Source organism: Megalops cyprinoides, chromosome 10 (genome assembly GCF_013368585.1).
Source record: "Megalops cyprinoides isolate fMegCyp1 chromosome 10, fMegCyp1.pri, whole genome shotgun sequence".
Classification (NCBI taxonomy): domain Eukaryota; kingdom Metazoa; phylum Chordata; class Actinopteri; order Elopiformes; family Megalopidae; genus Megalops; species Megalops cyprinoides.
The window spans coordinates 29,657,628-29,945,985 of record NC_050592.1 but is presented as its reverse complement, the minus strand read 5'-3'; the positions used below and the strand labels follow the sequence as shown (position 1 = coordinate 29,945,985).

At 44.7% G+C, this 288,358-nt stretch overlaps 8 protein-coding genes across 11 annotated transcripts in view; 6 read left to right on the top strand and 2 right to left on the bottom strand.

Moving 5' to 3' along the window:
• si:dkey-12j5.1 (probable assembly chaperone of rpl4) overlaps positions 1-100,272 on the bottom strand; it is a 117,667-nt gene extending 17,395 nt beyond the window's left edge. Inside the window, exons 1-10 of the mRNA XM_036537857.1 lie at positions 100,130-100,272; positions 99,548-99,657; positions 99,303-99,449; positions 97,145-97,294; positions 96,370-96,476; positions 95,250-95,373; positions 93,360-93,485; positions 87,150-87,218; positions 14,850-14,903; positions 2,193-2,297 (exon numbers count right to left, since the gene is read on the bottom strand). Coding sequence (XP_036393750.1) covers positions 2,193-2,297; positions 14,850-14,903; positions 87,150-87,218; positions 93,360-93,485; positions 95,250-95,373; positions 96,370-96,476; positions 97,145-97,294; positions 99,303-99,449; positions 99,548-99,657; positions 100,130-100,196 — 1,059 coding nt within the window. The 5' untranslated portion in view covers positions 100,197-100,272. The remainder of the gene's footprint in view (positions 1-2,192; positions 2,298-14,849; positions 14,904-87,149; positions 87,219-93,359; positions 93,486-95,249; positions 95,374-96,369; positions 96,477-97,144; positions 97,295-99,302; positions 99,450-99,547; positions 99,658-100,129) is intronic.
• Positions 100,273-101,218: 946 nt separating this feature from the next.
• On the top strand, positions 101,219-133,093 carry mindy3 (MINDY lysine 48 deubiquitinase 3). Its single transcript, XM_036538091.1, has 16 exons — positions 101,219-101,522; positions 101,968-102,267; positions 102,499-102,578; positions 103,374-103,434; positions 104,162-104,341; positions 105,103-105,154; positions 105,878-105,992; positions 106,929-107,002; positions 107,182-107,261; positions 108,798-108,868; positions 111,104-111,184; positions 122,842-122,914; positions 127,493-127,565; positions 129,098-129,185; positions 130,489-130,560; positions 132,624-133,093. The coding sequence occupies exons 2-16, from the start codon at positions 102,174-102,176 to the stop codon at positions 132,771-132,773; spliced, it is 1,344 nt and encodes a 447-aa protein (XP_036393984.1). The 5' UTR covers positions 101,219-101,522; positions 101,968-102,173; the 3' UTR covers positions 132,774-133,093.
• Positions 133,094-140,502: 7,409 nt separating this feature from the next.
• On the top strand, positions 140,503-206,837 carry itga8 (integrin, alpha 8). Its single transcript, XM_036538092.1, has 30 exons — positions 140,503-140,867; positions 141,267-141,400; positions 144,484-144,584; positions 145,379-145,502; positions 146,998-147,059; positions 148,425-148,470; positions 151,745-151,870; positions 152,319-152,363; positions 154,282-154,325; positions 155,546-155,602; positions 155,891-155,943; positions 157,663-157,868; positions 162,015-162,206; positions 167,958-168,003; positions 168,971-169,078; positions 172,885-172,940; positions 173,462-173,616; positions 175,143-175,280; positions 175,552-175,619; positions 176,113-176,260; positions 178,632-178,724; positions 184,045-184,124; positions 186,906-186,986; positions 187,636-187,741; positions 191,076-191,234; positions 195,399-195,515; positions 197,652-197,765; positions 200,455-200,556; positions 201,534-201,656; positions 204,057-206,837. The coding sequence occupies exons 1-30, from the start codon at positions 140,695-140,697 to the stop codon at positions 204,141-204,143; spliced, it is 3,144 nt and encodes a 1,047-aa protein (XP_036393985.1). The 5' UTR covers positions 140,503-140,694; the 3' UTR covers positions 204,144-206,837.
• Positions 206,838-211,315: 4,478 nt separating this feature from the next.
• Positions 211,316-258,914, top strand: fam171a1 (family with sequence similarity 171 member A1). The gene is made up of 9 exons (XM_036539738.1): positions 211,316-211,617; positions 235,849-236,076; positions 237,440-237,532; positions 240,133-240,291; positions 241,357-241,530; positions 254,113-254,229; positions 254,464-254,532; positions 255,180-255,294; positions 256,231-258,914. Exons 1-9 carry the CDS (start codon positions 211,509-211,511, stop codon positions 257,756-257,758), a joined length of 2,592 nt encoding a protein of 863 aa, XP_036395631.1. The 5' UTR covers positions 211,316-211,508; the 3' UTR covers positions 257,759-258,914.
• A 2,948-nt stretch (positions 258,915-261,862) lies between these two features.
• On the top strand, positions 261,863-270,629 carry nmt2 (N-myristoyltransferase 2). Its single transcript, XM_036539325.1, has 12 exons — positions 261,863-262,001; positions 263,261-263,378; positions 263,656-263,800; positions 265,082-265,200; positions 265,820-265,911; positions 267,264-267,380; positions 267,515-267,685; positions 268,043-268,151; positions 268,777-268,947; positions 269,572-269,739; positions 269,889-270,026; positions 270,518-270,629. Exons 1-12 carry the CDS (start codon positions 261,889-261,891, stop codon positions 270,536-270,538), a joined length of 1,482 nt encoding a protein of 493 aa, XP_036395218.1. The 5' UTR covers positions 261,863-261,888; the 3' UTR covers positions 270,539-270,629.
• A 2,405-nt stretch (positions 270,630-273,034) lies between these two features.
• Positions 273,035-274,487, bottom strand: rpp38 (ribonuclease P/MRP 38 subunit). The gene is made up of 2 exons (XM_036539326.1): positions 274,384-274,487; positions 273,035-274,022 (listed from the first exon to the last, which is right to left on the bottom strand). The coding sequence occupies exon 2, from the start codon at positions 273,983-273,985 to the stop codon at positions 273,137-273,139; it is 849 nt and encodes a 282-aa protein (XP_036395219.1). The 5' UTR covers positions 273,986-274,022; positions 274,384-274,487; the 3' UTR covers positions 273,035-273,136.
• A 635-nt stretch (positions 274,488-275,122) lies between these two features.
• Positions 275,123-277,822, top strand: acbd7 (acyl-CoA binding domain containing 7). The gene is made up of 4 exons (XM_036539334.1): positions 275,123-275,312; positions 276,794-276,911; positions 277,002-277,064; positions 277,507-277,822. Exons 1-4 carry the CDS (start codon positions 275,301-275,303, stop codon positions 277,578-277,580), a joined length of 267 nt encoding a protein of 88 aa, XP_036395227.1. The 5' UTR covers positions 275,123-275,300; the 3' UTR covers positions 277,581-277,822.
• Positions 277,823-281,499: 3,677 nt separating this feature from the next.
• Positions 281,500-287,697, top strand: crot (carnitine O-octanoyltransferase). 4 transcript variants are annotated; one of them, XM_036539329.1, is made up of 17 exons: positions 281,500-281,569; positions 282,238-282,355; positions 282,764-282,888; positions 282,971-283,152; positions 283,366-283,490; positions 283,580-283,688; positions 283,906-283,999; positions 284,138-284,263; positions 284,818-284,919; positions 285,209-285,292; positions 285,396-285,503; positions 285,674-285,804; positions 286,248-286,371; positions 286,545-286,623; positions 286,750-286,843; positions 287,055-287,174; positions 287,538-287,697. In XM_036539329.1, the coding sequence occupies exons 2-17, from the start codon at positions 282,241-282,243 to the stop codon at positions 287,656-287,658; spliced, it is 1,839 nt and encodes a 612-aa protein (XP_036395222.1). In that variant the 5' UTR covers positions 281,500-281,569; positions 282,238-282,240; the 3' UTR covers positions 287,659-287,697. The 4 variants fall into 4 exon arrangements, with proteins under 4 accessions (XP_036395222.1, XP_036395224.1, XP_036395225.1 ...); XM_036539331.1 differs by lacking the exon at positions 281,500-281,569 and adding an exon at positions 281,825-281,901; XM_036539332.1 differs by lacking the exon at positions 281,500-281,569 and adding an exon at positions 282,054-282,074.
• The last annotated feature ends 661 nt before the right edge of the window (positions 287,698-288,358 follow it).

The following is a 288,358-nucleotide window of genomic DNA, read 5'->3' as shown; positions in this document are numbered from 1 at the left end:
TGATTTCTTTTTTTTCCCCCTTCTCCAGCTGATGGTTAAAAATTAATGCTTCTGTGAAAACAAAGAGCTGTCCTTTCACACTGACATTGGGCAGCAGGGAGAAACTATAAACGACATGCATTATTTAGCCCGGGGAGATCGAAGCAGCGCTTAAAGATTTGCTTTAACGGTAACGGTGATGTGTGTAAGAGAAGGCATGGGTGATAATCAACAGAGGCAGGCTTCTGATGCCAGCGCCGTTCAATGCTCCAGTGATTCTGTTCCTGTCAATAACTCCTAAAGAAAAAGCACTGAGCTGATCTTTAATGAACGGGTTGGAAGGAGGGGCCCGGAAAGTCCGATGAGGTAGACTGGCCCGAATCAACAGCCTAAGACGTGCGTCTGTGGGAGGGGCTGAGCTGCCCGCCCCCGTCCCACCTCCAAAAAGGTACTTTCCGTATCAAGAGGAGCAAACTGCACACCAAAAACACGGGGAGTGTGGGAAGTGGAACAGGCCTGAGAGCGAAGTATTGACAGAAACACTTTGAGGCCATCCCTCATTCCATCACCAGAACCACAACCCCCCGCCGTGATCTCTCCCGAATGGCAGGCCCTGGCCGCATGCGGAGCCGGGACACTCTGCTTTCTTTATTTCAGAGGGAGGTAGAAAATGCCTTTGCACGGTGACTGGGCAAATTCTCGGGCAGAACCGAGAGTTCAATTACAGCTCCCCAACACCAAAGGGCCCAGAGGGATATCTATCCGAGACGCTTTGTCTCTGATACTCGGCCGCACATACATCTGTATCATTGCACCGCCGCTGTTGATAAAGAATTCACTGAAGACCAAGGGGATGAGGTACAAAGGATGCCGAGGAGCACGGCGATCCAAGGACAAAGACAATCCCTAGGAATAAAAAAAAAAAATGACAATACAGACTCCCTCTCACACTGGAGATAATAGGGTTTGCACAGGCCGGTCAGGTATTGCATGGGTGAGATATTTCTTCTCAAGCATGCACGGCTCTAAAACACAATCAGAGTGCACCATGGACATTTCTCTTAAAAATATCACCGCTTTGACACTATCTTTAAATTCCCCAGAACGATTCTATACGTATGAGAAAATGAGACCCTGGGGAGATAGTTCCGCTGGACGTTCCACACCACTCACTGAATATATACGTCTAGCTCGCCAAGTCCGACTTTGGTAAGAACCAAAGATTCTTCGTCTCCTTTCACATAATGGATATGAAGCACAGCGCCCGACCTTATCCTGAGCTAGCAAGGTTGTTTGTGTCAATATGCGTCCTGTGGGCCCGTGGTGTGGTTCTCGCCGCACTGGTATTTTCACTGGCTTCTCGGTTTGTTTGTGTGTATGTTCCCACAGTGGCGGTGTCAAGGGTCAGAGAGATCCTTCCTCCCATTCGTGAGGTCAGGGGTTTGCCACTGTTCTGAGATCAGGCCACCAGAGCCCCTTGTGCATCAGACTGTAGGCAAACAGAGGGTGAGGAGGGCCACGGTGCAGCCATCTGCTTGCTGGTCCCCAGGCTTCTCCCAGCGCTTGTTAGAGGACGGCGGGAGTGCATAGTGCCCCCTGGGCGGGCTCTTCTCTCTCACGGCCACGTTACATCAACGCAGTGTAACACAAGCACCATGGGACCACACACGAGAGCAACATGTGTCATCCTTTCTCCACACGGACAGGCTTTTTTTCAGCTCTCAACTCTCAAGGGCAGACGCTTTGAAAAACATGTAAACGCCGATGTGAATCAAAACGCTTGGTTTATATTGTTACTTGGTAATTTTGTAATGTACCAACATGTGCCAATCCCATTAACAGGAAAGAACCTCACAATAACAAGTGTCAGTATTCTGTAGTAATGCTGATTATCGCTAAAACGTATGAAATTATACATTTATCTCAACAGAATTAAGTGATTGCAACAGATGCAATAAAACAAAGCCCTTATTTTTGATGATTAAAATGCTCTGGGACCATTCTTTTGTAAAGAGTGCTATGTCAAATAAAATTTGATTGATTTATATCAAGTGCAGTATATCTCCATGCACAGTAGTGCTACTGTGCATTGATCAATTGCTCTGTAAGCAGCTGTATGAATTCCAAGAACTGAACCGAAACGAAGTGCAAACAATAATTAAACAAGTGAGAACATCAGAGTCAGCAAGCTCGTAACGGTCCGAGAAGAATACCTTTTTGGCTTTGGTTAGGTACGTTCGCGCAGAGTCTTTAAAGGTCTCAGCTTCTTCAGGCTTCTCTGCTTGCAGATAGCAGACCCACCCCAGCAGATACCAAACCTGCAAGACAAGACAAAGAAGAAAGCCTTTAGGTTGTGTGTTGTTCAATTAAGCGATGTGCGCTAGGCAGAGAAGACATTAATAACTGTCAGAAACAATGTCAGCGTGTGGGAGTGAAATTTATACCCGCGCACACAACACTGAAAATCAAACTTCACAGAGGCAGAAAACAGCCGTCCAGGGGGAAATCTCACTTCCACGCATGGAGTTCTTTTTTTTTTTTCCCTCCACTTTCTCTGCAGCATCTCCACCAATCACGGCGTCGACTCGGCCACCAGGGTGCCTTGTCCCTCCCGGAGGAGCCCCGCCCCCCTGGGGGGAGGACAACCTTTAGCGCGTTCTGCGCGGCGGCTGCTTACGCAGCAGAAAGAATAATTGGGAAATATGTATCCTGAGCAAAACAGGAAGTGGAGCCGCTAGCGAGATCCACACGCTAGTCTGGGTGAAGGGGGTGGGAGTGTGAGGGCCGTGGCGTTTTCTCCTCAGAGCCACGGGTGCGACAGGAAGGTCCCGCCACGCCCAGATGCAACGCAGGGGCCGGCACCCGCAAAACAAACTTGGAAGCCTCCGAGTGCAGGACAACAGCTGTCGGAGCTTCTCTTATTTGCACGAGAGAAACAACACATGCAAAAAAAACACAAATACCTTACATGGAGGTGAGGTGAAGAACCCAATCAAGTTATCACACCAGACACTTAGAGCATACTACATATTCACACAGTCATACATAAAATACTGAACAAAATACTCGTTACAGAAAATGAAGTGTAACAGAAGAAGGATATCAAGACACGAATTGTTAATGTCAGCTAACAAACAGCAGACACTATTCAGTTCTATTCCATTTTATTATTGTAGTGCTTTGTGTAGTGCTTTAGAGGGACCCCGTGTACTCTACATGCTCAAATAAACAATTAAGCTATTTTTAAAGTATCTTTTTAAGCAACTCTTAAAAACAAGTAACAAATAAATAATTTCCCCAGAGGCAACTACAGCCATTGTAACCTGAAAAGCCCCTATGCTTAATTTTATGAAATACTGTCCCACAGATGTATCAGATTGAGGAAGATGCTATTTATTCGTCTGTCTGCTGGTACATGAATGAATTTGTGAGTTGAAATGAAAAAGGCTTCCTTTTTCCATACACAGCACAGGAGGAAACCAGGAGCACAATCACAGCTGGAAAAGAGGGAAGGTCCATCACATATGTTTGCAGGGAGCAGGAAATCCGGAACTGTTTGAATGCAAATTAGAAGAAAGCCATGGCTCTAAGATGACTGGTAAGGGGCAAACTGGGTAAAATGACACGCTCAAGGGCATTAAATTACATTTGCTTATCAGATGCTCTTATCCAGAGCTACTCCCACACCTTACAATTTTACATTTTAATACAGCTGGGTATTTACAGTTTGTGTTAAGTACCTTGCCCAGTGGTGCAACAGCAGTTCCTCTCTTGAGAATTCAAGCCAGAAGCTTTTGGGTAACAAGCCCTGCTCTGTATCACAACAACACACTGCTGTCCCTGACATACATAAGGACAGTGCTGGACACTGACAAAATGAAACATTTTGTTAGTTTTGGCCTTTCTGACAAGCAATTGGCACGCTAAAGCTGCATATAATATATTATGTGAAGAACCCACATATACTGACACCTCCAACTCCATTTTCACCACTGAGTGCAAAATATTCAGGTTAGAACGCAAAATCAGTATCTAAATCTGTCTGTGTTCGTTCAAGTTAGTTAGACTGTCACTCATTTTTTATTTTTTATTAAAACATAATTACAATCATTTTAGAAATGCTAATTACACAAATTGTTTTAAAGAAATCGGAATTACGTGATGATGATGATCTTGGAGTGTTAACAAACAAACACCACCAAGACGACAGCTGGATGTTTCTGCCACACAAAATTACATTTCAGGGAAAAAAGGACAGATGGAGAGGACAAAATGGCACTTAAAATCATGCTGGGTTTTTTCCCCCATTTTTGATAAAACATTGCAAACATCAAAGAATTCACTGAGGAATTTACAGAATTTGTGAAGGCTAACTGTTACAGTATTGGAGAACAGGGGAAAAAAATGCCCCGGAGAAAATACAGCAAATAACAAGAGCATTCTAATCTTTATCATCAAAAATTAAAAACCACAGGGTTTTATTTCTTTAGGAATAAAATATTGTATGGTCGGGAACACAGGGCTACATACTTGAAGGCAGTTAAGCCTGGGGGAGGATTTTATCACACTCTTATTCTCTATTACTACACACTAAAATCCTCCTCATTTAAAATGTAATACAAATGAGCCATATGATTAAAGGGACAATAAAATTAAATGATGATAGAGGAATACAGGGAAGACGGCTCATACACCATCTAATGCAAAGCGAGTGCAAACAGCCAAATAAGGCGTCAAAAATGAAACCGTTTGAAGGCTATCGGGAATCAGTAGAGACTGAATAACAGAAGCCTATCACAAGACAGAACTTACTGTAATCAATGCCTGATAAATGCAGGGAAGGCTCACTACTTTTTTATTCCATTACTGCAGAATTAAGAACAAGCTCACACTTTAGGGATTACCGCAGTGAAAAGTACTTGTATGACTAAACTAGCAAGACAGGTAGCCCATAACACTCACTAGACAATGTTCAAGTTTGAACAAACCACACACAGCAAAATAAACTGTTAACTGACACTAGTTTAACTTCAAAGTCACTGGCCTTCAGTTAATGACATCGTCATTCTTGACGTGCCCTCTGCTCAGTGTCTGTCACTGAATCCCTCAAACAACTAGAGAACCAAAGTACATGACGAATAAATAAGGGGTGTCTAGGGTACGTTGCAGATTTGCTTAGGACACAAAAATAGTAGAGTGTACATACCACCCATTTTATAAAGCTAGAGATTTTATTGAAGCAATTCCAGTTAAGTGGCCAAGTTTGAAAACGCACCACTCCACCATAGACTAAAGCTGCAGCCTTTAGTCTACAAGCCCCCACCCCCCGCTGCCCAATTGATGAATAGCGATGACCCCCTCTTCAGACGTCAACTTTCAGGCTGTACTTCAACTCTTCATTTTCACAGCTAAGCAAACTATCTTGGTATTGAATGAAAATTGGTTTTTAAAAAACTTCTAACTTCTAACTACTGATATATTTAACCCCATATTAATATTCTGAGATCTCTCAGCCAACACTATTTACGACATCTTTATTAAAGGGTATTATACCTGTGTGCTCTCTAATCCGAAGGTATTATATCTTAGACTTCACCTTACCACATTATTCATTCCTCACAAATTACAGAGACAGTGATTTACACACATTTACAACACCAGTTCACAAAAAGTGGTCTGCCGGTTGTAAAGGTTTTCCAAGTGGGCTGCCAGATAATAGAGGTTTACTGAAAGAACGATGTTGAGATACAAATCAACGTCTATGCGTGGATGATGTAATCACATAAAATATCCTTATGAAAATAAAACTACATGCGTAGTTATTTTAAATCCTTTTTGTCTGTTATCCTAATTTAGCCCACTGTCTGAAACCTGGTTGCTACACTTGGCTGTGGCTTTTTTTCTGATCGGGGCGTCGGAATGGCATCATCAGCATGTTCCTTTAGAAGGGGGTGGGAATCTATATTTATCGTGCCGGTCATGCCCTCTCAATCACGCCTTCCAAGTAAGTTTGTCACTCATGTTGAGTAAGAGGGGTAGGCACAACAGCAGATGGAAATGTATTGCCTGGAACAACCATTTGTGAAGTACAATTCATGGCAGTGATAAAGCTGGCAGTCAATCAAGTTACACATGAAGTAATAAACAATCAATTCAGCTAAGGCGATAAGCTAAACTAACTAAATTAGACAATATAAGTTTGAGGTGGGTGTACGCAATTTACAGACATGTGCATGTATAAGGATGTGGCTGGTTAACTAGCTACTTATTACAGACGGTTCCTCATTATAACTTCACTAGCTAATTATTACAACCAGCTACATAATTATGATATCATCAGCAGCTACATAAATAACCAGTAAATACAGGCAGCTAAATAAATAACTATGCAAATCTGTTGCCCATATGTGGATGTGCTGTCATTAAACCTTGCAAAGGTTTAACAGCAGAAAATGCAGCAAATGTGCTACTCTGTTACTAATATACATATTTTGTTTCATTTAAATCAAAATGGCTTCAACAACCTAAATATGAACGTATAACAAGAACAAAACACCTTTGACTTGACTGCCCTATTACATGTGAAGAGCATAGTAATGTTAGATAGTTAGGCTACATCTACTTAAGACAGCTACCATGCAGCAGTTAGACACCAGAAATGCTCAACGTTTACAACAAAACATTGCTGGAAACGTGTATCCAAAACAATCAGTCTATTTGGCAAATGTCGACTCCATTGCTAGCTACATGTCAGTAAAACAGTTCGCTGCTAGCTCGCTAACGTTGCACACTTGGCCAGCTGACGGTGGCACAGGCTGATTGTGGAACCCGATATGAGACTTAAGCTCTCCAGTCTGAAGCCTGACACGCTGACATCTCACACCTCATCAAAAGCAGCGGCGCTCCTCTCATTAGAGCGGGAACAGCGAAGGGGGTGGGCTGAGTACAGTGACACCTGAACAACTGCTTACATGAATAAGCAAAGTCATTCGATGACATTACTCATTTAAACAACCTTGAAAGTTTGAAATCTACTGCTTTACAACAATCTTTGTCAATTTATGCAAGGCTAGAAATAATTATAATGAGCCTTCTGTAACTGTAGTGTACATTGTGTTATAACATGACGCATATTACGTGTTATAAGGCCCCATTCATGCCTTATGAATGCTTTGTACAATAATGCTTAGGTATTGTATATTTCAAGAATGATTTTTCAAGTTGCTCTTAAAGTGCAAAGCTGCCAATTTCTAATACATACAGTACATAGTCGTTTTGTAATGTTGGGGTGAAAAAGCACATAATATAAAATCCCCCCAAAAAGAGAACAAAGACAAAACTTTTTTCCCCTCAGTCTTCGGTAGAGCACCTGCTGTGAGGCTGATGTGCTGAAATCGGATGCGCATGTTTCCCGAAATTGAACTGCCTTCACCATAAAGGAAAGGAAAATCTAGACATTGTGTGAACTTGGCCCGGGATTCACAGGGTTCATTTCAGAACAAACAGAATGGCAGGAGCGCCGCGACTCAGACGGCCCGCTCCACCGCCGGTAATAAAACAGCCTGTTTATCTCAATCTTGCGCTGCCCCGGACTCCCTTTGATTGTAGATTAGCAATCACCATCATTTTTCCCTGCGCTTGCCGTGCAAGTGTCATCACTTTGATGTGTCCTGCTGCCGTGGCAAAACCAGCTGTTCAGCGTTTCTGGCTTGCCGGTATAAAGCCCACTTTCAATGTCAAATTATTGCTGATAGAATATTTTTGATCAAAGGGTAGGAAGGTAGGATGCAGCACAAAAAAAAAAGAGAAGATCAATCCCAACCTTGAAGTTGAGCGAGCCTCAGTTTGAAAGGAAATGCAATTTTTTTTTTATCCTCCCCCTATCAAAAGCCCGTGTGGATCTGCAATGCTAAAAACACCTTCTTTTTGGCATAAGGGGTGGAACCTTGGTGCACCCTCTGTTAATCATGCCCTTTTTGTGAGGTGCGTGGAGGGAAAAGTCGATTCATGACAAAAAAAACAGTCAGAGGGCACAATTTGACCTCGGGAGTGAGGGGAGGCGACAGGATGCAAATCACGAAGCCACAGCCACGTCTGATGTGGGGCTGAAAATGTCCCCGTGGAGTCTATGCCCTCCCCACCTGCGCCATCTGACCAATCTCTGGGAACACGAACACACTCTATTTTCGTGCTGTCACAACAGCTGAAGTTGTAGCCTTTAACTTCTTTAGCTGCTGTGTGGCTATGCTGTGCTTTCATAAGGCATGAACACTAGGATGTAACTATGACAGTGTTATCAAAGCCCAAATCCACAGTCTAAGTTACATGCTGTAGATGCACCTTTATCTGGAGGTAATGACTGTGCCCTGTCACTTTAATAAAGAAAACAATTGCTCTTCAATCACTGCATCAGAGCAGCATTAATGTTCAACAATCTGTCATACTGACCTTCTAAATGAACAGAGAATAATAAAAAATACAGCATAATAGAATAACAGAATAACAGACTGGGAGGGATTATACAATAAATGCGTGCATCAGACGGGACAAAGAATCGCCACACTCCATGGGAATAAATCAAGCTAATGCTGTCTGAAAGAACAGAAATAAACCAAAAGTCTTTTTCAACACTGCAATGAGCACAAAGTGAGCAGACTGAAAGAACGCAGTTCATAATTTCCTTTGATCACAGATGGAAAAAAAACTGGAATCTCATCTCTCCCTGCAAATACATACTTCAAATAGCAATGTACTGAATCGGCACAGTATGTGTTTGTATTGGCGTTTTTAAATCAAAAGGTTTTTCAGTGCTGACGCAGATAGTGGCGTGAGCAGGTGTGTTAGAGTCCCAGCTGCTGTTAGGACTAAAGGCCTGAAAATGCACAGCGATGTGGCAATAGCTTTGGCTTTACCTCCAAAGAAGAATTTTTTTTCCCTGGGAGCCATTCCGGTTCACGGAAGCCATTCTGGCTCAGACGGGCTGCTCTGCTCTGCAGCGCAGATGTGAGATGTGCCGATAACAGCCCACGGGCAAGGCCTGGCACAGGGTCAAAGCAAGCTTCATAATGCGGCCAAATTAAGAAAGGGACACCTCCACAGGGTGGAGGCTACGCGCAACATCTGTCGCTGCGCCGTCCTGGCTTGGCCGCTGTGGAGACGGCGGGAAATGAAACACAAAGACCGTGGTCTGATTCCGCTGCTGCAGAGCCCACCACACAGGCAAACTGCAACGCATTACAGCGTGATTTTATATTTACTGCTGAGCCTTGCTGACATGCTTTTAAATGTGTTTCATGTGGCCCAGGAGGGGGGAATGCACCGCTCTAGTTGTGGCTTTTTCACAAGTGACGGTGAAGTACAGTCTAAAGGCCACAGAAAGACACCTTTCTTAGTGCAGTTTGAGCAAAAAGATTCTAAACAAATCTGATGTATTATAAAAATGGCATGTTATTTAATACATATTAAAAATAAACCACAGAGAAAACACAAAGAAACCGAAGCCAAAAGGCACTGACATCCTTCCGAGCATCTTGAGAAAAAACCTTTGGTAAGATAATCTTACGGTATAAAAATAAAGCATAATATTTAATACATGCTAAAAATAAGCCATGCCCCATGCTCTCCTTCATCTGCTTCTCTGCTCGGTCACACTCAGACTGCATCAGAACTGCTGCCCGTCTTGTGGAACACAGCAGGGTTTAATAGTTCAGCACCCAAGCTTTTATCTTGAGATGACCAGGGAAAAGTGCTCAATGAGTTTTGTATTCTGCCATATTTAATATGTCACAAGTTCTTTTTAATGGATGATTTGTTGTATAAAAAGAAGAGAGGTGTTACAAAAGACTACATCAATATGAATCAATCTCAAATGGAATGGAATATATATATATTTGTCTCTAAAAAGGAAACAGGACAGACCTACTGTTTGTAATGTTAAGTTATTCACTCCAGACTCTAGAGAGCCACTGCAGTAATTAGATATTACGACAACTTATGCATTTTTTAAGAGAAAAAAGTTCACATCATTTCCTTCCAACTTAATTCAGCCAAAGTTCTCATTAATAAGCCAGTGTAAGTCACTGTTTTTGGAAGTGAGCAGTGTGAGCAAAGTCTACCATTAACATGTTCAAAATATAGAGGAAGCAAAATTTACACAGGAAAAAAAAAAAAGAAAAAATAGAGAAGTGTGATTAAATACAGTCAGATTGAGTAAGTACAGATTTAATATGATGCAAAACAAAGGAAGAAAAGACCTTATAAAATGTTACAGAGCCTGAAAAGCCTCTTGATAACCAACATCCATGACCCCATTCAGTTTACAACAGGGACAGCTTTCCTGCAGGCCCTGAATGGAAATAAGGGAAAAATCCATGGGGTATTGAGGGCGCTGACTGAAAATCTGCCATCAATAAGTGAAGCGGTAACGACCGCTCGAACATCGTTTTCCCTTCGAACGGCGGCCCCCGTGCGTGCTCGCCGTCACCCCCACAAAAGCTAGGGACGCATTGTTGCTTTGTCGAACAAATGGATTTCCTTGACCGGCTCCTGTCTGAATGAATCCTTCACTGGAGCAGAGCGTTCTCTGAGGACCTTCCTCCCACGGATGTGCAACAGTGCCTCCGGAAGGGGCGTCGGCATCGGAGCACCAGCCGGGCCCCTGAGCTCCCTTTAACGCCAAGCCCGGGGGGAACTGGCCTCACGGTAGGGTGTGCGTGTGGGGCGGATTGATGCGTGTAGGGGGGAGGGGGAGGGTGTTGATTGTGATTTATGGACAAGGCCTATTGGATTTGGCATTAGGGAGACAGCAGCAGAGAGGCTGACAGTGATTGCTTCCTTCAGAGTGCACATAAGGCTGGGGGAAACCCTGAGAAGCACATGATTATCAGTCACCTATCAGGACCTTTCAGCATGCGAGACGGAAAGGCCTCAAGTGTACAGTATGGTGCCACCAGGCAGGGCTGAGCTTCACAGCCAAAGGCAGGTTCCTCCCAACACGAGGGCTACAAGAGGTACTTCTTTTGATTTGCGTGCGACTTCAGTTTATTCCATTCCCTTTTAATTTCCTTTTTGACCAGATGCTGTCCAAGCATGTTTCCCATTGGCTGCCAAGAACCTTTTGTTTACCTCAGAGTAAATGATTTGACTCATAACCTGCATGAGAAAAACATTTATAAATAACACCAGCAATTACAGGGTGAAAAAAATCCGTATTTATCAACACTTTTTAAAGTATTTGATAAATGCAATTAAGTACCAAAACCCAAATGCAAGTTAAGAACCAAACACCTAAAAAACAAGCTAATCTTTATCTTTTATATTTTCATACAAGGGTGATATCTACCTCTTCATCTAAATCAGATTAATGTCATGCCTCTTTTAGGGTAAAAAAAGAAAGAAAAGGAAGACACTTGAAGAAGCAAGTCAAATGGGGCGAGGCAAAGTGAGGCGACGCTGTCAGCCCCGGAGCCAATCATCGTTCATTTAGGTACGGCAGCCGAAGTTTGGCGACGCCGCTGTTCAAAATCTCCAGCGTGAACACTCCGATTACCGGGGCGGGAAATATGCAAACGTCTGCCTAATATGTATGTAATTATGGTAATTTAGGAGATTTAATGGGCGGATATGCATCCCTTCCTTTGAACCTCCTAATGTGGAAAAAGAATGAGGGGAAAAAGTTATCATTTCAAGGCTTTTGTCACACAAATCTTTAATGCTCCAGTTTCGCCGTCCTGCTCCTCACGTCTCTACTCTTAGGCTGGGACCCATGGGGACGGCTTTACTCAAAATGGCCGACATGTGCGGCGGCCCTCACGCCTCGGCGCGGCACCCTCGCACACACAGAGAGGCTGTAATGGGGCTCCGTGGAGGACAACAAAGGCCAAGCGGGACTCAATTCTCGGTTCGCCGCCACGCGCTTTCATCTGAGCGCCGCCGCGCTGTTTCCTCCCCAGGGGTGACTTCATGGCGCAACAAGGCGGCTGATCAAAAATCTGAAAAGGGGGAGGTACTAGGCCAGCTGTAACTTGACAAAATAGTCATTTTGGGGCAATGCTAATCTCTCGAGCTCTCTTAAATCTGGAACTTACTTCAGTGCTTGAATATGTTATGAGAGCAAGCGCAAGTGTAGTTTTTTCCCGCTTCTTGATCTCCTTTTGAGTTTGACTCCTTTGACTCATAGGAAGGAAGAGCACTTTACTGGTTTACCACTCCAAAAGCCATGTAAAAATGTTTCACAAAGCTCCGAACTTGATTTGTTGTTATTTTTAATAAATAAGTCTATCGATATACCAATAACATCTTGCTGAAAAAGAATGCTTAAGGGGTTCGTGACGGCCTTCCCATGAACCAGCTGCATCATCAGGCCAAGAGCCCACAGCAGTGGATGAAATCAGCTTAGCTCCGCCCAGGATAGCGATGGGTAAGTCAGCCAGGGATTCCTTTCTCACTACTCTCAGGCACCCTGTGTTTCATTCGATGCCTGCAAGTTGCTCAGATGACGTCAGCGCCTATCCTTCAATGGGGTGCCTACATCGCTGTGGTTCACAGCACAAAAAGCAGCTCTTGGCTGTGTGTAAATGTATGCACTCGTCCTGCTCCAGTGCTCCTGCACAAATGCAGAGGCTGGCAGTGCGAGGGGCCTCAAGTGCAACTGGCAATTCCACAACAAGGCTGCATTATGCAGAAAAAGAATAAAAATGACATTAAAGACATTAAGATGCACTCAGTTAATAAGTCATAAAATTATTCATTTAAGTCATTTAAAAAACAGCCTTTTACTCTTGCATTTCTTTAGAGAGGGGAAAGTGCATTCAATTAATACTGACAGTCTCATAGCACAAATGGTTTAGAGGTAGCCATCGGCTATACATCATTATAAACAAAAACTCAAACAACGTCTATGTGGCTAATCCAGCAAGAACAAACGCTATAAGGCAAAACAACTCAGAGCTGCAAGGCCAGAGAGTGACAAACAGAGGCTGTTTGGTGGAACTGTGGTGAGCTGTGTTGCTAGCCAACTACTACTACATAAGCGCTCTCTTAGTAACGAGGCCAATAACAAAAGCTGGCAATGAGTAAGCTGGTAAGGAATGAATGTGAAAATAACGGTACAAGTTGCTCCCAAAATGAAATGCACATAGAGAGCTGCTAGCGATAAGCAGGAATGGAAGTTTAATGGGGGGTGGGTGAAGCTGGGGGATTGCGCTACATATAGTAACCCATCTGAAAAAGCTGAATTCCCAGGTGGTCTCCACCACAGCAGCGCCACCGTGGTTTGCCACCTTTCCTCTGCCGTGGTGGTACAAAGCTGGCATTCTGCTTTTCAGTGTTTTCAGTGTAAATTTTGATCGTTTCGCAGAAACAGCGTGGTGAGCACGCTCCTTTGCAGTTAAGATGGAGACATGCATTGGAGGTGGTGAACAGGTTTCACCGCAATACTAATCCACCAGCAGTGTGGAGTGTGTGTGTGTATGTGTACTGTATATGCGAGTGTTTCACAGGGATGGATGTCATCATGTGACATCTGAACATACATAAACTGATGATGGTAAAGTATGCTGAGGCTACTTCAATCAGCAAACCTGTGAACCTGTTTAGGGTTCAGATCAGCTGCAATCAGTCACCAGAGGCCCAATCGGTACAACGAGACGAGGTCTCTAAATATATGTGCGTTATTACCATGGATATGCATAATCAATGATTCACTTTCACAGTGGTAACTATCACCAGACTTTGTTCCGTATTATGGCTGAAATCAAGGAATGAATTCAAAGGGAAATAATCTACTTTACTGGTATAAAACAGACAGCAACTGTGTAAAGCTGCAATGAGCAGCAATCTGGTGTGTCATCATCATCATCACTGATTCCACCTGTTTAGGAGGCAGATGGGAAAATTCCACCCACTCTCACAAAGCAAACTGCTGTATGTTAAAAAAAAAAGCAATTATCAGTTTTACAGGTTTGTCTATATTCAGTGGATTCCATATTTATTCATACCCCAGGCTAAAGAGGAACAAAAAATATGGCATGGTAGATTTTGGGACATTGGGAATTAATATTGGGGGTACTATATATACATCAATCTGGCAACCTTATGTCCCTCAGAAAACACTGCTGTCTCCACATAGCGGTGAAAATATGACTCAAATAGTATAAGGTAAAAACTGTGGTTGGTAAACAGCAGGTATTAACACTGGTTCAGCCAGTGCTTACGGCAGGCTTGTTATGCAGACTACCTGGAAGGAGTCATAATTGGCTTCACATCGCAATTTACTCTGTTTTATAGGCCCACCTGAAGTCTCAGCAGAGATGCTGCACACGTAAACAGCGTGGCCCCCATCATATTTTCCCTGCCTGACACACACTGAAATCGGTAGCTACACTTTCACTCAGACACAATTTCTTCGGGACGTCATAAATTATTTGCGCGTCTCATTCCCCTGCATCGAACATCAAGACGCATCCGCAGACGTGTAGGACATGGACGGCATTAAAGAGCTGGCTGCCAAACGACAAAAGGAGACGATACAAACATGCATTAATCATTCGCAGTCTGTTCACGAGATTGATTAAGGATTGAGTTTGCTTTCTATGCAAACGCGTGCGCACACACACACACACGTGCACACATGCCCACACACACACGGGCGTGCGCACACTCATGCACACAAGTTCCATGAATCAGTGTGGGTATAGCCGCAAAGTACATGCGGAGCCACTGCACAGCTCTATTTCTCTGAGTAAACATTTCGCATGCAGTACGTGTCCCTTCATTAACATGAAAACGGCAGTATTGGGTCATTAAAACCTATAACCTGACAATTGTATCGTAAGTGGCAAATCATCTTTTTATGTAAGTGAGGCACTCACCTGCACAACCTCGTCATCTTCCTCCAGAAGTCCCTCGAGAACCTCGCTGGCAGTCTGTGGGAGACAAAAAGCACATATCCATGGAAACATTAAATTGGCCCGGCATAGCTATTTACAAGGCATAATCAGTATTCATGGAGGCCAGAGCAGTGTTAAGAGCCTTTAGCATTCATTCAGCAAGTGCAGGCACTGTAGTGCTATCAAAAAAACAGAGAATACCAAATTGGGTTGCTGGCTGTTGTATCCTTTTCTTAAAGCACAACTGAAGTATGAGCACACCCATATAAATTCTATCCCTAAGGGGTAAATATCTTTTGCTGTATTTTACTTCTTTTAAAAAAAGAAACAGTAGAACAGAACTCTTACATGGTACAATTAGTACACAATTTATAATATAGAATCTATGTGAGCACAATTAGCTATTTTAATTATATTAATTAAATAACGCTAATAATGCTATGCTTTGCTGGCGAAAGGCATGGATTACTTTCTGTTGCTTTTTTGCAGTTTTTGTTTTTCAACGTAATCAATGAACATTTTCGCACTTCACTTGTGTTGAGGCGTTCCAAATTCTGGGTCTGTGCACAGGACCGCACAGAAACTAAAATAATGAAACATGATGGAGCTGGGGTCCAAAGTAAGCACACCTCTGGTTCTGTCCAAGTACATAATGCACACACACTCAGCTAGAATCATGTGTGAAAAAGCATGTCAAACGTACATATAACTGCTTTGTAATTTCTTTAATGTGCAGTACCTGCATGTTCAAATATATGCTCTAATTACACAGCTCAAGCATAAAACAAAGGTTATCTTCCAGACCTCCACACAACACAATTAGCATAGTAAGAAATCCCAGTCTGATCAGAGCGTGGCAGACCGACCAGAGCTCTGTGAAGGGGTGACAAAAATACTATCGACTGGCTTCCGTCTTGAGTCGCGATCGATGAGTTTGATTTGTGTCTCAGAGGCAGAGTCAAGTGTTCTACAGAGGGAAAATGTCAATACTCAATATGCCACCCTCCTCTTATCAAGGCACCTAAGTCAATCTCAGCTCATCCGCCTGCTTAAAAGTATTAAGCCGGTCGCATCTAAGTCATGGCTGCCTTCTCAATTCTTTGCTCCGGTTATTCTGTTCAGCCCGACCCCAGAGAGGTTTTCATAATCACTGTGCCTTCTGCAAACCACACTTGGCTCCACTGCCGAAGGGCACCTGGGAAGTACTGCATTTTTCTAACGCGGTTATCACTCGTTCACCCGACTGTTACATTTACAAATCAGTATGTGTCCTAAATCATGTCTAATGATCACTGGGACAATCTGTCATTGCTTTAACGTGGAATTTCTTCACAAACCGCTCAGTCATGGCTGGAGAGTATATCACACATCCACATGCTGGCTCCTATCCACACTTTGTGTGCATCAGTGTTCACAGTACTGCATAGCTTTTATCTTTTTCCACTTCTAGCTATGTTATATCACAGCCGAGCGAGGGAGAGCTGCTCTCGTGCTGTGGAGAACTCTCCTTTCTGCTAATCCTGGATGGTTTATGAACCGCAATCACCGAATGCAGGCAGCTCCTTTAAAACCAATTCCGGATGAGGCCGCCCGCAGATTTCAGTGTGACATGGACGCCTCCTTCCCGCCTTCAAATTACAGATGATTAGGCCAAAATCTTACACGCTGCAGCGCAATCTGCATTCGCGACGCTTCTAAAACCGCACTACCGTTTGAGCCCGAGCCAAAACAAAAAGTTAAGGAATACTAATTAGCATGTTAGCGTGGCAGAGCTGTCCTTAAATATGATTCACCGCTTCAAGGCAAAAAAAAAAAAAAACAAAACAGGATCCACTGCCTCCTTTGCTTCACGCGTCCTGTTTTGTTAGCATCTCGTTATGTTTTAATTGGGCTTCGTTTCGCTTCTGGAAGCTTCGCCAAGGCATGGCACCGCGTCTCCTGGTGACTGGAGCACGGACGCAGAGAGGGCTGAGGATGGCTGCGGCCTCTCTGCTCCGCCTGCCACGCCGCGTCGCTCCCTGAGGAATTGCCTCCCACTCCCCTCGGCTCCAAACTAACGCAATTTGTTTCCGGGGGGCCAGGGAGTCAAGAGCGCCGCATCAGGGAACGGGTCCAGGACAGGCGGGAGAACGCGGCGCTCGGTAATTTAGGGGACTGACCATTCAATTTATGAGCATTTGCGGCAATAAAATTCAGCCCGGACTTAATAATAGCACATTTAATGTGACACCCTTGACAATTCCAATCTACGGTTTCTGCAGCCGCCCTTTGGTCTGGAGGGGGGGCATGACAGTATTAATTTTATAGTCTCGCCATTTATCAGACTTAACATGCCAGGCATCTGTACTGAAAACTTCACTTAAATTTACCATTTTGCAATCCAATGGAACACAGATAATTACTTTTAAGATTGATGCTCCGATTTCTTTTTTTTTTTTAAGCTGTTTTTTCGCTTAAAGGACATGGAAGCTTCATTCTATAACATGTTAACTTGTACCTGTAACTGTGAGCTTTTGGCACAGACCTGGCCCAAGGAGATGTCATTCTGTTTGATTTTCTCATGAGTGTCACATAGACTAATATTACTGTTGTGATTCTGAAACAAGACCCATTGAGTAAGAAGGACCAGAACATCTAAGGACAGGGATTTATAAAGGTGCATTTTACAAGGCCCCTCAGTCAAAGAACTGGAAGAATATTTCCTGTAAACTAACATCAAGGGACTAACTACCCCATAAAAAGCAGTTGTCTAGAAATACTAAGAATCAGCTTCAAAAGTTCACGGCCTTTGCTGGATCGTTGATTCAAAACTGCTCAAAGCCATGCCCTGCGACTTTCTGTACAGAATCTCAGTAGCTCCTCAAATGAGTTGCTCAAACCATGAACTTTAGTTCTAACAACCTGATCACCCTTGCCCAGTACTATACTCATGCTATATATTTAATGCTCTGCCCCATAACTCTTCCCTCTACTGCACTAAAGCAAACTTTTTGTTCATGTGCAAAAGAGGTACAAGCATGAAAAAACCGCCAGCTAAATGCTGCAGAGATTTCCAAGGTAACGCACATCGAGGTTGAGACCGTTTCAGCATCTACATCACAAGCCATTCTCTCCTGCATCAAAAGGCTTTCAAGGTGCACGCTTCCCACACAGCCCGGCAGGTACAGCAAATTGCCAGGGCGAATACTTAAGGAGGCCTGTGTGGCAGGGTTTAAGGCGCAGATTATTAACATGCTAATTTGTTACAAAAGTTACAGCTGGGATCATGCCTGATTGTTCCCAGAGAGGCGGCATATGCATTTTATTTTTTTTATTCTTTAATGAGGCCCTTCTCTTCCTCTCTCGAGTGGATGTACGTTGTTGAACGACCTTGCTCGGAGATCGGGGTTGTTAGCGGCTCCCGTTTTTTTTTTTTTTTTTTTTTTTTAAATCACAAAGCAAGCGAGGTCCGGGCACCTAACTCTATTTCATGTGACAGCCTAATGAATTTCAGAGGCTGGTGCAGCCACTGTCGCTCTGCGGCTTACCCCTGCCTCCTCCCCCTTCCCCCACTCTTTTTTGGATCAAACATCACTCTGCTGCACGAGGGCTCATTAGCTTCAGCTGGCAAAAGTCGAAGTTTCTTTTTTTTTTTTTTTGTCAAAATAGAAAAAGAAAAAAAAAATGAACAGGGTCTGCAACCTTGTCTCTTGCGTTCCCTGAAAAAGAAATTGCTGGAGATAAAAAGGATGGCGAGATGACAGAGGATGGAAGATGGGTCCCTGGGAATTTTTAAATACTGCGTCTGAATAATTCCATACCCATGCCTTTGATCTGGATACCATGACATAACATATCATAAAATAAAGTAACACAGCGTAACATAAGACAGCATAGCATAATGTAGCATAATATAAGGTAACACAATGCAAAACACCATTGATGTAACAAGACATGTAATATACAACAGCACTGGCGCAAGTGTGGTGTGGTGAGTGGGGAAAGACGCTTGTAATCTTGAACTTCCAGGCCTTGATTTGTACCCATTAATGAGGTACTTAACCTGAATCGCTTGGTAAATATCTATATTAATGGATAAGGTATAATATGTGCACTATGTACAACACGTCACCCCAGAAAAGGGCATGCTCCAAGCATATAAATGATGCTCTGAGGGCTTAAATGATTGCCTCCCTCTCTATTTATACCCTGGTAACGTTACAGGCATTGTGCAAAAAAAAAAAAAAACCTCAGTTTAGCCACACCCTCATCCAAACCCTGTTTGGCACAATAATTACCGATCCAGGATCATTACATGGCGGTCAAAGGTACATACAATCGACTGGATAAATTGCATATGCTTGCCACTTAAAACAAATGGCAGCATTCAGGCCATTTCATAAGACACCCAGACATCCTGCTTCAATGTCCCTGTTTAAAGGTGATGGGCTTATGGCTGTCTCTGTGGCAGGAGGGAATGAGGGCTCAGAGAAAGCCCTGAATGACTTGGTTCACTCTCAGTCCACCTGCTGTTTTCCAACTTTTCGCAATAAGGGAAGTTGACTCATCTGATTGTGCTTCTCCCACCCCCTGCGTCTCATCGCGGCGCCAGGACTCCGGAGCGAGACAGGGGGAACATTTGGCATCATTTTCTCTCGCGCTGCACGACGGATTCAAGGATTATTACCCTCAAGCGGGCGACAAAAACCAACATTAACCGCTTCTGTCCTTGCGGCAGGCGCTGCGTTTGGTGCCATTAACCATGAGCGCGCTGCGGGAATCCATCCCCCCACCTGTCACACCTTCACATTAAAACACTGAGGGGAAGAAATCAACCACACGGCTAGAAAGAGCCACAAATATAAATAAACCAAACATTGCAATAACTGCCTTGCAGGGATAACTGAAGGCTTGAGGCAAAGGTCGGGATGGACCATATATAATCTATATACCATCACAGCTATATAGTTTTATGTGTGCACGAAGTTTCTGTCCAGAAGTATTTGCAAAGCACAGTAAGCTGCGTTTAACACTAAGTGACAAATTATTTTTGATGAAAATATAAAATGTTAGGCATTAGAAGAGGTTGACTTTTGTGCAAAAATGTTTAATTTACGCAAATCATGATTTATTTGTCTGGACCTAGACCCATGCAGGTACTGTATACTTATCTGGGGAGGTAAACCAAATTCCAACATAAAAATGCATTCTTTTCAGACATGGCTGAAGAGTATATCTTACATCTTACAATGGAATTGAAGAAGTTTGAAACACACAAAGTGTCTGATAAGTATTGCTACAATATTGGCCTTTTAGGTAGTGGAGACAAGGAGCAAACAGCACTTCATTTATACAACGACCAAGTGAATAATCACATGACATCATCAATGAATGATGTAGCTAGGGAGGAAATCTGCCAACTACTTATTATACAGAAATAAAGCAATGAATGCATGAAATGTAAATTGAATTTACAAATAATGGTTCACAAGGTCTGGGAGAAATATGCAATTCTGTATCTTCAAAAAAGCTTACAAAATAGCAATTAATGACTTTTTCTTCCTTGACTAACTGTCCAATTGGCTTTTTTTCCCAGCGATGTGCAAAGCTTTCTTTAACTAATACTGTCCATTTATCAGTTACAATGGTCCACTACAGCACAAAATTGTTTTCCATCTTTGAAGCAATCTTCACATGTATGGGTCCTGGCCAGCTGCAATGATATATTGATTTTTTTTTCTTTCTGTAAGTTGGGAGAGAATCTTGCACTGCTCCCACAAGGTGAAGGTCAAAGCATTAAATTATATCAGTTCAGGTAGGAAACAGCTGGCCTTGGTGAGTGGATTTGAAATTCAACCGGGCACGCTTTGGACAGCCCCGTCGCTGTGGCCAAAACAGTAATTCTGCCCTCCTAATGCTGCCTGAAGGTCCCTGAGCTCCTGAAATGGATTTTGAAACACCTCCTTAAGCCCCTGAGTGGGACCACGAGGGCAGAGAGTTAGTGTGTGAGGGAGAGAGAGTGATGGGGAGAGAGAGAGAGAAGGGGGGGGGGGATGGAGAAAGCAAGCATGGGGAAAAAGAGATGAAAGGACACAGGATAGAGAGGGAGAAATGGGGGGGGGTATAAGAGAGCAGAGAACACAAACTTCAGAAAAGGAGACATGAGGATACACGACAGAGAGGAAGTGAGAGAGGAGAGGGAAAGAGCAGGGAGAAGGAGGAGGCAGAGGCAGTGGTGTATGCAGAGCCTGCAGAAAGGCATCACATGCCACAAAATCAAACTGGCTGCCCCAAGCAGAGCTGGCTGGCTCAGCACCCGCTGGTTCACGCTCATGTGCTGGGTGCAGCGTTCCATCTTCACAGCTGCGTTCCCAAGTATTTTGTTTGGCTGGGAGTCCTTAATGTTCTCAACACCAAACACAAAAATGACAATTTTCTTAACACTGTAGCTAAAATACATCCTTATCAAACAATACAATTCGATCATTTGTAATACTCCCTCAGTCCTGTACAGTTATATAATTAGTGCTCAAGCACATTATCCTACCAAAAGTTAAGGTAAGATAGTGGTAGGTACTGAATCAGTTAATCAGTTAATCTAGATATTAGTGAATATCTAGCTGTATAAACTGATAATGTAAAAAAGCCTGTGCTAATGTACTGTAATGACTCAGCACTGCATAAGGAGATACCACAGCTGCTTTTCTGCCTCGGATGAAGGTGTACAGATCAGTCCCATCTCATGAGTCAATTGGACCGCATCGGTTCCACAAACCCTCCCATTCATCTCTCTTCAGATGTAATATTTAATTCTCTGCCCCAGCACACGTTTCCACTCAATTTAACATCTGCTGTGGCTCTTTTGGAAGGAGATCATGAAGCCTTTGACGAGCCCCATGATCTCAATTCTTATGTATTCATTGTCAATTAGAAGACACAGGTGTCAGACGGCGACTGAAATAGCAGGTTATCAAAGGAACCTATTATTTAACTCATTAGAGCAGAGGGTTTTACCCCCCCCCCCCCAATACCCTGGAGGCCCAGAGAGGAGGCTGTCTCGGCATGATGCAGGCCTTCCTGAGTTAATTAAGAGTAGCTTGTTATAATCTAGAAGTGCGGCCGACACGGGAGAGAGCAGAGAATGCGGACTGGCTGCGGACGGATTGGGTCTGTGTTCCATCTAACTGCAATGCCCTTTGTCCAGTAATGTTGAATGACAAATTAACACAAACTTTATGTTTTTCCCTCAACAGAATGGAAGTAGCATTGCAACTACACATTTTTTTCCTGAGAGATCATTTTTTTTCTTGAGAATAGTTTCCCTAACTAGCCTCATATCTATTTTTTTTTTTAGAATGTTCTTTTTCTTGAGAATAAAGGTTGCCTCCTCCACATCCTATATCAAAACATTTTTAGTTTTATTATTTATTCATACGTTATTTTTCTATTTTGGCACTGTTAGCAAATTTCTGATTTGTTGTAAAGCGTGAAGTAGATCAGGAAAACACTACGCAGTAAGCTCCCCATGTCTGAAGAGCTGAAAACCAAGCTACAGCGTGCAAATCAAAGTGCACCACTCTTTCCAAGCAGAATCGGAGTAGAAATGTGATGGAAAGCAGGTGAATACAGGGAGAGTGGTAATGACTCAAACATCCTGGCTGGCCGTTCCCATTATCTGAAGGGCAGCCTAAAACAGCCCTGTGTGGATGCTAGAAAAACACCTCCTTCAGGTAGGTAAAGACAAGCTTTAGCACAAGGTGAGAAAAAAAGACTACAGCGCTAGGTCAATGACAGTGAGGATGGCTATTGCCGTTACCCCGTTTCCCGCACAAACTGCTTCTCACTGCTGCCGATATGCAGATAACCTTCAAATACCAAATTCCTGTTTTCCGTTTAGAAGACGAGGTCAATTGCTGCAGAACGCCCAAATTGCTTTTTGTCCTTTTTATATCACGCAATTAATCACAAAGCTCATGCGACAGTGCGGCACCCACAATTAAGGCTTTCCAACAGTCGAGCGCCTCATGGTTCACCATTAGTCATTCCAGTGGTGTGACCGTTTTTGACACCGTTTGAAGAAAAACTCAGAACTGCAAAATGGCTCTTGACCTCTCTGCGACCTACAGCGCTTCAATGTCTTCAAGAAAAAAACAACAAAATACAAAACAGAGAGATTTTACCCTCAACCACCTTCAGTTTATGTAGTAAGACTCTAGGTTATGCTTTCTCTGACTTGCTGACTTTTATATCCAGGGTAGTCCACTTAACCATTCTTCCTGAATTGTTCCAAAGACTTCAGTGCTGCAGTTTAAATACCACCTGCACACAAACCACCAGGTCCTTATTGAAACGGAATGCAAGGAGGCCATAAAGACTTTATGAAGCTTTAAACACCGTGATCATAATTTACATCAACTTTACGACTCGTACAAAAAATGGAAAACAATTACTTGAACTGTCAATGTTCAGGAGCACTGCGGGGGTCCTAATGCCTATCAGATTTCAGGCATTAAGCGGTCATCAGAGAGGGTTAGTGCTCAGTGTTCAACACCGTGTTACCCTAACGTCTGTTCAGCCTTTGCTGTGCAGATACCTACACAGAAAGGCATCTGTTTTACCAAATCTTGCTCAAGACGACTCGGAATGTAGGAAAATGAACCAACATAATATCGCCCTCTGTTCTGCCCTGAGGTTTTGCCACTGTCACAATAGAACCACACGAGGTAACCGACTGTTCTATTTGTTCAGATAACATTAATTAATTCCACTGCGGGAGTTGGTTAAATTAACACAAGGACGTAGCAGCTTTAGCTTCCTGTAAATAGCCCTTACAACACAGGCGTTTTGTTCATCTATATGCAAGATATAGTAAAGCCTTTTCAGCAGGGAATTTACTGGTAATTTCCACATAAGGAAAAATATTTTATCATTTGCCATCTAAGGTAACTTTATAGTAATTTATGGATTGACTACTTAATCTTCCTGCTTCCTGGAGGCTAGGAGATGACCCCATGTCTTGAAACATTACAGTTTACACTTGAATTAAAACAGCACTTGGGTATTTCAATTAAAGTCTATAGATTAGCTGGCCCTTTTCATGAACTCTGAGTAAGTAGCAGCGAAAGCCTCTTCCCCAACAGGCTTGCAAAGGGCTGCCATTCAATTTGTGCAGAGAGACAAAGGGTGAGTACGAGTGAAAGAGAGAGAGAGAGAGAGAGAGAGAGAGAGACTTCCTTTACTTGGTGATTAATATTCACTCAAAAGACTCCGAAGAAAAAAAATCCTTTTAATGACATTTCATTAGGGGACCTTCATCACTGATAATCATTGTGTGATTTCTCTTAGAAGTCCTTGGAAAAAAAGAAAACCTTTCTGTGATCTCTATCTCTTAACTTTAATGATTACTAATGCACGCAGTATCATGCTTGTCAGGTGCCAGGGAAGCAGTCAAATTGGACAATACAAAAAATAAATACATAAAAAATAAAATAAAATACAACACTGCTAAAAAAAAATGGCAACATGTTTTAAATGCTATTATAGTTCCAAAAGGACCCTTCCAAGTGTAAAATTTCCAAGTTGTCCCTGAATTTATTTAAATTTCATCATGCACACTAGCTCTACTTTCTTAAACTTGGTTCTTGACGGGACAGATTCACCCAATTAGATTTCTAATAAAGGGAAGACAACACATTAACTCATTGTACTGCACCCCAATGCCTAGATGACTTATTTCTCAAAAAACCTATTTTTCAGATACGCACTTAGTGCAAATGACCCACAGGTGATATGGGGAAATATCTTGGATGCCACGGTGCATTCCGAAAACTCTTAAAACAGTCACCTTCAGACAGACGCCAGAGAGAGGCAGACACTCCCAACCTCCTTCACTTGGGCAAGGCTTTAATAAGAGGCAGGCTATTAACAGCCTTGTTAAATCTTATTACAGCCTCTGATCCTCTGGCTGCTGTTTTTAATGTCGGATAACGCGCAATCCCCACACCGGAGACGCATCCTTCATTACAGGAGCGGTCCTGCCTTTAAGAGGGACGCGAAAGGTGAGCGCCGTGTGTCACGGCGCTGTGGCAATCAGTGCGGGGCGCACAACCTCATTTCCATTCCACACCCGCGGGGCCCGCCGGGGTCAGAGCTCCTTGACTGTGCGGGCGCCGAGGCAACGAGTAAACCTGCCAGTCAAGATCCAGCCGCCATCAGCACGGGGCGTTTGGGGGGGACGGGGGGACGGGGGGGGTAGATGAGTGGGATTTGTGGTTTCAAATGGCGTGGCCCATATCGACGACGGCAGCGAGGAGGACGCCGTAGAATGTAAATTCAAAAGTCAACCACAATCAAATAATAACACCCTATACAGGCGATCTGCTGGGCCCTTGCTTATTACAAGGACACGTTCCTTCAACTTGCATGGGAGTCAACTGACTGAAATGTCAGTAGCCTGTACGGATACTAGTAAACAGTACAAATGTTTTGGTGTTTACTGAAAGGTGCAGCGTTAGGAGATTTCTTACCTTCAAGGGTCTAAATGACTTTTCTCTCATCCCGCCTGTGCAAAAACTGACCCCAAAACCAAAAACCCGACTATAGGACTGGGGTAAATGTGAACAGAATGAAAGAGTGCGAAGTCTCACCTCTGATGAGACTGAGAGGGAGGCGAGAGGTAACTCCGGCCCATTGCGTGCGCGCTGGGCTCTGACTGCTACAAGTTAGAAACTTCGGCGGGAGGTGTCATCAAAACATTAAAAGATAATGGCCATTCTACCCTTTGAAGCATTGCTTTGAAAATGGCCCACGCTGGCAGAGTGGGGTTGACCGCATAGCCCTCGCAACAGCTTAATGGCACGCAATTTAACGCCACCGTACGCTGCGGCGCACTCAGCTCGAAACGGATCATCTGCACTCGGCATGTCGAAAGGTAACTTGTTCTTTCCCCTGCTATTAACATTCTGTCTTTAACACTGCAGCCAATTCAACTCCAGGAACATGACCGCTTTAAAGCTAAACTCGAGGGTAAGCATGTTTTCTCACAGATCTGATCCATAATACACAGGTTGATGAAAATGCAAGTAGCAAATAGGTAGAACTGCTTTCTGTCATCCTTGTTTGAGTGCTGTTTGGACTAAGTGTGCTCGACTCTGCGTGACAGTACATGAAAAAATGTCAGAAGCCATTTTTGTTAAAAAGGCAAACTGTTTCTCTTTTCTCAATGGGTGTGTATGTGCCTTTAATCCATACCTTCAAGCATGGGGTACTTGATTTCCTTTCCAGTTGACTTCAATCAAGATCCGCAGCGGAGGAAAAAAGCACAGAGGGGCCGGAGTCATTTCAATCCAATTTCATTATTTCATATGGTTCAGTTATTCATCATTATACTTCCTTCAACTGCTCAACAACAGGCACAGGGAAATCTCTCTCATTCACTAAGCCTCTTGAAACAGTCAGAAAGCCAAATCATATTGCCAGTGTTTGTGTTTGCAATATAAAATGAAAATTACTTAGCTTCTTCAATCATGGCAAAAATCACATGACACGATCACAAATCAATTCCCCCCCCACTCACTCAATTACCTGAGAGCCAGATACATGTATTAATAATTAAGGGCCAAATTCACATTTCCTGTGTAATTTGCTCTTTGTGGAAATGAGTTTATAATGTTTGATCGCCATAATTGTGTATAACCATGCAATCTTATCTCTAGATTTCAAGTATCATCCTGGGATTCCAGTACCTAATCACTTTAATCTTTATTTATATTCATAGTTTCGGGGCTAATTAAAATTCCGGCAGAATAACAGTTGCGATGCAAAGGAGAGAAGTGAATTTTAAATTCCCCTTACAACGACAGATGTGGGTTTAACAGCTCAAATGGTCTGCACGGCATCTGCTGTAGAGTCAAGCTCAGGCCATTACAGCTGAGGAAGGAGAAGGCCTGACCAAATCCTACCACGTCACCAAGGGGGGGCAGTCTTAATGTCGGCTGAAACTTCGGCTCAGTCATGACCCCCGCTAACATTTACGCTGAGGGGTCAGAGGACGAACCGCACCATTACGGACGTCATACAGAAAACACCCAGAAGACATTGCCTGTACCTTCAAGGTTGACAGTGCACAAATGATGCTTTCTGCCCGGCCGCCAGTAGGAGGCGCCATTTGATATCACTGGGCCAAGTGACTGAAAGACTGCCTCCTACAATTCACTTTTTCTCGAGACTCCATCGTGTTTCTGTTTTGTTGTTACATGATCATTTTTTATAAAGGGCCACGTCATTCCACCCGCAATTCCATTAAATTCATCTTAAAACTTTTTTTTTGTCCTGACAATAGTGTATCTCAGCGTACATTCAATGGGTTACATTCAATGGCTGTATTCTTTGAGACCAGTCGACCAGTACATACTGGCACAAAATACTCTTGAACACAGACAAAAACTAGCAACAGTGCTAAGTCTTCAGTAGTACCTTTTCACTCCTGCCAGCAGGTTAAGGGGACTGACAAGGCCATTCTACACAGCTGAGCATCAAAAAAAAAAACACGGAGGGAGTCCATTCATGTTTGGTTCGCCAGTTGAGTGGTTCTGCTACATCACAAACATCCCTGTATTTCGCTTTTTTCCCCCCCTCATGTTTTGCTGTGCATCCTGTTGATGAAAAATAAAGTGTGTGCGGTCAAGGACTGAGGCAGCCATTCACCACCGCTGAGTGTGGCCATTTTAAGCAAGATAATCTCTCACTGAGAGATAAGACTCTGGACAGACAGCCTCAAAAAGAAAACAAACACCATTTTGAGGAAGAAAAACAACTACTTTTGTCTCCAGTTTGGCTGTTCCAAAAAAAGCTCTACTTTACATGAAATGCTGTGTTTGTAATTAGTGGTATTTTTAACTGCATGAATGTGTGATTAAGATCATCTCTTAACACTGATATTGTAGTGATTACCATTCAGTCCTCTGTAGTTTGGTTGAAAGACATAAATGTACATTTAAGTACCAAAATAACTAGGGCAAATTACTAGGGCAGTGGGCCACCATGGGCTGCCAGAACAGCCTCAGTGTGCCTTGGCATAGTTTCCACAAGTTCCTGGAACTATACTGGAAGGATGCAACACCATTCTTCCCCAACAAATTCAATCATTTGGTGTTTTGCTGATGGTAGCTAAAAACTCTCATAGGCTCCAGAATGTCCCATAAGTGTTAAACTGGGTTGGGATCTGGTCACTGAGCTGGCTATGGCACATGGTTGAATGGTTTGATGAGCATGAAAAACTATGTCAGTTACCACTCATGCTCTGTAAATGGGGGCACTATCAGACACTACTCCTACCAGAGTAGAAATGCTTGACCATAGATGAAGCTAATTACTCTGAATGGCTTTGTAATTATTGGCCCTCTATTGGATTGAGTGAACATAAACCATACCAGGAAAATGCACCCCACACCTTAAGAGTCGCCAGAACCTTTCACTGTGGGGAACAAGCACTTGGGCGTGTAGCTTTTGGCGTGCCTCACACATGCACTCATCCGCTTGTTGAGAACAGGGTGAAGGATGACTCATCTGACCATATGACAATTTTCCACTACTCAGTACGCCAGTGTCTCTGTTCTTCACACCACTTGCATTTTTAGGTGTAATAAATCGTTTATGCATTGCAACCCAACAGTAAAGTGAAGAACTCCACAACTTCTGTGAAGTTCTTCACAAACTGATCTTGATGAAACTGCCTGCTTGATAAATATTTGCTAGACTGATACTCGCTGAGCTGAGTTTCTCATCTATTTTGCCTTGCATCTTGAACCGATGCACGGACATCGCAGTCAAGGAGAGTATGCGTTTGACCACAGTCTTTCCCTCAGACTTCCATGCCAGCATCACCTTAGCCACTGCCCCTCATATCAACACTGTGAGTAGTCTTCATCAGTGAAGCTCATGTGAAATGTGCTCCATCACCCCTCTTTTAAAGTCACAGACATCTCTTCTGTAGCTATGGTAGACAAAATAATACCCAGCATTTTCATCCATGGCCCTAAGATTGACGGGATGCTAATTGTTTAATTAACACAGGACCTACACCTGTGTGGAAGCACCTGCTTTCAATATACTCTGCATTCCTCAATTACTCAAGTGTTTTCTTTATTTTGTCAGTTATCTGTAGGTAATGTGGGTATTTTGAAACATCTGCATGTTTATTTTATCGTGTGAAATTGGGAGCTGGCAATCTAGAGGTAGAATGATGTATTCATTTTCCAGTTGTTCAGCAAAGGTAAAAATCCATGTAATGAAGTACACATTTTTTAATTAATCTAGCCATTAGACACAATTTTCAGAGCTGATCAAAAAAAAAAAAAAAAATCAAAGCATCAGACCTCTGAGGCTATATCATATTAAAAAGTGCTGGATCTCATCCTAGAAACTTCACTAGTTTGTTTTGTGACTGAGGAGCTGGTATTCCTTTAGTCTTCATTATGAGTGATGAAGGGCCATAATTAGACCAACCTAACGCGATGACTAAGTGATAGGCTGGGGTCAGAGGAATCTAAAACTGAGTAATTTGACAGCGCTGGCGTTATGCATTTTCCTGGCATAAAGCCCACACTATGATTTAACGGGTTGGCTCACTTGAAATTTTAACATGTGGGTGTGGTGAGGGCTAGACCCAGTGTGATTCTCTCTCAAATTTTTCCCTTTTTGTCTTCAGCATGGAGTAGGCACAGTTTGACCAAATTCACAAGGAGGTGCTTGTGAGGTAGTTTCATGCATACAGTATTGCATTCATGCATGTATTTTACTTAGCCTGGTTACGATCATTTTCCATAAAAGGTTTTGCATGTGTCATGACATTTGACCACCACTAATATTCCTGTATACATGATAATTAGACTATCCCACATAAGTCTTATAATGCAGGGTTTCTCAGCTCCTGACCCACAGACCAGTGCCTGTTTGTGGGAGGTCGCTGAGATTGCATGTAACTAGCTAGCAAATAGGATGACATTAGCTAACTGTACAGTAATTTTACTGGCTAACATAAACATAAACTGAAGTTAGGTTTGTATAACAAACAGCCTCACACACAGTGGTACACTGAGCTTGGAAACAGCATACAACTTTGCTGAAAAGCAAGCCACACTTAACTATTTATGTTGAAGAAAAAAAAATGTAGAAAAAAACGTAATTAATTTCTGATTAACTGTGAAAGAAATATCCTTATTAAAAGCACAACTGCATGTGCAATAATAGGCATATATTGTAATTATGTAAACAAGCTACCATTCTGCAGATACAGATCAAGTGCATGGGCACATGGTTAAAAGTTCCCTTGATGGAGAGAGCCACAGGGAGAGACTTGTTGAAGGCGTAATGCCCAAAGCGCAAAGCTGGCAAGAAAACAGCACTTTTTCACAGGATCACACCCTTGCTTGCCCCAGACATCCCCTCTCCTCCCACACAGCATAACTGCTGTGATTCTGCCTCCTTTCATCAGAATTTTCTACCAACAGGGCTAGTCCCAAATCCCACACTTTGATGAAAGTCTGCGCAGGACACGCCGAACTTCAACTGCTCCCCCTTCAAACACTATCGCTAAATTGGCTTCAACAGTTGTGCTATTAAAGTGAAAACCCTCTTTCTGCTCTCTGTGGGCCCTCTGCTGAATTTCTAGTTGCTCAACAGTGTTTACAAAAAATGGAGCTGTATACTTGTCTTTTCCCCTTGGTGAAGGACTAAGCCCCCCTTCTCATGTTTAACATTCAGAGAATAACAACATCAGAATTTAAAGTCTCCACTAAACATGGAATTTTGGTTTCAAATACAAGATTCCTGGCTGTCCAGATCAGGGAAACTCAGCGAGAAAAGTGTAATCAGTAAAATCAGGTCTTTTGAGGGCAAATGTTTCCCTCCAATGGACAAGGGCAAGGACCGCATTGTTAAACAATCCATTTCAAAGTTGATAAGCAATCACGCCTCCTGTTTCTTTACGATTTGAGCCGCTCTCTCTTTGGAGCGACAAGAGGCAATTTCGGTTTCTGGGTGGCGAGTCTCAGTATGTTTGGAAAGAAGCGTCATTCCTGCACCCTGGTGGGAAACAAGCATCACCAACCAATACAGCCTCTTCAAGATTCTGCACAAAGAAAATGAGGACAGGGCCTGGGTAACATCTCTCTGAAACATGCTGTCCTCCTTACATCATACATGAATAAACAACATCCACACCTACTCACATGCATTCCCCAAAGATCATTCATTTTCCCCCTTCTTCCTTGCCCGCTCCTTAATCTATTCCTGCATCTCATTCTGAATCTTATTTTTCTGCCAGCTGCATGTCAATCATCTGAGTTCATCTCTGCCTTGGTGCTCAGGGTGTGGTGCTCTCTGCTTAAATGCAGAGATAACCCTTCCCCATTGGCATCAGTTGCTTTGATCCATTCCTGTACACAGTCTCCACTGGTAAACATTCCTGCTTTTAAGTTCCTAACTGGAGCTCAACACAAGTAGTCTACTGCACCTTGTATTTTGCTCAATTAAGACAAACAGAAACATGAGTGGGTACATGTTTGGACATCACAAATGCGTGTTCACCACATTCCATTTTCTTTTCGTCCCACATATGCAAATTAAGGTACTTCCTATACGCTGAAAAATGATACCGCTCCAGTCTCACTGGCCAGCTGCTGTATGTTGTGTTGAGCTGATAGTGGCTCTGGCAGCACAGAAATGATTTGCTTGTTAACTACTGTAACATTCAGACCCCTGAGATTCGAAATAACGCACAGTAACAGAGCATCTGCAGAGAGAAGGCTATCTCCCTGCCAGGGGGCTCCGCTCTCCCTCCACACACTGCCACAGCTTCCTGAGAAAGAATATGAACACACACACACACACACACACACACACACACACACAAATATCTGCCGGTTTGTCTCCTCCACGGCCTTTGAGCTTTGATTGGGCTTGCTCTGCACCCAGAGGACTGATTGGTTAGTTCAAATACTAACTGGTCCTAGATGGCAGGCTGTCAAATACTTCTCTGCCCCACACCTAGCTGAAGGGTTGGAACATTTACTGTAGATTCAAAGTGTTATAGATGACTGGCCAAGAAATCCTTTTAGTTTGTAACTAGATGATCTGGGGATGACATTTGGACAGATCCACATCATTTAAGAGTTGAATGTTGGCCCGAACAGGCAGCCATATCTTTACAGCTCAGTAACTATCCTAGCCTTTGGGCATCTAAGGTTACTATGCTCCTAAAGGCCAGTTAAGTCTCTAGCGATAAATAAGACGTCTGCAAAAAAACTTGTTCGGCATACTGAAATGCCAAATCTGTTTCTTTAAATGAGGTTAGATGGTGCAGAAGTAAATGTCTGAAGGTCTCGGACCTCAGGGTCATTATGGTTAGACCTGTAGGAAACCCCAAAAAGAGTCAGTGTTCTCAGTGTGGTATAGGTATGGGGTATGCCCTACCAACCGGTAACTTGGTGGACGGCACACCTACCACCCCAATCAGAGTTACTCCTTTTGCTCTGTCTTGGTGTCACACTTAGGAATCTGAGCAGAAAATAATGCCCACATTTGAGTACTGTGAGTAGTCATATTGATTGTAGAAGTAGCCATTATTCTCTTACACAACAAGTCTCACTTTCAGAAAAGTTTGAGTTCTGAGTTGAAAGTGTATCTTCAAGCAAAAACACAAGAGTGAAAATGAGGCAAGTTCTCTCTTAGATCCAAATATAACCCATACTGTATCAGTGCCATTGTAAATGCCTAGCTGCCTAATATTATCTTTTCCTCTGAGCCAGAATTTTTGGGGGAGAGCAGGTTCAAGGGCATCTAGGGATGTGCTTGGAAAAAATATCAGACCGGGGACAGTTTTTTTTGGGCTGAACAAAATGAGTATCTATCAATCATCAAACAAATTTAGCATTTGGCCCACTGAATATTTTCCCAGTTACATGTATGAAAACAGACTTTTGCTAGGGAATTTACACTTCATTTCCATGAAAAATCAAAGAGTACTCTTCACATTAACAATTAACATGTCCATTAGCAGAAGTACCTTCAAGGCGTAGCAAATAAACAGCAGATATCATCCACAGTGACAGCAGCAGAATCAGGGATATGGCCAATGCTTAATTTAAAGGACTGATTTGTCTTATTTGAACACCTCACAGTTATACGTTGAACGTCATGCTTAGATGTCATATAAAGAAGATGAAACAGAGGGAACTAACCTGCAAGAGACACATCCAATTCACGATAATCAGTTAATTAACATGAATTAAATATTAACAATATGAATTGCTGAAGCTGAGGAAGTCACACAATCACACAGTATCCACAATGGAATGAAACTAGAATGTACATTATCTGAAAGTAGTGAGGTAAAACTGTGATATTTTGCAAAACAGCAGCTCCAGAGCAGATGCCCTTTAGAAGAAGCCTATTTTGGGTTGTTTCACTTCCTAGGCACAAACAGCCTGTGAAAGCCTGCAGACTGACGCGGCGCCTGGCGAAAGCCGACAGTCTGTTAGTGATGTTCCGCTGTCACGCCGAGGAGCAGGGCGCCGCGGCGAGAGCTAAATCAGGAGCCGGAGAAAATGCTTAGCGCCGCCGCGCAGGACGAGAGACCGTCGCTCTTCATTTCCTGTAATGCAAATGAGAGCGCTCCTGATCTCTGCTACTGTAACTTAAGGTTAATTAACGCTCAGCAGTCAAAGGCGCCTGAATGGCAGCAGGCGGAGAGTTGGGGGAGCGGGGGGCTATTTTTAATCCACTCCTAACACAGGCAACATCCAAACAGCCAGCTTTATCTCGACTCTGCGGAGACTGTTACAGAAGTGAAGGAGGCGCAGTTATGTTTTTCATAAAGTTATCTGTGCACATTCTTTTCTTAATTCCAAGTCATAACCTTCACAAAAGTTTCATTTGGGGAGGCTTACTTTCAGCTCCATTAAATGATTAATTTCCTTGACACAGAGCCATAGAGCCTTGTGCAGTGTTATTTGTAGAGCTAATATTTCATAAATTCTCAATTTAAAGTCAAGAGTAGCAGCGGTATCCCAACACTGAGTTAAATCTGCAGTACCTGTTACAGAACTACGCCAGGATAAAAGCCTAGGCTTCAAAATTGCTTTTGGGGCCCTCAACTGGCTCAGCTAGCAAAGGCACTCGTTTCCAATGAACCGAACCCATCATCTCAGACTCAGGTCTTCAGAACATGTTTTTAGCAAAGGCTAATGTTCAAAATACTTCAGTAAAAAGTGTCAATATGTGTCAAATCAGATGGATTCTTCACAGAATCAATGCACTGGTCTGCCTTATGTAACCATATTGGGAGATTTAAAACACAGTGATAGGACAAAGGGCTGCAAAGTGCAGAGAATGAATGACTATGAAGACTTTATTTGTGTTCTGATCTTAACTGCAGCCTTACTGATGTTCCTTTGCTGATGTTTTCATTATCTCCTAAGGGAATTACTTCACACGACAGCCATACATGCCTCGGTCATTTAAACATCACACACACTGTAACGTGCACGCTTTTTTTCGCGATTGTTGGCACGGTTCTATTTTTTACCCACTCTGAAGATCTGTATCATAGCCGATACTATCTCACCGACAAACAGATAATTCTGAGCTTCAAAAGAGATGTGCTGATATAAACGCCTGTTTACGTGAAGACACACTTTCCTCCGGTATGACCCAAAGTCAAGTCATGCGAAGTGATTGGGCATTCTTAAAAAAAAAATCTTAGCATTCCAGCATAGCGGACACGCCTCCTGAAACAGGCCTGTTCGGGACCCATTTGTTTCTGGAGGCCTGTGACTGCACGGTGGCTTTGCGCCCGAGGTACCGCCCACCCACCCCCCCCCCCCCGGCTGCCGGGGAGTAGGAGGCGGAGCTCGACCGCGACCGTGACCGCGCCGCGGCGGCTCCTCGCCATCTGGTCAGATGTGATTACCGCGCAAACCGTGGGCCCCCCCGCCGCCTCCGCCGCTGGGCGTGCCCGTGCGAGGCTGCCATTTACCGCTTGTATCCGCGGCGGGAGGCGGCGCGGCTGGCGGCGCGTTCAAGGCCTCCCGCGAGCCCGTGGAGAGGCCCAGCAGCTAATTAACATACTTTAACGAGCGCCGGAGCCAAAGCTGCCGGCGCCGGCTCTCGCACACCTGCCCGGGCTGGACGGGAATCTCAACCCCCATTATGCGCTCTTCCTTTGAATATCTTAATTGACACCCTGGCAGCTGAGCTAATCAAACACTTTCAAAAGAGACACCTCAAGCCAAGAGGAGGAGGGGGCGTCCAACGTAAGCTTCCAGCACACGTACGCCCTTCCGGATTCGCTCTGCTCAGATGCTTCTTACAGCTTCATGGCTCATTTTGCAACAGTAATGATGGATATTACATTCTATTACATAGAACATATTACCTGCCTACATAAGTTCAGACATCTTGTGGATGTCCAAAGAGTTGTTTTATCTCAATTATGTACTGTTGCTGTGCCAGTTCGAGGGATGTGGCTGAGAAATCAAGTAGGTACACAAGCATCAGACCCAAGAGTTTTGAATGAGCCTCCTTCAAAAACTGCATACGTACAGAGGCTGAGTCATGTGTGTTTGAGGAGAAGAGGATACAAGTGTGAAATATAAGCACTACATGCCTTCAGGAGACGGCAACAGCTATCCAATTGGGGGGACTGAAAGGGTCCCTCACTATTGCACCGGAAACCAGGGCATTCTAACAGTATGTGTAAAAAATAACTGTTGATTATCAGCTGTTTTGAAAGGTGGCACTGTCAATTAATTTCTGAGAGCTTAACAGTGACATACCTAACAGCTATGGGTTCGCTGACAACACGACTGGAGCTAATCCACAAAGAGTATGGGCCGAGAGCTTGCCGCTGTCAAGGAACCGGCGTTTGATGCTACTTTCCAGTAACCTGGCATCACTCCCAGAAAGCTTTGAACCTGCCAGCACTTACATCTGCTTTATGTGTTCATCCATTTCGCCCCCCACCACACACACAGACACATACACACACGCACACACACACAGACACACATATATACACACACGGTACGGAAGACAGCCAGGGTACCCGACAACAAACATTTAAGAGACGGCCATCGCAGGCTACAACGTCAATGCAGATTTTTAACAGATGTGGAGTTAGGCAGCACATTTAACCACTCTGAGAGGACATGTCAGGAAAACTGCACGCTCACAGCAGTGATGCTACGAGGGGGGGGGCTCTATTAAGCATGTAGGTCACATGGCCAGGAACACAGGGGAACCAAGATTAGCCCCGTAAAAATCATCAGTAGCTGCACAGAAGAAGAATTACCTGTGAATAGCACTACCAAGCTGTTCAAACAGACAAGATACTGTGCAGCTCACACCAACAGCACGATGGCAGATTGCTTGACTGGTCACAGAGGCTAACGCAACATAGTCGCTTTATGTTGGGGAATGCAGGGAGCTTAGCAACACATATCCACACCAAAGTTTTGTCACAGGGCCATCGAGCAGACTGAAGACATTATGAATAGGACACCGTCACAGATGCACTGTGGACACCTGGGGTGCTACTATGAACACGCTGGAACACTACAGTCGCAGCGAAAAGAAAAATGCTTTCCCTACAGAAAGGCAAAATTGGGTTGAGGGTTGTACAAATCGACAACATGAGAGCACCGGCCAAACACAAATGTTCTATACTAGCAGCTCCCCCGCAGATGGCCAACGCCCCTCGAAGGATCCGAGGCGGAAAATCTCTTTCAGGGAGTCGCAGAGGCCTGAGAAGACACAGGGCTACATCTTTAGCCCATGAAATCACCATGAAGCAATTTTCTGCCACACGCGGACATGTTTATGGACGGCATCTTTCTCAGCATCTCTCTCCACAGGCCCATAACGCATATTTACAGCCGAAAAATTGCTAGGAGCAAACACTTTCCCTTCCTCTAATTCTCAGCGGCAAGGCTACCAGAAGCCTTTGCGATCATTAGAAAGCTTTCCCTCTGCCCATTATACCTTCAGCCAGCTCCTTCCAGAGGACGACAGGGTACTGAAATATAAGCTGCATTTGTTCTGTGTGAATCTTACCCTGCCCTCTTTCCCACCCACATGCATCACCTGCCTCTGGGCCTTCCAGCAATGCCGAATGTGGTATTCGGTCAGCTGCAAGGCAATCAGATGACTTTCTGTTTACACTGCCCCACAGAGATACCAGTAAGGAAAAGCCAAGCAGTCGTACAGAGCTGATGATAGTTATTACCTGTTCAGCCTATACAATTATATCGGCTGAGCAATTTGCAAAATAAACATCCATTAAAAATGTATTCAGTAATTCATAAGCCAGGAAGTAAGAAACCACGGTTAAAATGAATTAGAGGAGGATTTCTAACTCATATTCATCATTCAATATTAGCTCAATGGAAAAAAATGCCCTTCATGCTCATTGGTTGACACTTCCTCCTTGAGCAGTGATAAAAACAATCCACATGCCACACCCACGCTTACACAGATGGGTTATGGCCATTGTCTCGAGAGATACAATGTACTTTCACTAACATGTAACAATAAATGGAAATAAGGCAGCGACCAAAATAGGGGTGGTGATTTTTTTATACAGTTGACGCAAGAAAGTTCTCATTTTGATATTTGCCTTCACACTGAAGCAAACTCATGCACTTCCTTGGTAATAACATTTCCCAAGTGGCTCAGTCAGTAAAGGTGTTTATTTCAAGCGCAGGCCGAGCCCTACGATTCAGGTTCACATCCGGCCGTATCATTTGCTAACAATGACCAGGATCACACCGACTGGCTTCATTCTGAGGGGGGCAGGAATGGGTAGGTCAGCTAGGGCTTCGTTGTTGCTCTGCTCTCAATACCCAGGGACTCGCCCCTATGAATTACTGAGATAGGCACATTGTCCTGATGCTATCTTCCAAAACTGTTTCAGCAGGGTGAGACTCGCAGCGTGAAAAGTGGGTGCGCATCTGTTTCGCAGGATTTCATGCGCCTCCTCCTGAGCTCCTGCATGCGGTCAGTGTCCTTATGACGGCAATGTGCTTAAATGCGTAATTGATGGTGACTAACAGCTGGGTAAAATGGGGGAAAATTCGAGAAAAAAACAAAGAATATCCATATTTTCCTCGCACACAGCATTCAGGGTTGCACACATAATAACCACCACTCCAGCAAACAGCCCCAAGCTGGGTCACTGATAAGCGTGACCATTCGCACTCAAGAAGGTCTCATTTCTGTGTGTTTTCCTTTATTGAAAATCCATCTTTTCTTATTACTGTTCCAGCGAGGGAGCCTACCATTACACGGCGGCCTAATTTTTTGGCTTTGCTTTTTGTAAGTGCTGTATCCCAATCCATTATCCGCTGCTGGTAATTTAAAGCATAAGACATGGGCTGGCTAGTCTTACTGGTCACATGTGCACCTGGAGCGAACCTCATGCATCATCAAGGTAGCATATTGAAACATGGCATCATCTAGCCATTACACTACATAAAAATGAAAAACAGAACATCTGCTGCTATATATGGTATGATAGGGTAGGTTACATGGATACCAAATCACGAGTGATATCAGTGCTTTGAGACTTTATTGTAATAAAGTCGTAGTCCCATTCTTTTGTTCTTTTAATGAACACCCACAGTAATTCAAAACACCCCCCCCCCTTCAGAGCCCCCTGGTGACTGCACTAATGTGTGTGTGTATATATATATATATATATATATATATATATATATATATATATATATATATATATATATGTATATATATATATATATTTTTTTTTTTTAATTTCTGTCAAGAAAAGCGCAGGTGCCGGGCATTAATTCAAGGGCAGCTAAAACCTGGGGCAGGGTTCAGCGGAGCCTGTGTCATCGTTGATCAAGATGCTGCAGCGGTTACACAGCTCCAGTATCTTTGGGGGGGGGGGGCGCTCTGAGAAAGCGCCAGAGAGGAGCGTCGCCGCGTAACGCCGCGCTCTTTGTTTTCCGTGACAACTCCATATAATTTCATTACGCAACTTCGCTGCGCTCCTGGTTGACAAGCCAGACAGCCCGTATTTTTTCCCCCCCTCAGATTAATTGCAGGCATTTCAAACCCCCGAACGTAATTAAACGTGTTTGCAGGGATCACGACCCGCGCGGAACAATTAGCCTGACTCGCTGGATGCTTAATGTGAAATGTGTCAAAAGCTGCGAAAAACATGTCTAACAGCCGGGCTGACAAATCCCGGCCTTTTCCGAAATTTGCCGCGTAATCCGCTGCCACTGCTGCCGGTCGCCGTCGCCTGCGCGCTCGGCAACCGACTTCACTCTGTCGTCGGAGTTGAATTTTTTAATTTATTTTATTTATTCATTATTTTTTTCCCTGTGATGTTGAATTTAATTAGGAAGATGCTGAGAACGATGAGAGAGAGCACCACTTCTATCTGCGAGCAGGCTCTCTGAGCAATTAATTATTTCCACGGGTACAATACTAATGCAGTCCCTTCCTCTTAGCGGAGCATGCAGCTTGACCGTGAATAAAGAGGACATCACCTGTAAAGTAGCTCATTTCTGCTTTCAGTCTGCTGGCAGACCTGCCTGCACAACGGCTAAATGTTTCTTTCTTTAATGCCTTCATTAGGGTAAATTACTCTGCATGTTATGCCACATGTAATTTTTTTAAGCATACTTAGATAAGTTAAAAGGTATCTGACCCATTAACTACAAAAGAACGAAAAAACAAAAGTTGTAATAGACCCACGGGAACTCGGACCCCATGGTGATGTCAGATTCATTTCCACTCAAAGCAGCAGTCTGGGTCCTATCTGCAAGTTTGTTTGGGATTATCCAACAGGTGAAACAATCCATATTTTTCACCTGGCTGGGGTTGAGATTCTCTACATTCATACAACCATCAAGACAGCTGTTTATTATACAGGCAGAGTTGGATCTGATTGGTAAATGACAAAATAATAATAAAACCAACTCATGACACCCCACTCCCTGCACATTCCATTCATCCAGTAATGGCAGCTTGATTCTATAGGCCTCACTAGCATAAAGTCTCTCATTGACAAAGGCCCTAGGGAACCCAAAGCAGAACTGCCACAAAAGATCCAGCCCCCTTTGATGACATGACATCCCCTTTGGTGTGGACCATCGCTGAGTTCGAATGCTGTTGCATACCTCCTGTTCAAAAACCACGCTCCTGAACACGGCAGAGTCAACATGCGTCAAATCCCCATGCCGGAACGGTGAGACTAAACAGTCTGCCGTTTGATGACGCCGCCGCATCGGTTATGGGAACGGGCGTGCGGCCGACGTTTAGCACTCTGAGCGCCCGCCTTCTCTCCCCGACACCCGAGGGCCTCCTGCGAGCCGCGCCAGCCCCCGCCTGCACCTGTCCTTCCCGGCGCGAAAACGGCTGGTCTCCGCGCGCCGCCGCAAACCTCCCCCCGCAGGAAGGGAGATCAAAAGGAAGCTGCTCTCACGGGGGCTGAGGCCCGTCTGATTCTGGGACGCTTTGTTGCTCTCCCCCCCCGCTGACTGTAGGAGATAGAGCTGGAGATACATGGCTTAAACGGTGCTTAAAAAACTGTTAGACAGGCTGTAGTTCTAACAGGATTTGAGTTCGGAGAATAAGATGAGACGGCCCTGTGGGGCCATTGTTATTTACTGTACCGGCTGGGTGAGTGATGTTCTAATCGAGGGTCCGGAGGACAGGGGATTACACAAACAGAGAGGATATACGCGCGCTCTCCGACTCCACAGACACGTCCTGCAAGCCTTGCCCTTCCCCTCCTTGACACCACTTCGCGCTGGTGTAATTCACAGCGCAGCCGACCAAGGACAAAAGGAGTGTCACCGTGGCTATTCTGGGCCTTGGAAACGTCCGCGTCTCACAGTCGGATTCGGTTTTTGCCAATCCCCCCCCCCCCCCCCCCACCACCACCGCCACCCCCCACCACCCCCGCCCTTTCGGAGAGCGAAATCACCGGTTCATCCCTGTTGTCCACGGCCTCATTGTTCTCCCTTCCTGGCCCAGCGCGGATGTCGTCTCTTCGGTGAGGGACTGCTGTGCAATGGACCACAATGCACTGCCCCGGGATGCCAATTACTCCATGCCAGTGTGCCTTTGTTGCCCACTTATTGTTAGCTTCCCACCTCATCTTTCTTAGGAGATCAAAGCACAAAAATATGTATTTCCTATAATGAGGGATAAGCATATTTTTCCCTTTTCTGTTTCGCCTGCTACAGCTGAACCATTTGGGGAAAATCACTGAGAGCTTGTTGCTTCTCCCTTAGAGAAATTAAAATGGTGGGGATGTTGCAGAGCATACAGTATAGGAAAACAAGCAGAGATTCTGGCTGCATTTCAGTTCAGTCCCATGACTGAGCTACACAGAACTGTGACTGCAGTACAGAACTGATCCACTAAATAAGAACTGAGGCAGAGCCCCCTGACCCCTTGGCTCCCTGACCTAGTCAAAGAATAAAAAAAAAAACATATTCAAACGGGGCAAGAGTCTTAGGGAAATGATGCAACTTAATTATTAAAAATTAGACAGGACCAACAGCATGCATGAGCTCCCTGCATTAATTCAAATCACAGGTTCAAAAGACTGTTCAGACCTTATTATTTCCATTCATCAAAGTGGAGGCTTTAAAACAAAAAAAAACTCTGAGCTGAAACAAAACCAGTGAAGCTGTGAAATCCCCTCAGGCAGGACCCGATCATACACAAAGCAGCAAGCCTCAGGTAAACTGTGGCAGAGTCCACGTGTAGAAAAGCCTAAGTCTAGAACGGCTAAGCCGAAACCCTCACAGATGACTTCAATAATGAACTCTGCAAAGGGAATCAAACAATGATGTTCCAGGAGGCTGGAAAATAGGCCATTGGCTGATATTTTCTGGGGTTATACTCTGAGTTTGAAAAAAAAAAAAGAAAAAAAAAAAACCCTTGGAACACACTTCAGTACCTCTCACAGCTTTGTGCTGTATTTTCATCAAGAAGCTTTGCAAAACTACTGGCCCACGTACGAAGGCAATCACAGTAAACCTTGTGGTTAGATGAAGCAGTAGGAAAAAAACATGAACTGTTTATCACCGTCCATGGGCCACTTCAAATGTTAATCTGAGTCTGTATATAAAGGAGGACATAATGGATATTGAGTGTGCCAAATTGAGGAAAATTGCATCCAGAGGGCTGGAATTGAGACAATGAGGACATATTTTGAGAGCATTGTGTACCTGGATCAGTGCATGATCTCTAAAAGATCCATACTTGGTTGTTTTTATTGAATTTATTCTCCTGTGGGTGTCTCCAGCATTTTGCAACCATTTTTTAATCAGAATGTCACGCAATAAGACAAAGTGACAATATGAGGGAGAGGTGGAGCAACTGATTATTCGCTTTTCAAAGTTAAGAAACCAATGGATCTGAAATTCTTCTAAGCTCATTTTCAGCTCATTCTCTTACCTATTAAAACAAATAGCTTGTCAATACAGACACAACACTGTTAAGCTGAGCAAAAAGAAAACTACAGCCAGTTACCAGTTAAGCATCTAAACATGCAAAATAAAAAGTTAATAGGCAATAAAATGCAGCAACGTTTGCATCGCATCCTGAGAGCTCTGTAATGGCTCATCAGGAGGTCCATAGAAGGAGACTGTTCTTTCTCTGCTCCACTGAATTAAGGTACATCAGCACTGCAGTTGTGGCGGTTACTATGGCAGTGGAGGTTGAAAAAGAGAGAGAGAGAGAATGAGAGAAGGGAAAGAAGAGAAGGAGGGAGCCACAAACGCACCTCCAAAAATCCCTTCCACTGAGAAGAGCGGAGAATACCCCACCCTCAAGTGCTGCGGTGCACCTGTGAGTGATTGCCCAGAGGTGCTTCGTCAGAGAGAGCGATTGCCCTGACACACGGAGTGCGCTGTTAGATTCAGACACTGCTCTCCTTCGTTACAACGGAGCCAGGTCTGCGGTCCACGCACTACAGAGGCTCCACATTACGGCCGGGACAGCGGGCACACTCTTGGACCTCAGTTGAAACTCCCCCCCCCCCCCACATGCTCAGGCTGTACATGTAAATGAAGGGCCCAGCTTGTTTGAGCTGCTTTTCTCTCCTACATCTTCCCATAATATGGGCGCTGCAATGAAAGGAGGCATAGCGTCTCAAGTGCTTTTACCCAGCCTGTTTTCATCTGCCTGAGAGTGACAAATTTACATCATCAGGCCCCAAAACTGCATCGTTTGCATGAAATCAATTAATTTCATCAATTCATCAAGTATTTTGCTGCATGTACTTCAATGCTTCAAGATCCTTATAGCCTCACTTTCAAGCCACTTGTTAAACAATTATCCCACAAATTACGTGCACAGACTTGAAGACTCACAGTCATGTTAATGTATCGTTTGGTAACACAAACGGCAATTAAAATGTTCACCAGTAACATGTAAACACAATGATTTTTGTTTGCAGGAAAATGCTGACTTTTGAAAATGAGTGCAGTAACATGTCACGTTGTAATAGTGTATTAAAAGTACTGTAAACAAAACCAAAGCGTTCGCAGTAGAAGCATGTGAACAAAATAAATGGGGCAGATGAATGTCACATGTACAGTTTTATGAAAGAAATGTTCTAAATTAGTTTCACTAAATTATCCTTGCATTACAGTTCGTTTTTTTCTTCATAGTTACAGTCTGTGAAGGTCGGATTTACATTCCTCACCGAACCTGAGAAAAGGACAGCGTCTGCATACAAGCTGAAAATTTGTTAAGGGGTGAATGTCTTGTCAGCCTTAAGAAATTTGCGAGCCAGTTGACAGAAACACGTTTTCTTCGATTCATCAGGGCTGTGATGTGTCATTAGCTTTTCTGCAACCTGGCTGAATGTTGGCGGTTCATTTTTCTGTCTACGCATTGAATTGCTGCAAGTGTTCGATAATCACTTGTCAAATCTTCAGCTCTTTATTGCGGGTTTCTCGGATTCTGACACCACTCTGGCAACAAGCCCCAAAGGATGTCATTGTGCGCCGTGAACGTGAAGCACTGTCTGACACAGGTATGTTTTCAAAATTGACTTCAAATGCGATGAATATTTCACAATGCCACAAAGGGGTAATTAACAGAGTTTAGGTACAGCCAACCAGAATAACGCTCAAATCAGTTATTAATTGTCCTTGTAAAAAATAAATAAATAAAAAAATAAGCAAAACAAAATCCACATCTGTAGATTTGTCAGTCACTACAGATACGCTGTCAGACATTTCGATCGGTTCTTTGATCCTCTGCAAGTCAGCAGTCCGCAGCAGATGCATCTTGCAGAGTTGATTGAGTAAAGGAACTGCCCCGTTGTTTATTTCACTCTTTAAAAAGTGACAGTTTTCACTGATTTACTTTTCTGAGGAGAACATTTGCACAGAGGAACGTACCTGTCCAATGATTAACGTTTATCGTAACACCAAACAATTCCAGATTAGCCCATTCTATTGCTCAATGGATCTGAGCCTCTTTAGAGTTATTCTTTAAAAAGAATAATTCTTCCACACATTTAAGTAAACTAAGTGCAAGCTCCTGGTGCTGTTTTTTTGCCACTGTCTTTAAAACAAGACAGAACGAGTAAAGATGCTCTGCCCTAACAAAAGGCCTGAAAGGACTAAAATGTAGTTATGTTTGAAAACATATCTCAGGCCCTGTCAACACGGGGTTCACAAAACTGATATATATGCGCAGGGCAACCCTGTGCGATGGGCTGGCCATGCCTTTCTGCAAAAGACAGAGGTGCTGGCCGCAGGGTTAATGCTAATTCTAGATGTCTGTTGTTTGCACTCATACCAACAAGATAACCTTACGGTACGACCACAGGTATTCTACATAATTACCAGGTAGGCAGCTCCACATACTCAACATTACATGCTTTGTCTGTGCCGTTATTTAAGATGTAAGGTTTGCTGGATCATTAGGAACATTTTCATAAAGTGAGGGGGGTGTTGGACTCAAACAGAACATCCACTGCAAGCATAACAATACAAGGAAAATGGGGACCTCCGAGAATTATGGAATTATGGAAAACAGAGGGAATGCAGTCTGGTCATAAGAGCATCTCTGGCATGACACAATGTTCATGTGCACCTTCACTGACATGATTCAACATCAACGTATATATTTCAGAATACTTCAATTATTGCTCCGGTGTTCAGCAAAGCAAAAAAGGCATTAGGTAATATCTGCTGCCAGCGGTAGAAGTTTGTAATACTGTGCTATATTCAGTGGAAAACTCGATGAATGTTATTTGCAGAGGAGATAAAAAGATGCTACGAGGGGACAAGGATATGCCGAAAACTACAGCATTAAAGGAACACTTTTTGAAGTGTGAGTGGGTGGCAGCTGCACTTGCTGTATTAAACTGTATGAAAAATGAACTTGAGAAAAAAGCCGCTGCATGCAACCTTAGGATCCTGCTTCTTTTCCAGCAGAATGCAGGACATCTGCAGAAACAAGGACTAAAAAAATACAGAATACTCTCCTACATTTGGGGATTCTGTTTGTCAGATGTTCCAAATGTCCTTGTGAACCTGACAAGGAAAAGCTATCAAGTGTTTTAATACTTGTTTCAGCGCCCATTCATTTTTCATCAGGGCTCGGCACACAGGAGGAAGGGTGCATTACTGATGCTTGTCTGGCTAAAGCACACTTTAGGTAGCCCCCATCTCGTGACACTCTTGGCAGCAGATGATGGAGCCCCGACCACATGCAAATGTTGCACAAACATATTTTGGGCCAAAAACAACAAAAAAAAAAAAAGCTGAACGACGCGCTGTGAATCTGCAGGAAGGTTTCCCACGATGCATTGCTGCACTTTAGAAGTGAAGACAAACAGCTGACGGCTGCAGTTTCTTTCCCCCTGCTGTCCGTGCGCTCCTGGAGCCGGCGGCCATTCCAGCGCGCTCCTCAGCTGCGGGCCACTATCCCTACCTTCTTTTGTCACTGCCACCGCAAACAAGCGTGACAAATTGTGCAGAATTTACACTATTGATCACAATTAACCCCAGGGCCGTGTCCTGAGCATTAGCATTACACTGGCTGCTCCTGCAGTCAGGCCCAGCCACCCCGTCCTCCCTCTCCTTAAGCACTGCGGTAATTAGTGGACCGCCATTTGTGCGCCCGGACATTTAACTGGGGCGATGAACTCGAGGAGCTCTCTATTTTCAGGTGAAAACAACTGTAGCAAGCTCTGTTCAACTGCTAGTCTCTTTAAGGCTCCTTTCTTCTTTTCATTTGGCTCTAATTAAATAGGCTAATAAGATGCTTTGACATGTTAGGAAGGGTTTGTCTGTTCTTTTTTTTTTTCCTCTGCACACTGCCCTGTGTGAAGAAGGAGGTTAAAATAAGAATAATGGTATGAGGCTGTTTATTTTAATGAGCATTAAAGCAGACAGGCGGCTAGTTGGAGCGGTAATGAGACACAGGCATGGCGTCGGGCGCTAAAAATATCAGGGACAGAGGGGGGACGTACCTCCGCTTAACCGCAGATAATGCCGGGGAGGACAAAGCGCTGTGGAGCTCTCGGGCCAAGCCACCATCCCTCCCTCGAACAGAGACCCAGGGCTCCGGCGTCTATGAAGCCTAAAAGGGGCTTGCATCTGAGTGTCTGACGACATTACATGACAGATCACAGGATTACAGGGCGGAGCTCAGCACACAGGGCGCAGGGTCTTCTGCCCACCTTATGGAACCTGTCCCCTGCAGGGAAGAACCAGATGACTCACACAGCGACATCGCAGAGGCAGACAGGCCACCGAGCTCAGGGCGGATCCCACTGCCAGCATGGAGTGCACTGATGCTCCGTTGATGGCACGTCATTACCGCACAAGGAGCCATCATAATCAATTACAGCATTAAAACACGATGCTAAAACAGTGATACACAGTGCCACCACGACAAAGTATCACAGCCTAAATCGGAAACAGTGGATATTCACCAATGCATCTTACGAACAGGGACAGGAGGTGTAATTTGTTACAATAATGTCCCGATCCGGTATCGGGGCCGATCAAGGCATTTTTAACTGATCGGTATCAGCTTTATTGTGCACGAACCTAAGCCCGGTCCTTTGTTTTGCGTCAGCTGTCGTAAATGGAGAGCAGTTTGTGGCAGGGCGCGGCTAAAATGTCTGCAGTGTGGAAATATTTTAAATTGGAAAACAAAGGCAGTCCAACAGCCACTTTACTTATAACGTCTGCAATGCGAGCATTTCGCAAAAAAATAAATAAATAAATAAAAACATTAAGGAACAGCTTGGATGCAAGCAATTTTTTTCTTAACGCATTGCAGAGCTATTTAATTGTCAAGCATATACATAGGATTGATTTTAATAACTTTAATGTACTTGAAGTGTGCGCTGTGCAACTATTATTGAGGAAAATACAAGTACTGGATCGGGACTCGGTATCGACAGATACTCAATATTAAATCATACTGAGATCGGGGGGAAAAAAACTTGATCTGGACATCCCTAACTTGTTGTGCTAAAACATGCCCTGCGGTGTGTGCCCTGTGAATTCTTAACTGAATGGAGCTCAGGTTTTTCACGTCTGCAAGAAAGTATAGCTAAAATCTTGAATGTGGCTTGGAATTCCAATGAATGAATACATTCCGAAGCGTGGGATGGTAGTTCAGCAGACCTGTATCAATGAGTGGAGGAGGAGGTCCGGGCTCTAGGCCGACGGTACATGGTTTACAATGCTCGATGGGCATGCTGCTGTATGACACATATAATGTCTTGACAAATTTCAACTTCGACTGACAGAAAATGCCTCATCTTTCACCGTGTCCTACGCCCACGGTTCCAGGTAGCTGGCCGTGGAAGGTTGCCTGAATGAAACGTCTAGGACCCGACGGCAACAAAAACAACTCTTAGCTGTTGCTTGAATGCTGCTGCAGATACAGCTCATATTTATAGCAGCTGACAAAGATGATTATGTGGTCCGCTCCTTTCCGCTCTGTGTGAGCCTGAACCACGTTCCACAGTAAATATAGCTCCGTTGTGCTCTTGCAAATAGCTCTCAACATCTGTCCTTGTAAGCAGGTTTTGCGGCAGTTGACAAAGATGATTAATCAATTTGCTCTTTTACAGTCCGCGGAGGCTTTCCGATGTCCCATGGACTCGGTCTTCGGCACCTCAGCGTGAGCTTCCTGAATGAATCTTTCACGCCGTCTGCCCGTAATGCATAAATACATTTCCTCCTACTGCAAGAAACAGTTAACCTGCCGTCAATCTCCCTTCCCTCTCTGCTCTGAGATTTCACCAAACACAAATATTAAAAAAAAAAAAAAAACATTTCTACGTTTGTTTTTGTGAGAGCTTGCGGGAGAACAGACCGAGTGTCACAAGCCCCTGCAGCGAACGGCCGGCGGACGTGCGCTGTCCTGTGGGGGTGAGCGTGTCGTGAAGGAGGGAAACCGGCACAGAGCCTTCACTGGAGAGTGACAGTCACCTCTGCGTGTGAATGACAGAGGGACCCTTCGGTCGTTTTTGTTTCTTCCCCGTTAGGTTTGGGCTGTGGTGCTGCTGAGCAGCCTCGTCGCCCGGCCCGGTGGCGCACGGCCCAGTGGCGCTCGGCCCGGTGGCGCTCGGCTCGGCTCCTCTCATTACGGTTTATCAGCACGACGGCTTCGCGGCTCTGCAAAACATAACCTACGCTGTCCTCCGTCTGAATAATTAACTTAAAGGTCAAAATCCTTCTCGGAGCCTCCGGGCGGCTCGAGCGGAGGCTCATAACTTCCCACAGACTGTTCCGGAGGATTCCTGTGTGCTGTCAGCCTCAGCTGGAGAGGACACCGGGGGGGGGGGGGGTGGGGGGGGTCACACGCTCATGCATTCCAATTTAAATGCAACTTATGCAAAGCAGACCTATTCCTCTCCAACCTGCACATTAATTGCAAATGGATTGTTTTGCGCCTACTCCGTGAAATGTAGTTTCTTATCACCATCACATAAAATATCACATTCGGAATGCGCACTTTTGACGGGTGCAATGAGTCACTATTATTTTTATTTTAATGGCCAAATCAATGAAAGGACAGGTATCGGCAAACTGAATTGTGACAGGATGGAAAACGAAGGCGGGATTCGCGTTTGGACTGGAATGAATTTGAGCGCAGCTACTTTTTGTAAGCACCCGATTGTTCGGGAGCATCATACTGAAAACTGAAATTCATCTTTTATTTTTTTACTTGGAAGGAAAACGCATTCGCGCCCGTTTGTGTTTGAACGCATTCGATACCCGATTCCAGGCAGCGCGCTGGAGGACAGGCTGGTGAGAGACTCCCAGCTTCGCGCCGTCTCCGCAGCCTGACTCCGCCGTTCCGGGCTGGCATCGCCACCCCTCTGTGATTTTCTGAAATCCCGACGTTCCCCGGCGCTGACGTTCTCGGAACGCGCTGAAGGGAGATGGCTGCGATAAGCCCAAATCCCCGCCGAGCGGGGGGTCGGGAGAAGGGTGCCGTATTGTACTGCTGTGAAGCGCGTCACCGCGTGGCTTGAAGCGCACTCCTGAGGGAGAGGCACCGCTCAGAGGCTGTCTGACTGACGCTAGCACCTTTTCAACAAATCCGCAAAGACCGAAAATGAATAATGATCAATCATATCACTGCGTTTTAAACTCGCACCTAATGAGGCATTCTGCCCGGGCCAAAGCCGCCTCTCGCAGTGCTGGCTCTGTGAAATTTGGATTCGTAATCCTCTAATTGTGTTTCAGAAAGGCTTTTTTTTGTTGCACAAAATAAAGAAAGCAACATCCTAACGATTCACTAGATCACAGCCTGAAAGCAACAGCTTTCTCTTTTTTGATGTTTGGCCAAAACCACAGCAGTAGCAGCTGAGGTTAAATCCACATTGTTTGGGGGAAGAGCTCTTATCTCCGCGATGACTAAATTTGTGTATTCAATATTACTCTGACATAAAAGGTCATCAACAGACTCCCAGGGGGGTCCATTCCTTCTTTCATGGATCCTTGAAAAGGGGTTTCCATGGAAACGGCCCCGAGTAAAACTGAGAGTAGCTGTCAATTTAATTTCAGACGAGTACCTGGGATTTTTCCAATTATTCGTATTTTCTTCTCTCTTTGAGGCAAATCCAGGATCCAGGATACATGCCGTGTGGTAACGTTCAATTAGATTTACCTCCATCAGGTGGCTTTTTTACTCCAGCAGCAGACCAGCAACAGCTGCTTTCAAAAAGTATACTTTTTCTCATCACATAGAATGCAAAAAAAATCGCTATTTTGTGTTTTGAGTGTGTGTGCATGCATGTGAGTCTGTGTATGTGTGTTTGCATGTTCATGGTTTTATGCACTCTGTGTGTGTGTGTGTGTGTGTGTGTGTGTGTGTGTGTGTGTGTGTGTGTGGCGCCGGTCAGTAAGGCATCTGCTGCCCCTGGCTGACCAGCCTGTGTATCAGGTCAGCACTGACAGGGGGATTTAGCTGGTGGACAGCATCATTCATTTCTGGCGTCGCTTCCTAAATAGAGGGATTAATGTGGGATCCGCCAGCCGGCGTCAAACACCACAGACCTTTTGGCTGCCAATCCTGCAATCCCGAGTTCAGTGCCACAGCCAACAAGCCACCCTCAAATGGGCACAAGCGGGACTAAATGCTGGAGTCAAAAAGATACCCTATCCAAACGACCTCCAGCACTCCTCTGTACTGCTTCAACTGTAACCCTAAGATTTCTGACACAGTCACAGCAGAGGACTCTAGACCCGGGGGCTCTGAGCTCATGCACAGGGTGGGATTCTCTTATTGGTCCCTTGAGTGAGGTAATTCATCACACTCGCTCCAGTGAAGCCCAGTAGCATAAACAGGTTAAGAGCAAAGATGGACCTAGTTCTGAAAGCACCAGCACACAAAAACAGACAGTGGTGGCTTACTCATATTGCTCTCCCTACACAACACACAGATTACAACACAGGTATGGATAATAAAGTAAATTCAAAAGACCCCTATCAATTGCCAATCAAAATTTTACAGTATTCTCTCATTTTCATCTGTTGAAAAATACGACCATAGAAATTTTTTTTTTTTGCCCTTGTTCTTCTTTTTCCCTCCGAAGGAAAAACGTTTTAAAAAAAAATTCCTTTTTCTAATGGAGGGGGTACAAAAAATATGAACTGAGAACATCATGGACTTTTCATGCGTGCCTGTTTTTTTCTTTTACTTCCACAAAAAGAATGTAATGGTGTAATTGTACGAGGGCTTATATTATCTACCTACTGCATCAGCTATATACTGCACATGTCCATTAACTTAAAAAAATAAAAAACAGAGAACTGAATGGGAAGAGGTGGAGCTGATCTTTCGGGTATTAAGACCACACTCTCCAGTGAAGGAAGGTCACAGCTATAAACAGACAGTGCTTCATGCAGTTATGGATCTGAGTGCGTCTGCCTTACACAAAAACTCCTACACAAAAACACCGTCCCTATCAATTTTTAAAAAATTATTTTACAGTGATAAAATAATTCTGCTGAAATGCAGGCCTGAATGCTTTCATGCAGAGTCTCAAAGGAAGAGTGCATGGCTCTCACTCCACTCATCAAGTAACGTGAAATGGGTTCTGATTAGCCCGAAATTTCTACGTCTCTGAGCTGTACACTCAAATTTTAAAAAACATACTCAAGTTTAAATCGTACATCTTTAATTCCACTAATATTTTTGTGACATGAGAAACCCTCAGTCCTGGTAATCAAGGCACGGAGTCCATTGCTTCAGCTCCATCAGACTGGAGATTAGCCAGCGTACAGAGATCAATAGGAACACAGACAAGGATCCAATCTGTACATTTTCCATTATCAGTCCAGCTGAGAAACAGTCGTCGCAGCTTAAACGATACTGAAAAGGAAGAAAAAGCACTACAATTTAACAAAAGCTTCACAGTGGGCTTTCTCCCGGCGTCTGGATTGCGCAAGGTGAGGATGTTCATGACGTTAACTTCATCTCAGACAACGCGTGCACACACGCACACACTCGCACACACACATGCACACACGTGCGCGATCACTGGCACGTTTTTGCAACTGAGAACAAGGATAACAGGTGGAGGGGACGGCTTTGCGAGGAACCGAATTGTAAACTTGCCAGAATGAACATGACAGCTTTGAAGTTTCTTGACTTTAGGGGAAAAAGATTACTGTTCACAAAGTTTACAGGACACAATTGGACAGTTGATGTTGCAGACCAGAGCTCTCTCAATTACAAAACTACTATTACAAGAGTGCATGGGAGATTTGATATTGAACTTTTATAATACTGAGCTTGGCCTTGCCAAAGCAGGGGCTGTGTGCTCATGGCTTAGATCATATCTTTGAAACAAAACTCAGTTTGTGCAGATCAAACAGGATCCCCCAGATCTTAACAGACATTTGGCGTCCCGCAAGGACCTCATCGCGCGCCTGTGTTTCTTCTCCCAGTATACACGAAACCACACACTTGGTGAGGCAATTTGTAAACATGGTGTCACTTTCAATTTTTAAGCAGATGATACACAGATTCATCTTTCAGTGATGCTGGGTGAAGCTCTCCCAGTACACAGACTTACAACATGCCTCATCCACGGAAGAACCTGGACGACTATATTCTGTTACTAACCTTTTAATAAGAAGTCCTTGGCAGCTTTGTGCCATGATGCCAGTCGTCCTAAATATCCTAAAAACCAATTACTTTTCTTAAATACTGAGAGCGGAGATGAGAGACTTTCACTCATTATTAGATCCTCATCTCTCTACTGAATCTCCTGCGAAAATATACCCGCAGGAGCCACCTATTGTCCCAGAAACACTGCAAAACAATTCTCCTCTTTCAAGAAGTGCCTCTCAAGACCTACTGCCTGGCAGCCCGAATTTGTATTTTGTCCGCTATCCACTTTGTCCAGAATGCTGCTGCATAGATTGTAAGTAAACCAAAACAACCCGAGCCCACAACACCTGTCCTAGCTACTCTTCATTAGCTTTGCCAAGAAGTAGGAGGGCACACAGCATCCAATTAGATATCAAGCAGGCTCTAAAATTCAGCTCCTTACCTACAAAACAACAACAAGGGCTAGATCGCTGCCTCCGACGGCTGATTGATGATGCATGCTCTCACAGCGGAAGTGCACACTGACCAACAGTAACAATACGTCGGAACTAACCCTTTCGGAGGTTGGTACATGCGGCAACATGCTTCCCGGTGAAAGCACAATCAGCAAGAAGGGTCCGCAGCTGGCAGAGGGCTGTGCCACACGAGCCTACGCATTCACAACTGCATGCAAATTCGAAGCGTAAACCAGCCCTTATGCGTGGGCTTTACGTTTACGTACAGTCATTCAGCAGATGCTCTTATTTAGGGCGACTTACAAAAATGCGTACAAATAGGTTAGGCTAAGAGGAGAGCCAATAGCAAATCATTAGTGTCACAACCAATAGCGGGAGCTATTATGTAACACGGTATTTTGAGGATATAGTGCTGTTACAAGCACATGTATTGCTCTTATTGTATTTGACACCACAGACTGTAAATATTTCAACAGATTACAAAGTCTCATGGTTAACAGCAACACCCCCCCCCCCCCACAGCATCCTCTTCAACACATACAGCCGTCAGGACTCACAACAAACTCCAGCCCTGCTCTGCATAGAGGCCCTGCTCCAACACTGGGCCCTGTGGCTGCTATGCTCCGCTTCAGCTGCTAATGGCTGATAATGCTGCAGACTGTGTGCATCTGTTCAATCTGAGTCTCTTCTCAAGTCACCGTAATTATATTTGCCCGCATAAACAGATAAAGCAGGTTTACTCTCAAAAGTTTTATCTTTGGCTGCCACCTGGGGAGCGAGTCGAAATTTTCCCTGTTTTTTTTTTTTTTCCTCATCAGCTTTGAGGTTTTCTTTTGCATTTTTATCTCCTCAAGAGCAAATCAATTATATTATTTATTTAAGATTTTTAAAATCAATATTAAACAGGTCGCACTGCATATGTAAAGCGTTACCTTGCTGACGATACCTACTAGTATGGAACGCGATATTTGAAACACAGACAATTATTTTGTTAAGAGCACAGCATCAAATAAAATGACTGATGGGTTGACGTTTGACATTCGGGAAACACAGATAACATAAGGTTGTACAAACTGCTGAAACCAAACACTCGGTCTAAAAAAACAGAGAAATTTGCAACGCTGACAAGATTCCAAGTGTTTATCAAAGTGTTTATCAGCGAAGCCAAAATGAAGAATCAAGTCGGGAGCGTGCAGGCGACGAAGAAATCAGAGCTCCATCAGCCCCTCCGCCACCTCCGCCTTTAAGGGCTGCGGGCGGACTCCCCCTTCACGAGACACGGAGCTAAACCCAGACCCCATCTGTCAGCCGAGCAGACGGCAGAACGGTGCGGAACCTGAGAACCCCCCGCTGCTCTGGCAACATCTCATTCCGCATTCCGCACTCCTGTTCTGCAGGCAGGCATTTTTCACCAATTAGCTTTAAAAAGCTATTTACAACGCACAGAAGATTCAACCTGACAAATTTTGTGTTAACAGCTTCAGTCATTTCTTCAAAAAAAAAAAAGAATAAAAAAAAAATCAAGATTACATGGATGTTTGTGTCACTACCGCTTGCGAATCAAATGGAAAAAAAAGAGGCATCTCAATTGGCTTCAATACCAGAGACAGCACATCTGTACATCTGCCCCAGATCCTTATTCAAAGCTTTGCTTACAATTCAAGCCTAAAGTATGCATATTAATACCATGGCGCGTCTAACCAAGAGCAAATGGAAACTTGGAGAAAGGCTTTCAAGGAGGAGAGTTTTCAGCTGTTATTCCAGTGCATGTAATCATCAGTTTGATTTCAGTAAACACGGAGGCAAAGCTTTCGGTGCAAGGAGAAGGGAAAGGTGGAGGCAGAGGGAGACAGGAGCCATGATCGGAGGTGCAGAGATGAACCGGTACAGCACGGCAGCAGACACACCTCTGCAGAGAGACATGGCCAGGCCTACTGGTGAGTTTTTTTCGCACGATACTGAACCATGTTTGAACAGCGGGATTTAATGATCCTCCATATTTCGACAGAAATCCCAGCTTGTATTGCCTCTAAATCCCGTTATTAACGCAGGCCTCACGCTTAGGTCAATAACTTTTTTCGCCCGACAAAACTGAGTTAGGTCTGAATGGCTGACATAGATTGATATTAACAATATATGACACGAATGCAGTGTGTGTGTGTGTGTGTGTGTGTGTGCGTGTGTGTTTGTGTTATATGCACCACTTCAGATGTTTTTGCCTCTATACGTGTATTCAAAGAAAATAATTTCAAAATAAATTTACCATTAGTCAGTACCCCTTTTACCAAGAAAAGCATAGGACAGATTTCATATGGCCATTGTATTTTGCTCCTTGCATTTGAAATGTATGAGGGAAATGTATGTATGAGGGCATCATGCAGGAAACTGCACTTGTGGGGAGTACAAAGCCTACAGCATTCAAGAGCATCCTCTTTCACATGGGATTCTGATTCCCTGGAGAAATGAATTCCCCCTCCCGTAATGGTTCCAGAGGCCCCTGTTCAGCTTACAGCAGGAAAAAGCGCTTTCCATCAAAAATATCAAACTGATATTTCATCAGTTTCAGTGGACCTCCTAATCCCTATTTCAAAGGTGAATGCCCCAGTTTCAGCCATAAACACAGCAGGACCCATAGTTTTGCCAAATTAAAAATTGATCCACTAAGCTCCGGACCTCGCTCTTTCAGTCTCCCCTCTCTCGCTTTCGTTTATAGCGTTCTCACTTTATCAAACACGCATATTGACTGAGGTAGTGAAGTGATCTAAAACCAATAATGCTCTATAATGACCTACAGCAGAGTCACCAGTGAATATTACACTATGGCTGTCGCTAATATAATTTCTGTCGATCGCAAGATCTCCCCGTAAGAAATGGGCTAAGCAACAAAAATAGTGCCCTTAGCCAGGACTCCAGAAACAGGCAGTTATAATCGAATCAAATATAACTCTCACTGGGGAATTTCAATTTGCAGACGGTCACTCCACCCAATCTTCGTCTTGCCAAGGACGCTCAAGCAGATGGCAGTGTGGTATTTCGGTCATCCTAGCTGGAACGCAAACTTTGCGGACAGTTGTTCTCTTTCTTTCCCCCCCACGGCAACCGGTGTCTGTTGCCTGCCTTCAGCGTGCGCGCGGGAACGCGCAGGGCTAACGGGGGCGGGGGGAGAGGCGGGGCCGCCGTCTACCTAGGGACAGGTGACGGCGCGGCGGGGGTCCGCTCCGGGAGCGCGTTTCGGAACGGCGCTCAGCCGTCCCTCGTTTGTCACTGACACGGAGCACATTGGGGAAGCAGCTGTCGCCGCGACGCCGCCAGCAGGCCCTCGTCTGCGCCTGTGTGCCCGGGATTAAGCAGCGGCTTCGCCGAAAGGTGAAAAACACCGGCGAGAAGCAGCGTCGGCACACAACGCTGCCAACTTTTTAAATCTTTTTTTTCCAGCTCAGAGTGGCTAAAACTTTCTGTCCCTGCTGCTCCAAAGCAACGTAATCGTACACATACAATACGTACTTTGACTGTCATGCCGTTTTGCTGTCTGTCAAGCTACCGATAAAGAGAAACGACACAATCTGCAAATCTTCAAGCACAGAAATAGACCCATTTTAGATTATGCCGACCTTTAAAGCTAAGGCTAAGCATCCCAGCATGGTGCAAAGCCAAAAATGCTTGTAATGACATGATCCTCCCCATTCATTGGGAAATAGTCAGGCCATCCCTGGGAAAGCAAAAATCCATTCACACGGTTCTGTACCTATGATAAAGACATGAGGTATTTGTTCTAGAAACAAGACTATCACATTTTCAGTATTAAAACAATGCTATAATACAGTAAAAAAAGTGATCAACATATTTGTATGTGTATATTTGTGTAGTAATGCTACATACCTGTGCAATGTGTAAAGTAACAGAGGACAGCATGGGTTGGCATGGGGCTCTGTGGCCCTGGAGCAGAGGAATGGTCTCCTGTAAGGGCGGGAAGTTGCTGGCCCGGTTCTGCGTGAGTGACACAGCCCTGACCGCCATTCTCTTCCCTCCGAATCACAGAAAGTACGACTCCTACAAGCGCTGTGCAGGCTCTTCTGACCATCTGATAGATTTTCAGACTAATGACTGCCGGTAGGCTAAAATATTGCATTTCCCCCGACCATTCATCACAATTTGAGGAGCTTTGCTAGGAGAAGTACCCGCTAAGGCGTTCAGCTTCCCGTATCTATTCACCATGACGCCCAGGCCGAGCGCTATGCAGAGTTTATCTGCAGATCCCACTGCCGCAACAACAACACCGCTTAGCTTCTCAGATAAAGACAAAGCACAACATGTCCATGTGAAAGATGAGCATTTGCAAGAGCCAAGAGGTTCTTTTATAAAAATGACTGGCACAAGATAAAATAAATAATAAAATGAACAAATAAGTCAACACGTTTAATGTGTTTACTGTAGTGTATATATAAAAACTACATAAAAGCATGTGTTTAGCACTGGTTAGAAGTGACTCAGCAACAAAATAAAAAGCAAATTTTCAATTTGCAAGCCACGTAGTTCAGATTCTGCTGATACTTAAAAAAAAAAAAAAAAAGAAAAATCTGAAATTTTGCCCCATATTGGCACCAACAAGTTCCAGGCCGGTCATTAAACTGGGAGATGTATGTAGCAAACATATAACAAACACAAAGAAATTATACTTATTTCATTCTAACAAACAAAAACCTGCATATTAAAGTTATAGTTAAAGTTATATTAAAGTTTTTGTACCTATGTTTTTTGAACAACAGGTGTCATAACAGATGCAAACAACAGTTTTTTTCAAATAGAGTAGAGTATATTACAGCTGTGCAATTTATTACAGTTTTCCAATGTAACAGCTCTTTTTAAATTCCACACAATATTGCTGAACTTAATCCTACCCATTTTTATACGCAAAGACTTCCCGTGAAGTCCCGTGTGGTTGGGGTGTGCTTCCATTTGTGCAGAGTGAAAGTAAGTCCCTCTTTTTCTCTGCACTGCCACCCTTCCTGTGTAACAGGTGTATCTGCGTTGTGAATTTAGCTAGATGTTGCATGGTTCAGCGAGCGAGCGAGCGAACCTGGGTTCTCACTGCTCACTGCCAACCCCTTACGGCCAGTGTCGCCAGTTGATCTAAAGGCAAACTGCCGCAAGCCTGTCAGCTACAACGCTAGTTAACCAAGTCTCAGGGAGTAATGTAACCGCTTCCCTAAGGCTTTACGCAGGGCTCACACGAGCTACTCACTTCAGCTCTGCCACACTTGCACTAAACTGAACCCACTCTGGTGCTGGGTCTTTATTGTATTCTCATGCTACTGAATGCAGTTATAGATTTCAGATGTATCCTTTTGCCAGAAGACTGATCTCATCGAGAGCTTTCATTTGATATATAATACTCTTGTTGGCCCAAAATGTCACTTTCACCCCACTCACAGACAGACATATATAAGTGCTCAGCCTGAGAGATTCTCCTGTAAAAAGCTATCATCGAAGCATTAATTGATTTCACTAACGGTATAGAAAGCGTTTTCCATTTCCACTCGAACCCAGTGCAGATGAACGGGGGTAGGCAGCGCATGCAACCCTCGGGAGATCTGAACGACACTAGAGCCCCACTCATTAAGCATCACTTCACTGGCTGCCCCGTGTTTAAGGAATGGAGTGGTCTGCAGAATAATGCATTGATTTTCTCAACAAGCCAAAATGAAGGGGACGTTTAAAGAAAGAGGAGCCGCTTGACGCCGACACCACGGGAGAGTGCCACTCCTGTATTTATCCAAACAAACAGGCATGGTGGCACATTCCAGCGCCAGGTGCCGCTGGTTTAATGCCTATCGCTGAATTTGCATGAGCAGAATCAACCTCAAATGTTTTCTGACAAATGGGGTTTTCCCTCTGATTTTGAACAGAGCTTCAGACCCCTGAAGTCTGACATAAATTGTACTTAGTTTTATTATTGTACTTAGTTTCTGCACTGGCAATAAATATGCGTTGATGGAAAGAAAGGCACAAAGCATTGACCAGACCGTTGTGTTGCAGGCCGCATAGTTTAAAGCATGTCAATGCTAATGAAAATCGTTACCTCGCGCCACTGGTCAGATCACCGCACCAGGATTCGCGGACGGGGGTAAGCACAGAGCGGAAGACGGGTCACGCGGCGGAGGAGGCGCGTGACCCGGGAGGCCACGACCCGCGCCGCCGATGATCAGGACGTGAACGGGCGCGGCGTGCTGCTGCTAGGACATGCAGACCAGCGACCAGAACCCCGAGCTCAGGCCGAGAACTGAGCAAGGTGGGACGCCGTGACCACGGTAAAGAGCGCCGGATCGCACCTCAACTCAGCGGCTCGGTGAGAGCAGGCGCCTTGTGGAGGCGCAAAATAAAATCTTAAACCGCATTCAGAGAAGCTGGCCGAATTCCAGAATACAATGTTATAAATACGAAACCCGACCGACTAACAACTGCAGAGGTGCATCAGCTGAGGAATCAAGCCGCTTAACTCAACCCCCTGCCATTCACAGACACACAATGAACAGCACGGGAAAAATGCTGGGTCAGGTTTAGACCTGATGTTACGAAACCGTAAAAACAGAATCTATTGAAATGATAGCAAAATCAACAGGGCAGAGACGCGTTCACCACCGTGTTTAAGGGCATCGCTGAGTTGAAAAGTCAGGAGGATGTGGCTGACAGGGGCGATAAAGATGCTTTACAGGGAATAAGCAGAGCGGGAAGCATTCATCATCACAGCGGTAAACCTTTTCAACTTCCTCCCGCCTACCTGCATCAGCCGACCGCCCCGTCAGAGAGGCGTAGCCGCGAGCGCGGTGCGATGCGTTCCCTTTGCAGACTGCCAAAGAGGTGCAGGTATCTAAACCCTCGGGGTAGAGCATTTCTGCCCATCTGCGCTCAGCTGCCTTTCACCGCACGCTTTGACGGGGTACCTCAGGACCCCCCCCCCCGCGACCCCTCAGCCCCGAGGTACCCATTCAGAGCGATGACATTATCTCGCCGGCCCTCATTTCCCACAATGGGGGGGAGATTCGCCCGATCCACGGCTCGCAGTCCCCGTGATTAAAAATAAACACGCCGGAGAGCGGGAGAGAGAGGCGGTGGGGACACAAAGCGAGCCATCTGGCCCCAGAGCCGCTTCCTCCAGAGCAGACAAAGAGTCCGGAAACACGGGCGAGGCGCAACGAACGGGGCCGCTCCGAGGGGGAGGGGAGGGCGGCGCTGAATAATCTTCACTGCGGCACGTGCGACGTTAAAGCCGTGTTTGAACCCTCGGCAGCCTGATGAAGCACTTGCTCCCACACAGAAAGGACTTAAGTGCATTGCTTCATGCATTGCTGAATGAAGTAAGCTCAGAAACCATCATGACAGTTTCTGTGTAAACATACTGGTGGCTTTGCTTTGTAATCTCAAAGCTTCTGCTGAGGCCCTTTCAGTGCAAATGATACACCGCCACATTCTCTACCTGACCCTTTCCACAGTCTGCAGAGCTATTTTTTCTTAACTTTGTTATTTTTAAGACAATCCCTATTCCCTTTTCCCTATTCTTGAGGCCAGAGCTGGACCATGCTGCACCCCTGCTATGACTCAAATTCCCAGAAGACTGCGGGACCTGAGTCTGGGTGGGTGGCTGTTCGCCGCTAACAGAGCACTACCTCCACAGCACTGAGCCTGCCCTGGGACTTCTCTTTCTTTTTGGCCCCTTTCAGAGGAGAGAGCACCAGCTTAAGGGAAACGCCAGGTTCTTTCCTTCTTTGACTGAGCCACTTGCCGAGGAAAAAACAGAGCAAAGGAGCCATCACTTTTTTCATGTTCTTTGGAGCTTCTCTGTGGTTGAAGCCAGCAACAGGAAGTTTCTGTGAACCAGAAAGTTATGATTGCTTTTCCCTTTCTCTACGTTCTACTTCAATGGTCATACCAACTCTTAGAAGGCACCACAGAGAGACCTATGTGAAAGCAAAACTCAAAACAAGTGCACTTTGTGATTTTGCATGTGCCCAGAACACGTGACTTAACATTTTTCCTGGGGCTCATTCTCAAACAATTATTGACATTTTATTCTCAGAGAACTCGCCGTTAATATCAAGCACCAATTAGACAGACAGTGGCGTTTAAGCGATCGCTGTTGAGTAAACTGCGGCTGTGTTTCCAGAGCTGCCCAAGGTGCCCTTTGAGGGGGTTTAATTTAATAACGGTGGCGAGACGAGAGGAGCTTCCGTCTGCGTTTCTCCCAGCAGCCGCCACGGCTGATGGGCGGCCGGGGCGGCCAGATGCATGGGGTGTGACAGGTGGCTGCCCCCCCCCCCCCCCCGTCTCCCGTCCCCACGGATGCGCAGACGCTAATGGTGCCGCGGGATGCAGACGGCGGAGCTGCGGTGCACGGCGAGCGAGAGTGATGATCCGTGACAGGCGCTGGGGTCAGCTCCACCGAGGACGCTGATCCTAACGGCTCCTGAGCGAACGCTGTCGGCGTGGAGGGGTGGGGGGGGGGAAAATAATAATAATTTAAATCAGAGGGAGGGTTCAGGGTTCAATGCAATTCATGATTCCGCTCTGAGGAGCGCTCGCAGCTGCGGTGGCTTCTGCCTTGCCGGGATACTAATTTCAGTCTCTGTGGCAATTTACATTACCCTGAGTCGCGTTCCCTGGGGTAATCCACCCACCAGCCTTCAAACGCTCCTGATGTGTTCCGTGATGACACACCGTGTTTCCCGTATTAAAGCCGTCGTCAGGATTCGCTGGGCGGCTTGATCATGATCATAATCAAAACGGCTATGAAAACCACTGGAAAAAATCACACTGACAGACCAAACATTCAGCTGGCCTCCAGATGCACGCTGCCAAAAGGAAAAAAGAAGTTCGGCAATAAGATCCTGAAAGGATAAACCATCAAAGTACGAAAGTCTAATTTGAAAGTATCTGTTTTTGAATGGCTTTTTGCTTTTCTTAATGGTTTTAAAGCCAGGTGAACTGCAGAGCAGGGAATTCAATAAAAAAATAACTTGGAGAATGGCACGTTTAATTGAGTCTGGGAAGCCTGCTAAGTCAATTGAGATGGCTCTCCTGTGGTGCGACGTATGGACGCCGATCGGCTCGGAGGCTGTCACCCTGGCAGTACGCGTGGCAGGCGGCTGGGGGGGGGGGGGGTCACCTCCTGTCACCGCGCCATCAGGGCTGGCGTCCACAAGGAGGGGGGCGGGGGGGGCGGCTGGGCAGGGGCTGTGGGCACGTGACCCTGCAGCCCTAAAGGCAAGGTGACACAGGGAGGATGGGGGGGGGGGGTGACAGACCACGGTGATCACCAGGTGCCGACCGGGAGCCGACGCACTCAACAGCAGGTGGCGAGGGACCACAGTCGCACTTGGGTGCGTCGCATACGATTAACCTCAGAGCACAGACCTGCGGGCCTGCGCGGCTCCTTCCCAACAGACTGAAAAATGAGGTGTGTGAAAGACACATGCACAGACACACAAAGCCAAAGCTTAACTGTGGGAGTGAGATATGTTGAAACTCTGACTTTTTTTTTGATTTGGTTGGGATCTACATCCCTGAAAACTCAGGGGTGGGTCAGACACAAAACCTGCCAAATCTTGACCCTAGGAGGTGGGGAAGTCTGGTGTCAGTGCAGCTACAATACATGGCAAAAACAGTTATCCGCATTGTTAATTTGACTGGGATCTATGTTACACCAAGTGTTTAAACTGCAATTTGAAGCCATCTTAATTTTATGGGTTGGCAACTCCATTTGCAAAATTACTGCCAAGAATTGGGGTCAATTCCTTTTAAGGACACCCTCCTTGTAAACTCAATTTAAACAGATTTTGCTTTGGTTAATTCCAGCTGCAAGTCTTGAATGTAACCATTCCGCCCTGGAAATAAATTCCAAAAAGCCTGCTATTATAACAAAACATATTTTGTGATTCAGCATGGAGTCTGATATCAAATACAATATCTCTATGTACTCTGCCTGATGTATAACATGAAATCATCATCAGTTGTTATTGGAAATAAGAGAAAGAATTAAAAAAAAAAAAGACAAGAGACAAGTAGTAATCTATGCAGCCTGGCCATCTATCATTAGAGCTCAGCAAGTCAAGGCCAAGGGAATGTTACCATGGCAACTTTATTAAATACCCCCCAAAAAAAGCAAAACATCCAATCTCAGGGATTTACGCTTCAAAGACCGGACTGCACCTCTGAATCTGAGGTTATTTCATTTTATTAAAGACTTCATTATCTAGTTCTACAGAACAATAAGCCCCTGATACAAAGGAGACATTCTGATGGGGCAATCATACTGCCGAAGACTACACAATTAAAATACGCACTTATTAATCAGCAGAGAAAGAATGCAAGTCATTCACAAAGTAAATTAGTCAAAACAATGTAATGGACACTTGTGTGAATTCAGACTGCCCACTATACAACCTATTGTGACTTGGCTATTTATGATGCCAGCTGCAACTATGTCACGATGAAAAAAGTTTACTGCGTCATCTTTACCAGCAAGCAAAAAAAAAAAAAAAAACAAAGCCTGTAGTTAATGTTCATTCTAATGGCATAAGCATTGCGGTGCCTCACCTATAAATTACATGCCCTGGCAAAGAGACTGCAAGTTAAAACACACTGAGCAAGTTCAAAATGGTATTAAAAAAAGGCCCGTTTTATGCTGTGGTAGTAACTCCCCACGATGGGACCGTAAACTGCAAAGACTCATGGGCAATGCCTATCTGGCCTAAGGTTACTGATTAATTATTTCAATTACTTTCACTGCAGATTCATCAGTGACATTCTTGTTTTTTGTGGGGTTTTTTTTGGGTTTTTCTAACCTTGTTAAAAATAAAGCAATAAATGTCCCTGAAGCAAGGAATTAAACCCTCAGCATTTTAAAGTGATAGCACAAATAAAAACAAACGCCTTCCGTTCAAACTGAGGAATGCTTTTATCACCGATAAAGAAAAAAACAATACAACCTTTTGAGTTTGTTCCATAGTCAATGAAAGTTAAAGAAGAAAAACACAATTTTGCATAGCAAAGAAAAGAGCTTTTGTATTTCAAGACAGGCATCTGCTCCCATCAAAGTTCTCAAAGTAAATTGGCCGTTACATCGATTTGAATGCAATTACTAGCACAAAGCATGAACAAACAATAGCATCAAATGATGTAACAATTACCGCATGTGCCTTTTCAAAACTCTGTTACAACAGTCGGCCTCACAATTACAACAAGGACGAATTGATGGAAAATTTCAAGTATCCATCTATTTCTGTTGATTACAGCAAAGTCGGCTGTAGGTAGAGGGAACAGATGTCCTGATAAAATTGAGATGTTTGGGCTGATATTTAGTTTAAGAAATGAAAATCCTGTGAAAATTCAAAGCACGGTTTCGTTAAATGGGAAAACTATTCAACCTACTATGACACTCTGTCAGCCCTGGATTGTCTTTTCTGGAATTTTTTTTTTTTTTTGGGGGTGGGGGGTGGGGGGTGGGGGTAGTTTATTCATTTATTTATGAAGCCATGCTGTGTATCAAAAACTGCAGAGACACACATCCTGAGTGTGGGTTTAGTTTCGTCAACATTGCCAGCCAAACGAACTAGCTAGCTACCCTACTTAACAGAGACCAGGTCAATGCAGTCATGCGACCACTGCCATCGAAAAACAAAAATAAAAAGGCAGTGCAGGTACAAAATGGAACAGGAAAGAGGCTGCATTTGAGTACGTGATTACAGGACAGCAGGATGAAGTCTTCTGGCAAAGAGCTCAACGTTTCTCAGTGTGGTGAGGTTAATGTTCGAGCCCTCAGGCAGGAAAGACCCCAAACATAGCTGTGATAGAAGCAACACCTTTGTCTCTAGTTTTTTTTTGTTTTTACTAAACCAAGCAAGTCCTTCAATCATTAAGTAACCACTGTCACTCTAGCAAATGCCTACCACAATCTAGCACATCTGTTTTAATACCGTTCAACTGAAAATCAGCCCCATTGAACTCTGAGTGAGAGAGTTCGTGTTTGGTGTGTACATAGGTTGATGGATTTTTAAATGGCAGTCCTTGTAGTTGGTCTTTTCTTAATGAAAAAAAAATCAAAGCTTTTGTGGAGTTGTAATTTATGATGGATAATGGAATGTGTGTAATCTTGATTTAAAACCAAAGCAGAACTCACCAGGTTGAACACCATAAATCACAAAACCCCATCAGGTTTCTTTCTGACCTTGACCTTTGATCCTTGACCCTTGTGACATGAAAATGAACAGGATTTCAAGGAACAGGGGGAATAAAGTCTGGGTCCAGTTTCATTAAAAATCAATTCAGACTGAGTCAGAGCCTACACTCAACAACCTACTAGAGGCCTCTTTCACCATGACCTTTGACCTTTGACCAGAAAATCAGTGTAGTTCTGGTAAACAATGGGGGCAACATCTGTGGAAGAGCTTGATCAAAATCAATATATAACTGTCTGCATTACAGATCAGAAAAAAACCGACTGGACTGGAACAATTGGAAGGATGACTCCATTTTAGCGGCTTAACTGAAGGGCCATTTCAATGCACATCTTATGATTCCAAGTAATCATTTCTATTACTCTGCATCTGAACAGCAGTATTTCCCGAGTGTATTCTTTAGGCCCTGTGATAATGACACTGAGAGAAAAAAGTGGAAAGCTAATTCTAGATAAAAGAAAAGTCTGGAGCTGAAGTTTTTTTATTATCTTGTCTGTATAGCCAGATATTTCACCACCAAAACCACCAAACCAAGCTTTTTCAACAAAAAAAAAAACATTTTTTTCCCTTCATGCACCCCTCTTTGGTCATCTGTAAAGACCAATGAAATCACGCAGGTCAAATTAGGTGTGGAGAACACATTTCTCACTCACACTCCAACCACTGCTATTTTGACACTTCCAATCACCCAGTGCATTACAATGAGCTAAGCACCTATTGGAGAATGAGTGTGGCTGCACCTGCAGGCACGTGATGAGTCACAGGTTACCTGAGAGAGGACAGACAGGCATCCAAACTCCATCCCCAGTGGAGCAAAGCCATTTGTGGGCTGTGGGCTCCTGGTCATTGACAGCCGATTACACGACTGGGATTGAACCTGGACCATAGGGCTCAGTTTGCGCTCAAAGCCAGTGCCTTAACCACTGAGCTACTCAGGAGCCCAAAGCTATCGCAGAAATTGATGTGCCTTGTGCAAGTTTGTCAAGGCATATCAAATCAAAAGGCAAGACCCTACAGCAAACTAAAAGAGTCAACCCTGATAAAGGTTTTCCTTTTCTTTAACATATTCTGTTATAGTCTCAAAGTCACACAGCACCACCGCTGTGTGTCTAGTCAACCAGCCAGTCAAAAACGTCTTATGTAATCAGAGGCAGAGTGTAGATGTAACTTGGCTACACACGCCTTTAGCGGTGTCTGATGCATTATGAAGACTGTACATGTGATAACAGTAATGATGGAACACATGTTCTTTGTCTTATCAAATACCATCGAGAGATTACAGCTGGCCTAGATCTGACTGTAAACAAGCCACTGGGAGGATGTGCAGGGAGCGAGAGAGAATACGAGAGTGGCACCGCTCTTTCTGAATTAACCACCCTGTTCTAAGCCTTATCTGCAGACGTCTTCAAATATGTAGTATATGATGCAATCAAACATTCTGGCCTTGAAATCATTCAATTTTATCTAAAGACTACTGCTAAATTGTGGTCATATGGACATATGTTATGCAGTATACATGGTGTTAATGTTTTTATGCACAATTGTTTTTTTTTAATTATTAAGGGATTATTTAACCTAGCAGGTGCTATCAAATTGGAAACATGTTTTTCCAAGTATATTTGTTTTTACTCGTGATGATGCAGTTACCCCATCTAAGTAAATACATTTGTAGTATATGAAAGATATCTGTAGCAAGTAAAAGACATTTCCAAAATACCCTGCATAGTAGCAAAACTGTCCCAAGTGAAAGCTAAAAAAAAAAAAAAAAAAAGCGCTTTTAAATTGTATAACAGCAGGAACGAGATGCTAATGCAGGAGACTGAGGAGAGAACTGTGATTGGCGCTAGGCAGGGAGAAGCTGTGGGTGGATGGAACAAGACGATCAGCGGGAGAGCAAACCCATGGGACTGCAGGGGGAGGACCTGGAGACAGGAGCACACATAAAACCTGGACTCCATTACGAATTATAAAGCAGAGACCGGAGAGGTGAGCCATTCTCAAAAATATTTAACAGCGGGAGAGGAGAGATCAGTGGCTGCATTACTAAGATTTTTGGTCGAGGGAGATTGAAGGGAACCTAGGGACATGCTATAAGAAGATAAACCCCGAGGGAAAGTGACAGGTTGGAATGTACCACGGTCAGAAATCTACAAATTGAAAAGTTCAGTGCAAATGTGCAATGTAGCCTTCATCCTTAGCTAAGGTGCTGTACGCAGCAAGAAATACACCTATTTCAAAAAAAAGAGGGAACAAACCAATCTTCAGGTTAGTTTTTTGTTGAAATATTCTTCACTACTGTACTCTACAAAGGCATGGCCCTGAGCTTTAATTTAAAATGCCTCCTTTATGTTCTTTTAAATTCATTTTAAAGCCCAGGAAAGGGGAAAAAAGCACAATAGTGTTTGACAATTCTTTGCCAAGGTCTCCAAAGAAAGGTAAAGATAAGATTAAATTACAAAGATAATTTGAAGTTTGATTTGCATGCACAGTTACATCTTTCTTTTAAATGAACTTACATCTGCCTTTTGAAAAATCATTATATACACGTGTCACATTGCAATTCATCGATTCACACGAGCAATGCTAGTCTAAAGGCTGCCCTGGTGTAAGTTCTACATGGTGGAAGCTGCTCCCACTCCTGCCTCCTGCACCAAGGAAGTGTGACATCTAATCCGTGCATTAGCTGCCTGGTTTAGTATTTTCCTAGAGGCACAGGAAAATGTGCAGATAAATAGAAATAAATGGTAAATACATTGTGGGAAATTCTTCAGGTGAATTTGTTGACAGCAAATACGTTACAATAGCTCACCTTGTAGGAGTGTATAAAATGCACTGAATTAGGTAGAAGAGACTGTTCAAGCAAGACAGATCAACACAAAAAACTCAAAGAATAAATCCACTACCGAAATAAGCATGCGTGAAGTCTTACCCAAGACGAACAGAAATTACAAATACCCAACTACACAAATGTGAACATATACAATTTAGAATTTAAAAGACAACTTAAAAACAACTCTCTTTAGTCTTTTGACAGAAAAATTACAGTACTCAAAAGTCTGCTAAATGTTAAGATGCATTGCTGAATTCTCATTTAGTGCAAGTAAAAAATGTCCAGGAAATTGCAAATATGTTATCAAAATGAATTGTATCTGCATTTATAGTCATTTACTAGGTAGTATTATGACAGCAATTTATAATGTGATAAAGATTTTTTGGCAGTTTGTACCCTGACGCTACTGGCAGTTAAAGGAAAACTCGTTAAAATTGATAATTTTCATTGTGACTGCAGAAAGTTATTTTCATTGCTGTACACATAAGCTCACTACTACTCAGAATTTCACAGAAAACAGCCCTTGGTAAATGGACACGCAAGTGAAGGAAGCATGGTACAACTACAACTGGAAAAATTTCAATGGGCTGAGTTTTATACTATCCAGACTGGGGAATGGTAGCCTTCAGAGTTTTCCTGGAGGAACTGTGCACAGTACTTTCACATTAGAGGGCCAATATATGATCGATGCCTGCAGTACTGAGCTTAAATTGGTTCATGAGGGTTCATAATTCTTCATTACCAGAAAGAGTTGTAATGGGAACCAAATGATGTCAGTATTATAGTATTATAGTCTCAGTATTATAGAATAGGCTCTAAACGCTTTGTGATTATAGCCAGAGGAAGAACGGTGAATACGTGTGGGCAGAGGTCCTTGAACAGATCCGTGGGGTACACCGCAAAAGGGGAAGAAAAACCATCTTTGAGAAATACGGAATAAAAGGTCAAACACGGGCAGAATAATGAGCAAGGACAGGCTGAGCAAGCTCTGCACAGAGGTCTAGAAGATCACTGTGATAAATGGCGTGATCTGCTGTGTCATAGCCAACTGTGAGGTCAGACATAATTAGGACAGCCAAGAAAGACAATATCTGAACAAAAGATGAGAGAGGCAGTTATTGAAAGGTTGGAAAATGCACACTTTGTTCAAAAGCAAGGCCAAATCTAACACATATTCACATTCTATCCATTTCCTTTATTCTTACCTACCTACTGTTCTTGACAGCAAGTTCAGTACCACAATTTGAGTGCAAAAATGAAGCTACAGCAGAGAAAATAAAGTCGTCAGTGGAAATATTCAGGGTTGCCTGCACTTATTATAAGGAATATTCCTTCCCCAAGGTGACAGAACACTTGGCTAACTAACAACCTCTGCCGATAAGTCAAATTTGCCACAGCTGCAGAGCACCGCACAGAACTGTGTCTGATATACAATTCACTTTAAAGAATCACATCAAATAAATCAGAGCGCTAAATAATTGGGCAAGTTGCATAGTTAAAAATGAATGAAAAGAGTCTATTTATGATTTATATCTTCATAAGAAAACAGGAGCTAATTGGCTTCCTATTTTTCCCGTCCCGGCCATGTTTTATTTTGTTTTTGTTTTGTGGACCTATTTGTTTCTCATTTTTGTTTGTTTGTTTTTTGGCTCATTTTTCATTTTAGCTTTTGAGGCCGATATGGATTAGGACCTGATCTGAGTCATTTTTTACCTTACTTGGTAAACTTGCATACTTAAAGGTGTATGTCTAGAGAGCAAAAAGAATGTGGAATACTTAGAACAGATTGTTATGGGACTTGCATGTTCAGAGCTCACGACTGTGTACATGGAGTACATTTACACTGAATCCAGACTCCACCACCTATTAGCACCACTGCTAAATTTTTAGCATCATTTTGGTTATTGAACACTCCCAAGCAAATGCTGTCACAACAAAACTGTAAGTGACACAAAAACCATAGCTGTAAGGCCGAATGAAGGACAAATTACCTTGTGCTTGACAGAATCAGGCCTCCAGTGGGTGGAGGTTTTTGGTTGTTAACTTCATTTACTGCCTTAAATATAATCTTTGTCAAGAATGACTTGCCATTTTTGATAAATACTATGTATCTGCCATGTTCCCTGAATGATTTCACATTTTGCATTGCTTCCTAAAAATATATTTCACAGTTGGATACCAAAGATAAACAGCTTCAACTCAATGTTTTCAAAGTAACTTTCCTTTTAGAAAGTAACTTCAATTTCTATTCACTTTGAACTAAGTGCTTTGTCACCACATTTTATAGTCATTTGTTACTGTAAATCAGTGTTTAGGCTAACCTTTAAAATCAAATATGTTACCAGCGGTGATTCAGACAGTTTTACGTTGTAAACGCTTGCAGTTGCAGGTTTGATGCCAAATAGGATGTACTCAATCTTCACCCCCACTTCCCACCGGCGCTGCTGAATTCAGCCAAGTCTCCGACACAGCTGAATCAACTCTGAGCCCTGAGCTTTAAAAAAAATCGCCTCCTCTCTTTACTCAAGTCGATGACTACGCAACCATATGCTGACTGAACTCAGTTTGATTGATCTCCTCATCAGACAGATATTCCCCTCAACTAAATCAGACTTACCTCCAAGGAAATATCAACTTCTTTCACCATTAATTGCAACGGTAGCAGGAAACAAAACAACAAAAAACAGAAAGGGTACACCGATACCATGATGAACAATGCACTGAGACACATTCAGGTGGATTAATACGGGTGCTTACTTACTCACCTGTAATACCTTTCTTGTTGCGGCAGACCGAGGGCATTTATTTTATACTAATGAAAGGACAAATTTCTGTAAACTTAATAAAAAACAGCTCACAAAAGCCATTAGGCTGGGAATAAATAATGCTGGAGATGCAAAATTGATAGGGAAATAACGCTGGCCTTATTATTTCAGGACGACTGAAAAACAGCTCTTCTGGGGAAACCGCTCGGCACATTTGTTTTTGTTTTGCGTTGGGCTCTTTATCGTTGTTGTTGCTGGCGCCTCCTGAATAATTTGCGAGCGATACTGTTAAACACCATCACTTTAACATAGCTTACTGTGCGGAGACGAGAACAAAGCAAGACAAACGACTTACAAGTCTGGATGTCACAGCTAACCGCTGTTATTTCAGAGATTTTTTTTTTTTCTCACGTTGCTCGGATGCAAAGCCCGCGGATAAATTTGCAGTATCGTTCCCCTTAGAAAGGGACAACAGCTATCCGTGTGACAATGAGAGGGGGGGAAAAATACATAACAGCAAATTCTATTTTCTCCCGTTCACAGCAAAGGAGAGTAAATGACTATCGGAACTGCAGTCTATCTAGGAATTTGAATTCTGTAACCGAGGGGACAATGTACGCAACTGTTTTTATTGTTGCTGCTGTTGCCGCTGTGCTTCCTTAAGACGCTGCGCTTCTTTCCCATTGTGAAGAACAGTTTCATCTTTCCCCTTAACTGCTCTGGGTCTCAGGGCCTGCACTCCTTGTCCCTCTGATGAAGGTATCGATCCGGGAGATCTACAGAGGAGCACACTATGTGCCATTTGATCTTGTGTCCTCTAAACACGTTCGGCCCTTTTTGTCAGCCCAGATAACAGATAAAGGATAACTTCCCCAGCAAAAAAGGAAATTGCATTGCGCCCGTACAGTCCTTTCTGGGTGCATTACTGTTCTTTATCCCTTTAAGAAACTCTGGATCCCAAAACCAGTTATAGGGGGCAGGAGGGTGGAGGGTGGAGGGTCGCAAGGGGAGGGCGTCTCTTCCTCAAGATCGAGGACCCCACTCACGGGTGACAAGTGTGGTGTCGGGGTCCCTGTCCTCAATAGGCGCGCGCACAAGAGGCTGCGGAGCCACCCCCGGCCCTTATCAGGCCTCACACACCACGATAATACAGAGGCCATGGTATCAGAGTAATAGCCTGCTCTCCTCCAATACCCTCTCAGAACCGCGTCCTTCCTCAGTGTCAGAAAACAATCACGCCAGCTCCGGCAACCTGGAGGCTTCGGCTGCCCTTCCTCCACTTTTTTTTCTTCCCCTTTCTCCCTGGTTATCATCGTCTTTCTCCACTCGCCTTTCATTCTGGTAATTCTGCATAGCTTTCACAGAGCTTGACCTCTGAGCGCTGTTTCGACATCCTTTAGGCGCAAAGATAAATAGATAGCTCCCGCGTGAAAGAAAATTGCCATCAAGCTTGTGGCTTTATTATTGATGTTCTGTCAACAAGGGAAATATGTAAATACACCGGTCTCTCTCTCTCTCTCTCTCTCTCTCTCTCTCTCTCTCTCTCTCTCTCTCTCTCTCTCTCTCTCTCTCTCTCTCTCTCTCTCTCGCCGGAACAGAAAACTCGCAGCTCTCCCCTTGGTATTCATCTGGCCTACATAACACCTTTGTTAGAGCGCCGGCGTTCCGCACGGCGGACGGGGGTCCCGCTCGCCGCCGCAGAATATTAAGCCGATGCCGCGGAAAAACAAGCCGGATTCCGAGGGCCGATCCGACGTGTGAATGATGAGAGTGCAAATGCAGGTACGGCGGACAGCTGCCGGAAACACATGCCGCAACAAAACACCCCGGTATTTACATATTAGCCGGCTGATTTGCGGCGCCCTAAATGACAGAGCGCTCCCAGCCGTAAACGTGATGTACGACAGCGCGTCGCGTTTTTGTCAGTGTATCGGAATGAATTAATAAACATTTACTGTTTGAAACAAAGCCGTGCGCGTTATAAACGGGTGGCTGTATTAGGTTTTTTTTTTTTTAATGGGATTTTTGGGCGGGGAAATGAATCAAAGGAGGGAGGACAGGTGTTTCAACTTCGTGGATGTGAAAACCTGACTGCTGTACAGCATTTTCCACAGTTAGCGATGTGTTTGGAGGTAATAATTATTTAAAATATCAAAGATGAGGATATATTCAAAGAGATAAAACCTTCCACTGAAGGCCAAAGCAGCACTTTGGCTGCTGTCATGTAACATTAAAGAACAAATCAATCATTATTATACCTTATAAAAAAGAGAGAGAACGAATCCATGTGGAAGGAAAGACCAGCAAGATTCTACACTCGAATGACTGCTGGTACATTAATGCTGTCACTGGTTTCAACTTCTAACGGCTTTAAACTACTAACATCCGAGAGCAAAGGGTCAGGCTACTATGCAGATCACTACATAACTCATTTATGAAGACAACCTCACGCTACAGGCCTCACTACTACTCCAATCCATTACTGGAATCAGAAACTGAAAGGCGTCATTTGCTTGTGGCACTGAAGAACATAATGTATGACAGTTTGTTACTCCGGCAAGCCAGAACAAATGGGACAGACACAGCCACTCATCATCTTCTCTTTACTTAGCCTGACTTCCAGCGTGTCATAAGAGGTGCAAGAGAGAAGAAAGCCTGGCACAGTGAGACAGACAGAAACCCACTTCAGACAGTGAAAATGACTGGCATTTGCTGGAAACGGTGGCCGTTTCTCTTTAAGCGCTGCACTGAAAGAAGCAACGCACATATAAGTAACAGCTGTTTTCTCTACTTTGTAGCACAGACTTCCAAGTCCTAAACTTTCCATATGGTTGACTGACATGGGCGACCAGACAAATAGTGGGGGGGGGGGACAGCGGGCCTACAAGAGCCTGTCAGATATGAGATAACAAGGTCTGCGGAATATTGACAAAACGCAGACGTTCTGTTGGTCGGAATCGGAAGAAAACTTTTGTGTTGGGAGCGGCTTTCAGAGGAGATAAGAGCACGGAGATCAATAAATCACTGAAGAGATTATTAGTTCCTGCAGAAGAATGCAAGCTCTAGTCATTACCGATAAAGCACACAGAACCCGTTAATTAAATCTAACGGCTTTGGTGGCAAGACCAAACAGGACTTTAATCAGATACACAGACCAACCTCATCTTCTCCAGTGTTGGAGGTACCCTGAACACAGAGGCCGAGGTGTTGCTGTCCGCTTCGTTAATTTTAGTAATCGTCTAATCAACAATTCATTCCTAGATCCGGTGTGTCTGATAATGGCATATAAAATGAGCTGTGGACGGGGGAAAAATGTGTATTGGCAGCTTTTTTAAAAAAATGAATATAAAACAAAACAAAATGATTTCCCTCTTGTCTGGGAGAGTCTGCAGAAACACTGGAAAAGTTATTGAGCATATTCAAAGGTACTGTGAAGAAAGCATTCACACAAATTTGCAATTCTAAGGCGCACAAGAATCCATTTTATTTCTGGTAATATATTCCATTTTCAGCCCCCTCTAACCTTCAGAAAGAACTAGTTCCCAATATTTCAGGATTTATGTGTTTTAAAAATACTAGCCACTGCCGTGTCCTGAAACCTATTAATCATGAACTGAACTATTAGCGTGATGAACAAGTCCTACCTAGAGACATTATATCCAAGCTGCGACTTTCCAACCGCTCCCGAACCCCATTATTTTTCCATTGAGGGCTAATCGTACATCTTCTCATACGGGGGCAGAGAGATTGCAAAATTCACCAAAACGTGCTCCGCACCGTCATTTGTGAATGCCGACAACAAACAATTTATCTGATTAACGATCTGGTAATGAGCCTTTTTTTTCTCAGGCTGGAAAAGTTCACATTTGAATTTATAACTAATCAGTGTCCTGTAATTATGTTTGGTGTAACATTTTTCATTTGAGTGTTTACATATCGGCAAGCCTCTGAAGTGCCCAGTTTACTCTTCCCTTCTTTCTAACATTAGTCTTGTGTGGCTAATATAAACCATGCATCATTTAAAAATACCTCAGTGACTTCTTTTCCATCAGCAGATGGGAAAAAATCAAATGTTTTTTTTTTTTTTTTTTCCCCCAGATGATCCCTTTGAGCAAAAACATGCATGCAGTGTCGCCAAACAGGGCTTCAAAACAGCAAAATATTCAGTCGTTTAGAGCAGAGAGTCACATTAACACTGCTCTCAGATCAGCGCACGCGGCAGCATGATTAGAATTGAGATTATGGCTGGCAGAGCTGAGGACGGGCTCTTCGCACGCCCGACTTTGCGCCGGAGACCGAACGTGCCGAGCGCGTGAAGTAAATCCAGGGGAGCGTCGGACGCAGAACGCTTCCGGCAAGCAAAACCTGATTACGCTCCTCTTCAATACTTTACAGATTTAGCGGCAAAGCGTTTGAAGTGATGTTTGCTTCAGCCAGAGGGTGTTTGGAGAAGTTTGATGGTAATTGACTTTGTCCTTACAACAACAAAAAGGGAAAAAAAAAAAAATGAAAAGAACGAGAGGAGGAAACAAAAGAACGATTTTATTCCCCACCATTAACATCAAGCCTAACACCTGCTATATATACCAATTACCTTATACCTGCGGTAAATGCCTCCTCAGGTTCACATATTAACCGTCAATTACACTCACTGATACATTTAGTGGGGGAGTACGAAGCACAGATGAGAAAACGCTTCACAAAACGATTTCCTGCCATTAATCCCGTGACCCATCAAACAGAGAAACAACTATGAGGCCAAGAAAATATGGGGAGAAAAATCATTGGTAACAATGTTGAAAGAGCCTGTGATGGAATTGTTTTAGAAATGTGGAAAGGTATACAGCCCTAACTGTGGTGTAGAGATGTTTGATGGGTTTTGCAAAATGTACGACATTCATCAATAGAATGTGAAATAACAGGGAAAAAACGCAGCGGAGACAATATGGTTTTGACAGCTGCAGAGAGCAAAGAGACCAGGATAAAAAACATCTTTACTCTTCTCCATGCCTATGTTCGATTCTACATGCTTCTGATCAGAAAAACAAGCAGAGGTGACACGCCACCACAAAACGTAATGAAGCATCCCACCTTTAATAGATATTCTTTTTCCTGGATCCTGCACAGAAAAATGAAGCAGGTTTAACATTTTTAACATTTAGCACATCTAGAGCGTGCACTGTTTGCACACTTTTTTGCAAGCTCATTCAGCTCTATTTGTGTCCAGACGGGGCTCCAACCAATCGATTCTGCACGGAAGGTGCCACGGGTAGGGCAGCCACGTTTCTGCCATCCTAAATGACCTTTAGTAACACTGTATATTGATTTCCACCAATTTAAAGCCCCGTTTTGGCAAGTGGGAAGTTTAAAAAGAAGAAAAATTCACTTGTCTGCAGTCTGTAATCCTTCACCTGATCTCAGACATGGCTGCTCACGTTTCAATGCCCCCCCACCCCCCCCCCCGCACCCAAAGCCTTTTATTCCTCTCTTCTTTCTATTTCTTTTTTTTTTTTTTTGGTCCGACACACCTAATTCCATACAGCGAGTGCCATCTGGGAGGCCATTAAGAAGCCTTGTAAATGTGCAGTGAGCGGCGCTGGCAGCAGAGCGCCATTAAAAGGGAAAATGATAATCGGCCCCATCTCCATCACCGCAGAATTCTGGAAGGGCAAAAAAGTTACCGTCGGGTGACGGTGCGCCGAAAAACTTCGGCCCGCCGATCTGTGTCACGCTGCGAGGTGTATTCCAATGGGACGTGTGTGTGTGTGTGTGTGTGTGTGTGTGTGTGTGTGTGTATGCGTGCGTGCGTGCGTGCGTGCGTGTCTGTGTGTGTGTGTGCGTGCGTGTCTGTGTGTGTGTGTGTGTGTGTGTGTGTGTGTGTGCGTGCGTGCGTGTCTGTGCGTATGGGTGGGGGGAAGGGGGTGTTGTTATGGGATGCAGGTCTCTCTGGAGACCTGGTGGATATCTGCGCGGCATGCCTAATTGCAACACACCCCCTGTCTTTCCGCTCGCGGAGAGCCGCGCTGAAGGACGCAGGTAATCTGAAAGGTTCTCCCCGCCGGTGCCCGTTTTGTCCTACAAAACCCGCCGCGCCAGGCTGAAACTGACGGGGAGCCCAACGGCACCGCGCTCGAAACGCCATCCTGAGGCCCGCTCGCATCTGGCTCCCTGTCAACGTCTCGCGGGCTGACGTCCGCAAATACAGGCGGAGGGAGAAATCGATGCGGTAAGAGAGGATCTGAGGCGCGCCACCGCTGCGGAGCACCCCCCCGCCCGCGCTGCGCGGACCGGCCGAGCGAGCGCACCAAACCGCGCTGCCGTCGATAAGAGCTACAAGCAACCGTCCGTCAGGCTTTAAAGCAATGAAAGCCACTCCGCTGTCTGCAGAACCTCTGTAACCCCGACGCTTCCTGACGGAGGGCCTTTCGGCAGACATCTACCTGCACCGAGACAGCCTGCGGAGAGCCCAGAAAATTTACAGCCTCAGAAAATGGAATTTACCCCACTTCCTGGGGGAAGCAGAACCTTGTTAGTTTATATGGACATCACAATTGATCCATTTCCACTGCTCTGTACAGGGATATGAAGGTTCTCTTTATGCGTCTGACTGACGCAAAACCCTCCACTTTCGGTAAGCAGAGCTGGTAACCAGCTGAGTTGCTTGAGGGCAACAACCCTGCTTTGGAAAACCCCACTGATTATGTACTTGTTTCACTTTATCTTTCAGCCAATAACTTGTAGCGGACCACCGGCGGTCTAATTATTCAGGATCAATGCATAAATGTTTAAGTCTTTCAAAACAGTTTTGAGGGACATTTATGAATAATACACAGTTGCAGTGTTCATCTGCCTGTGAAACGCTCCGAGTTCCTGAGCTTAGAGAAGCAGCACCGGGCTCTCGCGCCATCACCATAGGTTCCCATAGAACTCTCCTTGATGATTAATGCAGTGGACCCCGATTTGACTCATCACAGCTTGAGTTCAACACAGCTTTTATGAAGCTTTATGATGCTTTATTATATTATGATTCCAAAACAGCTAGGGAATATTTGAAAGTTTCGCATTTGTTGCCAAAAACTTCTGGATTCCTGAACCCGTTTTGTAAATACACTCTGGCTTGAAAATAATCAGACCCAAGCTGTGTCGGCCCTTTAGAAAAAAAAAAATAATAATAATTTTGGCATGTACAGATCAATTAATCAATTAATCTCCATTTACCATTTACATTTGCAGGATTTCACTGACCTGGCATCGTACTCTCAATGGCCTGTTCCTGCACTATATCAAAACACTTCAAAGAAATTAATAATACAATTTTAATTTTCTGTAGACCACATTATCATTATTCAAATTCTCGCTAAGTTGCTAGAAGAACGTTCCGGTTAAATCACAGACCCATGCAATGACCCATTCCTCATGTGCAGGATACGCTAATAAAGAATAGCTGAATTTTATACATGTATCCAACAACAAAAAACTAATTAACCATTCATTGCAGTGCGGCTGTGTTTTAATTACAGTGATCCAAGGACCCCCTGCGATGTGCCTATCCGCCTAATTTGCCTAATGCTTTAAAATACAACCTATTCGCGAAATAACATTTCATTTGTGTCCCACAAACCAGCAGACAGCTGGAATTTGTTATACCCTTGCCTCTATCTTTAATTAAAATATCTTGGATTTATTCCACATATCATAATTGAATTCAGCGTACGGCCTCCAGCCTATGAAAGGACTGTCCGTCAAAATTTTTCGTCTCTTATTCAGCGCTTTTGAAGAGACAGCTGAATGAAATCATGCAAATCGTACACAATGATCTGCTCCAAATTACATTTCAGATGACTTTCGCGCAGTTTTTTTTCCAAGAGCCAAACATATCATCTTTAAACCGCTTCACCTTATGCCAGCCTTGAATAATGATGCAGCCCCAATTCAAAATCATTTTGCTGGATGGAAAAAAAAGGTTCTGATTCAATGTCATGGTGAAGTTAAAAAGGGAAAGGTGGAGGAGGTATTTTAACGCGGCATGTGATGTTTTCTCCGAATTTCCCCCCTCCGCCCCTCTCCATTACCTCTCCATTATACGCCTATTTGCGCGCCTCTGTCCAGTACTGCATACTGGTGGAAGACGGCTAGTCCTTGTTTGGCTGACACGCACGTTAATCTCAACCCCACAGAATAAGATTAGGAGGTGAAATGCTAATTAATAGGCGGATGAACGCCCGCTTAACGAGAAGCTAATTCGGAGATAAACCCTAAACCCCTCTACAGTGAACGATTACAGGCAGCGGGTTTCGGAGCGCCAGCAGTATTGACTGGAATTTGAACACGCGCTCAACTTTTCCCCCAAGCTTTTTCTACCACAGAGATTTCACCGCAAACTACTCTGAAGCTACAAGTCAACAGAGAAGCAAACAGGGGGGCCAGCAACTCCTCACCTATGAAGGGCAGCACTGGTGAGGGCTGTCAGCCGACAAGTAAAACAACAGCTCCAAAACAGGTGCAACAGCTGTGTCAGACCTGTACCACTGAGCACTGCAAAGGCCACCATTTTGAAATCCTCACAATTTAAACAATATTTCAGCTTCTATTGACATTTTATCAAGAAAATCAAGAACCAATTTCACATAAAAAGACCTTTACAATCGATCTGTTATTCCATTTGTAGCTTCCATTTTTAACAATGAGATGACATGAAAAGATATACAAGGGCCTTATGTATGTGGGTGTGGGTGTATGCGCGCGCATGTGTGAAATATAGACTTCCGTCATTTCCAAACACCTCAGTCCAAGTTTGCTAGTATGGACAAGCTGTCTTTTTTTAATGTTATATTCATCCCATATTCGGGCCAGCACAGCACATGTACATCGGTGAACCTGTGTGATGCCTACATTACAGGACCCCGGCTCCCTGTCTATGCACTGAGAGGGCGCTATGCGAACACTGGGGCCCGTTTGGTGCTGACCTGTCTGGGCCCAGAGGGTGGGGCTGATGCTGATGGCTGTTGAGAGGAAGGCCATGTTACACATCAGTCTAATTACAGACCTGCCACCACAGAGCAGTGTTTCTGACAAGCCAATGAGAGAGGAGGGGAAAAAAAAATACATTTCATGTTAGATGTCATTGATGACTTTATTCTGAAGATCATCAATTCTGTAATTTTATGCACTCTTGCTTTCAGAGAAGGAGAAGGCTGTACCTTCTCCCTGTCAAAACTATCAAAGTCTCAATATGAACTAAATACTCAAATTCAGTACAACGTGATGCGCATGTAAAACACTCAGGCAGTTTTTAATTATTATTTTGCCATCCCAGAAAAAACTGGAGAGTGAAGTCTTCCTTTCAGTGTTTTTCTTCTTAAGGTAAGGAATCAGAAACGATCTTACATGCAAGGAAAGCAAAAATGTTTTCTCTTCTGCTTATAGGCCAAAAGTAAGAATAAAGCTCAAAGGATTTAGAAAATGTTTTAAACTCGTATCTCTCACAGAACGCTTTTGAAAATATTTAAATTCAACATGAAGGTGTGAAAATCAAACTCAAATCAACCAAGACAAACAACAATTACACCTTAAAGGAGAAACCAATTTTCGGGTTCCAGGGGGGAAAAAAAATATCTTAAAAATTTCCTCTGTAATATAAATCGCAAAAATCCTTTCATGCGATATTCAAAGCCCTTCAGAGTGAGGAGATGGGATTAAAGGCAGCCATTTTAACGCTCCTCTGATGTCGTCCATCTCGCAGGTTCAACTGCAATTCCGACAGAAAAAAAAAAAAAACATAACAATCTCTATAGAAATCTTACAAAGCAGCATGTGCTTCTCTGTTACGGGATTACATGCTAACAAGCCTCTATGATCACTAGCCTGTCCTCTGTTCTCAGAATCAACTAAAGCCTCATTGATGAATTCGTAAAACTCCATAAATTACTGATGTCAAGGACAGCGTAACAACGCCCCAGATGGGAATTCTGAAAACATAAGGATATCACCTCTTAGCCATAACATAGATTATTTCTGAGGAACTGAGGAAAATTCCCCAATAAAAATCGATGAAAAGGCAACTTTACACGGTGTAACTCCAATGAAATAATCTATGTTATGGCTAAGAGGTGATATCCTTATGTTTTCAGAATAGGCCAAGAATAGACACAGAGAAGTCGTCTGTGTGCTAAGATGACAAAGATGTTAGTTCAAAACTCATTTAAGGCTCATGAGTGGCTCAGAACTACCCTGCGACCTGGGTTCGAAACCGGCCTTGTCATTTGCTGAAAATGGCCGGGAACGCACAGAGGCAAATAAAATTTGCCTTTGCTCTGCCGGGAACAGGGGTGGGAGGGCCGGCCAGAGCTTCCTCATCTTGCTGCTCTCAGACACACTGTGATTTGTCAGGCACCTGCGAGGTGCTCCAACGATGCCACCAGAGCAGCACCTATCCTCCAATGAGTTCCCACTGTGGTGAGCTGTGTGACTTGTAGTGTGAACAGAGCCAATGACTATGTGCGAGTGCATCTGAGGCCTGCATCTGTTTCACCACAACACCTACAAGCCAAGTGTAACAGTGATGATTTCAAACTAGGGTTGAAAAAAAAAAATAGTTTTTTTACAAACAAAAACTATTCGGTTAAAACAGCATGTTAAGGTCATGGGAATCTGCAGACCTTTGTCTCTGGGTCATGCAGACAAACATAGGACATGCCACTGGTCTGTTTCCAGACAGGGCGACCCTGCACTTGCCACTGCTAGATGACAGTGACTGTGATCACTGCTGTGACCTAATGACTGTGATGTATGCTAGTGCGCCCACTTCCCTTAGTTTCTAGGCTGACTAGTCAGGTTCGCACAAGTTAAATTGTGGTAGGGTTTGAATGGCGTTATGCTCACACTCACTGGTCTGGGAGTGTTGTTAGCCTGGTCTGATACTGTCGCTCATTCAAGCTGAAAGGATACACTTATGTTCTATTGTGCTGGAAGTCGCTCTGGATAAGAGCGTCTGCTAAATGAATGTAATGTAATCTAATGAAAGACGAATTACAATTTCATTGTAAAAATGTGCTATAATAAAAAAATAAATCAACTGATGCAAAATATGGAAGGAATAAGACTGTCAACTGTCAAAAAGGCAAGAAAGAAAAGATCAATATTTTCACTGGATCTCTCCTTTCATTCACAAAGACACTGAAAATGATGCACAGCACCCTGAGGAGGGCAAAAAAAGGCAAGGGATGCCTGGCCAGCTTGCCATACAGATGTAGCAAGTCACAGAAAAACATCTCTGCGTAGCCCGTACTTCACCTTCGCTCTTCACCATTTCGCTAAAAACATTACTAGGTCATTTTCAGGCTCTGCAAAACATCAGCAATTAGCCTCGGAAAGGGGAGGCCATGCACAATTCTAAGCTTCACCCATAAAAGCTAATGGCAGGAGATTAGAAGTGCAATTATTTCCAATGAAGACAGCGAGCAGTTTGGAGGGAAGGAGGTCACATCCACCGCAAACACAGAGCGCTGCTCGTAGAGCGGGCTCATGTTCGAGCGCTGATGCGCCAGGGCCCGTGCGTCATGAGCGAAAGAGCCATTTACTGCAGGAAACCCGATAGGCATGCTACTCAACAAGGAACACAGACAGTGAAGTATGGCAGAGGATGATATCACCACAAGTATGTATATAAGCATCTGAATTTATCAGTTGAGCACTAGAAGGTTTCCAGACATCATGAGTTCGCGGAGAAGGCAAGGGTCAGGGAGAGGAGGCCTCCACCAGCGAGCGGCCAGCCTCCTCATCTGAACGACAACAACAACAAGTGTGGGTGCCAAACGGGGTCCCAAACCCTGTTTCAGAAGAGTGAACCGCCGCCTACTGTTTACCTGCTGATAGGGTAAGGAGGGTGATAAATCTGAAGTGAAGCTGACAAAAACTGACACAGCAAAAGGTGGGGGAAAAAAAAAAACGCCAACCTTCAATAAAAAGAGAGAGAGAGTGAGTGAGAAGCCGAGTAAACAGAGCCCAATCAACTGCGCAGCTCTGAAAAGACTCGGCGGTGCGCGCCGGGAGATTACGTTTGACAGAACTCTCATTGATTGTTCCGAGATGTTTCTGCAACTAAGTTTCTGAGACGGGGGGGTGGGTGAGGAATGAAAACCGAGGATCAAAGCGGGAATCGCTCGGTGTGCTTAAGATGCTGGTAGTATAGGAGCGTCGGGCAGCCGTTTCCGCGGAATTTCAATCAGCCGTTTAGGGGGTAGCAGCGGCGCTCCTGGCCTGAGGAATAACGGTTCCTGCGGCTGCAATGGGAACAGAGGCAGATGTCACTCAAACCATTAGCAAAACAAATCCGCTCTGAGGGAGAGGCCCCCGTTCTGAGGCGAGCTGCCGCCGCCGCCTGCGCCCGTTCCGACCACGGGACAGAGGACTGCCGTGAATTCTAATCGCCGCGCCACACACCGCCCCGAGCAGCAGCCGAAGCATTCATTTAGAGCTTCGGGGGGCGGCAGGATATCCTTTTTACAAGGTGTCGATAACCCACAGGGATTCTTCCCTCCCTCTTCTGTGCTGCGAACACTGCGAAGTGATATGCTGTAGCAACTGGCTGCTTGCTTTCAGGTTGGGAATCCAGCCTCTCGTTTCTGTGATGGTGAGGGTGGGCGGCCAATGACCAATGAGGTCATTCTTCTCTTAGCTTCTGAATATCATTTAAAACAACAAAAAACACTTCCTGAATATTCATTAAAGAATGCAGGCTCAACTGCAAATTCGGAACAACAGTCTGCTTTAATTAGCAAACCAGCAGCGTTTCCAGAAGCCATTATCCTTAAACAGCATATTAATTCTCCTGATGTTCCGTCTTCCTGGCAGATTAATTGCCCTGTTTATCAGAATGAACAAATACAACAATTTAGCCAAAAGCAGTTAGCGTAACAGCAGGTTTACAAGTTCAAGGGGGTAATTTTTAGATCTGCAGTTGTTAACGTAATTAAATCAGACCCCTGCGTCATTAAAAAAGGAACGTCTTCTCGCCGAAGTGTCGGCTGACGCCGGCAGGCATGCCCGCTCAGGGAAGGTCCTCGCTCACCGCGGAGCGAGAAGGAGAGGGAGAGGGAGAGACAGATAGAGGGAGAGAGAGAGACATCAATCTGGCGCTGTCAGTCCCCCTCTCACTCCAGCCCTCAGCAGAGGCCAGCCCGTCCAGAGTTAACTTCCTGACATGCGCCGCGTCCTTCCCGCGACCGCACCTGTAAGGTCGCTCTAATGAGGGGCGTGTGTTGGTTTTATCTGCGCTTTGAATAAAGGCGCAGGGAGTGATCGCAGCGGTGCATCTTTCTTCCCGGAGCTGCGCGAGCCGCGCTCGGTTTGCTGAAGGCCAGATGACCTGGCAGACATTAAAACGCGCTTGAAGGGAATGAGAATGAGCCTCGCCGAAGTCTCGACGCGGCGCAACAGCAGCGGCCGAGCAGAAACACCCCCTTATTGACCCGGTTACCCCAACCTGGAGATCCTTGCCTGGGACACAGAGTCCTGACCGTACACATGACATTGTAAACCTACACAAACTGCACACACAGTGGTCTGGCAATGGCCCTGGGGACTGACATTCCTCCCCTCATAACATCAACTGCACCACCACTCCACCACATGTCACAAGGTTACAAAAGACCACCGGCAAAGATGAGCCTTTCGCATTTGGTTACCTGTCAGGAGACAAGGTGAAGGTAGGTATTCTTAAAAGAAAATTTGTGAATATATACTTCTTTTGCACTGTGTGTGATGTCCTTAAAGTCCTCATGCGAGCATGCAAAGAAGTACTATGTATTGTGTGTGATATTCTGAAGGCTAGCACCGTTTCACCAAGGCAAATTCCTTGTGTATTTAATGTACTTGGCAAATAAAAGTGGTAGTTTGTTAAGGTTCTAAGTATGCTGCAAACACAAGGGCATTTGGAGCTGTATTAGTGCTCAAGGACTTGAGGATAAAAACAAACATATATTCCAATACTCATACAAAACAGAAAGATGTAAGATAGATTATGATGGAAAAATACTACTACTTTAACAATAACAAAGCCAGATAACTATATACATTTCATTGAACATCTCTGTATTTATCAGCACCCCATTATTTTACAAATGTGCTTACCTCATATTTCATGATCTAACATATCTATAAAATATATTTGATTATCTTTTATCAATTTTAGCCATATTGGCCATGTATAGTGATGTTTTTCCTAAAGTGGTGCCTGCCCAGGTGAACAGCAGCACAGTAATTTCTCTTAATTTTCACTTTATTATTTTTATAGTTTAATTGTCTAGTTTAACTGTGTTTAACTGACAACCAGCCTGTACTGGTTTAACTAAAGCAGAGAGAAGGTCTGGTTGTATGTACTAGGCATTTAACAGTCACCCTTGTGCCAGCCATTGACAATGTGTGCTCAGTGTGTTCGGGTGAACTTACACCTCTGCTTAAAAATATATGCGTGTCAACAGCCCCTTTAAGCTGCCGCTCGCTAAATAAAAGCATAAAATGCAGCCTGGCCAAACCGAAGGGCACCCAAAGACCTTTCACTCGGGTCAGCCGGGCTGATATAAATATTTAACGGCTGTGGTGAAATGACATTTTTGTGAGTTGCGCGGCGTCCATCTCTCTCGCCTCAACATGAATGACAGCGGTAGGAGCGCCGCGCGGAGCGCTGTCTCGGCTGTCAGCTCGCCGTCTCTGCCCGCGCTCGACGTTCAAAGGCGCGCGCTGCACAGAGCAGAGCCAACAGACAGGCCGCTATCCGCCGCGCGCCTCGCAGGACTGCCCGCAGGGAAAGGGCGCAGAAGAGCGTTCGGCGAAATCACACACTCCTGCATTATTAAACAAACAACCTTGACTCGTTTTTTAAAGGAAACAAAAAGGTCTTAGGAATCAAAAAAAAAAAACAAAACAATTTTTCATTTGCTTAGCAGACATGCGTACACAAGGAAGACTATAATTCTTTCCAACTGTAACCTTTTCATTAATGCAGACGGAGTTTACTGTGGTAACTCCAGCAACTCCGGTAAGTCCAGCCATAATCAGCTAATCATCTAAGCTGTAACAGAGAAACAACTCTGGAGTTTCCTGGCTTACACTCATTTATTATAAGCAGTTTTTTAAAATAAAATGTGACTATAAACAAATATAAATATACATATGTAAATTATATACATACACGTATACATTTATATTTCATACATACGTGTGTGTGTATGTGCGCGTTAGAGAGTGAATGTAAGAGACTAGTGGGCACACTCAGTCTTGGTGCTTTGCCCTCAACTTACAATACCAACCATTTTCAATTCAATTCAGTGACCGCCAAGCTTGTGATAACTTGTGATATTTCTTAAAAAAAAAAAAAAAAACGTAACACTGGCCTGGATTCAGAGTGCAACATTCAAGAGCAGAGCGGCACGGAGGTTAGACAGAACAGACCCATTAGTCATCCGCTCGCGTACAAATGGATAAACAAACATGTCACGGAAAAAGAGGCTCAGGTGCGCCTCTCGGTCCTAGACTGAGCACTCTATTCAATTCACGAAAACTTGTCACGAGGAGGGAGGCGCTCAAAGCACAGGACAAGGGGAAAGCAGGGTCGCGGTGTTATTTTCTCAAAAAAAAAAAAAACACTTTTTTTTTTCAACTGACTGTGGTCACTGGCTGAATTCCGCTCAGAAGCCAGAGCGGCAGCGCCTGGTTTAGGCCATGAGCCGTCATTGGAGTGTACGAAGCTACTGCGAAATGAATTGTTCTGTTGTGTAACTTTATTAAATCCAGAGCAACGGCTGGCTGAAGGGACACGAGAGAGCGCCTTGCGTGACCGCACATCTGTCAGGACACCAGGACTCTATCCACGTAATGTCCCTGCCACGCTATTTCCTCCAACTTTTTTTTTTGTTATTTTTTTGGCTTCAACTGAACGATCGCTGCTCATGCATATTCAGCAGTGCGTGTGAAAGGCGTCGAGGGACGAATTTGAAAGCATTACGCATCACGAATCCCCCGGCTTCCTGGACAAAACAAAAGCAAAATTTTACTTCCAGCTGACGATCTGCTTCTGAGCAATGAACCCAACCGTGATGACATGGTCATGCGTTAACCAATCACGGCTCAGACAGCAGTGACAGAGTGAGACATTACATTTCGCACTTACTCGTACCTGGAACTACAGTTTTCGGAATGCAAGCTAGCTGGCGCTCCTTTCAAAACGTTGACAACCACTACCAACTGCCACCAAGCCCACTGAGGAGGAGGTAATACACATAATCATCTAAATGGCTGTGACACACCTACTGCAAAGAGCTGCACGCCCTCATAAATGCGAGCGACTGGAGAAAAAAAAATACACTTACCTCATATTCCTCAGCTTCGACGAGCAGCTTGGCTGTGGTTATCCTGGATTCATATGGTGGCATCTCATTCTGCCGGAATAATATGATTATTATAAGCAACGTGAAGTGTAAAACTGTTTTTTTAATGGAAAAAACACTGTTCAGTGGTAATGGCTACAGGTGAGACGTAACTATCATTAAAGGTCAAGCGTTTCAGCAGGTTTTTTGTTTTTTTTTTAGATTTATTACTGTTGTGATACTTACTCCAGTTCAGTCACTTGTCATGGAATTGATGTGATATATATTCTGCAACACACCTAGCTTTGCATTGGTTGGACTGATGGTGGCGCTGTAGAACACCATTGTTTGTGTAATGTTGACAACCTCCTCAAATTTACAGCTCAGGCCACTTGAAGCAGTTGTGAATCTGGGTACACACAGCTCTGAACTGGTGCTAAATAACTCTGTCCACCGGGGGAATGATATAGAAAATAGCATTTGCGCAGCTGGAAAAAAAAAAAAGACTGCAGGTGCATGAGCGAAAAAAGGGATAACCAGACGAAGCACTGTGGCACACAGCTTCGTACATGAATCATTGTGTTCTTTAATTAGACAGCAGCTAAAGTTACAGTCAACGCAGACCTTCAGAGCAGCACCAGTTGGGGCAGTGCAGAAAACTGTACAGTTTGGCAGCCATATTGGGATTTAACTCCTAATAAAGAGGCTGCTTACTCATTTGTCATGTTTCTGATCATCTGTGAATGAAATGTGGCTACATGAACAACTACGATTGCCATGAGCTAAGGAAACTACAAATTCTGTGGCGATCGGATTAAATAAAATGAACTACGTTTACCTAATCCATTGTGGATGATAGGTTTTCCTCTCATAACACTTGTAAATTGGCCACATGAGATTATCAGTCAAATGCAATTTGCAGGGTGTATAAAAAGTAACATGATGATATTGGCCAAATGGTTTATGCATTGAACTTATGGTAAACAACATGGGATCTAAATGGGATCTATATTTTCCATATTAAACATATCCAATCTGCATGTTAATAATGGGTGTACTAAACATGTGGTTATTCAATGAGAACCATTTCAATAATATACACTTCAATTAGCACTTGTGCCTGGCCCTAATTTGATCATTTATTGTTGCTAAACATAGTTTAAAGATTTTTTTTTAACTTAGACAGACATTATCTTGGGAAAGTTAAAAGCACAACAGTTTGGTCATGTTCATATCAACTGCATTTCGGTATGAATTCTATGAATCTATTGATTTGAGTGTCTTTTGGAACTGGCACTGGAACTGTCACTGAATATGGATGTGTGCTGGCAGACAGAGAACCCAGCTGGGCTGATGGATAAAGGAACTCAACCTGACCATTAATGCATGAGCTCACAGGCTGTCGGACAAGTGTCTTATAATCTTGCGCCCCCTCAACCAGCAAGAACGGTGGGCCTTGCAGTGTGAAAACTACTGTGCATTATGAATGAACACATCGCAACAGCGAGTCATACTGCACCCACAGAAGCAAGAGTGCTCCTTTCAATCAGCGGACTACTTCACATCCTTTTTTTTAATGGTCTCTTTTACCCAAGCGCATCTTTAGCCAATTAGCTAAATTTTCTATCGACTGTGAACTCCATCACAGTCGATGTGAACCAATTAAGGATTTAAAAAGCTATTACACAATTGAACATTATAGAATCTGAGATTTAATAACTCTGATTGCTTGAGATGTAAAACATGTGAAATATTAACATGCATAAAATCCTCCCCCACCCGTCTGGAACTCATTTGAAGACCGATGCCGGTTTCCGACTCGCTATTACAGTAACACAGCTTGGAGAGCTGAAGAGAAAAAAAAACGCAGACGTTAAGATATAAATCCGTTATGAAAAAATTCTGGATTATTACATATAAAGCATCACAGAGTAATTATGGGCTATAATTGCCTCACAGTGTGTAAAATACGGCACCGCCAGATTGGAAAGCGTCAGTCAACAGCAGAGAGGATGATGACACCCGGAGACGGGAAGAGGAGAAGCGCGCCGACAAGGATCTCGGCGAGTCGTTATTCCGCTGACGACGATTGCACTTATCAAAACTGTCACACACCCTCCCCCCACACGCAACCATTTCCATCCTGTCTCCCTCTCCGCTCGGAGCGAAGACTTTCACAGGCTGGCATCGCGGGATGACTTTGAGAGCTCGCACCGTAGAAACAGGAGCGGGAATGGGGGGGGGGGGGGGGGGGGGGGCGGAAGCACGAGAACTGCGGTAAAACTCTCTTCTCCGCGCTGCCGGACTCAGTACCTTGTCTCTCCTGGCAGAACAAGCTCTTATTTATCGACCGTCTCCGAGACGTGGGGCTGAGCTACCGCTGTATTCCCAATTAGACTGTCTTTCCTCCTAACGCACAGGTACAGAGAGGAATCTGTCTCTGTCAGGCACCGAGCTGAAGACCGGATCCTCTAAGGCATGTCAATACCGGGCACAGCTTCCTACAGCACCAGCACCGCAGAAAGGAAAGCATGCTGAAAGAAAGAGTGAGCAGGACCGCTCATATGTGGAATGGCAAAAAGATGTAGATACATTCAAAACATGACAGCCGAACTATGTATGCATACACTGCACTGGGACCGAAGGGATAAAAACTGACAGTATAATGACGCAACGTTTTCTGGTCATTTCATTGAGAAACATTATTGATTGAACTCTTCAAACACAGACAAAAATGTTTTAGAATGTAGAGTATTCATGTAGTCTTTCGGCACACAGAAAATTTAAGCAGTATTAGCTTGGGGTTTTTGATCATTCTATGAAGCCAGTTAAGGACTGTGTAAAGATTAAGGGCAGTGTGAATAAAAGTAGCAAGCTGAAATACTCAGACATTATCATTTGAAAGAACATGGGCAAATGTTCCTAACTGAAAACGATAGATTCAGTTTCACAATCACAATCACAGAGAACGCAGTTTTTCAGAAAAAGAAATTGAGACTTTAATAGGTTTTGAAGGGCTTGGTGCAGTGTCTATAACTAAACCATGCCTTTACCCAAATAACACGATTCCTACGGATGCTCTGGCTGTGAAACCAAGCACGGGTTGCTCTGGAGATGTGCGAAGGCAACATTACTCTTGTTACATATGAGTCAGTGGATGTCATATTGCATCAGCACCAGTGAAAGACGAGCCATCAGACCATCCAGCCAGGCGAGCTGATGCTGTCATTTCATACAGTGTTTCCATCACTCTCAGGGAAGAGGAACTACAGCGAAAATATTCTAAAGTCAAACATTTTGCTATGCATCGCAATGCTGACGTTGCCAAATAATGCGCAAAATGCACAACCTGAGGGATTCAGCTTGGTAGCTGCATTGGAGACACACGGTGGGCAGGTGTTAAATAAATTTGAATGTTTTTTTTCCGCTTCTCTAGACATTAGTGCCCAAAACATTTGAAAGTGTAAAGAAGTCACACAGCCCTGGAGGAAAGGTGAATCAAGCAACAAACAGAGGCCTTCAAACTTTTTTCATTAGGCAGACCGATGACCTTGCGGTTGAAAAAGGAAAATTTGCTCCACAACAAAAAGAGGTTTTCAAGAGAGCTCTTATCTTTCCATTCACAAAAGGTCACTCAGAAGGGGGAATTCGTTCATCGAAAGAGGGGTGGAGCAGCACCCACTGATGACCTTCGCTGCCTCTTGAGGACAGGCTGGGAGCCCATACAAGCTTTTTCAGCTGCTACCCTGCTTTGTTCAAGACCAGAAAACTTTATGTTTCTGCGATCAGAAAACTTTGGTTCTGAGGCGCCATTAGAACGCAGGAGCCGCCGCCCGGGCGACTCACAGAGACTTCTGGGACACTTCAAGACGGTACCCAGCTGTTTGTGTCTCTGGCACCTTGCAAAACATCCCCCAGTGGGATCTGACATAAATTCTCCTATGTCAGGCCACAAAACGACTGGGGAAAATTATATAGCAGTCTTCAGGATTAGCGCAAATGAACTGAGTCAAATGAGAATGCAAACATACCGCATGATGCAAGCACACAAGGGATTTTTCCCTCATTTCGCGTATGAATAATTTCAAGGCCGTTTTAAAATTCCGTTTTGTTTTTTTTCCCCTTTTTCTTCTGAGCTGTTGCGCCCTTTCCAACTCGTGAGAAACTGACGGAGCGTCGCCCGCTGACCGCTCTTCTCTCAGACCCGCGTCAGACGGGACCTGCCGGCGTTTCGTGTGCCGGCCGCTCGACGACGTCGCCGCTTCCCGACTGTGGCGGCACGCTACGCCTCCGCCTTCGGCCTCGTCCGTCTTCATAGCCGCCGCTCTTCCTGCGGACGTGCCCGCGTTCGACCGCTGACCTTCGACGCGAGCCGCTGGCACTGCTAAGCCCAGGTGACAGTGACAAACAGCACGCCGCAAGCCTGCTCTGAGCGCAGGTAAAGGCAATTTGTGTGCTAATTGTTATGTCTTCGACCTCTACGCGCCAAAGGGCGGACAAAATTCTGTGGAATATAAATAAATGGTAACCTTTTGTACGAGGCCGATAATTCCTTTTAAAGTTCTCAAACATGAAAAAGCTTCTACTTTTGTCAATAGATAGACACAGTTCAGGTAATAAAAGATACAGTTCATTAAAATTAAAATTTATTTTATTTGGTACTTTCTTGCACATCAAGAAAGAATCTCTGCTTCTGTACTGAAAAGCTTTGAGTCAAAATCTACAATATATAACAACAAATAAAAAACAAGCATATAATAAAACCTATTTGATATGATTCTGTGGGTATGCCTGAAGTAATTTCTTCAGCACTGCAGCTCGAGCATGGGCTCAGAGCCATAACGGTGATGTCACTGTAGCATTAGCTTTCTCTGCGCACAGCTGCAACTCAACTGCAACTCTTTTAGTCTGACACCTGAGTGGCTCCTCTCCCCGTGAAGGCCTCTGATTGCTAAAATATGCAAAGGATGTGATATCGCACATTTCAAACAGATTAAAGGCGCCGCGGATGTGATATCGCACATTTCAGACGGCGCAGAGAGCGCTAATGACGCGGTGATGTCACCAGGGCCGCAGGCTGGCGCTGCGAGCCGCAACACATGCTGCGTTTAAGCCAGCGGACAAGAAATGAGATCATGCACATCCACGCACATGAGCACATACATGTGTACCCAACCGCGGTGCCCCATTACCCTTTAAGATGAATGAAGATGTTTGAGAATGAAGGCACTTATTCTGACACTTTTTGAGAGCTGTTTTCCCCCTCTATACAGCCCTGTTTTCGGAAAATCCAGCTGGATATGTCATGCTCGTCCCACCGTGACAGGCACTGGAATCACCCAGGAGTGCTGTGGCGTAGCGAATGCAATCCTCCGGTACACTCACTCCATCCGGTTTTTCACACTGCAAGTCACCCAGCATGCTACAGTGAGCTCAGCGCTGACTGGAAGATAGGCGTGGCTTCACTGGCGTCAATCAAGTAACCCAGTGGTGTCAGTGTCCAAGGGCAGCGAGACAAACACTCCCGTACCCCTATCCCTGACGGAATGAAGCCAGTTCACCGGGCCGCTGTGAGCTCCCGGTCATCGTCAGCTGATAACACGGCGAGGCTCCAAACCCGGACGTAAAGCTCAGCACGCACTCAAAGCCTTAAACACTGAGCTACTCGGTAGCCTACTCTCTCACCTCAGCCAGGCACTTTCTTCCTTCACTCTGAGCTCCTGGAAAAAGGTGTCAGGCGTGATTGTTGCAGTTCACTGATCCTCCAGCAGCCTGCACCACTAAACTGTAACTATTTTTATGATCCCTCAAACTGTACGCGTGAATGGTTACATCCGCCTGTCACCTGACAGCACCTGCTCCCAGCCAAGGTCTGCTGAGTTGAAATCATATGTTCAGACGGCTGACAAAGCCTTGCATTGTGCCTTTGGGCCACTCTATGTTATAAGAATGACTTCTCCTCTCTTATCTGCTGTTCTACGGGCTACATCAATGTCATGCCTGCTAAGTAAATGACAATAATCACTGACGTGGAAACTGTGGTCAGGACAAAGCGCCTTCTTTGTCCCTGCATTCAGTGCGTGTACACGCATGCGCGCGCACACACACACACACACACACACACACACACACACACAGCACAGCACAGCACAGCAGGTGTGCTGGTAGAGGGCAGAGTGTTGTGTAGCACGCTGAGTTTAAGGCGAGGCTCACCTGCAGGCTCTCCTCCTCCTCCTCCTCCTCCTCCTCCTCCTCCCTGCCTCCCAGCGAGTGCTCGGCCCGCTTGCGCTGGCTCGGCAGCCACAGGGCCACGCTGCGCATCAGGTACTCCTTCCCATCCTGCAACACAGAGCACAGCGGGTTCAGTTCCCCCCTTCCCTGCATCCCTCAACGCTCACGCCCTCACGCCTGGCGTGGCCCACCCAGCACCCGCCCAGCACCCGCCCGGCGCCTGCCAAATGCCCACCCAGGGCCCGCTCCTCTGCGGCGAAACACATCCATCGCTCTGTGACCTCATTATTTGTGATTATTCACCCATTGCAGTATCACTGCTTTGCTCTTTCTGTTATTTTGCCTTGCAGAGCCTGGATGCTCATCTATTCCACGTGATAAAGCAAGCTAGCACTCCGTAACTACAGTAGCTTCCTTCAGCCGAGCTGTTGACAGTCGCTAGCAGCGGTGTCTGAGCAGCGCATACAGATGCGGATTGTAATTGCAAATATATCACACAAACTGACGTAATTCAGCCATTAAGTAATAAACCTTTCACCTATCGCTACATATATACATATGCATAAGATCATAAGTGATGTTGATCAACCACTTTGTGAATTAGGCCTGTATGTTTGTATGCGCTGTGTAATGCAGTTCAAGCGCAAGGTGTTTCGAGAGTCGATTTTATCTGTTATGCGTTTGTGTGTCTTCTATGAAACAAACATTTGGAATGCCTGAAGAACAGGGGAAAAAAACTTCAGACATGACACAACGTGGCCAAACATCCCGCCCACAGCACTGGTTATAGTGGCCTATTGTGCATTAGCAGAATTCTTAGTTTTCAAAAATGAGTGTGGCCTTTCCTCAAGGCAATGTGGGAGAGTGATAGAAGGAACAAATGAGTGTGAGAGAACCGCTAGCCAACAGTGGCGGTGTTCTCCTTACAGAATTCTGGCCTTACACCACTTTGCCACCTTGTGGCCATTAGAGGTACTGCAGCTGAGCATAGTGACAGCTCCTCTAATTGTCTTTCCTGTTATCTGGAGTAAGCACCCCCATTTAGGTATTTATCAACGGTAGTGAGCAAACTCCCAGAGTCAGGGCCTTCCGAAGCCTCCTGGAGGAACGGATTCGTTACATCACGTAATCTTTATCTGGCACACAACTAATTATGTAGCGGGATGATTAATGCCTCATAATTTCTTCCCGACTAATTGTGCAGGTCTTCAGATTTGTGTCTAAAGAATTCAGAACTCACTCAGGTCATTATTACTGCATTAAAATGTCTAGGGTCCCACAGAGATGATTAACTAAATGCAAATGGTTTTTGGTACGGGTCAGCGCTGCCCTCTCCTACGTCACACGCGTATGTGGAGCGGATCCCTTCAGATATCTGTTCAACAGGGCTGGGTCTGAAGGAAGGTGCGGCCAAAGGCAGACAGTGTTTGGGGAGTGTGGGAAGGGGGCTCCATTACCACCCCCACCCCCCCGGGTGGAGGCTCAGGCTCCTCCCACTCAAAGAGGGTTGCTCCTTAGGGGAACCCAAGCACCCATGTGGCGGACCCTGTCGCCCATCCGGCCGCTGTTGAGAGGAGCTGCAGTCACACCGAGCTCGGAGCCCGCGGGCAGCAGGCCTATCGGAGAGCACGACTGGCATGCGCGTTACTAACGCAGTCCCGCCGTTCCTGAGGCGGCAGGAACGCACGCCACTGACGTAAGGGAATAAGAACACTTCTGCAGCTGCGCCCGTCTCTCAGCGGTCCTGCGCCGGGCCGCACCAGCGGGGGAGATCCATCGCTAGCGGGTCGCGCCTGTGGAAGCGGCCCCGCGGCGCGGGCACGCAGCGATTCGCACCCGGGTTCCACGGCGGAGGCGGCCGGGCGTTCTCACCTGAGGGCTGTCGGTGCTGAAGAGGTAGCTGGCCATCAGCTGCAGGGCCTCTGGGTTGTCGGGGTCGTACTGTAGAGCTCTCTCGATGGCCTCCTTGCATTTGTCAGCTGCTCCCTCCTCCATGCTAATGTGGGGGGGTCGGTATCAAACATCAGACACCAACAGCAAGACACTTTCAGCTTCGTCTATTTTAAACTCACATGGTGGAATGTCTATCATATTTCAAACATAAATAGTCCAAAGACAATGGTTTGTTCATGATGGTGGTTGAAAGAAATAAACCTAAAATGCAGATTTTTAATGCCGTTTTATATCATCAATATCTCAGAGATATAGTGTGTTGTCACCATCAACAACGCTAGATCTGGGAGAGTACGTGACTACTGATATGTCAGTTCATCTATTTGTCTGTGAAGCAGGTAGCTGTAAAAGTTCTGGAAGGATCTCTGTGAATCTTAGTGAAAATTACCTTTCAGAAAAGGAGGAAATAACTGGATTTTAGTCCGTGACAACAACTGCTAAGTGTGGCTGAGGCAGGCACCCTGCCGAGTGCCACTCCAGTTTTAATTGTAGTCATTTTTAGTCGCTTTTCCCAAGATGCAACACAGCACTTCACAGGAATGTTGCACTTCACCTATTCAAGCTGCTTCGTTTTAGCACTCCACATCGCACAACAGCAGTGAGCCCGACAAAAACCCAGCAGACCAGCGGGTCCTGGCCAACATGCTGAGCCAAGCTTTGTTCTGGCCTCTGCTGTTACGATTTATTTTTTTTTAAATAAAATAAAGAAATAAAATAAAACACAATTTCAGAGCGCAGCTGCTATCATTTTTGGGTGACTAAACCTGCGAATTTATAAACAACAAAAATACCGAAAAACCTACAATTATGAAAATCCCCAAATCTTTTTGGCCCCAAAACCTTCGACTTGAATAACAAGCAGACGCAACCTGCCAAAGTTCTAAGATGCTCCACAGCCCTTTTCATCACTCTCCTTCCTCGCTTCCTGTGAGAGTTTTGTTGCCGCAGCCAGAGTGCATCTGCTCTCTTCTTTTTTTTGGTTCCAGGTTGAGGAGAATAAATATTTATGTGGCAAGCAGAGGACGGCGAGGGCGGTTACCAGAGGTCAGTGAAGAATATCTCCGCCACCGAGCAGAAGGCCACAGACACGTCCTTCGCTGTCACCGCCGGGTCGCTGTCCGGGAGAGCAGCTGCAGCCCCAGCGGCCTGGAGATGAGCAACACGGTCGTTACGCAAATGTCGTGTCCCCCCCCCCCCCCGATGACAGCCGGCCTGCCCTCGGACTCCCAACTCTCAGCAGAATTCAATTACGAATTGAATTCTTTGGAGCAGCCTTCGGCCGAGTCCGCAGGCCGCAGCTGCCATGTTTAAGATCGGCTCTCGGCACGGCCGACGGTGAATCACCCGCTCATTCAGAACCATCGCTACACTGCTGAATTATCTGTCTGTAGTACCCGGTATTTGTTTCGGGTTTTAGAGTTTATATGGGCAATTTGAGCATCCACAGTACCTGCACATTACAAAATCTTAAATACCTTTTATTTAGGCTACACTGCCCCCTTGGGGCGATCTAAAAAACTGCATCATCAACCTCATCAATGAAAAAGCAAATGTGAAGGGAACCCCTTGATATATACAGCTTTAGAAACCACATGCACTGGGTTATTTGCTCCTGGATTGCGGTACAACAAACAAATCTGTGTGTGAGGATTTATTTTCGATGATGATATTTTACTGATGAAGCAGAACACTTTTTCCAACAGTAGCTGCCATTTAATTTGCAGGACAAGCTCTCAAGCAAATACAAGGCGGCAAAAAATAGCTATGTTCTAGGCTGGCGCATCACGGGCGCGCCCACGGCTCAGCAGACTCACCGATTGCGTGCTTTCCTCCAGCGTGTTGAGCATGACCTCAATGCCCTTGGTGAAGTACTGCACTGCCTCCATGCCGGTGTGGATCTGACCCAGGTACATGTACTTGCTGTGGCCCTCCTCCGGGCTCAGCTCCACTGCTTTCAGGAATGCTTAAAAGCAGCGTCAAGGAGATGCCACACATTTCACAGCACTCGTAACAGCACTAACCCGGCATGCTCACTCTTGGCATTCCACACCTAAAACTTAAAACACTCGTGACGTATGACGCGGGCGGCAGTGTGGCGTAGAGGTAAGGAGCAGGGCTTTGTTTGTTTGCTGGTTCAGTCCCCCCCTGGGAAACTGCTGCTGTACCCTTGGGCAAGGTACTTAACCCACAATCACCTCAGTGTATATATACAGCTGTATAAATGGATAAAACTGTACCCTATGTAAGTTGCTCTCGATAAGAATGTTTGCTAAAATGACAATAACGTAATGCAAGAAGGTGAAACTATAACAGGACTAGACATGTGATCCAAGACAGCACTTTCTGGAGTAATATTTGGATCATATCTGCAATAAACTCAAGTTTGTTCCAGATATGGCTGCATTTAAAAAGAGCCCCTTGGCGCGTTGTGGGCTGTGGAAATGTAGGCTATATTTCTGTATTCTGACAGCACAAAACAAGATTTGGTGTCCAATCGCTGCAGGGAGTTTTCAAGTCAAAGCTTTTCTCAGCCAGCCAATCAAGAAGAGCCTGCGGCAGAATTTCAATGGCAGCACACCGGTCATCCTGATCACAGATCAATTTGCAATGCTGCCGTTACACGTAAAATAAGCATGTCACAGTAGCGCCACAATCACGTTACTTGATGTAGCCCGTATTCACGCCATCACATCATACATCTGTCATGGTGCTTGAACAGTTCTGCCTGCTGTTGTTAAGTGGTCAACCTAAAGAAGTGAGACCCTATATTTCTCAAAGCAGTACATCCAAGATAAGCAATTATTGATACCATATTCAATAAATGGTCCCCTGGTTTCACTGAAGGCTGTTAAGGGGGGAGACAGTCTCACAAATGTGTAATTTTGGAAAGAAGCACTTCTTTAGGTGCATAAAGTGCAGCTCTGACTTATCAGAGCATACACCAGAGAGTCTGAAAATGTTCTGGGTCTCTCCAACCTCTTTCTACCCCTTGCAAACTACATACAGCCTGTAGAGGTGAGGTCACGGGTGGTTTGCAGAATTTCTGTCTGGGCCCAAATGTCTGCTGGCATCTTGTTCAGTTTTGAAACAAATCCAAAAACGACTACCTTTGAACTCAGCTGTTTCCACTTCAAATGAAAATCAACAAACGTTTGCCCTTGTGAGAACCTTTTCTGGTAAAAAAAAAAAAAAAAAAATCTAACTTTAATGTTTTCTCATCAGGAATGTCTGTTCACACTAAACGGATGTGGTCAACTGGCAAACGTTGGCATACAGCACATTGGTCAGGGAATAGAACTGCAACTGTTAGGCAGTTACTGTGGCAACAAGACACATATGCATACAGTCAATTATAATTCATTATTACTTCACTCAGCAATAATATTAGCAATAAATAAATAAGTACTGATAATGAACAGCCCTGGGTCTGGATCACAAGATGAAAATTGGGAAACCGCTGGAATAAGCACCTCCTCTGTTATATATACACACATGCATACACACGCACAGACACACGCTATGCTATCAGTGGTCATGAAACGCTCCATGTGATTGCAGGAAAATGGATCTGACTGTGGTTTAAAGAGAATCATCAGAGCACTGCAGTAGCCAGCACAGAGCCATCAACCAGAGCCCAACAGAACTTTGGGACAAACTGGAATTCAGAATTAGGGCAAGGACAAGACCCCTTCACTAACAGAGGTTACAAATTCAAAAGGAGGAGTGGAGGACTAGTGTGCCTTCTATGACACACAGAGGCAGTCATTACTACCTGTACCATATGATGTCTGGAAGGATGGTGTATGTACATGGAGAAGGCGTACATAAATCTCTGATATTTCAATACCAACAACTGCATGTAAACACAATTAAAATCTTTGGGATTATTAACCCAGCGTCATGTAAACTTCTAATTATTTATATGTCTGTCACTGTAACTGAAGTGAATTCAGCTGTAAAAAAAAAGGATATTTCTTTGGCCTTATCCACATTTCCAAGCTCTGCACAAATGTTTCCCAGCATGTCTAGGATCTTAAGATTTGTGGGTTCGATGTCCAAAGCACGTTGACAGAACAGCTGGGCCATTTCAAAGTTGAAGTTATCCATGCACTCTTCAGTCTAGAAAAAAAACGTATAATTTTATGACAGTACTTTTGCGCTTTTTAAAACATTACTCAGATGAAAGTTTTTTGTTTTGGTTTGTTTTTTTTTTTTACCTTTTCCAGTAACTGTTCTGCGGTGTACTTTTCAGCAGTTTTCTTCTTGGCTTTCTCTTGCATCTTCAGTTTCATCCTCTCTTGAGCGGACAAGTTTCTCAGCCCGGAGTCTTAGGGAAAAATCAAACAGGTGTGTTCGTCTTTGATGTACATTAGGTCACGGGTAAGAATCTGGCACTGTTAAAAATCTGGAATGCTAAATTGATCACAGTTGCATCAGCTGACGATAATATAACGCTATATGTAGCTATGCTACCCCTGAGTTAGCTACTATGTTATACTCATGCTGCACTATATATACTAACTTGCTAGCTAGGCAGAGAACCAGCTACCTACCTCACACATGCCAAAATGCACAATTCGTGAGTCGGTAAGTAACCTACTATCACAACGCTACAAACGTATACTGCTGTGTGGTTGGCGAGGTTAAACTCATACGTGTTAACATCACAGCATAATAATGTGCCAAGGTGCGTGTTGCTGGTTAGCTAACCGGCTGAGCCGCTAGGTAGCTAGCTAGTCGAGTTCCGTCACATGGCAAACATAAACACATGCCGACAGCTACTGTTAATTGTGACAAACCTCCGTTTGAGTGTCGCTCTTTCCTTCTAGGCTTGTTTTTCTTTTTACTCTTAGCCTGTCCTCCCATTGTAGCTACTTTATAGATGTCAGTAGTCTTCAAGATGACTTAAGACCTCCTGTGAGTGTCCACTCGCATACGCGTGTTCTTCTGTTCCTTGTACGGGATGCAGTAGAGGACAAACATCACAAAGCTGTCATCGCGTTTTTCCTGTGGTGATTGATATTAATCTCACTGTTTTCTAAGCAGAGGTACGTGCACTTCAGGCTCAACAAATAATTAAACGTTAGAATTAGTATACGACATTAATGAATTAATAAAGAACTAGCAAACAACCCTACTCTAAAACAGACGTTTGTTTCACAAGGGCAGCAACAAATATTGCAGGAGACAGCACCACAGTTAGATTACTGTAACACAACACACACGGAAAGTGAGACAAAGCGGCGTGATTTCGATGGCATACACATCAAAGGTTAACAGCTTGCAAGTACAGCCCTGATAAAATTTTATATAAATGATATAGATCACATCATAATAATAATAATAATGATAAAAAGAAGAAAAAAAGAAAAGGGAGTACAGAAATAGGTACAAAATGCGATGGCATAAATAATTATGTTAAATGCCAGTCTGAAAAAAATCAGTGATTCAAAGGGGTAAGTGATGGGCAGTGATAAAGTGAAAACAGTTTCAATTACATTTAAATTCATGATGAAAAAATGACATAACACTGAGCCTGTATGCTTAATGCATTCCGACAAAAAAAAAAACTAAAGTCAAGTCCTGTGTTGCCTTACTACTGGCTGTAATAATTTTCTAGAAAGCAATATTTTAGGAAACGTTTTATCATTGGTATCGTAACCGCGAGTGACGTACCGGGTCAGGAAGGCGGGAAGAGCGGTTGTGATAGCAACGTGCGTGATTGATGTCTTAAATAGACCAATGGTAAACTGCAGCGCACCCTTTGGGGACTCCTGAATGTGTGACGTATGGGGAAAATTCTGGATTTGGACCAATCCTCTATCTACATTTACGTTTAGCCCACATTTGTAAGAGTTGTAGTAAATAGAATGAGTGGGGAAGTGAATAGTAATTTGAATCAGTAATACCTAATAAGTACACATTGGACTACAGCGCATCCCCATTGCATTGGAAACCAAATACGACTGCTAGTAGCCTAGAAACGAAACTGAATGTATATTGCCGATATCTTGGTTTATTGGAATACCAACGGAAACGTGAGGCGATAAAGATCGGTTGTAGCTAAGGAGCAAAGAGGATCTCCTTTGGACTAGCTAGCTGCTTAGCAAACAAGCTGTCGACCGTACCCATTTGATGTTTCTCTTTTTTGTTTCGTTGTAAGCATTTTCGGACCCTCGGACGTCGTATGAGGTAACAGTACCTAAATTGGTTCATCTTTAATCTTTGGCTAGGTTAGCTGCAATCTAGATATATGACGTTAGCTAAGTAGCTAGCTGGACATTGGCTGTAGGCGGCCTGCTCCAGAGTCCAATCAACTGTTAGCTAGCTAAGATACCTCAGTGGACAAGCTAATTCATTAGCTAGCTAGCCGTTTGTTCTGTCATATCAGTAAGCTCGCTGGCTCACTCAAAAATCGCAAAGTCATAGATGCTGACCTCCTGTAACTTAGCTAACTATCAAGCTAGCAGTTGGCTAGCTATCTAGGTAGAGGAGGCTGGATGTGGATACAAGTCTAGCTAGCTACATATACGGTGAAATCAGAAATTAGTATTAAGACATCAGGTAGCTAGCAAAACTAAATCTTAAATATTAGTGTCTGCCGCGTCCAGCAAATGACTGTTTTTCGGTGTTTTAGGTGATCTACTTTTGCCGCCAGCCACCACTGTGGCAAATGCCACCGAGCTTGCCGGGACGTGGAAGGAGGCTGATCGCCAATCTTGAACTAAGGTGCTAGCTAAGTACGTCTGGATTGGACCCTCACGGGGTTCTCGGTGTGCATGCACCGCTTATTAAATCCACTTTAGCTGCTCCGTAACAAGGGCCGGATAAACGGGAGCTGAAATGTCCGAGCTCAACAAAGAAGTGGTCGAACTGGTGTGGGGAAGACAGACTAGCAGCGGCATGACGGACTCTCTCTTCAGGAGATGGACGCAAGGTACCGAGTCTCGTAGTGAACACCCCCCCCCCCCCCCTTTCCGTGCGCGGTTCCGAGTCAAGTTATGTAACTGTGAGATAAATGCGTAACTATGTTTTACGAACCATTGAAAGTAAACCCGCATTTTTGGTGGAGAACCGATCTCCTACAGCAACTGTGACAAAATTGTATCAAACGGCAGCATTTTCTTCGTTTTATAGCACAACCGCTGATAACTCATTCTTGTTGAAGGGTTTGTCTTCAGTGAGACGGAGCGCACTGCGCTGGAGCAGTTTGAAGGGGGCCCTTGCGCTGTGATCGCACCTGTTCAGGTTGGTTTTATGTTTTGTAAGTGACCACCATGAGCGGAGCAGTTGAACAGTTATACAACTGGCAATGTGATACCTTAAAGACCCTACAAACACACTTGTTAAGCTTCTATAAAGTTGTTTTTGTTATTCTTAATACTCCGTGGCGTTCATACGTTCAGTACAGATCTCATTCTTGAACGAATGCTTTATTACAGTTATGTGACGGGGAGTCCAGTAAGTGTTTTGACAGCTTAAGAGGATAACGTTGGTTCTCATATGTTGCATTATACTGGCCAAATTTTAGCTTTTGCGTCACGATTGCTGTATATTATCAGTATATTGAGATACTGTGCACTATGAATTAACTATAAAATAGTGCAACTTAAAGGAATGGATTTACAGTAGCCTGTACTGTTTAAAATATTCTGTCCAGAGGAACAGAAACTTAGAAGACTTTATAGAATAGACACCAATTTTATAAGCTTGGCGAAAAACGGTTTGTGTCTCATTTTGAGCACTATATGGTATAAAGCAGTTGTCACAGTGTGGACAATATCTGACCTGAGTTACTTATCCTCAGCTGCTCCCTGGAAAAAAACAGCTGTATGAATGGGTTGTGCAATGTGTAGCCTTTGCTTACAGTTGTAAGCTTAGAAAGTCACCCTGGATAAGTGTCTCCTAAGCAGGTCAATAATGTGTGCATAAAAGTTAATCCTTTATACTCTTTTAAGCATTAAGAAGGTTCCAGCATAAAAGGAGATTAAGAATACTAACCAAAACAAGGCACTAAGTATACCAAGTGTTTCTCTTTTCTAGGCCTTCCTTCTGAAGAATGTCTTGTTTAATTGTGAGAGGTCCAACTGGCGAGATATTTCTGGTGGGTGTACTGACCACAGAGGTCGTGTATTTCTGCTGCAACACATTTGTTTTTTACCCAGTTTCTGTTTGCAATATTAAGGCCTCTACTCCATTCTCCTGTTTTCAATTGAGTTTCTGGAAATTTTTCATGGGCAGGGTCATTCCTGTGTAACGAGGGCCACTTTTGCGTGACTCTCGCAGTGACATTTTTGATAGATGGTTCATGCATTTTGAATGTGGATAGTTGAAAAGGAAATTTTAATTCATGTAGTAAACAGTTCTTGAAATTTAATTAGTCTTTTTTGTCATTTTGTGCTTATCTAACAAACATAAAAGGTCAAAATGTGTTTAGTGCTTTAAACAGCCCTTCAGTATGATGATTTTGACTGCATCCTGTGTAGAGTTAAATGACAATATCTTAAAGGATGCCTAGGTATGCATAAAAAAGCAAAAAAAAAAACATTTTCAATTAACTGGCTTTGAACATAATGATATACATTTGATATGTAGCCTCTGTTCAAATCTCCACCATAAATTGTGTCAATTTTAAAGAAAATTCAAGAGGTCCTTTCAAAAGCCAGTCCTTTTTCACACAGTGACCCTGCAGTTGCCCTGACACTTCACGCATTGGTCTGAATGGAATTATCCACAGGCTTCCTCTGTATGATGTTATTGCAGTGTAATAAGTTGAGTGAAGCTGACATCGACAAATGAGGTGCTCTTGTGTCCTTCGCCTCTCTCCACAGATGACGAGCAGAAAGCTGTACTGTGTTACACTCTTGCGGAAATTTTGGAAACCGCCTGCTTCAACAAATCCAAGTCGTACTGCTTAGTCACTTGGCCAAAGGGAAAAGTTTTGGAAGAGAACTCTGACATCCCCGACGGCCACCCAGAGTCGAGTCAGTCAACAGAGGACCAACAGCCCTGTAAGATAAAGCTTTGGTCCTTGCCAGAATCCAGCAGAAAGGGTTTATTTGTCAGGAGTCTTCTTTGTGCTCCCACAGAAAATCTCCAGCCTGCTTGCAGTGCAGTTAAACTTGCAGTAAAGTAGTTATTCACTAATGAAAAGCACTGACTGCCTTTAATCTGAGGTAATGAGCTGTTTAAACTAACAGAGTGCTGGTGTGTGCAGTTAAATTGAGTCACATAATACATGAGTACTGGAGAGCCTCTCCATTTGCGGGTGATATGCTCTAGTTGTGACATTAATAAAGACTCACCCACATAGGTTTGTTTCCTACACAAAACAACCATGTTTTCAGCTTACATGTAGCAAAACAAGTGATTAGTATATACATTCATGTACTAAGGCTACAAACTCATACAGTACGTCCAGCAAATGTAACAGTTTATATGTTGGTATGGTGCTATGTGACCCAGAAACAGAAAGGGATGCCAGGATGAAGGAGTGCTGCCTGGTGTGAATATTTAAACCCGCAAATGGCAAATACACCGATGGGCAAGGGTTTCATATACTCATGCTGTAATCATCCTTTCACTCAAGTGAAATTGTGGTTCTTCTGAATGCGTTTAACTCATCAGCAATATTCAGTGCTTATAAAAGCATGTGGTGTGTGAGATTATTTAGTCTCCAGCGTTATGTATGTGCCATAGGTCTTCTATCTGATGTCACAGTGTGTGTGTTGATAATGGGCATGTTCGCTGAGGCATGTTTCTTTGTGCTTAGCTGCTCTTGCTGCAGAGGAGATTGGCTTTGAAAGATTTCACACCATAATTCAGTAAGTTGACACCCTTCTCTCTCCTAATATCACATTTTGCCTGGATATTGATTTCTTTTGACAGGGACTGTAATTCATTTTCGGGTTCATGCGCTGCACCTCAGTTTATTAATAGCATGGCTATGATGTGTGTTGTACAGTACGTAATAGCTTGTGTTATAGTAACTTGGGAGTGCTGTAACATTTGGAGCACTGCACAGTGGACGTAAGGGTCATGGGTTTTAATCCCTAGTGGGCCTCTGCACCAGCAGTGTGAAGACCATTTATCTTCCTGGATAATAATAGACTGTGATATTCTCACACAGCATCTAAATCATCACACAGCATCATATGCTGTGATGAACAATCATTTTTACCTGCGGTGTGATATTTTGTTAGGACTTTGTACAATGTGTTTTTTTTAATAATTCAGGTCCCAGTGAAATTTTAGCTGCTGCATCTAGACTCTAACTCACCCAGTTACTTACAGTTGACTTCTGGTAATTCCATATGGCCAGGTCTATAGTAACATTGTTCATTTAACTGGAGTATGCACTTAACAAAAGTAGGTAAAGTCAGGGAGATATAAACAGGACCACTTGCATACTATGCAATAATGTAGAGTATGCAACTACCCACCACATTTTTTTTGAATAAAGGGTTAACCTTAAGGAGTTGTTATAGGCCAAAAGAGCATTCCATTCTTTAATGGAAGGGTATAGACGCATGCTTTTTATTTTCCAGCAAGAGGACACTGGAGACGGCTGGGGAGCTAAAGGAGGCAGTGCTGGCCCTGTATGACACATGGAGGAACCAGTTCGGAGTCCTGCTTTTCCTTTACTCTGTCATACTGACAAAGGTAGGCAGAGAGCATCGTCTGGCCAATGTCTTTAGCCCTTCAGAAGGATCAGGGGAGGTCCTGCAGTACATCACGCAAACAGGGCCCTGTGTGTTCTCTGGCATTAGACGGGTCACGGCTAGCCCAGGACCCTGAACAGACCTGCGAATGCAGTACCTGTGCGGGTCTGCTTCGTAACTTAGAGTGTGTGTGTGTGTGTGTGTGTGTGTGTGAGAGAGAGAGAGAGAGGGGGGGGGGGGGTATGAGTGTCTTATCTGTCATTTTTAGCTCTTATCTACACTGGGCAGTTTTATCTTTTTTATTTTGCTCTTTTTCGCTTAGTGCAAGTCATTGTTTTTAGCAATTTTTGTTGACACGGTTGTTCTGCAACAAAAAATACATTTTGAGTGTTTCAAAACAAATGGCAAACTAAACATGAACATATGAGCTTGTGTCAGAAGAAAATCACCTGTGGCAATCCCACTAATACCCTACTCCTCAGAGGTAGGGTTCCTGTGTAGAATATATATAATGGCTCTGTGCTTCCTTGCGATCTCAAGGAGATTTCCTTGTCCTTGTAAGCTCTCCAATATGTTAATTTCCACTGGAGCAGAAGTGTGTGCCATCCAGTTTCCTGTGTAAATCAGGAGATTGATTTCCACAAAGGCAGACTGTATGTGGAGGGGATACAGCCTTACCTCCAGGAAGCGCCAGGGCAGTGTGTAATCTGCCTTCATTAGGTTGTGCTGCTGGAGTCAGCCTCCTCCAAGTCAAGTGACATTTCCCACCCAGGCTTTCTAAACTAAAGTTGCGCTTTAGCGAAAGTTTCTAAACAAACATGGAAATATTCACCTGTGAATCTGCTATGGTTTTGAATCGTCCTTGGAAACCCAACTGTTGATGATCCTCACAGTTCAAACACTGATAAGAGCTTTCCTCCCATTTCCTGTTCCACAGGGTATAGAAAATATAAAGAATGAGATTGAAGACACTTCTGAGCCCTTGATCGACCCGGTCTACGGCCATGGAAGGTAGGCCAGTTCGGGGTTTATTTTCGTTGAATGTTGATTTGAAATTTAAAAAAGACGGAAAGCGGTGTGGCATTGGATTTGCCCTTGCAGTTTTCACGCACACACCCTCTCCCTCATATGACCACATTGGCAAAGGCGAGTGGAGCGTGTCTCTGAAAGCTTTTATCCTCTCATTGCAGCCAGAGCCTGATCAACCTACTAATGACAGGCCACGCGGTGTCCAATGTATGGGACGGGGACAGGGAATGCTCTGGAATGAGTAAGTTTTTTAAAATGTCAATGGAGAAAACAAAAATGAGCGCTGTCTACATCTCTGCTGTTACTAATTGTCTTGTTTTATTTGCTATTATGAAACTGAAAAGATTTTTTTTCCCCAGAATTATGCAAAACTTGTGTTGACCTGTTTTCTGCAAATATGGAGCACATATTCATTACACTGAGACCCTCACCGACGGTTCTGTTATTTACTTGGCCACATGGTGGCAGTGTGAAACTGTTATTGCATAAAATTTCAACACTGAGTCAAGGAATCATGGTTGGAAACTTAGTAGTTTTGTTCTAATAAATTGAAGAAAAGTCATGATTTTTCACAAACGGAATAAAAATAACAAAATAATCAAACAAAATTACTTTCTATTTCAAACACTTTATGCACACTGACTTGTCTTGGTCATATTCATACACCGAGGGTCTTTGCAAGCTTGAAAGAATGGAGTCATATGACCCCGATCTGTTCCTGTATTGTTTTATTTGGCTATTTCTTGAGAGCCAAATAACTGGGGACACAGTCTCTGAATTTACTTATTTGCATGCACACACACCAGACATAAAGAAAAAAGTGGTCTCCACGTTATGAAGCCGGTAATCTATCAGTAATTTGGACAGGAGCTCAGAAATACTCAGAGATTTATTTTAGGTTACCAGACTCGGTGAGTGCATACATGATCGCACGAGCCTATGCTTCCTTCACTCCTGTCCAAATTTCCAGGCAGCCTTCGAGATTCACAGATTTGCAGACAGTTACGATAAGTTGTGTTTTACGGACCGCTAGCGATTTTATGGACACTTGGCAAACTAACCCAGTTCATCATTCCTCGCAGTCAAGCCAATCCGGGAGAAAAGACACTTTTGATTAGTTAATGATTGCTTGTAAGTGGTTCTGATTCCATTGTTGATGCTTTTTGTAGAGTTAGTGATTTCTTTTTTGGCTGTACCCATGGCTGTTGGCTCTGGTCTCTTTCAGCAGCCTTTCAATGGCTGTTGGAATAATTTACTTCATTGACCTGATTCAGCATTCAGCATTAAGCATTTCCAAAAGGGGTGTTTCGTCCTGTCTGCTGATTCAAACCTCCAGCAAGCGAGTGACGTCCACGGATGAATGGGCCGGAATGCTATGTTTGTCTAAGATAATGGCCTGCGCTCTCTTTTAAAGAGCTTAGTTCAGCCAGTCATCGCTTGTCAATCACCTTACTGCTACTGGTTGATTCTGCCTAAGTGAATGAAGGCTGCTAGTGGGAAAAAAAAAACATCTTTTTCATGTGCATCATATATCCCACTACACACAGTGCAGGTTCTGTTTCGTACACTCAACTTTAGATAAAGTTCATATGCACGTCTGATGTCGTGACATTGTGCACTAACCTGGAATATGCATGTAACAGGAGTAACTGAAGTCAGTGGGACCGGGTGCATGATTTGCGGTAAAATGGAGTGTGCGGTTATGCCATATGCAGTCACAGAGAGTTGACTGTTATTTTGAGGTTGTTTTAAAGAGCAGTTTCCCGTTGTCTTTCAGAGTTGCACGGTATCCATGACCAGGCAACTGTGGGCTTTCTAACCCTGATGGAGTCTCTGCGCTACTGCAAGGTAGGAATTCTTGCATACTCGTCAGGGCCCTCATCTGCAGATGAATGGTTGTGTGTTGCTCGTAAGGGTTATCGTAAGGCTTATTTTGTATGCTGAAACAATTGTGGCTACATGATTGTGTTTTGGTGCCTTTTGTTTTAACTTGATGCTCAGGTTCTGCCTTACTGGCAGTTATCTTCCTATTGATACACACATTGATACACTTGATACACATTGCAAGTCACTCATGATTAGAACTTCTGCTGAATGTATTACGTGAAAATAAACACGTTCATAAAAATATCACAGCCGTGAAGGGGGAAGCCAGATTAATATAATAGCATTTATAAGCACTTTTAGCTGTCTGTGCGGTGTTGTTTGGAGTCTCGGAGTGCTGAGTCATTTCAAATTTGTGCAACCTTTCTGCACAAGTTCCAACACTGTGTGAATTAGTGAATTTATTTTGTTGGTCCAACGAAGAATCAGAACACGGTTCTTGTGTCGAGTATGAAAGTCTAACAGCAGTACAGAGTACTAACAGCTTGTGAACAGCAAAGAAATTAGCGCAGGAGTCCCCTCGCCAAAGCCGTGAATCACCGTTAATCGCATGACGGCGCCTCTGCGCCATTAAACAATTAGGAGCCGCAGAAGTTTTACCGCGCGGACACCCCCGCCAGAATCCCGCTGCTTTCCAGGGCTCGCGGACGAGGCCGCTGTTCGCGAACCCCGCCGTGCTGCGCTGTGAACACCGCGGTGTGAAAAATAGCTGGCTGGAATGTAGCGTGGCGCTCAAACCGCCGGCACTGAGACCAAACGAGCCATGGCAGGGCCGGCCAGCGCTCTCGCAGCGTTTGAAGAAACATATAAGGGAAGTGGAGGGCCGGTCCAGCGGGGACCACTTCCATCCTGAGAAGGAACCCTCTGAAGTTTAACGGTCTGCACTGTTTGACTTCCTTGGATGGGCCTCGGTGTTGTTCTTGCCGCCCCCTGGAACGACGTGATTCAAAGAAACGGGACATAGTTGCGCATAACAATGTTCCTAGGCCCCCTCGCATGGAAGGGAACTGTATAGAGGGGGAAATAATGCAGGTCCGATCTAGACGTATAGTAGTTGTAATAGAATCTTTTTTTTTCTTTATTTCTTTCTGCAGGATCGCTTTGACATGTTTATTTTCGTCAGGAGGTTTCGGCGAAGGCAGCCTAGCTGTGGAACCTAGGGGGGTGTGTTTAGATAGCACGGTTCACTGGGGGGTAGGGCTGTTTCGTGTGTGTGTGTGTGTGTGTGTGTCGGAGACTGACGGAGAGAGAATGAAAGGAAATGGAGATGGCCGTGGTATGCCGTGGCAGGCATTTGAGCACCCACTATTAGACAGCAACGTCTCAATCTTCCCACTAAAGCTCAGGCCCGCCTGTCATTTCTGCCCCTTGAATTGTCCCAATGTCACTGTCCAACCCACTGACGCTAAGGCTGTTCAGCTACACCTGAATCAAGCCCCCCACTTTGCTTAACCTTAATGAGGTGAACCTTTGTGTGCAGGCACTCTCAGATACTGACAACTGGGCCATTGTGAATAATAGAATTTGACCACATGGAGTATGAGAGGCCAGGGAGCTGTTTATTTGGCAGAACGTGGTGTCTGTCTGAAGAGGGTGTCACGGGGCTTAAGTTTTATCTGAGTGCTTAAGTCCGTTCTTGAGTCTGTTCTTTAAACCTTTGTGTTTTGGCTGTTTGTGAGATGCTGTATCCAGAATGAGGAATCCAGTAGATAATGGCAGCCAATACTACTTAATCATATGGTGGGGAAAGAGAGGATGCTGTATATTTTGCAAGTATAAATAAATCTTTTTAATAAATCTAAAACAACTGTCTCGATTAATTGATTTTTGATGTCATGATGTCTTGTGAGTGAGATTTGTCTTATCAAACCCACATGAGGTCATTTTGGTCAATAAGAGTAATTTCAGATAATCCTTAAAGATGAAAGTGGACAAGGCTTCCCCCGCCCACATACGCTTTAATAAAAGCCAATATATTGCTTTTTAAGACAAAAAAATCAGCAGTTTCTCCTTTTATGCGTAATCTATGCAACTTTATGACTCCCCTCTGGGTTTGTTTTTGAATAGCTTCCAGGGTTTAATTAGCAACTGATACATAAGTCTTGTTCTGCCTTTTCTTCCTGTGCTTTTCATTTGAGGCCATATTTCATTTCTGCTCCGCTGGTATGAAGCCCCGCTACGCTCTCTGTGTCTTTCCAGGTCGGAGCATTTCTCAAGTCTCCAAAGTTCCCTATTTGGATACTTGGCAGCGAGACGCATCTCTCTGTGTTTTTTGCCAAGGTAAGTTCGCCTTCTGCAACTCCTGTCTTTGTAATGCAAACCAGTCAGTCAGACTCTAGGTCAGATTCTCTCTCTCTTTTTTTTTTTTTTTTTTTTTGCAGCGCACTCTCAAGAATGTTTTGTTTTTTTTTTTTTCTTTTACAGATTTAATACTGACTTTTTAAAGCTGCCTTGCTTCAGAAAGAGGCAGAAGGGGTAGGAACAGGCACCATGGACTTATAAGGCAGCCTGGCGCGGCGGAGCCGTGGCGGGGAGCGGTTGTTCGTTTTGGCACGGCGTGGTGCGTGGCGCGTATTCCGCGTTCCGTGTAAAAAAGGGCACGTTACGTAATGGCAGCGTCTGAGAAAGGCTCTGTTGTTGCCCCACCAGTAAAAGGCGTGTGAAAACCCGAAACATCCATTGTGCCCTTTCTCTTCGTCACTCAGCGGGCAGATACTGTGGCAGGCGCGAGCGTTGTTTCGAATTCTCGAGCTCTCCATTTTTTTTTCTCCTCCTCTTGCATACAATTTGAAATTATTTCCCTTTGCCCCCCGGGGATCTGAGAGATGATAGTTTTTCAAAAAATTACCACCTGGAGGAAAACAACACCGACAGCGCACATTAATCATTCGGAAACATTAAAACGGATTAGTTTGGTAATGACTCGCTTTTCTTATCTGAGAAATGGTTCCTGTGTGCCGGGCGCAGTGGGAAAGCTGCACGCAGCAGAGCAGCTGACACTAGAACAAAACAGCAGCCACCTCCCCGAGTATCCCGTGACTGAGGGCAAAGCGGGCGACATATTGGCTGTGGCAGAAAGTGACGTGAGCCAGCGGTCGCCGAAAGCCCGAGTTTACACTGCTCTGCGGAGTGTAAGGCTCTCGGGCCGCTGCTTCGGGCCCCGTAATTAAATCGTCAGACGTATTTCAAACACGGGGACGCTTTCCACGCGAAAGCCCGGACGCCCTGCGGCCAAGCTGCAGAATGAATCACGGGAGACCTGTCGCAGATTATAGTTCCGCAGTCTCCCTCCTCGCCTTATATGTTCCGATCCCATGATATGGAGCAGCTGAATGTCGGCATGCCAATCCCTTCCCTGGAAAAAAAGCAACACACCTCAAAGCGACCTGGCCGTGAACTGCTCCCTTGCTCTGAGATGAATGCACAGGTCCGACGTTATTTGTCGCACGGGCCCGGCCTTTCAAGCTCCACCTGAGAGCAGGCAAGAAAAAAAAAATACATACGATTTGACACGATCTGCTTTTTTTCCTTTGCGGCAAAAGCATTGATGTGTGACCGGCAGCAGATGCTGAGTTACCTGGGAGCGAAATTCAATCCCCGTGCCTTGCCGCTCGGCCTTGCCTTTCAGAGACACATTGACTGAAGTGTTGGTTTTTATGTGAGTTACTGAGCGTTTTACATTAGTTTAAGCTAAAATTGGGTGAGAAATTAGCCCTAAAACAGAAAAGATGTGTACAAAGCACAAAAAATACATACGGTCACATGCTTGTGAGCCAAAGCACACAGCTGACCACAATGCAGGAGGATTTCATCCTATTCAGATGCTGTTGGAACCTCATTGTGGCGATAATAGATTACAACCCTGCTGCGCTGTTTATCAAGGAGCTTGTGACTTAAGTCCGGAGACATTTGATCTTAAAATAGCACAATGTTTTTTGTAATTGCATTTTAAGTGGGTACTTCATTATACAGCACCAATCCTTTGTATGTTGAAGAATGTAGACTGCCTTTATACTCGTATTTCTGTCTCTGCTTGGTTAATTAAATGCGTGTCCTCTGAGCCAACCTCTAGTTTTTCCACACAGACATCGGTTCATAACTGTGCCCATGTTGCAGGTTGTCCTTGCCCTTTGAAAAGTGTGTCACCAGACTGCCCCCTTTTCAGAATAATGAGAAATCGTCGGGGTCTTAACAGTGACCCCAATTCCAGACATATCAGAAATGCCTCTCTCAATGAAGCAGACCCCTCAGCCTAATAACCTCAACACATTCTCCGTAGCTCTAAAATATGATACTGATTAAGGTTAATATTTGTGGTTTTTTGATGCAAGCGCTGAAAATTTCATTGTACATGCCCTCAGGTGAGCAACAAAATTATTTCCTTTTGGGAAACTGATCCGCTAGTCTCCCATCTGGTTCAGCTTTCCTGCTGGAGATTGCCTTAGCTGTTAAACCAGCCCCACAAAGTAAATGACGTTGTCTTCACCAACCCAAAATTCAGAGTGCAGTCAATGGCAATCGTTCATTGTTAAAAATCAATGACATTTTAATATTGTCATTAATATTTGTATTTTTTTGTTCTTTTTTGTACTGTAAAGTTAAAACTGCATGAAATATGAGCACATTATGCAAGCTTTATTTTGGGATTTTTAACCAACGGGGCTCGACATGCTTACGCAACATGTTTCAGTCCGCTATAATCACCATTTTCCCGCCCGCGGTGTCGTATATCGTGCCCCCAGGCAATGTAAATACTCTGCACCTGGTGAAAGCCAAGACAGGCTTGTTTTAACACCAGAACTGAAGTGGTTAATGCTTCATTTTCCCCTTAAGTGTGACAATTTCTGTAAACTGTTCGAAATGACCACATAGTTGTGTGCTGAAACACTGACCATAACTCAACATATTTTCAGGTCAGTCCTTCAAATTGGAGAACAGTGTATTCATGAACTCATCCATCTCTATTATCTGTTTAGTTCCTCGTGAGAATGGTCCAGCTAGATACTCGGTGGCCTTGCATTTTATGACTGCATGGTTTGCTCAAGACTTTTTTTGTATGAAATCAGTTTTGTTTGTTCCATCAGTATTGAGGCCTGGAACTTTGGCCTTTTTTCAAACCAGCAGTGGGTTTTTGTTTCAAATCAGTGTGTTCATGTACCGTATCTGTAATTGAAACAACCCCATACACACATTTTGTTTGTGTGGGTGTTTACGTGTAAGACAAACAGTAATTTCAGTAGTCATAGATGGCAACTATCAAGCTTTCAAGGTTAATAATTAGCTATCTTGCCAGTTACTTGGAAAATACAAAACACAAATACAGTGGTAAATAGTGAGTAAAATTGTGACCTAACCACATGTAGTTGCCTGCTTATGTGAGATACAAAAACCAATCCTGTTCTGTTTGGTTGCAGTTTTTGTTCTCTTAGTACTTGCTGTTCTCACTTAGTAACTATGGATGTGTTGTTAAAGAGCAGTGCAAATTTTTCCCATGGATGTGTTTTCATTTCTGTTTTCTGATTGATTGGTGCCTGTTGATATTTGCACTGGTTCGTCCTCATACTTGGACATATACCTGGCTATAGAAACCCACACTCTGCACATTTCAAATGTTTTCTCAACAAGTCGTGTATTTGTCCTCACTGAAAAGGTGATGGGGGATCTCAGCGGACTCGCTCCCCTTTGTGCTTCATTCACGGTCCATTCCTGCGCCTTTGCTTTCAGACACGTTGATAGGATTAGCCCTCTGGTGTATCTGATTTGATTACACAAAGCACAACAAGAAAGCATCCTCCCAAAAGTGTATGGGGACTGTCATAGGTACCCACCCCGGAGGGAGGAGGTAATGGATAGTCACTTTACATCCCCTTAACAAAACAGTAACCATAGACCCGGACAATGGTCGGTAATCAAATATCATGTCGGTGCAACCAGCGGCTCGTTGTTTGCACAAAAACTTAAGAGGTGGTGTGACAGCTGCGGGACAAAAGGGAACAAGATGGATGCGTCGGAGGACGTGATGAGACCCCAGGCCCTGAGTCGGGTTTCTTCCTGGTTGGCTCGCCAGGCCCGGCCCGGCCCCAGTCCCGAACGGAGCCCTTTTTGAAGTGCTGGGAAATGATGAGCTTCACATCCCTGCCTTCTGCGCCACTCAGGGCCGCGGGGCCTTTATTTTCCATGGTCTCGCCCAGGGACCCTCGTCCCGTCTCAGGATGGGCTAGCTTGGTTTTCAGGTAGGAACATTAGGTGGGAGGGGGGAGCCGGAGCGGTTTAGGAAGCCCGTCACCCCTGATGGGGAAAACGGCTGTCCCGCCAAGGGAGCGCTCTTGTTTGCAGTAGCGTTCACGGTCAGGTAATTTACAAGGAGGGAATCTCGGACCCTGTGCCTCCTCTGCCTCGGAAGCCTCGTCCTATCGTGGAGGTCTCGCCTCTCTTCTCAGTGACACCCTGAGTCTCGCATGCACTCTGTGTGGCACAAACCTCTCTCCTCTTAAAGAGCACAAAGCGGTAAAAATTTGGAATTAATAATAGTTGGATAGATGTAATCTGCAGCAGGCTTCCATTTCAAGTCACGTAGAAGAATGGGGGGGGGGGGGGTTGAAGCTGGCACAATGCATTTGGAAAGCTCCATAGAAAAAGCATATGTCAGTCAGCGAAGTGCAGATAAACCATGGCAAATGGGCTGCACTGGGGTGGAACCGGTGTGTAAAGTAATATCCATTAATAGATTTTTGTCAGACCTGACCTTTGCGATTCTAACAGGCTGGGAAGGAGGGGTAGGAGGGCTTGATATTTTCATTCTCCTGGATCCGGTCCGGCGTCTCTGGGGCACGGCTTAACACAGCGCATCTTCTGTCTGTTCTGAAAAAGACCCCTCCTGTGGGCAGGAGAGATGCATTAACTCGGGAGCTGCCTATCAGAGAGACTCTCCAAAACGCACCGAGCCCTCACACATCGTTAATCATCCAGGGCGGCCCTGCTTCCCGGCCATGCAACGCCCCAGGAGCTGGCTGCGCCCTGCCTTTGTCACGGCAGTAACGCCGCTGCACGGCTCTGCAGGCCCCGTATCACATGGTCACGTAGCACACATCTCTCTTAAAAGGTAACAATGCCTCTTTGGTTCTCTGTCTGTGCATTGTCGCGCACCACTATGAAGCTACTTTGTTAACAAAGGGCAGACATGAGAGCGCAAAGTAAAAGGACGCCGACACCGAAGTGGCCGTGTCCAGCAAATGAACCGCAGGTCCCTCTCGGGTTACCCGCTGGTACTTAAGATGGGGTTTAACGTTTCGGCACAAAAGAGGATCAGGCAGATCAGCTCTTGTACTCGCAGTGATAAACCGCCGCTGACTCGGTCATGTGGAAGCAGGGCTCCTGTGTCCCAGGACAATAAGGATACCGGGTTTCAGGAAACGGGAATCATCTGGTTTTGTGATGCGAGGTATAAATCCCTCAGATTGCTATCTCCAAATTGTTCGGATTTGCTCAAGCTCGGAGAGCCTGGTGCTCGGCTGGACCCGCCAGAGGTTAAGTCCCGCGGCGTTCCGCCGAGAGCCGATCCCGGGGCTGTGCCGTGCTTAAATCCTACCCTCGTTTATTCCAAGCTAGAACCACATCCATATTACATGAGGCAATGGTTTCAAAAAGCAGTCTTGTTGGAACCATGTAGGTGAATGTATTTTCTTTTTTTTTTTTTTATTCCAAGCCATTAATGCTTTTGAGTCTGAAAGAACTGTTTAAGTGTAGTGCTTTCACCTTTCCTAGGTGTGTCCTCTAAGGACGGCTTCCGTGCAGTGCTGCGTGTCTCTTTTGACTTTTGTGCATGAGTTTCCATTGGTTGTTTCGAGGTGACCCCAGCCTTTCATGCTGGTGTTGCAGGGAAAAAAGGCGGTCTCGCTTTCAAAATAGATAAGGGCAAAATCAGATTTTGGTAAACGCGTGCAAGCATTTACCCAAACAAAAGCATGAGATTGCATCTGCTGCAGCTCAAACCAAACACCTTTAGTGGAGGTATTATTAAAGATGATACTGTTAATGTCACCCATGACGTTGTGAATGTGACCAAATGTATGCCATTGTGTGTTGTGGACATTAGTGTTAAGTTGGAAGAGCTTTTTTGAGAACAGGAGAGAGGCCAGGTAGAAAAGGAAGGGTTATTCTCAGATTCACAAGCACATAACCTTTTAAGGGTAAGCACCGCAAGCCTCTATTACAGGCTGCTGAGTAACCCCTTGGGCCAGTTTTCCCCCTTCTGCACAATTTTGTTACTTGCCAAAATTTTTAATCCTACATTTTGATGTTGTTCCAGTGCGGCTATGTAAACTCCATGAAACTGGAACATTCGTGCCTTTTTTTTTTCCAAGAAACAGTCTTACTAAATTTTGCTTGATTTTTAGAATGCTTAGGTACTCAGATTAGCTCTGCTGCAAATGGTTCCAACTTTTGCACGCACTTAGCGAAGTTATCATCACAAAGGCATTCGATACATCGGTAAGTTTCCCTTTTTTTGGTCTGTGAGTTGGACGGTGTATTTCTAGCTTAGGTATTTGCCTTCTCATACAAGACCTTTAAATAACTTCTATCCTGACTGACAAAGGCTCTGAAAACAAGGATTTTGGGAGCCATGCGATTGGTTCTGCTCCTGTAGTTGCTGGAAGGCGTGCAGCCAGTGGTCTGGCTCACAGAACACAGTGTGCTGCATTTGTCAAATGCTTTACTCGAGTGGTCATCGAAAATGGTCTGTGCTGGTACTTTCTAGATTGAAGGATAGCTTTTAAATCTCCTTGTACGGAGACTGGCAGTTCTCTCAAAGCTTGTTTTGGGGGATGCAGCTCAAGCCAGATTCTGCATTTTAAAAACAAGCTGAAGAAGAATCCATTCTTCTGACCAGTGGAGGAAGACTGTATTAAGGGCGTAAAGAACCATTTTCTGAAGATATTAATGGCACATTACAGTTTGCTATGTAATATCTAACTGGAGCCTGTGATTAACTTTTCTGGTAAAAGATCGATAAGCATACGAAAGTGCATCGCAGGAAAGTATTTACTTTCATGTACCATGAGCACAGCAAATAAACAGACCCTAACTTGTCAGTTTTGTAAATGCCCTCTATGTCCAACCATGCGCTTGTACTTGGGTTGTCTTTTCTCATGGAAGAACGCCATGTGCCCCGTGATGTCAGAAGTGGTGATGCAGGCAAATTCATCATCATGTTTGAGATTTCTATTTTCGTAACTGTCCCCCCTTTGCATAGATGTTACGTTTCACTCACGGATCCTAATGGAAGATCACATTAGCATGCGATCTACCCCAGATAAGCTGGCTGTCCAGATCTTACGCTGACAAACGAAATTCCTGATAAAAAGCTCTCCCCCTTTCCTCCTGATTCCACAGTGATAAACGAATTAAATTCCCGATGAAAGTGGGTCGCCTGGTCCTGTTTGTCTCGCTTTATTTGTTTGTCCTTTAAAGACTAGTAAAGGGCAAGTAAATGCAACAACGTGTGCGTTTACACGAAGAAGGAGAAGAAGTAATGCGTGGGCCTCCTTTTATTTAGGAAGTGCGGCCTTCTTCTCCAGGAAAAGCAAACAGCCGGGACAAGGGCAATAAACAGAGATGCACCGCCTGACCCCCGCGCGGAGAATGTTGTTTCATTTCAATAACAAACTCTCTCATGCTTTCAAACATGGCATGTTTTGCAAACAGAGCGAAAATTATCGCGCCAAGTCTTTAATAAAACTCCAGATAAAGGGAAAAACATGTTTGTCATGCGCTTCCCGGTGATTAGGTGCGCCGTGACTTGCAGTCTGTCGCGCTCCGGGCAAGCGCAGACGAATTTTATTTGACCTCGATTCGCCTGCACTTCAGTTCTCCCTCCTCGCCAGGCCTGCTTGCCAGATTAGTGGGTTCTCCTCTTTGGAGATTACAGGTTGGCAGCGTTGTCTTTGTCGCCTGTGGCCGGGAAATTCTTGTTTTGTCTCCCTTCTCTGCAGGGCTGTTGTGTGGGGATTCTTTAGTTGAATGAAGTTGTCAGTTGTTAAGAGAATGAAACAGAGTGATTGAGAGCTGTAGGTTCCGATTGGTGCGGAATGATGTTGCCAAGTTACAGTGCAGGGCCATCCTCTATATCCCCCTAGGTGGTACCTTTTCCCTCGCGTGCTCTGATGCATTACCTGGCTGTCAGGGATGGGCCACATCCCAAGCCATTACTTGACGTTCCCTCTCTTTGTTTCATCCTGCGTGTCCCATTGGAAGAGAGTTATAGGAAGATGAAAGAAGGAAGCTTCATGACCCTTCCCACGGTCCCTGTTCCTCCCTCAAATCAAGCTCTCAGCTGTGTCCCGGAACCACTCCCCTCTCCGTCACCCTCTGGACCTGTGTGCACTCACACCTGGAAACTCTGTGGCGATGGTGTCTCAGTTTCGTTGACTGGCACACTTCACTGAGGTGAAATGTTGCTTAGGAGGTTTGTTTTTAGTGGTGGCAGCTGAGGTAATGAAGACAAAAAGTGGAATTTGCTCGGAGATTGTAGTTCTGTATTCTGTAGTTGGATTTGCTAGGGGGGCATTTACTTGAGTGGTTGACTCAGAGGTGAGACTGGGAAAATATCCTTTGGTGTACCATTATTATTTCCATGTTACAAGTTTTAATAGAACATAAAAGTGTACACCGTCATGACATCACTTGGGTTCATTCTAACGTACACCATAGTACATTTTCTTGGCACATTCATAACATGACTTTGTGTGGTGAAATATTGCTAGTAGCATGCTGATCTGTTTGATATGATAAATCTGTATAGCTGAACAACAACCACAAAAGCTTTCAGTTGACAAATGTTGGATACCATGGCTGATATGTAAAACATGCATAGTTGATAGCTGTAACTGACAAAATGTTAGATACTAGCCAGAGATGTTGTTTTTAAATAACAGTGTTTGGCCATAAGTGCTATTTGCCGTTTGTGTAAACAGCTCTGCGGTTGAGGCGCGACCTAATGATAAACATCCACTCGTAGATGCTTGGGAGCGAGTCCCAAATGAAATGCTCTTTGCTCCCGTCCGCTCTCACTCCATTGACCAGTCGAGTACAGGCATGGGGACGACACTGACACGGCACACCACATACATACTCATGTCTTGGATGGAGAGAATAAGGGTCGACAAACTGCAAAGTTGGACTCTGCCCTTGTATTGTGAGGGGAGAGGGTCCAACCTCACTACCTGGTGCTTTGGCCGTTAGCCCTGAAGCCCAGGAGACACGTGTCCTTCTCAATCCGCTTAGATGGCGGATGGCTAAGGCACATGCAGGCCTATATGCATTAGGTACGTGCAGGTAATTAGCGAAAATGTGTTTCTGCACTGCGCAGGAAGTCTCGGCCCGAAAGCCGGTAATTTCACATCGTAAACTTCAAGGAATGTTTCCATGCGTCGTCTATAAACAGTTAGCAGAGATTGTTTGTCTTCGGTCCCGTTACCTGCTCTGTTTGAGTTAAGGCTCGGCCCTTATTGGACCTCTCTGTGTGCGCTGATGCTAAAGCTAACCAAAGCCTGTAATTCCCAAATGAAATTTGTCATGCCGACTGTTTATGCAAAAAATTTTGAACATCCGCACAGACGCGTGCATGCCTAGCCTTGCCGACATTTTTTTCCCTTCCCGCGAAAAGAGTAAAACGGTAAGTGTTTCCCCTCTAAAGGCACACATATTTACGAACTGTTTGAGTAATGTAGAATTTAAAACTAACAAATCGTCAGAGCCATAAAGAAGAGGATTCTACTCTGCAGCTGGATTCAGGAAGAAGTATATTATTTTTTGCTTTAAACTATAAATACTAGGAGCATTTGTTCTTGAGGTCCTGAAGAACATTCTGCCGCTCGCTGACCCACCAGCAGCTGTGCGCTCTCGCCCTCTCCTTCCCTGAAGCCGCAGAGGATCGCAATATCTCTTTGTATTATGAAATTCTAGGAAGAGAGGCTGGCATTTTAATAAATCCATGCTGCGAGGATACACTTCTGGTTTATTTTCAATAAGGCAATTTTGTTTGTGTAAGAAGCGGCTCTGGTAAACATTCTTCGAGAGGCCAGTTATTTTTGAAGCGCTCGGTTCAAGTTCAGCAGAGTGGGGCTGCGAGTGACTGAAGTAGCCCATGGGGGGCCCTGTTTGCAGGGCGCAGAGAAAACAGGCTTTTTTAATTGGACACAGTTCGGCTCACACAAAGGTGAGAACATCAATCAGTTGCACTGGGTTATTTCAACAACAGTGATACTGACTTCAGTCCACCCACCACCCACCCCTTGCCCCACACACACCCACCTCCTGTGATAACATGTAATTGTCATTTCTTGTACCTTTGGGAAAATTAACCATTTAGTTGCTTTTTGTGGAACAAGGTTATTACCAGTTCTCTATTATGCATATTTATTCTGTCAGTTTGCCAATGAAGGCCCCCCTTTTATTCCGTCCATTTCAAGCAAGGTACATTTTCATTAGCCCTGTTTGATCATTTTTTTAGCTGGGCCTCCGGTGCTTGCAGTGACATTTGGTATCATAGTGATTAACTCTGGTTAAAGTAAAATTTGTTCAGGGGTTAAAAGAACACTTCTCAGAAAGACTGTTCTCCGAAAGGTTATCTGTGGCTCACCTTACAGTTACCGTTGAACACGTGTATCTGTTTGGAATCTGAAACTGATTCAAAGTTTTCTGCAATAAGGGAGCATTTGAGAGTTAACTTGGGTCCGCCTCTCAGCAATGCATGTCAAATGCATACCAAGTCAGTCACCCTTAAAAGACAGATTTATACATGTTTGCATGTCCATCCAGGCACTTTCCCTGTGTTTGATTTTCTAACAGATCAGCCCTAGGGTGCCTTTCCACGACCCTGTTTTCTTTATGAGGAAACATGTGTCCTAGTTGCATTCCCTCCGCATGCATTCTCAGGAAACCAGCAGGCCCACCGCAGTGACGGCTCCCTGCCCAGCGTCTTGCCATTGTGGGGGGTTTCTTCGGCCTTTCGTGACTCTTCAAACAGCCTGTTCTGTTAGCCATCTTGGCAAGCTCCTCCGCGCTGTCCGAATTCACACAATCGGGCCGAGATGGAATCTGTCAGGCCGCATTTTTTTTCCCCCATGTTCCCCCATCAGCAGCCGAAACCCGGAAACACAGTGACTTATTGTCATTCAAAAACAGTCCGGAGTATATGCTGGGTTTTACTTGTTTACCACAAATCAGGCTGTGTTTTGATTTGAGTGAACATCAGGTGACGCTTGATTTAAATGGTAAGCTCAGAGGGGGAACTGCTTCATGGCTGCCTGCCTTTTGATCAGTTAATAACTGCGAACGGGCCTTGTTAGCATGCATTCACGATGTGGACACATGCTTCGCGGTGCGGCCGCTGAGAAGGGCTGCAGCTTGCAAGCGCACAGGTTTCCGTCTCTGTCTGTTTTCTCTTATCCTGATTGTCTTGGTGAATGATGTAAATGTGTGTTAGTCACGCTGCGTGCGGAGCAGTCGCCTGAGTTACCGTAAAATCTGTTAGTCACACTTCTGTATTAGTCGTACTCGTGCATTCCGAATAGGGGGAGTGATTGCAATCAAGGCAAGCTAACAAAAATGATGCATTGGGCACCCTAACCCTCCTCCAATTACTGTGCACCAGCAAACATGCAAAAATTACCACATACAAACAAGATCTCGTACAATGGTGTAGACTACAAATGAACCAAGAATGGAATTAAAATTGGAAATTTTGCATGTCTGTAAAACGCTTGAAATGCAAAGTGTGCAGAGCTCACTTCACTTTATAACACTGCATGGTGAATTGCACTAGGAACCAAGCGCATTCAATTCATACTTTGTCACCAGAAACTGCGTTTCAGTGCAGCCAGGTCCAGGAAATTGCTAGAGCTTGCAGTAAATGTTTTCTCCCCTCTTTGTTGTAGGAGATGTCCCTGGTTGCCCCAGAGTCGCCATCAGAACAAGCCCGAAGGGTATTCCAGACCTTCGACCCAGAAGGTAAGATGGCCTGTTGCTCCTTTAACCTGTAAATCCAAATGATAGTTATTTCAAATTGTGGCGTGGGACGTTCAGTGTTACCGTCACATGCCCAGCGTCGGTCAAGACAACTTAGCAGACAGACCTGTTGATCCAGACCTTTTTCTGCACAGTTGAGCAGCCGAGGGTTTGATCACACCAGGAGTGTTGTGAATCGTTGAACCCGATGAAGCTGCATACGGGCTGTCCCACATGGAATGCAGGCGGTTAAATCAGTGTGTGCTCCTTCCTGCTCTGATGTAGCCCTAGCCACGCATGCCTTGCCCAGTACATAGGTTCAACTCATCGCATTTACATCTTGAGCGTCCCGTGAGAGCCGCTGTTCGGGGGGGGGGGGGGGGGGGGGATGTGCGGTAGATCTGTCCCAGCAGCTGAGTCAACCGTCCCCGCAGAAGTGACCCGGAGAGGGGCGGGGGGGATTACAGGTCTTATTGTCCCGGGGCACGGCGGGTGAACCAGCCCCCTTTTTCATTTAAAGTCCCTCGCGCTTTAATCAAAGGATCTGCTGCTGTTTACAGAGGGGTGAGGAGAAGTTGCGCCCGGCGCTAATGCACCTAACCCGAGGCTGACCACGCAGGAAACCACAACTCCAGCGCTTTATTTGTGTTGCACTTATTAAAGGGAGAGAGGAGGCCGAAGCCGCTTTTCCGCCTCTTAATGCCCCTGCCGAGTGCCTTTTCAAAGCGGCGTCTGAAGTAATTTGTAGAGAGGAGCAGCGCTCTTCACCGTCCTTACCTCTCAGCAGGAGTCAGGATTATTTTCATAAGGACGTATCTGGAAGAGTTTCATCGAGACGCAATGCTCTGTGTTTATTTCTGATGTGGGCCCGCAGTGAGCTTTGATGGATAACTACTGTAGGAACAACCCCCCTCACACGTACACAGTTAACTCTTTGGTCATTGTAAAAAAAGGTTAACATACTGATCTGGGCCGTTTAGCTCTACTCTCCTCTCTACTCTCTACTCCCTTAAGAAATCAACGAGCATAACTTTTGAACACGCGGATCCAAAAAAACGGCAGTTAATTTTATGCAGTGTCCCGGTAGACTTTTTGCCACACGGTCACAGTGTTGCGCTTTCAGAGCTGGAGCTAACAAAGGGCCGGATACGGCAGGCCCTTTTAACACCGGCAGAGTGCGGACATTTAGGGCTCAGCTTCAAGCGCTGGGCTCAGAGCCTCGAAGACACAGCTGTTTCTTAATTGCTTCCCTCTGGTTTCTCTTCGCACCGGAAGGTAAGTGGGAGACATGGCTGCATGACTCACAAAACGCACGTGATCGTCACGCAGGGGAGCGGCGAATGCAGAACCAGGCAGGTTTCATATTCAGGCCCACATAATTGCCATGTGAGCCATAATTATGGCAATCGCCCGCCGCATCCCACTGTGCCACACTTCCCCGGACAACAAGCATGTTTGACGCGTGTGCCTTCTTGAATGCGCCCCTCTGGTTTGTGTTCTGTTCTTTTGTTCCCCCCCCCCCCAAGACAGGATGTTCCAAAAGGAATCGAAGCGTAATCTTTTCTTAATGCAGTAAACAACATTCTTGTGCCTCGTGTGTTTATGAGAACAATATGCCGCTTTGCATGCCTGCCCGTGCTCCGGGGACTGTTTTGCATTAACGTCTATCTGACGACAGGACAGTAAAGGGAACCGTGTGAACAACCCTCCTCTTAAAATAGCGTCAGTCATAGAATTAATGCTCAGACCTGTGGGCCGTTTCCTCATTCAAAAGTCGGTCACCTACATTACAGGGACTCTTTAACATTTCAGGGTTGGGTCTTGTGGAGTGCAATAGAAAACGTATCTCAAACCTAGAGAACCCGTGTCGCATTGATAGGTTAAAATGTGTGCGTGTTAACGCAGAGGCAGACACTGCATGGCTTTGTTTCTCGTACTTTGAAAACCTGAAAGCTGGAAGCGTGCGTAGTTAATTGTCCTTATTACAATCTAAGCAATTAAGAACATCGCATCACTCGTTACAAAAGCAACTGACAAAAACTGTGGCTCATTCTCTCTGCAGCAAAAGATGTGTTTTTAGCAAGTCACCCACCCTCTCCTGTCTTGTTCTTGCATTTTCAGTGACGTACATATTTGTATAAAGGATTGAAAACTCGGGAGTCTGTAACACATTTCTTGATCCCATGAGGCCACAGCTGCCCCAGCACCCATACAGTGCTGGCTTTTGCCAAAATTCTGCCGTCATTTGTGATAGTGTCGCCCCGCGGGGCGCAGAGGTAGCACCGCGTGCCGTGTTTGTGGAAACTTTTGCAGACGCCGTGAACGGCGGCGGTGCTTAGCGAGGCGGCGGAGCGGAGGTCGCGGCGGGGCTGAGCGTCAGATGCAGTCCTCCCGAGCTGGCGGCGGCGGCGCGGCGTGCGGCGCACTGCGGTCCGCCGCTGGACGCGCAGAACAAACCGCGCAATTCCTGGACTGTCAGGAGTCGCGCTGTGGTTAGTTAGCTGCGGGGTTAAACCGAGTCCAGCTGGCCTCCGATCAGTAATAGTCTCTGGCACGCCTTATGTGTTTTAAGAATGCGCGCAGAGAGAGAGAGAGAGCGCTAAGCTGAGTGATTTTCCTCCTGCAGCGGCTCTCCGCACCAGCTGAAAATGATCTTGTCTGCCTTGACACCAAATATGTAAACAGACCAGACCGCCGTTGCGCATTGAAAGAGCAATTTAGGGCCGTGCCAAGAAAGCGAGACTCGCCGTTGAAACGAGGGCAGCGGACCTCCTTTACCAGCCACCCCCCCTGCCTTCACCACCGCTCTCTCAAGGATCCCGAACGCTGCTCCCTTTAGCCAGTTTCCGTTTCTGTCGGTGGTTGTTTTTCTTGGAGGGACAGAGGAGGACAGTCGTTGGGAACATCCCTGTGTTTGTTGGTTTACTCCGCTGGCCTCAGCGCTGAATGAGGATCTACATTAATCTCTCTGTTAACCCTCTCCCTCCTGGATCTCATCAGAAATCCCATCGTAGGCTTCCTGAATAACGCAGGGGCGTAATCACTCATGTAATGGATGTTTCTGGGGTAGGGATCGCATACAGAGAAATGCAGCCATGCTTACAGGAAACTAATCAGGCTAGTCGTGCTCTACTCCTGCTATTTTACTAGTAACCAAGAGATTTCTTCCTCTGGTACTGTAAGATACAGTATTAGAAACAGGTCATGTTAAAAAAGAAAGGAAGAAAGGAACTGTCAGGAAAGCTGACATCTTTTCCATATAAAAAATATCTAGGCAGTGTGCTAATACTATAGAGCCAAATACATGATGGATTAATACATTCAATTATGACCTTTTAGATGTGAGATAGACAGAGTGCATCGTCTCTGCTTTACAGGACAGCAGTGAGGTAACACTTGGCATCCTAGTCCGGAGCACATGGAACTCTTCCCTTTTGTTTGAAAAGCGGAGCTCCAGAAGGGACGTCAGCTTGAGTCTCGTAACCGAGCGCGCTCATTCTGAACAATATGCGGTTACCATGGTAGTCCCAGGTTCCGTGACGACTCGTTTTGGCCCTGCCAGCTCAGTCCCTCTCGGTCATCTCTGTTCAGACCTAAAGGGAAAAAACTAAGCGACACTGTGATTTTTCACAATTTTTTCAGCGCATTTGTTTGCACGGGGAGGCTCCAAGGAAGGTCAGGCCCTGCAAATGCAGATCTATGCGAGAGGTAATGGAAGGGGCTGAGAGAGGAGGAATCATATCTCACGGTCTGGGACCCTTTGCGGGTTAATTTGCAAACATCCTGCGATACGCTTGACCTGCTCGCCGGACCCAGGACAGGGATCCGCCAAATTGAAATTAGGGTCGAGTTACATACAGGAGTAATTTGAAGTCCTGCAGCCTCTGATTGCTGTATAATGCTTGACCTGACCCTTTTATGCGAGGCGGCATGGGACATTACACAGTTCTGATCACGTGACATGTATCTCTTTTCACACTCCTGCAACATATAGGAGGGATGTGGGGGTGGGGGGGTCAGGGGTTATGAACATGTAACTCAGCATAACCTACTGCTTGCTGCTCAGACTGACTAAAAAGCTAGTATAAAAGTACATCGATCACTTTGCAATTACAAAGCATTTTTCACGCGGTACGTTTGAATTTGAACAATTTTAACATTTAACACACATTTTAACCTGGTCTGCAGGTAGAAAGGCCCAAGGGGTGTTTGTGGAATTCCAGTCTGAGCTTCCTCCAGATAAGAAGCAGAAACTAAGTGACCTTGATTCATGACTCGGCTCTTGGGAATTCAAGCTCATGTTCATAAAACATTGCCTATTTAATTAGGTCATCATTTTCTCCACAGCCAGTTGAAGACCTGCCATCCTCTTTGATATAATTCTTTAAGAGAAAGGCTATCTGACCACCATGGTAATCCGGATGAAAGTCTGAATGTCCTTCAGCTGGTCCAAGCTGTTAGTCAGGTGGTCTCCAGTGAGTGACTCTGTTTGTTTAGGATCGGACTCCTGGCTCCGACGCCTCAGGTCTCCTGCATTTCTAAAGCAGTTCTCCATCTGTCTTTGTTCCTCTTCCCCTGCAGATAATGGCTTCATACCCGATACGCTGCTGGAGGACGTGATGAAGGCCCTGGATCTTGTCTCGGAGCCGGAATAGTAAGTAGTTCTGGCAGGGGTGTGCCCACAGTGTCAGCCCAGCACATACTGTTCATCTCTCCCCAGCCATCTGGGGTTGCAGTACCTCCCCTCATCCAACACCACCCCACAGTCTCTATGGTTGGGATGGTTAGGAAGCCCAAGGGGTAATAGTCCCTAGATGGCCCCCGTCCCTGAGTTTAAATGAGCACAGGCACAGTGCTCTGTGTGCTTGAGCAAGCACAGAGGGCAGTCAGGCCATACGTGTGTTTACAGTTAGAGCTGTCGCTAACGGCTTGAGCTAAGATAGACTGCCAGTCACCCACACGATGAAAGCAAGTAATCCTTAGTGTTTCGAGGGGTGACTAGGCAAGATGTGCCAGGTTTTGCTGGTCACATGACATTCCTGAGGGGCACACCATTAAAGCAATTGAATTGATGAAGATATTTACTTGACTACATCAGGAGCGCCAAGGTTGAGGTGGATTAGCCAGCACATTGTAGCGCTGCCAAAAAGAGGCTGCAGGCATGGAAGAATAGCCCGCTGTGCAGGACGCAGGCCTCTTCTTTGGGTTAGGAAGAGGCGTGGAACCACCTGCACATGGTGGTACGTGACCGTTGAGGATGTCCAGCCCCGCAGGTCTGTGAAGTGGCCCAGGGCCGAGGGTCCTGCTGAGCTCCTCCTCTCAGGTTTCACTCACGTTCCACAGAAACGGTTGAGTTCACAGATGCGGGAGCAGTTCAATAGCGCCATCAAACAGGGACTGCTTTTTCATCGCGCCCTTGTAAACCGGGCTGCTTCTGTGAGAGTATCTTAATTTGTTCACCAGACACCCTGCCTGCCCGCAGACGTGCCTTGTGAAAGCAAGGCAGGGATTTGAGTAAAAGCTGAAATGTCTCTAACACCTGTGTCCAACCCTGTTTAGAATAAAATACTTTTCCTGAGTGCTGTTTGAAGCCCATCCCTTCCCCTAAAGCTCCTGGTTAAGATGTTAAGATCTCTTAAAGCCTTAACTCTCATTGTTCTTGTATGTAACTGAAATGGCCACTTTGAAGTGTTTCAAACAGTAAGTTGTTTTCTTGCTAACAAAACAATAGTGGTTCAGTATATAATACCTTGGCAGGCACAGCTACTTGTGCCCCAGGATAAGAATGTGGTTTTCAAATATGTGCTCTTTATTACTTCAGGTTGAGAGTTATCATTGTGAATTACATCTTACTACTGGTGTTATCTCTTTCTGGCTGTATCTGGTATTAAGCAAATAGCTCAGCTTAGATTTTGCAACAGATTTGTCTTTAAAAGGAAATTTCTCTCTCCATTTTATCAGTGGCACTGCTTTAAAAACAATAATGCTCAAACTTCCAGGAATTTCCGTAGACAGTTATATTTAGTATCCGAACACGCCATCCTCAGTGTTCTCCGGATATGTAATAAATTATATTATGGACTTTGTTTACTTTGACAACAATCTGCTTCAACGTGCATAATTACTAACTGTGAAAGGAGAACTTGTCGACTTTTCTTACAGATGTGGTTTGTGTCTGTGTTTCAGTGTAAACCTTATGAAGAACAAATTGGACCCGGAAGGACTGGGCATTGTGTTACTGGGGCCCTTTCTACTGGAATTTTTCCCTGATCAGGTAATGGAAGTTGTTTGTTTTGGAAGCGTGCCATTTCCATATCAGCCCGAGTGCTGCGGCCTCGTGGTGCTGCAGCTCTGCAGGGTCGCTGCAGCTGCGTCGGTTTTGCAGCAGAGCGCAGGAGCGCTCCTTTGCTTTCTCACCTTTCCGTGATGGCCCGGGGCGGCGCGTAGTCCAAGTGAAGTTTTATGGATTCGGGGGAGGGTAACGTGATATCCTGAGGACATTTGACAGGCTCTAGAAAATCCAGATGTGAGGTTTTTTTTTTATTTTATTTTTTTGGCGGTTCGTCTCTCCGCCGCTTGTTGCTTTGTATACCCTGCACAGTCGGTCAGATCGCCAGGCGAGCGCAGCCGCCTAAGCTCACCTGGATTACTGTGCAAACATGTCGAGCTCACATGCTGGCCGCCGGCCAAGCCGCTGGCATCGCCGGGAAGACGGCACGCGGCCCGCGGCCCTCCCCGCGCCCGCGCGCCCAGCCCACCTCTCCCCCGGATCCTCTTTCACCTCCATTACACGCTGTGCCGGGTATGAAACATCTGCGCGGCGGCGGAGGACAGAGTTCAGCCGATGATAGCCTAATGGAAAAACAGCCTCAATAATGAATCAGGTCTGTCACGTCCCCTCAGAGGCGTTTCTGGGTAACGTCATGCTCAGCGCTCATCGGCGCTCCTGATCCTAAAGAATCACCACGGTTCAAAGGTAAACAGACAAAATGCAACAATTGGCACAGAAGGATGGGAGTGAAGAATAGGGAAAAAAAAATAAAGAAAGTGAAGACATGGGTTTGAGTGGAGGGGGTTTACCATAACCTGAGACAGTTGTTTTAAACTCCAAGGAGATCGTTGTCATGACTTCTCGGTGTGTTACCGAAAATGTGCTAAAGCGATTTGGGCCTTGGGGGCCACGTCTCAGTAGAATGTCTTCCATTTACTGTGAAATTAAACAATCTAAATCCAATTCGCGTCTACCTACGCTCCTGTTTCACATATTGGCAATGACAAGGGCCCTTACTGTGTTTTCATATCTCAAACACAAAAGTGAGAGCTGAGGCTGGAATTTGGCTAGACTGAGGTATTTTTGGACGTTTCTCGCTATTTGCCAGTCCTCAGGGCCTCTGGGATTGCCTCAGGTAAGTGGGCTGTCAGCTCTGTCTTCATACCCTCCAGCAGCTACTGCACTGACATACTATCTGTTTGTCTTCCACTGTGAGAAAGGTTTGATGTTTTTTTTTTAAGAAAATAGTTCTGCATTACACAGGGAAATGGCAGAAATGTTGACATATGTGTCTCTTCATTTGCAGGATACTGGCATCCCAGACTCATTTCCTGTTTATCACTACAATGGTCTGAAGCAGTCAAACCACAACGAGAAGGTAATGCAACAGCGGGTCTGTAACTCGTGTGCATGATTATGGCAGGCAAACGGTCATGTCAGACAATTCATGCACTATTAAAGATTGCCTGTACTAAAAAAATATAAGCTGGAGAAGGAGAAGGCCAACAGGCATGCACATTGAAACATGCGTTTTGAAAATGACCGTGGCTTTTGAAGGCCAGTTGGATGATCTTGAGCTAGAATCATCTGCAGATCTTTTCCAACTCAAGTCAATTTTTCCATTTTCCTTGAGTGTCCTCATAAATGTGCAGATGACACTGAAGTATTTGAAGCGTGATGGGAGTTTCAGAACATCTGAGATCTCAATCTGTTGACAGCGGTTATCGCCACTGGGTTGACCCATGAAACGGGCCCTTCTCTACATATGAAAGGGGCCGGCTCTTGCTGGTCATCCCCCAAAGTGTGTGTTCCAGGGGTAGGCTCCCTGTACGCCCGACCCCTGACCCCCTCAGAGGAAGTCCAGGAACGGAGACAGACACAGCTAATCAGCAGACACAGGCAGAGACGCCTGTTAGCCTGCAGAAATCATTAGCTTTCTAGAAAAATGGGTGCTCTTTGTTTGGAGAATCTCTGAAAATGTTTAAATCCGATCAGAAACATTTTCTTTTGGGTTAATGTGTCAGGCTTGTGGGAATTTTTGGAGAGCAGCTGGCACAGCCAACAACCCTTGTATTGTTGTAGGTCTCATTTTAGGCCCAAGTTTACAACTGACTGCACTATCTGTTAACCAGGCTGTTTATCTCTCCCTCCTCTGTCAGGGTCGTCTTTGACCGCTCAGCCAAATATGTAATGTATAGCATATAGATTTATTGTCTGAGAACCGCTAACCTAAATATGAAGATTTCGGCAGCCGGCGACAAGAGGCTGTAAAATCTTGAACGTAAACTGCCTGCTCTCAAGTGAAAATATTTAGTTTATTTAGCATAAACATGCACAGACATTGTTGACAGGTTTTTTTTTTTTCCTCAGTTATAACAAAAGCCAGCACATGCTAATAAAGATAATCTGCTGGGCTCACGGAACCGTCTGTTTCTTTGGAAGCGTGTGAGGCAATAATGGATTGGGCTCGTGTGGGAAGTTTGCTCGGCTCCGGCTCCATTTACTGTCAGCTATCCATGTCGCCTTTGTGTTCTACAGCATGGCGACTGGGTCCCACAGTTTTTCCAGCACTCTCTAAATCCTTAACACCCTCCAAACCGAGTTCATATCGGCATAGTCAAGAAGGTGACTGCTTGAATCAGAGGGTTTAACTGCATGGATGACAGAAAAACCCAGTCAACACAATAGTCCAATGCCAGGGTTTATTATACATGCAGCTCCACAAAATTGTGTTTTTTTTTGTGCCTGGAACAGTGAGCCTTAGCCATGGCCATACACCTTTGTTTAACAGGTCTCTGATTCAGCAGGTGTGGCTAGATAACCAATAGCTAGTTGACCACCATTAAGCAATTACACACAGACAATTACAGGTGAAGGCTCTCCTTCACAGTGAACACTCTTGGAAAAAGTTGATAAAGTTAATGAGGCACCGTCTTGATGGAAAACAACTTTTAACTGCAAGAAATCCAGATGAGCCAGGTTTTAATGAGATGCTAAAAATTCTCCATGGCTTCCTTTATTTAACGTGGAGTTCGGTTTACTTCACGCTTCAGCTTGTTCCATATTACCCTCAGTCCTCTGCTTTTAAAACCACTCCAGGCTCCACGTCTGCACTGAATTTTGAAGCCAGGCTATATATAGCGCAGTAGTATATACATATAGAAGAGGCAATCTGAATCCTTGCACATGGAAGTAATCGCAAAGCAATCACTTGATGATGTCATCGTATGAGGCCACGCACTTGATTGGACCCGTATTGCATTTGCTCTTGACATTAAGTTTGTCGTCTCTCATTTGCGCTGGAGTCAATAAACATGCAGGCCCTGTCATCGAATTAGTATTTTGGTTCGATTCAAGAATGGCGCTTCACGTTCTCTCATTCCACACAGGTTTGTGACTTGTTTGTGACTTGTCCCCCCCCCCCCCCCACCCCCCAACCAGGTGATGTACGTGGAAGGAACGGCTTTAGTCCTGGGGTTCGAGGACCCGATGGTACGCACGGACGACACGCCCATCAAGCGCTGCCTCCAGACCAAATGGCCATACATCGAGCTGCTGTGGACCACAGACCGATCCCCCTCCTTGAATTAACTCCCGACCTCTGACCAAGTCACGCGTTAAAGTATAGGGATGTTGTGACGCTACCAGGGAACAGTTAAGAATTTGTATTCTTACCACAGTATGATTCAGACAGAATTCCTTCTTCCCTCTCTCTCTGTTTTCCAGCGTGCTTAAGAGGTCCTGCAGCAGTGCCTCAACTGTACAGAGAAATGTTTATATTCAGCACTCTGTTCTTTCATCATCAATGTCGTCCACCGTTTCCTTTAAATTTCGCTTGTAAATGTACAGGGTTTTTTTTTTTTTTGTTTTGTTTTGTTTCGTTTTTGTTGTTTGTTTCGTTTTGTTTTCAGAAGGGCTCGGTGTATTTTAAAACCCTTAAATACCGAATAGGTAATTCTGTTTTGTTGTCGTTCCATACTCACCAAATGTATTCTCTTTTGCCGGTGTTGATATGTTTTTTTTTTGTTGACTTTCTAAATGATTTGTTTACTGAACAAAGTATAAGAAAAAGCAATCCTACTGACGTGATACAGAATTGATCATTTATCGAGCTGTGCAACGCCATTTGTCGATTTAAAATGGTAATCCAGTTGTGTGTGTATGCATCTATTTAAGGGATTGTATGACCAAAGCATCGTGCAGGTTTACACCAGTAAGTTTCAAGTAAACTTCTGATCAACAAGAGGTCCAGCCATATAATTGTCATCCCTCTGCCACCGACAGATAGTGTTTTGGTTTGATTTGAAGGATATTTAATTAAAGTGAAATGTGTCACATTGTGTATATTTATAAAGGGGCTTGCCAGGATTCCAATTGTATTAATAGCTGTTAATAAATGTTGATTTTTCACAAAACTCCAAACAGACCAATGGGAAAAACGTCCCATTGGTTATCACTGAAATCTACTGCAAAGCTTGATGCAAGTTTTGAGAATGTACTGTGAGGTGTGCACTGAACTAAGGTTTAGCAGACAGGCACCCTCACTGACAGTCTCTCTTTATATAGGTAGTGGCACCACCATATGTAGTAGATGTGTAGTTAAACAGCTAGTAAAAATCTGTTCCTGACGACTTACCTGATCCTTTTTTCCTGAGTTTCAAATGGCCAAAAAGTCTTTTGTGTGTAGTACAGGGTGGAGGGGGATTTCACAGCATTTCGCAAACACATTTTGAAATACTGGAAAAGTGAGTTTTCGGTCTCAGCTAGCGATATCCAGTACCGCTGATGCCACTGTGTGACCATCGGTCTGCACAGAGAGGTAATACAAGTTGAAAAGGGCAGGACGAACATCAGATGAACCTCAGCTATCAGGGGTCTGGATAGCCCCACAATCTGTCTTTCAGTAAGGAGATGACCACAGGCTCAGAGGATATTACTGGTTATGCTATTACATATGTGATTCAAATGAGAAAGAGAATGTTTTGCTCCTGCAGCATGGAAGTGATTGATGGGCATCGGTCGTGTCTGCAGCAAGTGAACATGCATAGCTTGTAGCTAAAGTTTTTCCATAAAAAAATTGATCACTTCAGCAATTTAGCAAGTTCTTTTCAATGTTAGACTTTCTTCTTTCTTAATTTTTACAGTTATGCAAGGCATTAAAGCCTGGATGTTTGACTTTGTTCTGAAAAATACACACTGTTACATACTAAAAAAATGGCAAAAGTGGAATCCTGGCTAGCCTTTTGATAAGGTATAGATTAATGCAGGGAACATAAGACCTAATTTAAACTAGGTCTGATTTGGAGTAATTAATAATCAGTATTGTCACCAGTAAATGTCAATCTATCACTGATTTTCAAATGACTGTTCACATCTATTTATTGCATTGTTTTCTGCATGGGGTATCAAAAGGTATTGCCACGTAACACTACAAGTCATAGATTATTTATTATGATCCCAATGGTGTACCCAAAATAAACACTTTTTTCTTGACGTCTTGTGTGATAGCATTTATGGCATACACTTTAACTTGTCACTTATTATAGTGACAGTTATAGTAAACCCTCACTTAACTGCAGGCGCTGTTGATGGAATGAATATAGTAAATAGTAAATAGCACATTAAAAACCAGCTGCAAACTATGCCAGCAGTGTGACTGGTTTGCTTTCCTGTTAGGACACTGCTGATCTACTTTTGGGCAAAAGTACTTAACCCACAATTGCCTCACTAGATATCCAGCTGTATAAATGGATAAACTTGTAACCTATGTATGTATCTCTCGATAAGAGCGTCTGCTAAATGACATATAATGTGATGATGTAACTAATGCTGCATATTTCACATTGATATATTAATGTGTTATTTCATTCCATGTTCGATGGGTCTCAATATAAATATGAAGAAATGATATTTTCAGTTAACATATGTTAACATAACAGGTATATAACAAGTAATGGGTTAAGTGCAATAAGTAAAAATACAGTGGCCCTCAAATCTACACATACCAGCAGTGCTCTTGTACAAATCAATGCAAAAAACTAAAATGTCAATACCAGCTTCATCCACCAGCTGTTCATTTTAAAAGAAAACCTTTTCTGAAGCCCCCAAGTGAAAATGCATGGCAACATGCCTTAACCAAACTGTATCCTGGAACCTCATTTTGTGGTCAGGTAGATCAAATTGGGCTTTACCAACACACTCGTCTGAGGTATGTTTGGAGCCATTAAGGTGAAGCATGAGCTTGGACAAGACCTGGCATTCTAGCAGGGTAACGCCCCACCGCACATATCCAAGTCTACAAAGAAATGTTGAGGTACACACAAAATCAGTGTTTTTCATCGCAATCCCTTGACCCCGTTTTGGTAGAAACTGTGACTGGAAGTCAAGAAAGCATTTCACAAGCAAATACATTACTTTACATTGCTGTTTACCTATCCAGAGAGACTTATTCAAATACCGAGAAATCCAAAAAACTGAAGAAATTCACCAGTAGGTGTGGTCACAAATCTCTCCTCAGGAATACCTCAGTATTAATGAGGGGTGTTAATTAAGGCAGGACATCCATAGCTAATACAACAACACAGCTAACAAGAACAATTAGACACTGATGTACCAAGGACAGGAAGAGTATGTCATCATTAGACAGGATATATGTGGTATTCCATCACCAAGGGGGACACAGGTTGTGGGACATTGAGCCTTTCAATCTCTAAAAGTATAGAGCTGTACTGAAAGCATACTTGGCAAGTTAACAAAGTCATGGGGAAAAATTTATTTGCTGTTACCATTCATATTGTTTTTAGTATGGGAGAAAAGTTCATGATACAGAATTATTAATCAAACTGTAGAGTTAATCTGTTCCTGGCAAGACATCAAACATCTTGCCCTTATTCTTCCTTTTCAATACATTTTGGACTTTTAAATCCTTTTTCGGAGATTTTAGTTCAATACTTAACAGTGTCTGAAATGTTGATGTATTTCATCTTTTTCTTGGAAAGAATGTTTCTGAAAAAGGTATCACATGTTCAAGAATCTTTTTGTTAGGTGTATATTCTTCCATAGGAAAAAGTGAACTTCATCACCAATGTCCCTTTTCTCTGCCATTGCTATAAACACACATGTTTCAGTGCTAATAGCTGCTCCCCAAAATAGCACATTTTATGAGAAACTCAATGCTTTTCAGTCATGTGCAAGATGACAGCCTAAATTAGACATGAAAGCTCAGGCAGGTTAGTGACATGTAAACAAAGTAGGGTTTGTCACAGCAACATTAATTTCTGTAACACGGTCTCATACAAATAAATTACACAGAGAAATGTAAAAGTAGAAAAATACATTCATTTTTAGGGTTGATGTGACTATTAGTGAACCATATAGCCAAAACAGTTTGTTGTGTGGTGTAGAAGTATCCATTCATTGACATCTGTCTCCAGTAGTCAAAAGTTTTAGGGACTTAACAGTCCATCAAAAATCTAAAAACCACTGGAGTGTTATGTGTCTTGTGACATCATGTGGAGAGTGAGAAGATGATAATAGTTAAAACTAAATTATAAAAGACTACTTCAAGGAAATGTTTGATCATTTTCTGTGCTTGATGTGATCACTCTTGCCAAACCATAATACGTATATAAATCCCAGATGCAATATTATAAAATTACTTCCTAAAAATCCAGAATTGTATATGGTGTTTATTTCTGTAGGTATAGGTAGGTGTGTTAGTTTGTTTGTGCACGTTCTATAGCAAGCAATCACTTTCATGTAAATATTGTATGTAATGTGTAAATATTGCCACATGTGTAAATATTGCCATTTCCCTTCATAACAATATCACATACTGATGTTAGCATGTGACATGGCCCTTGAATAATACATGAGTCATCAAATGGACCCTTGATTTGTAATTGACTGCAAAATGTCTCTGTATCAGACTTCAAGGCTGCTCAGGTGACTTCATGAACCATTTCAGCTCTTTAAAAGTGACTACAGAGAACCATTCAGCCCTTAACAGGTTACTGGCTTGAACCATGTACACGCCTTTCTTCAAAATGCCAATAATGCTAATATGTGCTAATTTCTTAAAGTTATATCTTTGATGTGGGCAGGCCTTCTCATTTTCATTCTCTACTGGCAGTTCCCAGAATGCACTTTGAAGGTACTCATCTGCCTGTTAGCACATGGTTACCTATCTCCACAAAAGCATAGAAATTAAAATTCCATACAAGACAAACCACCTTGGAGTGAGGAATGAATCTCAACAAAGGTTTTTTTTGGCTGGGGCAGGGAGGGTTGGTTCTTATTTTGCAGCAGTCTGTACTCAGAAAGAGCACTGATCCCTGTGATCATCATATGACTACTATGACAAGCAAGTCAATGTGGCTTTGTATTGCCTACAGGGCTCCAGCCATCTCCAGCACTGTGCCCAGAGGACCACTACAACCGGATTTATTACAGATCATGTGTTAACCTGTGCAAAGCACAAGAGATGAACATAATTCTGCCCTTGGTGAGCAATTTCACATGAAGGCCCTACTGGGGAAAAAGTCCTCAGCGAGTGGATGACGGGTGGCAGGCGATATGTGCAGGAAGTGTCACCTGATCAATGCAGGATAGGGGATTTGGGTACATTTTGTTTTTATTGGACCAAACTGAACGGGAGGGCCAAAAATAGCAACAGATGGTCAAGCCTTCAGCCTGGTAGAATTCTCCCAACTTTCCCGAGCTACGATCTCTGTGACATCCATCCAGTCGCACCCTCCGTATTCTATTCCATTTATCACACCAGGAGAAATACTCCTGAAAACTGAGCTCCTCTAACAATGTTACCAACCCCAGCTAAAGACTGAGAAATAGGATTTTATTTGACTTTCTACTTCAGTGATGAATTGCTTTGTTTCCTGCCATCTACAATAGGTAAAAACATTTCAAACATTTTAACGTGGGATCATATTTCTGCACCAAGTCTACTCTCATTTTTTCTTTTCAACTAAAGTATGAGCAGAAGTTTGTTTTGGGGGCAGAGGAGAACTGACACAAAATCCCACTTGTATTGTTATTCACGTCACCATTTAATAGGTGAAATTACTATAAAGTGGATCTCACGCATACTGGACTTGTGTGGCATAGAGGATAGCAGTCTTGACGGCTCTAAGGCTTATCTTTATTCATATGAGCTGGACAGCTGTGCATTGTGGACTTGTAAGCAGGTCACAAAGATAAGGAAACAGGAAGAGACAAGGAAGCGCTGCACACATTTTAAACCTGAATCAAATTATCCTTGATCTCTAATGCATTCCACATGGCCTTTGAGTCCAATTGGGCAGGTTTTGATTCAACATGCACAATGAGAAGGAAGAGGCAACACTGTATATTACTTCAACTTCTTTTTTTTTTTACTGATGAACTGATATAATTTTAAACTGAAATAGTGCTTTTGTCATGACTGTAGCACAGTTTGTGCTCAAATGTAGGTATCAGCTCATCTATATATACGAGGGAATTTGGAATAAAATGTGCAGTCTTTCTTTTAATCCTCCAGTTAGCCAGCAGCTGCACAATTTTGGGTCTGTGCCCTCCAGCTCTATGTTCCACATTCATAAGGACAACACATGGAATCCATAAACTCACTCAGGTACAAGTCATTTTGTATTTTCATCGGACCACTAATTGTTTAAGGCTTTTTTTATTTGTTTCTAAACACCTGCTACATTTTATGCATGTGTAATGGCTGCACTCATCTGGTTTCCTCAGTCTTGGCAGGCAAAATCATAACAAGACTGAATTAGAAGAAAATTGACTGAAATGTGCGCAGACACGGGCATTGTGGAACATTGTTTTGATTATCATTGTCCTATTACACGCCTTGCATTTTTATCAGCAAAACGAAGAGAATATTTATATATCCTTCCCCACGTTTCTGGCAGTCCTTAAAAATCCTGAAGTCAGGCATTTAAAATAAGCACAATTAAATATGGACACGACAAAAGTAATTGGTGAACTTGTTTATTCGCATTTTATTCTTCAAATCAAATTTGAAAATCAGTTTTAACAGCAACACGTTTTGATGTTTTATTTTACTTTGACAAAAGGAACGTGCCTTTTATTTCAGCTGACGTGAATGACAGCCCATTCCGCTCAATAATGGTCATTCGATGCGAGCTGTTTTGAAAATATTCGAGAGTGATGAAAAACAGCATCGCAGACTCGCTCCGTTACGAGGAACACTAGGTCTCTAGTCACCCACCCAGGGTACTGACATCAGACCTGCTTTAAACAAGCAAGGAGGTCGGCAAACACGTACGAATGCAAGTTCTCATGCTGGATGTGAGCTTTCAGCCAAAGACAGCACACAGGAACAAGTTCAGTGAAACCGGCCTCCGTGTTTACCATCTGGTGCAGTCAAGGTTGCGCCCCATGGAGCAAAAGTTAATTTCCGTGGAACGCAGATGCGAGCTCGTGTGCAACTCGCGTCTGTTTTTCTGCTACATGCATGCGCGCGTCACTGATCTTTGCCGACCAAATACCCTTGAACTACACCTGTTTATCGTCCCATGCGGTCAAGAGTTAGTCAACACGAATTCGTGACTAAGTCCGCCCATGCACAGCATTTTTTTCAGCATTTTACAACCACGGCATGAGGTGGTTTCTAACTTAGACAGGTGGAATTCTACCACACATGTATATGTACCGTGTTGTCCTTATTTCTGCGCTTTTGAGTTTGTATTTGAAAAAGGTATGCTTCTTTGAATGTTCTCTGAGGGAAAAGTTAAGTGGATAGGACACGCGCATGTTTTGAGGGTGAAGTGAAATTAGAGACAGAGCTCGGTTGTTGTGGAACAAGCCAGCCTGATACGATTAAACTTCAAAACAATGATGATGTCTGCAGTCTTGGCGCTGGATGTGAAAATCTTCGTATTTACCATTTTAGAAAGGGATGAGGACTGGGCAAGCTTCAGCGATCTTAAATACCCGTGGAAATCCCTTGCCCCTTTTACAAGCGTCAGTTTTAGACATCTTATGCACATAATTACAGGTAATTATATTCAGCTCCTAAGTACCCTTTTTCAATTACGCCTAGCGGAAACGAAACATTCCAAAGTCACGAAATACATGTAAACATTATAGATATGAAGGAATGATATCCGAATTAAAAAGGGAAATACAGACCATTGAATGACTATTACCGTTTTCCTCAGACCGCCGCAAAGAGCCCCTTTTCCTTAAAAGGACTTGACCGGAAGACGCGTCTTGCGTTGTGATGTGGTTTGGAGTTAGCTGATGTAGGGGACTATTATATGCAGTGGAGTCGCTCACATTGCAGGAGGTGCTGAGTGGATGCTAGGGAACGGAGCGAATGAATGGAGTGTTCTTGCCTTTGGGAACTGCACTTTTGACAGCCACTAGTGCGAACCCTGCAGATAAAGTTGGAGCGGAATAATTCCTTTTGAATCACCTTGACAGAGGAGTCTTTTTCGTTTTTGCTGGGAATATTGCAGGTGACTTTTGGGCTGTAAGCATGTCTGACTGCACTCGGATGATTTTTCGTTTGGCTTTGTACCTTTGTCCCCTATTATTCGGAGTAGCTGCATTCAATTTGGATTTAGAAAAACCAACGATGTACAGCGGTCCTGAGGGTAGTTATTTCGGCTACTCAGTAGACTTCTATCGACCAGCACCGGACAAAAACATGTAAGTGTGATATTTGTACGCAGTGGTATTATATATTCGCGTTAGCAAACTGAAATTAACCCCTCGGATCGATCTCCAATCTTGCATTGTATGACAGCCTACCTACTTAAACCAAGGTTGCGTGTACTACATCTTCAGCACCACACTCTGGACCAAGTTTCGGACGCACTTATTTTGTAACTATACCTGTTTTTACGGTGCTATGATAAATATGCATATTAATAAATAATAATGATATGCGGCATGTAATAGCACACAGTGTGTCATTAGCTTGCAGTTTTATATAGTAGATGAGCTTAGTGCGGTGATTTTTCAATATATGTGATAGAGGTTAATTTCATCATTATCGGTTATCATTCATAGTTTATGATAATACCATCGATTGCTCTGTTATTTCAGCATGAGTGTCTTGGTTGGGGCGCCCAAAGCGAACACATCTCAGCCGGGCATAGTAGAAGGAGGAGCCGTATATTACTGCTCCTGGCCGTCTACAGACCCGACCTCCTGCCGCCAGATTCCCTTTGATATTGCCAGTAAGTACAGTTGTTTGTACAGGTCTTTTTGACGCACGTGTACAGGCTTATGGACCTTACTTTTAAGGTCCAAACTTTTCCCGTTCGTTCCTCCCACGTGCCTAGTCATCTCAGAACATTGTTTTAACCTGTAATCCTATACATTTGTTTGATTTTTTTTTTTTTTTTTTTTTACATTTTTCAGTTTTCCTTCTGAAGTACAGTGTCAGTACAAACAAGTTTCATTATTTCGTGTGTTTATTTCTTGTTGTTTTGCTGACTGATTGCGCTTGCTAATAACCACAATCAACACATGTTTTTGATATAATAATAATAATAATAATAATAATAATAATAATAATAATGCAGGCTAAATCGAAGCGGAGAGCTTCGTCCTTCTTTGTCTATCGCGACTTGTGCTAATGAATCTATCCCACATCCATCAAATAGTTAAGTCTCATCCATGTGGTTTATTTTAGGTTTCAGGAGCAAAGTAATTTCCATATGTTGCCCAAGAAGTCCAGTAACTTTACCCTGATGGATAATCTGGCTCAGTTCAACTGTCTTTGCGAATAATAAATCACGCGCCTTTGTCAGATGATTTTTACTTAGTTTTCACTTTTTAGGAATAGAAACTTTTGAAAAGATAATAGGTAGTATTTCTTTTAACATTTATAATGTCGATATAGTTATGTTTTCTGGACACATAGTGTAGGCTATTACATCAGGGCATTTCACAAATGCAGTGCAATGTAAAATGAGTAACGTTTTAGGAATTGTAGAACAGAGTTATATTGTGCAGAGCTGTTGAGATGGTTGTGGGTAGAGGGTAGCTGTCCTTGCACGGAAAACTGGTATCTGTGGGCAGTTTGTGCCTGAAACATACAATTAAACTTGGACGAACGCAAGTTAATGTTGCGTCGTCTGTTCTATGCTTTGTGGCATCGTCTGGATGTTTTAAACCAGTCGTCACTCTGTACTCAAATATTTTGAATCAAACGTAAGTTAATAAAACCTCTTGAACAACACTTCCTTTCTTATCAAGCAAACACTGTATTCCCTTAACGGCTGCATGTGCGTTGCCCAAGAACGTCACGTCTGAATCGACTGAGTTGGCTGTGGAATTTTGCTAACCGCATATCTAACAAAATCGCAAAGATGCTTGATTGTCCATTCCTCAGAGGTGGAAAACCTCTCGTTTTCTTTATACTCTTTCCAGAGAACGCACCTTTCATTATCCATTTATTCTTTATAGTTAATTAGGTCTGAATCCGCTACAGCTGGACATGTTTATTACGGTTTAATAAGTCACACAGAAACCCCGTGTACGTTCGAATTGGTAATAGTATTTATCATTCGATGCCCGTGACAGCAGCGGTTAGTAGGCTTCGGAGCTCGGCGACTGTGCTGGCAGTCGGGGGCGGATGTAACATGAAAGAGGTCTAGAACTGAACGGCTTGCAACTATTACGGAAGTTCGTTTTGATGGGGCGATGGCGAGTCGCGTTGTGGGGGATGCAGCGGGGGGCCAGAGGCAGAGGGCTGTGAACACATGCGAATCCAGTTTACGTCAGGGACTTTAGGGTGAAAGCAGGGTATGTCTGCTCTTTATTATAACCTGAAATTCATCACAGTCGGACCATGCCCACCCCCTCCCGCTTCTCCCCAGATGGTCGCTCTTTCCCGGCCCTTTAACGCGCCGACCCTGCCGCGTGTTGGCCCATCTGCAGAAGCAGGCATCTTAATCACTCGCAAACTCCCCTGCACTGTCCACTCCGTACTGTCCAGAGGATAGCTCAGTGGGGAATGCATGTTAAAATGTGTTGTCTCCACTTGACCTTTGACCCCCCCCCTTTTATGCCTTCAGTCTGTGGCATTCTGAGAGGCCCCACCAGTTTAAGGAGGATGAAAGATGGAACAACAGCAGGAAGGTCACATCGACTCGATGTACATAAGGTGACGCGTGCAAAATATCACAGGCATCTGGAAATAATCGATCTTGACACGGAGGAGGTTTCTGCAGCTTCTCTGTAGCGCGTTCCTTTGTTTATGGAGGTGACAATCCTGATCCATGACTCATTGGCCAGAAAGAAAACAAACAGCTATAACGCACCATTTCTAAGACTGTTATCATTATTGCAGTTGTGATTAAGCACTGGTGCTGATGCTTTGTTTCAAGTAGCAGCGAGATTTAGTTATTTTTGGCATTAAAAATGGTTCAGCCCTTTGTCGTATTCCTTAAGTGTAAGAGGCGCATTCATTAAGGTGTCCCTTCTTTAAGCTGTCGTACCAACGGCAGCTACTAAAATGCTTGCTTATAACTGACAGGTATGCTCATGCAGTTCGCATTAAGGCCTTAATGCTTATTAACTCACATCGTGAGAAATGGCATCCAGGTGTCAGTGAGGGCATGCTTTTGTGCCCAAGGTCACAACTTGCAAGGCGATCATGTTGCACCTGTCAAAAACATGATGTAAACAACCCCAGGTCTGGCCCAGTATTCGTAGTTTTTATGATGTGGGGCTGTTTAGAGAGCTTTCCCACCCCGGCCGTGCGTTTAGCCGAGGGGCACGGGCGCGCAGGAAGCCAATGACTTCATACGGAGAGACCCCAGGTTGATGGTTTTTTATGAGGTGCGGATCGTGTTGGGCCCTAAGCAGGGACAGCTGTGTCTCACTAAGCCGGAATGGGCTGCCCTGAGCAAGGCTTCACCCGGGAGCAAGCACCGCTCTCTCCGCACAGCTGCATTTTATGGAGAATTCTCTATTGTGTTTATGTCATATTCATTTCTTTTATGGGATGACAAGTAACTAAAATTTGTTTGATTTTTTTTTTTTTTTTTTATGCCTTTACATGAAGTGCAGCTTTGTCAATAACAGCTTATGTAACTGCATTTGTCACCGTGCACTTGCAACCATCCATTTGAAGCCTTGAATTTGTAACTGCAATTTGACCATACACTTGCCAATGTCTTTTCTCACTGTAATAAAGAGCCATAAACCTCTACGCTGTTTTATTTTCCTGCTGGGCCTCTTGCTGCCAAGGGTGTTGCTCACAAGTGAAGCTTATCTCCTGCTCGGTTTGTTTCTTTCTCCCTTCCTGCAGATAACAGGATGATCAAAGTGAACGGGACCCGCGAACCCTTGGAATTCAAATCCAACCAGTGGTTCGGAGCCACGGTCAGGACGCATAAAGGCAAAGTCGTGGTAGGTACAGAGCAGCATGTAGGTAGGGGAATTTTACGGAGCTCGCCTCCTCAAACCACGAGCAGCTATTTTCCTTGGCAAGAGCTATTGGCACTGCATTATGCGTGAGAGTGCCACTGCTCTTTTCTGCACACAGGGAGGGATCCAGCAGGTTACTGTGAGATCGGGCCAGGGAAAGGGCCAGATTGGGTGCATGGGGTTATGTAATCTTACTGACAGAGGGGTCTGCATGGGTGGCACAGAGGTTAATGAAGAGGAGAAGAATGTTACTGTATTTTGTGTTGTTCAGTATGTCTGACATTTTCCATGTGTCCGCTTGGTCGGTCTTCACTGACCTTAAAGGGTAAGATTTCCCTTCAGTACAAAGGGTTATTGCAATATCATGACCTCATGTAATGAGATACATCCTTTATAGTGCATTCTGTTATGTGTGCCAATGTATTATTTAAGGTATGTATGTAAGGTATATGCATCCATGAAGCTATGTATAGATGCATATATATATATATATATATATATATATATATATATATACATGTATCTTCAGCAAAAATGATGGTGATAATGACAAGTACTGTTTAAAAGTAGAACTGATTGAAAGGATGTTCGTTTAGGGTCTAGGCTGGTGTTAATTAATAGGATTTGACTGTATGTTTAGGAGCATGCAGTGTCAAACTGAACATCCAAAATTTAGTTGCAAACCATCTAGATACATCCCACATTGCCACAGCATTGCAGAGATGTTGTGAAAACATTACTGTCCTGTAACTGACCCTGGATCTGTGTCCTACCAGGCGTGCGCCCCGCTGTACCACTGGCGGACAGTGAAAATGAGCAGCGAGAAGGACCCGGTCGGCACCTGTTACGTGGCCGTCCAGAACTTCAGCGCCTACGCCGAATACTCACCCTGCCGCACCAGTGAGCACGCTCCCATTCACACCTTCACAAGGCATACATTGCACCTACGTAACCATGACATCACTGCCTTGTGAACTATTTACTAAGTATTTGCAGTGCTTTCAGATAATATTTGCCAAGTGAGCATTGTTGTAAAGTATGACAATATTGTGCTGGAAAATTCCTTTACATTTTTTGACATAATTCCTCACACAGCCCCATGAATGTTTTATAAAGTAGTAATGTTGTGTCCGTGTACATGGTATGTATTTTTTATGAATTCACTTATGAGGGTCCACACACTGTAAAATATGATTCTACCCATTGAGCTTTAAAAAAACATTGTTCATCTAATCATGAAATCAAGCAATAACAAACAAGTCACACCCGCACAGTTGCAGTAATTTCATAAAAAATGCACACCACTGCCAAAAGAATGTGACATAACATACACAATGATAAAAGGGCCATCAGCTTTTATTTGCTTCAGAGGAATTTCCTGCAATTTTCATATTATTTAAATATTTTTTAAAGACACAGGTCAAATTAGGGGCTCATTCCACTTTCAACAACATTTAAAAAATGTGTTATAAAAATGTAAGTTCACATGTTCCTACTAAATGTGTGAGTTGTACAGCAGATATTAGGTCACATGACTTTCAACTGGGCATCAAATCTTTTTTTTGGCCAATCAGGCATATGAAATATCTAAGCATGCTGGTATAAATGTCTACACCAGCAGGACAGAGAAGCTCTTCTTGAAAACATCGTCTGCTATGTAAAATTATTGTCAAAACAATTATTCAAAATGTATACGTATGCTTGTGATTGGAATTCTAATCACACCATTAAACGGTGGCCAGAGAGAAATATGTTGTAACAATGTAAGGGAGACATATTACTTTTAAACGTTTCAAATGCTAAGTCAAACACAGTTAAGAGCCAGATGCTTTAAGTGCATGTCAGCCAGCACCCGTGCCAGTGAATAACAGTAAATGTTAAGACTGTGCGTAACTCGATCTCATTCTGCCCCTGTGGGTGGCACTCATGAATGATTCAATGTTCTTGCCCTGCACAGTCCTGCTCTTTGTAAAGCAGCTACTTTAGGAATTAATAACTTAAGCCTTATTTATAGCTATGGCCGGGTCTCAGGCTTAAGAATGGAGCAGGGTTCTGGGCCCAAAAACAGCCTTGGCGTTTGGAACTTGTACTGTCATGGTGAAACTTCCAGGTGCTTGTGCAAGCTCCGGGAGTTATTCATTACAGAAGTGTTTGCTTGTGGTTGACCGCGGGGGGAAACGTTAGAAAAGTTACAGATCTAGACATGTCGTTAAATCAAACTCTTGACACCCTACCTAATCTGAAATCACAACAGTAGTGTGAGCACTCCCTTTCTCAGAGAGCTGTTGCTAATAGTGCTGCCCACCATGGCCCGGCTGGTGGACCTGTGGTTATGATTTGAGTGGTATGCGTGCTGCAGTCGGTCTCTTAAACGACTGCCTTTGTTTCCTGACAGACGATCCGGACCCAGAGGGACAAGGGTTCTGCCAGGCCGGATTCAGTGTGGATTTTACAAAGGTAAATTCTTGTCATCTCTGAATCTTGTGACATCACCGAATTCCATTCAGTCAGGTGACAAAGGAGACACACAAACTGCATTGCATCCCATCCTACCCAGCTGTAAATTAATTCATCTGACAAGCATTAGTGACAGTTTTGTGAACTGCCAGCCTGATGCGAGCGAAGTGCAAATACAAACTCCTATTAAAACACCCATTTGCGTCAATGCCGCCAAGTTACCCCAGGCCGAAGCTTCTGTCCGCTCGTTAAAAAGCTCACAGCATCCTGTTGGAACGTTGTGACCTAAGACGGACAACACACAGGTCGAGCACAATGGCCTGGCTGTCGGGGGACCCAACAAAAAGGGGGCAGAAAGCAGGACAAGGGCAAGGTTTCGGAGGATGCGCCGTGTCTCAGTTTCTCTGACCTGCCCGCACCCTCACACCACACAGGACTCCCAGAACAGGAAGTAGCGCTCTCCGCCTCTGGAAGACAGCAGGATAGGGCTGTTTCCCGCCCGTCTTCTCCGCTGTCACGTACGGTAGATAAACATAAGCCCCCTGTCAGCCGGCACGCCATCGCTCCCGGCTACATTAACCCAGAACACATGCACAAATACGGGTCTTTGTAGATCAGTGATCCTTTCAGGGATGTCGTTGGCTGCACGGTAATTCGTTATCTCAGAATTGATGTGAACGTTGACTAATATTCATGAAGTCTTTCAGAAAATGCTCCCACACACATATGACCTGGTCTTCATTGACATATTGCCAGCATACACATCAGCTCACATGAAAGCCTTGATACTAAGCACATACAGGAGACCCTTGCCATTCACAGCAGATACATTCTGGTGATCCCCATGAAATGTAGAAATCTGCATATACCGTACTGTACTGATCATATAGACATGCGCACAAAGGTGATTTGTTCTAACACCATTCTTGATGTAAAAACAATGTAATAAACAATGATTGTAATAATGTAATAAACAATGATTACCATCTATGTATATGTAATAATCCTATAAAGCCATACAGTATGTCAAATAAACCCATGCAATATGTCAAATAAATGTAAGAGGGCGTGGGTTGGCATGGAGCTGCACAGTCCGGGAATGGAGTGCAAGAACTGCCTGGCAAGAACGCTCAAAATCACAAATCACAAATCAGAGGAAGGCGAGGGTCTCTTGTGCAAGCAAGTGCTTGGCATGGGCTCAGTAGCATGACTGACAAAGATGTCCTGCAACGTATCACAAGCTCAGTCTCCACATGACTGAGGCCATTTTGAAATTTGGACAGCCTATCAGCGCAAGTGTTGTGCAGTGCCTTCTCAAGTGAAATTTTGGCATTGTGCAAGTAATCTCTCTCTTTTTTCCAACAGGAGGGAACATTAGTGGTGGGAGGACCAGGCAGCTTCTACTGGCAAGGTAAACTGCTCTCCAAGTCTTGCCAATGATAAAGGGCCCTGTGGCTAGCAATCGCCTCACTGGGAAATAAGGAAGTTTTGTCTCTTCCAAAGACAAAAGGAATGTATTTTTCCCAGGCCCCTGTTCTCCACCCTCTTTTGTAAAACTGTGCATGGAAAGATCTTCAGTGGAGGGACTTATCACTCTCCCCTAAGTGCATCAGTCTGACTCATTGAGACTAAGAAATGAGGGATCGGCTCCAAACTGCGGTATTTATTGCAAAACGTATTGACTGTGCTGTTAAAATAATCACTTACTTTCAGCCATATCAGTACCTGCTGTTGCTGCATTTTTATAATTTATAGACTGAAAAGGGATTGGAAGTGATCTGAGGGACTGTCAAAGATAAGATTATGAAAACAAAGTTTAAGTTGCATGATTATTCACATTGCCGTTGTATAGATTGTCCAATTACAATTAAAAGTTCAAAGGGCAAACATCCAAAAATGTCTGTTTTAAACTGCTGTAGCTATCATAGTTCGGAGTTTAGAGTTTTGTAATTCCTCTTTGGAATATACCATTTGGTCACTCGCCAATTATGAACGGAAGGAGCAGAACTCTGCCGAGGTTTTGAAGAGCAGGTTTCCTAGGCCAGATTTGTTCCTAATGGATTTCCAATTATTTCTTCTTGCTTTTGACATGAGGCCATTATTAATGGCCCCTGTCCCATTGTGGTTGTAATTCTCATGAAGGTCCTCTGGTTAACTGATGCATAAAGAGCAGCAAGAGCACTCATCAGCATTGGGGAGAAGCTGCACTCACTCTGGTAATGGGCAATCTCAGAGAGATCTCATTCTGAACCAGCCCCCCCAACCCCCCCTCCCCCTTTTTTTTCTCTCTGAAAATTCACCCTCCACTTGCAACAGGAAGTTTGGGTGGGCTGGTCCTCATAGCCCTAATGACCTTATTAAAATGAAATGGAGCACAATCAAATGTTCCCCGTGTGGTAGGATGTGTATGTTTTTCTAAACAATGGGTCTGGAAAGAAAGGCCTCGTTTTGGGGCTTAATTGCACATGCATGTTGTGGATGGAGGCAGCTCCACACAGAGCTGGAGGACAAGTGACGTTTTTTCAGATGGGGGAGCTTTGGACCATTGCTGCTGATGAACTTTCAGAATGACAGTGACAAAAATCACATGAAAGTCCAGGAGGTTTTGAACACTTGTACCACCTTTAAGATGGAGGGAGATTGTTAATGGCCCTTCTCAGACATGTGGGGCGAGTCCACTTACCCTCATTTAATGGACAATTACAGATGTGGGCGGGGTCAGACACGCTGCCTCATCGCATGTTTTCCTTTCCCATGGTCACCTCCTTTCATAATCCCTGCGCAGGCATCTCGGCAGGAAATTACATTTTGTGAAAATGGGTAGATTGGACGGCTCCTCTTCGAGAAGAGGTGGGTAATTGTATCTGCCATATGCAACGACGTCCCAGGCGAGCGAGCTTGGACCGCAAAAGCCCTAATTGGATTTCAGACAATTGAATAATGGCATGCTCACATGGTTTACCATAGATCACCATGCTTAATGTTTGGGAAGATCCCCAGTCCTTCAAAAAAAGAGTTCATATTTATTAAACCTTTGAGATCATCATCATTTTAGGTAGGGTTTGTTTCTTAAGAATTTCAGGATTGTTTTTTTTAACTGGCCAAGATGAACGTCTTGGCAGGAGAAAGATGGCTTAAGATGGATTCTCCAAAGCAAACATTACCCATGATACCTGATTGTGCACGTCCTGTATGACACATTCATCTCTGACGCCAGAGCCCAAACCCAGAGCGCACAAACAACCCTTGGGCCAAACTGTCCGTCTTAGCCCTGTCCTATGGCTCACCATCTGAGTGACGGCTAGCCGAGGAAGTCTCGCACTACAGCGAGAGGCGAAGGATTTCCTCAGCCCAGCTTGTCGTGCACTGGCAGGATGTGTGTGTGTGTGTTTCAATCAGCGACTCTGGCGTTTGCAGCTGGACAGACGGTCGCATTAAGGAAGATTGATTTGAGGGCCCGCGCTAGAATAGAAATGCAGATGTAAATATAGCTGTGGATTGTTTAACCTTTTGTTCAAACAGAGAAAAAGCTGCACGGCTGCCTTGCTCAAACACAGTATAAATAAGAAAGCCTGAATTCTGCCGCCTTTGCTCTTTCCAAAGGGGAACTCGGTAATATATGTGCATACGTATATGTGTAGGTGCAGAGGCGGAAGATAAATAAGGCCTTTGGAAAAACAAAGTGGAGAGTCTTGGCACTGCATCAGGGGCTGAGGGAGTTTGCTCTCCGGTTTTTAAAATCATCTGTGTTCTTTTCCTGCTGTTCCTTCTAATGACATGTTTTATGAGTCCTCTGAGATGAGCAACTTGTGTAGCGTTCCATCTAGAGGGAGGTTAGTCTTTTGAACCTCTTTAGTGCAATCACGCGTTGAAGGAGGCCAACAAGCTTGCCGTTAAGATTGCAAATATCTGTGTTTAAAGGTGTTTCGTGTTTGCATACACATACTGTAGAGAGCTGAATCACAGCACTGGTGGAAGGTGTAGAATTCCATGTCGTTCTTTGTGTTACTGCATAATCAGACCTTGAACTTAGATGTTGTTTATAATTTTCACATCTGTGCGAGCCACGCCGCCGTCTGAGGTGATTGCTCTCAAAGTGACAGGATCCGTTTGGTTCCCGGCTGTGCGCTGATGAGGAGATCAAGCTGCTTGAGTTGTCTGATGATCTGCGGCATCAGACCCGTGGGCCCCGTGGTTTTCTTAAACATCTGAAATGAACACAGCAATGTACACTTGGCCTTGTGACTGTACTGTAGTTGATGACCTCACAGGAAAACTGCCACAGCTGTGGTGGCAGTTTAGCACAGTAGTAAGGAGCGGTGCTTGTAATTAAAAGGTTGCTGGTTCGATCCCCTGCTGGGGCACTGCTACTGTATGCTTGGGCAAGGTACTTAACCCAGAATTAGCACCGTAAATATCCAGCTATATGAATAGATAAAATTGTAATCTGTGTAAATTGCCATGGATGAGAGCCTCTGCTAAATGGCAATAATGTAACCTCACCCCATGTCGGCCCAGACCCCGCACTGTGCTTTCATTAGACTAGAGATGACTCTTCTCTCAGGACTTCCCCATAGAGCTTCACCACTCTGCATCAACCCCTTTTATTTCCAGACTTTTTAGTCTTTTGGGGACCAGGTTGACAAGTTCTAATCTTCACAAAACTCCCCCGTGTCTAACCACAGGTCAGGTGATAACAGCAGGCATCGCCGAAATCCTCAACGGCTACTCCCTGAAGGCCATCCTGAGGAAGGTGACCGGGGAGAAGCAAACAGGGGCCGCCCCCGACAGCTACGACGACAGCTACCTCGGTAAGTAGCCCCGCCGGGAGCGGCCCAGCTTTCTGAGGCACGCCTTCCCCTAGAGCAGTTATGTATCAGCCCAGCCGTGAAGCCCGCATGCTTTACGACCCGAAACCCTGAACAGATGTTTTTATCGGGCTCTGGCGATGCCTTGGTTTCAGGGTTGGCAAATACCTTGTAGGAGCCCCTCTGCTGAGGGGTCGGTGAGGGTGTCCCTTAACCCCGGCCCGTTTTCTCATGCCGGCGCAGGTCCAGTTAGGCTCCAGGCCAAAAAGCACGGTACTGTGCTGACTTGGCACAGGGTGGAAACTGGGGTGGGACTCAGTCGGCCATGGTTGACTGCCTGAATACCCCCCCCCTCCCAGGTGATGAGATTGCCATGTGTCCTCAGAGTGAGCCTTCCTCTCCTGTCCCCTGTGGGACACCTGGTCACCCCCCCTCCCTCCTGTTTCTGCAGGTTACTCGGTGGCAGTGGGAGAGTTCACGGGAGACTCTGAGCAAGGTAGGTTACTGTATGAAAATGCAGCCTGCTGCATCCTCACACTGCATGCCAAGGTGTTGAAACTGAAACCCCTGCATTCATTTTTTTTTTTTTATAAATAAATGCAGGTGTTTTTGTTTCATTCTTTTTTATGATAGCTGAACTTGAATGATTTTTGTGAAAAAATAAAAGGAAAACCTGAGTTTTATTGTATTGTATTAGTACAATATTATACAATACTGTTAATAGTATTGTATTAATACATTTCAAGTCTGAAATATATTCTTAGGCTTCAGTGTATAACAGTATATTTCGTTTTTGTGTGGGTTGCCTTTGAATCCAAAGTTATTGACAAATGGGACCAGAGGGTCAGACGAAAACTAAAATAAAATTGTGGGCTTCACTCCACAAGAGTGAAATCCAGTGATAGAGTGTCTGTCTCTGAATTATATGGGGATTAAAGGATGTTTTCAAGGAAGGAAAAATCCCACTTGAATGCAAGTGATGATTGATTATTGTGGAAATAATATGCATGAAGTCCATACAAAGGCGCACATGGAAGCACATAATGGAATTAGTCCAGAGGATGCCACATAATGTGTGCCTCCCTTCAGTAATAGGGTTTTCATTGACTTCATTGCACTTTGAAGACAGCTGAACTTCAGCTGTTTTGGGTCTTCCACAAATTGGACATTATAATGGGAATCCCATGAATGAATTACAGTTCTGTGACAAACAACATCTGCCAGAAGATCAAGTAAGGAAATATGTCCCTCATCGGCCCAGCAATTTTGCTGCTAAACTGCAGTGATTTATTGAATGTGTTCCAGTTCCAGCCTGCTTGCTTGCCGTGGACCTGCGGCATCATCACATGTGGGCCCTCTTCTCCTCCCATTCTTTGAAAGCTCCTTGCAGTTACACTCGTGATTTTGTCAATCCCACAAACCCCGTGTCTCGAATGTCTATGTTTGAAGCCAAGGATCTGCTTGGGGGCCATCGTGGCAGGGGGGTGTCAGTGTTGGGGGGGAGGTGGTCCGTCACATTTGTCAAGCTGGGGGGGAACAGCAAGGGGGGGGGGGGGGCAGGCTGGGCTTTAAAACGTCCATGCAGAGTCCCAACCCATCAATCAGCCTCAACTCAGCACTCAAATGAGCAACTGTTGTTATCGTGGAGGGTTTGTCAGGGAAGAGCTGTCTGTCAACTGCCAATCTCCATCTGTCTCCTATTCCCCCCACACCTCTTGAGTCCCTGTCAGTAAGAGCATGTTACAAAGAGCAGGCATCATCACAAACAGAATCTCATTTAAAGGGTCTCTGCTTATAGCACAAACTGTCTGCAGTTACACTTAAAGTTACTCTGGAATGTGCATGTGTTCCTGATATGAGTTTGAACCTTTCTCCTGAAAAAAATCCAAGTATTTGAAATGACCCCCGGCGAAAATGCATTGGGAATTACTAACTGGATAACAAATCTGATCTGTAAATGCTTGGTACGTCCAACCAAACACATTCCTTGGTTTCTTTTTCTTATAGCGTCTCCATTAGTTTTCCTTGAGCTGTTAACTTGGGGGTATTGAAACAAGTGGAGAACACTACAGATAAAGGCTCAATGCTCCATCTTGACCAGATGATTTGTGAAATACTGTAAAGGTGCAAGCTCATAGACTGTGTTTGGGGTGTCATGTGACACTCCCACAGAGGTGTAAACACATGCTGACTCGTCAGTCGGTGTGCGAATATTTGAGTGGCTCCTGGCTCCCCTGGGACAGGGGAACATGAGACTGTGTGTCTCCATTAGCCTTGCTGGCCAGGATTTCAACCAAATAAGCCAGCATTTTTTTTTTTTTTATGAAAATCCGTTACAGTCCAGTGTGTAAACGTGTTCAGGGGAAATGTAAACATTTGAACTGTGCACGTCTCATTCTTTTCTCCTCTAACAGAGCTCATTGCCGGTGTTCCAAGAGGGGCGCAGAACTTCGGATATGTGAGTATACGTCCGTTAGATAGATTGCTACATTTGAGATTTACTCACATTTTTTCCAATTGGAATAGCATCAAGATAAGCATCACTCCTTGTTCGCAGCCCTGCAATCGTTGTCCAAACAGCCCACCACTCCACGAATATTCATAATTCAGGGAGACGCTGCTAGCTATTATCTTAGCGTCTTGGGGCTAGATTGAGATCTTTCTGTGGCAAGGGAAATGGATGTATGTGAGAGTGGTGGGGAAAGGGAGGTAGTTATCTTATCGGAGTGATTCCCATGGGGTAATGTGGAAAGTTCTCCTTAATTACATGCTTTCCGGCAGCATGTGGGGAGCGTTGACCCTGGGTCTTGGTGCCCCTGCCGGGCAAAGGCCGTCACACAGCCACCAGCCTGCACAGGACTGATCTCAGACCTGGGGGCAGGGAGCCAGGGCCTGGAGTAGCTGTCAGCCTGGGTTAGTCCAGGGCTGGGGGAGGCCTCTGACATGATGTGTGTGTGTGTGTGTCTTTCTATGTGAGTATTTGTGTGTGTGTGAGTGTGTGTTTGTCTGTTTGTCTTTCTTTGTGTATCTTTGTCTGTGTGTGCACGTGTATGTGTTTGTGTATGTATGTGTGTGCATGTACATATGCCTGTGTGCATCTTTGTGTGTGTGTCTCTCTGCCGATAGCTGGCTATGTGTGTGTGCATCTGTGCATTTGTGCCTGTTGTGTGTTGTTCTGTGGGGGAGGGGGGTTGTCAATTCTTCAATTCTCCATTCAGAAGGGATTGTAGCCTCTGGGTCACTCCATATGGTTGTTATTTTAGGCCTTATGAAGGAATTTCCAGCCTCCCTGACTCCCTGATGGCTGCGACTCAGAGTCTCATTTTGGGGGGGCTGGGGGCAGTGGTTTCAGGCTGACAAATCACATCTTTGTGGCTGCTTTTTGCGCTTCTGTGTCTGCAGATGAGTGTCTTACTGATTTTATAATCATGTGAGACCATGTCACTGTAGCACAGTAATAGCTAGTGTGCTGGCAGTAATTACTGTCTTTAGCCACAAAGTAGTCTCTGATTTCTGATAATACTAGCATTTTTTAGAATCAATACAAAAGGTGACAACTTTGTCCTTCTCATCACAAATCATTGCAGATGGAGTAAAAAGGTCATAAACAGTCACTTACAAGTCATTATTATCAGCTGAAACATATATATCCACTCAATCTATTTTTTCTCCCTGTAGGTTGCCGTGATAAATTCAACTAATTTAACATTTATTCAGAATTTCACTGGGGAACAGGTAGAGTATTTTTTTTTCAATTGAAGAATGTAATATTAATTTGTTTTATATTAGAAATTCTATCCCTATTTTCTATTCAAAAAAAGCACTCTACACTAGTTTAGCGCCTACCTCAGTATATTACTGACCTCGTAATACTTCTTGATAGCTACTTGTTAGCATTGTGATGCGCTTATTTTGAAGTTGCTCTGAGTGTCTGCTAAATGATGTAATGTAATGTAGAAAGCATGATGTGCTAGCAGTAATTGCAGAGCTTACAGTTAATGGCTGTGTCTATATGTGTTGTAGATGGCCTCGTATTTCGGCTACACAGTAGCTGTGTCGGATCTGAATGGCGACGGGTGAGTTATCTGTTGATATCAAGCTGCCCTGATCATTCTGACATTACGTTGTTGTGTTTAGCTATTTAGCAAAACAAAAAAGAATCCCTGTTCTCACTGCTGCAAGGTCGTCCGTTTGAGCTGTGTCTCTGAAATCCACGGACATTCCCAGAGCTGACAGCCTTCCGCCACGGTGCCTTGTCACCCACTTGGCAGCAGCTACGGGAACAAGAGAGAGAGTGAAGGAGAGAGAGGAAGGGGAGGGAAGAAAGAGAGGGCTGAGGTCCCCATGTCAAAAGCGCAAGCGCTCCCCCCACACTGTGCAGCAGAGCCTGTGAGAGGGAGCTGCTGTCTCCAGGAGCCTCCACTCCGGCCCTGTGCTCACCCGATCTCAAGGCGGACGACAGGGACAGAAAAAGACTTGGCTGGGATTTGGGCATAATGCCTCTCATGCATGTCCTCAGCGCAATTATGCTGATGCCCCCCTTCTGAATGAATGGATCCTTCAGCGGGAGCCAGGCAGTGAGGATTCTTTGGGAAGAGAGGCCCAGGCGCTCTGAGGCACAGATGGATCTGGTGTGCCCATTACGAAAAGCGAGCCCCCATCTCAGCCAGACTGGCCCCATATAATGCCCTCATATTTGGCAGAATCCCGAAGACCCTTATCTCCCAACAATTTAGGCCATTCATATTTATGCGAAAGGGAGACCGAAGAGTATCATGTTTTATTGGAGTGGATGATATCCAGTTGAATGCTCACATTTTAGCCATTTTTTTTCTTTCATTTCTCTCTTGAACTCGCTGTCCCTTTTATGTTTATTTCATTGAAGCTGCATCTGATGAAAATCTGTTGTTCGGATGGGTTATTTGTTTTTGCCTCATGCCCTACTGTTTGGAAGTGTCATGATTCCATCAATGGTAAACAGAACATATTATGAACAACAGTATGCAGTTGCGGATGACTTGCATGACAAACTGACTGTTGTCATTGCGTTTTTCCATGTGCCTGTTTGCACGGAAAGCCAGCACCATGTCGTTCCTCCGGCTCTTGGAGGACAGACTGTTTGCATTTCTTAATTGCATTAGAAGTTCATTTTATTGTGGTTTTGTGGTACTCTGGCATGATTTGGGAAAGTAACTCACATTTGTTTTTGTTGAAAAAAATGGAAACTACACTAAGAACATTTTGAAGCAATAATTGAGATTGTGTCTTTCATGGCAACATGCTAAAGTATATTGCATCTTAGTTAAAGAATATTATAGCTAGTGCAAAGATTACTGTGCACTTAAAATACAAAGACTTAGAATGTAGCTGTTTTCCAAAACATTCTTGTAGCTGTTTATTCCTTGGCGTTCCTTTAAATTGGCAAAAAATGTTTGCCTCTTTTGAAGGGCTTCAGTTTTTTTTTTTTTGTTTTTTTTTTTTTTGGATGAAGCCATGGTTATATCTGCAAAATAACATGCATAAACGATTTGGCATTTTAACCATGCTAAATCAATGGAAACACTGAGCCATACAAATATGAAAATGAAATGGAAAAACTGACATGGTTTATTTTTCTGTTCGGTATTTCAGATTATGATGTTACACTGAGGAGGTTGCTGTTTTTGTGCTGATATAGCTGTGACAGTTTTAGGGCAGTGGGCATGTTCTCAGAGTCAGAAACTTGTGGGTAATTCACCATGGAAAAGTTTGTTATGATATTTGGGGACCCCATATGCTTGTTTCCTGTTTCTCAGCCGAGACGATGTGCTGGTGGGCGCACCCCTCTTCATGGACCGCGAGTTCGAGAGCAAGCCCAGAGAGGTGGGCCGCGTCTATGCGTACCTGCAGGAGGATGTCCTGACGTTCAGCGACCCCGTCATCCTCACCGGGGCGGACGTGTTCGGACGGTTCGGCAGCGCGGTCGCCTCTCTGGGAGACCTGAACCAGGACGGTTTCCACGGTAAGCCTGCGGTGGGGGGTTCCCAAGCTTGCATCTGTTTTGGCGGTCTCTTCTCTGTTAAGTGACCGATGAACCCTCCACCAGGAGTGCTGCCTTGGGGCCTGACCCATCCGCTGATCTGTAAGTGTGCGGACAGGTCTTGCCCCTCCCTCCACACCCCGCAGACAAATACACAACAAAATCTGTGACACGCTTTTTCCAAGCCCAGCGGCAAAACATCTCTGAAAGGCAACATTTTTATTCCGATCATTGTTCGCCTTTTTTGGGGGGGCAAAAGAGGAAATCCTATTTAACGGTCAAGCGGTCAAACTCAAAGGCACTTTCTTCAGTCAGGATATATAATATTAGACTGTGTCCTCGTGAACTTACCCTGTACTTCCTTCAAAGTAATGAATTACTCAAGGGGTGGTCCTAGTCTCGCTTCATGCAAAATTGTGCTTACAATGCAGATGCACTTCAAGATAGGGCCTTTGATCTATACTTCATTTGTTTGTGTTTTCATGCATGTGATTTATTTTTGAGTTTATTTTATTCATTGATTGATTTCTCCATTGTCCAGTTTTCTGAAAAATGCTGCTTGATTGTTTGAGCTGTACTTTGGTAAATTTTTAAAGCATGCATAAATTAGGGAACCATTACTGGTAACAGATGTACTGGAGTAAGTGATCAATCAATATCAATCAACAAGGCACTGCGGCACTGATTGACTGGATGTGCCAAACGCATTCCCGTGTGACAGCTTTGCGTATCTGTCATGGGAATGAACTTTACACTGTTTAGAATTTAAGCAGAAAAGAGGCTTTATTCTAAGCCATAAAAAAGATGACCTGACTCACTCATTAAGAAATGACACCCATAATTAAACCAGCATGCACACAAAAGTGATTAAGGACAGAAACGTTCCTCGCGCCGTATCTTGTTTCCTTTCGGAAGCGCCATGGAAACGCTTTTGTGTGCTTTTCATCACCTCTTCCTGGAGATGGTTGGGGAAGCAGGTGTGGAAGTGGCCCAGCCCAAACTAATCACTCACAGATTAACCTTCTTTCGATGGGGGCGATGGGAATCCGCACCAGAAGTGACCCTTTCTCTTGCCTCGGAACCGAATTTAAACAAGTGTCAGTCACAGCCACACTGGAAGAAAACGGTGATTAGTCTGGTTTCTGAAGCCAGATGCTGCTCTGCGCTGAGGGATTCCAGTGTCAAAAAGGATGAATGAAAGATGAAAGCAAATTAAACCGTTTCTGTGAATTTGTGTAATAAAGTCCAGTGTCCTGGCAGCCATCCTGATTAGCGGCCAGTTCCAATGTTCCAGCCCTTCCTCTGCCCCTCTTTAGCTCCTCCCATAAACAAAGTCAAACATTAAAGAATCAGAGATAAACCCTGCTGTATTGCCGAAAGTTAAAATGGCGTTTGCACTCCTGAGGAAACTGATAAACAGAAATCCAATCTCGCTCACCGTTTCAAGCGTTAATCACCATGTCCTTTTATTAGACAACAGCTAATGTTTCAGCCACAAAGACTTCCATCAGACCATCAGATGTATAACAGTAAATGAAATAAAGATGTTGGAAATATGTTTGAAATATGAGAGGCAGGTTGAAGGTGGGGGCTGTTTTAAGGACATACCTGATGACATCATTGATGTTGTTCTTCATTAATATTAGCCTCGGGGGATTAGTGGATGGTGGTCAGCAAACTGACTTGTCCTCCATTATAGGATGGGGTCGTGTGTGTTTAAGCACCATTCGCTTGCCTTGAATTGCGGTCACATTAGTAGCAAGCTCCTTCTGCTTTGCCAAGTTATGATGACGCCTACAAACATTAAGCCACTTTAAAGCATTAACATCAATCTAAAATTCTTTTAAAAAACATGATTGGATGCATTCATATTAATCTGTGTTATGTGATCAATGTGCAGTGTGGAAATTCATAGTCTTTATTTGGACAGCATCCTTAATAAATGACTTTGAGACATTTCTGCTGCTGCTATCAGCTTTTTCTGCTGCATTTTACTCTGGCAAGAGAACAGTTTACATAGTCCATCATTATAAGAAAGCCTTCACATTTTCATTCAATGCACTTGTACAATAAATAAAAAATGTCCAGGCAAGATTTACATTCAGCTGGTAAACATTTGCTTTGCTCATTCCCTGCATGCATTTGTTGAAGTCCAGCTGTTTTTCTTGCTTCTCTGTATGAAGTAGCTTGATGTGGCTATGCTGTGTATGTTGAAACGGCAGTTAAAAACGAACATTCGGCAACTCAGATGGAAACATGTTTTCCCTGGTGCTGGTTTCTCTTCAGGTGCCGGGCCTCTGCGGTTTTATTGGCCGAGCCCATGTGAACCATGCAAGAGGACGCCTTTGAAGTCCGTTTAGTGATCCACTTCACGCTCCATCAACGGGCTGATAATGTGTTCAGGCGGTCCTTGGCGGGCCATTGATTACTCTCGATAAGGGACCGTTTGCCAAACGCCCTCTGTCTGCTTCACATCACAGCATGATTTTGGTCTGACAACCATCCCGTCTCCCGTCATTCAAGTTCTGAACAAGTTCTGACTGTAAATCAAACGAGGGAATTATTAAATACCTTGTTCTCCAAGGCTGTGTTTAGATGGAAAATGTTTGGATGGCTGCTGTTTTCTAAGACCGCAGAATATTCCCCTCTGGGTTCAATGCAGAACCAAGTGTGATTTATGATGTTTCATCTGAATTATGCTGGAACATATAAGATTTCAATGAAAGACAATTTGGCAGTTACTGCAAGTGGAGTAGCAAAATAACATTTGAACCCTTTGAAGAAGGTTTCTGTGAGATATTAGGGTCAGTGAATTGTCAAGCAATTGAGATCTGTTTGTCACTGCTTGTGCTCTTGGCTGTTCCAAAGAAGTCTAAAATTTACACAGCAGAATAATCTATTTGAACTTTAAATATCAGGACACAGTCAGCTAGTGATTGGAGAGTAAAGCTTAAAGGCAATAGTGGGTGGAGCTACCATGTGCTGTCAATCACTGACTTGTGGTTGGTTCAAAATCAGAGAGTCACTGATAACACATAATAGCCATGTTACAGTACATGAAGCCTCTCCCATAACTGCATTTACCCACAGCTGTGGTAGCTGAGGCTTGCATTTACAGGCATATTTTATTCCTGGAGCAACTTAAGAAGCACACCTAACAGGCGAGAATGAGACCCTTTCCATGCTAACCTGGTGCTGGTGTGGTGCCTGGCCTCGTTCCACCATGCCATGCAGCCTCTCATTTTGAAGGAAATGAGCTCACCAAACACCCAACATCAAACGTGCGAGCATTTTATTTCCCCTTTCCTCGCCAAGCTAATTTTGGTGTTGGGCCAGCCCAAGGAAAATAGTAATAATAGAGTAAATATCACTTCTGGAGGCTGGGGGAAGAGGAAGTGGTTGCTTTTATGTAGCGGTGATTATTGTAATGGTAATCACAGACCTTTTTTTGTGGATGGGACACAGCCAGCACATTTCAAAGCATTTTCACATTGTTCATAGGGAGCACATTTGAATTAATCCCAAATGGCAGATTGCTTTGAAAGAATTTGCATTCATATGAGCTCACGCTAGCAGAGGTTGCCTAGTGAGGATGGTTTGGGAGTCTTGTGCAATGGTCTGAGTAGAGGTTAGAAGCAGTGCTGGAGAGATGACCTGACAGTGGAGGTCCCACAGCGCAGGTAGCGGAAGAGCAGGCCGACCCAGCTCTTCACTTTATTTGGGACTGAGGATTCTCCAACGATCCCGATTTTCCTGTAAAACTCTCCGTTGTCTAATTTCCACCTAGGGAATAGATATGGTGTCATTTCCTTCAGTTTTTTCCCTTGAGTTTAGGGTTGAATTTGCTCTTTGCGCAGATAAAAGCCAGTTTTATCTAAATGACCGCTAGCATACCTTGATTTATTCACTCCAATCCATCCAAAAAAAAAAAAAAAACGAAACCTCCGCTCGGTGCAATAAGGCAGCTCCTCGGTCCCGTTCCAGGAAATGGTATCTGGAACACATGTTTAATTCCTGCTTTGCTTTGCTGATGCGAGGTTAATTGCCTGGCAGCGCTCTGCAGTAGGTGGTCTCTTGGCTGCCGCCGGGTCTGATGGATTCCCCTTCTCTTTCCTTTCCACCCCGCAGACATTGCAGTGGGGGCTCCCTTCGCAGGTGACGAGAGGAGGGGCCGGGTGTTCATCTACAACGGGCAGAGCCACGGGCTCAAAATGCAGCCCTCCCAGGTGCTGGAGGGACCATGGGCCTCGCAGGCCGTGCCAGCAGGGTTTGGCTTCACCCTCAGGGGGGACTCCGACTTGGACAAGAACGAATATCCAGGTGAGTGGAAAATTCCGTCCCCTCCCCTCTGCCTCTGCAAAAGGGATTACGTGCATTTCGGGGCGGATGCAGGCCGAGGGACGAGCACGCGGGAGGGGGTGCCGGTAGCGCTGAAGTGAATTACTGTCCCTGTAAGGGCCATGAAAGAGCCCATCGCCCTGACAGATCTCCTCTGAAAGACAGAATGGCTTTTCAACTGCAGCCTCTTTAATAGAAGGAGCTAGTCCACATTGCATGGCTTTAATTTCCAGCATCTTCTAAAGAGCTCCAGACATTTCTTTTGGTAAAGCCTCCATTGCATTGGAAAAAGGAGTCATGTGTTAAAACCTTACTTTCAAAATCTAAGCGATTCGTTCTCCAAGATGACAGGTTATATTTTGTGTGTAATGTTCTCTAAAAAGCCTTCATAAACCCCCGGTCTGAAGTAATTTTTTATTTCACCCCTCACCAGTTTTATGGAGTCTGGATTTGTAGTTTGCAGGGTTTTCTGTGGGGGGGGGTGCCTGTTAGGAATGTCCCGCATGCAGAATTAGGCTGTGCGCTGTCCCACTCCTGCCGTCCAACGCGGGATGCACTCCGTCGCCTCATTTATTTATGGAGCAGGCCTCTGCCGGCCATCCCGGCGCAGCAACCCCTGGGAATCCAGATCACTTTTCCATGCACGGATTCATTGGGAAATCTTTCAGAGGAAGCGCTCTCATGGGAGTTCAGGAGAGCTGTGCACATCGTTGCTAAATCTTAACATGCCCTTTACAGAGGTGCACAGAAAACATCGAACAAAAAGCAAATGCAAATACATTCGGGAGGAATGAAAGAGTTTCTTTTGGTGTAATGAAACAAGATGAAGAAAGGTTACCGAGGTGACTGGATAACATTCTATGGTGGATATTGAACGATTCATCTCCAGCTAATTCAGAATGTTGTGTGTGAAAAATCAGAGTTGACATTTGATAAAAATCTATACGGAGTAACTATTATAAATACATGATTTAAAAAAGGAAAGAGACAATATTTCAAAAGGGCTGTAATGAAATTGTTTCCTACATGTTAACTGAGAATGTATGAATCATAAACTTTAAAGAGAAAACAGAGGGATGCCTTGGCAAACTTCATAACCCATATTTGGATTTGATAATTCAATTCCATTTTGGAAATGCAGAACACAAGATAATCATCTTAAGATGAGTAGTTGTTTAACCTTTGACCACTCAAAGACAGAATAGAAAATGTAATAACTGAATTACAGTGTGGATGTGCAGGGTCCACACACTTTCACACACTTTACAGAGCATTATTTTACCTTATGTGTATATTATGTGTGCTAATCCAGAATCACTTACATAGCAGTATTCAGTGTTACTTTTATGACATTCATACAGCTGGATATATACTGAGGTAGTTCAGGTTAAGAGCTTTGCACAGGGGAACAACAGCAGTTCCCTACCTGGGAATCAAACCGACAATATTTGGTCGGTTTTGTGTGCTTTATCATGTTTTTTTGTCAACTCTTAGCTGAACTTCTAAAAGCACAGCTTAACTGGAGCAGAATTTTGTATCGTGTTATATTTGCATGCTGTTGTGGGAGGCCGTTTTGTGAAAGATGTTACGAAAGTGTTTTCCTCTCATGCGTCCCTGGAGTGTTTTGTAAACTTCAGCGTAAGTGTGACAGAAATAAAAACAGTCACTGGAGCTTTTAAAGCACTTTGAATCTTTAATTCGAATCGGCAGGAGATTGAAAGTGGTTGTGTGTAGAACTGCTTAATTTATAGCAGGCCCTCCACTTGAAAGGTAATTAACAGAAAATGGGTCTTGAAATCAGCTATTTTTTACAAGATTATTTTTCCTACATTTTGGAGGGCCTTGAAAGAAAGAAAAAAATACAAACACTTTGCATTAGATTGGTCCAGACCGAATCTGTGTTCATTCTTTATCCCTTAATAATAACAGAATTCTTCAGATCATTGATTCCGCAAACAGGAAGTGGAGCGCTTACGGCCTGCATGGTGTTCACACGTGCCCGACAGCCCGCCGGGCTCGATCCAGGCCCACATCATTACCACCATCCAGATCAGAAGTCGCCACTTCTTCAGTATCCCCCCACTTTACGCGTGTCTCAATGCCTCATCAGAGGCAGTCGCAACACGAGGACAGGGTTATGGAGAACCAGTCAGATGTTGTTAATGGGGAATCAGGGGGTAGGTGGGATTGCTCTGAAAGTTAAATTGACGCTCACGGGTGGCACCACGCTGCAGGTCGAGATGGAGGGAGAGAAAAAGCACTGCTTTTAATTTAGTTTCTCTTTATCAGTCCAGTAAAGTAATGCATTTCAAAGTCTGAAGTGTCTTTGATCGTTATTACAAGCTAGCTGCCTTACCGTCGGTCTCAGTATAAAAGTTTGCTATTGATGTGGTGCAATATACATGTCTTTGTGATTCAGTTGTTTCATACTGTAGCCTTGGCACAGTTTCATGACTTTTTTCCAAAGACCAGATGGACATGGTATTGCAGTTCAATGTGCAACTTTTATAGACTTGATTAAATGTGTCTACTATTTTTGGTACTGGGGATATATATCATGGAGACACATCCTCCTTTGCTTAGTAGAGCGGGGTACCCCTACACACAGGGGAATATGTTTTGGCTATCTCTGTCCTTGGCTATATCCACAAGACAGCTGGAAAACCTGTTCCTAGCTTGGTAATGGCCCCCTCTCTCCCAGGACTAGCTCTCACATATGCCATTCGCCTCAGGGCGTGCTGTGAGTCTCTGGGGCCTAACCTCTGACACCACTCTTCTTTCATCCCAGCCTCATTATTCCCTCCATCTCTGCGTGCACTGGCCAATCACATTCCCTCTCTCAAGCCTAAAGAAGCAAAGCTGATCCATCCTCAGGCAGGATGGGGGGAGGTTTGTGTATGCAGTATAAGTAAATGTAGATACTCTCACAAAAATAGTCCTGTATGCTTATCACCGACATTAGATTTTGCCAGCGTAGGATACATGCACCACCCTCCAGCTCTTGGTTTAGTACTTATCTCCCCCTCAACTAAACTAAAGGGAAAAGTGTCCTTCACCCTCCTTCTCCCACTGAACAGCATAGTATTTCCCAGAACAGTGGCCAGTCTAACTAGCTTGACAGACTGGATAACAAAATATTGATAACTTAGTCATCTTGGTCTATTTTCTTAGCGCCCATGCCAAAACCTTGCAAGTGTAGAGGTTAGGTGAAGGTGAGGGGTATTTAGTCAGATTCCCTAAGGGCTATGATTATGTTGTGGGTAAAGGTCAGAGGCTGTGGTTAAGGGTTATGGCAGCTTTAATTGTAATCAGGTAAGGGATGAATCTTGCCGGCTCAGTCCAGCAGTAATTCCAAATTCCATTCACGAATTAAGTGGATGAGTCCACCGCAGTCATGAGCTCATGAGAACAGCGCAGGCGTTGCAGTTTTGGGAAGGAGTTTAAGCTCCCTTCACTTTTTGGAACCTGAAACATTGGTGCAATTTGTTATGCCAGCTCCGTTGTTCTCGTGTGAGCCGTGGATTATGGGTAGCGGCTGTTTTCTCATGGGCAGGGCTAATTCGATTGACCATTGGAAAAATGTGCTATTATATCATTTACCCCAAAGGTGCACTTACCTCAAATCAACCTACGTGTCAGTCACCGTTTTCCAGCAGCGAAACAAATCAGGATAAGGATCGCAGAGATATCTGTTGGGAGGAATCGGCTTTAATTTCTTTGCAAAGGGGAAGCTGGATTGATCAATACAGGAGGAACGAGAGCAAAATTCTTTGTTTTAGGTCCCAGGTCAGGTTGCGTCCCCTGCGGGCCTCAAGCATGAACGTGGTAAAAGGATTTGCTTGCAGAATACACCTAAACTGAATTACTTTAACAGGCCTGTTTATTGAAAAGGAAGATGTTGAGCCCTCAATTCTTCTTCCTCTTCCAACTGCTTGCGCCCTCCCCCCCCCCATCCCCCCATCCCCAGTGCTGAAAACCGCCAAAAATGCAAAGGTCTTACTTAGCTGTAGGAACCTTGTTATAGCATGGACCCAGAGGGACTTCACCAAAATGCTCAATGTTTTTGTCTAACTATAACACATTTTCATGCCAGGTTGAAGTGATTCACACAGATGTAGTAACCAGATGTCAGCCTCTTCAATTAAATTAATCTGTAATCCCACGTTAGGAGGGATGTGAAAAATTGGACCTTGCAGCCATTTTTTACATGGTATGGACAAGTGTGCTTTGTGTCAAGATGAGAACAACTAGAAGAACTGAGTTATGACAGGCAGACGGCCAAGAATTCCAGCTTCCTTAATGTACTGCTTTTGTCTGGTGGCTCTCCCCCTCTTTATATGACCAAAACCACTCTGCATTCTCTGTGGGCTGATTTTGGTTCCCAACCTGGGTTGCTGATTGTTACGTTACAGCGTTCACTTTCTGCATTCAGATTTCAACATGTATTTGGCATTGATTATTTCCCAGTGTATCTCACCCATAAACCTATAAATCCCTTAAAGGCCACCCATGATTCTACTCCGAAAAGAGTTCATCCCAGGGAAAGTGCTTGGTTGGATGTTCCAAGCATTCATAAAGAAGACTTATGAGGGTTATCCATGCAGCTCATTCATGACACTAGACACATCCAAACAGTCACTTTCCCTGGATTTTATTTTCTAATGATTGTGCAGTTGTTTTAGGGAACTTTTTCAACTGCTGCTGACATTGAAATGTGAACCAGCCATACATTTCAGAGAAGAATTATAGATGCATTTTAACAAGACTAACATTCCCAAACTAAACACACCCTTGTTTTAATGGGAGGTACTTAAATGTATCAGATATTATGATTAATATAATGAATTCAAACTGAATGACAGATATATCTAAAGAAAATCCTAAGACACAGTGTAAATGTTAGTTCAGTTTTACAAATGTGCATTTTAAAGAGCAAATTTATAAGATGAACACATTTGCCCTGTGCCTTATTGGGATGGTCTTAATCATTAAAACAGATGTCATTCACAGTTAAACTCTACAGCCAACATCAACAAACCTACCAGCTGAGATACTTAGTTTTATTCAGTTAGTAATAGAGATAGCAGCTTTGTATTTAAATCTGGGTAGAATATTTCCAGAATTGGCTGAATAATGTTTGAAATATTTTCTTTCCTTTTCCTATCAGGGTTAAGTAGCATGGTTTCATTAAGCCTTCACTACGCAATATGGTCATATTGTTTTAATTAAGGGTGGTATTTTTGCATTTACAACACTTATTAAACTTAATTCAATTTAAAACGCAGCATTAGGAAAGCTCGTTAAACTGGCGAATCCAAACTATCAAGTATCACGTATTAGTATGAACATCAATCATATTGTTTCAGTATTTGGCAGAACATCACGAGGCAGAAGACTGCGCTAACGTGGAAATCCTTACATGTTTTTTTTCTCTTGTTTTGTGAAGCCAAAGGAGGCTCAGAAAGGTCCAGAATATGAAGTGCCCAGGGTTGGCGACTTAAGGGAATAGGGCCGTTTGGGTAAAAGGTCATACGGAGCTTCAGCCGACAAATAAACAGAGTGTTATTTATAACACCGGCCCTGGTGCCATTTGCGTTTATGCAAAATCACAAAAATGTGAGAGGTCTGCATTTGATGAAGATTGGTGGAGAGTCTGAAATGACTCCCAGCTGTGGCACACTTTGAAGCTGACGCAGTGTCCTCCTCTCTCTCTCTCTCTCTCTCTCTCTGCAGATTTGATCATTGGTGCCTTCGGTGTGGGGAAAGCAGTGGTCTACAGGTAGGCTGGGTCCACCTGGCTGCCCGGTTTCGACCCGCATGCACGATGTCCCCTTGCTCCTGCATACCGGCCCCTCACCAGCGAACAGAGACAGGCACAACTGGAGCATGCTTTCAATAACACACATACTCCTCTCATTAGGCCAAATGCCATACTGTTTAAACAATTTTCAGTCTGTGCTTGATCTCCCCGGCTTTGTGTTCCTGGGAAGGATTGGAAATGCAGAAATCTCAAAGCACGAAAGACATAATTTTCTTGTTTGCTTATCATTAATATCTCAGAGTGCGCCATGTGGGGGAAATTTCCCTGCGTGTATATGTGTTTAATTTATAGATCGAAGTGGCGGAAATGACTCAGCATAAAGAGAGGCGGGTTCATAGAGATTAGCCCTAATCTTTGTCTAAACGTGTGTTTTAGTCCCAGGTCTTTACTGTTTCACAGTCTAATGTGAAATACCCCCATGAACTCACTGAGAGATGAATGATATGGATTCTCTGTGCTAGGCACTATATCCTGTCTTAAAGAATTACTTAGTGTGTGATCAGTTAAAATCGTGAGGAATCGGAGTGTCATTCATTAAGTGTGACTGTTGCACATATTGCACAAATGCAAAACAAGCAGGCATTGTTAAATTATTGCAACAGTGTACTTACACTAGAGGTTTGATAGGTTTAAGTTTACTAAGATGAGTCAAGGCATCATCACTTAAAAAACCCAGGAAGTGTTTGGATGCATGTACAAGCCTGTATAAATTAGACTGTATCTTTGGTTTGTTCGGTGTCTATCGAAGCAAACACTTTCCCCTGGGTTTGTTAATATGTCTACTGCTAATGAAATGTGATTTTAAAACAGTGGAGTGAATTAGTGATCTTTTTGCAGAGAAGTACCCTGAGGATGTGATGCTCTTCCCCTGATCCATGGAGGGTGTAAACCTGAGATAAATCTGGCATCGTTGTCTGTTCCGCAGGGCGCGGCCAGTGGTGATGGTGGAGGCCCAGCTGCTCCTTAATCCCTGGATCCTGAACCCAGAGGACAAGAGCTGCCCCCTCCCAGAGCAGGACACCATGGTAACCTGGTGAGTGAGTGATGGGGGAGGAGGTGAGGAGGCCAACGGGGCCGACACGGGGGGGCATCCCCCTTTCACCTTTGCATCGTGACCCTGGTCTGTCAGCCCTCTGGCATGAGAGACGGTTCACACACTCTCCAGGTTTCGTCCGGGTCGGCCCAGGGAAGGGGCCCCAGGAGAGGCCAGCACACGTCCAGCCCCGTGAGGCTGTGGGAATAGGCAGGCTGGGCAGGCTGACGGAGCTTATCAGGCCTACCCCGATTAAAGGATGAGTGTTCACATATCTCTCCTCCTTATTCGGGGGGCTGGAGCGTGGGCTAGAGAAAACTATGGCTAGATCACACGTGCGGGTTCTGCACTTCAGCAGCACACATCTGGCCAATAAATCATGCTCTAATGGAAGGCATTTTGTTAATATTGCAGCTCTTTTTTGAGGGAAATCTCTTAAGGTCAGTGTTGGTAATTCAGCATGTACGCATCTCTCCCTCCACGCGAGCATAGCAGGGGGTAGCTGGCATCAGGGCCAGCCTGCATGTGCCCCCAGGGGCTGTCTCTACAGCTTTCAAACATCTGGGCGCCTGCACTGAGGCTGGAATTTGTGTGTGTGTGTGTGTGTGTGTTTGTGTGTGTGTATGTGTGTGCGTGTGCGTGTGTGTGTGTGTGTGTGTGTGCGTCTCTGCATGCCTGTAATGTATTTGCTGCAGAGAACTGAACAATTCTCCACATTCAGAAGTTTAGCCTGGCTGAGGATTTCCATGCAGGCTTTAAAATAGCAGTGCTGAAGGGGGGCTGAGCTCCATTAAACGCTCCACTTATTTACTGTGCGCTCTTGTGCAGAGGCTGGCTTTCTCTGTGTAATCTAGGCAGTCAGTACGTCCACAGAATGTGGTGTAGTTTGCCCAGTCCCACGGTCCCTTGACGTTGATACTGCTGCCTCCATTAAAGACTCGATCAGCGTTCCCCCCACCCCCGAGGGGTGTCATTTATGGCTTCGAGCCTGTAAACATCCCAGGATTGTTTGGTCAGGACAAGTGTGGTTGTCTGGGTTGGCTGCTGTAGGTTAGTGATTGTGTGTTCAGTGAACCTCATGGGCTTGGCACAGGGGAGAGAACGGGTTTCGGGCAGAATGACAAAAAGCACTAGTCTGTGGAATTCAAGAAAAACAAAAGTGCATCTTATTAAAATAAATTTGAAGAGTGTGGTCGGGGGTATTGAATCAGATAGGCGACCACTGTAAACACTTTAAGAGAGAAGGAGCTTAGCAGTAACTTAAACCTGAAGTTACTTCAGACTAGCAGAAAGGTAGTGGCGCCTCTGTCTTGTGCATGATGTGTAAAGACGTGATTGAATCACGCTGCATGCCTGTGTCCAGACAGTCAGGATCATACGTTTAGACCATGAATGGATGTGTTGTTTTGGAGAAGTCTCCTCAATGGGGAATTACCGGTGCCGCTTTAGCCCCTGCTGTGCCTGTCCTCACAGGCGAAACAGGGTACGGCGCGGTCAGTCCTCCGGGAGGTGGAAGTAAACGCCACTAATAGTCCCACAAGCGCGTCCCAGAAGTATGTTTTAATTGTACATGGCAAACGGGCCATCTACAAGGAGGAGTTTGACCGAGGTCAGCTCTCAGGTCAGGCCCTGGGGCTAGGAGCGAGGATAATTACATAAGACGTGGGGAACTGCTGTGGACAGAGAGACGGGGGCATTATTTCACCACGTGACAGCCAGTTTTCTCCACCACTCACTCACATGCACCACAAACGACACATTACTCTTCATTAAATATTCACGATGCCATCTCTAAAGGTCACGCAGAGTGCACAGTGCTTTGTAATACGATGGCATTCCATCACAGGTGCAGTTCTTTGAGGAAAAGCCATACGCACCACATGCACAACCCCCCCCCCGTGGAAGGCTGTACCACCATAAACCTTTGTAAGCTGGAGAAACCACACGTCAATTGGTGGTCGAAGTCGTCGACCAATTCAGATTTCACGCTGACGGATAATTTGCACGGCAAAGTCAGAATGCGTGGCGTTCAGTCCTAATACGATGCAATCAGTGGAGATTAGTGCGATTAGGTATGCCTCGGGACGGGACCGGTTTGCGTGAATGTGAGGGATGTGCTTTTCCGCCTTCAGTTAAATTCCGGGGCATTAATTGTCCGAGTCCTCAGCGTAGGAGTCCCCTTCCTGTGGCATGTTGATATTGGGGGCGATAAGAAAGCAGCAGCAGTCTCAGGGCCTGTTTCTGCACACTCCCCAGCAGCCAGTCCACTTCCGCTGGAGGAAACACTTCTCCCCTTTGTCTCCTGTGGCCCTTTTTCTGGCAGGAACACTTTTCGACAGAGCCGAGGTCTAATTGCAGCTTAAATTGCCCTGGAATCCATTAACAGGCAATTATCAAACTGTTTGTAAATTATTTCATTAAATATTTAGGCCAAAAGCCTCTCTCGCCAATTCTACATCATTTAGCCTCAACAATTGCATATTATATGTTTTGTTGCGATCGTTGTGTTTTCAATTAATGCTTCATTGTTGTGTATTTAGTGGTTAAAGAGGTAATCTGGTATGGGGTTTGCATGTCCTTTTGGGGTTTCCCTCCAGCATGTTTGCTGACTGGTGAAATGTCAAAGGGCTGCTCTCAGAAAAAGGATCTGCAGTTTGCCTTCAAAACAACCATTCAACATGGGCATATATTTGAGGCTTGAACGTTTGAACAGGGGTAAGGCTGTTCTGGCCCGGAAATAAACCTTAAGTTGTTAGCAATTGCTGTTATGCTAGTTGTTAAGTGGTTGAATGGGCCAAACATGTGCCAAAGTCAGTGGGCCTAACAAGACTGATTTGTAAATGCTTAGAATGAGATAGTGACACCCTGTGTACCTTTAAGTTGTTGTCTGGATTGAAGGTCTCAGGAGAAGACGGAGGCTTCACTTTACTGCAGTAACCATTACTCGAGACACAAGGTTTGTCATGGTGAACTGATTGACGGGCTGTGAGCTGACTCCTCGCCCTCTGTTCCCTGGGGAGCCCCACCCCTTCCTTTGCCTTGTCACTCACTCAGCGGCCACTGCTAACCGGACCCACCTGTTCCCCTGGCCCTGGGACCCTCTGTCACGGCCCGGCCCGTGTACTGCCCGCAACACGCCGCACGTGTCCTCCCCAACCCGCCATAAATCAGCCCGGCGCTCCCACGCCCAGAAGAACGGGCCCCGTCACTGCGCAGTCAGAGGGCGGGGTCAGATTCCCCTGGATGGTCATGCCTTTCAGAGATGGTGCCGATAGTGACGGTTCCTCTTACAGGGGGGCAGATAACTCTCATTCCAGGGGTAACCCAAGGTTTGCCTTTATGAACGAGTGCCCATCAATCAACTTTTATCTGAAGTGCCCCTTAACAACGGAGCCATCATAGAGCTATCCCCAGAAAGCAATGTGCTTAACAGCAGATATAACATGAAAGTAGGCGCAATGTTGTCATGACAAGAGAGGAAATTGCCTAAAGTGATGGTACCATCCTGTTCATAGTCAATATGTGGCAAAGTATTAGGAAACTTTGTTCTTAATATGTGAATGTGCCATTGCAGTTTCTCTCATCATCAGTATTAACAGGGTTTTGCATACTTCATGCCATTTTTATCACACCAGTTTGCAGATTGTCTATTTCCATGGAGCACATGGCACACTTGGATCTGTGAAGAAGAGTTAATAAAGTGTTAATACACTATTCACAGTGCAGACGAGCTATTCTTCCTGTGTCAGTAACATGTGAATCTGTTTTACAGCACTCCTCTCTCCCTTTCCCCTGTTGTCTTGCAGTCTGACGGCGGCGGTCTGCATTAAGGCGTCGGGTGTCGGGATTCCAGATTCCGTAGGTAAGCAGCTGCTCCTCGTTTATCCCACTCTTGTGCTTTTTCTCCTAAAATGGAAATGGCCCGTCTGAATCTTAGGGTGCCTGGGGTGACTGCAGGCGGAGAATGGTAGTGCCAAAGATAGATCCATCAACGGTGAATAAAAATGTCTTTCCCTGGTTCTTTTCTGACCCAGCCAGGGCGTGGAAGATGGTGTTGAATTTGAGGAAACAGATTTGAGGAAAGGTTTGATGTGAAACCCGAAGCCTGAAAGTCCAGGCCAAAGACAGGAAAGATACAGTGCTTTAAATCTCTGAACACTAAAAAAAAAGCTTCTGTTCTCAATATAACATTTATCAATGCAGCCATTGTGCGGATACATTGTTTCCAGAAGCCGTTACATCTTGGAAGGTCCAGCAGCAGTTAACCTAAAGCGTGTGGGTTTTCATGGCCTCGGTTCCCCCAGTCCAGACTGAATTGGACCCTGCGGATATCAAAGTATGGAAGGCACGTCTGTAACCATAGTGATTAATGTCTCCCCCCAGCCCTGAACATAGAGCTGCAACTGGATTGGCTGAAACAGAAAGGAGCCATTAAGAGGGTTCTGTTCCTCGACACCCACCAGCACCAGCACCGAGGGACCCTCCTCATCAACAAGAGGAAGAGTCATACGTGCCAGAACTTCCCTGTGTACCTCAGAGTGAGTCCAGTGGATTAAGCTCACATGTAAAAAAAAAATACAAGGTCACACTTCATTACAAGGGCTTGTTCTTACTGTTAAGAAAACATTTCATATAAATCTATACTACTCATCAATCATAACTATGTATTAATAATTGTTTTCGAAAAAGTTGGGTTCCCAAGTGACTCAGACAGTAGAAGCACTTGGTTCAAATACAGGGTGAGCCCTACTACAGGTTTGAGACTGGCCAGGTTATTTTCCAGCAAGAGGTGGGAGCCCACGTTGGTAAATATCAGCTTTGGAAACTTACATTAATTCCTAAACAGAACGTTTGAACATACCCTACTAATGGTTTTAAAAGAAAGATTTCTAAATAATTTTTCACACTCCAAATTTTCAGTTTAACAGCTGGTAGTAAATAGGTAATAAAAGTTTATTACACATCTACTACCAGCTTACTGTCAGTTTGTGACCAACTGTTATCCAGTTGTGTAAGTAATGTGTCATAAAATGATATTTGTTATATAAAGTACAAAGTATAAAGAATATGTACAAAAATATATTGCAGAACTAAATATTTTAACTTGTCAGTTATTGGTGCGGTTGTAAAGGTAATTTATGCAGATTTAATATTGAATTATTTGATATAATTAGTCCAGATAGAGTTAGGGTTCTGTATTACCTGAGTAAGAGTTTTTGAAGCACTTTTTACATTTTGCAGCATGTGCTGTGTATTTTGATGTTAAAATGTTTCCGATTTCAAATTCTCACACATATAAGTACATATTATTTTACTCTGCTCTGAGGTACTCTGCTTCTTTGGGAAAATGAGCAATAAAACTGTGGTTTCATGAGCCATTAGTCTGCAATCTGCAGCTCTTCTGCACTTCCTCTGAGTATAAGATAACAGTGAAAGAAAAGGCTGAAAAAGTGCTTTAACTCAAACTTGCTCAAATACCACTGGAGAATCTAGTTGCAGGCACTCTCATCTGAACAGTCTAAACAAACTTTCATTAGATGAAATGTCTCTCCACAAGTTGGTACTCGTTGAGTTTTTCAAGGAAGACTTTAATTGCTTATTAATTAGATCAATTCTCAGCGGAACAGTAATATCTCTCATTAGTGCATCAAGAGAAATGATCTTGCTGTGACTGCTTATTTCATGTAATGGTGTTTTCCCAACCTTCATTTCCCTGGGTAATGTGAAGGAAAAACCGTAAATACATGAATGGCTGTTAATGGCGTGGCATTCCAGCCGTGTTTAAAACGTAGTATTAAACTCAAACCTGTTTCTCTTCTCCAAGGCCGTGAGCCAGCGAGGGGGAGAGTCACGGTACAACTAGGCAATGAATATCCTAAGCAGGAGGCTTTTAGGGATTGTGTGTCCAGGAATTTCATATTAAATCCATGTCTTGATCGTCCATGCGTTAAATCCTGAAAGAAAACCCACACAGATACATTAAGAGGCTAAACGTCTGAAATAGACTATTTTAAGTGCAGGCATTTCTCATTATAACCTCCCCCCTGTCTTGGTGCCTCTGCAGGAGGAGACTGAGTTTCGGGATAAACTGACCCCCATCAGCATAGCTCTGAATTATAGCCTGGAGGAGACCTCCCCGCTTCCCGGGCTGACACTGAGGCCCATCCTGGACCACTACGGCAAGACCTTCATTCAGGAGCAGGTAAAATAGTGGTGTGAGGCCTTCAGCATGTCATACATCATGTGCCCACAGAAGGGCAAGATGTGGGACTGGGAATGTCAGACCTCCTGCATTGGAATGGTCTGAACTAGTTGCATAGATAACCTTCCCCTTCACTTGAAATATGACCTGAATAATGTAGGCAGTTTACTGGCACTTTAACAGCTTGGAGATGTTTTTATCTCATGATCTATTCATGGGTACATGTACAGGGAGATCTAACACAGGCTTCTGCCTGTTATCTCCTCCCCAGGCTTTCATTCTCCTGGACTGCGGAGAGGACAACATGTGCATCCCTGATCTCAGGCTCTCCGCCACCATGTAAGTCCTCACGCGCTGTTCTCAGAAAAGATTCATCAAGGCAGCATTTGTTGGGAAAGAACAATGAAAACTATGTGTTCCTGGTACACGAGAGCACGCTTCAGATGATGCCGACATTTGCTGAAAACATGTTAAACGCCATGTCTTATAAATCTGACACCGTTTTGTTTATATACAATGTCGCCCCCAAATCAACATGTGTAAGTAGTTGAAGACTGCAGAACAAAGGGGACTTCTGTCCCTCTTCCTCAGAAGAAAAAAGGCTGCATTTCCTATTGTTTTTATTGGTCCTGGATGTGAAGCGCCCCATTGCACAATGTCTGGTGAAACACCGGGGTTTGAGACATGTGATTGTCAGCAGAGCCTGACAAATAATTTACTGATCATACTTAATAAAACAGAGGTCTGGGTGTTCATTATTTGGAGTGATGAAACTGGTTTTGACTTTCTGCCAGGGATTTCAAAAGCCTTCATCCCATTGCATGATGTACAGGGACAGAGAGCAGCTGGTCATTGGAGATGACAACCCGCTCATGCTGACCATCAACGCGGTGAACCAGGGCGAGGGGGCGTACGAGGCGGAGCTGCACGTGCTCATCCCTCCAGAGGCGGACTACATCGGGGTGGAGCGCAGGCGAGAGGTAATGACCTCTCCAAAAAAACAAATGCACAACTCTGTCATCCCCGCAGCTCGCCATATTCCAACCCAGTGATCATTTTGGTAGGCAACATGCACTACACAGCAACACATTTGGATCATACCCATAACACACAATGCATGCACACACGCACTTGTGCCAGCCATCCCCATAACCCACACTCTAGCATATGCACATGTATGCTCAATGGCCTGGTGGATGACCTCAAGCCCTACACATACTGGCCTGGGGATCACTCCCATACACACCCCAATCCAGTGATCATCCCCACAACCTGGTGATAGTCCTCACAGTCCAGCCATACTGGCCTCATGATCACCCCTGCAACCCAGAAATATAGCCTTGTGATCAACTCTGTAACCCACTACCCAGCCCAGCAATCATCCCCAGTACCACTAAACCCCACCCCAGCCTGAAGTAGGATGTACAGTAAGTCCATTTTAAATTACTCCAATATCCGCCTCCTGTCAGGTATTTAGAACACCAGCCAGCTCAAGGCATACAACAATGCAGGAACGAAAAATTAATGTGTGGCTATTAGCGATCTCTGTGTCTTCCAAAGCAAACACAGAGGAGTGTGCTAATGTGCTCTTGATTGCAGCGTGTCTCCTGAGTTACTCTATTTTAGTTTCCCCGCTTTGAATTAAACTGTTTATTTTGCCGCGACCGAACTGTAAAGAGTCAGGCTTCCCGTCAATGTGCCAGAGGTCCGAGTGGAAACGTTTCCTCCAGCTCTCCGTCTCTGTCTGAGCAGGTTGGATACGCAGTGAATGTTAAATGCCTTTTTTTTTTCCTTCAGTCAGGACAGTCTTCGCTTGGTCTCCAGTGGTGTCACTCCACAGGCCGTCTGCATATTCTCAAATGCTGCTAAATTAGATCACAGCCCTGGGCCAGGCTGTCTAACTAAGCAGGGCATGGTTTCAAACCAAACATCCCTTAGACGAGCCAAGGCCCCAGATCAGACAGCCCCATCGTGTTAGCGCTGTGCTCCTGTCACAGAGGTCTCTGTACATGCTGAAACGCTAAAACACAAAGGGAAAACACAGAACTGCAACACCAAGCTGTGGTTTTTCTTTTTCAAGGAGTTTCTGTATGAGTAAGACTATTGTACATTACACCAGACAGGCAAACAACAAATACAGAAGAAAATGTTATGTTATAGGATTATGTATTCCTTGCATTGCACAGTCCTGCATGTAATGATTTGTGGCCTGAGGCTCCCTGTCGAGAATTGTGAACTCGTAATTGTGTGAGACTGTTACGCATTCGGTAACAACCTCAGAAGCTGAGGCTCTCTGTCAAGAGCTGTGGACTTGACTAGACGAGGCTCAACATTTTCCTTTTGTCCTGAACTTGTTTTTGATCGTTTCAGAAGATTAACAAGCATGACCCTCAGTAGCTAATTCCCTTTGGACATGGTGGCTTCTTTGGTGGTATCACAACCGTGACCTTTGTGTTCTACATATGGAATTTATTTAATTATTCCATTTATATAAATATGTAATTCAAAAATTTCAATTCCAAAAAACTGTAATAAATTGTACTTACTTGCTATACTTACTTGTACTATACTGAGTATAATTGTAACCTTGTTTGAAAATTGTGCTGGTAACATTATGCTATTCTCATTAAACAGTTTTATTTGCCAGAAAGTTACAGCTAATTACATTCACAATTAAGTAATGTTACCCAATATATTTGCGATAATTACAATGGTATAATATAAAGCATATAACAGTAATGATATGACTTTAGCGGTTATGTAGTCAAAAGTCAATCAATAGGTAAAAAAAATCTATTTTCTGCGCTCATTATTCACACAGAACTTTAAAAACAGGTTCAGGACAACCAGTAGGTCAAAGGTAGATTCTGTCTGTCATGAGCATCCACTGCTATCAGCTGACTGTAGTGGGGACACGGACTATAATATTTGGACAATGATAATCATTTTGTTTTTTTCAACAAAGAAATACGAAATATACAGGCATGTTAGATTACATGCCTTGAAGCATCAATCATTCAGTTTGTTATTAATGAGGTTTTTTCTTCTTGGTATTGGTACTGCATTTAAAATCTTGCAGACCTCTTTTTCTTGCATAATTATTACTTGGCAGTGAGCACACGCCTTGCAGAGAGCATGTCCTAATTTGATTTACACGGGTTGCATTAGTGGCCACTGGAGACAGAGTTAGTGGCCATAATGGACGCTGGAATTGGCATTGTTTGGTCAGGAGGAAGTAGCTCATAATGAGTGGGGCAGGTCAGCACAGGGCCCCAGTGATGTATGGTGTTGTTACTGACAGGGTCCGATTCTTCACAGAGCGTTCCTCACCCCGCCCCCTCTCTCTCCCAGACTCTGCAAAGGCTGAATTGCGAGTACCAGATGGAGAACGACACCAGGATGGTGGTGTGTGACCTTGGAAACCCTATGGTGGCCGCGACCAACGTAAGTAGCGCAGCCCCCCTGACTAACTCAAAGGTAATTCTGTGGCAGTGACAGGACTAAACAGGAGGGAGGTGTCACACGCAAATGAGTAAATGAGTGCCCCCCCCCACACTTCCTCTCCAAACAGGAAACGGCTCGTAACGGGATACAGTAGGAGCAATCGAGGCTGTCAGTGACGGATTGCTCGGCGTTCGCAGATCAGTGCCCCCAGGGACCCCTCTGTTGTATGTCAGGGGGTCAGCAAGAGAACTCAGGGTAGCGTGTCCCGGGTAACAGTGCACAGTCTCGTCTCGTCTGTGAGGCCGCGAGACCTCACTCGGCACACACAGGAAACGCGGGCTTTGTTTAGTAAGCCAGGGCCCTTCCGACACAAAACTGAACCCCTCGGCCTGTAGGAGCGATGCACAGGCCCAGCTGTCTCTCCCCTCACTGCAAGCGATAAGTTTCACATGCAGCTTTTGAGAGGCGAGATTAGCATTCGCTTGCTCTGGGGAAAGTCAGACAACGTTCTGATAAATAAGTTACACGATCCAGCATTTCAGGGGGGGCCAGGGGCCCGGCACTCTTTCTGCGCAGCCATGGTGAAAGGCGGACGAGGCCCACATTGCACTGCAAACACTTCGCCATCATTCCAGATGTTTCTCAACCTCATCAGCGGATGGCCTATAATGTACTTCACCTCCTGGAATTGAGGAATTTTTATAATGTGCGCTATGAATCCAAAGCATCAGGACTGATTGTGTGTGCCCTGTTGACAGGGTTATTTAGAGTCCTGCAGTACCTCAGGGGTCTAGCGTGCCTGCGTGCCGCGCTGAACCTGCTCCCTCTGGTACCGGAGCTCTCGCCTTTTAAACACTCCGCACCCACAGGCTCTTGCGCAATCAGCCGGCATCTAATCAGAGCTCGAGAAAAACAAAAACACCTCAAATCAGAAAGACAGATCGAGTAGGTGCCACGGCAAGACCACCACAAATACACAGAGAGGCAGAGTTACAAAAGCCAAATGAGCCAAGATCACAGAATTCCCTTCCCTGGTCAACTACGATAAGCCAACCCCCCCGCCCCACACCACCCTGATAAAACAGTGCAATTAGGGAGCGTTCTGACGCCGTTTGTTTTCGTCCCGTAGCTGCTCTGAAGTGCTGCTAAAACAGAGGGGTTCAGGTCTCTGATCTGACTGCAGCAACAGCTCTGTCTTTATGGGGTGCAGCTGCTCCGGGACATTTCACCGTGCTGCATTAATTAGGGCTGTAACGAGCACTCGGCAAGACCAAAACGGGTGATCCCGCGCGAATCAATCAGCCCTCCCACTGTTCTTTGTCAGAGCCACAGGTCCGCGTTACTTTTGGAGTGCTGCCCAGGAATGGAGTCCAGACATCTTACCCCCGTTCTATTAATAATCCAAATCTGGTCTCACTCCCTTATGGTGAATGTTCAAACAAATCGTGTGTATCGCGACAGTGTCTCAATTATTCAAAAAACTCTGACTTTTGATGATGGACAAATTTGGTACGGTCAGCAGCTGCGCTCCTGCAGTGAGTTACTGCTAAAGACCAAGGGTCCCCTTTTTTGTTCCAGGGGATTCAAACGCATGAAGCACTACGCGTCTGCTCTGTCGTTGATGACGGCTGTGTAGTGTTAAGGCGCCGTGACCCGCTAGAGTGACGTCTCTGATGTTCCAGGAACTTGGTGCAGCTGGGCCCCCTCGTGACCCCCGAACAGCTCCTGTCTCTGCAGCTCTCCCGCACTGATCTGTCCAAGAATCAACTGTTTCGCCATCAAAAATAGCTCTGGCAGGCTGTCTGTTTCCCCTTGAGTATCCTCCATCTTTTTTTCTTTTTACAGCAGCGGTTGTTAAGTCCGAATAATTGAATTGTAATAAGTTTGTAATTGAACACATGAGTGCATACAGCGCTTTGGTCAGTGGTGCCAGGATCTGGATTTGGGGAAGAGTGGGGTGTATTGACAGCTGGAGACTCCCCTCTCTCAACCCCCTGCAGTTTTTTATGAGCCCCTTTATAGTGATTTGATCAAGTATTACTGCCCCATGATGATTTTGCAAAATGATTTGTTTGGCAACTCAGACATACGCGTAAAGCTTTCTATATTTTCCACCTCCAAAGACAACCCCCCTCCAGCAATAAGTGTAACGTTTCCCTGTGTAGGCCGAACTCAAGGAAAACACTGGAGTATTAAGAGGAGTTTGGCTGGAGGATTGGTAGCTGGGGGCTGTACAGTACTTACAGTTAAAGTGTAGCAGGTTTTAGGGAAGTAGCAAAATGCCACACAGAGGGTCGCATGAAAGGCATTTCTGCAGAGTGGCTTGTTCGGGGGGGCAGTTTGTCTCAAAAGGAGACCTAACAAGATAGATGTGAGCCAGAGGTGTATTCTCAGGCTAAGCAGAACATACTGGATTATGCTGTGGGGTAATTAAGTGGAATGTTACTGTTACAGTTACAAAGAGATTGTAAAGGGATTCGGCGGTGTAATGAACATGGGGACGAAAATCAACAAGCTAACGTCTTCCAGATTGGCCGTGTGGTCTGGGCAGGCCCTCGTCTCGCCGTGGAAGGGGTTAACTCCAGATGTGGCAAATTAACGTGGGGCTTAGACAGAGGACGACATGGCCACAACACAGCCTCCCCTCCCCCTCTCTGGCGTCAGACATTCTACATGAAATCAGCGTGTTGCGCCGGATTTGGTGGTGGCATCCACGGAAACTTGGAAAGGAAAAAAAAAACACAAGCAACCCTTTGATCGCTCCATTGTGTCAGCACGGCACTGTTGTTCTGGCGAAAGACATACGCACAGTTCAGGGAAAAAAAAACTCTTTTACTCATCATGGAGCACTCTGCCAAGTGAGTTTGGCATTCTGGTCAGAGAAGATTTTCTAGAGACTACTTCGACCTTAAAGAGCACCAAGAGCAGAGGGGGGATAACAGGTAGAAAATAGATTCAAGATATCTTTTGTGGCTGGTATTAGAAATATGTCTAATGTCCAGGCAGGTTCTTGTGAAATTGAATTTCAGAGCATGAGGCAGAAATGAGTACCAGCTGGGGGTACAGCTGCCTGCATATAGCTTTTAGGCCACATGGTCAGGGTCTGTTATTAAATACAGTGCATAGTTTACGATCCTCTAGCTATGCAGATTTAATTCACGTTCTGCCCATCTGTGGGGGGTTGGAGTTTTATTGTGGTGGAAAAGGCACCCCCCCATGTGTTTCTGTGAATGTAAAGAAAAGCCCACGTGTGAGAATGAGTATTTAAAAATAGCCACTTCTGCTACATAAACTCTGTCTCTCATACTGAATGGCCAGGCAGCCAGCTGCAGCAGCAGTATTACAGATGTGTCTAATTCCACCCAGAAGACACTGGAGCCATTACTTAGGTATGGCAGGGATGGAGCGGGAGAAATATCCTTTTGTCTTGAGTTGCATAGTACAGAGAGAGCATCAGGACATCCAGGGAGTGGATCAGAGAATGGTTCAGAGTGGCTTAGCAAATGGTCTAGAGCACTGATTCTCAATCCTGGTCCTGGGCCCCCCCTGCTCTGCATGTTTTCCATCTTTCCCTGCTCTACCTACCTGACTGAACTCATCAGTGGCACTTTTGATTAGCTGACCACACCTGATTTAATCAAGCAGCAAGGATAGATAGAAAATATGCAGGACAGGGGGGCTCCAGGAGTAGAATTGAGAAACACTGGTCTAGAGAGTAGATCATGAAGCAGTTTATGGAGTGGATCAGCAAGTGGTCTAGAGAGTAGATCATGAAGCAGTTTATGGAGTGGATCAGCAAGTGGTCTAGAGAGTAGATCATGAAGCAGTTTATGGAGTGGATCAGCAAGTGGTCTAGACTGGATGAGGGAGTGGGTCAGTAAACAGTGCAGAGAGAATGAATCAGGAAGTGGTTTAGAGAGTGGTTCAGGAAGGGGTCTTAAGTGTGGATGAGGGTCTCACCCAGTGCAGAATAGGCCCACAGCTAGTTTCAGTTCATCTGTTAGGCCAGATCAGTTCATAGTTAGCCAGTCACACTCTTCCCATCTCTCTTCTCTTTCTCTCTCTCCTACCTGCCCTCTCCCTCTCTCTTTCCCTCTCCCTCTTTCTTTCTCCATCTCTCTCTCTTTCTCTCTCTGTGTCTCACCCAGCAGCTGCAAAGGGTTGCTGCTGTCATACAGAGTCTTCCAAATGCAGACTTTGGCAACAGTGTGACCAGATGTGTTAATGTATTTCATCATTCCAAAGAACTTCATCAAGGTGTCCTCCAAGACATTACATTGCACTTCCTAGTTGGACATCCGGAGGGAAGAAGCTGAAGGGAAATTTGGTGTTGTAATCTCGGTCTGGAGTTCATTGGGAGGGGCTCGGGCGGAAACTAGCCATTGTTTCACATTAGTGACATTTCTTGATCTTCTTGCCAAGATACCTCTTGCGAGTGGACAAGAGGCCTGGATGCACATGCGTTTAAGTCATTTCACGTATGTGTGCGATTTCTTTCTCTTTCAAATGCTCTCAGTTTGAGTGTGGACCGTTTGTGATGTATAAACTCACAAATTTAAAACCACAAAAGAGCCCCTTATGATGTTCTTCCTCTTAAAATGTTTTACGGCACTTGTTACCCATACCAATTTGTAATAAAGTGACTTTGTAGTTGTTGCAACTTTCTGCCCTAGGGGCTTTTAATTTGCAGGCTCCAGTGCAGCATCTGACCTGTTGTTCATTAGATGCCTCTGAGTCTCATTATCGGACGCGTAATAATGAACTTCTCCACATGGTCTGAGTTAGAGAGGCACCCAGAAAACCCTGTTTCTGGTCTGCGGTGTTCTGAAATTACACCGGCCCGCAAGACAAAAGCCCCTCTAGGGTTCTCTGATGGTCTTAACGAGCGGTCACATCAAGACGGGGCCCCGGTCCTTGAGTTTCAGGAGCGTGTTCTGCCGAACATACAGTAAGTCAAATCAAATTCCAAAGTCCCTTCAGAACAACAGTCTTTTCACACTCGTGGTGGTGGGGGGGGTGAGATTGTCCAGACATGATGGTTCAGTGGTGTTAATACAGGGAGGAGCCCAGCCGCAGTGTTCAGCCAGACCTGGGGGGTTGGTTGGGGGGTGTAGTGTTGTTCTCCTGTTCTGAGCACTTGCAGATGTCACTGGCTAAGTCTTTGATGTGTTCTCCCCCCTCTCTCCCTCACTCTTTCCCTCCCTCTTTTCCTCTTCCTCTCCCCCTCTCTGTCCCTCACTCTCTCTCTCCCTCTCTCTCCTTCTTTCTCTCCCTCTCTCTATGGTTCTGTCTCCCTCTCATTCTCTCCTCATCTCTCTAGCTGTCCGTGGGCCTCCGTTTCTCAGTCCAGCGCCTGGAGGAGGTGGGCCCCCACATTGGCTTCGACCTGCAGATCCAGAGGTGAGAAGGAGCCCCTTTTCAGGCGCAGAGCCCCCCGTCCCAGACAGGCCCCAAATGTCCTCGTCAGCACCCGGCCAAGGCCATGTCAGAGGCCCTCCCCCCTCCTCCTGCTGGAAAACTCTCCCAGTCCTAAACACTTTTCTCATCCATCTCCTAGAATGGAGAATATGGCGTATTTTTAGAAGTATAGATTTTCAGGCGGGCCAGTAAAATGTTGGTTGTTAATAATGATGAGGACCTCGGGCTGGTGCCCTGGTAAATTCATCAGCGTTGGTGGTTTCAACAGTCCGGTGCTGCTTCAATAACAGCTCCAGCCAGTCTGCAGCGAGTGCCGTTTTGATGAATATTTTTCTTCTGTTTCAGGTTGGCCCAGGCGGTAGAGCTGGAGACAGTAATATAAAACAGGAAACTGAAACGCGATAAGATGCGTTGGGCTTGGGAGATGGGCCTGTTGCTTATGACTGCGGCTTTGTTCCGCTGCGTTACCCGCGCACTTAAAGAAAGAAAACATATGCAGAAGCAGAAATCAACAGGAAAAGCATCCTGTTTGACTGCGTTGAGACGTAACCAGTGTTGCTGTTTATAGATTGTAGATGAAGGTTAGTGATTTGGGAAAAAGAGCCTGAAAATAGCCAAGGTGAAGCATATATTTCCTTGTGACATGTCTGTGATAAAGCAGGACGCCTGTTACTGTGATTCACTGAGACACAGATAAAGGCTCATTTTTGTCTCCGTGTGTAGGAACGGAAGAATTAACGTAATTATTTCGTGAGAGAGTTTGCACAGCAGTGACTGGATTCGAAACATGTGTGCAGCGCCTTCTCTGCATATTCCCGGCAACTTCTCTTCGTTGGTATTGTAGATTGTATTTACATTTTTACGTAATCGGGTCTCGTCGTGGAGTGTATGCACATAGACTCACAGGAAGAGGAAGTCTCTGGGAAGAGATGTTTTGTTAAAGCCCTGAGGGTATTGGGAGGTTGGGAGACGGGGAGAGGAACTGCATGTGAGAGGAAGGGCCAGTGTCCTGCGGGGTTTAATCATCAGGCACAAACCCCCCCCTAAGATTACGGGGTCACACAAGACAGCGAGAAAGCTGTTGTTTTAGCGAAGACGTTGATCCTTTGTAGCATTAGCTGTGCGTTCGTAATCCGCGTGCAGCTAATGTGATTAACGGGCTAGCGGAAACATTCCCACCGGCTTATCGTCCCGGGCAACAGGGGACACTGACGCTTGCTCACGAGAGAGTGCGCGGTCCCCTGTCACGTGGTCGTTCCGACGGAGTGGATTGAACGGCGGACCCGCGGAGCGAAAGTGAACGTGAGTGGCGCTTTCTGTCCGACGCACGCCCTTAGCTCATTCTTGTGGTACCAAGGGGAATGTCTAACTGTAAATTTTTCCAGGTGGCTAATGTTAGCCACATGTCCCGGCGATATTGATTTTTCACTTACAAACGAAAGGGGAGGCCTGGATAGAATCCAGGTGTCGGGGGCCGGGATATTATTAAGCGCGGAGGGCGATGTTGTGTCTTTCAAGTCCCACGGGGCGAAGCGGCGCTGCGTGTGCGAGCCGTCTGAATCGAGGGGAACGGTGTCAGGCAGGAATATGAATTATACGAGCAGCTTGTACACGGTACAAGGCTTCAGACGTCACTCTGGTTTCCTACAATTTATGTCTGACTTCTTGTTGTAGTGAAATTTTCTTCAAGGGAACAATCCAGTGCGGCGTATTTGATTTCACTTAGACGTTCCCTTTCAAGCTCCCCGATCTTCAGAGTTCATTCCACTCTTATTTTTTTTGAAGGTTATGCTGCTCAAAGGAAAACCTAGTATCCTCTATTTGTTTTTTTTTGTCTTTTGTCTACAGCCTGCATTGTTTTTGTCTTACATTTTAACATTTTTGGCCAAACTGCGGTTAAAACATTATCTATGCACGAGACTGCAAGTAACTGAAACGTCCCGAGGACTCTTTGGTTACTAGTAAAATGAGAGGTCAAGATTTTACCACCCTTTTCCAAAGGTTGTTTGTTGGCCAGCCAGTAAATGTCCATAACACATGTTTTGCCTTGTGTGTTGCTCAATATGTTGCAGCACACTAAGAAAGCCAGATCGGCGACACACACTTAAAGTGCAGCCCCCAGCTAGTCTGAGAGGAGCTTTGATGTTTGATGCTCACTGTCTGTTCCACAGTGGTCCATGTTTACAGGCAGGGACTTTTATTTTTCATGCAATAATGGAAATGAAAAGGACGCCTAGTCCTTTTGGAATTTTGTGGCTGTTTGAATTTGGTGGTCGTCGAAAACACTTGACTCACAGAGGCCTTTCATGGAGGGAAACATCAAAAACATCGGTCGCTGGAATGTACCCTGAATTCGCTGCTTTTCATAATGGCAGTCTGATGTCATAAAGGTATATGTCGGAGCTGTTCTGTTTGAGAGAAGTGGTTCCAAACTGGCCAACCAAGCGTTGCCTCAGATACCGCTAGCTGATAATGCATTTCACTGTGTTTACTTCTAAACATGCAGGGTGACAACTACACCATTATCTAGGATTATCTAGGATTCAAAAATCTTTACTTACACAATATATTTTTACAGTTTATTAATATACACTGAGCTTATAAGCTCAGCCATTACTTCATGAAAACCAAACAATGCGTTGATCTTGCAACCCCTAACCCCCCCCCCCCCCCCGCCTGAAAACTAGCAAGACAAACTAATTATTCACATGTACAGTGATATCTTTGCTATGTGTAACCAAATACTTGTGTCTGTTTTCACAGCTCCAACAAAGACAACTCCAAGAGCAACCCGGTCAGCCTAATACTCAACATCTCTGCGAAGACGCAGGTTGATATACGCGGGTGAGTACGAGGTCCTCACTTTCCCCCATCAATCTGCCAGGCTGTCCGTCAGCGGCTGATTCACAACGCGAGAGCCCCTGGACTCCCCGCTCGGGGTCGCAGGTGGCGGATGGATACCGCAGCCGTAAATCTGCCACGGCGGATCCATTACGGGGATGAATCAGACTCACTCGTCGGTTAATTGCGATCGTAGAGGGGACGTCTCTCAAAGTTCCAGGGCGATTCCTGACGCAGCGCAGAGATTAATATGCCGTGGCGGCGCTACGGATGTTAGCCCCCCTTGCCTGCAGAAACGCTCGTTGGCACGGGGAGAGAGGTGAAGGGCTCACCGGAACAGTGTGCTGCTGATCGCGCTGCCAGGGAGGATCGCACGCTGCTATGAATAGCACGCAGCTAATTGTCAACACATGGGGCCGGCATGACCCAGCTAACATCCACTCCGGCGGAGGCTGCCGAGTCCTAGCAGCGAGATGGCAGGGAAACAAACACGCGCTCACTTCAAAGCTCCGGACCCCAGATGCTCTGCTTGTGTCCGTGGCCCGGGGTCGGCGGGTGCGCAGGCAGATATGTAGAAGCGTACCGGGGGCGGGGGGCGGAGTTGTGCTTGGCGCTGGAGCAGGCCGATGTTCTTACGCACTCTTTCCTCCAGGGTGTCGCACCCAGCTCAGATCATCCTGCCCTTCCCCCGCTGGGAGCCCAAAGAGAAGCCTGTGAAGGAGGAGGACGTGGGGCCGCAGGTCCAGCACATCTACGAGGTACCCAGACTGCACAGCTGCACGCAAACTGCACACCCCACTATTCCTGTAAATGTACAAAAAGTACCTAAACTTCATGAATTACACCCCATTATTACTGTAAATCCATGAGGCACCCAAGCTCCACGGGTTACATTCCACTATTCTTGCAAATCCACAAGGTACATAAACTTCACAAATTACTCTCCAGTATTGCCTTAAATCTATGAGGTATCTACACTCCATATTGCCCTCAGACCACACTACTATTAATCTACTACATACCTGTATTGTCCTCACAGGGCGACACTACTTTCCTATAATTCTTTTTGTTTACACACTGCCCTAGACAGGACTAAATCTGTGAGGTGCCTACTTCACTATTCCTGTAAATCTACGAGGTGCTCACCATGCCTTACACTTACAGGACTGAAGTATCGTTCCTGTAAATTCACACTGCTGTCACAGGACTGTTCCACTATTCCCATAAATCTACAAGGTACTTATTGTAGGTGTGTCAAAAGTAACATAACTGAGGTTGCCAAATGGTGCTAAGCTAGGACACAGTTCACAGGTGAATGTTGCTAGAAAAAAATAGTTTTTGATCTGTTCAATATAAAGTGCAGAAGTCCCACCTGTGGGATCTCTGAGTGTGATGTGATATCTGTAGTGTCGCTTATAGATGCGGAGTTTAGGACTTCTTGAAGATTAGGACTTGAAGATTAGGTCTCTCATACCCACCACTAAATTGCACTAACCAGCTGGTAACAGAACACAATGTAACAATTTTTGGTTGTCAGAAATTTATTGTTGCAGATGTACATAGGTTCAGGAGTAGTGTAAACTTTAAGCGTAGACATTTCTCATCTATTACATTGTAACAAATGTTGTAATAAGAAACGATGGACAATAAGCACATTTAAATTGTATAGACTAATTTAGTCGGACCTCACAAATAAAATGTAAGATGAGAGTGTGTTGGCATTCTATGTCTTTAGGGGCATGGGTTGATCATCTGCAGTTATTTTCACCAGTGACAAAGCCATTGATTGTGTTGTTGAGTTGTACATGCAAAATGGGGTAGTGAGTATTCTTCTTTTTTTTAACAAAAAAAAAAGCACAGCAGAAGTATCTTGCAGGGAGGAGCATGGAATGTACAAGAACAAGGCGATGACCTTGCCTGTAGCCTCTGCAGGAAATCTGTCCCTCCCTCTGTCATCATTTTTCATGCAGTACTTAACTACAGCCCTGCCCAGCTGCCTGTGATAGCGTGTAAAAAAAATGCTGTGTTCTGAACAGCCCCCGGCCCCGCTGTCCTCACGCAGGCCGTGTAAAAGACTGTCGCCAAAAGAGGCGCCTACTTTCATAGGTGCGCGCTAATCCCAGACATCGGGTTACACTTCAAAGGACGGAGGGGTTTAGGGCCCGTGGACCCATGACGTTACGGTTCCTCGTTTTTTTTTTTTTTTTCCTTTTTTTACACACACGTAATGAAGCGCTACAGTACATCTACAGTACTGCACCATAATGAACTCCAGAGCAGCAGCGGGAAAGCGTGGCTGGCCGAGCCGCGAGCGGTGCTCTGGCTCTCGTTAGGACAGGGGAACCACGTGCACCCCAGCTCCGCACGGCGGGTACCCCCGTCGCAGAACACAGCGGCTGGCTTTCTGCCTCCGACTCGCGCTCCGGTTAGCGGGCCTGTCAGAGAAACGGAGAAACGTAACCAAGACGAGGGCACCGTGCACCTAATTGATTGACGACCGTTGCCGAGGCCGGTAAATAAAAGAATTCACATGTGGGAGTAATTCGCAGGTCCAGGAAAAGGAGAGTAGAGGCTTAAGGGCAGCAATGGAAAAAAAAGAAAAAAATAGAATAAAGCAGGAGTGCCGTTTTTTTTTTGTTCAGTAAAATCAGAAGCCTAGTAAACGCATCAGATGCTGGGCTGATCAAAGACAGCGGCCCAGCTGTAATTACGCTCAGTAAAAGGTACGGGCGCATAAAGGAGGTTTTAAATTAGATCCCGGGGAAAACATCAAGAGCCGGAGAGCCTACCTGCAGAGCACTGAGAGAGACCAGGGTTCTCTCCTGTCAGAGGAGTTACACCAGCGCTCTTCTCCCAGGACACGGTAATGGCTCTAATCGTGCCAACGCTCCCCATTAGAGTCACCCTCCCGGCTTTCAAGTGATGTCTCGTCTGGCTTCGCTTACACTGGAACCGCCGCCCCCGCCTCAGGGGAGCTCCCCGCACCTCTGAGCACTCTCCACTGTGGCTTCACCTCCGCTTTAAAGGACAGCCGTCTCAAGCTGAAACCATCCTCCATTACCGCGCACATAAATAAAAGTGCTCGCCGAGTTTTAATGCCGTTCGAGATTTATTCTTAATATCTTTTGTACGCTTGCTGGACGGTGTTCTTGGAGAGCGCAGCTACGATAAATTCAGTGTATCCCACAGCTAATAATTGTTTTAATTTGCTGTAATTTTTTGCAGATTGTCCGGCAGCTGTTTCACGTTAGGGGCAGCAGGCATATTTTTTATTCAGAAAATTCCTAACAACAAGGTCAGGGTCTTGTTCCTTTTAGATGAACAGGCGAAGGCAGATGCTTATAGCTGATATATGTTATGGTATATATTTGCTGTGATGAAAAATAATACTACACTGAAAGTTTAATAACCGGTACAGTGCACAGCTACTTGTCTCACATGAGTCATTATAGAGATCTTTAGACATGGGGCATAGGAGGTTAGGGACTGTATACAGATCAGTGGAGGTTTGAATTCTTGACACTGCAGTTTCCCTCTTGAGCAGGGTGGTGAACTGGCCTTAATTGCATCAGTGAATACCAACTTGTATAAATGCAGAACGTGTAAAATATGAGTCGTGTGAATTTCCCTGGACATAGCCATCTGCTCAATAAATCATTAGTGTAATATATAATGGTACATGAATGGGGGTTATATAGAGTAGTTGTTAGGGCAGTGGACCTATTATGACTGGAATGGATTCAAATCCTGAGTTTCACAATTTCACTGCATTTTGGCCTAGGTTGTATGTGATTAAGTCACTTAACGTGGATAGGGGTTACTGCTGAGTAAATAAAGCATTGTGAATGATGGACAGAGAACAGGTTTCTCTATGATGGTCACATCTCTCTCTCTTTCTCTCTCTCTCCTGCTTTTTCTCTCTTTCTCTTTCTCTTTCATTCTCTTGCTCTCTCCCCCTCTGTCTCTCTCTTTCTTTTCCCCTTTCTTTCTTGCTCTCTCTCTCTCTCTCGCCCTCACTCCTCTCTTCCCACCCCTCTTTCTTTCTCTTTCCCTTTCTTTCTTACTCTCTCTCTCTCTCTCTCTCTCTCTCAGCTCCATAATAAAGGCCCCAGTGCAGTCAGCAACACTGTGCTGGAGGTGGGCTGGCCCAGCCGCTACAGAGACGAGTACCTCCTGTACGCACTGGAGATCAAGACGGATGGGCCAGTGACGTGCCGGACCAACTCCTCACTCAACCCCCTGGAGCTGGAGGTAGGGAGGGGGGCCCTTTCTCAACCATCACTGTCGATGAGGTGAACGCGGTGGGGAGGAGGGGGTCAAGAAACGAGAGCACCTAACTGGATCACACGGGGGTATCGCGCACCCCGGGCTCCTCTGGCACAATCACCACTGTGGGCTCCAGCCACACTCCGCCTCCGACTGGTCCCAGAACAGCTGTTCAAAATAAATTCCAGCTCTCAGCCAAGAGACGTGCTGCCGGCTCTTTGAGCTCCTGCCCCGAATTCAAATCTGCATACACTTAACGGAAGATAGATTGGAAATGACAGTTTGAAAGGCAGTCCTTTTTGTTTATGTCGACATTTAGTTTTAACACTTAAAGTCCTGTGTGGGATGTAGAGATGGAAGCGGAATAAACTTTCGATATTGGCTTGTTGAGTCCGGGACTCTTTAGCGTGGGAAAGTGTGGTGACTGTCTCTGATATGGTAAGAAATCCTGTAATTGGGTGTAATTGTGTTTGTAAAATAACCTCAAGGGCCCCGCTTCATTGATCACACAATCACAGCCTGCGGTAAACCCACCCTCAGTTGTCCCTCTCTCTCCTTCCTTCCCGTCTCTTTCTCCTGGTTTCCTGAAAAGGAGGGGTCATATTCGGTTTCGGCATTTGCAGTCTAATTGTTATCAAATAAAATTTTAGAGGTCTGGGGGGCTTTGGGGTGGCAGACTCGAGCGTGAGACTGAACCAGGACGTCCCGTGTTAGGAAAAGCCCATAAACCCTCTCTCTCACTCTCTCTCTCTCTCTCACACACACACACACGTGCACACACACACACACACACACATACACACACATCAAATGACGATGACCACAGTTTATTGCCACCACTGCTGTAAGTTTGCCAGGACTTTTCAAATAAGTCCAGCAAATCATGTCAACAACATGACACAAATGTCATTAAAGGGTGACAAGCAGGGTTCATTACAGAGATTGTATTTCTCATTTTAGCTCCCGTGAACACTTAGCTAATAAAGTCTCAGAGCCAAACGTTTTGTTTCGGGAGGCCAAATTTGTGTGGTCTGGAGGCAAAATGTTCCTGGAATTTATCGCTTGGGCGTACTTTCTTTCTCAGGTGACACTTGTTGTACACTAATGAGCAGCTGTGAGTGGAAGAGAATATTTCTCACACTTATGAACAATATGGTTGTGAATGTGTCACTTTGGTATATTGGTCTGTTTCTGTTTCGGGGAATTCTGGTAGAATGTGTTGGTAGACACTGCTGTTCTGCCCTTGGTCAAGGTACTTAACCTGAATCTGTAGTTATTTAAACAGATAACATTTAAAAATTGTACACAGTGTAAATCTCACTGGTTAAGGACATCTGTTAAGCAAATGTAATGTAATCTCTGTGATAGGGAATTCTGGGTAAATCCACCTCAGAAAGTCTGAGTGGTGTAGACTTTCCCCTGTACGACAGCATTTCGGGGTTTACCTGTTCTCATGCCCCTGTCTGACAGGGTGTACATGTGGTCCCTGAACTGTGACCACCCAGATTTGGGGGGGGGGCACGAGAGTACTCTCTTTGTTACCTCAGAAAGAAAAAAGTTGTCAGAGATGAAAGAGCTGTACCTCAGAATTGCACAAAGAGAGAGGGGAGGGCTACGAAAATGGAGCACTCTCCCATTGCGGCTTAATCACGTAAAACGAAACGTCCCACCCCACACCAACACAGACAGCCCTCATTCCTGGTATCGCAGGGACAGATGCTGCTCTTGGTTTATGTTTGAAAACAGCGGTTGTTATTGCAGTTCCCTGCCGAGGGATCGCATAACAGAGACATGAGGATTTAGACCAGTACGGTTCAAAGTTCCAGGCCGCCTCAGGATTCATCTAGTCTGCGTATCAGTGGAATGCTGAAATGTCACTTAATAAATACATGAAATATGCAGGGGAGGATTATCCAGGAGCAGCCGCTTTGATCTTGGGGCAAGCAGATACGTTTTACAGCCGGTGCCTTGCAGGTTATACCAGCCAGTAAAGCAGGACAGCTTCTCACTCATGTGTTATCGGCCGCCGATGGATTGCAGTGACCCTCTTCTCAGACATTCCTGCTGTCCACTCCGAGTCCCTGTAGCTGCTGTGATCCAGCCATGGTGTTCCTCACAGCCAATCAGAAGTCAGTTTAGTTTTTGAGCCTGGGAACATAACTCACTACTAAGGCACAGCAGAGAGTAATGAAGCCTCTTGCTGAATGAGGCCAGTCAGTGGCCTGGAACTAATTCACTTGCGACCATAATGCTAGTCAGGTTTTCTTTTGCTGTAGCACCAGCTTGTCACAACGGGGGGTGAGGGGGCAGAGACATGAAAGACAAAATGATCAGAGCCGTTGTTAGCTCACACCCTGTCGTGCTTCTCCAAGAACACAAAACTATAAAGCAGAAGCAAGTTGTGTCGCAGGTTCCAGGTGGTTTTCTGTGATATATTTTTTTCCTCACCCTAACCTGTGCCAGCTAATCCCGCGAGTGTTACTGGTGCTGACCTAAAAAGCTGTGCAAGCATGTTTCTGTGAAAGGTTAAAACAGAAGACATAAACTCAGAAAAGAGAGAGGCGCATGTCGTCATCGCTGACTATAGAGGTGGATGGAAGAGATATGGAGCGTAACGTTGTCTGGGGGAAACCTGATCCTTGAATTGCGGATTTAATTGAAGTCCTGGCAGCCTTCTCAGTCGTGACAGGAGCCAGCGTTCAGTAGGACATCATGTGCTGCTGCTCTGCTTGTGGGAATCGCAATGGAAAAGCAATCACACTGTGGCAGCTCAGCCAGGTTCAGCTCCAGCTGCTGCTGGCTGGGTCCCGGCTCTACAGAGGAAAAGGGTCACTAGGAAAGTAGTCTGGCATTGCACCATGTTGCTGTGATTTAACGCATGGGATAGGGCACTTTGCGCTTCATTACTCGGACTGTGAACTGGACCAAAGTGGGTTTGCAGATAAGTGTGAGGGGCACTGAACAAGACTGCAGGGACAGCCGTAATCCTGACCTGATCAAGTCCTGTCAAAAATGTTTGAAACGTCTTCCTCCAAAGTACCAGACCTCTATGTGTGTATGGGCATACATGTGCATCCATGGTTGTGTGTAGGTGTACGTATGTGCATTCTCGTGTGTATGTGTGTGCATATTTGTGTGTCTGCATGAGTGTGTGTGTGTGTGAGTGTGTATTAGTGAGTATGTGTGTATGTGTTTGTAGGTGTGTAAGTGTGTATGTATTTGCATGTTTGCATTTATGTGTGTATATGCATGTGTGTGTGAGTGAGTGAATATGATTGTAGGTGTGTGAGTGTGTATGTATTTGCATGTTTGTATTTATGTGTGTACATGCATGTGTGTATGTGAGTGAGTGAATGTGATTGTGGGTGTGTGAGTGTGTATGTATTTTAATGTGTGTGAATGCGAGTTTGTGAGTGAGTGAATGAATGTGTTTGCAGGTGTGTGAATATGTGTACTGTATGTGTGAGTGAGTGAATGAATGTGTTTGCAGATGTGTGAATATGTATATATTTTATGTGTGTGTGTAAATAGGTGAATGAATGTGCCTGTAGGTGTGTGAGTGTATGTGTTTCGATGTGTGTGCAAGTATGTATGTTGCAAGTGTGTGTTTGCGAGTTTGTGAGTGAGTGAATGAATGTATTTGTGTGTGTGTGTGTGTGTTAGTGAATATGTGTGTATGTGTTTGTAGGTGTGTGAGTGTATATATATTTGTGTGTGGGTGTGTATGTGTGTCTGAGTGGGAGAATAAATGTGTTTGTAGGTTTGTGAGTGTGTATGTATTTGTGTGTGTGTGTGTGTGTTAGTGAATATGTGTGTATGTGTTTGTAGGTGTGTGAGTGTATATATATTTGTGTGTGTGTGTGTGTATGTGTGTCTGAGTGGGAGAATAAATGTGTTTGTAGGTGTGTGAGTGTGTATGTATTTGCGTGTGTGAGTGTGTATATATTTGTGTGTGTGAGTGTGTATGTATTTGTGTGTGTGAGTGTGTATGTGTTTGTGTGTGTGAGTGTGTATGTATTTGTGTGTGTGAGTGTGTATGTATTTGTGTGTGTGAGTGTGTATGTATTTGTGTGTGTGAGTGTGTATGTGTTTGCGTGTGTGTGTGTTTCCTCACTGCCCTCAGCGTTCCCTCTCCTGTCCCCCTTGCAGACGACCACGCTGCAGGACACCCCCGAGCTCCTGGGATTCCTGCGGAACACCAGCTCCCCCCACGTCCGGCGCAGGCGTGCGGCCGCCACGGCCGAGGCTTACAAAGGCAAGACGCTGGTACGACCCCCCGGCCTGATTAACAACGTCTGCGTCCTTTCCTGTCCAGCCGGTGTCATTGTATGCTAATGTGCACGAGCTATGAACCCCAGTCACTGCGGACCAATGGCTGTCATCTCATTAAACATCAGGACTGCTCAGCTGTGGTCCTCCAAAGCTAAATATCCAGCAAATCATCCAGATCTGATTAAACCACCAACACTCAGAGAGAGGGAAGCCGAACGGGCTAAATAATGACAGCGATTTGTTAAATCTCTCAGCTAAGTGCCTTTCTGGAACAAAAGCCGGTTGACTCCGCCTCCTTTCAGGACCAGGGCCTATAGGCCTTGATCTATGCTCAGGGCTCCGGTGCTTTCACTGCTCTGAAGTGCTTTGTATACAGTGCAGTTTATGGGAAGAAATTCAGTCGCCCCTCTCACCGCGAACTGTCCCTGACATAAAGCGACCTCAAAGATCCCTTTCTGAGCCGAAAAACATAAACTAAAGAACAAAAGCATGCATCGTAGTGTCTGTGTGTGTGTGTGTGTGTGTGGTACAGCTCTCTTCAGCCCCCAAGTATGTGTGTGATTAAACCGTCTGCCTGCTGCTAAAGGGAAAAACTGCATCAGGCGGTCCACATCCTCTCTTTACAAATCACATGCAGACCTCTTCTGACGGGGAGAGGCGACCGCACTCATCTCATCATTGAAAGGCCTTGTTTCATTGCCTCTTTCAAAGGCTCCGACCAGTCCCACGTTGCGTGCCGAGACATTGTTGTGAGCACCGACTGTCTGGCTGGGGGACGCAGGCATCTAAGTGGGGAGCGTACCTTACGGTGACCTCCCCGATCCCCGCCCTGGGCAATGAAGTCACCCCTTGTCGGCGAGCCCCCGGCAGGGTCGCTGCTAATTGCATAGAGTGGAGAAGGCTTTGTTTCCCCACGTCCTTCCCTTTGAGAAATTAACCAGGAAGTCATATCGAATTATTCACTGCCAAGTGCTCAGCTGGCAATGATAAGGAACACCCTCTATCCGTCACACCTCTGTGTCAGATAACCTGGGGTCAGGGGCCGTTAGGAAGGTCTCTCTCTCACACTCATACAAATACACACACACAAAGGCTCGCACGCATACACATACACATGTGACAAGTGTGTATGTGGGCGTGTGGGGAAATTTGTACAGTCCTTAATACAAATTTCATGTGCAAATACAAGACTTAAAACGCATCATAACAGAGAGATTAAAACAAATAAATTAAAAATAATGTGAAAATATATATGAATATATGAAATCTTTTTCATAGGTTATTACCTAAATTCCACATTGTAGTTCACATTCTAATTGTGATGGGAATAAGCAATATCTATTGGTGTTAATGTTGTGTTGCTAGAGTTGTCTGAAGACTCTGCAAGATGGATCCATAACATGTTTAACTGACATGAAAGATTTAAGTTTCTGCAAAATGGTAGTTGTCATAGTTCAAATCGGCTATGCTCCCAGAGGTAATTCTGGGTACCCATTTAATTAAATCATTCAAAGTCAAATCATTAACCAGTGTCATGGTCTGCCTTTATGTTTACTGTGACAATACGTAACAAAATTACAACTCATCATGGATATACCACATAGTAAAATGTTGATTCAGACTGGAAATAAAAATAATGATTTTAACTGCAACCAGGTTTTAAGTTACTATCAAGAGAGATGTCCGCATACAGCGTTTGGATTTCGGAAACACCATCATATATCAACCATATTCATTTGCTTTCCTTGCGGCTGTGTATTTTGGTGGGTTGCTCTGTTTGCTTTTTCGAAGGAGAGTGGTTAAACATTTCTGCAGAGATGATGAGCCTCGGTGTGTTTTCACTGCAGTGGTTTTTGCGCATGTTTCTTTTTCCCCAAGCTGAAAATTTCTGACGCATGCCAGTGCTGAAAATACAAAGGTGCGGTCCAATGCCCAACACATGGCAGAATCATCAAATGTGATTTTAAAGTTGAATTTTCCCTCAGCCACTGTGAGGACAAATTCACATGTAGATACTCCTAGGGCAGTTAAAGAGAGCCCAGGCCATGGGCTTGTTGTGTCCGTAACCGCAGAGACGGTGACGTGGGTGAAGCGGTGTGCTGACTTCCTGTCCCTCCCTCTCTGCCACAGAACTGCACCAACATCGACTGCCTGATGATATCGTGTCACGTGGGCCGGCTGGACCGTGGCCAGAGCGCCGTAGTGAAGATCCGATCAAGGCTGTGGGCCCAGACCTTCCTGCAGGTGAGAACCCACCCTCCCACAATGCACTGCTTCCACATGAGATTGCTTCCATTTGCCATAAGGAGTGGTGTTCCTTCCTTGCTGTGGCTGTAACAACAGTATTCATTTGACTTCATGTGACTTTTGTGAAAAGTGCACAGAAGGGGTCTGTGGTTGGTGTGGACCCCAAGCTGTTGTAAGATAAGAAGAAAGGGAGAGTTTTCTTGGATGAAGAGTACACAGCTGTCACGCACAGTGCAATGGAGGTGGTGAATTCTGTCCGCTTCCCAACCATCTGGTAAAGGAATCACTGTCTTCCGGGATGCAAATTGAAATGTAGAACGGGTGAACAAAGAGAGAGGTGTCTGGCTGGACGAGGTGCCGTTAGCGCCTTCTGAAATGCGACTGTCTGGTTTCCATCTCTCCACCACGTTAGCGCCATCTGTGAGGAACAGTTCCTCATCACAGCAGCCAGCACCAAACGCTGGCCGCTGCGGACCTCAGCAACACAGCATATATCACTGCGGACAGCCCGAGTGAAAGACAGTATCCAGAGTAGCAGGCCTGGCTGGAAGGGGGAAACCCAGCGGCTAAGTGATGGCTCTGAGTGACGGTGTACTTTTTCATCCATCAGTTGCTTTCCTGAGACAGGCATGATGATTGGGTGAAGTGAACCTGGTAATGAAGATGCGCAAATTGGGGTGAGGGGGGTTAAGGGCAGAAGGGGTCAAGCATGTAAGAGCACAGGACAAAGCTGGTCTTGCCCTGCATCAGCATGGGGGATGAACCCCCAAAAAGCCCAAGGGGTCACTCTTGTCGTGGAGGCCATTGCCCCTCGTAGGGTTCCTCCAGCGGGGGTCGTCTCGTAACATACCAAGTCAGCCGACTCATTCGGAAAACATCAATGAGAAACGGGGAGCCAGGCTGTCCGTCCTTCATGCCTTCCTCTGTGAGGCGTCTTTCTGATTGACAGGTCCTGCCCCTCACAGCGATGGAGCTCTCTCACACACTGCGCACCTGTAGAGATTCCCCCTCTGTTCCCTGAAAAAAGCTGGAATGTGCTGGCGTGATAGCCAGGCCTTTCCAGATAACTCAAGGCCTGTTGTTTTTCATATTTTTGCATCGCTGCAGATGTTTTGGTCTGTGCACAGCTGGGAGTTTTTGTAAAACAACAACTGCATCGGTCGCAACAAAGCAAGGCCCAATTTGTCATTTACACTACATAGTTCTTGGCTTGGAAAAGCTGCCAGCTTTTTCAAAAGACCTCCAGGGTGAGCTGTCTACATTGTCATGGATGTTTAAGACACTAAATTGTGCAACATTTTTCTTACATTTGCATGAAAATTAATCAGATTTATTACAATGCTCATGTCACTATTTCATATTAATTTATTACCTTTCGAAGCCTTTAAGCTGTATCCACTTTAGTTTGAATGGAATGCTTACAGGCAAACACGCACACTCAGACAAATACACATGTACATATTCACACACGCTCTCACACTAACACACATGTGTGCCCAAAGCGTCCCTTCGAGCCTGGACCTGTTTCTTGTCTGTTTTTTGTCTGAATTTTTATGACGGTACTGATGAAGACCAGCTCTCTGCAGTGGAGGGGGGCTGATTACAAGGCCTAACTCGGCCACTGTGAAAAGGTCCTTATCAGTGGCAGTATATCCTGATCGCTGACTGTCACTTCCTGGTAAAATCCTGCTTTTCCCTTTCCCACAGACTCTCTTCCCTGGGTTCAAGTCAGTGGCAGAAATGGCTCAGAGCATCTGCCTTTTTTTTTTGTTCATATAGTCTGTATTACCCCATATAGTGCACATAATTGGACTGATTATGCCCATTACAGGAAAAGTGGAGGTGTTTTAGTCATAGGCAAGATTCAAAGCTTTATTTCCTTAGTTCTATCAGCTGCAGAAACTAATGATATCCGTAAGTCTCTGTTGACAGGACCATCTGCTACATGACCGACTACTACTTGTACTCATATTTTAAGGAAGTCCTTCTTGTTCTCACTTTTCTCTTTCCAGCACAAATAGAGCAGACGTCATTGGCTAAATAAAAGTGTTATCTTTATTTAAAAGTTGATGTTAATACAGTGTTTGATTATTGTGTGCTCGGCTTGTGCTACACATGACTCAGCTGTTACAGAATTCTTTGCTCCAAATACGTTCCAGACTTTTTACATTTCAAGCTTCAAACATTCTTTTCCTGTGAGAAGATACCTCTCTGGCGAATATCTGGTGATTTATGTCTCGGTTAGATACAACATAGTATTTTCTGCAGTCTTTCGATATGTAGTAGTATTTATGGTTGTGAGAATGTTGGTGTGTGTTTTTTTACCCACAAGACACCACTTCCCCAGCCCAGCTTGGGTGAATCTCTTCATTAGCCTGAGCAGAGGAAAGGTCTGTGGGTCATGACAGAAGTAAACACAAAGGCCAAACACAGACACACTCATCTTGATATAATTAATGCCCTTTTGCAGAGGATCAAATAGCCTGTAAGCACACTGCTGAGACATTTGTAACATTCAAAGTTCACATTAAGGTGAAGTGTTTTAGTCTTTATTTTTCTATGCCCCTGACCACCTCTCAGGCCTGCCGCACGGACATACTGAAGTCATTATACGCTATTAATGCATTCATCTTTCACACATTTCCATGTGTCTTTCAGTAACGTTAGCGTAATTATTCTCTTTCAGAGACGGAATGATCCCTATTTGCTCAATTCCACTGTATCCTTCAAAGTGATGGACGTGCCTTATCGAATCAAGCCAGATAAATTTCCACAGGAATCCAAGTCAGTAAGTACAGAGAATTGGACAGAGTATGTGCGTGAGTCTATCTGTCTGTGTGTTCACATATATCTGTGTATATTCGTATGTGTGTGTGTGTATGTATGTGTGTATGTACATGTGCATGTATGTATGCATGTTTGCCTGTGTGTGTGAATGTTTGCGTGTGTCTGTGTGTGTGTGCATGTTTGTGTGTGTGAATGTTTGCGTGTGTCTGTGTGTGTGTGCATGTTTGTGTGTGTGTGTGTTTGCGTGTGTCTGTGTGTGTGTGCATGTTTGTGTGTGTGTGTGTTTGCGTGTGTCTGTGTGTGTGTGTGCATGTTTGTGTGTGTGTGTGTTTGCGTGTGTCTGTGTGTGTGTGTGCATGTTTGTGTGAACAGAGGGGGGTGGCTTGAATAAACATCCAAAGCTGGCTCAAATACACTCCCTGGGGCATTTTGAGCGGAAATTACTAAGGAACACCTCCTTATTATGTGACCAATGGGAAGCGTGAGCAATAGGAAATGGCTTTAATACTTTAATACACCTTGTCGCTGGCTCCTCTTTCCTGGCCTGGAGGCACTGCCATGGGACAGGGCTGTCCGTGACCTGTGGTACTACTGGGGTCAAACGCTGTAAGAACATATAAGAAAAGTCCCTGTACCACTGAGAAGATGTTCTCTTGTATGAGTTATTAGGGATGCCTTCCACCCCTGGAACCTTGGATTACAGAAAACTGACAGATTAATGGATAGTCACAAATCTCACAGTAATGGATCAACCCTGAGAGGTGCTTGTATGAGACTCCATGCACTGTACCTGTGGGTATCCATGCTGAGGGGGGCACCAGGTTTGAGACAGTTTGTGCACAAGGCAGTATGAGGACTCATTGTGCACTGTGTGAGCTAATTGTGTGCATGTTACCACTGTGGTCTTTCCATAGCCAGACCAGGGCCCTGATCCATGAGTGAGGTGTGATTAATGCACGGCCTGTCTTATGTTTTCAGATAGGCACGTTTGTGGTGTGGGCCACCCCTGATGTCTCCTTCGCCATCCCCCTGTGGGTTATAATCCTGGCCATTCTTCTGGGGCTGCTGGTTCTGGCCATTCTGACTCTTGTCATGTGGAAGGTATGTGACCCCCCTCCTAGTCTGTCCAACTTCCTGTTTAGCCACAGCCTAAAGGACAACAAGGGTTATGCTTGGTGGAAAAAAATCAGTATTTCACCTTAAAATTATCATTTACCTTGTTTACTTTGTGTATCTTTTAAGAGCTTGAAATAAGTTTGAGTCCTCAGAGAACACCACTAAGAATTTTAAAATCAACACCAATCAATGGTCAGTTCATCTTTTGATCTTTTCGGTCAGTTTAGAGGTCTTTAAAATGTTGATGTCTGAATTTGATTGTCTGACCAAAGACCCGTCCGGGTTTTATTTTCTTATAAAACCTTCCCACATGCCTTTCAGTTTATTTAACTTGATGATCACAGCTCATGGAACAAACATGTGACCCACACAGCAACAACCAAATACCATTGTAGGCTATTTTTGGGTGCCTATAGTACTGGGATTATTTCAAGTTATAGGATGAAATCTTTGCTTCAAATTAATATGAACAAAAAATCCCAGCATGCAGCATTTTTTTTAAATGGCTTCCTCAAGGCAAACTTCCCAGATGTATTGACATTAATTTAGATTGCAGTGAGTGTCCCTTGTGCTCCAGTGTAAGAGAAATAATGAAAAAAGATCTGGTAAATGGAATTAAGGAAGAAAAAGAGTCAGAGCAGCATTAATGAGTCATGCTGATATTATCTTTGTTTTGTCTGCGCTCATGCCCCAGAACAGACATGTGTATATCTTTCCTTCCTAATTGGCTCAGAGCTGTCTCAATTACCATTATTACATAGATGTAGTATTAAATACAGAAGAGTAAGATCCCTTTGAATGATTGCCTTGATGTTGGGTTAAGTTGCGCAAGAAAAAAAAGTGAAATAGTGAATCATCTGTGCCAGCTGTTTGATGTACTCAGATTAGCCAGATTTATTGAATTTGTTTGGTTTTTGCATGTTTGTTTAACAGGCAGACCTATGTCTGCACATTCAACAACCATGAACTTTGTGCTGCTTTCTAAACCATGTTTGAAGTCTCTGGCACAGTGGAAACATTTCCCTAAATTTGGCCCACATATCTGTAATCATTGCACCCCCCTCTGGTGAAGAGCAGTACTGCTGTGTCTTCCCCATAAAAATCGGGGGATGGTTAGCATGTGGAAGCAAATTCCTCTAAACTTGAACAAGCAAAGTAAACCAGAACGTGGAGAAAAACAGACAAACACGCTTGGCTCCAAACCCATCCCTCGACACTGAGAATTTTAGAGGACTGCCATTAAAAACATTTAGGAAGTTTTTCCTGTTACAGGTTTAGTGCTCAGAAAACAAATATTAATACCCACAAGGCTGGACACTTTACAGCTCTAATAAAAGCACATCTGTTTTTTTCTGAGCATTTTAGGTTACAGAGCAACACAGATATTCATCTGAATTTTCCTGTTAGCTGTTGGCTCTTTATCCTTACTTGACATGTTTTGTAAGACTTTAAGAAAATGACTTAAGAGGAACACGTGTAAGCACCTGTGTGTGCATATGAGAGAGTCCCAGTCTTCTTTTTTTATATGGCATGAAGATGTATTTGTGTGGTTTAAACCAGGGGTTTACGCACTTGTTGAATGAGGAATGTGTTCGGTATTGACATAAGTTTCATGGGTCCTGTTGTATTTACAATGATATGCATCACATTACATTGACATTGACATTTAACCATTTGGCAGAGGCTCTTATCCAGAGAAACCTTAACAGCAAAGTTACAAAATGGCACATAACAAAGTCACAGTAGATACAGAATACAACACCATCAGTCATTGCTGTGAAAACCATTGCAATGCTGATCCAACAACATGAGAAATAGTAATATACTGGCATAATATAAAGTTTGGGCTCTCTTCACAATTCCTCCCCTCATCCCTGACCACACACACACACACACACGCACGCACGCACACACACAGTTGAGAAAAGCCTGAGGCCAAATTCTCAGCCCCAGCTTCCTCACACATCCTGTGCTCCAGGCATTGACTAAGGATGAGCAGGAAAAACCATTTAGAGGAGAAGCTGTTGGCAGAGAGAACTGCAAGGGATTACAGGCACAACATATTTTTACATGTGTCAAAATATGCAGTGTATACAGAATTATGTGTACATTGGTGGTGCTTTTATTTATGCACTTTCTTTGACACAATATATATTATATTTTCCTTAAATGATGGAGTTTATGTTGTAACACAGTGCACAGTGGGAAGTAGTCACATCTGACTTGTTCTTATTGTTTTCAACATGAAGCATCTTTGATGCCTTCTTGAACACACTGTGATGGGGTGTACACACACAATGCAGGGAATAGAAATTACTGATAGTTCTGTGATATAAAATACCTGAATACTCCTTAGTTTCATCAGCGATCTGTCTCTTCCCACAGTGTGGGTTCTTTGACCGGGCGCGGCCCCCGAAAGACGACGTGTCGGACCGCGAGCAGCTGACATCGGAGAAGTCCACCGAGGCGTGAGAAGACCAGTGCTGCCAAAAAGACTGGGTTCGGGAATTTTTCGAGGAGCGTTCCTTCCAACCCACCCAGTGACTTTCCCAGACAGACCTGAAAACTGTGGAGAGGACCACAAGAACACTCACTGCCCAAGTCCTATTATAATGGGAAGCATGAAACACACTTTAAACAGCGAATGCTGCAGGACCAAAGGTGGTTGGCGAGGCTGTGACTTGCCCGGCACCGCTCCAACCATAATACGACCACAAGGGACCTCCGTAGATCCCGTGGAATATGTTCTTGAAGTGCGAGCCAGCTGACAGGCGGATCTTTCCTTGTTTATGTTTTACTGTTCTTCCAAGTGGTTTGCCCGAAGTCTATTCTGTAATTGTTTTGTGCCACAGTGGCAAGTTGCAACTGAATTCCTAACTTTAAGTCCAGTCTTAGAAAACCTGCTTTTCACATCTTACATATTTCTGCATTGGGAGCTGTGATGAGCAGACCACCTCTCCAGGAGTTGAGCTTTTCCAGCTACTTTGACCTCTGTGCCTTTTCCAACCATTTCAGCCTCTCTGCAGGAGTCAGTGCCTTTGATCCACAGGGAAACATTTATTCCTTTCTAACATGCATCCACTGATTCTCAGGTGTAGCTATGGATGTTGGACCCCTCACTTTGGACAGACCTTCCAGGGTGTCACATGTTTATCATTGAAAGCCCAGTCCAAAGTAAGAGCTTTTATAGAGAGTCTTCCTTTGTAAGCAACAGAATCCAATGAGATACAGTAGAACAAATAAGGATATTATTTATTTACGGAAAATCGCAGTGTATTTTTTTTCTTCCAAGCAGGAGGAAAATGCAACGGCAAGAAGCCAAGAGGGATATGATACACTACAGAATGGGATTTCATTCAATTACAAAACCAGAGGACAATGTTAATGTGATAATTGACCTCATATCATGGCCAGGAATTGTTGGGTTTATGACAGTAATTCTACGCAAGTCTACATGACGCTATGCAAAGTCTACAGCCTTCTGCTCACAGCCCCTAATATGGCAAAGGAAGGTGACAGAGCTTGCCACCTGGAGACAAGTACAGCACAGTATCTGGGGGCTCTTTGAGAATGATTCCAATCCATGACATCAGAGAGGTTAGAATGGCAAAGACTGTGCTATGATGTAAAGCGATTACCTCACTTTTTTCTATTCAATAGAGGCTTCACCATTGAGAGCAATGCTACTTTGCTGTTTACAGGCAACAGCATAAATTTGCTTAGTTCATGTTTTTTTTTTTTTTTACAAATTTATAAAACACTCCTTATAGTTCAGAAACATTACAGTATACAGTAATGAGAAAAAGAATAAAATAGGGTAGAATTGTTTCTAAAATCAAGATTGAGATCTTTCACCACAGTTGAAAAAAATTCACCACAAAAACTCAGATCTTTCACCACAGTTCTGTGAAATAGTCTCTTTGAGCTTGCTGCAAATGTTCACCACACCAACAGGCACGGTTTCTGTCCTGCAGTTCTGTATTATGGTTTGTCCAAAGCTTTAAATAAGAAATGCACGCAAATGTTACCTACACACTGGTACCTCCATAGTTTTTGGTAATTTTCAGCCACCACCTTTTTAACGATGTTGTGCAAGTATAGGGAAAAAGTAGCACTTGCTTAATTTAATTATTCAGGCCAAAGTGAGGTCATGGTTTTTATTTTAGCCACCACCTTGCTTGTCTGTTATGTGGTTGCAGCTGTTTCTTTTTTATTTTATTTTACTATTTTTGTGCGGGTTTATTCTTTTGTTGTTGAATTTCCCTCCAACATTCCACAGCACAGTTGCATTCCTTAATATTTTGAAGTTATTCCAAAGCTGTCGTCTCTGTAAATCCAAATACTAGGGATATATACAAGCAGCAATTACTTAAAAGGGAGAATATATTCAATCTTATGTGCAATATTGTGGTGTTTTGTAAAATGCTGAAGCGTGTTTACACTGGTATTATTTTACTGAGTTTTGTTCAGGTTTTGTATATAGTGTTCAGCGAGTTGATGTGTTTGTGAGGCTTGGACTGAACTTTGTTTTCCCAGCCAGTGAAAAAGGGAACTTAAATCTTTCATCTTTTTAACCAGAAATAACTCAATAAGCACATGTGTCCGGTTCTACACTGCGGTGGAGGATCAGGTCGTAAACGCGAACGGTCATTATTCCCGTGCAATCTCGTGTGAAAGTCGCTCAAGCAGATTGAGAGATTACATGATTCCCCCTCATACTAATACCCCGCAGTCGACGCTGTTCTAATTTTTAATGAGGAAAGCTCATTAATGCCTTCCATCGTGCTGCCACATGCAAGGTCGGTCACAAATGGCATTGCAGACTGTGAGAATGACAGCAAACGAGGATCTGAGGAAGCTGCCATTCATTGTTGCGGGGTAAGGCTTTTTTAGCAAATCAACAATCAAGGCTTGCAGTGAGGTCAGATGTATTAGACAACTTTTTTGAATAATATCAGTTGTGGAGTGAGATTATCTGACGTGAAATTCTGTGCCCGACGTTGCAACACGGACGCCAGTCGTCGATTTATGTTAGTTATTTCACGCGTCACTGTCTGCAGCGAGTAACTGATGACCAATGCCAGAATGTGTGATGTGAAGTTTGAAAGAGTTGTAATGACCGTTGTCACTTTTAAAAAAAAAAAAAAAAACATCTGTGTATATAGCAGAAAAGCAGACTGTTGTTACATATTGTTTTGTACTGACGAATTAAGAAAAATTTAAAATAAAGCTCTTATCAATTTAGTTTGTTTCATTTTTTATCGTGGCTGAAATTGGTATTTTGGTGATGGTTTATTTGTCATCAATGAATCACACACTTACGTTGTGTATGTTTATGACAATTTAAATATCTTATAATGAGAGATCTGTTTTCATTCTTTTCAATTAACGCACCACAAGATTTGCCACTTCAAGTCTGTAATAGCCTACGTGTTTATTCCTGGCCCCAGGAATGTAAAGTTTGCTGTTATCTGTTCGCAAAGAAATATTAAGGAACACGAGAGTTCACAGGGACTGCACTGACAGATAGTCAGTTCCTAAAGAAGCACTGACAGTGCTTCTTTAGGAAATGGAGAAAATACAGTGTGGTTAGTCAGCACGACCTTTGAACCATTGGCGTTTGGCATTACAGTTAAAGTCTTTATCAAAGAGCTGTCTCTCTAAATCCATCTTTAACAGGCTTCTATGTGATACTAAGATGAGTGGAAGTTGACCTCTGTTGATCTATCCCTGTTGTGCTCCAGGACAAAGGCAGGTTACTTTAGAAGCCCGTCCGTAAGCAATCACTGCATTTCACCAAACAGTGACTGCGCTATGGGTTAGATGACAGGGGTTGTAGCCTATTTGCACCGTGGTTACTGGCTGGTTCCCCTATTTTTTTCTGGCTTTCTGGGCGAAGGATATTTAAATACACTATATTGCTTTGTGTGACATGAAATATGTGCTGTTTTACATGAAGGTTCAGGGATAGTTAATTGTCGATTATTATACTTAAAGGAGAAGGCAAGGATTTGTCGTGCTTTATATTAGAAAATCGGGGCGCAAGTAATTTACCATACACTGTAGCGTGGTCGGTGCTTTCCTTGATTAATTACAGCCTGCGGTTGTAAACCATAAAAAGACTACACTCCCACAGCTGTGCACTGCTGATCCCATGTATAGACCTGCACCGCAGTACCATTTGTAGTGTCCAAACGCAATCGTGCGTGCCTCAGTGTGGGTAGCGGCGCAATTTTATGTGTGCTGCGGTACTGAGAGAATCTATTACTGGAGATAAAGTGCCTCTGTCGAACACAGTTTAGAGGGAAAGTCACGTTTCCTGGCCTTATTTTGGGTGCGTTATTTTTATTTACTTCTTTCTTTATTGATAGTGGCGTCCTAGGTGGTCATCTTGAGGACATCTTGAGAACATACATCAACCCAAGGCCAGACCGTTAATCTCAAGGTTCTGATCTTCCCGGACTTGATTCGATTTAATTTTGTGGCGTCTCAGATACAAACACTGATTTCTATGTGTTTTGCGCATAAATCGATCCGTCATATTCAATGTATTCATAAACGCTATCATTTATGAAAGCTGCTTGGCTTGCATCATCTTGCTCGTTCACCAAGGTTCTGCTGAAATGAAAATAAATTAACAGTGTATCCACTAACATGATTGTTTCCCGTTTTAATTCCCACCTTTACACCTTTATACTCTTGATGTAATTAACTTGAGTTTAATTATTTGCACAACTCTGATTTCAAACACGAGACGAAAAACTCTCGCATTCGATTCGGAAACAGTCCATTCCTGAGCTTTCTTCTCTGGAAAGTGTAATCACACCCTGTTACTTGCCACATGGGGTCAGTGTTTCACTGATTTGAATATTAGTTGTTGTTTTTTTCTTTTTTCAAACATCTTAATGCAGAACTGCAGTTTAATCTGATTCTCTGATTAATTCCCGTTCTTTCAGGGAATATACGAGGAACACAGCACATGCGCAGGTACATTACTTTGCACATCGAGAGATAACAGTACAGGTCGTGTCACATGTATGACATGTATGTCATCCCATGTTAGGCAGAGTATATATACTCCATCAGAGTAAGAGGTCAGACCTCCCAGGGTGGTCAGTGGTTTGTGGTGGACTGAGCACATCACGGACAATTCTAGCAGAAGACTCACTCGGGGGTCACAAACTCTCAAAGGGGATAAATTGCAGGCGGGGGAAGCAGGACGTGGGGGACAGTCTCGGCTGGAAATCAACCTCCCGAAATTTTTCACAAGATAGTCACTGCTAAAAGAAGTCTCAAAAAGCATTGGGCCTGGTCATACTCACTTCGGTCTGAATGGTTCGCTGCCCCCACTAAATCTCACGGTCTGTGGAGATGATCCCTAACACATCACGCAAATGTGACCATCAGCCGTAATGCGGAATGACATGGGCCGAGAGGCGTTTCTAAGCGAGGCATTGTCTCAGGCTCGGGCCGCCCAGCCTGCTTATTAATGTCAAAAGTGAAACGCACGCGCCAAGCACAGCTTAATCTCCCCGGCTTTCGGTTCTCCCTTCCGTCTCGCCGTACAGTACCCTCTAAATCTCTTTATGAAATGAAAGCTGCTAATACGATCACACTGCCTTATTGCCGCTGCCTTAGGAAGACCGAGGCTAATGAAACCCACCTGGAAAAGACGCTAGCAAAGAGTTCTGTTTGACGCAGCGACTAAGTTCTTTACGCTACTAAGGAGAGAGAGTGAGCTATTAACAGTGAATGATAGTAACCTGAGACAAATTTGGAGGTGGTTACAGGCCCATTGCATAAAGGAACATTTGCATCACAGACATGCTTGTCACGACTCATTTAAGACTGTATAATCAAAGCTATACCTCTGTCAAGACAAACGCCGTTGCCGTTGCAGATGTAATTCACGTTTAAAACCTGCTGGCAAGTAGGATAAATGTGGGACTGGCTGCAATGCTCTCGCTTTAACACATATAGGACTTGTTACTGGAGCGCGCTCTCATCATTTATTTATCTTTTTTTAAATAAAAGGAAACAATGTGTTCGGGATGAAAGGACCTGCTCTACAAAGGAACGGGGAGTATTAGGATCTCCCCAAACCGAGACTGAGTGGCTTTTCAAGCGACTCCAACTTTCACCGCAGACGGTGATAGCATCTCTCCGAACAAGGGAGAGAAATCCGAGAGCGGCGAAGCAGGCCAATCTCAGGAAGAAAGGATTTATTATAGTCTGTACTTTCAATATCTAATCGGCTGCCTTAGATTAAACAGAACATTGCTCGTGTAGCCTATTCAACACTTTGGGGGCCTACTTTCCTCGAATTTTTATTTTCAGGGTTTTGAGTAAGATCACACTTTCAGCAGTATATAGGCTATACTGTATACATAACATGACATATGCCAGGCACTGGACGATGTAGAACATACGGATCAGTTGAGTCTTCTGGCGGGGTTCGTTATTATGCAATATCCAAATATGGACAGGTTCATAAGGAAAAGCGGTAATACACCTCGGAGAAAAATATGAAGCACATGACTGCACGCGCAAGTAGTTGAGTATATTTCTTAGAAAGGATTTTGGCACGGTTTCTTGATTTTATCATCACTTGATATGACTGGCAAGGAGAAGGATGTTTCTACGCTGAAATCGCATCGTAATATATTTGCCTTTTGTCAGAGTGTGCAAGTTAACTTGTGGTAGGGCTTGAACAGTGTTTTGACCACACTCACTGGTCTGGAACTGTTGTGAGCCTGGTCTGACGCTGTTGCTTGTTAAAATTGAATGGATACACTTATATTCTATTGCGATGGAAGTCGCTCTGGATAAGAGCGTCTGGTAAATGCATGCAAAGTAATGTAATGGAATGCAAAATGTGCAAGCGGTATTTTTGGAGAATGAACACGATATGTAAACGAGGGTACATGTACTTTTCTGTATGGATTAATTCCCAGGAGAATGGTCCCCTTGTGGAAAAACACAGTCCTGGCAGAATTCCTGTGGTGGGCGTCGTTAAACACTTCGCCGCACAGCGAACACCTTGCACTTGTTCGCATATACCAGACGGAGTCACAGCTGAGACTCAGTGTGGTGGAGTGCATGGAGAGAACACAAGAACAACCAACACATTCCAGCTCCTTTGATTCATGACATTTGTAAGTATTGGGGTTAACTCTTCAAAAAATGTTGCATTCGTAAATGTAAACATTACATTAATCTGATAATATAAGTAAATCATTTTGTAGATGAAATGGTCGTTTCTCAAACTAGTTTCCCCATTGATTTTTATTGTTTTATTGTCGCATTTGGCTATATGTTCTCGTTGGTCGAGTTAGTCATTACTATAAATCAGGTAGCTAAGGTTAGCTGCCCAGCAGAGATTCTAAATGACTGTGAAATGTGACTAACTAGCTTTGGTCTTCGTGACCTCGGCTACTTGAATAATGTTAGCTAACGTTACTTTGCGTCGCGTTGGCCTCAGATGAGGACAAACACCGGTGATCCTGCAGATGGCGTGCTCACCTCACTCATTTAACCGGCCGTAGCGCTGGTGGTAGGTCTCTGGTAGTGGAATAGTTAATATTGGTGGAGCTGCTTCTCCGAACTCCAGTTCTTTTTTGGAAAAAAAAAAAAACTAAGCGGCAAGAGGGACGAGGGATGCAGATCGGGGACCGAGCTAGAAATCCAATACAGAACCCGGGATAATAAACAGCACGCAGGCATTGTTGTTGGAAACAATATGGAAGTCGACGCAGGGTACACGCGCATAAGATACGTTTATGTGAGGTGAAGCTTTAACAAAGCATTTGAATATTTATTGTTGTTTAACGATAAGTAATGTGGCGGGTGGAAATGAGCAGGTCTGCAGCTATTCTGCTGTGTCTTTTGGGCTGCAATGTCTGGAAAGCGGTGACCAAGACCTTACAAGAGGGCAACGAAGATAAAGGTACGTGAAGTGATTTACTTTAAAAAGTGGCTACAGATATCAACAACACCCAAGTAGCCAGCAAGCTAGGTACCCCAATCGAGTACGCTATGGAGAAACATCGCCAGCCAGCTACCTAGTTAGCCAGCTAGCGTTAGCAACATTGTGTGGAAGGGGAGGGAAAAGTAATTAAGTACCTTATACAAAGTGTTTTAACTTTAAAGGATTAGCTATAATTGTTTTCCAATAAAGTTATAATGTCAGCGTCTGTCTGGCTAGTTTCTTAGATTGTGCTCGTGCTGTAAATCTGGAGCCATCGCATTGTGATTTATGCTTTCCAGTTAGCAGATAGCTGATGTTAGCTATTAATATCGTAATATCGTAAGACCTCTACCTATCTGGTTAGCTAGTTTTAGTCAACTAAGTACAACCAATGGGATAAACGTGGACAGTGGGATAAATATCTGGATTGAAATAGCTAAAATGGTCAGACTAGTTAGTTGGATATAGACAGTAAGGTGAAGAACACATTTTTGCCATGTATCTGGTTAATTTCTTAGTTATATATAAGATAGTAATGTAAACTTTATTGAAATTTATCTGGCTGGGTCAGTGCAAAATGTTGCATTTTTGTTGCACGAATGCTGGGGCAAGGTGAGGACCTGTATGTCTACTACCATTTGTAATGGCATAGTCTAGACTCGTGGGTAGGTAGCAAGCTAGATCATCCATACGATTGTGGTGATGCACTAGAAAACAACTGATGAACAGTAGCTAACAACTTTGATAGCACGCATGTGACACATTCATGAGGGGTAACGAGCCAGCTAACGTAGATGTTCAGTGAAATAAATTATGGGCAACACATTGGGAAAACAGTGTTAAAAAAATCCCTCAAATAATGTTACTCAACATGGGCGGGACAGCGCGAGTCAAAACTGTCATCAAAAAAGCCTTTACCTCTGGTTGTGCAAAGAAGTAGTGGTCACGTAGCTACGTTAGCTACATACTGTTCGCGAACTAAACATTGCTGCAGCGGTAGAGGTCACGGACATCTCAGATTCCTCTCAGATCGAATAGGCAAAACGCATTTTATATACTTTTTAGGTGGGACATCAGGAACCATATCAGTTTGCATCCAGCATACTGTGCTAGCTAGCGAGGTAACACAATGACCGCCGGAAAAGTATGCCAGTAGATCTGCTATTGTAGTCAGTGTTGTACTAGCTAGCTAATGCTAGCTACTCTCCCTCGCTGCAGCGCAGTCCGAATCGATCAGTGGCGCTTTGGCACACAAAGCGAGAATTGACATTTGAAAACAAGGTGAGGATGAGGATGAGGAGGGCTCATTGTGTTTCATGGAGAGTTCGATTTGCTCACGTGCATCAACTCAGTATGAAGGAAGTGTAAAGGCACAGAAACGGGTTTGGAGAGATAAGTTATCGTTACAATAAAATGTCACTGGTTGTTGTTTAGGTGGCACTGTTCTGAGACGCATTAAGTTGTTTTCATGCAACAAAGACTGCAAAAAGACTGCTGTGTCATTCTAAGAGCCCGGATCGTGTGGCATGTGCGGTATTTACCACGGTTTACTGGTTGTTACCAGTGTATTGAAAATGTATAATTGGAATCTTTGACAACAACAGTTGCATTGCTGCAAATCACTATGAACAGAAGGACTGGACTGATCTGAGGCCTGTTTTGTTGCCTCCCCAGTGAGAATGCATTGTGTAGCCAGCCCTGTCTCCTTGTGAAGCACTCAACCACGTATGCAGTTGGCAGGGACAGCAATCACCCAGACCATATTATAAACGTGTGCCAGTTGGAATAGATAGATGCTGGCCTCCCCCTGCGGATGTGGAGAGCCCACAATCTCCAGCGTCAGGGCCAGCACGGCTGTAATTTGAGCTCACAGCCCCCCCTCAATCCCATCCCAAGCGTTTGATTTCAGAGAGCATCCCAGATGATGAGATAAAGGCAATAAGGCAGATGGCTGTCCCACTCTGAGAGATCAGGGCCCCTCCCCGGTGGAGAGGAGGGAGAGTGAGGAGGGAGAGAGAGAGAGAGAGAGAGGGAAGGTGGCTCCCTCATTGTTCAGGCGCAACTGCGCGCTTCCTGTTGGACGGGGGCGAGGAGGGGAGCGCCCTGTTGGTTTCACAGTGCAGGGACTCGCCCCAGTGCCCCATTATATGGGACTCCTCTTCAGGGCTCGGAGGGCACGCCGGGTGATGTGGGACCATCCTGGGCGAAAGGTGAGTCACCAGGCCGTGGCATGAACGCCATCATCATGACAGGGCTGTTATCAGGTCTGCTTATAACAGTGGTGAACAGGAAAATGAGACTGAAGCCTGTTTTTATGGAGTGCTGTAAGACCTGTTGTTTTTTTCCATCTTTTTTTTAAAGGCTGTACTAGCTACTTGTATGCAGGAAGAGATGATCTACTGGGCTTTCCTAATTTTTGTCTGTGCAGGATTTCAGTTGTTGACTAAAATGAATAAAAATTAATATTGGTGATATTTAATGAAAGAAAATATAATGCCGATGGAACAAGAATTCTCCTGTTAGGCTTAATGATTCATGGCCATTCTGTGAAAAGAATGGCAAATAGAAGTTTCCTTCCTATCAGAGTAAAGCTTTTGCACTTGGCAACTTTCTTACTTGTTCAACTTCAATCTGTGCACGCGTGCCTCTAAGCAGTGGTGTTTCCCTGGAGACCGGGCATGCCCCTGTAGAATGTGCTGTAGAATTCATGAGTGGGTGGGAGGAGTTTGTCAGAACTGTGTATGCGGGCAACCTGCTGCCTTTCATGCAAGTCCATCTGCAGAACCAGTGCTGCTTCAGTTGTCTGTTTATTGCTGAATTGAAGATTCATTCCGTTTTATATATATACTTTAATTATGTGGTTTCTGTGTTTTACACACGGGTCATTGCGTTAAGTGACAGTGTGTCATGTTTCTACCCTCCAAACACAAAGAATACATTTTTTGGCAGTGTTAAATGCAGTCCGGATACGGTCTTGCGTTTTGGAACGGGGTCCGGAAACGGTCACGCTCCCATACCTCTCAGCTGCCATCTATTCATAGCGCAGTCCACCGGTGGTCAAGGGGACCGCTGTAGCCTGCAGGGACGAGCGCAGCCCGCTCACACCGCTCGTCCCCGAGGTCGCTGTGCGCTCTGGGCGGAGCGGTTTTCAGAGCAGCCGGGATTAACGGACTCCCCAGCGCGCCCCGCGCTTGCGTACACGCCCGCCCGGGGCAACGGCTCCGGAGAGGGAACAGCGCGCTGAGAGGGAACGCATGCGAGCGGACTCCAGGTGCGCAGCAGCGCTGCTCCGACCGACAGCGCTGTCCGCCCGCTGCTGATTGACAGCCCTGTGAGCGTGCCGGCCCGAGCACGCCAGAGTCCTCATGGACGTGTGAAGACCCTCGGCTCGCTCGCAGCTGGCTCCGCCGCCGCGCTCCGAAAGGCTGCACGCACCGAGCGCTGTCATTACTGTGCGATTATGTAATTAACGTCTTTCTGGAAACTTCTTTTTTCCCCACCAACTTTTACACACAAAAACCTCAAGGCTTTTCCTTTTGGGCTTTTTTTTTTTTTTTTTTTTTACAGAATATTCAGACTTAATATGGTTTAGGGATTTTTGGAGTTTCTTTTGTATCATGCTTGTGTTCTCTCACCTTTGAATACCGTTGTCCAGTTCATAGGTCAGATTCTTTGTTGACCAATCAAAATGTGCTATGTTGGATAGGCACGTGAAGCATAATTATGCAGTTCAGGTTGAAAATATGGGATTATCCCATGGCTAAACATCACAGATCCATATGTGTTCGTTGGTTGATGCTGGGTACTTCAGCAGTGAATTTCTCCAGAGCTTTGTAATGCAGTTCATGCTCTATTTTAAAATGTCTCTGCGATAGAACTGAAAAATATTCCAGACAGGTATGTGTGGTACTTACTGCAGCTTGTGGTTTGTGAAGTCGGACAGATATTTACTAACTTACTAGCACTGCTTTAGTGTTGCAGACCATCCTCTTGCTTATCACTTCCATGTAAAACTTTCCTGATTAGATGATTGATTGCCAGTTATATTGACAGGCATGTAAGGATGTGCTTGTTGACTCTCGTTTGAAAGACCACACTATTTGTGAGAGAGTTTAAGTGGAATTTAACTGTTATTGTTAACGTCATACAGTAACCACTAAATCCTTAACGTTTGGAATGGGTACTACTTGTGTGGTTTGTCATTGGATATCAGCAAATTCTTGGTGGAAAACATGATTTGTTATTAGATGATTAAAAGTGTAGCTGCGTTGCATGCCAATTGGTCCTATAAAAAGTGTAGGATGGCATCCAAAAAAGAAACATTTAAAAATTTATATAAAAAATACATTCCAACATGTTTCAAGGCAAAACTTTTTAGTCTGTAACCATAATAATTCTCATGACTAGGGCTGCTTGATTATGGCAAAAATCATAATCAGAATTATTTTGGTCAATATTGAGATCATGATTATTTAACACGATTACTCATTGACTTTGGAAACATGCATTTATTGAACTTGTAAAAACTTGAAAAAACCTTGTCTTTTTAACAGTGGATTTTCTTGAACTTTAACCCTTTTGCACATAACTTATTTTTATGTTATGTAGCATGTGTGTTATGTTACATGGTTCGTTCTGTTTTCATTAGTGTTATTAAGCTTCTCATATTTTTCAGTTAGCATTTGCTATATTTTTTAACATTAAATCGCTGTTTCCTCAAAGCTAAATTTAGCTAGAATTTTTACAATCTAGTGTTCTAATCGCACCAGTTTTAGCATACGCGCTAAATGGCAGATCATGGTGTGACCATACACGCAAAAGGGTTAAATATAATTCAACTGAAAAACAAGTAAAAAAATAAATGTAAAAAAAATTGAGAAATAAATAAAACAAATAATCAAGATAAATTGAGATATATAAATTATTTTGTTTTCATAATCGTTGGAAGCTAAAAGCGTAATTGAAAATAAAATTAGATTAATCGCCCAGCCCTACTCATGACTATACAATATATGTTTTATCTGTATACATACGTTTAACACAATATTAACATTAAATCGTACATATGTTCCCTCTACACTGATTGCCAGTCAGACATTTTTACATTTCACTCTGCTGCATTTTAAACAGGATGACTTCCATTGTTGAGCTCTGCACCATTTACCTGAGCTGATCGCTTTCAGAAGAGGTAGCCGGTGCACTCTTGTGTCCCATCATGCCTTGCATTTGCTAGTTGGATCTGACAGGCTTGTGTCTCGGCCCTGCCTCTTAACGCTGCCCCGCAGCTCCGCACTGGGGAAGCGGACTGCATTAATGTAGAGGAAGCCTTTGTGCGGCTGTCACTCTGCGCCCCGGTCGCTGTCCTGTGTTCTCTTTGTCCCTGGTCAGGTAGTGAAAGGGGCAGCTGGGGGTGACCACGCACCTGCTGCTGGGTCTTTGTCTGGGCGCTATCAGAGGCGCGGGGGACCACAGAGAGGGATCCTCTGACGGAGGGCTCTTAGGTGTCAGCGAACACAGGAGCCGCCGGCTCTGAATAGGCGAACAGCTCTCTGGAGTCAGGCAGCCCTCATCACCTGCGCTGAAAGGGAAGCCAGTTCTCTGCCTGCAGGGAGGCCGCGCGGGCAGGTTCATTCTGATCGCTCTCGATCAGCATGGAGGGATTCTGGAATTGGTTCTTCTTTCTTTGTGTCACTTAGGAGTTTGTCATAGCGTTCATTCATCCTTTTTTGCGATTCTGTAGAAATGCATACAAATTGTGGGGCCCAACCAAAAATTATGTCTCATCATGCTCTGCTCCTGCATTTTTTGAATCATATTATCAGTTCATATCCTATTATAAAATGAATTAAAAAGTTTAAAATATAACCAGATTCGAGGCTGTGGAACAGAGTTCCAGAGTGGAACAATCAACTTAAGCAGCTGAGCTCTCCAGCCCAGACTCAGGTTTGAGTCTGAGTTGTGGCAGTGTAGGGCATGCTAACGTATCTGAGGACTGCATCCTGCCTCAGCACTCCTGTGCCAGTGTAGAGGGTATTTTGCAGAGGTTCTCAGTTTAGTACGGTTGATGATGGCAAAGCGGGCAAAAAAGAGGGAAACGCATGAGAAAGTACACTTTGTAGCGCTTCTAGGGTTGCAGAAAGACTTTGAACCAACTTGTTGGGTCGCCAGTGAAAGAAATTGTGCCACACTGCTTCACGCTTTGATGTTCCCCAAAAATCATAAGAGAATCATGGAAAAATGGAATGGTAAGAAAGTAAATCCGTTTTGGTGATTCAGGAGGCATGTCGTTCAAAATCTCCGAAAAGCTGTCCTTTTCTGGCAAGAAGGACCCTTCCAAACTCAGCCACATCTGTTTCATCCATCTGTGTTTTTTTTTTTTTGTTTTTTTTTTTTTAAAGAAACTCTTCATAGGATGTGTGCACAGACTCAAGGGCCATGAGAACAAGACCTCTCTGTTTCATGGTCCAAGTGCAGAGCATCAAAGTCCCTGGGTTGTAATCTTAAATCTGCCTGACTGTAGCTTACCCTCATTTACACTGGGTGCAGACGCCTCCTTAGTGGCTTTGGCCCAGGTTAGCAGGGGCAGAAGAACCTGAAGAACCTGAAACCCGTGTAAAGGGTCTACTTAATACTCTGCTAAGCAGGGAGACGGACGGACTCTTCCCCGCCCCCGCCAAATTCTTTTGTTACCATTAGCGGTGTCTTATTGTTTCCAGCATACGATAGACTAGTCTTTAATTGCTCCGCTGAATTCAGGCGTTTCTGCAAAAATGTACCGCTCCCTTGCTTTTTAAACATGTAAGTTATTTTTCTTCCCCCAGAGCTGCCCTCAGACATCCTCAGTCCTCTTGTGTTATCTGTTATGAGGGGGCGATAAACACGTTTCTGATGCAAGGGTGAGGTGAACACAGGTTTGGGCTAGAGCTGTCCAGAAGTTTTAACTTCAGTGAGTCAGTTAACATCAGTCAATTCAGTTTCACAGCGTTTGATACCTGTTGATACCACACCAAAAAACTTGAATTTGAAGTCTGAATAAGAGAATTTTTAGTTAAATAATGGTTAGGTTTGGGGTTGGGAAATCTGATCCCAGATCAGCATTTACAAGTGAGTTCTGTGTGTTTCCCTGTGCAGGCAAAAAGGGAATCTTTTTTGTTAGTAACTGGCTGACTGTGTTTTACGTGAACGCACGGCACAGTTTTATTCATACAATTGCAGATAGCTCCGATACTTTTACTGTTTCTGTTCTGCTGAAAACATGGACATTCTGCTGTCTTCTGTAAACCATTTTATGAAGGTAGTAGTAAAAAGTCATGTTCGTCTGTGCATTAATATATTCTTCTAGTGTTCAGGATTGGTTTAAGTCAATCCAGTCTCACGTAGAAAGGCACTGAGTCTGATGTAGACCAATAAAAATGCCCACTGTTTCATAATGTTATGAGTAGCTCTTCCTGTTCTAAAACTACAGTGTAGCAGCGCAGCTTTGAAATTTGATTGGTTCTCAGCTGCATCAAAGGGTTGAAGTTTTATGTGAGTTCCTGGTTTGTAATTTCCACATTACTCACTACTCCACACCAGTTACCACTAGTTATCAGAACCTGTTTTAGGAAGCGGTGGTCTCCATGCCTTTGTCTCAGACTTTGGTCGGCGCTTGAGGTCCTGAACGCACTAATGATGGGGGTTGCTGTGGTGACCTCACACCGAAACTGGACGCCAGATAAACTCCCATGTCAGCGTTCTGGAGGGTACCTTCAGTCCTGCCAAAAACCGTTAAACATGGATGATGTCACTGTGCGGCTGCGTAGGAACGTGCAGCAACAGAGGCCAGGATCTTCAAAGGCTAATTGTAAGCACATGGCCCCCGTGACACCTGTGCATACAAGCCACGTCGCAATTTGCAGGTTATCGCGTTTCAGATAATCGCCTTTAAACTGAAGTGTTTTGGGTAAACTTTGTGGCTCATGAGTTTTGTCTGCGGGTCCCAACCGAAGCTCAAAGAAGGGGGAATCTGTCAGCATTCCTTTAACTGCAGAGTTTGTTCCAAATTATGCTCGGTTAATTAAAGGAAGTGCTGAAATAAGTGCATCACCGTGACCTGTGTCAGGCAAAGGTTTTAATTAAAGAGCTCTTTGGAGTTTGAGGTTGCCGTTTTCTGTCCAGTCATCACTGTCGACCCTGCGTTGGCAGACGCCCACCATGTTAGGGCGGCAACGATTGTTCTCAGCGTTCGAGCTCTTTGATGGAATGATTAAACAGAATTCTGCTGTTTGAACTATTGATGGAAAGTAAGTGGCCAATGGACAGAGCCACCTCAGGCAGAATATACAGTGGGTATATATATATATATATATATATATATATATATATATATGTACACACATATATACCAAAGCGTTGATTATAGTTAGCTATGTTAGCATTGTCCTAGCACGAGAGACTAATAGCAGTATAGTGGTAGCACAGACATTTTTTCCCATTCAATTTGATTACAGTTTAATTAAGTCACAATGGTCAGTCACAGAATATCAGACCTTTATGTCTGATTTGAATTTCAGTGATTTTTTTCAATTATTTTTATTTATTTATTTTGCACTCAGTAATTGGTGTTGTAATTAATAAAGGCATCTCTCATACAGTGCACTTATTGTCTTTATGTGCCATACTGGAGCAATGCTGTGACAATTTAGGCTTTGTTAATATGGTCATCATATCACACTTTGGTCTGTGGTCAGAACAAACTGCCATGAAATAAGTAATTATGTTCAATATTAACTTGGAAATAGGTTTCTGTCATGAAAATAACTTGGAAAGTGGAATTAATTGTCTAAATGAAGGAGGTCTGTGTGAGAATTCTGTCTTTAACTCTGACAGGCTTTGAGGTGCTGGACCTGTGGTTGGTAACTCACTTTGTCCTTGAACTGAATGCTGATGCTTTTGAGTCCACTGCCTTCAACCCAAAATTTGGAAGGGATTCTTCACTGGTTGAAGTTGGTTTCCTAAAACCCAAATCTGTCCCAGACTGTGGAGGTTGAATATTTTTGTCAGTAACAAACTCTTTGTCCTGTTTCCATCTTTAGGGTAAAGATGTTTTGTCTGTTTCTTCAAGTACCAGTAGTCAAATGGCAGCTGCTATGTACCGTCCCATGTCCATTACAATGGAAAGTTGTTCTTACATGGAGTTCCTCCTTGTGATTCACACCAGCTGATGCAATATTTTAAACCTAATCCCATCAGTGCTAAGGTCTGCATCGTGATTTGTATTGGGATGGTGATATTCCTCTGCTACCAGTCTTTGGCCAGGATCATAAGCATGCAGGAAAATAATTTCTACCTTTTATATGTTTTCCTTTGAAATCTGACATGTGGGGACAACGTGTTTTCTTTCTGTTCTGTTCTGTGTGTTCTCAGATTAAGTTTTTGTTGTCCTGGGTTTAATTGCACACAGAAAGGGTGTGGTGTCTCCTACTTTGTCTCTGCTGGAGTGGAGTTTGGCAGGCTTTGCTCTTGCGAAACAGCATGACCCTACAGCATTCTCAGCATGGCAGTTCAGTAGGGAAACGTACACTGGTACCATGTGCGTATTAAATTGCTGTATTAAATTGTTCAGATATTTGCAGTTGGACAGTTAACCGATAACAGCATGCAGGTGAAGGGCATCTGACTCAGGGGTCAGGTGAAGTAAAAGCCCCTCTGTGGAAGAGGTGTTTTTACACGGCTGCAAATCTGTTGAGGGGGTCTTCAGGTCTGCCCCGCAAGCTGCAGCATAAGACTGAAAATGTGTGCGTCAATTTTCATATGAACCTAGGCACTTTACATCTTAAAAAGGTAAGGATTTGAATCACAACCTAAAAGCACTTAGGAGTTGCCATCCAGATTGTCCAAAGAAGTGACATTGTGAGGACTTCCACTGACAAGGTAGATGGGTAACAGCAAACGTGTCTTATGTGGGAGTGCTTGAAACATGGTTACATGTGAATCTCATATGCTGACATCTCGGTCTATCCAAATGCTTGCTGAAAAGGTGATATGCAGTCATTATTCGTTATGCTGTTTTGATTATGTGGATTTCTCTGCATTTTACAATTGTTAATTTTTTGGTATTTCCTATTGTTCTTCCCCTTTTTTGGAGTGTACATCAGACTCATCTTACATCCTCTGAACTCATATAAGAATATGGGGATTCAACAAGTGAAATTTTTGATACACTTGCATGCTGATGACTTTTTCACAATTCCCTACAAATCCCACAGTGCACCATGAGAGCTAATGCCGAATGGAGGTTAGGCATGTATCCTTAATGTAATGTACATGTTTCAGAGGCCCCTGAGGAGGTAATGAGCGATGAAGGAACCCGAGTGGATGAAAGCCACCCTATCCCAGCAGAACAAGGCTACTTGTGTTCCATTGCTAGGGCCTCCTGGTCATTGTTGCTGAATGATAAAGCTCAGGCTGAGCTATGGGACTCAGCCTACATTTGGGAAGAGATAACAGTCTGCAGTTTAATTTTTGATCCATAATAACCCTTATTGTGTAGAAAAATAGTGTGGAAAACACTGAAACCTCAGACAATTATCATGGTATGGAAAAATGCCTGAATGTCCATTATAAATGATATATAACCTACCTGATTACTGATAAAAATTTGTATGGAGCAGGCTGGCCAGATGGAGATCTATTTTTCATTATCAAATCCTTCAGTTTCCTTGACCAATTGAACAGTGGAAGCTTGCAGTGTACAAGATGGATGGCATGCCCTCCAACTGGCGTGATTCCATTCCAGTCTTTAATGCAGTATCGCTGAGCCATATTAATCATTCGGTTCCATGCAGATGCAACATACTCCAGTTTAAGCTGATGCGCAGTGGTTACAAACATTATCTGCAATATTGCTCTTGAAGTCACTGATTGATAATGACATTGAATGATAGTGAAAAAAGGAAAAAAGACAATCGCTGAATAGTAATATCTGCAGACTGATAAACAGACATGTCACTACATAAATCCGCCGTACTGCTCTCTCCCAGCTCGGTGGCCTGTAGTTACCTATGGAGAAGTCATCGCCTTGATGGGCTCCAAACACAATGATTATGACCAGATGCTCTTCCTCACCATCCTCATCACTTGATTTGTCACTATGGCAACACAGTTGCATCTCACGTCTTGGTTACATGCAATCCTGTTTCCCATGGAAATGATTCCGCTGCCTCAGACAGCATGGAACGTACTGAAGGGTATGTCTGCTGAAATACTCCTTTTGTCAAGCACGATGAAGTCAAAGAAGGACGAGTATCTCAGAAGGAGACAAGCAATCATCTCTCTGCCTGAGCAACAAAGTGCTCTCTCTTTCTAAATGCTAAACGGCGTGCAGTGCTTTTCTTTCTTGTTTTTGTTTTTTTTTTTTTGTGTGTGTCTGTGCTGGTGCATATGGAATACTAAGCGATGACTCCTTGTCACTGTAATGAAAAAAGGCCTATAAAAGCCTTGATGTAATTTATAATTCAGCAGTGCACAGTCTCCTAACCTTGAGCAGTTCCTGGTTGGGTAGCAGGCTAGGCTGCGCCGGCTCTGCGTTATGATGTCACCGGGGTCTGGGCATGTGGTTCCTCTTACTGAGCCTGATTGCACCGGCCATCTTGCGCATCATTACTCATGTCCAGATGTGGGCCGTCAGAGCAGCCATGAGGAGGAGCGGTCAGACTCGGAGGGTTAAGGAATTGTGGAATATTTTCGAACACTTAGAGCTAAGAGAGGAGTAAGCTGAGCAGTACGCAGAGAGAAGAGCACATTAGTAGCTCTGTTTTGCACACAGTATTAAGAGTGATGCTGTGAAGGGTGTCATTACAAGAGGTCTCTATCAACAACCTCTGACCTCTGACCTCTGATCTATGGCTGTGTTTGAGGAGCAGTGGTCAGATGTGGGAGTCAGGGGCAGCATTGTGGCTTTGAATCCTGGGAGGGATACTGCCTCTGTCCCCTTCTGCAAAGTACAGTACAATACATTAGGCGTGTAGAAAGGGCACTCAAAAATGTGCAGGAAGGTGTGTCCATTGAACACCATCTGTAGCCCTGAATAATGCCATCTGATAAAATACTTAAGCCCTGTATTAGTAATACTAATAAAACCATGACGGTGCCCGTAGTCATCGAGACAATAATGATAATAATACACTGTCAGTCAAAGAGAATTATGCACCACAAATAGAAATACGCACGTGTAATGAGCAAAGCTTTTTGACCTGAACTGCAGGACTGTTACGAAACCTCTCCCGAGATTAGCGTGGACAGAATATGTCGAAGGGTAACAGCTGCTTGTCACAGTGGTGGCACAGTGAGAGGAGAAGGGAACTGAGGTTATGAAGTGGCCATCGCTATCACCGATCTTAAATCCCTCTGACAACTGCTGGGACCAGAGTGCCACCGCAGTACTAAACATGAAGAGGACGCTGGGAATCTGCCACATCTGTAAAGTGTTGTGAACACCACATTGACAGTGCTTTCACTAGAACACCCCCCCAGACCTTGTTCAGCAGCATCTGGAGGAGGTTTGAGGGCATTGTCAGGCTAGAGATTCTGACTGGTGATCTGTTGGTAGTGTGGTATCATTTATGCTATCGTCATATTTTCCATAATCAAACACTTTCAGGCAAGTGGTTCTCTGACTTGTAGATTATTAGAGTGTCACTCGGCGGCATTCGGGGAAGTACTCCAGCTCATTCTGTTTAGAAAGAGGCTGGTAGAGCTGGTTGCTATTGCTGTGCACAGTCTTCCCCATCGTCACATGACCTTGCTCTTTCACTTTGCTGACCGGCTGGAGCTTGGCTGTTTGTGCCCATTTGGGTTAATCAGATTTTCGGAGCGCCGCTGGCCCCGTTTAGGGCAATGCTCAGCACAGCATCCATGCTGGAACACTTTTCCGCGCGCACGCTTCAGACTGTAGCGGGTCTCCTGTGGGAAGAGGCTGCTCAGAGAGAACTTTCCTGAGCCCGGTCCAGCAGCGGTGCGGGGCAGAGACGAGCAAGGCCTCCCAGCGCACGCGCGGCGTCACGTCTGAAAATCAAAACCATACAGCCAAGTGGAAAGAATTCATTAGAAGACGGGTGGGTGAAATTCTTAATCAGAGGCGAGTCGATAGGACTGCTGTCTTCCAACACATAAAATTATTTCATAGCATGGTTATGTATATCGGTAGAATTGTGCATGATTTCCCTGCTCTGTTTCATCATAGGAGGCTATAGGTGTTTGCCTGTGGCATCTGCACAGACCTACAGAAAAAGCTAGCCTAAATGGCACTGATACTGTACAAAAGGTGTCTTAAAGGCTTGTTTTTTTCTGAACAGGACAAAGTGCATAACCCTCCAGCGTTCAGGCTGAATCAAAGTTGAGGAGAAGAAAAATAATTTTTACGGAGGAGGGAACGTATCTAAATACTTACCCGAATGCGTTGAGTCCTTAAGTCATTTTAATCCGTGAAGGTTTTTTATTCCATCTGAAGTGCTAAAACTTTTTCCTCATATGAAACAAATTAAGAGAAGCTTAATTAAATTGTGTGCAAGAGATGGTTATCTCACGTCTGGAAACTAGTGGGATTTAATGAGGTCGGATTGGCTTCATCTCTGAGAATAAAACCTCAGACCACATAAATAAAAGAGCACCAAAAATCATCCTTTTCGAGCCTAAATGGCTTCAGGATTTATTGATTCGGTCAATTACGAGGAAGGAAGGGCTCAGAGCAAAAGTGACGGGGGTTTGCGTCCTGGGCCAGAAGCAGCAGGTAAAGCTGTCCTCCATGTGTGGAGCCTCTGGTGGGTCTCCCGCAGCTGGAACCCGCCGCCGCTCCGTCCCTGATGGGAGCGCGTGATTGATGGCCCCGTTTTTTTTTTCGGGAAACTGCGACTCTTGCCCGTTTTCCACCGGGCTGTTAAGCGGCGGCTCGTAATGCCTCCCGCCGGGCCATGTCCAACGCACACTTGTTTCCCAAACTCCTTAGGAAATCCTTCCCCATCCTGCAGATGTGAGACTACAGCGTGCTTACTATCCACGATTTTTACAGTTGTTTTTTCCAGTCAAAACAGTTTTGTGATTTTGCAGTTTATGCTGTGTCACAGTGATCAAAATCACTGTAAAATAGCATTTACAAATTACTCAATACAACTCACGGCAGGGTAAATATATTAAGATATATAAATGTATGAATATAAATATATGAAGAGTATTCTACAGTATGCAGATACAGTAAAGCCCGTGTCATAGAAAGCACAGGAAAAAAACAGTTACCAGTTGTTTTGTTACCAGTTTGTTTTCCCCTGAGGTGAACCCTGAAGTAAGATGAAAGTTTTAATCATTGCTAGAAAGTTGTCTAACTTTTCCTCATACCAAATTCTCATTGGTTTGTGAGCTTAAAGCAAGTGACACATGGAATGTGTTTACTAGTATAGGAATGAAGAGAACTGGAGACCTTAATGACTGTTCACATCAGAGTCACTGTTAATAATATGGGTAAACAGGATCTCTTGATGTGGGGAGAGTTTGGATTACAGTACTCTTTATGTGGCCTAACAGGGTTTCCTGTATAACATATAACACATAAAAGGTGCTCATACTTGCCAAAAAGTTTGTTCACCAAAAAGAGACTTGAACATTTATACTTCCTTTTCCCAGTCAGATGTGTCAGCAGCTTCAAAATCTTTTCGGTGGGTAACACAAGAAGGTGAGGTCAGGTATTACAGAACTGAGGTCAAGTATTATAGAAAGTTCACTCTGCAAAGACATTGAATTGGCTCAGCATGATAATAATGGAAGTACATGCTGGATTTCAAAGTGTCCCAGAGGACACCATGTTTCCCCAAGAACTTTGAGCCGGAAGGCTGTTTTTTCATATGATACGCATTTCACTTTGATAGCAAGTACAGAATGTGCTCCACTTGACAGAGTGGCGTCTCCAGCCTTCAAAGTGGGACTCTGAAGCTCCTTCAGGCAGTTTTGCCAACTCTTCAGAGCAGGATGTCACCAGACTGCCTTCCAAAAGTCTCTTCTTGTTGAAAAAAGCCTCTCTGGTTAGAGCTATACGTTATCCAGAAGGATGTTGAGCTCATTTTTCTGCCTGTTTCCTGTATTTCTAGGCCTTTAGCTGTAATAAATGCAGGAAATCATTGCCGTAAAGTCCTCCGTTTTCAGCGGGATTATCCTGGTGGAACATCCTTTCTCCCCTGATAAGAATAAATGTCCCGCTGGAAGAAGGGAAGTTCGTCTCCTGAAAACATATGCACGCTGGAGGATGTATGGTACATTGTCAGGAAAAGCAGGCCTAACATTAGTGATGTGTCACAAGTGAAACTTGCATTGCACTGTTGGAGAACTGCATTTACAGTGTTCATTCTCAATTGTAACGATTGTGTCAATCGACCTTTACATAAGCTAACAACAAGGGAAGAGGGTCAGATTGATCAACACCAGTAGGTGATACTACTGATGTACTCTGATAGTAGTTATGTGGCTAACTTTGGATTCACTCCTTTCTCTATCAAAGCAAGAAAAAGCTTGACAGCAATTTTATAAGTTTTATAAAATTATATATATGTAATTTTATTTCTTTCTTTCTTCATGATTTGATAAACATACATTTTTGTTTTACAATTTATTGAAATGACACTTGGCTGCTGTAAATGACTATGTTTCTGGTTGACAGAATACGTAGGTTGCAACAGCGTCGGCAGGGGACTTGTCTGGCAAGACAGGGGATCTGTGAGGTCCATTGGGTTTTGTTGGGAATTGTTAAAAGGCACACTGGAGTCACTTGAAGAGCCAGAGCCTCTGAAAGCTGATGAAAGCCCGGACTCTTTCGCTTCACGTCACACATTGTCAAAGATTGTGTTTAGCGGTGTGGGACGAGACTGATGTCATTTTTGGACCATGCTCATAGAATCAGGGGTTCTTTTTTCAGTGGTCACCGTGACTAAGTAGGTCACATCACTGACACGTCTACAAAAACCCTTCCCACAATTCCCTCTGGTCTGTCCCTATCCCCTCTCTTTTTTTCCTTTTTTTTAGAAAAAAAAAAAAAACAACACAGGAGAATAGAGGTGATATAAATTTGAACCTGAAAATGATGTGGGTAGGATGTGTGGTGAGTTTGCTGTGGCGGGACTGCGCTGTTTTGAATCTCTGCATGCAGGGGTGGCTGTGTTCGCGCAGCGATATGCAGCACGGCTCCATGCGTTTACAGTTGGCCTGGGAGACTCCACAGCATCTGGTGTCAATTACTCCAACTGTACGGACACAACGCCGGATTCTGTACCGCGTTTAATTCCTAGGAAAAACTGACATCATTTTACTATCTGTGCAGTGATACAACCCTGGCCCGCAAGTTGTGTCCAAACCAGAGAGGCCTGTTGATTGGCAGTGCACAGACTCTGTGTTTACCTCACACCTCTCTCGCTACGATGGCAACGCCGTGGCCTTTAGCGTAGCGAGCTCCCATAACCATAGACCTTTGAGTTTCAAAAATAAACACCCTGAAACAGCTGTTTACAGAGATTCTGGATTAACGGACGGGTCAAATATTTGCTGTAATATTTGACCGATAAAGTGAAAAGGTGCCTTTTTGTATGACATGCAACATATTTAGCATGTTAAATTTGTAAAGGCTCCGACTGTGACACAGAACTGGGACAGGAGCAGTAACCGTCTTAAGACAGAAGGCTGTCGCTTTGTTTCTCAGCTTATACTGCATAGTGTCCTCCCCCCTCTTTTGAGAGCTGGTCGATAAATGCTCTGCTTTCATGCTTTCATTGAATTTGAACATTTATATTTATATTCATAGTTCTGTATCACCTATAAATACGAAGTGCATTTTGCCCAGATGTCAAAATGGAAATATTTTTAACTTCGTTTGGAAACGGTTCTGTTGTTTCATGGATGCTTTTCTTTCGTCTGGCACACATAGGCCGTTTTATCATAGTGTGTCTTAAACAGCACTGTGCATTGTTCTGATTGTTTTGTTTTGCATAGCAGGAAATTCTGTCTCTCTGTCATGGCGCTGTGTCTTGAATGCTTGTCGTTGAGCTTAATTTGCATGGCTTTTATACTTTCCTTGAGTTGGAAGGCAAATGAGCACAATTTTAGAGCTACCATTATTGAGATGCTTCTGCTTATTAGCAGCTGCAGTTGTGGACCCTCAGAAGGTCCAACACCTGGCTGTTTTTGGAACACAGGGATAACCGCTTATTTTTATTTTGCTTGTTTGTCTGTCTAAAATATTTTCCTTGGTTCTGAATTACTAATGAACAGCAGATAACTTTGTTTCTCTTGATGCAAATACACAAAAACACTTTGCTAAACACAGAATTGGTAAGTCGTGTAGTTTCTCCATATGATGATGTCAGCAATAATTATACAGTAATAAACAAGTATTATTAATAAACAATAATAATAACAATAAACAGTCTCACTTGGTAGCTTTCGCAAGCACACAAACTACAGACAATCTGCGGTGTTTCGCAAGCGTAATCATTTATTCTAATTACGCGAGTGGTGTCAATTATTCTGTGAATTATTTGTTTTATTGTTAATCAAGTAGGATAAAGGGGAACAGGTTGAAAGTAATGATAGATTTAAAGGTAGTGTTCGGGCTTCCCCTTGGCTGTTGTGTGGGGATATCTAGAGTTGTATGATATTGGCTATGGGAACACCAAGGTCAGGATGTCTCCAGCAGTATCGCCCTGGTCCACAGAGGTGGGAGTGTTTAGAGCGGTATCACCCTGTCATGTGATTAGAGACATGGGAGCGCCTACATCGATGCCTGGATGTGAGAGCGAGGGGAGTGGCTGTTGCTGCCGTAGCCTGAGAGGTGCGGTTACGGCCACATTCCAGCGCACTGACTCAGCCCTGGAGAACCATTTAGAGCTGGTTGACCAGATGGCTCCTTTAAAGCGACTGGCCCGCCATCGCTTTTAGCGTGTGTGTGTGTGTGTTTGAAGTGGCTTTCATGTCGGGCTCCTCTAAGAGCCATGGAAAAAAAAAAAAACCCGCGCTTGGAGCCGTTGACCCCCGTCTTTGAAAACACGGTTGCCGACCCTGGGCTCTCTCCAGCGGGTACTCTCACTGGTCGCACTTTATTGAGGCATGTGCTGTGTGTGCAAACATTTTATGGATCGATTTGGCAGAAGCAGCACTCTCTCTGACTCTTGTCCACCGTGTGCAACAGCGGTGCTGTGTTACACCAAAACCCACTGGTGTTATTCCTGTTTTGCCTGTACTCAATGGGCAGACCGGGTTGGTTTGATCTCATAAACTCAGTAGACTTTACCACCTGCAGTGTTAATGGGATTAGGTTTACCTCATAATCCGACTTCAGAGTCTGGTGTAATCGTACTCTTGTTAGAAATGTACACGCAATTGTGTTCCCACGTATTGTGTCCAGGCACAATTTTAATCCTTTGTTTCCATTGATTAATCAGATCCAATTAAACATGTTATTTCCTGTAGGGCTTGGTCCCTGTTATTATCTCTAGAGGTTTGAAATGTCCAGTGTTGACTTATAAATCATCAGACAATGAGGTTGTCAACAGCCCTGTAGCAGGCGGTGTTAACTGTTTCCTGGCCATGTTTTTGTGGTCTAACCACAACAGGAGATCAAGAGTTCTCTGCTAATGAGGTCCTAAAATCCTAAAATCATGACCAAAACTGTAAACCACATTCAAGGTCATTGTGACCTTCCTTTAAAAGCAGATGCATATCTTAACACTTAACCAGGCATTCCTTTTCATGAGCATATTTCAGTTTTGTGTTTATTATGCACACCTTGACTATATTTTATCCCACCCAGAATTTACAAAGTGAGTAGCACCTGATTTTAAAATGAACAGCCACTGTCAGAAGTATAACAACGGTGACAACAGCTTTCGATGTGTATGTTCAGATTCTAATACAAGTCTCGGCTAATCCCCTCGTGGATGTCGGCGCGGTTCTTGCGACGGCCGCCGAACCACTCTGACGTCTGACCGATCTCCCTTTTCTCGTTTCCCCGTCACCTTGAAATATGAGGTGGGCGCATGGACCGCAGTGACAGATGGCCTCTGGCAGCTTTAGTGTCTTCCTCCTGCGGAACGGCGCTCAAGCGCGCGGGGGCCGCGAACCGCCCCTGTTTGATTATTTGCTTCTCCAGGCGATATACAGCCACATCATTAGATGGGAGTTTGCTCAAGGTGAAACGTACTCAGAGTGCTGTTTGGAATAGCTGCCTCTTGCTTATGCTTCAGAGCCGAGCTAGAAGAATGATGCATGAAATGATGCCCTGAAATCAGGCTGTGAATAACATCCTGCAGCTGTCCCCTGTGATAGTGTCTGGTTTACTGGGTCAGAAGTAAGAGGGCACGGATAAGCAAAGTCGGTTAACCAGTCGTGTCATCTGTACGTCTGTGTAACGTCATGCAAATCCTTCCGCAGCAGCGTGGTGACACTCTGCACGGCTGCTCCTCTCCCCCTGCCCACCCCCCTTTCACTTTCCCACTGTGAGGCTCACAGCAGACGCCAGTCAATAATCCCGCTGTCGTGGCAACAGGACCGGAGTCTGCCGCCGGGCCTAATTGGGCCCAGCGCAGAGCGCTCAGCCAGGCAAGCTGGCTCCGGTGCCTCCTCCCTCCATATGACAACGTTGACCTGTTTTGTCTCAGTTGCTGAGGCCTGCTCATACATAACACATTGCCAGTGGCGTCCACACCTGCAGTGTAACAACATAATTTGTCACTCCCGGTTCACCTGCTGGGAGGGGGGGCGGGGCATCTGTAAGAGAGCCTGCCTCTCGGATCACACCGACCCTCGTCATTCGACTCGTCTTGTCTGGGAGTAAACCTCAGACTGTGTCAGTGCTCAAGGCCTCGGCTCTGCTCTGAGTCACGCCGTGACTGGGCCGGGAGGGGACACCGTGGCACGGACGGGTCGGTCATCAGAGACGGTCCCCATCAGCAGGGTGACGGCGCTGACAAATCTCAGGTTAGCTGGGGAACGCGACGCGACACGCCGCCACCCCCGCGCTCGTTCTGACCCCCTCGCTGTCTTCAGAGAGCGCGCGTCTCAATCTCAATCGAACGAGGGCCTTCCAGAGACGGCCCCGTTCGGCTCGTCTGAGCCCGGCGTCGGCGGTGATTTGATTTATCTGACTAGGTTAAGCGGGTGCATTGTGTTACCCGCGACCGCATTGGGCTGAATCGGGGGCGTGTTCTCTTTTTTTTCTGTGAGGGAAGCAGGAAAACGAGTCTTAGGATCCCCTGAGGGGTGCAGTAGATGGAGTACAGCTGGCACGCTGATAGAACACAGGCAACAAAGGAAGCGGTGCAGAGGCAGTAGAACGCGTCCCTGTGACTCCCGTGTAGCGGCGTTTCTGGTATTTATGCAGCTTGAGAGCGGACTGCAGCAGCTCTCGTGGGGTCCGGAAATTCTCCGTAGGTAGCTGAGCTCAAGCGTTATCCCCCCCCCGCTTCAGTGTAAGATTTATTACAGCAAATTGCTGCCTCGGGGTGGTTATGCTAATCAGGTGGACATGGCTTGTTTAAGTCTGAGGAAGTCTATTGAAAAATCGCCTTCAAACGTTTATTGTGGGTCGCCCCAGGTCATGTGATGTTTTATCAAAGTGTGGTCTTGTCACAAAATACCCAGCTGTGCTGGATTTTGTCATTGTGTTGATGAAGTAGATCTCCCATAACTGTCCAGAGGAGTTGCTGTATTTTCTCTTTCGGGTCAACATGAGATGGGACACCGTCGACATTTGCTGGCTGGAATAAACTCCAGTCAGATCCAGTCGCTGTCTCTTGATCACTAACGGATGGCAAGATCTGAAAATCTGCATTGTTTACACTCAAATATATAAACCCTTTTTTCCATTTTTCTTTAATTGGTTAGAGTTTTTGAGCTGAATAGGTAATTGTGACTTTTATATTGAGTCAGTATAACTATAACATTATAAGCTTAAAATATGCTTGATCAGGATAGACCTGATGACAGCTGCTACCTCAGAATAGCATTGCAAAGGAAAGCCTCTGTGCGGTTGGCACACCCAGGCAGTTTCCACCTGGATGGGATTTAGCATTACGCGTGGCCTGGTTTGAAGCTGCTGTCCCTGGCAGCGATGTGGTGTTGTGTTGAGGTGAGGAGGGGTGTGGCGGGGGGGAGGAGGTGCGTCTGGGAGCAGAATCGGTCTCTCTTATCTCCTCCTCTCCAGACGCGCGTTTGTTGTCCTCTGACCTCCCCGTCGTGCCTGTGATGCGAGCGGTGCAGGATGCGGGGGGTGTCGGCGGCAGGAAAGGACAGAATCCGCTGTGAGCGCCAGCAGCCTGAGAATCAACAAGCCCTAATCTCCCAGCCGTGTCCTGAATACCCCCGGGGGGGAGGAGGAGGTTCCCGTGTCCGGTCTCTGCAGGGCTTTCAGCTAGGGGTCAGATGACCACTGCGCATCCTTCATCCTCAGAGCAGTCAGTTCTGATTCTGACATGTTGTGATTAGCATTGACGGCCTGCGGTGTGGCAGAATTTTAGGTTACTCTATACAGCTTCTTCATTATGTGCATTTGGTGAACCAGCTACTACCAGGCCAAACGGACATATGGCATCTTTTGGAAGAGCTGGCTTCTGTTCTTTCTTTATCCACATGTACAGAGTAAATGAAAGGTATTAAAAAAACACAGCTTCACATCACAGAGCTGCCAGATGTTAAACAGTGCTGTTTTTTGGCGCGCCATTTCAAAATGGATTTTATCCGGTGTGCAATGGGCTAGGCGGAAATTCCGGAACCTCTGGGGAAGGCCTCCCGACTGGCCGCTGTTGAGCCCACCGCGGTGGGGAAGGCCAGGTTTCCCTGCTCAGCTTCCCGTCCCGTGGAGTTCGCCTCTGCAGATGATCTCATTTAGCAGTGAAGCGGAGCCTGACAGAGGCCTGCATAAGCCGACAGTAAATAAGCAACTGGTCGTGCAAGATGAAATCATTACCCCACCCCCACCTGTGCTGAGGCATAAGCCAGCAGGAAGTCCCCTTTCTGCCTCTCTGCTCCTCTCTGCTGTGTCTCAGTGACCTTTAGGCTTAAATTTCTGTGTCCAATATGACCTGCTTCGGTAACCACAGCGGTATAATTCAGATTCCCCCTCCCCCCAATTCACTTACAGCTACTCTTGTCTTTTTGAAAAAAATCAAGCAATGCTACACTCTGTTTGTGATACAGCTGTATTTTGTTGCACTTTATTGAAGGCTGTATCTAAATTACACGCATCATTAGATGCGCTTCTGAACAGAGCGGCACATTCAGAAGCTGGAAAAGTAGTCGCAGTTCCCTACAGTCTGGCTGTCGCTAGCTCCTTTTGCATAGATCCGCAAATGGTGAAAAATTAATGCTGCTCGGTTGTGTCATTGGCTCAAGGTCATGTCTGATGGTGCCCTTGGTGCAGACACGCCCTCATCTCCCTCTGCCTGCTCATAGGTTTTGGATTCTCATAGGTTGTCTTCAGTAAACATTGAATCAAATGGGACGCTGCATGTCAAAACAAATTAGAATCATACTCAGAGTGTGTGACATTATTTGACATGTACCCACAGTTTCTACCTTAGCTTTCAGAAGCCATTGTAGGTTACAGGCCTGGACTTTTTGCATTTTTTCAGAAACAGGAGTTTCATGAAGTTGCCTATGGCAGCCTGCCCAGTATTTTAGCTATTAATATATTCTTCTGCACTCAGAAAAATGTTTGGCATCGTTATGCATGTATAGAGTACAATTTTCTGAACAATCTCTGCTCATGTTGACTGAAATATTCACCCGTAGCAAGTTTTGGTGGACCTGCCTGCAAATGTGTGTCAGCATGTCTGAGTGCAGTTTACTGCCAGCGCAGTAACATGAAATGTTGATTTCAGTTCAGTTTAAGCCGCTGACAGACATATTCTGGCTGGCAGAGTTAATCGATTCAAGGAAGTGTGTTTTTACAGCGGTTTCCTAAATTGGCCTGGCTTTCAAGCTAGGAAAAACAGTCCATTGTTTGGATGGGAGGTTCTTATTGGCAGTCAGTGAACAAATAGGAAATTCTGAGTTGGCTGATATCTCAGAATGCCCCCATGATAGTTCTTGCCTGGGAAGCATGCAACCTGTGGACTTCCATAAAAATGTTTTAGTTGCACTGTTGGAATGCAGTGCACTTGCTGTTTTTATCAGTAAAAAATGTTATTGAGCTTTTGTTGAATTTGACAAAGCCATAATTGCTTAAATAGAGAAAGGAGTTATTATTCCTTAAGAAAATGAGGTCTCATTAAAAATTGAAGGCCTAAGGCCAACTAATTATAGCCTATTAGGTTGATGTGCCACAGTGAAGTGGTTGGCTAGAGACATTTCAATATATGGCCAGTTGACAGAGAGGGAGGAAAAAACTATAAAACAAAAAATTGAAAGACTCATGGACAAATGCACAAAGTAAAAGCCTTCCAAAATACTTTTTTCACATATGTAATTCATAATTTTAAGAGTGATGTCATACGTCAGTACCTTGATTGTGTCCTTGAATGTGATGCCACCAGGTATGATATGTCAGAACCGAAATGTATGTAATATCAGCAGAACTGTAATGATTTTATTTTGTAGACTTTTTGCTCCCTTTTAATGTGCCAATGAGTACTTTTATTGAAGATTATCTTTATGATTCAGGTAAAATGGAAAACGTAGTTCGTGTTATTTCCAGAAAACTCTTAATAAATTTCACAAACTCTTACAAAGTCAGGTAGATATAATAACTTTTCACACTTATGTCCTTTAGAAAGTAGGTCAACGGATTAACTGATATCACAGTGTGCTTGAATTTTCCACATTCAACAGTTTAGGAGGGCCAAGTTAATCTGATTAATTCAGGTGAAAAAGTAGAGTATGTTTATATATTTATTTATTTTTTATTCACATTTTTTAGGGTCTGTGGGTATGAGGCAAAAGGGGATATGTACTTAAACACATGTTTCAAAAGTCCTGTGTTGAAAAATTAATATAGCAAAGAGGTGGAGAAGGTTCAGTTTAAATACTTTTATATATTACTTTATATAGTACTGATATATTTATAAGATCAGGCTTTTGGAGCTGGAATGTTTACGATTTGCAGAAAACAGGAGGCTGCTCTGTGTTAGAGCCGCTGCCCGGGTGACGGCGGGGCGGAGACTTGTTGACAGACCAGTGAGACGCTCTTTGTCTTCCCTCCCTCAGAGGTCACTCTGAAAGTCCACCTGAGCGATGCCAGCACCCACCAGCCCATATCCGGAGCCACCATCAAAATCTTCTCCAACCAGACTTCCATCGCCACGGAAACCTCAGGAACAGACGGCAACGCGTTCATCAAATTTCACTACAGGGTCGGCACCCTGTTGATCGTCACGGCAACCAAGCAGGGCTACGTGCCAAACTCCGCCCCGTGGAGACCAACCAGATTACCTGGTATGTTTAAGTGATGCTGTGCTTCCCTCTCTTTTAAGGATTAGCTAGTGACCATGCTGGGCCTTGGCACTTACTGAAATAAATTATTAATGGAGGACCCCTCGGGGGCTGCTGAATGGAGCCTGAAAGGGGGATTGGGGGTAGGGGGGCGTGAAGTGCAAGCAATACGACGGGCCTGAGAGATTAGCATGTTAAATAGAGCTGGAGAGAAGGAAGTACAAAACGACAAAATCTGGCTGCTGGAACAAAGTCATTTCCACTCTCATTTTGTGGGCAAAATAAGGAAGTGAGAAAGGAATTAGTGGCTTAATACATTGTGGGAAACTAGCCTAAATAACCTAAAGGGCAACTTTGGCCTGAAACTTTTGAGTAAGTTACCTTGCAGTTAATCTTTACCCTGTCTAACTAAATGAAGTGCGATGCAAATTTTAAGTTTTCCAGGAAAAGTCAGTCAATTTTTTTTAATGGGTGAGTTACAAGGTTGTTTATGAATGTTTGGCTCATCCAGCTAAACAAGGATCTAATTTAGTCTTTGTACTTTGTGGAACATTTAGCATTTTCTTTATCCTTTCCCTGGTTTAACCTGCATTGCAAGTGTCTAAATGTGGAGTCTTTACTTGGTCTTACTGAATGAGCAGAGTAGGCTCGTCATATCTGTGCAAGTGGCTTAAACATCCCACGGCTGAAGCACAGCAGGTTGCACTTGAAGTTAACTGCAGTGTTTAATATCATCGGCACCCTCATAATTTTGTCTGACTGCCATTAAGCTGGGGAGCTGGAAAGCCTGGTGTGACGTTTTGCCTTGAGCTATTACTGCGTATTCTTGGGAAACCTGCATAAAAATCTTTTTCAGTGTGATGCCAACTAATTTGACTGTTGTACTCCTCGTAATTTTATTTTTCGAATATACCAGCTGTGTGGGGCAAGGACCGGTATAGCCACCTCATCAAAAATACACCCTGCTCTGAGCAGTGTGTTCATTGTCCTTATGTGGTGTGGTCTGGTAGCTGCTGATAGTGCTGTAGAAGTGATTGATGGTGTGAAAATTGAGGTAAGCCCATTATTAAGTGTCACCCAGTCCTCGGTTACTCAGACAATACAGCTGGAACAAAGGGGACGCTTTGATAAAGATGACTATTCGTGCGTATGAGAGCGCTGTGCACTCCGTGCTGAGGAAGACCACTGAGGCGTCAGGGTTTCAAGTACAAGGGCTGTCAGCATTACTCCCCTGAAGGGAATGCCTTGATGTAGGCGTAGGTCTGTGGCCCTGTGTGTCCACTATATTGTTAGTGGTGTGAGCAGTGGGATTACTGGATCAGTGCTGGAAATGACCCTCACCCCCCCGTTTGTTTCCTTCTCCCAGTCTTCTCCTCCCTCAGCCTGGACCTGCTGCCCGAGAGGGCGGCCACGTTGATGGTGTATGAGGACGTGGTGCAGATCGTCTCTGGGTTTCAAGGTAAAGGGCCACACGTGCCATCGCAGTCTTGAAGAAATGTTTCTTTTTTTATCATGACATAACTGGATTATACATAAATTATGAGCACATTCCCTTTATTAAACCTCACTATTGGGAATTTAAAGTGAATATGAATGAAAAATGAATTTAAATACAAATTTGTAGATGGTCTTAAATTCCCTCAGCGTCGTCACATCCCTTAGCATAGTATGATGTTTTCATTATTTGCTGTCTTGTTCTGTGATGTACTCCTTTGTGGACGCAGGCAATTAAATTAATGGCGTGCTTTCTCACGTGTCATTTGCCTGGTCTTGACATGTTTAATCAATGTGTCCCTCACATATAGCGCACTCTGGCCAATGTGTTATTGCAAGGAATTTTTGGAGTGGGGTGGGCGGGGGATCAGGTGGGGCGTCTGGGCTCTTTAATTGCCCCGCAGCCATCATCACCGCCCCCCTCGAGGGATACACGCCAGCAAAGTGGAATTCCAATCACTTCACATTCGCGGCACGACACCCCAGGGACGTTGAGTAAGAACTGTGTCTTTATTTGAATGTCACTTACGGAGAGCCCGCTTTGACGAGATGACATCTCAGGTCCGGCGCTGAGTTAGTGCTCTCTCAAATGGCTTTGCCCTTTTATTGTCCTCGACGTGTGTACACCAGAACCACAAGCAGCGCGCTTGAAGGCTGATTTCATAGCTCCGTGAGTTAACACACTGTTCTCAGCCTTTTTTGTCCTTGTTTTCAAGCAAGGTGATGTAACGATAAAGAAGCTGGTTGTACAGCTGAAAACTCGTGTATATATTTTATCTGTATGATTTACTGTGTGGGCCCTACGTTTTTAATCCCCCTCTTGTGATAATCTTTTTTCTGCATTACAAAAAGCTGCTCACTGGGCATACTCATTAAAAATGAGACCAGATCATTATGTAGCCCTTTATATCACACATGTGTACTGTTTTATTTAATATTTCAAATGCAGCCAAAATTTCCAGTGTGGATTACACTTTTAGAATGTCTTGATTTGTCCGTTCAACACTTCTAAATCTCATAGCTATTCCTGCTGCGCACTAATTAGATGTGTTTTTCCAGCTCAGACCCAAACGTTCAAACAAGCGGTGCTATTTATACACGTGGAGTGTCTGGCTGGCTGTCCCTTCGACTCCTGTCCCGTCTCTCATGGGCGTGGTGTGGCTGGGTCTGTAGAGCAGCATTCTGGGAGCCATGCCATGCATTCTGGGAGTTCCCCTCGGATTAGGGGGTTTGTAGAATCTTAAGGTGCAAGATTTATTGAGTAGCTCTACTCGTAGTGCTGACTCACACCCACGTAGCAAGCGACGGGGATATGGACGGGAGCTGATGGAGAGGGGGCAGGGAGAGCAGCAAAGATAACCGGAGAGGAGGAAGGGGGAGAGATGGGATGGGACAGGCCGCCCGGACAAACCCCCCAATCCACCCCCCTGGGGAGGAGCAGGCTGTTTGATTGACAGGTGGGGGGCAGGGCACAGGGGTGCGCCACAGCAGCCTCACTCTCACTGGAGGTGGCATTACCGTGGTAACCCACTCCATCTGCACATGGAAGGCAGAGTCCCGCTGTGAGACTCACCGACGGCTCACCGCTAATTACCCCTGCACTCAGGGGACTGGCCTACCCCTCTCAGCCTTACAGCTTCAGGCACACAGCACATCATAGCAGCATGTGTAAGATGCTGTTTACACTTATTCTCCTCTACACCTATACATTTGAGCACAGCTGTCGGGTCTTTCTGTGCAACCAACCTTGATTAAAAATTTTAAAAATAAATTGAAAAAGAGAGGTGCAGGAAAAGCTTTGCCTCATCGCCCAGGAATGCACTCCCTTGCCGTGCAAACACAATGACATCACCGTGGACATGAGGCGAACACGCTCCATCTTAATCAGCCGACCCGTGACCCCCGGCGAGGGAGGGGCCGCGGAGCCGGCCCGGGGTGCCAGGCTCAGGGGGCGGCGAGGCGGGGCGGGGCGAACAGCCGGTGTACCGCAACCCCCCCAAAGAACGAGCCAGGGGATTCCCACTGCCATTCCCATGCAGCTAGGGGAATGACTAGCAGGGGGGTGACCAGGAAATTGTAATGCGCTGGGATAGCATCATGTCCCTCTGGCATTGATCGCTTTTTGCTGTATTTCTCATTTCCCGTAGCCCTGAAACCGCCCCGTTCAAAGGCTGACAAGAGAGCACTCTATGAACTGTGCCGTGAAGTGGAAAGATTGTAAACAGTTCATTTGTTTAAACTGTTAGACAAATTTAATCTTTCTGGGAAAACAAATCAGCATATATATCTATTTAAAGCCTCAAGTCAGTGTTACTGTAGGTTTTCTGTGGAAAATGAGGTTGTTGGGCATTTGAACATAAACCCTGGGAAAGTCTAGTTGGACAAACTAAGCACGCACAAAATAAATGTTCCCTCCGCACAATGCTGACTCATAAATGCCCGTTCAGTCAAACCAGATGCTCTCCCAGAGTTTTATTACAATCACAATAACCCCAGACACAAAAGTGGTGCAAGGTCCATAAACCACCTGTCCCCTGTCCCTGTCCCCTCTCCCCTGTCCTGCAGGTTCGAGGGTCCAGCCCTGGGTGCAGTTCCAGCGGAGAGCCCTGAGCCTGCCGCCCAACGCCACGTACACCAACCTGACAGCCCTCCTGACCGTGGCCGGTTCGACCGAGGAAGTGGACCATTTCCCCTACTTGCAGGGACTGGGCGGCAATGAGACGGGTAAGACCCACCGAGTCACTGTGGCCCGGACCAATCAGAACTAGACGAGCTCTGTCACCACTGCCATGAAACGGCTCCCTTCAAATGGTCACGAAAGGTGACTGACCTTAGATTTTGAATTCCCCGTCACCTAGATGTGAATGGTTGCGCCTTCACATTTTGAGTAGCTGTTTTAATTTTTTTTTTTTGTTCATCTGTACAAAAGGAGATGTTCAACTGCTTGATGGCAGGTCAATGAAAGGAATCAATAGTGCATGTTACTGCAATGCTATCCTCCCTGCAAAATCTATTTTTTCCACGGCATGATGAATGAGTGAACCCTGGAGTGAATGTGCCTCCCAGTGGAGGGACCTCCCCCCTGAATGCAGTGTGTGTCTCTGTGCTGCTGCTCTTGCCCCAGAAGAGAGGAAGAAAGCGCCTGTCTTACATGAGGCTCACCCAGCAGGTCACGGCGTGGCACGGTGACCCCAGGTCAGTTCGTGAGGGGCGCATTGAACAGTCCGTGCTTTGTTCAGGGCTGATCATAAGTGGTCCTGAATCAGCAGGAGGATCCATCAAAGGACCCACAAGCAGCCCCCTGGATTTGTCTCTGAAACACAATGGCGTGCCTTTATGCGTTCACATTTTCTAGGACATGTCTTAAGGGTGTCTGTCTGGCGCAGTGAAGCGAGTCCAACCTGGTGCCTCTAAGACGCTTAATCCTCTGACTTTGGGTCTGGCCAGATGAGCAGGGCTTAAATCTCCCTTTTACTGGGTTCCCAAACTGAGGCTTACCTGTGACAGTGTATGGAAGACTCCACTGCTTGTAATGTAATTAGATGATGTTTCCTTAAAATACAGGGTAAGCTGGTTTGTATGGAAGCCATGTCAGGCGCAAGAACACTGACACAACTGTAATGGGAACATGAGCCAACCAGGAGAGCTCACAAAAGCCACTGACCTCGAATGCAGCCCAGCTCAGCCCTGCATACCTCCAAAGACAACGATCACCCCCCACCTCGGTCACTCTGAGACCAGGGTCAGGGAGTCACAGCAGCATTAATGTCTCTACCTCTGTCCCTACAGGGAATGACAGATTAGAGCTGACCCCTGTCACAGCCATCAGTATCCACCTGCTGGACAGCGACGGGCGCGAGCTGCAGGTCAGCCAGCCCATCAGCGTCAGCGTCCCGCTGTCCCCCAACATCGGCCTGAAGGAGAATGACCACATCCCCGCCTGGAGGTTCGACCCCAAACTCGGTGAGCCTGCACTCGCGGCCCCCACCCGCCCCCCTTCCACGGAATCAGGAAGGAGCCTGTCTGTGTGTGTGTGTGTTGGCCTGGAGCTCCTGTGATCATAGAAGCCCAGGCCGAAAAACCCTAACATTATCTCTCATCGCAGATTAGAGAGTCTTTGTGAAAGTCTTTTGGAACGGATGTTACGGAAAAACACGGATTAGCTATCTACTTCCTGTTTGCTCTTTGAGGTCCTTCATAGAATACACAGCTGTGGAATGCAGGCGCTAATGTGTCAGCTAATTATGATCTTATCTCCCCCATTAAACTACACAAACACGACGCCTGGGTAGCACTTGGCATCTTTGTCTCACAAGGCAAGTGATTACGAGTTGGGGTGTCCCTCTTTAGTCTGTGTTGGGTGGAGGGGAGTAGGGGGCAGGACTGAGGCTTCTGCTGGGATTTCCTGTATAAAGTTTTGGAGAGGATGGAGGGGAAAGACTGATTACAGAGCTAAGTGAATAACAACACCAATACCGTCCCTGTTATGGGCGTGTTCTGACATAGTCAAGGTTGGTAGTCAAGGTTACCTGGCTACTGCTTCCTGCTGGCAGGAGAAGTTCAAGTATATTTCATATCAAATAAAGGGTGGAGTGTTGCCCTGTGAGGGAATATGCATATAATTATTATTGTTGTTTGTGTAGTTGTCTGTGCGTGTGTGACTTTGTGAAACATTAGCAGATACATGCAGAACAGAGTGCAGTTTAAAGGCAAATTCCATAGGCCCAGTGTGGCAGACAGGGTTATTTTGTAATTTCCTTAAAAATGTGACTAACATTTGAAAAACCCAGAAGCTATTAACGCCGCCCAAGCCAAGCACAGACTAGTTTATGGAAATGCTTGGGAAATGATTACTTGCAGGGGTTTGGTAATCTTTTGCGATTGGGTAAGGGGTCATGCGCTGAGAAAATAGCCGCCCTGGAGCAGTCGGCTTCAACATGTTTGAGAATGGGTCCATGACATGCTAGGGGACAAGTGTGCTGCCTTTGCAGTTATTTACAGCTTTGTTCAGCTTTCTTATTGTGGAGAGTGGGTTGATGTTGCTGTGTGTGTGTGTGTGTGTGTGTGTGTGTGTGTGTGTGTGTGTGTGTGTGTGTGTACGTACGTTCATGTCCACGCGCGTGTGTACGTGCGCACGTCCGTGCTTCCACATCCGCTCACCTGCAGAGGTGCCAGGCCGCCAGGTCTCAGATCCCTGTGATTAACCCTGAGCCGCAGCGGATCGGGCCGTGATTTACTGCGCTCCGTCAGTCTCTGTTATTACTGGACCTGGCCTCAAACCCAGCCCTGCGAGACACGCAGATCCCCGGGCTCTGCACCGACACGACTGTGCCGAGCCCGCCCGTAAACACAGGCCACACACTGCCAAAACACGCCAGTGATTTACTAGCCGTTAGCAGCTACTACAGGAAGGCTATCATCTGGGGGTGCGGTAAACATAGCATCCAGAAAAATCCCAAAGTGTTCCATGGTGGAAAACATCTATAGTAATACAGACAAACAGCTGCAACTTCATTTCACAAATTACTGTACAAAACAGCCCTTCCTTAGCACTGTTTGACTTCCAAACAATAAACAGTGGTCTCGTCCCGTTCATTTGAAAATGGAGGCAATTCATTGCGGTTGGCGCAACTTCAGGGAAAGTCCGTGTCCAGTAGTAGCTGGCTACTTTTTAACAGCGGATGGCATGTCTGTGCTTTGGATTCATACCGCAGCCAGCATGTGTGCGTCACAGTTAAGCTCAAACATGGGAAGGGATAGGTCTTGCCCTCTTAAACCCCATATTGCCTTTTCTTAACCTGAGGTTTGTAACAGAGTGTGTCTCCAAGAAGCGCTTTCTTCCACCGTTTTTACAACGAATGCTCCTGTTAATGAGCTCCCCTCGCAGGATGTAATGTTGCATTATGTAAGGAGGGCTGTCCCCAGGAATAGCACGTCTCTCTTCCTCGCCATAATGACAGTATTGTCACCATGCTGAGCCACTCTGGCATCGTGGTATTATTGTTGCCGCTGGGAAATTGGATCTTGTGATACCTGTTATGTAATCTAAACGCAGTTTCGTGCAGCAAGTTGATCCACAGGCCTCTCTGTCTGGTCGTTAACTGTTCGACGTTGACCTCTGCAGTCATGGTCACCAAGAAAACCACACAGAGTCAAGGACGCAAGCTTTGATTGGCCGGCAGTACAGTCCCCACCCAGCAGCCATTGACCCCGCCTGCTCATGGAACAGGGTAATCCCCATTGCCCTGAATGAGGTTTTATGTTGAGCGTAAATTCGAGGAAGGAACTGCTGTTTTTCTCAGGGATATCCTGCCGTGAGAAAAGGGGGCGCAGCTGAGAGTGTTGCCCGGCCCACCGGTGAAGGGAGCAAAGCCTAAAACAAACACTGCCGTGGAGCAATGCTGGGCTGACAGGGTGAAGCCAGGCAGACTCTGGGAACCAGAGGGGAGGGGACCTAAATTTGCAACAGAGCCCCACAACCGATTCCAGTCGGTCAGCTTTGAGAACGATCCCTGTAAAGGCGGTGTGGCAGGGCCGTCTGGCTGATGGTGAACAGGAAGCACAAGCGTGTAGAATACATGTTGCCCTCTCTTTGGCCTGGGTTAAAGCGGGCCTCCATCATAATCTGGCGTCTGCATGGCAACTGACAAACAACTTCAAGACTTTTAACGCTGTAATTACATTTTGTAACTTTATTTTCTCCTTGTGACTGTTTTTGGACTATTTTTAACAGAATGATATTTGGCATGAAAGGTCTTTTCAGTGTGTGACAAAGTGATACTGTTGTGTATTGTACTGCAATTAGTGTGAGTATTAAAACCTGTTTTGACAATAGGGCTGAAGATAATTGTTAACTTGTCTGACAGACCCATATAGCAGTGAGGTTTGCTTGTTTATATGAAAGATGTGTACATATCTCAGAACTAGCAGTCAGTTAAAAAGTCACAATTGTGCTCTTGATCGCCGTTCACTGTAAATCAGTTGCACCAAGAAAAAGTCCAGTAATCCCTTTTGTGCAATAATTCATCCCATAATCTCAGTTCAGACCAACCCTTCAGAAAAAGCTGTCCTGTTTTCACGCAGTATGAGAGAAAAGCCATTGTTTCCCTGCCTACCTTTTGCCTTGTTCTCTGTGGTAATCTTTACAGTCTGTGTTGAAAGAGACCGACCTAGAAAGAAATGTGGAGAGACTTCCCCACACCCTTAATGCCCTGCTGTACAGAACCGTGAGACCCAGCGCTTAAACCGCTGCTGACGTTTGACCTCGAGGCCCTCATTTGCATAGCCAAATGGATTGTGCCTGTTCCCATCAGGAAAAATAAAAGCCAGAGGAGGCTCACTTTTAGTTGCGTATCTCTTCTGATCTGCAGGGTAAAGACTCATCTGAATACTTATCTGAAAAAGCCCATAGAACAATACAGGGGCCAGTGGAATAGCTCATTTACTGGGGACGGGGCTTCCTCAGTCAGATTTCTAGGCAGATGTTTTTTCTATTGTCATCTACTGTCTGTTTTAGACATTTGAAGAAACAGTTTAACATATCAGTTGTATTATGAACCATGGATGACCCGAAAATCATAGTAGAAGTTTTACTTTAAACTAATTCTGTAGTTTTGTAGCTAATTACTTTCAAGACAAAACAACCCATATGCATTTTAGAATTAAAATTCTAGATAAGAGAGCATTTATTTAATTAGGGTGGACTTTTTAAGCTGTTGTGATGGGTAATTTAGATAATGTATGATATTGTTATTCAAAGTTGTTGTATAATTACAGTAAAACGGGCTGCAAACAAATGGCCTCCTAAATTAATAGGTTAGAATTACATCAACTGCCATGGAACTTTTGATTGGTGAGTGGTGAAAACAACATTATTGCCTGGCAAGGATCCAGGGATTCTGTGGACTGTGACTTTGTGTCTGAGGAGAGGAGTCTTTCTGATTTATGGATTGGATGTCAGTCCAGATGCTTTAATGACATCATCTCCATGATAGGGATCGCCCTCGCTCAGGTTTCAGTGTCACGGCAACAGTGGGCTTCTAATTGATGGAACTTCCTCTGCTTGCATTCCTACTGAGGTGAATTGTGCTGAGGGCCTAGGTTGTTGCCTATTTGTGTCAGTGACTTCGGAAAGTGATGGGAGGGATGTGGAGGTCAAAGTGTGACACTGTGTGGGAAGTGGACAATAGAGTGAGGTGTGGAGCTTTGTGAAAGAGATGGGATTGTGCGTGGAACAATGAATTGTGGGTAATGAAGTGTTTGCCCTGTGTGTTGGATGTGTGATGCAGTATTAGTGTGAGGCCTGGGGGATTGAAGTGCAGTGACAGGCACATGATTGTATAGTTTACTGTGTGAAGGTTTAATATTGAAGAATCTGCAGTCTCCTGGTGATAAAGGGCTGTGTGGTAGTGTCAGCAGAGTATCTGTGACACTGTTTGCCAGAGACAGTCAGACCCTAAGGCAGCATTGAAAATAAGTGGGGGCACAGGGTGAATTTGACCCAGAAAATTCCAAGTAGCCATCCAAGTGATCAAATTGATAATAATCTCTTCATTTCATTTAAGGAACTTGTCGGTTTGTTACCAAACCAGATGTAGAGACTCCTTCTATTGCATTCGTGGCACCATCAGTACTTACTGGTCAGTGAATGTCTCAGACTCAAGGACTTGAAAGTCATTTCAAATGTGATTACCTGATAACTTCATTGCTCCCTGCAACACTCTTGAATAGTATCAGGGCATGCAAATTCCTAGCTAACCATACCAGAGTGCAGAAATCGTATTTGTACCTATTTCTTTACATGGGAATTCCTCCCCCTGTAACTATCTAACTAACTACAGAGCGTCTTTCTTACAAACTTTAGAATCCATAGTGACATGCAGAGAGGATGGCTGTTGAATGTCCCTGGCTCTTGCTAGATTAATGAACTTGAAATTAGCTTGACATGATTTTCCAGCTTTGATAATTGTGTGCTTCATAACTGTGTAACTAGATTGTCATAAACATTTATACGTGACAGAAAGCTATGAGGTTAATTAAGATTTCAGCTCTACCAACAAGCGAGCTTCCCAGCTGAGAATCTGGTGATTTAATTATTTCGGTAATGGTGAAAATTCTAGTAGCTATTGGCACTTAGCAAGCAATTCAATGCAGAAATGTCTGTGTGAGTCCCAGAGAGAGTACCCGTTAGTGAGCACTGATTGCCTTGTTTATTTGAAATTTCATTGTACCTCCTCAAAAGTTCAACAGCCGTAATGTTGTTGCTTTTCATCCATCTATTTTAGGCCTATTTATAGTTACTATTTGCTTCGCAGATACCCATTTAGGGTGACTTGCAGCATTCAAATATTATATCTGTACAGATGGGTGTGGAGTGCCTGACTCAGAGATACAGCTGTAAAATTGTAGTACCACCCTTCTTGTCACAAGCCCCTTGCTATGACTGGGGTCCAGGATTTGTGGGTGGGGTCCACACGCTGGGAGGTGGAGTCCAGGCATTGGGGTGTGGTCTACATTTTTGTGAGTGGAGTCTCTAGGCTGGAAGGTTAGGTCCAGGTCTTTGTGGGTGGGGTCCAGGTTTTTGTGGGTGGTGTCCTGGTTACACAAGGTGTGGCAAGCAGGCCTTGGGATGAAGTGCAGTGTGCTTGCTGGGAGGTCAGCACTCTGTGGAGCAATGAGGGGTTTGGGGGTGCGGGCAGAGAGAGAGAGCTGGCCCCAGGTGCCGCCCATCTCTGTGGGCCACAGAGGAAGACCCCATTAACACTTCGTTAGGTACGCATACCAGCCGCTCCCCCTGTCTCCAGGTTTGAGTTTCCACCTCCAGGCCCCGGATTTATGGGCCTGGACTTTACAAGCAGCCCTGCATGTGTGTCTGGGGTGGAAGAATGCAATCCAAAACATTCGGAACAGCTCCGTTGCTCGGCCGACTGAATCTGTGGATATTTTGGGAGCTCCGACGCCCACAGGGCTGCTACGTGTTCTCTGCCTCTTTAATCGGAGTGAGCTGCGGCTAACACAAGCGGAGCGAAATTGTTTGGCCCGTCAGCATTTGTCATGGTGATCAGCATCATGTAGCCTCTTTTTTTTTTTTTTTTTTTTTTGAAAGAATTTTTGAGGCCATTGCATCACAGCCCAACATGTCTTTTTAATTATGGCTTTAAAGGACACTGTCGCTTTTTCCAGTTGTCGAAAGCCATCAATCAGCGAAACCCTGACCGCCGATCCACCGCCCCCAGACGGCTCTCCTGCCCCAGCAGGCCAGAGCAGGGACTCAGGAATGCAGACTTCATGCTGCGGAGCCTGGGTGGCAGTTGGACCATCTGCCTAATGAGGTCACACCTACTGGGAGCCATCAGGCCAATGACATGAGTCCTCAAGTCCTGCATGAGCTCCAAAATCTGTGCTCCTCCCCCCAGTCCTGACCCTTTCTGGCTCCACACATTTTTCATCCATTTCCCACCCATACAATCTGATGCTGGTGTCTCTGGACTGCTCAGATTGGTACCTACACTGACTTGTTTGGTTGAACTGTCACAAAGAGCAAAAAAATGCTTGGAAAGGAAGTAAAAAAATGGATGCAGCGAAAGCCCTTAATTTATGGTGAGCTGCGCACTGCGACGGTGGCTTGGGCTCGTCTCAGATGATAGCAGTTTGTCATGCATATGGACAGCCGCGCGGATTGGCCTCGTAACCTGCATATTACCGTATGTATCTGCACAGAGCGGCACACCAGGACGGGCTATATGCTTTCGCTAGGCGCAGCTGTGGCTGTCCAACATGTCGACGGGTGACAATGAGATCTCGGCAGTAAATCACACGGCTTTTATGACCCATATAACTGGTCTGGACGCTTTGGTTCACTGCCTCTCTGCGGTTCCTTAGTCTGAGAGCTGACAGGCGATTCGCGTTTAATGCCTCACAAATTCGCTAAGACAGTAGAGTTCAGTATCCACTGCTGCAGATGACCCGGCATTACTATACTACACCTAAGCCCCTGCGTTGGTGTGCTCATTACATGAATTACATGGTGGGGTTTGGTCGTCTCTGTGGGAGGTTCTCTTGTTTCAGGTGGAGTTTCAGTTCTTCACAAAGGGTTATGCAAGATGTTTGCATCTGGCACCCAAATATGTGAACAGAGTCCAGTTTGGTTATTGTTTTTTAATCAGCGTGAATTTGAGCTCTCGTATAGAAGCAGTGTTGGAAATTACATGCATTTTGTGAATCTAATGCCATTGGGTATACGACAGCAGTGAAGACCTCCGCGTAATGCCTCATCCAAAGGGTGGTGTCTCCTACATTACAGTGTCCCCATCACTGCAGTGGGCTGTAGTTTTTTATTTGATTTATTTATTATTATTGGCATTTAGCAGACACTCTTATCCAGAGCACCTTACATCAGTTACAGGTTTTTACAATGTTATCCATTTATGCAGCTGGATATTCTACTGAGGCAGTTGTGCGTTAAGTACCTTGCCCAAGGGGACAGCAGCAGTGTGCCTGTGGGGAATGGAACCAGCAACCTTAACCACATGCTACACTAATTTGTCCAGAGGGAAGACTGCCCCCTACAGGCCTGGCAGTGCTAGCTCCATAAGCAGCCCGGTGTTCCTGGTCTTTCCATGGAAGTGCTACCCAAGCCTAGATGCACTGTGCTTCAGCCCCAGGCAGGAGAAAGTTACAGGGTGGGAAGGCTGCCGGCAGCAGGCTGATCCCAGCACACCCACGGCTCTGCTGTAGAAGCCAGGTGATCTCTCTTCTGGGGAATGTAAGGCTCCTTTGCAGATAGAAGGCAGCTGTAGGATTGTGTGGGTCTTTCAGAACATCCAATCACGTCAGGCGTTGCGTACAAGACCAGGGACCTGTCAGCCAATGGGAGAGAGCTGTTGCTGAAGGTTTTCACAGCAGAGGAGGAAAACATGGGCCTGCAGCATGCCGAAATGCGTGTATAAAGGACGTGTGGGATGTCTCAGCCGAATGTGGGCTTTTACGACCGCTGCAGCTTCTTTGAGGAAAGTTCACTTCCAAGCCTACGGAGGATTTTCATTGTTTACAAAAGTGAGAAATCCGATTCCTTCCCTTCAGGCCGCAGCTGGTGAGATGAGTCATTTGACATTAACAGGGCTGTAGATTCAGATACCGCATCTATGATCTCTTTCACTCACTCGCACGCCGCTCCGGCGCTTGTAAACTGTCGATTGGAGAGAGAAAATCCAGAGCTTACTGCTCCTAAGAGCTCCAGGATACTGGCAACATGGGTGTTTGCCTGAGCTCTTGAGCCAGGCTCCACGGCTCTTTGTCCTTTTCAGAAGTGGGGCTGAAAGAGGACTCCTTCTGGCTGGTATGTTGAGAACGCCGCCCCTCGCCCACACACACACACACACACACACATTTCCTCACACTCACCCACACCCTCTTACACTCACAAAATCACACTCACACACATGCTATATCACTCAAACACACACAACACACACACACAAACACACACATTCTCTCTTTCTCACACATACACACGCACACACTACCCCATATCCCATCTCTTATGCTCACACATACACAGACACTCCAAGAGCACAAGTGGGAGGCCGGCTCCAGATCTCCAACCTGGCTCTCTGGCGGGCCCCCGCACAGCGGGCGCCCCTCTCGCCCCGTACTCTCCCCACCCCCCCCTCCCTGCCCGCCGGCCGCTCTCCTCGCGGGAGGACCTGCTCGATGATGAAACTCTCCCCGAGCCCCGGTTTGTGTCAGCGTAAACACAGCTGTGAGGACGGCTTTCCCCTCAGCGCTCCGCTCTGCAGGTCTCCCTCCTCCCCACAGAAGCGGCCGCCATACAGGTTCCCCCTCTGCCTTACCTCGCGTGTTTACACAGACACGCTGCACGGGGAAGAATAGCCCCATACAGGCCACGCCAGGCAGACACGATCTCGCTCTCTCACGGTCGGCTGCCGTTTACTCACTGCTCTTCTCTTTGAGATTTAGACCGAGGACAGAAAGAGCGCTTCCTTATCACGCTGCTAAGGATACAGTGGAGGAGTGAAGGTGCTTAGTTTCATAACACAGTACGAGAGCACCGCAGGGTGCAGTACAGGGAGCGCTGCTTGGCGCGTTGCTGCTGTTTTTAATCACTGTGAATCTCTTTTCTTGCTTTACTAACATGGAGGTTAGTCCCTGGCATGGTGATGGCAGCACAGTGTGTCTCTGATCTGAGACGGGGCCTGTAGGGCTATCACAGGACTATCATAGGGCCGCTCCATGCAGGTCCTGGGGGGGTCACAGAGTCTGCGTGCTCTGATCTCAGCGCGGCGCTGAGCCACCTGATTCCGCTGATCTTTGTCTAGACTGACCGTATTTAGTTTCCTTCCCCAGTTCTGAGCGTGTTTGCGGTTGAAGCTGAAAAACCTGCTGGACTGTAGCCTTCCAGGAACTGGTTGGAGTTTAAAGAATCGTTTTCTCCATCAGAGACCAAAAGCTCTAGAAGATTCTAAAGGCCCTGTTTAAAGAGGACCTAAGGTTACATGTTACTCGTTAAATCATAAACATGATAAATCCATTATGAAGTAATTTGAGCTTTAAATGGATGGAATTCTTCTCAAGGAAAGTCAATAAGTATTTGAAAAGGGCCCTCCGGGGAAAGTGTTTAGCTGGACACAGCAAGGTCGCACCAAGTGCGAGGAATGCTTACAGATGCTAGAATTTTCCAGCCAGACACTTTCTCTGGGTCATATTTGAGAGGTGCCTAGTAGGTGCCTTTTGAGAGCCAAACCCAAATGACGCGTAGAGCTTCACTTTGTTGAGGGGGGGTGGTGTGGAGGTGGGGGGTGAGGGGGAGTCGAAGTTGGAGGTCAAACACACCCACATAAAGGAATCCCAGCTGCCCCGGTCCGACATGCCCCCGGCAGCAACACCCTCCGAGGCACGACCAGGGAAGAGACCGCGCCCCTGCCCCGGGGGGGTTAACGGCGGAAGACTGCTTTAATCACCGAGCGCAACTGTTCGGGAAGCACGTGATCCTCCACGACCCCAACCATTTCAGCGCAGAGCCAGCCTTCAGGAGCGGTCTCAGGACGCCTCTGTTTGTCGAACGCGTCACCAGGCAACCCAGGAAAAAACAGAGGCCTGTAATATGATCCCCGCAATGAAGAATCTGAAATATCTCCAGCAATTGTTGGATATTTTGAACCGATCGTTCTCTTGTCACAGCAAGGGCCGTGTTTTGAACCCGCTGTTGTTTTCTGGCCTACAAATGGACCACTAGTTAAATAGCAGGGATCGTAAAACAGGTTACTCTAGTATAAAACACACAGTATTTCTATTGTCCCTGTATGCTGTTGAGCGCTGTATCAGTCACAGAAGAAAGGTTGCGTGTTTAAGTAGCTTTACATGCCCTATGTCAATCTTTTAAACTTGTCAATAGAATAGGTTTTGTGTTAAGCTCTCAGCCAGTTGATGTTGTGTTTAAAAGTACAGTATGTAAACATGCCATGGCCTTGACTTTGAGCTGGTGCCACACTGCCAGCGGTGAGCCATTGTGCAAGACCGTGGGAAGAGCTCCTTTAAATGTCAAGCACATCAGTAGCAGCTGTGCCCTGTGTAACCTCACAGACGTGTGCTATCTCTCGTCCCCGAAGCCGGTGCCGGCGCAGGGAGAGGTCTGACGGTGAGCCGCGTGGTACACCTTGCGTCTCTCCGTTTTCCTCTCCGGCCGCGGTCGAGCGCGGCCCCACCGATCCCGCCGCCGTTCCGCTCCGCGACAGATTTACGCCGCCCGCCCGTCAGCGTCCCGGCCGGCGGGCGCTTCCGGAATCGATGGGCCCGGCTGGCCCCGCCGCGTCCTGCTCCATGTGGCCCAGCCGGAGAGGGAGAGAGGGAGAAAGGGAACCTGCTGAGTCACCACCAGCCTCTCTCAGGAAGCCAGCTCCTCTCCGTCAGGGCTGAGGAGAGCGTGCGTCGAGCACATCACGGTGCCTGTCACTCTCTCTCTCGCTCCCTCTCTCTGCCCACGCCACAGACTACAGCAGAAAGCAGAGATTCTGGGGCTGGTGTGGAAATGTCACCTCTCTTTTTTTGATGCAGTCCTGAAAGACTCACTCACTCAACCCATCACCCTTGTGGTAGACCAGTACTCATGTTACATATAACATAGGTCAAGTATGAATGTCAAAAACGAGGTTGTGTGTTGTTAAATTATTTTAAAATGATTTAAAAATCTTCATATACAGAACATACATCAGTTTCCCACGTATTTACTCTAAAATCAGTGTAAATCCATACTGTAAAACCCTATGGATGATGTGAGTTGCTGTGCGTATATTTCTTCTGTTAATGTTAACAGTAATAATGCTGAAATGCTGTTATAATCTGTGTTTCAGGATCTCAATATAAACACAGATATGCAAATGTAAATGTAAAACTAAACCCTGTGTTGCCATTGGCTAAGAGATAATGGTCACAGAATGTTTTTGCTCTGCTGAGATTGAATGTTGTGGAAGGGCAGGATTCTCTCATAGTGTGAGTGACACTGTTTACCTGCTGCCACCTAGTGGTTGAACTTAGAAAGGCACCAGCAGAGACGCTGTGATAAGGACAAATAAAAACCCCATTTTAATCATTGGTGGAAATGGGGGGGGGGGGGGGGTGGGAGAGGGGTCAAACTAGGTAATTGTGTGGTCTTACATGGCAGTCTCCACTGAGTTAATGAATACATAAAAGCATTCAGTTGCATCGTAAACCAGAGCAAAGAGTATTGACATTGTTGTTGTTTTCTCCTTACCTGTCCTTCTTGATGATTACCTCTTACCACATCAAACCGATGTTTAACTCCCAGACCCTTATAAAACGAGTATTCATCCAGCGGTTTCTGGCAATGCGCTGTTTCCTACATTAGGTCACCCTTTTGTCTGCTGTTCTGGGGTCAGTTGAATGTAAATGTATCTCTTTTGAGAAAATTGAAGTCAGATGGCCGTACCACCAGCTTACCAGCACGGCACGCTGCAGGAATGTCCAGGCTCTCGTCTGCGGAGCCCGGGCCAGCTGTGTCTGGTTTGCATCTCCCCTTTTGCTGAAGCTGCTGCAGCCTGTGTCTGAAAGCAGATCTATTTAAACGCGCTGATCTCTCCTGACCGCACTAACTGTCCCTGGGCCTGTTCTTAAGCATCAGTTCTGGTCGGGACATGCACAGATTCACTGATATTTATCCTATCTGGATGGGCCTGAAGGCAGGCACAGAGAATGAGATGAGACCGTACAGATGATATAAAGATAAGTCATTCGGTGCCTGTCTTGCTCAGAATTGATCCTTGTAAACGCTCCTAGAGTTTTTGCTCAGGACATGTACGTATTCGTTCATCTTTGTCCTGCCTGGATGGGCTAATGGCTGGCACAGACAGTGGGGAAAAGACCATGCAGATGACATAACGATAACTGAGGCCGTGCCGAGTTTATCGCCGTGACTTAAGCCTTGAGCGCTCGGAACTATGGGATAAGGAGGGCGGGGCGCGACTCATGGGGGGACATCCAGAGCTCTGACCAGGCGTTTGGCTGTTTCAGGGACCTGGTTGAAGAGCAGCCTGGGCTACGTGCAGAAGCAGGCGGGACAGCTCACTCTCACCTACATCGCACCCCAGCTGGGCTACTGGGTCGCCGCGATGTACCCTCTCACCACAGGTAAAGTAATGCGTACCAACGTACTCTGTGCCATGCGGGGCCGGTGAATGGGGGGAGGAAAAAAATGACTCATGCGCTGTCTAAATGCTCCCAAGTGATCTGATGTGCAAAAAGGAGCGATGTCTCAACCTACACGGACTCCGTCAGGTTCTTTTGTCTGCTTGGTTTGTTTTTTGGTGTGGAACCCCCCTCATGAGACACACTCATCCTTTTTCTCTTCTGTTTGCTTCCCAGCCGTTCCCCCAATTAACGGCACGCAGGAGGAGGAGAAGAGAGGCGTGGCAGGCAGCGGGGACACCTCAGGCACGTGCTCACTGCTCAGAGGAACACAGAAAAACACATTCTGCTTTATTATTGCTTTTCGTGGTCAGCCTTTGCTGGTGTTAAAAATGCAGTCGTCAGCCAGCGGTATCAAGATGAGTCAGTTTTTTTTTTTTTTTGCCTTCCTCTTCTTTCCCATTCTAATGTTCCATTAACGCTAAGCTGAAGTGGGCGTCCTGCCACAGTTGCACTTTACTGCAGATATTTAGATTTATTTATATATTTAGTTATTTTTAGCGGCGGCTGCGTGTTACAGTGCCGCGGTGCAGCGGAGGAGCTGTCTGAAGCTCCTCTCCTGTCTCGGCTCCTGTCACGTTGAGAGACAGCGGGAGGATGTGGCGGATGTGGTGTTCGTTGTAGTTTGCTGCCAAGCGGGTCCTGCAGCTTCATCGCTTACTGGGTGTGGAGGCAGCAGTCGCTAGATGGTGGCTGCGGGGTCGTAACCCGAGGGGACACATGCTTTGTCCCAGAGTGCTCAACCTGAAATCCTCCAATGCAAGTCCAGCCATCACTATGATTTAGAAGCTGGTCTCAGTATAGTATGTGAGATGTGGATTGTGGACAAGGCTGGGAGTATGCCCGGCGTTGTTGGCCACTCAGTGTCTGACCCCTGACCCCTGTCGTTGCAGGTTCAGTGGTGGCGAAGGACATCAGCACCTATCACACGGTCTTCCTTTTGGCCATTCTCGGGGGCATCGCTGTGATCCTCCTCTTCCTGCTCTGCCTGCTGCTCTACTACTGCAGGTGTGTGGCCACACCCACCTCACCATGACAACACCCCGCCCCCTGCCTCTGATCAATTTCTTAATTGGCTCCAGCAGAGTCCACATCACTGGGGATTCAGGCCCGGTCACACTGAGTAACAGTGATTATAATCTGTAGCGGTAACAATCTATTGCTGGCTGGCAGTCATGCCAGAGAAAGATTTTTCATCAGACTCACTTGTCAATCAGTTCTTTTAAAGTACACAATCGTTATCATGGGCCTCCATAAAAATAACTGCTTTGAGACTGATGATAAGGTTATTGAGTGCTAATATTTTTGAGGTAGTTTTTATGGTTAGCTTTGTGTAGTGACCATTTCTAAGGTTTGAACATTTTTATCACTGTAGTTATCATTGTTTTCAGCATGACCAGGGCTTTACACTACAGAGAATAGCAGTCTTATCTTGCCATGTAAAGGCAGGTGAATTTTGTCTTGCAGGCATTAAGTGTCATCTTTGTTTTATAACTGTCATGCTTTCTGTTTTATTCAGATATAATTCATTTACTGATGACTCCTTTCCTTTGACTCCTTTGACTGTCCGTGTATACACACGAACACCCACAGTGGAGTTGAATGAATTCAGTCAATTCAGGAATCCAAAATCATTTATTTCCCATTAAGTGGTTTCAATTAATGAACTGAATTTCAATTCTGCTCCTCAACTGACTGAATTGAAACGGAATTAACCCTGACTGTCATCCAAAGTATTGTGCCAATGTACATAATTTTTACCTGGTGAGAAAATTCTGTTTTGCCGCATAGACATACAAAAAACCCTAATGTTCATCAGCAGTACATGTGAAGAGAAATGATGCACAGCGATAAAAAATAGCATTCAACCAAATTAAGTCTTAGACTGCATAATGGTTAACGGCCAGGGCAGGAGGTCTGACTGCGGCTTGGTCTCTCTGTCAGGAGGAAGTGCCTGAAGCCACGGCAACACCACCGTAAGCTGCAGCTGTCCTCGGCGCTGGACGGCTCCAAGAGGGACCAGGCCACCTCCATGTCCCACCTCAACCTGATCAGCGAGGTGCACCTGGAGCTGGTGTCGACCAGCGCCGAGCCGGACATGCGCACGCCCATGCTCAAGCCGTCCTACGACGACTCGTCCCGCGAGGACCTGCTGTCCCGGCACGAGCCGGCCGACAGGGGCCGGGGCTCGCTCAACAACCTCACGTCCCGCGCCAGCCTGCTCAAGGACTACCACAAATCGGTGGAGACGTTCCCGCTGAAGGAGCCCTCGGAGGGCTACGAGTCGCCCGCCCGCAATGACTGCCGGGCCAGCTACAGCTCCGCCTCCTCCCAGCAGCTGCTGGAAAAGAGGGACCAGCAGGTGCAGGCGTCCGTTGGCCGCCTGTCCGCCGACAGCAAAGGCAGCGTCCACGAGGCCGGCTACCAGCCTCCGGGGACGCCCGACAAGGGCCAGCCGGCGGACAGGAGGCCAGCGGACTACCTGCTGTCCCGGTCGGTGGACCACCTGGAGAGGCCCACCTCCTTCCCCCGACCCGGGCAGCTCCTCTGCTGCAGCTCCGTGGACCAGATGACGGAGGGCGCCTACAGGAAGGTGCGCCCCACGCTGGTCATCCCCGCTCACTACATGAAGCTGCCCGGGGAGCACCCGTACGCCGGCCAGCCGCTGCTCCTGCAGACGGACCAGCAGAGCGACCTAGAGACCATCCAGGCCGAGCTCTCCGCATCCCATCAGCCCCTGGGGCCGCAGGGCTCCGAGCCCCTCCGCCTGGGCTCCTGCGACGCGTCCCAGCATGCCCTGCAGGACCCGCAGGACGGCGAGTGGACGCTGCAGACCACCTCCATGCCCGAGTCCCTCTCCATCCCGGCGTCCCTCAGCGAGGCGGGGCTGGTGCAGATGAACGGCGAGGACCAGCTCCTGGCCGAGAAGACCCTGATGGAGCTGCGCGGCGGCAAGCCCCTGCCGCACCCGCGGGCGTGGTTCGTGTCCCTCGACGGGCGCTCCAACGCACACATCCGCCACTCCTACATCGACCTGCAGCGGGCTGGCCGCAACGGCAGCAACGACGCCAGCCTGGACTCCGGCGTGGACATGAACGAGCCCAAGCTGACACGCCGGGCGCGGGAGCGCAAGGCCCCGCCCACCACCGCCTACACCCAGTTGGTGTACGTGGACGACGTGGGGACGAACGGCAGCGAGAACGGGACGCCCGAGTGCAGTCCCGAGGACAATGCCCTGGGGCCCCTGCTGCACGAGGCCCCGGGCCCCGAGGAGGAGGAGGAGGAAGAGGAGGCCCCTTCGCCCCTCCGGGACGCGGTATTCAGGACTGAGCACGCCCAGGCACACCTCTGCCTTCCCAGCAGCCCCCCCGACGACGCTCCTGGCCATGATGACAGCGGGGAGGACGAGAACAAAAAGAGTCCCTGGCAGAAACGAGAGGAGAGACCGCTGCTGGCCTTCAATCTCAAATGAGCAGCTCTCGACCCCTGAATCCTGACCTCCAACCCCTGACCATTTGACATGGACAGAACATGGGAAAAAGTTGCCAAATATGGCATTCAGAGAGTGCTGGCGAGAGAAAAACAAGCTGTCTCTAAGCAAAAAAAAAAAGAACATTTATGCACAACTGCTATGCCTTTTTTGTAACTGTACAGACAAGCAAAAACGAGCTGTGGGTTGAAAGAGGAAAGGACTCATAGCTTTATATTTGTGTAAGCTGCAGCTTCATTGGATAATGTGACATACCCTCCTTGTGACATTCATTAGCGCACAGGTGGTATCATTTGGACATTGACCACACAGAAACGGAACACAAAGTGAGCGTGAGGCTTCATTTCAAAGGGGTTCAATATTGTAACTCGAAGCTACGTGTTACTTTAAAAGATGGCTATGCATTGCTTTTATACAGCAGTATCCTGTTGCTTACGATGCCTTTTTTTTTGTCATTTTCACAAGTAACTTTTGCGATTTTAGTTGTGAACATTTTAAAACTATGAGTATTTTACGTGTAGTAGTTTTTACGTTGCTTTTAATTTTCTTTCTACCTTGCCTTAGAGTGAGAGGGAGATCGAAACGTGACGCACGCCTTTTTACCTGAAACCAAACCAAACGCTGTGTACTGTCGGTCCTCGAGAATCTACTTCCACGTCTTCCAAGTGCCTTGTTAAACGCTGATCTTTCCAGACTTCCAGATGAGGTCCCCCTCACCTCTCTCTCTCCATCCACAATGAGCCCAATGCACCCTCACTGCTTCTCCTGGACTGCATGCAGTAAACCAGCTAGTGACTTCTTCCTTTCCCAGCGTTGCCCTGTACGTCTCCACCCCTCCCAGTCTTCTGTCGTAAATGTGGACTCCGTTTGGCGCTAGCTAGACTAGAACGTGTATGAAGACGATAGTGGACTGTACATTATTTTTGTTTTATTTTTTTTCTTTTGCGTGCGTGCTTCGAGCCTGTGTCAGCTCTCGACTCTGTGCGCCTCGTCTCTCAACGGCGTGCTAATGTATAGTTCCTAAGTGTGAAAGCTACGTTTGTGAATGGCACCATCATTTTTCTTTCTTTACCATGGTAAACTGTGCTGGGAGAAGTATACTCCACTCTGAATGTTTAAATCGGTTGCTTGTATAATACTTGAGGCTTATTAACTGAATAAACTGAAGTGGATGAAATGCAGTCTGTCCTGAGCCGCTCCTCAGTGCTGAATCTTCTTTGAACCTTAAGTTTCGACACAGTGACTCACAAGACACTACACAAAATACTTGTACCTGATTCTATTTGTGTGGAGACCGGATGGCTATAAAAATGTCATTTGTTCATGAAATGGTCCATTCCATATTACTTTGCCATATTGAATGCTGGGCTCATAAACAAAGCACTCAACACTAGCTTTATATTATGTTACATTAGCTTAGCAGATGCTCTTATCCAGAGGGACTTGCATAGCTTACAGTTATACATGCTGTTCATTTATACAGAGGGATATTTTCTGAGGAAATTCAGGTTAGATACCAGAGCAGAGAATCAGCCAGGCATCCTTTGGGTTACAAACCCTGATCATTACCACTATGCCATACAAGTGCCTTGTTTTATACCTGACAGTGTCCTAACAATGTCCTTGGTGATGTCTTTTTGCACATAATTGAAACTTTGAAGAGATAAAACTTTTTTTGTCATAATGTGTTCCTTTCCCCCTCTTAAACAATGAATACAATAAGGAAGGTACAATGGACAGCATGGTAAGTGTCTAGCATCTGTCAGCTGGACAAACACTGATTTTCTTTCAGTGTTATGAAAAGAGCTATATTGCTACGTTGCTCAGTGAGATGCAATAAAACCAACGAATGGCCTCCTCCCTGAAAAAGTGGTGGGCTGAAATAAATGCAAACAGAAAGAGGCATCTAGTCACTGTAGCACAACAAGAAAACACCCACAAGCAAAAATGATGGACGCTTGCCAGTATGCAACCAAGTCAATGCAAGCGGCTGTTTCAAACATCTTAAATCTGTATGATTGTTTTCTAATGCTAATGTTTTATTTGTGATACGCCGAGGACAGGTTATATTGGTAATCAAGGGCAGACAGATATTTATAAGTGCTCCAAAAGTAACCACTCAATTACAACTTGAATGACATTAACTTATGACCCAGATCTGGTTGCACACAACCACTTCAGAATTCACTTGTACACTGTGATTAAAAGATTACTCAGTCTCCAGAATCTTTAGTGAACACGCCTATAATCACCAGAGACATAAATCAGATGAATTATCCACATAACAAACCTTACTCCGTAAAGACATACAGCACCAAAAGAGGTTTGACATACATGTAGTCTAATGTATCAAAATAAGCACAGCTGCCTGGGAAGTCCTTCATCTCATGAGTCTGTGTTCTACAGTGGTCATTTAAATACCACCATTATTATATTTAAGCTTTTATATATACTGGTTTGTTTTTTGTTTTGTTGCTGGCAAGAGCCCATTTTTAGGAAACAGTACTGTTGGCTGTAATAAGAAACGTGCTTTCACTATTTAAAAAAAAAGTCTTTGTCTCCAGCGCACGTTAAACACAAGAAATTGGACTGAGAATACAGTAGCATGAGGTGAACAAACACAACCACACATCTTCAGCCAGAAGATATAAAGGTCTCTGACACCTCTGTCTGGAAATGCTTTGTAAAATAATGATTAAATAATGATTAATAATCATGATTAATAATGATTAAAGATTAAGCATTGAATAATTTTGGTTTGCTTTTTTTGTCACACGGTAGAATTCTTGGATTGTAAAGGGACCCCAGATGGTTTACTGTCTGCAACTAATCTGCCTCTGAAAGGGTATCTTTCCCTCACTCACCTGAGCAAGTGACCAGCTGCCTTAAAGTAACATCAATACTTTTTTCACAGCTAAAAAAAGTCACTTATGAAGGGATCGTGCAAGGCAATCATATCCTCTTTGCAATTTTTGTTTGTGGGAAGGAGAAAAAAAGACATTTGTGGGACACACTGACAGCCCCTCCAAAACCCTTTTTAGCTGAGGCCATCAGCCTTTATTCACACCCGAAGTTTCTTTGATGCCCACGCAGCGTCAGACAGTGGACCCCTCTGAAGTCCTCTCCTTCAAAGGCCATGTCCTGCTGCTGCCACCAGCACAGGGCTGTCAAAAAGAAAATCCTACATACAGTAAAGGCTTGTTCCTCTGGGTACCATTGCTGGGGCACAGTTTGCAGGCATAAAACCGCCAATGCAGCAGTTTGAATCTGCAGCAGCTGGAGGATAAGCGCTGTGTGTGTGTGTGTGTGTGTGTGTGTGTGTGTGTGTGTGTGTGTGTGTGTGTGTGTGTGTGTGTGTGTGTGTGTGTGTGTGTGTGTGTGTGTGGTGGGTGGGGGCTAAGAGTGCTGATCCAAGGAATCTTTAATGATCCATTATGATCCCTTAATGGCCATTTAAATTTTTGTCACAGAAATTATGACAAAACTCCTCTGTGTCTTCCTCTGCCCTGTGTGTCATTGTAAACTGGGTAATATATAGATATACTGCTTATATAGAAATTTGAATATGGACAAAGACTTGCAATGCATCATGGACTGTGTGTGTAACCTTTGGAGCCGTCTGGATAACAGATAAGAGTCAGTCCCAGCTATCCCAAGTGCACTGTGATGGCAGCTGCATTTCAGAACAAAGCATGTTTTAATCCTGGCAGATAGTGTCAAATTAAGTTCTAATAACTTTGATTTCCCACCTTGCCAGTTTATTCTAGAAACATGATTGCTGAAGTCATGTCTGGAGATTTCTGAAACTTTCAGCTGAGAACATGTGAGCATGATGTTGACAGTTATCTGACTCAGTAAAGACATGCAGATTCAGAATGCTTATGTGGGTCATAATATCATCTGACGCAGTTAACCCGATATTTTAGCGCCCTGGTTTCATATTGATTGGCAGCTCCCGGTTCTCACGTCTTCATCCTCATCTTGCCGCTCTCCGCAATATTGTTTCGAGGAGGACGGCATGTAGAGGGCGCTGTTTCTGTCCTTATTCTCTTTGTGTTCTTTTTAATTCCTCCCTGTCTCCCGTATTACAATTTTTTTCAGCATTTCTATCCATGATGGCGGAGGACAGCGAATCTGCAGCCAGCCAGCAGAGTCTGGAATTGGACGATCAGGATACTTGTGGCATAGATGGAGACAACGAAGAGGAAAATGAGCACATGCAAGGGTAAGCTGCGAAAAAGCAGACATCACCACTATGCAGCGCGGCGCGCACCCTGTCTGTGACTGACAGCCGAAGGTGTAGAAGAGAAAAGCGCTGCATGCAGTTCGCTCCCTGGCTAACGTTAGCTAGCTCGCTACCAAGCTGTCTAGCTGAAGGCCCGCCACCGATGTTTCTGAATGATATCCCGTTTAAATGCTTTTCTGAGAGAGAGTACAGACGTATGTTGCTAGACAGCGGGCCGTTTATGTCGCTAAGATATCTAGCCAATTCTGCGATGTGGAGGTGGCCGCGATGATAGGTCGGTTAGTTGTATCATGCTAGCTAAATGCATGGAGGAGAATTAATGGTTGTCGCTAGGTATAGCCAGCTAGCGCTTAGTTGCTAACACCGATTGTGTTTTGGTTCACGTGAGAACTTGTAAGGTTGCTTTTACCGACAGCAAATGAAAAGGAAGGATGCTATGTCTAGTGAGCACGTTGACCTCACTCGATGCTGACGGTAAAGGAAATGACAGTCCAATGTTATAAATACCTGCAGTCTGTTGTCAGGCAGACCATCGCCGCACTTGGAAACGCTCGCAATATCAGAGATCCATGTGGCATTATTTGTATATTTCTTGCTTGCGGACCGTAGTATCCTAGCTACCTAGCGAGATTATATAATACTACTACTGCGCTGTAGCCAGCTGACTTGGTCAGAATTTGTGGCTACAGTTTTCAGTTCTGTTGTAAAAACGCCTTTGAATTCGATTATCTATAGATTTAGCAAGCCATTACCCAGCTGCCTATAATTTATGTGAAAGAGTAATGAACTGACGTTATTGAAATGACGAGGTTTAAGATTATAGATTTGCTAGCTAGCTAGCTACGTTATCGTTATCCTTTGTGAATAAAAAGAATACGTGGCACATTATTGGTACCTGACTGTATAGCCAGCGAATGTTAGGTACATGTTCTGCTTTAAGATGAAGAGCACTGGCGCATTACATTTAGCTTTTATTGTAACTGGAGTCGTGAAGTCAGCTGAATACTTAAGCACTGAAAATGTCAGAATATGAAGACTTTACGTCGCTAGTTCGGTGCAATTTACAATTTAGCATTTGTGCAGTAAGCAGTCATTTTGTATGGACTAGACTGGATTGATCTCTCCTCTAACCCTACTGTGAATGGACTGCAAATGGAGAAACAAGTAGTCCCGCTCATAGGTGCAGCTAAATAAGAGTTGATTATGAGTTAAATGAGTTAAAATGAGCATATCTCCAGGAGTCCGGGCGGAGACCTGGGGGCCAAGAAGAAGAAGAAGAAGCAAAAGAGAAAGAAGGAGAAACCAAGCTCAGGAGGCACCAAGTCTGACTCGGCCTCTGACTCCCAGGAAATAAAGGTGCCGTGAGCTCAACTGCCACTGTGAATATAACGATTATGCTAATTACAGCTTTAGACTTTGTTCAGATCACTCGCAGGTAGATAAAAGAGAACGAATTGTTAAGAGATTGTTCAGTCTTGTTTAATATTATTTCAAACAATGGGGTGCTAGTAAAAACACTCTCTATAAAAAAAATAATACACGGGTACTATCATATCACAACAAGCGTTTTGGTGTGAGAAGGACAGGCATGTTGTCACCTCAGACGTCTTCCTGTTGCCCCCCTTGCGGTCAGAACCCAGCCATCCCCATGCAGAAGCTGCAGGACATCCAGCGGGCCATGGAACTGCTGTCCACGTGTCAGGGTCCCGCCAAGAACATCGACGAGGCCACCAAGCACAAGTACCAGTTCTGGGACACTCAGCCCGTCCCAAAACTCAGTAAGTGGCCCCAAGAGAGAAATGTGAGATTAAAGGAGGATTTGAACAGTATATTCATCATCAGACGCTATCCTTTTAAAAATAATTATAGGCTGAATGTGTAAAAGGCATTTTACTTCCTCTGCTTGGAAAGAAACCATCTTCCATTGGCCTGCTGTGGTCAGTCACACTGCTCCATTTCCTGTTTCAGTCCTTGAGTGTTGAAGGGCCTTCGTTTTTGTTGGGCCTTAGTCAAGAGAAGGCGTTGTTGTGTTTCGATATTGAGTCAGCACACCTGTGGTGATTGTTATTGAGCTGCTAATAGAATGGGACCTGAGTGACAGGAACCTACACATGTGTGGCATTTAGCTGCCAGAACTAGCTCTTCTAAATCCACTGCAGGTCTGGTGAATCAGTCTTTCTCAGCTTTGGTCTAGGAAAGTTAAAATCCTACAGGTTTTCTAGTTCTGAAATACAACCAGTCTCTCATAGCTGAGGGGGGGGATGAATTAGGTCTGTCAGTACAATGACAGACAATACAATTAGCTGGTTTAAACACATGGTTAACCTTAATCTTTCAAATCTATGCGTTGTCTTTAACTGCTACAGTAGGAAACCACACAGATTTTTTTTGGTTTCATGACCATCTCTATGGTTATCAAAGTGTCATAAGATCTCAGAATGTGTGGAGTTTATTGCATTTGAATGGAGAGAAGAGACTCGTGTTACTCCTGCTGAGGTTTGGAAGCAGGGAGCAGCAATGCTGAGGAGGTCCCTGTCTCTTTTGGCCCTGTAAAAATATAACTGTATTGGATTGGTCTAAGATAGCCAGCTGCATTGCATTGCAATTGTAAAAATGCTGACTTGTTGCAAGCACTTAAAGTGCCAGAATCAACTTGCATCTGTGGGAATTCTCTGCTCCTGAGACAATTTAGTACATCTCGTTTGCATGCCAGATAAAGTGTTGAGAAGTATAAGAGTAAGAACAAAGTGTAAGTGTAAGAAACAGCTTACAAAGGGTTTAATTCTCTTTTTATGTGCCTGGCTAGAATTGAGTTTCGGTGACAGTGTGGTCATCTAGGACCTAGGTCTGTGTTTGCCCTGTGGTGGAGAGAGTCCTACAGGAAGGTCTGGAGAGCCTGACCTCATCGCCTTACCAGCTTGGAGTGGGGGCGGCTTTTCTGCCCGGTGACAGATTAGTCAGAGAGTGTCATGGCATCAGATTGCTCCCTTGGCGGGAATACCAGCCCCTGGGGTCGCGGGCCTTGCCATGCGCTGACTGGGGCCGGCTTTGTGTTCCAGACGAGGTCGTCACCACCCACGGCCCCATCGAGCCGGACAAGGAGAACATCCGCCAGGACCCCTACTCCTTGCCCCAGGGCTTCATGTGGGACACACTGGACCTCAGTAACGCCGAAGTGGTGAGTTCCCCTATGGGGGGGGGGGGGGGGGGGGGGGGGAGTTGCCCCTCATGGGGACTTGGGACAGCTGACAGAATGGATTAGGGAGGATGGGTGCCGTTAAGTAACAGCCCCCAAAAGCCATGCTGCGAAGTTGAGTCAATAAGGAAAATGCGTTTTCCTGTGGCTGTGGCCTTGGCCGCTTTCAGCACATTTTTATTCTGAGAGCTGGAGAAGTGCTTATTCAGTCGCATCTATCGACACTCTGCTTCTGTTCCACGTCAGTTCCCTCAGTCGAGCATTGAAACATGCAAATCCAGAAACAAAGTTTTGAATGCAGAGACCTAAAATGTCAGTAGTTAGGCAAACCCAGAGTCTCTGGTGTTGAAGCCGTGATGGCCGTGCGGTTTTTAAGGAGCTACAGCACAGCCAGTGTCGGCTGCTCTGGTGTCTGTCTGTGGTTTAAAAATGGGCTTAAGCCGGCCCACGCTGGCTTTTCCAAGGGCCGCCCATCGTAGCCGTTCCAGGCTCAGGGAACATAGTCCAGCTCCATCAGCAGTCTTGACAGTTGGGCCAGACCAGTTCATTCAGTAAAAGCCAGGTCTCTCTCTCTCTCTCTCTCTCTCCCCCCCCTTCACAGCTGAAGGAGCTGTACACGCTGCTGAATGAGAACTACGTGGAGGACGATGACAACATGTTCAGATTTGACTACTCGCCCAATTTTCTGAAATGGTAAGAACCTCCCAGCTGGCAGCGGTGCGCTTCTGTCCGCGCCTGGCTGCTGATTGCTGACAGTCTGAGACTCTGTATGCCGAGAGTGTAGCACAGGGTGGTGACACGCACCCCAGTGGTGATGTCATAGGCCCCGAGCCGTCAGCGTCTCTGTCCGCTCGCCCAGCTGCAGGGTGCTGCAGAGCAGAGCTGCCCCTTCCCGATCCAGGAGGCTTATTTTACGCCCGAGCAATTAAGCACTCCGTTCAGCTCATTGCCGCCTTAATTGAACCAATTAAACCACCCCCTCGCTTCTTCTGAGATGAATGTCATGTTAAGCGTTTTGAGAAAGCTGGACCGCGGCTGTCTGGGAAGCGGTGTAACCCTAGCTCTCACCCAAATCGATGGAACGTCTGAGACCAATCACAGGAAACGATCCGTTTCTCAGCCATCGGCACGCTGCCCTGATGAGGTCCCCTCGGTTGGCAGCGTAGTACCTGACAAGACTCTTATTTTGGCAGGTGGGGGGGTCAGTTTGTTCGTGTACAATGATGAGCTGCTGGGCGGCCGGGACTCCCTGTGGCGGTGCAGAGCCAGCAAGGTCTGAGCGCGCTCTCCAGAGGCGTAGCGACGGTTTCGCAAGGCTGCTCCTCCTGTCAGCGGTGCCCTTTTTATGTGCCCCAGCGGCCGAGCGAATGCTATTTCCTTAGGAACCGGGGCGCCTCTGTCTGCTTTTCTTCTCCTGGGTGGTATTCTTCCAGGACACGAAGATGGATGAAGGAGTAATTAAATTTTAATTGCGCCCGAGGTCCGCTTGGATTAAAAGCTTATGCCATCGATCTGCCCGTAGTTTGAAAACGTTTGGGTAGGGGTAAGGCGCTGAGCGGGAGGCTGTGCGGCTGACCTGTCTCTCCACCGGACTATAAATACCTGACTGGGACAGCGGCGCACTGTCGGCACGCCTTTAAACTTCAGCGTTTCCTCCGTGAGGAGTCTGTGTGACCGGCGGTGCGTTTCAGCTGATTAGTCTGCACACGCTGATTCTTCGACGTCTTAGGCACCGGTGGAGTTGGTCTCGGAGAGGATTAGGAGTGCATCATTATAGGTACAAAGAGGCTATATTCTTATCACCGCAAAGCGATCTTTTTAATGCCCGTGTACGTCTTTATCGTCTGTTCTAAAATAATTTGAAATGCCAAGCAGATAGCAGTCGAGCATTCTTTTGAAATGAATGCATTAACATAAAGAGGATTGTGGCGCCGTGTAGTTTTGTGTTTCTGCCCTGCCTCTGGATAATTTTGTGTGTGCGTTTTGTGTGTGTGCATGTGCGTGTGCGTGTGCGTGTGCGTGTGTGTGTGTGTGCTCTCTCTCAGGGCCCTGCGGCCACCAGGCTGGCTGCCACACTGGCACTGCGGAGTGAGGGTCTCCTCCAATAAGAAACTGGTGGGCTTCATCAGTGCCATCCCTGCCCACATCCACATCTATGACACGTAAGACACAGTTTGGGGGGTGGGACGGGGGTGGGGCCAGAGTCCGCTACTCAGCCCCACTGAATCTGAAATGAACTTCTGAAATCTGAAGGGAATTGACCATCCAGCTGATTGTCCCCTGTGTCCCTGTCTAGTTTGAAAAAGATGGTGGAGATCAACTTCCTGTGCGTCCACAAGAAGCTGCGGTCAAAGCGCGTGGCCCCGGTGCTGATCCGAGAGATCACCAGGCGGGTCAACCTGGAGGGGATATTCCAGGCCGTGTACACGGCCGGAGTGGTTCTGCCCAAACCAGTGTCCACCTGCAGGTACCGCTGCCTGTCCTGGGCCTGGGGCTCTCTCTCTCTCTCTCTCTCTCTCTCTCTCTCTCTCTCTCTCTCTCTCTCTCTCTCTCTCTCTCTCTCTCTCTCTCTCTCTCTCTCTCCCCCCCCCCTGTTCAGATTCTCTCTTTTTCCCTCTCTGTCTGATTTACTTTTTACTGCATTGTCCTTTAACTAACCCTGTAACAGGATGCTGTTTCAGGGTTTTTTCATTCTTTCATTCTTTTTGAATTTCATTCTTCTCTGTAGTTTAATGTGGACCCCTTTGTTTTAGGATCAGTTTATTAAAGGTGTATAAATAACAAATCAGCATGGAATTTCTCTCTTCTGTGTGTGTGTTTACAGGTACTGGCATCGATCTCTCAATCCAAGGAAACTGGTTGAAGTCAAATTTTCCCATTTGAGCAGAAATATGACTTTACAAAGAACAATGAAGCTCTATAGATTACCTGATGTAAGTGCTTGAATTGAGTAGTGCCTTTGTACTTCAGCCTACTAGGATCATTAAAATTGTTTTCTCTTTCTGTTCTAATTAGTTTGATTTAACCATAGATCTTGATAATATGTCTAAGCTATAACACTTTAATGTGATGAACACTCTTATTTGAATTCATTATTACTGGCTTTTCGATGATGCTGCATTGCAGGCGTGTTGGTCTAAAACTGAAGATACGCACACTCACTGGTCAGTCAGAAAAAAACTGACTGACCATCACTCGTAGCCACCTTAGTGTGACCCACACGTTGTCTATAGTCGCCCACTCTTGATGACGGTTGTTCCCCCATTCAACATGCAGAATTTTCAAAGATATTTATCTAAGATTGTGAACAGACCTTGATCAGCTATACCATTGGAGCACCTTAACTGCATGTGTGTATCCACAATTTAAGAGCCAGTATGTGTCACTCCAGTATCTTCCAGCAGAGGGCACCAGATAGCTCTGTTGCACAGGTAGCACTTGTCCTTAGAAATATGTTTGAATCTCAGAGGGTGCTTTTCAGTTCCCTTGTCCTTTTGCGTTTGCTTGCTGTGTGTGGGTGACAAATGGCAGAAAGTGAATCCGCAACTTTCCCTCCAGACCACTAAGACGCCAGGCCTCCGCGCCATGGAGAAGCGGGACGTGAAGCAGGTCACGGAGCTGCTGGACAAGTACCTGAAGCAGTTTCACCTCCGGCCGGTCATGGGCGAGGAGGAGGTGTCCCATTGGTTCTTGCCACAAGAGAACATCATAGACACTTATGTTGTGGAGGTAATGTTGCTTCGGTTGTTTTGCTTATTCTGTGGCTGAGTAAGTGTTGCTTTGCGGCACTGCTGAGCTCCATTCATCCCCAGCAGGTTTTCCATCTCTCATTAAACCGCTAACTCTCACAACCACAGCGGGAAGCTAAGTCACCCGGATCAAGATTCAAGATTGAAATAAGGTGTTTAAGAGCCTGGCAGAAACAAAAGGCTTGAGCAACATAGCATTCGTAAAGCCCTGTCACACCACTTTCAGTAGAGGGGAAAAAAAAATCATAAAATATTATGGGCACACAATGCATGAGACTTCAGTTCATCTGCAGCACCAGCACAATTAGCAGCTTTTTACAGAGAAGTTTTATTGCGTCTGTTGTGAGAGAGCGTTTCATTGAGGGGGAGTTGGATGGGTTCTTGTATTGCTAAAACCTCAAGTGCAATCTGTCAGACAGGGAGACAGTCTGAGAGAGACAGAGAGGAAGTGGAAGATGGCAATTGCAGACAGCTGCTTTTTATAGTAAGGAGCACCACAGAGCTCCGTACGTATGTTCTGTCGCATTTGTGGTGTTTTTCTGTTCAGATGCTCGTGTTTTAGAGTGCTTGATCCGTTCTGATTGTGTGCCTCTCTGCGCCACAGGGTCCGGGCGGAGTTCTGACGGATTTCACGAGCTTCTACACCCTCCCGTCCACCGTCATGCACCACCCAATACACAAGAGCTTGAAAGCGGCATACTCCTTCTACAACGTTCACACGGAGACTCCCCTGATGGACCTGATGAACGACGCCCTCATCCTGGCCAAACTGGTACGGAGGGGGAGGGGGGTGTTGGCGGGAGCGCCCTCTTGTGGGCGGGAGAGTGAGAGGCGCCACACCCATACCACTTGGGCTCAGAGGATTTCTGTAATGTCCGAGACGAGGGTTCGCTAAGCCCTTTTTGTTTTCTCCTTCAACAGAAAGGCTTTGACGTGTTCAACGCACTGGACCTCATGGAGAACAAGACATTCCTGGAAAAGCTCAAGTTCGGTATAGGGGACGGGAACCTGCAGTATTACCTGTACAATTGGAAATGCCCATCTATGGACCCTGAAAAGGTAGGACAGCTGTGTAGGATACATATATCTTTTTAAAATCTTTTATCTTTTTAAATGGGTGATGAGAGTGACAGGGCTCTATTTTAGTGTTGATAAATACAGTTGTCATTGAACAAACCATTCTCATTTGTCATTGTGACAACGGAAATGATAAGCTATCTCAAGATACATTCTGTCAGCAGAACAAGGTGTAGATGGAAATTAGGGTATATTTCACACTTGGGGGTATTTTTTCATGCCAGGTATTATAAAACCATGGAATATCCTAACAGGATTCAAATTACAAGCAGAAGCGCTTGGAGTATTCAAAATATACTCTACTTTGTGGGCAGAATGACAAACCTAGCTGAATGAATCGTTCCCATATTTAAACCTCTTGTATTCTTATGTGTATATTCCTATTTTCACCACAGTGTATGAGGTTAAATGAGGACCACGGGTCCTTTTGCCTTTGACTGTGCATTTATATTAAGCATTTGCTGTTGTTTCAGGTTGGGCTCGTGCTCCAGTAACCAGTTTTGTTTACAGTCGCTGCTAAGTCGGAGATAGACTGCGGCTTCCGATCTCTGAACCTGGACTTGCTGTGGAGAGGCAGTCCGAAGAGAAAAAAAAAAAACACAGGAAAAAAAAAAAAAACAATCAAAAGTGAATGGAAGGCATCACTTCAAACTGTTCTCCTAGGTCTTGTTTATTTAATATGAGAACATTAATTCAGATCATGCAGAGGTGATGGCTCTCTTAACCATTTACATCCTGAATGTGAAATCATATATCCGCTCGAGACTGACTTTCATGAATCTGTTTTTGTCCATCCAATAAAGAAATGGAGTTTCCTTCATTGTTTTAAACACACACGTACAGCGCACGCACACACAGACACACATACAACACATTCACAAACACACAGCACACCTAAGTGTTAGGAGAGAGATGGTTGTTTTTAAGAAAAAAAAAAATCCAAAATGTATGATTTCTTTTTGTACTACAAAGGTGCATTGGTGTGTGTACGTTTGAGAAAGCAAAATTTAGTTCTGTACATTAATGCCAGATATTTATTGATGTTTTGTGTTGTTTACCTGGGGAGGGGGAGGGGGGACAGAAAGTCCAAAGTATTTTCTTTAGAACTACCTTTGATGTCTCAAACTTTGGAATTCCAACAGGAAGTCAGTTGGAGAGATGGGAAGTGTGTACATTTCAGGAAGAATGTATGGATTTTTTTTGAAGCACAATATGTTCTGAAATGAGCCAACCATTGTCCGGGTGTTTTTAGAGATTTTTTTGCCTTTCTGCTTTGATGAAAGGGGTTGTTTGAGATCAGTAGGAATCAGAATCTCCAAATTTTAACAATGTCCATCATGGCTTTTTCCTTTACTTACTAGCGTTTGCATAGCCAACAGCAAACGCTCTTTTTGAGCACTTCGCTGTAGTACTCCACAGTTCTGATATTTAGAATTACTTGGTTGGTGTCTACAGATGAAAGTGACATGTTACTGAAAAACGGTTTTAAGTTGTACATTTTTTTTTTGTAAGGATTACAATGAAGTGGGTTGCTCTGATGTATAGGCTGTTCTGCGCAATGTGATTTCCGTGCTTAACCCAGCACAAGGACCCTTCCCGTGCCCAGAACAATCATTGAAGGCAGGCGAGTGGCCGGACGATATTTGCGTTCTCCTGCGTTTGGTTTCGTTTGTACAAGCGAGTCTTTTGTTTCTGTCACCTCCAGCAACATTCTTCTGGAAAGAATGTGGGGACCTGAGTTGTAACTGTTTATTAAGTGTTTGAGTCAGTTGAGCATACGCTAGACATGACAGTGCATCCATGTCAAGGTAATGGAGAGCTAGCGAGTCTGTCAAATCGAGCCACAGAGGTCTTACCTTTCTTTGATGCTCAATGCTTCACCCTTGATGAAATGCTTTAAATGTTTCGAATGTGGCTTTGTGGAAAAAAAAAAGTGCTGTGTCCCAAGCTGAATCGAGTCCCAGCATGCAATGCCAAGTTAGCGTCATGGATTGGGAGAGCACTGCAGTTATCTAGCGACGATGTCCAGTCAGAAATTTGACTTTACAAAAGGCATTTAGGATCAATGTTTTATAACAGTTTGAGGGCCCTGGTGGATTGTGGATGAGTTTTTACCAGTGTCCTTTCGAGCTCGGTGTATGAATTTTGAGCATTTCCGGTTGTCACATTCAAATAGTATGGATGCCCCTGAGGATTCTCTCATCCAGTGGAACGGTGAGAATACCCAAAGTACTTGCCTTATTTAAAGAGAAGTTGTTTTTTTAAATATCAAATGTGTAATTTTGAAAAGATGCACAGCTTTCTCTTACTGAAAACAATATATTTTTATTGAACTCCATGGCAGGCTGTATAAGAACTGAAGAACAAGAACCAGCACCATTTAACATGACTATCATCCAAATATCTGATCATTTTAAAAACATGTTAAGGTATACCAGCATGGATATTTGATTGAATAAACTCATCCAACCGTAGAACTGTGTGCTTGTGAGTTTTCTTGCTTATGATCACTACATCACATGATTTACTATCAGTTCCTTGTTCTAAATTATAATTACAGCAAAACATTAAACAGCAAGCTACTGATAAATATGTTGTCGGATTAGTGATGGGAGAGTCAGGATCCATGAAAACCAAAACAGCCATTGTGTTGTCAGATACGATCAGTATTTCGCTATGGAAAGCAAAGTCTTAACTGGTTCACAGAAGTCAGTGTTTGACAGCACAATTGCCATGATGGATTAGTAGGTGGGGGCTTTCATGAAGTCTCGCTCTCCAAACATTACTTCAGACCTCAAGTGGGATTAGATGTATATACATTTTAATTAAGACAAATTTAAGAAAATGAAGTAATCATCTTTCTCATCAAAGTCTCTGAGTAGTCCTGTGGGCTTAAATTTTTGGTCTGACTTTCAGAGGTGACTCATTAGCACATGTACACAAGCATAGTTCTTAGCCGTGGGACATCAAAGCTTGTTCAAAAAAAAAAAAAAAAACTAGACTTTAAGGTCCTGCAATATTACAAAAGGAAAACACAGAGTATTACAAAGACCTTAAAGATTACCACTGAAAAGTTTGCTGTGATAACATTTTCATTTTGCTACCTTTTTCTTCTTCTGCTTGCGGATCTTTGAAGGGTTGGGAATGATCTTCTTAACTCTGAGGGGCTGCAGTGGGAATGGTGAAGCGTTTTTGAGTTCTACTGTCTCAGGAGATGCCTCCACAATTTTTCGCTTCTGGGCCTTGGTTTCATTTCTGTTCTCCGTTTCATCCCTCTGCCCCTCTGAAACAGAGTCGTCTCCTACACTCGGTGCCTCAGCCTGGGCCGCTATCCACGGCACATGACACCGCGGCACTTTAGGAACGATGGCACTGACCGTCTGGGAGAAAGTGTCCGTGTTCCGCTTGAAGCCCAAAGCGAGAACGCACTTCAGGCCGAGCAGCCTGGACATGCTCTCGCTGAGACGGGGCACCTGACACGCGGGTACTGCCCGGGTCTCGCTGAGCGCGATCAGGTGACTCGTCATATGTCGGGGTTTCACCGACTTGCAAACCAGCACAAGACAGAGCTCGTTCCTCTCTAGGGCTCTGGTGACTTCGTTGATCCCTATCGCCAGCTGTTTCCTCGCGGCCATGTCTGTCCACCCCTGCTCTGTCCTCTTTGGGGGAGTTCCCCCCTCTGTATCTGCCTTTTCGCGAGGTTCATCCGGGGGCTTGTCAGAGGGTTGTTTTTTCTTTTTGCCCCACTTTCGATTATCTTTCACCCCCTCTCTTTTCTGAAGGCCGATCTCTGATATTTTTTCCTTTAAAGCACTGAGGATGAAGTGCATATCCTCGCTCCCCATGGGACTCCATTGGAGACTGTATGGAGAATTCAGAGATGTTTTCACCGGTATCGGCTTTTTCTTCTCTTTCTTCGCTCCTTTAGCGGAGGCTGTCATAGTCCACCCTTAGGGAGTAGCACAGAGAGCCAAAGATCTAGGGCGAGAAAGGATGCAAGCATTTAGCTATCCATGACTGACCGTCTGTGGATTACATTAAGCTCACACACATCAAGATTTATGCGATAGCTACAGTTTCAGCTGTATTATCATGCCATTTAGTGTATATCATAACATGGTATTATATTTATAAATGAATATCATATCAACCTTACTTTCCAGTCTTCGATTATTACTGTGTACATTTAGAAAAACAGCATCCGTAAACTAGAAGGCTAAAAATGAACTACGACTAGCGTTATACTACGTAAAGGGGCCTGTTTAAAGTAATACTTTATACCTAGCTAATATCATCTGGTTTTATAATGCATTATAGATAGATTGAGGAATTGTCTTACCTGATTTATCAGTAAGGTCGCTGGGTCGCAAACGAGCACGTTTAGAAAAACCACCTGATACTTAGGGCGCAGCCATGATGTTTTGTATTGAAAAACTTTATTGCACTACAAGAGTGACGTAGGATTTGGCTAACCAGCTCATTTTGAAGCCTGCAGCAGTGAGCCAGTTAACTTTGCAGGCTCATTTTCTTCTTCTTCTTCATTTTTTTTTTTTTTTTTAATACATGCGAATTTAGTTTAATAAATCATTTGATATCACAGATGTTAAATTAGAACAACCAAAAATAGTCGTCTCTAGTTTAAAAACCTAAATTACAACTAAAAGCTAATAAAGATGGTCATTATTGTTTATTATGCTGCTGATTATGATAATTATGATCTATGTTTATAATCACAAGAGAATTGTTAAAAGGAAATCACGTCTCACATCAATACTGACTAAACTAATATAACAGAAACAGGCTAATGTGCTAAATTACATCAAGGATGTTTCTAGATTTAAAAAAACCGTTAACACGGTGACTTGCTGTAGATCATAATTAGACATAAAATCTAATCATATATGCAATAACAGTACGAATATATCATGCACCTTATATGAATATAATATACGAGAACACTTAATTTATTATTATTATTATCATTATTGTTGCACGATGTCCCTTTTGATGCAGCCAGTGGGGGAGACATGTTACTCCGTTCTCTACTGTAAATTGAAAGGCATTTCAGCACTTAACCTGATTCAGGGCATAGACTGTCCCAGCGGACCTCCGGTCAGCCAATCAGCTTCCTCAGCCACTCCCGCAGCGCTCGGAGGCCTTAGACCATATTATTGTAAGCCATATTTCATTTACGGAGTTGCCTTGGATTGCCAAAGCAAAAATCATCTTGCTGCTTGCCTTGTGGAACACAAAAGTATGACTCTGCAGGTGCGTATCAAGTCAGCGATCGCGTGTTTATTCTATGGCTTGCTATGCGTATTTTAATAACGTTCTCTTATTGCTGATTCAGAACTCCTTGCTGAATATTTTTAAGAGAACAAGAAACATATTACCACAGATATCTGCGTTTAAATATTTTCTCGAAATTGTGTGAACAATAATAAATGTTTATCTGCAAAAGTGTTGTCGGTGTGAAGGATTTCGCTAATATGGATAGGGAATGACGTAATCGCCTGAGCAATGCTTTTTAGCAGGACATTTCAGGAGAAAAAAGGGGCATTTCAGGAGTCCCATACGTATCGGATAGTTTTGGTAATTATAGTTATCGTCAGTGTTAATTCCATTATTACGGGCAAGTTCAAATGCTTTCTTTTACCGTAGGCGTAGCTACAATATTTTCAAAATGTCTTCCTAAAGCAAAAAATATCATGCTTGAGCTGTCAAACTGTTAAGTGTATTTCAATGGATTTCCACTATGCGGGTCAGGACCATTCCTAATGAACTCAGAATGTGCGGCAATCGCCAATGTCAGTAATATCGTTAAATAACAGGTTTTATGCTTTGTGCCGGACTGAAATCCGTAGGCTAGCCTATTAATGAAACTCGCTCCGTAGCAATCGCGAGCATAATAAACTTTTTGTCTATTGTTTAGTGATCCTGAAAAAAATGTGGGCACCACGGTTAACTGTACAGAGCTGGAATTAAAACTTCATGTAGCCTATTGCTCATGGTGATATGCAAATTGAAAATTGAAATTGTAACTAATTGCAACTAAATTGAAAACTCATAGCATATGACGCTAGCATATCAACGCTCATGAGTCAGTCGAGTAGCAATAAATTAAAAATTGCAAGTTTAATGTATTTCTATGTATGTGGTTCATTTTCTAAGTTGCATAGCCGTTGGAATAATATTTTTCCAAATAATCCTGATTAGAGCGAACAATGTGGGAATGACCACAGTATTTAAATCATAAAAGCTGACCTTCTTTCGGGATGCGAATGAAGCGTAACTGCGATTCTCCGAAAGAACTCAGGTCTTTCGAAGAGAGAGAGCGTTCTCCGAGCGGTAACCCTCCCAAAGTGACTCCTTTGTCCTTCCAGCTTTTTCTGAGATACTGTTAGTAATTGCTCAAAATATTTTCCACGAGACCCCCGAAATATGTCAAGCGTCGACAGCGACAGCCTAGGGTGAAAATAGCTGTCATGTCATGAAGACATCTTATGAATGAAACGGAGATCTGATGTGTAGCAGCGGTGCGTAAGGGAATTAGGAACCTCATAGCCATTTAAAGAAATGTTCATTTTAATGTGACACTACTGCCTGGCTTTTGGTAAAATACGTTTGTCCTCTGGCAGCAGATGTTGGAGTGTTCTTTATAAAGTGTTTTTCCCACATCTGGTTGCACAAAAAAATGAAAGCAGTGTCTGTGTGCAGCAGCTGATCTCTGATACTCCTGTCCTGTTCAGGCAGAATTTGAACAGATAGCTGGGGATGTGAAGAAGGTAAAGACCAGACCTGAGGATCAGGAGCTGTTGGACCTATATGGTCTCTACAAGCAGGCTACTGTTGGCGATGTCAACACAGGTAGAGCAATTCAGCCGGCACACGATGGAACCACTTAATGGTTCACATGCTTGCAGTCATGAAAGCTGTTTTCCCTTTTTTCTGACCCAGACAAACCTGGAATGGTGGACCTGAAAGGAAAAGCCAAGTGGGAGGCATGGAATTCTAGGACAGGTAAAATATCTCAACTTTGATTGGTCCTTGATTTAGCAAGAACAACAACAACAACAAAAACTTACCAAACCTCAATCTATTTTTTGTGTCAAAGTATTTCAGACATTGAAATGTTTTTCAATGACATATACACATTGCTCATCAGTGTAACCTATTAATACCATGATGTGTTAGGGTCACTTCTGTTGCTGATTATGTGTAAGCCAATCATCAAGTATGTTCTGTCTTTGTATTGAGGCATTAATAACATTGTTTGTACACAATGTGTAACAATTTTCTACAGTTGGGTTCTAACAGGAGCAACTAAGCCTGTGTACCTTGCTCAAAAGTTGTATCCCAGCAGAGTTATGACAGCATAACCATCAGGGCTGTATACAAAGGCTCCAACCACTCCACCACACACTGCTATTGTAATATCTTTTTCTGCTTTCTCATTCAACAGGAATGTCAAAAGATGACGCCATGACAGCTTACATTGCACTGGCAAAGGAGGTCATCAACAAATATGGGATGTAATGCTGGAGCAGTAGCACAGGGGTGGTTTATTTTACTTTGGTTTAGAAGCAAAACATTCTCTTAATTAATTATGCAGCATCACACATATTCACACATAATCAAATATTTGTAGAGTAAATTCTGAAAAACAAAATATCACACTTTTTAAACCTCTCTTTTCCTCATTTTAACATTTTGCCTTTATATTTTAATAATGCACATACTGCTAACAATATACCTCTACACTTACCTCTGTTTTTTTTCACTTGTCACAAATTAAAACATTAAATTCACTTGGATTAAAACATTAAAATGAGAGTTTAAGTGTCTCAGCTGTTTCTGTCTGAAATGAAAAGTGATGAAAGCATGCTTGCTTTTCCTTCTGTTTGTGGCCATTTATGAGAAATATGATTTAAAAATGAGAAAAATTTTAAATAATATATACTTTTAATTAAATTTTAAAAATAGATGCTGTGGCCCTGTTTGAAACATACAAAGTATGACTGATTTTGTTTTGTGCTGTATCCTTGAATGACTCTGGTTGTAAAAGGAGGCCTTTCACCCAGTTACCGAAATGGTGTCCAAGGAGCTGAAAGAGGTGTTGGCCAGCCCTACGGGTATACTGCCAAAAAGTCAGCTGCCGAATAGGACCCTTGAATGCAAATTATGAAAAGCTTGCATACTGCTTGGCATCTTGGAAACAAAGATGGTTAACAAGAGTAAAAGATATTGAGAGAGGCGTTATGGAATTGTAATTACAGTGTAACTTGTATGATTGCACATTAAATTCCTGTTTAATGTTTTAGCAATATAGTTGCCATTTCGGCACATTATGCACTGAGAAAAACTTAAAGGCATTCAAACTGGTGTTGCTATGCTTGGCATACCTTGAAAAAAACAAGGCCTATGATATTAATGCATCTGTGGTGGATTAAACATTTTCACCCATTAATCATTGAATGGAACCTTATTTTAGTGGTCGAGAGTTACTTGCCTTAATAAACTTGTGTTCAATAACCATGCTGTAGCCTATATATGGAAGAGATGTGGAGCCATCATTCTACATTGTTACAGTGGCTACTAGTGGTTACGAGTTATAGCTTACCAAGAGTTTCTGTGAAATGACTTCTTAGGAGTTTAATGGATCAGTATGTATAGTGTCAACTTGTATTTAGACTTACCTGTAGTTCTTGACAGCAGGGAGTCAGCTATGAGCGTGGGGAAGAAGAATTTCAGGACAGGCAACTACTAGGGGAGTAACCGAGTACCTGTTACCTGATGGCAAATCTCTAAAGCTGTCTCAGACTGAGGGGAAAGTGGGGAGGAGTCATTTACATTTATTAAAAATGACATCCAGTAGTGGTATTTCCTGATTGATTACACCAGCTATTTCAAATAACTCGTACTTAAGAATGTTGTCTTTTAATTTCCTGTAGATTTAACTTTCATTACAATCTATGAAAGCTGATTCAAAAGCTTATCTTCATGGGAGACCAGAAAAATAGCAATACTTATTGGCAAACTAAAAGAATCAAGGTTGATTATCCCCCTGTCCTGCCATGCAAGGCACATTGTTATCAGTGTACTGTAAGAAGAGGCAGAACGCTTTATTGACCTGAGTGTGAAAATCTGCACAGCTGAAATAACTGACAGAATGCATGTTAAGGAACATTCTTATTTTCATGGATTACTGTTGATTTACTTGCTTAGTGGCCTTACACAGCTCACATTTTAGAGGAGAAATTGTATTCAGCAAGCTATTCTGAGTTTCCAAAACACATAAAATAATAAAACACAAATATTATGAAACCGTTTTTGACCCTCAATTTCACTAGAACATTAAAAAATAATTTCTATTGTTTTGTGTTATTTCAAGCTGAAATACACAAGAATGTTGTGGGGATAATAAAATTGTTTATGAAAAGTGTCATTGAAAGTAAAGGCCAAATCATTTCAAGTAACTACTTGTAAGTTGCAACCAACAGAAGTAACTGTTGTATGCTGTTACCTTGCATGTAGGACATAGAATAACATCTGATATAACTGTCCAATGATTTACCTAGGCTGCAATTGCAACTGAGTGGTCCAGCACTGTGAGCTCTATCCAGACACTATTGTGTCATCACAGGTTATGGCTCTGAAGCCACAGCAGAGATCAGACGATGCCAAGAGTCTGAGCAAACAGACTGAATGAATGTGGCATCACATGGGTGCCCCCCCCCCCCTACCCCCCCCACACACACACCCACCCATACACCGTTTGGGCAGTGTAGCAGGTTATTCCTTTAAGTGCTTGTTGCCTTGAATGAATGATTCAAGTCTCCCTAAGATTAAAAAAAAAAAACTGCTGGACTACAGATTACTGTGACCAGGATTAAGAGCCCTCTTGTCATGTACCCTCTCATGTAGTGTATGTGACAAAATGGTTCAAAGGGTTTCATTTGGCATATTGATGTAATACTTTAAAGACTGTTTCCTGACTTCTCCTGTTCTATTTTTGCTACATATGGCCGTTGGGATAGTGTCTTACTATGATAGACAGGAATAATCATCAATTACTCATCAGACCATTTTATGGAAAAAATAAATTCATTACAGAGCTATGTCTCAGCATTAAGGGCGATTCATTAAAGCAAGTGATTTGAGACTAAAAAAACTCAAAAAATGTCTTTATGTTCAAAGCACTCACAAAACCTTCAGTCTCAGCTTGGGAAACAGGAGCCTTAATTATACACTTTGTGTTTGTCTCCTATTGGCCTGTAGAGCTGGGGTGGAGGGAAGGGGGGGGTCAGGGGAGGGTGGAACAATGGCTGTGACCGGGCCCTGCGGAGGTAAAGAAATTAGACACAGACAGTCTTTTGTCCCGTCCTGTAAGAAAATGCTCAATGAAGCGTTGCCACCACCAGCGCAGACTTAGACAGGACTGGAGGAGGAATGTGAGACGGGACCTGCCAAGAGCTGCATTCAAAGACCAGCAGCCTGAACCGCTGCCAAAGCTGGGGCCCTTTATGGACTAGTGGGTATAACAAGAACTGGGCCTTTCAAGTGAACTCCCCTCTCTTATTGATTTGCGCTATTGAATTCTGCTCTGAGTTCACTGTATGGGTGAGACTGCCTTAACTACACATATTAATGGGGAGCACTGGCACTGAGCAAGATGAGGTAGCCAGATCATCTGAGGTGTGAGACATTATACTGTCCAGTTAGAAAAAAATTCAAATGAAAGACATAGCACATATTATGACAGATGGTATGACAGATTGAAGGTACAGGTGTTAATCAGATGATAAAGAAAAACATATAAACAAGTTTAAGGGGATACAATACGAGCATTGTGTGTTTATGGTTTGGATCTTGTAGATAAGAGGTTTACTAAAAGGCTACTCTTACAGCAGTGGTAGAAAGCATTAGCTGCAGCGGTAGCAGTAGAGGAGGTGGTGGGAAAGGTACTTACTAAAGTCTCTCTGGATCAGAATCTTACTGGTAAACAAATGAATAAACATATGAGTACATAAACAAATAAAAGGCAGTAAGAAGACCCAATCTCTTGTATTGATCCTCGTACTGCTACTGTATGTCTTCTGTATACTGTTTCTGTTTCTGTATTGCATGTAGACTCCTCTGCCATCTTCTGGCTGTATGCGGTAGTACAACACTTCATCATTTGGTTTCTCTTTGACAATAATAGAGTTTCAGACATGTTCGTTTTAAATTTCTGAGAATAGATATATAACTAATCGGCCATGTTTTAAAACGATACGACATTCAAGTATGCATTAAAGTGACAAGTTGCATCTTCCTTATGTTTAAACTCATTCAGATGCATCCCTACGAAGCCTAAAGCACAAATAAGGAGTAGCACATCTTGAAGTATTACAATCTTTGTGACAGCCGGTGTTGCTCATGCGCAGTTTCTCTGTTGTCTATTTTTCCGGCTATGGTGGGGCAGTAGGGGAAAGGTGAGGGAAGGAAGGAACCGTGCAGAGTAACTGGATTTAATCATAACCCAGGTACGTGCGAGTTGAAATGGCTGTAAAACATAACTCAGCAGACTTTTACAAAATCAGTCGGAGATTGTCGTTCATGCGTATAAAAATGTGCTTTTATATTCCCTTGGAATTTAGCTAGTTAGCTGGTGACAATAAGACCCAAAGCTGACATTGTTCGCAAGCAAGAGCGATCTATACAGCAAGCTTGCAGTTTACACACAGCAGTCATTGTTTTCGTCCTTACTGTGCTAGTTGTATGTCTGCATCTGAGCGACATGGTGTTATTTGACGGTTGCGTTGCTTTCGTCGGATTTAGTGGATGTTGGAGTAGTACTTTTAGTCAGAAGTACTAAGTAAGTCATCCAAGTATTGACCGTTTGAAACCCACCCTCTACAATATTTATTTAGCTTGAATGTTGCTGGCCGAAAATTTGTGTTGACAACGTCATATATTTAGGTACACAGTTTGCATTGCTCAGTACTTTCGACAGCGTCCAGCCTATATCTTGATGGGAATTTGAACCCAGTTAAATTGCGACTCGAGCTGGAAAGTTTGTTGTTTGCGCACTTGTTCAAGTGTGGTTATAGGTAGTTCTGAGACATTTTAAAGTGTGGTCTAATGTTTTTGTGTATGTGGTCGGAGAGTTAACACAAAACGGATTATTAATAATTTTATTTGTCCCGGACAGAACATGGATAATCAAGTATTTGAATCGACGGCGGAGCGAACGTTCCAGTATCAGGCGTCCCTGCCTTCTCTACCAGTCCCGTCATTGGAAGGAACTTTGAGTAAATACCTGGAAGCAGGTAGGCATGTTTGAAAACGCTGAGAGGAGTAGGCTGCGTAATTTTGCAATTGACTCATGCCCGTGGTTCTGATAACGGCGTATTAAAGCTCATACTATATGACACTGTTATAACACTATTTCTGTATCTTGCACACTCTGCATCCTAAATGTCTAAATGCAAAAATGACTACTTAAAGGGCAGTTGCCTTATCTGTACCCCATAGTAACAGCTACTACATGACTGCCTTGGTCTATCCATCTGTTAGAATTGTGTCTTCCCTTGTTACAAACAGGCTTGGTGCCAGCAGAAAATATAGAGGGCTACAACTGCAATCCGGGGGGATGGGGAGGGGGGGGGGGGGGGGGGGGGGGGGGGATACTGTGTTGACATCAGCATATAAGGAGACAACTTTTGCTCCCATTTTAGTGAAGCCATTTGCAACAGAAGAGGAGTTTCAAGCAACAACTGAGATTGTAAAACGATTTGGGGAAGGCCTTGGCAAAGACTTGCACCAGAAATTATTGCAGAGAGCCAGGACCAAAAGGAACTGGGTATGCATTGCACAACCCTTAACTAATGTCAGATGTTAAAGGGGAAACCTATGCCACAGTCTGATGACTTGGTGCTTTGCAGCTGGAGGAATGGTGGCTGGACACTGCCTACCTGGAGGTCCGCATGCCATCTCAACTGAATGTGAATTTTGGCGGCCCTGCCCCCTACCTAGAGCACTCCTGGCCCCCCCAGGAAGGCACCCAGCTGGAGAGGACCAGCATCAGCACGTGGCACAGCCTGCAGTACTGGGACCTCATCCGCACGTAAGAGATTTTTATAAGGCAGAAGCGGTGTGTTTCAAAAAGCTTTTAGAGTCTGATGGCCTGTTTTGTAATAATAAAAACATTTTTGAAGTTGGTGCCCTTTCCAGTGCAGCACATATATATCCTCTTGAATACCTGTTCTGCATTGTGATCACTTGAGTTGTGAAATTATGGCGTAAATTTAATACTGTGAAAATGTGTGACGTTTGTCAGGGAACGGCTAGCCATTCACAAGGCCGGCAACATACCGCTCGACATGGACCAGTTCCGCATGCTCTTCTGTACTTGCAAAGTGCCTGGCATCACCAAGGATACCATTCTCAATTACTTTAAGACTGGTAAGAACACGCCGACCGAACAGTCTGAGGGTGTGGCAGTGACTGTTTGGGAAGGAGATCTGATTGGTGTGTTCCCTCATGTGATGCAGAGAGCGAAGGCCCCTGCCCCTCCCACGTGGTGGTCATGTGCCGCGGGAGGATGTTCAGTTTCGACGCCCTCTGCGACGGCCGCATCCTCACGCCGCCTGAGATCCTGAGGTACTGCATAGCCCCCACAAGCTGACCCGCGGGCTTAGAGTGCCAGTGTAGTCCCTCTCTGTTGATCTTGTTCAGTTCTCCCGCCAGGCTTCACAGCGCTTGTCTGCAAATGCTAAAAAAAACCCCGATATGATCGCCCTTTCACCCTTGGGAGTACAGTATCACGGCATGTACTTTTTCCTCATCGTGTCTGCTTTTTATGCCCTCTCTCTCTCAGGCACCTTATCTACATCAAACAGTGCTGTGAAGGGGAGCCGGAGGGAGAGGGGATCGCAGCCCTGACCAGTGAGGAGAGGACCCGCTGGGCGAAGGTGAGAGTTCCGCCCCTGATGGCTGTTGATACAGGGGGATGTGCTTTTGTGATCGCTCTTATTTCACCAGGTTTAGTCTGTTTAAGGATTATAACATGGAGGAATGTGTTTTTTTGTTTCTTCATGTGTTAACTGCAGGCTCGGGAATATCTCATCGGCCTTGACCCCATGAACAAGACCATACTGGAGACCATTCAGAGCAGTTTGTTTGTAGTGTCCCTGGATGACTCCAAGCCTTACTCGACGCCTGAGGACTATTCAGCTGTACGTCTGTTGAGTTCCTCGATATTAAGTTGACAGAGTTAAAAGTTCCCCTCTAAACTGGCCAGCAGTTCCCATGAATGGATCATTTAAAGCAGAGTTGCAGTCAAATTGAGTTGAGTTGGCTCCGTTTTCTGTATCAGATTGCCTGCGGTCCGTGATTATTGGCTGGTTCCAAAGTGCAATTAGTGCCAACATGCCCATTGACGTTTTTTCCTGTTGATAGTGTAATCATTTGTCATCGGGAATTTAACTGAGTGGTCATGCTTGTGTCTACTGTGCAGCAGAACAATCTCCCATTGTGTATATCTGATACAGAACAGCTAATTTTAGATTATAGATTTTCTGACCTTTATCTCTCATTTATCTCTGTGCTCTTGCTGTTGGCTAAAGAGATCTGTAAACACAACATGTCTGGTTTTAGGCTAATTTTTAATGGCTCCATTATTTTGTCTGGTAAGGTATTAATTGTTAGGAAGGTAATCCATCCAAGAAACGGCAGTGCCTGGGTCTGCAGTGATGTCTTTTCTGGTGTCTGACGGCTGTTTTTGACACAGATGGCATTACAATCACTGACTGGGGACCCAACTGTACGCTGGGGAGACAAATCTTACAACTCCATCTCTTTCTCAGATGGAACTTTGGCTTCAAATTGTGATGTAAGTCGTCAAGATTTTGTAATTGATTGCATTTTTAATGAACCATTCATATCACACAGTGGTTATTAAAGGCACTTTTATGGTAATATGTCCATTGTTGTAATTAATTTAAATATAGAATTTTTTTTAATTGTTATTTGGTTTTTGCTTTATAATGGTTTGTTTCCAAAAAGAGAGTTATATTCATATCAATATGTTGGACCGTCATCATTTAACAGATCTAATATTGCAACTCTGTGGTGAATGCAGGGTCGCTTTTATTGTAACGGGTCGGTGGTGTTTTTTGCAGCATGCGCCATACGATGCCATGGTGTTGGTGTCGTACTGCTACTACGTGGATCAGAAGCTGAAGGCCAGCGAGGGCAGGTGGAAAGTAAGTCCTGGCCTGGAATGCATGGATCTGATTGGTCTGTGTGTGTTGCGGGATGGAATAAACTTGCTGGGGTATGACATGTGCGATGATTGGGACCGCTCAGGGCCCAGAGACGGTCCGGGACATGCCACTGCCCGAGGAGCTGGTGTTCACTGTGGACGACAAAGTCAGGAGTGACATCGCACAGGCCAAGCGGCAGTACCAGGAAACTGTAAGTCCTGTCATCTGTTACTGTAATACGATCTTAGTCTTTCGGGAGTGGCGTCACTGTAACAGGCTCCTACAGAATCAAATTCACCCTGTTGGTCACAGGAAGAAATGTAATGACTAATGCAGTGTAATGGCCGGGCCTACGATCTGCTTTTTTTTCTTTGAACACAGACTCAGAACTTGCAGATTGTGTGCTATGCATTCACTGACTTTGGAAAAGCTGCGATCAAGAAAAGGAAGCTTCACCCAGATACATTTGTCCAGCTGGCACTTCAGCTGGCCTATTACCGGCTTTATGGAAAGTAAGCACATTTTTGCTGCCTCTAAGTGTGTATAATGTTTTTTCTTCTCTGTTGAATTGTATTCAGGAACAGTTACTCATGTTTTTTGCAGCCTGAAAGGCTGAACTGGGATAATTTGTTTTTGCAAAGTATTTGTGAATTTTATTGCTGCCAAAAAACTGTGTAGTTGTTATGATACTTCACTGCATTTCCCAGTTTGCCTTTTGCTCTAGTCTTGCGCTGGCTGTTACTTTAGTCCAGTACATTTGTAAGTGCCTTGCAGGTACAGATGCTGGAACCTGCCTCAGATGCAGCTTCAGTGCTTATTGCAGTGCCACACTGTCACCTCCCACACCTACCTGTGCTGAGCAGCTGTGCGCTCACATGAGTAACGTTTCAGTGTCTGACGTGCACCGTGGTGTGTGTGATGTGCTCCTGCGTCACTGTGCTGCCTTCTCCTACAGGCCCGGGAGCTGTTACGAGACAGCCACCACCCGGCGCTTCTACCACGGGCGCACGGAGACCATGAGGCCCTGCACTCTGGAGGCCCAGCAGTGGTGCCGGGCCATGCTGGACCCCACCGTCAGCGTACGTCCTACCCTCTCGATCCTCGTACCTCTAACCTCCGCCCTCAGCCCTAGCTCTCTTAGCATCTTACAGAGTCCCCTCACCGCCTCTGTGGCAGCAGTGTGATTGTTGATTAGTAATTGGCACGTTTCTGGAGAATGTCCCGCTGAGTACAGACTGTTCCATCCCCACAGGCGGACAACAAGCGCAAGAAATTGTTGGCGGCCTTCGCTAAGCACAACAAGCTAATGGGAGAGGCTCAGAACGGCAAAGGTAGGGAAAACAGTCTATGCGCCATATGCAGCACCTACAACCACAGGGTTTTGTCTCCTCTCATTGGCTGGTAAGGTTGAAAGGAGGGTGTTTTGTGTTGTGTTTAGGGCTTTTTCTTTTTAACAGGTTTTGACCGCCATCTCCTGGGCTTGTACCTGATCGCCAAGGAAGAAGGCCTTCCTGTGCCTGACCTTTACACAGACCCGCTATATGCCAAAAGGTACAAAAATAGAATATGCATACACCTTATACATATAATAATACATATATTTATATACCTGCATATATTTAAATAAGCTGTACTACATGTGTTAACATGCATTCATCATGCATAATTCAAATATAATAATATACCAGCAGTATATGCATATTTAAGTGTGTGTGTATGCAGATATGTGTTTAAATATAGCTAGTATCTTTCAATTCCGCAGTGGAGGAGGAGGAAATTTCGTTCTGTCGACCAGCTTGGTGGGCTACACCACAGTGCTGGGTGCTGTCGCTCCCATGGTTCCTCACGGATACGGATTCTTCTATCGCATCCGAGACGACAGGCGAGTCCTCTGACACCGGGGGGGGGGGGTTGTCACTCTTTTGCGAATTAAAATGTTGTCGCAGTCAGTCCCAGAAGTGCTTAGTGCTTCCTTGCAACTGTGTGGATAGTTTGACTGAGGACAGAGTAAGACTTGATGCTAAACAAGTGAGAGATTTTAAAGGTTGAGTATCAGATTCTTGCACGGGCCAATTGTTTCAATACAGCTGCCATGCATCTGACCTTGGTAATTTGTGACTTGTGTATTTGGCATCTGACTGTCATCCCTTTCATGTAAAGGGACAGTGCTTTGCACTGATGAGCAGTCCCAGGGTGGGTGTGGCCTCCTGCCCTGTGTTTACCCAGCATGCCTCTCTCCCCCCAGGATTGTGGCTTCCTGCTCCGCTTGGAAGTCCTGCCCAGAGACGGATGCAGAGAAGTTCTACCAGAACCTCTGCACCTCCTTCCGGGACATGCTGCAGCTCATGACCCTGTCCCAGCTGTAGAGCAAAGCATGATGGGACAGCTATGAGCAGAGCAAACCAACTAGATTCCTCAATAGGGCAACGCTCCTCTAACGCCACACCAGTAACTCTCTTCTTCGAATCATGCACAGATCAATGCAAATCTCTACAGTGCAGGAACAATGCAGGAGCCTTTGTGTTCTACAGTCTCTTTTTTTAGCTGGAGTTCTGGGTTTTCTAGTTTTCTTGTTCTTTTAATAGGGCATTCTGAAGTACTTTAGGGTATCTTTGGCACATATGGAGTGTTATTTATTGTGGCAGCAATGGAAATGTTGATTTTGGAGACTTGTTAAGCTCCCTAAGAGAGGATGACTTTGTATTTCAAGTTGGAATTACAGAAAGCTTTAAAAAGGTACATGGTAATCAGCTGTTTAGTCTGATCTTTTGCAATAATCTTCTCCTGAGAGGTTATTAAGTGATTGTTGATTTGTTTTCCTCTCTCTAAAAACCTGACAGTATTTATTTACTTTTGGTAGCACTTCTCTGTTGGCCACAGCTAATTGTGATTGGCACTAAATTATGATTTTTAGGTTTCTTGTAATCTTCTAATCCGTTTAATGCAAGGTGTTTTTATGAAAGAAGTTCTTGAAAAGAAGTTCCTGCCCTCTGGTGGTTGTTCAGCACTGTTTTGAATTACACTTTCTCCAGTGCATGTGCAGGATCCATTGCAATTTCCATGACG

Coding starts and splice junctions, on each gene's coding strand:
- itga8 (XM_036538092.1), top strand. CDS start 140,695: ATGTCTGACTGCACTCGGATGATTTTTCGTTTGGCTTTGTACCTTTGT. Junction 144,585..145,378: donor CGCATAAAGGCAAAGTCGTG/GTAGGTACAGAG, acceptor GTGTCCTACCAG/GCGTGCGCCCCGCTGTACCA. Junction 172,941..173,461: donor CGGGATTCCAGATTCCGTAG/GTAAGCAGCTGC, acceptor GTCTCCCCCCAG/CCCTGAACATAGAGCTGCAA.
- crot (XM_036539329.1), top strand. CDS start 282,241: ATGGATAATCAAGTATTTGAATCGACGGCGGAGCGAACGTTCCAGTAT. Junction 283,153..283,365: donor TACTGGGACCTCATCCGCAC/GTAAGAGATTTT, acceptor GACGTTTGTCAG/GGAACGGCTAGCCATTCACA. Junction 286,372..286,544: donor TGCTGGACCCCACCGTCAGC/GTACGTCCTACC, acceptor CCATCCCCACAG/GCGGACAACAAGCGCAAGAA.
- fam171a1 (XM_036539738.1), top strand. CDS start 211,509: ATGTGGCGGGTGGAAATGAGCAGGTCTGCAGCTATTCTGCTGTGTCTT. Junction 211,618..235,848: donor AGAGGGCAACGAAGATAAAG/GTACGTGAAGTG, acceptor TCCCTCCCTCAG/AGGTCACTCTGAAAGTCCAC. Junction 241,531..254,112: donor GAGGTTCGACCCCAAACTCG/GTGAGCCTGCAC, acceptor TGGCTGTTTCAG/GGACCTGGTTGAAGAGCAGC.
- rpp38 (XM_036539326.1), bottom strand. CDS start 273,985: ATGACAGCCTCCGCTAAAGGAGCGAAGAAAGAGAAGAAAAAGCCGATA.
- acbd7 (XM_036539334.1), top strand. Junction 276,912..277,001: donor TGTTGGCGATGTCAACACAG/GTAGAGCAATTC, acceptor TTTCTGACCCAG/ACAAACCTGGAATGGTGGAC. Junction 277,065..277,506: donor GGCATGGAATTCTAGGACAG/GTAAAATATCTC, acceptor CTCATTCAACAG/GAATGTCAAAAGATGACGCC.
- mindy3 (XM_036538091.1), top strand. CDS start 102,174: ATGTCCGAGCTCAACAAAGAAGTGGTCGAACTGGTGTGGGGAAGACAG. Junction 102,268..102,498: donor CTTCAGGAGATGGACGCAAG/GTACCGAGTCTC, acceptor TTCTTGTTGAAG/GGTTTGTCTTCAGTGAGACG. Junction 129,186..130,488: donor TGGAATTTTTCCCTGATCAG/GTAATGGAAGTT, acceptor CTTCATTTGCAG/GATACTGGCATCCCAGACTC.
- nmt2 (XM_036539325.1), top strand. CDS start 261,889: ATGATGGCGGAGGACAGCGAATCTGCAGCCAGCCAGCAGAGTCTGGAA. Junction 263,801..265,081: donor TCAGCCCGTCCCAAAACTCA/GTAAGTGGCCCC, acceptor TTTGTGTTCCAG/ACGAGGTCGTCACCACCCAC. Junction 265,912..267,263: donor TCGCCCAATTTTCTGAAATG/GTAAGAACCTCC, acceptor GCTCTCTCTCAG/GGCCCTGCGGCCACCAGGCT.